General features: G+C 41.2%; 5 protein-coding genes across 16 annotated transcripts; 3 read left to right on the forward strand and 2 right to left on the reverse strand.

Annotated features, from left to right (window-relative positions):
* The first annotated feature begins 6127 nt into the window (after positions 1-6127).
* celf6 (CUGBP Elav-like family member 6) lies at positions 6128-128049 on the forward strand. 11 transcript variants are annotated; one of them, XM_070928160.1, is made up of 12 exons: positions 6128-6332; positions 15906-15988; positions 92118-92166; positions 102530-102658; positions 106609-106688; positions 115852-115995; positions 116896-117040; positions 118326-118475; positions 119313-119375; positions 119925-120005; positions 123482-123625; positions 127922-128049. In XM_070928160.1, exons 1-12 carry the CDS (start codon positions 6152-6154, stop codon positions 128047-128049), a joined length of 1377 nt encoding a protein of 458 aa, XP_070784261.1. In that variant the 5' UTR covers positions 6128-6151. The 11 variants fall into 11 exon arrangements, with proteins under 11 accessions (XP_070784261.1, XP_070784408.1, XP_070784479.1 ...); XM_070928378.1 differs by having other exon boundaries at positions 6182-6332; positions 116893-117040; positions 123482-123565; XM_070928444.1 differs by having other exon boundaries at positions 6182-6332; positions 123482-123565.
* A 55419-nt stretch (positions 128050-183468) lies between these two features.
* On the forward strand, positions 183469-184305 carry LOC139285880 (uncharacterized). Its single transcript, XM_070906556.1, has one exon. The coding sequence runs from the start codon at positions 183469-183471 to the stop codon at positions 184303-184305; it is 837 nt and encodes a 278-aa protein (XP_070762657.1).
* An 11184-nt stretch (positions 184306-195489) lies between these two features.
* Positions 195490-201852, forward strand: dpep2 (dipeptidase 2). The gene is made up of 10 exons (XM_070905321.1): positions 195490-195647; positions 195762-195888; positions 196113-196242; positions 196584-196734; positions 197173-197242; positions 198082-198258; positions 199833-199917; positions 200012-200087; positions 200633-200768; positions 201253-201852. Exons 1-10 carry the CDS (start codon positions 195490-195492, stop codon positions 201454-201456), a joined length of 1314 nt encoding a protein of 437 aa, XP_070761422.1. The 3' UTR covers positions 201457-201852.
* Positions 201853-203329: 1477 nt separating this feature from the next.
* On the reverse strand, positions 203330-223292 carry slc12a4 (solute carrier family 12 member 4). 2 transcript variants are annotated; one of them, XM_070906274.1, is made up of 24 exons: positions 223157-223292; positions 213878-213975; positions 213660-213791; positions 213147-213293; positions 212687-212741; positions 212233-212363; positions 211865-212106; positions 211188-211402; positions 210407-210571; positions 209900-209998; positions 209735-209792; positions 209456-209630; positions 209051-209169; positions 208750-208848; positions 208447-208566; positions 208189-208293; positions 207097-207265; positions 206273-206468; positions 205792-205961; positions 205223-205336; positions 204845-204952; positions 204420-204607; positions 204097-204230; positions 203330-203969 (listed from the first exon to the last, which is right to left on the reverse strand). In XM_070906274.1, exons 1-24 carry the CDS (start codon positions 223290-223292, stop codon positions 203878-203880), a joined length of 3267 nt encoding a protein of 1088 aa, XP_070762375.1. In that variant the 3' UTR covers positions 203330-203877. The 2 variants fall into 2 exon arrangements, with proteins under 2 accessions (XP_070762375.1, XP_070762366.1); XM_070906265.1 differs by having other exon boundaries at positions 205205-205336.
* Positions 223293-241314: 18022 nt separating this feature from the next.
* Positions 241315-262474, reverse strand: slc6a2 (solute carrier family 6 member 2). The gene is made up of 14 exons (XM_070908997.1): positions 262183-262474; positions 260265-260396; positions 258080-258317; positions 250499-250637; positions 249827-249961; positions 249017-249120; positions 247322-247446; positions 246972-247084; positions 245646-245774; positions 244757-244856; positions 243792-243892; positions 242828-242995; positions 241798-241869; positions 241315-241443 (listed from the first exon to the last, which is right to left on the reverse strand). Exons 1-14 carry the CDS (start codon positions 262472-262474, stop codon positions 241420-241422), a joined length of 1872 nt encoding a protein of 623 aa, XP_070765098.1. The 3' UTR covers positions 241315-241419.
* Positions 262475-268084: the final 5610 nt, after the last annotated feature.

A 268084-nucleotide genomic window follows, 5' to 3' on the forward strand; every position in this document is an offset into this window, starting at 1 on the left:
TTGACTCTATTTCCAAAGTCTTTCCCTCCTGAGGAACCTCAGGGGTAGCCTGAAGACTCCAAGCTGAGACGTTGCCGGGACCCTGAGTCTCATCCCCGCAAGATTTCATCATCCCCTGACCTCATCACCTCCACTCACCAGTCAGCTTCTCTCGCTATTCATATTGCAATAAAGCTTTACACTGCATTCTGCTGATGCCATGGCCTTTGTTAGTTAACTGCAATGTAATTGTCCTATAACTGTCTCTCTAGTACTGAAGTGTGTGTTTCAAATTTCTGTGCACGCGAGCAATTTTTTGTGTGTGAATATGTGGGTGTGTGTGTGTTTTAGTGTTCTTTTTAAAACATTTGGATGATAATATAACTGGGTCAACTTATCAATGTAAGGCCATGAAACAATACTAGTTCTGGGTGGCTTATAAAACAGCTTTGATACATTTTACATCAAAAGGATACACTACAATGGTACAATAAAAACCCCTGACACATTATTGCAAGTTCAAGTGAAGTTATAAATTACTATCTTCATGTTAGAGATAAATGAAATTGTTGAAATGTTTTTGTAAAACACAGTAATGTTATGTGTATGATAATGGTTTTAATAAGTTGTATGAACTACTGTTGGAGATAATGTGCTAAAACAGCTGTAGGTATTTTTTAATCCATATCAGAGGAATCTAGGTTGACAGAAAAGTGACATCAGTTTTGCAACAACAGCCTAAGGGAAGGGTACAGGGAGGGAAGAGTGTGTGCTCATGTATGTACACACACTCACACATACCACACAACACTTAGATTAACACCACTGCACAGTAGTATTGCAGTTTTCTGTAGGACTCTTGCAACAAACAACTTGCAACCACTCTGAACACCATGTATTTATATATCTAACTATCTTTTTACCAGATTATGAGATGACCTCAGTGACTTTAAGCCAACCGCTGGATAAACACGTTTTTAAAATGTTCTGTTATTGTAGATGTTGAGGGATAATCAATAATAACATTTCAACCAACCAACTACAAAGCTGCAGAGGCATGGTATACACATAAACTGATTTACAGTTAATGCATAACACAAAGCAAAATGCTGCACATATATACAATAGCAATTGAAGTAAAACCTATGTGACTGTGCTCCTGGGAGGCCTGCACAGGGTATTCTGGGATTCATTAGCTGCCAAAAAACGGATGACTCATTGTGGTCTCCCTGACCTCTTATTTGTTTTTCTCTCATTTATCCCCTTCCTTGCGTCACTAGTGAACTTAAACATGCAGCAAGATGCCTGCTTATCATTCAACAGTACATCAACCGCAGCGCAGATGAAACACCATCCATAAGGGGAAAATAGAGATGTAATCCACCTTTTCAAAATAAAAATGAGCAAAACTTAATTTATCAAAAACATTGTTCTGGCTAGACCAACAATCACTCCTGCATTTTCCCTACAGCGCAGAAGCAAATGAACTGGCAAGAAATTGTGTTTTAAGAGAAAATGATGGCTTCTGAGTGAGTGGTTCTTTATCTTGCAGAGCCTGTGTGGGGGGGAACAGTGCGCCCCTCCCTCAGGCAGAGACTGCAGTTGAGGTTTGAGGCTGCTCTGGTATTACCATATACACTCACAGATTCACAAAAAATACTGTCACACCTCATACCGGCTGTGCCATGAATATCAATGGCTGCTCTTCTTTTGGACTCACTCTACAAAACAGACAGTGAAAAATGTTCATGCATGACTACGTTCCACCTGGCCCACTCCATATATCCACTTTAATGGGATAATGAACACACAGTATAAAGGAATTGTGTATGACACCAAGCTGTTATGCACAATACATGACTTATGTCACTGATTTTGCTCCTTCAAGGGACTATATTTTTGGTAGCTGTTTCAAGTGGTGTGTCTGTGACATTCCGACAAGTCACCTTGACAGTGGTGTGAATAATTTGGGTGATAAAAACAGAAATGGCAGTCACCCAGGACTGGGAAATAGCAGTTGTACTGTGTGAAATACTCAAGGTAAATATTTTTTGCATTAGTCTGGAAATGATATTGCTGACACATTTACCATGTTCACACCCCCCGATTCCAATTCTAGCTGGCCTACTGAGAGAAAAATCCTTGCTCGTTGCTAATGGGCAAATACTGTTTCCATCCAGAAATAATAAGAAAATAATTTGAGTGAAATGTGTCTCTAGGTGTGCAAAATCCTCGAGGGACTTTTTTCCTCTGTGTTGTTCTTCTTGCAAGTTCATACCCACTTCACACACACAGCTGGAACTATTCTGAATGCTCTTTTGTCTGAAAGGAGAGCAATCGGCAAAGGTGCCCTGTGCAACCATCCAGGTGCTGAGCTTGGCACAGACAAGAAGAAGAACCCTGTCAACCTTTCTGATACGCTTGCCTGTGTTTGAACAAAGAGGATGCTTACACACAGGCATAATTGAAGAGATCATGCAGTACCTGCATTTCCTCCTGCCAGGCACTTTCCAAGTCTTCACAGCTGTGCAGGCAAACTATCCCACAGAGAAATGACAAAAACAAGGAAACAAAAATCACAAAGCCAATAAGCAGCACTGAAGCTAAATTAGCTATGTCTTTGTGGAAAAGAATGGCCCTGATGGTATTGACAAGGGAGACCCGTTGTGTTTTTGATCCCCATTCAGAGCAAAAAAACTCTGCAGGATTTTTTTCAAGATGGTCTACAAAGACATGATTAAATAGAAAATAAATAAATATTCACAACAAAGCCAATGCAGTGCCAGATGTTACTGTTGCTCTCAGAATACTACTATCCCCAAAGACCGTTCACTCTGACAGACATCAGAGGTGAACACACACACAAACACACACACACACAAAGTCCTGCAAAGCGAACAGCACATAATCCATCAAAGCTGACTTCTTTACTACTCCAGTGACCAAAAAAGTTCATTGGGTACATTGTGACACTTCCCCGTTTGCAGGGAGTCGCCCCAGACCTGCAAACATATGTGCTTATCACACTATAAGATATTTCTAAAAAGGGTAGCCACCCCAGTGTCTATTTATAATAGATAAGACCTCTCTCCTCCTCTGACAACATAAACACTAAGTAGCCCACTGAGGTGGCATTCAAATGTCAAATTTGCATTGATATCAGTGGGGAAAGAAACTGGTCAGCTTAATTACTGACTCATGGGAGATGCTGTTTAATTTTTCGAATGAATGCAATAACGTCATAGTGATATAGATAGATAGATAGATAAATAGATAGATAGATAGATAGAGATGGCAGTCAAAATGTTAAATATTCTTGTAAGGCAGCTTTATTCTACTAATTAGCAGAAGAAACAGAACAAACTACTATGTAATTACATCTTTTTACAAGCCAATTAATTCTGACCTAACAGAGGTTAAGCATGTTGCTTGAATGCATTTCAATAGTAGACATGCAGTTTTTTTTGAGATCCCCCTCTTATCCCAGAAGATGTGTTTTCTCTCCTTTTGCCCAATTCCACACGGGGATCAGAGGTCAGGCTCGGTTACAGAACAACACCTCTAGAGGTGTCAGAGACTCCATGTCTTGCTCAAATACACTTAAAAGGGCAGATCACATTATTCTATATGTTATTGAGCAGCCCTTATTAACAATTCTCATGATGAATTTGCCACATGCAATCGATTATTGATACATGATAGGATCCACATAAATGCCGTCATATCAAGAATAATTACTCATATCAGTATGAGCCGGGCTGCCTTTGCATTGATGTTATATTCCCATCTGCACTAATTAGACCTTTCTGTGTACAGAATACACTGTGCGAGTAATGCAACACTGGCTGTGCACATGCTCACTTGCATGAATAACAACAACTATTGTGAAGTGTGGCATTGAATGCATCATTCCCTGTGTGAAGTAAAGGACAGACCCATTTGGAAATTGTGCACAGCAGATAGATAGAGGGCGTGGACAATTTGTAGTACAAACATGTACTGTTAAAATTGTAGCTCCAACAATCTATTTCATGGTCTCTGAATGGCAGCGTTGATTCAGCACCATGGACAGTGACATGAGGTTGGAGCTGACATCATTTCAAACTACAGTGTTTTATTCTCTTTTTCTTTTTCTTTCCATCACTTCACATTGTCTTCGTGTGACAGAGAAAAAGAAGCATGTTTGTTATAAAATAGTGCAACACTCCAAAGGCTGCTTCGTGTTGCATTCCAGCACGCTGCTATCTTTTTAATTATTCACCCAAATATGCCTTTGATCCGAGCACCTGACCGAGCTGCCGTTTTCTTTCCAAATTGTCCTCTTGAATGAAAGCAGCTGAGGTTTGAAACCATTGATGAATATGCTTGATATGTGAAAAGTACCAGTGAGCTTACAAAATCCCAACTGCTATACTGGAGAAAAAAACATAAAACATGGAGAAAAATCACAACACACGTGAAGACTAAAAGATGATAGTCCTTGATGACAGATGGGGTAACACTTTGAAACAACTGTCTGAATCTTCCATAGTTTACTGATACAAATGTTTACCTTACAGAGTTTTGACATGCAGTACTTATCAGAACGGCATACTGCCTGAACAAGAGGATCTGTGGTTTCTGCTGCTGAAGTGTCCTTGAGCAATACACCAAATCTAATGCTTGTTCTGGACAAGACAGTGAGAGTGGGAGAATTGTTTTAGTGCAGATGCTGGATTGGGCTTATTTCATTATAGCCTTGTAACACAAACAATTCTCAAATGTTTTAATGATAAAGCAATTTAGAACAATAATAACTCAAACTCAAGGTATTTATACTTAAAATGAACTCTTAACTATGAAGAATATGAAAAATATATAGTACATTAGACCAGTTGAGCACAAACACAGTACCATTACAGCAGTGGTTCTCTGTCCTCAGAAATCCACAGCTCTGTTGGTTTTCTACCCTCCTGGGTAGTTAATAGCATTCACCTGGTGTCCCAGGTGTAAAATAGTCCCAGTTAGATGGTTAGAATGAAAAGCAGCAGGGTCTTGGCTCCTGAGGACCAGGATTGAGAACCACTGCTGTAGAGAACATTTCTACAAGGCTTCACAGCAGTGTCTCTCATGACTGGTCCTCAGGACTTACAGCCCTGCTGGTTTTCTTTCTAAACATCCAACAGGGACTTTTTATGCCCAGTATGTCAGATGAATGCAATCTTTTACCTGAGAGGATTAAAAACAAAAGAAAACAACAGCACACCTGGGTGCAGCAGACAGAAGTGTTATACCACTAAATGCTCCTTAGTAACATGGTCTACATACTGTAAAACCTCCATTATACAGTGTGCAAGAATTACATTTTTTTTTAATTATAAATCAGCACAAATAAAGGATACATACTCTTTAGAACCACAGTTTTAAATTCTGATTTACCAGTTTATTGGCTATTGTTTTCAATAAACTTTTAACACTACTGATATACAGCATCATAAAGAGTTACAATTACATGGTACAAAGTACAATTACATGAGCTGCTATTAAAAAGCTACTACCTCAAACCAACCCCAATTTTGCCTTGCCAAAACTAAATGACCTGACACAGGCATGAGAAGTAGCACAAATGCTGCCTTCACACCGTTTAAATGTCCCAAGCTTTCCACTCTACACAAATGTTTGCATTCTTACGCTGCCCTGTGGGGCCCTCAGCCATCCTGCTCTCTCATTGGCCTAGGCCGCGCTCATTATGCAAATTGGGCGGTGGGCGGGGCCTGTTCATAAGAGTACGAGTTGACGTCACGGGCAGAGTGGCAGCTGAATGGAGGGGGGTGTGGGGGTGTGTGTGGGGAGGGGGGACTCAGAAAATGTAACAGAACACATAAAGCATAAGAAAGAATAAATAAGGCTGATTCCAAACAAGGGGGCTTAGGCTGTAAAGGAAGAGCAGAGAGCAGGGAGGGAAAACAGGAGGAGGAGTGGGGAGAGAGGACGATATAACGGAGGGGGGGGGAGTGTGCACTGTGCAGTTGACTACAGAGAGAGAGGGAGTAGGAGAGCGAGAGAGAGAGAGAGAGAGAGAGAGAGAGAGAGAGAGAGCAGCTCGCCGGCCCATTGAGGAAAGATGGCTACAGTCACTGCAAACGGAGTGCAGCAAGAGAATGGATTCAGCACCACGAACAGCGCCGGCAGGATGAACGGGCTTACCATCGGCCAGAACACCATTCCAATGAAGGACCACGACGCCATCAAGCTTTTCATCGGGCAGATTCCCAGAAACCTGGAGGAAAAAGACCTGAAACCCCTGTTTGAGGAATTCGGAAAGATATACGAACTCACTGTACTGAAAGACAGGTTTACGGGAATGCATAAAGGTTGGTTATTTTGGTATCTTTACTTTTTGCGTTCCTTTAGAGATGAAAAGGGGAGAGACGGAGAGAAATCAAAAAGAGCGTCCCAATTCAGTTTCGGGGCAGAGAGCATGAAAAGTGTGTTAATTTGCAGATGTTTGGGACAGAGTGGGAGCCCCGTAGAGCCTTCACACACACACACACACACACACACACACACGCAAGCACACACACACACACACAGATATTTGAGGCGTGAGAGGGAGAACACGTGGAAGTGAATGGCTTGCGAGCGCAGGGTTAATTGTTACCGCGTCCGGCCCATCCACGTGAATACTACAGCTGAAAACGCCTTTGTGTGTTTACATTGACTATCATGTGCTGAGCATCCCAGTTAAGGGGGGCGGGACAGGCACGCGCTGCGATGCTGTGTTATTTCTGCAGCTGCAAACATTTCTTCACAACTACAACCCCCCCCCCTATTTGCTGCATATTGTCAGAGAGAAATAAACGCTTTCGCGGTGGGGGGGGGGGCCGAAAATGCAAACCATTATCAGGCAATCAGCATCGGTGATTAACAGGGTGCTGGCATGCTGCTTTGACCTTTCAGCAGGCTATTATGTTGCCTACTTTTCGGACGTCATTAGCTGTGGAAAATACTATTTACATGGCAGCTGTATTGTAATGCTGCTCCGTGGGCGGGTTGCAGTCAGGAAGTACAAAGCAGGATAATAGTAGAGGCTGAGAGCCAGCAGGCATCGTCTTCTCGCTTGTTCTGTTCTCAACACCACCACCTCAATCCCCCCCCCCCCCCACCACCACCGTTCCCCTCATTGTCCAAAACGAGGGGGATCAGTATTCACTTACTAATTAGTCAGGGATCGATCAGTTCTAATGATAGTTATAATAACGACTGCCAGAGGGCGGTTAGGGTTGGAAAGTCCTTTAGGTACAAAAAAGTCCAAAATGAAAAGTCCAAGTCTGGTTTAAACACAACTTATTGCTATATGCAGTATTCCTATTATATTTATACATTTAATGTAAAAACAACTATGATAGAATAAGCGTTTTAATATAATTATAATAACCACATTTTGGAAGTGCCTTCATTCCTCTTTGCATTTAGATGTTTATCTATTTTTAACAAGCTTTGAATTGCTTTTCTTTAGTATTTTATCTTATTCTACTGTGGTTAAGGAAAAGTATAATAATAATTTAAATGTAATGACAAGTTATTATTGTCATTATTGTTATTATTTCTGAAATTCTAAGCCTTTATTTGGTAGTGTTGTAAACATAATTTTCATTGGAATGGAAATCCAAAATAAGGTCACACTTCCAGCACTAACTGTGTCATCATAAGCAGACTGTCTGGAGCCCACAGTTTATTATCAGCTATTATTATCAGTGCTGTATTAATTATTATTATCATTATTATTATTATTATTACGACATTGCTACAACTGGTTGTGATTGATATTTTGCAGGTGGTTGTTGATTGTTTTTTAATTAAGAAACCATTTTGAATCAAGTACGGACAAGCACACACAACCTTACACTTATGCACCCATGCAGCATTGAATTCACAATCAGTTCACTCTCAGTGAAAAAATAATCTGTTCACAAGGAAGGCAAATTATGTATGATATGTAAGTCAGAGGCTACAGTTCATGATCTTATTGATCAGCGCAAGTCAAGCGCTCTTGTGGGAGAAATGAGTGTGGGCTCAGCATTGCTTTATTGTGTGTGTGTGTACAGCCCTGAAGGTCTCCATGTACCACCTGTTCCTCCAGCCATCAGTCGCTGGTGCTCCACCTGCTCCTCCTCTTTTCCGGTGTTCCTCTTTGGAGCCCAATGATCGATTAAAACAATATTTCTGATGTTCTTGTTGTTTACGCCTGTCCTCGACCATCCCTGAATGTCAACACTCTGGAGGATGGTTGCCTCGGGAAGGATAATCCTGTTCCAAAGCCAGACTGTATGCCCGTTCAAATCATCCTCCACCAAGGCCACTCTGATGTATGCGTTATGCCCACTTCATCCCGCATGACATTCAAAGTCACTTTGGGAGCACAAGCGTGCACTTTTAATAAGATTTCACCAATGCATTATATGAATGAGTTTTTCTTATTGGCCACTCACCTATACCATGTTCATGCCTCCTGCTGCGTCGATGTGTGATACGTGTAGACTGAAGCAAGACAGTACTGGAGTAAGAAAATGGGATTAGTGTTGTAGGTATAGTGTATCACCAGCTGTGTCACTCAAGGAGAGCAGTTTAAAACACTGAAAGCCCTTTCTGAAACTGACAAAAGCTTTTGTAGGAGATCAGAAGGTAAAATTAATTACTTACCCAACTGTGAAAGTCCTTCAAAATGCTGCAGAAGTTTGTTCAAACTGCATTCTGTTGTAAACAACACAATATCGTCAGTACTTCTAACTTTTTAATAGACATTGTTTTGACAAACAATTCTATTTCAAGGCCCACTTAGTGGCTATTGTGCAGAGCTTTAACCATATCAAACAGACTTCATCAATGTGATATTTAATTGTTTCAGAAACAATGCACGTTAAGGACCAAGTCGAACATAAGTCCTTTTTTTAAAAAAAAGAAGTGAATAAAATTTAATATTTTTCTGATAATAAAAATGAACTTGACAGTGAAGTTTAAATTATGTAAAAGTTGTATTTGCAAACCAGTACTTTCTGGTTTAAGATATTCAGCCATGAAAGCTACATGGTTATGGAATAGTTGCATTGTGTTGGGAGAGCTCAACACTCACATCATCAGGTTTTATTGAGTTTATTAAGCATGTAGATATCTCAGAAATCAAAAGCACTTAACTGCTTCAACATTCTGGGATGTCAATTGAAAATAAAGTTTAAGGCAACTTTAATAACGCTTATATTAACAATGGATCACATGACTACTTGTTTGTTAAAGGGATTGCGCATAGTTATGATCCCACAGATAATTATCACCTGACCCTGCAGTCCCCTTCTGCTCTACGGAGCCTTTTAGCATCCTTCAGCTCATTGTTTTGGTCTTCTGGCTGGTCAGTGATTAGCTGCTGAATATCCATACATTTTCCGAATGAAATAGTGGAGACCAAAACGAGAGCTAATGGGAGAGGGAATATTGGACTTATATATATATATATATATATATTTATCATGTGGCCAGAAATGCGACTCCAAATGAATGCTAATGCACCGTGTCTCCTTCATGTGTAAATACACAAGTTTTTTGCATGCAAATTTGCCAAATCAGCTTAAAGGGTGATAATATGTCCGTGTTGTGTTCACAGTTTTTTCCCATTGCTGCCAAGGGCCACATAAAAAGAGTTATTGGAGGTTTAAGGAAGATCTCAAAACAGTGAAATGATTTTCAGTTCACTGGGGGTCCATCATACTAATACAGTAATATATCATATTTTTCCAAAACACTGACAAAAACGCACCTACTGTGTAAGTGTTAAAGCATTAGGCTGAAATGAGGTTATCCACAGCTTTATAGTTGATGACGTTATTCTACTCATCCAAGGGGTTTCATCATTTCTACTGGTTGGTGTCGAGGTCTGGACATTTTAACCTCTCTTGGCTGTTCACATCATGATGTCACATGAGGGTAGATGTTAAAGCCACATGACAGCCTCAGACTCACTGCCAGCCAGTAGAAATCCCTCAACTGAGTGTTGAAACATCTTCTACAACAACAGTCTTGTGGATAGTTTCATTTCAGCTTGATGTTGTACTGCCTGGATGGATGGGATTAATCTACACAGACAAGTGTTGTAGCTGTGTAACTATCATCAACAATGTAGAAATATAGAGCCACTTACTGTATATTATTTCCTCCCCCTCTGCACAATATAAGGTTTTGCAATAATCTTTTGTTCGCAGTATATGCATTGCACAGTGGTTTAAACAGTAGTTTGTGTTCTGTTTGCTTCACAATAATATCTAAATGACCCGGGAGGCTCCCAATGTTGTACCATTGACACAAATTCAATCCACATTTTTATCATAAACAGTAACACACACATTTGTCACAGCAGAGCAACAGAAGAGTGGGGGAGGGTGTAATCGGCTTGGCGCCATGATCCCTAAAAACATAAAGTTCATAAAGATTTAGTGCAGCGCCGTAAATTTAGTTCGACTACTACTTTGAAATCCCTCTTTGAGCTCAGTTTGTTGTTGAGAAAGATTTGATTTGTTTCGGATAGATGATGTATATGGCTCTTGGCATCAGTTAGTAAGCCGTACCTAATGGGTGATTTGCAGCACTACCTTTTTTCACAGCCCGAGTCCTGTGACACAGGATTGCACCATAATTATGGATTTAAGGGCAGATCAAAATATGTCATGTTTGCTCATGACTAATTCATGTGGATTGTACTGCATCAGTTTGAACAGATGTTTTGCGCTTTGTGAATTCTTACTTTGGGCATTTAGGGTATCTCCAGGGACTTGTCTGACTATCTGGGGAATTTTATATTTAATATTTTCCTGTACACTTCAGTGGATTAGTATAGCTGTGTGCTGATGTCTATTCAGAAAGTATTTTTTCACATGTTTCTTTTAACAGATATACTGCCTCGTAGATGTGAGACACTGTTGCCTTTAATGCTGGTTTGATAGTTTGTGTGTCGTCAGGGAGCCTTATACCGCGTGTGGGATGACTTGACACTATTGGCCGGCATGGTGCTCGTCGGTGTGTGGTGCAGCCAGGTCGTGCTGTTTAACATCCATCATTTCGCTGAGCACTACATTATCATAATACTTAGTGTCAGTTCCAGAACGCATGCATTGTTCAGACATGCTGAATGTTAGTGGGGGGCAAATCTTTTGCTTGAGTAGCGTTATCTATCAATCCGTCTCTGATGCTGAGAGGAGGGACTCTGAGCTGCACCACACAGCCAGGAGGAAAAGATACAAAGAGTTGTTAAATATCCTCATCCATTCTCCTCTCCTCGGTAGGTCCATGCAGTGTAATTGGCTATAAATAGCCTGCCAAATTGACATAAAAACCCCTCTTAGGCATTAAAATGTCAAAAGTAAACCACAGTAGGGCACTAATATCTAATTGCAAATGACTTATAGAATGTAACAACAAATCTTTGAAAGCGTCTTTTCAATTTGTCGACAGTTTTGTGGTTTTCTGTGAAATTCAATTCTGTTGCTTTTCTTTGAGACCTTCAGTAAGGGCCACTAGGAGTTACAGATCCATGCTTGTATTGGGTTGTATCTACAGTATGAGTGTTGCAGAGGACGTGTTGGACAGTGATTGATAGTTTGTGAAAGCTGAGTGACAGGTGTAGCTTAAGTCTACAGATGACCTCTTTGATCATTAGAAAGGGGGCTGTGTGCGAACCAGACAGCTAGCCGCTCTGAACAGCTCCGCTCCGAATGTAGATGGATGGAACGACTGAAAGATGGAAAGAGGCTCTGCAGGTAATAGTGTGGTTAACACATAAACATGAAGCGCTGGATGAATCCTCACAGCGCATTTGTCTCAGTACCCATGAGAGGGTCAGGCTGTCGCATTCAGCAGCATCCAGTTGTTTTACATAATTTTTTTCTTTTTACGCCTAGACCTTATTTGAAAATTAATTTGCATTCTTTTTCCCCACTTTAATGAACATTCTTGGATCAGACGTGTGAGGAGACTGAAGGAGAGCAAATTGCTCATGATTCATGAATTCACTGCTAATGAATTGAAATTTTATACAAATTTGTTCTGGAGTTATTTCAATTACAGGTATCCGATGCCTTAAAAAAGCACAATTTACTCTTAATGCCTGGATGCATGCAATTGTGAGCACATACTAATTTCCATTTAAAAAACAAACTGTTAGAAGAAGCATTACGGAGGGGAAAGTTCTTTAAGTAATTACCCGAAACGTGTCTAGCAAACGCAAGGCCCCATTCCCCATTTCCCGTTTTCTCTTTGAACTAGTTTGCAGGGTTTACTTTTTCATTTGCCTTAAATATAATTTGTTGAACCTTTGCCCCACACTGAAATTATAGTGTGGTAAATTGTCTTTGATTACCAAAGTATTATTTTCACCCCACTTAACCTGCTCATCACAGGAAGCCACCAGTCCTTCTGTCGAACCACCAGCAGAGCTTATACCCTTCATGTCAGAACCTTGCCCATGTTCTCTTACTCTTCTTCTTCCCATTTTATGCATGCAACTTATTTCCTCCAGTCTTTGGTTTAATTCCAACTTTAATTCACAAAGAAAGGTTTAAATGTTATCTGAGTTATTTGCTGAAAATGAATACTGTACAACTTAAGCACCAATACCATAACAGCAATGTGAAGCATTGAAGCACCAATCCAATGTTTTTTCATGTATCCTTTTTACTGTAAAGAATCTGCACTTTACTGCTGAAGACTCAAAAGACTCAAAAGACTTGCTTCAGTTCCTGAACTTATGTAATACATCACAGTGAACAGAATGTCTGCTTTTGTTGTCAATGTTTTTTTTATTTTGTGGTAATGTTAGACAGTCTCAATCAGTTTTCATATTCTGCTGCATTGTCACAGACCAATGCAAGTAGTATGTTTTTGAGACATCCATTTGCATGATTTCATGTAATACTAAGGTGACAATAATGTGGGATAACTTGCATGTATGAATGTAATCCCATGCCAATTAGTCAACTTAAAATTTTAAGCTGACAGCCCTAACCTGCTACCAGCTGCTTCATCCTCCTTGAAACAGTATAGTCGCGCCTCTCCTCGTGTTCTCCAAGCAGAATGCTCATCTGTTCCACAACTGGCTTTCTCAGCCACTGACTCCTTTGGGCCTAAGATGTCCCCTGAGCGAGCACTGTTGGACATGAAATTTTGCTAAAGTCCTGCCGATTTTCCACTGCCGCAAGGAAGCCGAGGCAGCCAGGCAGCTGGCCTGAATATTAAAGGCTGCACTTTTACACACAAAACGTCCGGTTTAACAAGTCATTTGGACTAATAGTATCAGAGGAATCTGCAGAGATCACTTCACTTGTGTCTGATGCAGTTTCATTCGCTTAAACAGGCTCCTGGAAAAACTGGACAGTATTCAGATCAGATAATCAAGTACCTCGCTATAAAAATATTTACAATTAAAAGGCTCTGCATTCACAATTTTCCTATGGTAAAACTACAGAAATATTTGCTATAAAATATAAAAAAAGTAATTATAAGTAAATAAGTAAATCATAAGTAAAAGTACTGTAATGTCAGCATTATATTATGGGATCATTATTATTGATGAATCTGAATCTGAAGTAACTAGTAACTTTAGTTGTAAATGTAGTAGAGTAGAAGTCTAAAGTAGCTTAAAATGGAAAAACTACAAGTACCTCAAAATACAGTACAAGTACAGTACTTGTGTAAATGTACTTAGTTACTATCTATCACTGGAACTAAACACATTTTGAAGTAAGCAGAAAGAGTAAAAAAGTGAAAAGATTAAAAACGTTTTATGAAATTTTACAATTATTTGACCCCAAAGTGTGATGGTTTCAATAGCATGTTAAGATGGGCACTTTTTGCAGTTTATTGGGAGTCCAAAGCAACTTTTCTCAAAGGATAATAGTCAAATAAAACTTTACTGATAAACTTTGTCAAGAAAAAACACTATCACTGCAGCATGAATTTATATACTGATGGTAGGGTTATAAGTCGGTTACTCTTACAACTGTACATCAACGTGTACTAAACAGCAATATACACCAAAGTGGTACAGTGAAAAAGACCAAAAGACCAAAAAAGGTGTCAGCAACAGCCTACGATTCCCATAAGCCTTTGCTATGACATGCCCCCCTGGGTGGCCGCGGCTCATGTCCCACAGTTTTGTAATGTCACAAAGGATGAAGAGTGTTTCCCCAGGCTCCCAAACTTTTCTGCTTTGCTGTGTGGCATGCTGTTTCATCAGCGTCGTTAAGGTGATTTTTCCTCTTGAGTAACTGCCTAGTTGTGGAGGTGGGTGAAGGTTGTCGTGAAAGGGAGCTCTCTCTTGGCCGAGCGCCAGAGTGTGTTGCTGGGTTTCGGGGGTGATGGGTGCTATGTGCTGCATGCCGGGTATCATCTGTAAGTGCGAGTGTATTTCTGTGTGTGTGCGTGTGTGTCTCTGTGTGTGCGTGTGTCTGTGTGTGTGTGTGTGTGTGTGTGTGTGTGTGTCTTTTCTCCCACGGGAATCCTTGGCAGCAGGTGTGACATGTAGTAATGGGAAATTATGCTGCACAGTGCAAAACCTCTTCTGAACAGGGTCACCCACTGTCAGCTCTGCCAAGCGCCTAACAGAACAGCCACTCACCCTTTAATGAAAGCTGTCACATTTTTGTTAAAGACTTATTTGTTGATGCATATTCATTCTGTTTTCCTGAATTTTTCCAACTTAAAGAAAAGTCTCCAGAGATGTGTGAGGGTACAGTTTCAGCTCATCACCAGAGGATTTTAATTACTTGGCAGCTCAAAAAATGTGCATACTGTTTGACTTTTTCCTCCTGTGTGCAGTTCAATAACTATGAAAGTGATCATTCATCAGAAAGCAGCAAGCCTATTTTTTAGTTATCAAAAAAAAAACCCTATCTGGGGTGACTCAGCATTTTCCATTACCACTCCTTTTAAACTTAACCTCCAGGAACACACCAGCTTTCTCACCTGCATGTTGAACATTTTTTGCTTAGTCCTTTTTACTATATTAAACTGAATGGGGAAAAATGACAACAAATTAGATGACAACAACAAAACACAAACATTATACTCTCATAAACAGTGAACATATGCATGAGTTCAGTAAATCTAATCTGAAGGGGTTGTCAGATTTTGAAAAAAAAGTAAAATTTGAATCTTATTTCTCAACCAGCTTGTTATTTTCTCGGAGGGTACAGAGCTATTAACTTCAGAGAGCCACAATGTAATTGTCAGCGGAGTATATGAATTCCATTTAAATATAATACATGTTTTTGGCAGTAGCTTGTAAAACTCCAGTAAGTCTTATATTATGGCTTGTATAGCTTGGAATTACTTCAGTGAAATCACAAATCTCTAGGTCCATTTTTGGAAGGTTACAATGTCGTTTTTGGGAAGTCCACTGTAGGAATGCTTAATCGCCGAACAAACGACGATGGAAAGGTGTTTGGCTGGCTTTACATGGTGAATTTAGAATGGACTTTCACGGTAGAGCTATCCAATGAAAATCAAGATCTATGTTTGAGAGTTTACTTTGTGCAGTCTAAATGGGCTTACATAAAGATGATGGAGAAAGCTAAATTTCATCTTTTTTTAATCTGCTATAAGGCTTGTGCTCTTACCTTTTATATTTTAGATGTTGTATTTAATGGGTACTAAATGCTGAAATCCCTACATCATCATGACAGATTTTTTGGATTTTATGTTTTGTCGTTTACTATAAAGTCCTTAAGACTACATAGCATCCTAAAAAGCACAACATACCATAAATGCACTCTTTCTTTAAATGTAGCCATAAATCCTGTCACTTTAACACTTTTTCTTTTTTTTTTATAAATGGTGGTGTATAATTGTGAAGTCATTGTCTGATGGAATAAGCCTATCTCTCTCCTGTCTCCCTGATACTGTAGGATGTGCCTTTCTAACATACTGTGCCAGAGAGTCAGCACTGAAGGCCCAGAGCGCCCTCCATGAACAGAAGACTCTGCCAGGGGTAAGTGCCCCCGATCTGCCCTCTGTCATAGGCTAAAGCCCCTGGGGCAGCCAGCCTGGCATGGGAACCTACATTAACATAGGAATTATTTTACACTTGCACACACACACACACACACACACACACACTGAGGCACATGGGGACACAGTATACATTAAGACACACATTCAGGCACATGGAAACAGATGGATGGAGTCACTCATACTTTCTCAGACTCTCCCAGCCTCTCTTTCGTCCTCACTCTCACACACATTTTTTCTTGCTCACACATACACACACACACACACACACACACACACACACACACACACATGCATACATACTAAAAGAGCGTGAGTGGCCTATCTCACCTTGCAGTGTCTTATTACACTAATCACCCCGGCGGAGATATTTGATAAGCGCTCCCTCATAACAGCCCGTGCCGTCCTTCCCCTGTCCTCTCACAATATGGCTGCCACAGACACTAATTGCCTTGAGGAATCCCACTCTCATTATCACATATAATCAAACAGTAAGTATAAACAATCATTTTTACCATGTATATCACCATCTGGTGTTTTTGTTTTAATTCTCTCCACCACCACCCCACTCCCCCCCATCTTCTATCTTTTGCCTTTGGCGGGCGGGTAACTTTTTCAATTAAAATAATGGCCTCTTCAAACGACACAGGTAAAACGTACCCAGTAGTGGGCTCTTAAGCCCACCCAGGAGGAGACCCTCAATCTGGCGTGAGCGTAAGCTTGTGGTGTCTATCTGTACTTGATGTGTGTGAGGGGGATTCGACTCTCACATCAGGGGAATTATCAAGGTGTGATTGAATTACGCTCGCGGGTCCCTAAGAAGGAGAAGCTGCTGTAGTGTCCAGAGTCCTCAGTGCCTCCACCCCCCCAATTTCCTTTCACCACATACCAAGGCACCCTCCCAGGTTGGGGCTTTAATCAGAGCCTCAGGATATCCATCTAAATCTCCAGGGACAGGAAGTAGGGGTGGAAGAAAGTAGGGATAGGGATTGGTTTGAAAAGGGGGGCAGAGGTGGTTGATGGAGTTGGGGGGCTTTCTATTGTTCCTTACTGTTGGGTTAATCAGTTGTTTGCACTCCACTGAATTTCATAGGTCCTTCACTGAATGTTAGGCACACCGGTACACTGCGGCGAAAGAGTCCCTGAGAGACCGGGCTCCCTGGTTCGTTACTGCCTCCCGCAGCTTCATAATGAGATGATTGTCATGATAGTCCTGGATTGGTGTTCCTGTCTTTATTGCCCTCATGGAGGGACATTCTTGTTTGTCTTCTATCTAGAAAGAGGTTAATGGCATGTTCTGTGGGGTTTGGGTAAACATTTCCCCTGTACAGCTCACAGCGAGGGGTCAGTCCTGCAATCTCAGGCCCGAGCACAGCCTGCATACAGAGGGCTAATAAAGATTTCTTTCTGTGTGTGTGTGTGTGTGAGTGTGTGTGTATGCTCGTGTTGATGCGTGTATGAGACAGAAAGAGATAGAGAGAGCGAGCGAGAGAGAGAGAGAGAGAGAACAAGGAGAGTTGGAGGGAGACAGAGACAGACAAAGACAGAGAGAGGTGACACTTCAGGACAAGCCTCATTGTCATTGTCAAGGCCTGATGGTTTGAGATGCTCTGTTGTATAATGCTGGCCTTTAGTGGCTTCTCCACACAGCGTTGCAGACATGATTGTGCAGTCCGGTTGTGGCTGTGTGACTGTCAAGCAACCTAAATGCAAATTGTGTTCCAATGAGACATCTGGCATTTAAAAAAAAATCTTTCTCTCAAAAGATGATACATGAAAAAAATAAAATAAAATGGGTGAGCAAAATAATACAAAAGTCGCCGGAAAACTTCATTTGACATAAGTAAATCTCATTTGCAATAGCAATTATGTCATATGAGGTTAAATGCAAATTGGAGTATGTGTTTTTAGTGAAAGGGCTCTGACAGCCATCAGCCTACCCTTTTCCCTGTATGTGGATGAGGTTACATTTGGTGAAAGCCAAACTGTGCCCTCAACCCACGTGACCAGGAGGAAGTCCTCACTCAGACCTAAAAGCCAATGTACTTTTCTATGACGTTTTGGAGCACAGAGAAAGCTGGATTTCACTTATGTAACTCACAGGTTCACTATAGTATTTTTCTTCAAATAGAGCCTACAGATGCGACCGGTACTTGAAAAAATACCAACTCCAAAATCAAGAGGACGGGGAAAGGAGCAGTGTGTGCGTGAGTTTGACGAACTGTTGCCTCTGTGACCAATTGGCTTTGGTCTGCAACAGACAAAGTCAGAGCATTGTGAGCGTGGCCTGCCTTATTCTCCTTCTGGCATCTGTCAAAAGGAAAGTAGTTTTCCACTGGGCAGAGAGCAGAGGTGACAAGAGCATCCCAATTCTTGTCCCATGTTTCCAATTTTGTTGTCTGTCTGCTACAGTAGGGTCATCGGAAGCTTGTTTGGTTGAGAGACAGAGACAACAGACCAAGTTAAAGGACTATGGTAATGTTAATGATAACACAGACGCTGCAGACTCCCGTTGTCTTTTGATATAACATCACCTTTTTATTAATTTTATTATTATTTTATGTCTGGAGTATTTGTCCATGACCAGTAACGTAAGAAACATGTTATTTGCTGTGATTGCTAAAAGGCAGCTAGCATAGCAGGTCTAGGTAGCCAGTTAGCACGAAAACATAGAATTATTTATTGTTTTACTTGACTCTTTGTAACAACACAATGTAGACAGAATGTAGTTGTTGATTTGGAGGGACAAATAACTTATTTGTAACCACAAAGTGCTAATTTGAGGGTAAGAAATGTCTATTTACCTCCTCTTGTGTGTGACTCCGCATAGAAATGTGAAATACAATCAGCAGTCATCATTATTTATCATCATTTTTACATTGGCATCACTGATTATGCCTTAAAGAGTTTAGGGTTACATTTCTAAGCCAGAACATTTTGCTCACTTGGTAGAGATCTTCTCTTCGTGAACTGATCCCAGATCATCACGGTTGAGGGAACGTATGTACATTCTCAGCCACATAAGTATCTCGGTCAGGGTGCTGCATTTCTACATCATGTCCTTTATGTAATACTTGTTACAAAGCGTATTCGTCTCACTTTTCCTGCACAGTGCAGATATTTTCATGTTAACACGCTGTGTGCGTTTCACAAAAGGAGGAGACTATAGGCTTAACAACGAGACAGAGAGGAGGCAGAGACATTTGTGTGTGTGGTCTCAGCAGGAGGCCACGACTCTTACATCGTCTCCAGATTGGCCGTGAATCTTAAATTCTTTCCATAATTCACATTCCCTTTATTGAGTAAGTCTTGTACTGTGTGCACCGCATTTGAATTGCCACCAGGGAATCCGGCTCTGTCTGTTGTGGATGAAGCGAGCTTTGTTTACATTGTCTGATTAATTGCATGTATAGAGCGTAATGAGCTCTTGATGTCCTGTGCATCCGATCCTGCTGCTACAGTTTGTACAGTAAATGTAATCAGAGATTCAGCCTCTTGCCCTTGGTGAGCTCATAGTGCTGTTGTGCGCATTCAGCATATTCCCCCGATGTAGGGCAGCATGGTACTGTATGTGGACAGGTTAGGTCATACCTGTGAATGATTTCTCCCCGGATCTGATTAATTCCTGGGACATTTACACACAGACTTGGGCCAAATTGTAGTTCATGAACAACGCATTAACATTTCTACATCAAGACAGTTTGTGTAGCTTCAGGTAAGTTGTTGATCACAGAGAAAGGTCCTGATGGCCAAATACTTTTCAATGATTGCCTATAAACTTTATGGCAATCTTTTTTATTTTCATTTTTTGTTACACCGTCTGGCAATAAAGACAGCAAAAAAGTATGAATAATATTTGCAATTGCAGCAGCAAAATGTTATTTACAACTGTTTGCCAAATAGCCTCCCAACATGCTGCTATTGGAGCCGCGGACCTTCAAATGAATTCTGCTCTCTCTTTTCAGGGCCATGCCGCTTTCTCCTCTCAGGCCAATTAGCTTCTAGTGTTTGCATGTAACAAGCATGCTAATTGGGTGCTACTGAAGCCCAAAAGCCAATTAAAAATTTCTAGGAAAAAAAAGATTTCAGCTTCTCTTTGTCTCTCATTCACTTGAGCTCTCGTCTTCTTCCTGCCAACCCCCAACTCCTTCTCTTGCCTAATCATATCTCTACCCCTTTCACTCTTTTTCCACACTTTCTCTCAGTGAGTGTGGGGTGGCGCCCCAACCTTATACTTGTCATTTACGTCAAGGTTTCTGTGGAGGGATCCACATTTCTTGGTTTCTGAGTGAGCGTACTGGCAGCACCTGACCCCTGTATTGATGACGAGGCAGCCAAGCGCAACAGCGAAGAAGATAAGAGAGAGAAAAAAAATGTACCAACTCATTCTTTCTGAAGTGTTTCTCTTCAAATTTGAAAGGGGTAAGCTGGAAAGTATCAGCTTCCACCAAAGTGAGTCGCAAAATGTTTGGGTTTCTCACATTTTTTTCCCTTCTTCTTCCGTGCATGAAAAGTGCAGAAAATTGACTTCAGCGTGTGTCACACAAAAATGGGTCAGGGGAAGATTGTGCAATACCAGTATTATGTGTCGCTAAGCACACTGCCATGGACCAATGCATCCGTGTTCTTGACACTCTCTCCTCGCATTACACCACAGATGCGGCCACCGTAGACCTGCCATATGTCTTCGTCTGTGTCTCAGTGCAAGCTGAGAATAAGCAACCAGCATTTTTCCTCATGTCGTTTTTACTCTCCTGACTGACTGTATGACCGAAAAAAAGTTTAATTTGTGTAAATGTTCTCCAACAGTTTGTTGCTTTATTTTATTGTTTATCAGAGCAGATTTTTGTTCACGGAAAACTGACTTCTCTACAGTGACTTCTCAGGAGAACTTGTGAAGTGGTAAAAGATGCAAGAAGCTCACACATGCATACAAATAAACACAAACACACACCCTGATATGTGACATTATTCCCATTTATCTTGTGAGGAGTATTCCAAGCGAGGGGTGTGTGTGTGTGTGTGTGCATGTTGCATTGTCAGGGCGTCTTATCACAGGACATACTGAGCCCCACTCCAGCGGGTCCACTTCTGGACAGACATGTTGCAGTTTAAACTAATTACTCAGGCCACACAGGGCCTTTACCCATTCTTTTAAGGGACAAATTGCGTTCTGTTGCCGATCAATTTGTCCTCCGTGCCAGATTTGTCAACCTTCAGTGCCCCTGAGCAGTTGCCATTATGAAGCAAAAAAAAAGGCCCGGGCACTGGACGTGAGACCTCTGCAAAGGCTCCCCCTGCTCTCCTCATCATCAATTACGTCTATATCATTTTCTTTCTGCTGCCCGCTTTGGAAAAGAAATTAAAAAGGGCCATTGTTTTTCTAATCCCCCTGGGATGAAAGCATTTACTACGCTGCTGCACCGTGCATGGCCATCCTGCCGATTAGGGAATGAATGGAATCACAATCGAGGGATGCACTCGGCATTGTCTCCTATTATGTGGCTGGTGGCCCTGAATATTGTGCAAAAATTAATTTCGTTCCATCTGATGGGATTTTCAACCTTGGAGAGTGCGAAATGTTAATCCTGGCAGGCAGGCGGGTGGACATCGCAGAATGCCTGGCTTTTTTACTGGCGAATGTGGACAGGGCGCAAACACAGTCGATTGTGAGAGAGCCCTTAACCAGCCCATAAAGATGGCAGGCCAGAGGCACCGGACAAATGAATAGGAGAGATAGGGCTTTTTAAAGGCCGCAGGCCAGGAGAGTTTTGGTGTTCAGAGGATGGCAACAACCGGGCCCATTTGTCCTCTTGATCTTGAACATATACTGCAATACAGTATAACAGGCTGGTGCCCAGGTTGTTTGGGTGAAATATTCCAGCTTCTCAATTTATGGAAAGATGGATTCGTGAAGTTGCAGTCACAAAAACAGAAGCAAGCCATGATTTTTCCTTCAAAATGAGATCCAAGATTTGTAAAAGTGCATTCTACTATGCAAAGCACAGTGGAGGCAGTGCAGATAGATAGATAGATAGATAGATAGATAGATAGATAGATAGACAGATAGATAGATAGATAGATAGATAGGCCTACTGGTCTAATTACATCAGCAACAAACATTCATCCATCTGTCCCTCCATGTTGTTTACTACCACTCCAGAGAACAGAAAACAGAGTGAATGAAATAATCGGATGATACAGGGACCAATTAGAAAGACCCTTCCATAGGTCACAGGTTTTTATTCTGCGCTAACAAGCAAGAAGCTAAACTTGTAAAACCACTCACAATGATTGCTATGACAACAATTAAAAGCAAGATGATTTTGAAGATGATAGAGTAATAAGAATCCTTGATTGACAAAAAGAGAAAACCTTTACAGAATATGATTGTCTGTATTCTAGAAAATTGAAAGATGTACCACAGGTAATGAATTTGCAAAGATGAGTGTCGGCCTCACCGGATGGGTTTCGTTTTAATATGTGTTGAAGATTGTAAGCTGAGCAGTTCCTTCACACTCTTCCTCCACGCCGACACATTCACTATCTTTCCCCTCGCTGACAGGTGGAGTCGGACTCCGCCGTGCATGCTCTCCTGTGCTAATTTATCCACTTCTTTAGCTGTAATGAGGCAGAACTGGTAAATGTGGGGACAGCATTGTTAACATTGCTGCTTCACTGGGGAAGAGGAGAAGGCTGACAAATAGTGGTGAGGGATGGAAATGAGGCCTGGGTGCTGTCACACCTCCAAGAATGATGCTTTTAGTCATTTACTGGAGCTGGATCGCTGTCTCTTAGTTAGGCTGCATGCTGGAATCTGACATTTCCTAAACCAATTAAACATCAAAGTTTCTGTTGCATCAAGATCAGGCTGTTTGGCAACAACAACTGGAAAGAAAAATCAAATCAAACCTAAAATGAATATTTGAGGATGGAAGGTTTTTTTTGTTTTTTTTACCTCGAAATCATCAAAAACTGCTGTGGAATTGGCTAATTAACTTCTCCTCCCATTCAATTTGAGGAGATCAAGGTGTAAATCTACCTTTAAAGTTGTGTGATATTCAAAGGACACCTCCATCTAATTTCAGACAATGTGACGTCTCAAGAGAAACAGGCGTTGACACCCCACAGTGAGTTGGAAACAGAAAAGGTGTTTTACAAAGATAGCTGTATTGAAAACAATTGTTTGAGTCCTTACTTTTCTTTCCTATCCCCCTGCTAGATTATTTCCCTTTCCTTTACTTTCCTCCCTGTCAGGTAAGTTAGTCGCCTTTCATTGAAATTCACAACTCATTCTGGCAATCACTGAAGACATCCAGACAATCCGTATTTGTTCAAAGACAAAACGGGGTAAAGAAAACATGATGTAGCTGAGTTCAGCAAATCACTCTGGCAGTCATCAAACAATACAATTAATCATACATGGACGAGTGCAAACCTGATCTGAAAAGGATCTCAACGCATGGTGACACACAGGGAGGACCTTGGAGGCACCTTTTAGTACTGTGATTGGACATCTGACATTTTTGGGAGGGACAGAGATGGGGGGGGGGTGAAAGAGAGAGAACAAGGAAAAGAGAGCAAAAGATTTAAACTGATGAGTCATCATGAGAGAGAGAGAGAGAGAGAGAGAGAGAGAGAGAGAGAGAGCGAGAGCACGGGAGGAGATGCATTCTTGCATAATTAACACCCGAGCATCACCAGGACAAACTCCTCCATCAGCGTGTCCAAAGGATTAACTACGCCACGCTTCTCTTATCTCCCCCATTTCGTTTAAGGAAGAAAATGACCTTGCGCTTGTTTACATGCTGATTAAAGACAGGAGGGAAAGAAGGAGACAGCGAGAAAGTCAAACTGTAATCAGAAGAGTTTGTTAAGTGAAGTATTTTTGGTGATGGCGCGTCCTCGGCAGATACAGATACGAGCTGCAGCCAGACTGTGTCACAGTGGCAAACGCGAAAAAACAACCACCTGATGTAGCAGCTAACGAGCAATGAGTGGGCTGAGACAAAAAAGAGTGTGCACGCGTGTGTTTGTTTGTGAAGGAGGTGTGTGATAAAAAGTATGTTTGGTGTGTGGGTGGTTCCATTAGTTAGTCTGCCTGTTTTATTGCACTGGGAATAACTGCTGTTTCTGGGCTCCCATGAGTCAGTCTATATACTATACTATCTGTGTGTGTGTGTGTGTGTGTGTGTGTGTATGTGAATGCTCTTTCACATTTCTTTTCTTGTAACAAGGGCATTTGTGCAGCGTCATTTTGGGACATTTTAGAGTTCTTCTTTGGTTTGGGATTGAGGGAGCTATGTTCAGTATTTTCACACATACTGTATGTCTGTAATTGTAATAATTGCAATAAGTGTAATTTATTGGTAAAATCACTGTAAAAGACCGAAAACTATGATTAAGACTTGCATGTCTATCTTAAGCCAGTGGTGTTAGATAGTTTCTCAACACGAAGGCCACATTTCTCGTTTCTTTTACTTTACTACTGGAGATAAAATTTGTTTTATCATTTAGCACTGGAATAGCAGCACCTCTTTGTGCCATAAAACCGTGTGCAGTAAAGAAATACAATCAGAGCACCCACAAAATCTCAGCCGGTGAGACACGATGTAAAAATGCAGCATAGGGGCATTAGACAGTGTCAGTATTTTTGGCAATGATCAATCATTAATGATTAATTGATGTTGAAAACTGCATGTAGCAGCATTAAAATGACAATTTGGTGGGATAAAAGGTTATATTAGGGTTCAGTTTATTTCAGGCTTACTTTTAACCAGGCAGTAGAAGGAGTCATGGTTAATGTAGGGTAATCAGTGGTAAACATCAAAACAGGTTGTTTGCTGTAATCATTCCTCCTGTTGCTGAAAAGATCCTTTCCTATGTGCAAGTGGCTATCTTCCAAAGTTACAGTCTTTTTAATATTAAATTCCCTCTTTGCATTACTATTTCTCCACCACAGCTCAGCAAACTATAACTGCAAATGGGGGATTTTGTACTAAAAAGACTGTAACTTTGGAAGATACACACTTTATTTGATTAACTCAGACTTCTGAAGTCTCATATTGGCTTCAGCTGAACTTTGGGATGTATTTTTTGCACAGAACGAGGACTCCGGATTTTTTCTCCCATTTCTTTCTTTCTTTCTTTCTTTCTTTCTTTCTCTCTCATTGCTTAGTCCTCATGGCTGTCATGTCTCCTCCTTTCCTCACGTCATTACAATATTGGTCCTTTATCCTCTGTGGACTGTGATTCACAGACACTGACTCACACAAACAGGAAAAGAAAGTTATCTGGGTAAGGAGAAAAAAAAAGTGAAATAGCATTATGAACAAAAGCCGAATATGGATCCCTCTGCTAGTTTTTATCCTTCTCTTTTTTACACTATGTCCTACTTTTCTGAAAGGCCTACTGGACATCTACAGGGGACAATTTGAATTACAGAAATGGGGATGGACCATTTGCATTTAGGAACAAGTATTGCATCAACCTTACTTTATTCTTTTACCATTTCATGCCTGGGTTCTCTATTGACAAAATCTAAAAATCAAACACAAATGACTGATTTACACTTTTGTTCCACTGTTGTTACAATGAAGTGCAGTGCTACACACATTTTGTTGGCATTATATTTTTTTTTGGGCCATCCAGAGTCAGCAAAAGGTTTGGGAACATTGCAAGTCATTCAAAAAAAATAGGTTTGCAGGGCTCAGTATGTTAACTAAGAAATATAAATTGCAATGAAAAAACAAATGTCATTATTATTCAGTGGTTTCAGCAAAACATTTTCCATCAATGAATTTCATCATTTTAAATGAAAAAATCTCTGCATTTAACCCATTGAACCCAGGACCTTCCTGCTATGAGGCAACAGTGCTAATCACTTATCCGCTACTATGCATTGAGTTAATATTACATTTAAAAATGACATTCATGTATGTATGTATAAGAGTATTTTAATACATTGCAAGCATAAAGGCAACCAAAAATGTAGATTCTGAATTTAACCATATAAAAATCTATTTATTTAAAGGCTTAATTTCCAAATGTCTCAGTCATTTGATAATGTAGGTTTAAGTGCAATTGTAACTGTAAATTACAGCCAGTCATATAACATGTTCTCATCATAGACAGGTAGATAGTGAGATAGAAGGAAATTGAGAGAGAACAAGATGGCGATACAGAGGAGTGAAAGGTGAAATGAGGGTGCACAGGCCCCCGCCAGTTTCTGTTCAGTCAGGCCCGCCACTGCAGAGGAAGGCTCTGACAGTGAGGTGTCAGAAATAGCACCGAGGCTAACACCTCACCTCTTGCTTATTAATGTATCGCTCTCATAGCCACCTCCCTACCACACACACACAGTCCCACAAACAATGCAACACACATCAACAAACTTCACACAGCTCAGTCACTTGTACACAAGCCCGGTGAGCACACATCTCATCCAAACACACACACACACACACTACATTGTCAGATCAATATTGCATTACTGCAGTATGTTCTCTTCTGAGAGGTTACAGTGATAGGTGAGGGGTGTGGGTAAAAACCTTCTCTTCTGTCTGTACAGTGGCCAGGCACACGGGGCAGATCTGAGGAGACTTCACAGCTCTGACAGCCAGTTTCACCTCCTGGCTTCATCACTGTCACTCCTCCGTCTCATCCAAGGCTCTACCTCAGGCCTATGATCATGTATACAGCATGTGTAGAGTGTGTGAGTGTGTTGGAATGTGATATTCTTTTTTGGCTATTCTCCAGTATACTCCTGTTCCTACGTGTCCTATGAAAACTACAGATGTTCAAACAATCTCCTATGAAAACAGAAAGCCCCTTTGTTCATTCGGTGACCGTGAATTTGTATTTTCTTCTAATATTTATTTTTATTTTAAATAAAAACTACCACAAAATTTAATTTCTTCATTTCAACAAATAGGTAAAGATTTCCTGAGATCATGTTGATGTGTGTGTATGGTTGAACTTTTATGCATATGTGTGAGTATATATTTATGCACGTGTGTGTGTGTGTGTGTGTGTGTGTGTGTGTGTGTGTGGACCAGAGGGAGTGGAGTCCTTGGTGCCGACTGAATCTCCAGCTTTTCCATTTAAACTGTATCATTAAAACGGGCAGAGAGGCGAGGGAGACGGCCCCTCCACACCTCATAAAGTGTGAGTGCCATGCCAGGCGAAGTGCCACGCACCGCTGCGTTTACGGCAAGCCAAACGCACTTTTTACACACCTTGTCCTCTCTCTCTCTCTCTCTCTCTCTCTCTCTTTCTCTCAAATCGCTTTCATGGCTATCTGTTTATATGATATTACTCACTCTCTGCTTTCCTACTTTTCTGGTTTGCCCCTGCTAAGTATTGACCGGTATTTCAACTGCCCCCTTTAGATTCCTCCCTCTCTTTTTTTTCTGTCAAATTTCTCCAACAAGGAGTTGGAGCGTAACATTGAAAGGGTATAATCAATGGAAAAGCACCACTTAGGGAGCCCATTTGATGCATACTGTAGGGCAGAGTTGATTCAAGGGTGTGGATTGAGTCAAGCCTCATTTCGTATCCTCCCCAATTAGTCATCCAGCTTGTGCCCTCTACAACCCCCTTTTCTCTTGAAGCACCGGGCCAGACGGGCTCTCGTTTCACACTTAACTATGGATGAGTTAATTTTTTTTTTTACCCTCTCAATCCCAGCGCTTTTTCTCCAAGAAGATAGAGCCGTTTCTTTTTTTACTCTCTCTCCTCTCCATCCCTTTCCTCCTTCTTCTCACCTTTGCTGCGATAAGCTGAGGCAGACCCCCCCGCCCCTCTCCCCTAACCTCTCCGTCTCCTTTTCCACCTCCTCCTTCACTCCCTTGCACCTCTCCAACTTTTCCACCTGTCCGCCCATTTTCCCTCCACTATAAATCTCTACCCAAATCCTACTTAAACCCGCACCAGCAGCTGTCCTTAAAACTCCATTATCTACAATTACTTCAGCATTAGGGAGCCAGAGCACACCTGCCCCCACATAAAAGTGCCCTCGCCTAAAAATATTAAACCTGCCCAAAAGGGATTTGTGTTATTTTATTTTTTTCTCCTTTTGTTGTACCTGCGGTGCGGCTGCCCTCATGGCGAGGCTTGTGAACCGAAAATGCCGGCAGTCTGGATTAGAGCTCCTGATTAGTGGGTGGGTGTGAGAATGTGGGCTGTGTGCACAGTATTTAGATGGGTGGGTTTCCCAGCGTGATCACAGGTGGGAGGTCACTGGCCATGCCTGATTGTAGGAGAGTGCCGATGGGCTGGTGTGTGTGTGTGAGTGTTCATTTGCATGCCTGCCATTGCTGTACTGTGTATATGCATATGAAAACATTCATTTTTGTTGGAGTCCACATTGCACAGTATCTACCCAATAACGACACCTATCCTTCCACTCTGTACACTGGCTTTTTCCTTGAACATTTGAATAATTATTGTACCACAGTAAAAAGCTTAACATTCTGATGACGCAGTCAGGTACAGAAAAAAAACTTTCTTTACATAGAAAATGCATTAGAGCATTAGACACCCACACACTCTTTTAGACTAAATTGACCTCATCAAAATATAGTAAATCAGTACATTTTATTGTTAATTCATCCAGTTTTCTCATTAAACTCAGATGAAACATGATGATAGGTTTGATAAGGTTATAGGTTGCTATGTTGCACCAGCCCAGGCATGTCTACAATACTTTTTATCAATTGTGAGGCTCATCTTTTTATTTTTTCTCGGTTATATTTCTTTCTTTATGTATAAAATTGAAAACTACCTGAAAACTGTGGTGCTGAAATATATGTAATGTAGATGGTGGTTGCAAATGAGCTTCTGTTTGCTGCAATGCTTACTGATTTACTGCTGCACTTTGGCTCCATTCCCTCGAGGAAAATTCTAATCAAAATCAAATTTCGCCCTTGTTTTTGCTATGAGCAGGTTACAAGAACTCATCTGGCAATTAGCGGGCAAGGATGCAGAGTTTAGTGGTCAAACATGCTAATCAGGTTCTGCCAAAAGGAAGAAGCGTTTTGTGGTCATTGTACACAACAGATGCCAGAAGAACAAGTCAATTTAAGGCAAACTTGCAGAAAAGATGATGGTGTTGATGGTTCTAATAATGGCTGTTAGGTTTGCATGTGTGTGTAAGATGTGTGAAAGATGCTGCAGGCTGGGGGGACTCATGGTGCGAGTGTTGGTAATGGACATGTAGTGAGGCTGGTTGACGGGAGGGGCAAGGGGAGGAGGGTGGTCGAGCGGACTCAGCTGTAGGTAGCCTGATCTGCTCTGATTGACAGTGATGGCAGATAAGGTGCTTGTGGAGAAGGGAATGTGAGCAGAGCTGCAGGCAAAGATAAGGGCCAAGATTAGCACTGCCACGTCACACACAGAGAGACAGAGAGGCGGAAAGGCAGAGTCCAGCAGAGAGAGTGAAAGATTGAGACGTTGACGTGGAAAGGCTACAGTGAATACAATGGGCAACCAGGAGAAAAGACTGAGTTTATTGTATGTATGTGTCTGAATGAAGACTGTGTGTGTATGTGTGTGTGTGTGTGTGTGTGTGTGTGCGCGTTTGTTCATCAGACCATGTCCCAGGTAGCATGCACACACCCTGTTGAGTGGAGGCAGCCCAGTTGGGGGGGCTTCAAGGAGGAGGGCAACTAATCAGCTCATAATCCAAGCGGCTGCCGTTTCCAGGGCAACGCCGCTGTACATTCATGCGTGGCAAACAGATACACTCTCTCCCTTACTTCTGTCTCTCTCTTTATGTGTCTTTCCCACCTCTCCTGTTTCTCTTTCTTTCCTCCGTGGCCATTTCCTGTCAACACAGCCCAATTTTCACCTCTGATTCTTTCTTTCTCCTCTCTTTCTTAATGTCTCTTTCTTCCTGTTTTTTTTCCCTTTCTCCTCTCCTGTAAACATCTTGCCCTCTCACCTTCTCCTCCTGCCTTTATCCCTTCCCAATTTTCTCCCTCCCCTCTACCTACCCAGTCAAAATAGACCCATATCTATCTCCTCCTAATTTTCTTTCCATTCTTCCCTCTCCCTTTCTGTCTTTACTCTTTCTTTCTATAATCCTGTGCTTTATATTCTCTCTTCTTGTCCCCCCATAAACACACACCCCATCTTCCCCCTGCTTTGCTTCTGCTTTCCACTTTTTAATTTCCTTTTTCTTCCCCTCCTTTCCTCTCTCTTTTTATTTTCTCTCTCCCTCCCTTTTTTCTGTAAACACTCTTGTCTTCACCCCTCCTCCCTCCCCTCGTGCCAGGGGGTCCAAGGTTGGTGTATTTGTGCAGTGATGTTGGAGGCCTTGATGATCACTCTCTAGGAGATGATTATGTGGTCAGGGCCCTGCAGCCTCCTCTCCTGCCCCGCACTGCTGGAGCTCTGCTCTGCTTCTGTGTGTCTCAGTGTGTGTGTGGGTGTGTGTGTGTGTGTGTGTGTGAGCATGGAGGTGCTTATTATGTGGATATAAGATAATTTGCTTGTTTGTGTATGTGTGTGGACATTTGGTCTTCCTCTCATTAATCCATTAATATAGGCTGCTAATAAATATGCATGTATAGACTGTTGTATTACTTGCTTTGAAAGAAATCTCCTGCAGACCAAATCTTTAAAGAATGCATGCATATTTTATGCATTAAATAGGTTTCATTTCATAGTTTGAGGATTTAAATATTGATGAACGGTGCTCATTTTGTACATTTTCTGAATAGGCTTTTGCTGTGATGAACAAATCCCAGTCGTCTGTGTGTTGGCGTGTGTGTGTGCTGTATGTGTGCAGCCTCCATCTCTCTTTGTCTGCGTCGGCCACATGTCTTTCCCTTGCCGTCTGTCTGCAAAGAAACTGAGCGCTCCTCTGGAGCAGTGATGTAAATAACACATAACTGTAAATAAACAACGCACAACTGTAGCACTCTGTTTGCTCCCTTACTGTTACCTCCGTCTCCATCCTTTTCTCTCCTTCTTTTGACCTCTGTCTGTTTTTCTCCCTTCAAACTGCAGAGCCCACCACGAAAGCAAACACAGATGCCCGGAGCCCCTGGCATTTTGACTAGCTGCTATATTTTTTACCAGACCGGGCTGTCTGATTACTCTGGTGTAAATGCGAAAGAACTGTCGGTCATGGTGTTCCAGCCAGCCAAATCACCCTCTATCTCTCTCACTCACTGCTGGAGCAATGGCCTGACTGCACTCATCGCTTTCACCTAGGAGCACAAGCAGAGGTTGGGCTGCGCCTCCATGCCACAGAGACAATCGATTGCTTTCATAAAATAAAATGGTGGACATGAAAGGAGCTTGATAAATGACGGGCTATTTGGCCCTAATTGCAACCCTTTAAAATGTCTTGGTGATGATTTGAGCAAGCTTTCGACTGAAGTTAGATCAAAGTGAAGAGAGAAAGATTAAAACGCACTGACTGGCCAGCGTCTTAACTGCATGTCTCCGACTCGTGACCCCACATGGCCTCCAGCTCAGAGCAACGGCCGATACTCTGCACCTTACAGCCAAATAAATCAAAGTCTCCACAGAAAGCTGTCTTATCATGAGTTACGCCAGTTCCTGGATCCTGTTGCAGTTAATCATCATCCCTCAACCTCAGCCTCATTATGGCTTACTAGCTCTGAATAAACACAAAAGGATGGTAGTCGAAGAAAAAGTGAGAGTCTGGGTTTTAGAAGCTCATGAGCAGCACACACACATTTGCTGATGACAGTCAAATAGAAAACATGTAACTGTCGAACATATGAGCTACAAACACACACAAGCCAAGAGCGCAAATATTAATAAAGACAGATGACAGTCACAAAAAGGGGGTATCACTGGTAGAGTGACACAGGGGGTAGCAAGGGGTGAGGAGGTGCATCCGTGTGGGGGGGTGATAGAGATAAATGGGGCTGGATCAGAAGGGGCCATTAGGACGATGGAGGGGAGCAAAGAGGGGGGAGAGAGAAGGAGAGCGGGGGGGCCGGTGCTGGTCTGCCCGGCATCCCCTGAGCCGACTCGGAGACGATGTTTAATCAAGCCTGTGAACCTACGAGACTGAGGTCACCCCGGCACACTCATTAGACCTGATGGGAGCACTGTACCACGACAGATGAGTGCAATCTTTACTCCGTTCATCCATCTCTCAAAACACACACATATAATCACCTCACAGCCCTCAACCCCCCCCCCCTCGTCTCTTGCCCCAAATGCCTCATCTCTTCGCCCTATTATTTGTGTGTGTGCATGTGCACTCAGGGACACAAATATACACATACTTACACATCACACACACACTTTGGCTTGGCCTCCTCTTTGTGGCTTTGGCTGATACACTGTATATAAGCAATAGTTGGGCGAGAGCCAGGGATCTCCAGGAAAGATGAGCCTCACAATTGATAAAGTGGACAAAAGGAAATGACTCTGTAATGGATGGCAGAAGGCTTGTAGGAACAAATAAATACAAGGCTCCAAATGCACCATTGGATTAATAGCAGTCAGTTGTCCAAAAGCTTCATTTGCCACAGCTCTCCCTTAAATGCATTCATAAAAAACTAAACGCAATGTTTAATCAATATGGTCTGCCACCTGGAAATGACGATTACTCCTCAGACCAAATCTGGCTGGTGTCGGGGGAGTTGATAAGGGTACAACAGGGATGTTTGCTGAAACTAAGCACACAGTCCTGTATGCTTCCCCCACCTACAGTAAGGAGCAGAGATGTATTACCATGCAAATGACCATGCGTATGCCAAGGAGTTAATTACATGCCAACCTATCAGAGGAGTTACATGACAAAATAGATTTGGCATTGGCAGATTAGGGTGGAATCAGGAGGAAGAAGAGTAGGTGAGAGAAAAAATAGAGTGAGAAAGGTGTTTGCATTGGTGCTGTGTCAACTGAGAATATTCCAGTAATGGTCACAAGCATTTAGAGTTTGTCTGGAGACACACACACACACACACACACACACACACACACAAAAAAAACATCAGGCAGGTTAGCCTGCAGTATTGTTATTGCATCCAGTATTACAAAGAAAGACAATAAGTATATTGTCTGTGTTTTATTGCCTCTCCCTCACTTCGCCAGCCCACAAGTTGGAAATATCCAAATTGTTTATATTACAGCACTTCTTTTGCTGAATGTTGGTTATTGAAACTGGCAAGGATGAGAACTGTCAATATAATGGGACAATATTCACACCCCGTGCACTCAGTATACAATACAGAGAAAACAGGGTTGCATAGACATCCCAGAGCAAACAAGAATGTCATTGCCATTGTGCAAAAGGAATCTTACCTCTGCAAAAGAAAAGAGGGAATAAAGCATACTTTATATTTCTCTTGCGGGAAGAGCAGAGAATGTCCTATAAATCCTGATCGTGACAGCCGTGTAAATATTTATGTTCACAAGCCAGACTGAGACTAACAGCAGAGGACATTGTGACTGGGGAACTGGGAATGTAGCCCTACCCTGCTCAGCACGTTAACTCAATATTCATCTTCTTCCCTCGCTCTATTTCTCCCAGTATCATCCCTGCTGCAGACCACACATGTATATTCATTACTGACCTCTGACTGTCTCAACCGTGGAAGCCACGAGCCCTGAAGGCCGGTGTGACGGCACCGTGAAGCCCGTCATAAGTGCGCAATGGCAGCTCCGTGAGAGGCTTTTTGTGTGTCGCAAAAAATGAGAGGTAATGAATGCAGATGCAAGTGTGAGCTGTCTGAGGCGGCCATTTGTATCTTTGTTTGCTTCACTGTTGTTCTGCCAGCTCTCTTTAGGGCAAGTGACTTGTGCTGTGGGTGGACAGAGGAGGGGGTGACAACACGGGGAAAGACATGAGTAGGCTGCTGGGGATGCTGGGGGGGGGTTCCAGTGGATACTGTGGGGTGGCGGGTGGGTGGTGTCTTTAGGGGCTGCAGAGAGGGTGGCATTTGGTGTCAAAGCCACTTTTTTCCTCGTCTTTCTTTCAGAGCGTGCACATTGGAATCCTTGAGGATACGTGAGGATTAAAACAGATCATTTACAAGCACTTGTAATGGTGTTAACGTGGGTTGACAAAGACATTTGGAAGGTTTTAAATGCAATTTAAATGCAATATATGTTCCATATATATGTATATTTATTGTATGTGAAGAGATGGGTATTGTTTGAAATGTTTTGATAATGGTGCCAATACGATACCCAAGGTTTGGTACCAATACCAACACTTTTTTGACACCTGCATTGGGGAATGTAAAGATGTTTTTTCTACAAAAAGCCTTTTCAGCCTTGCTTCTACAGAATATCTCAACCACTGTAGGATGGATTGTTGTGAAATTATTTACAGACATTCTTGAAACCTACCGACTTTAGTGATCCCCTGACTTTTCCTCTTGTGCCAACAGCAGGCAGACATTTTTGTTTTTTAGTAAAATGTCTTTACAACAATTTGGTACACACATTCATGTTCCCCTCAGGATGAATCCCACTCACTTTGGTGATCCCTTTACTTTTTTCAAGTGGCATCATCAGAGTAAAATGTTAATTTTGTTAATTTTGTTTGATACTTTGTTTTAGGACCAAATATCTACTCAAATCAAATAGCACAATCAAAGAAAAGGTGAACTAAGACTAGCATTCTGAAGAAGCAATGCCAACTTTTGATTTTGACACTTTTTTTTTGTTTGATACCCAACTCTATATACAGTATGTGCGTGTCCCTGCGTGTCTTTGTGTGAGCATTAGTTCTTCATTACCAAGGCAGGAATTTTGAAAACAATCCCATACGTATAGTTAGTGTTGGCAGGATGTTTGTGTTTGTATGAGAGTGTGCATGTGTGTGAGTGTGCGTGTTTGTGTGTACGTGTGGGAGATGAGGGGACTGCTCTGGCCGCTGGGAGACAGGGGGTCTAACGAGGATGTATGGCTGTTTCAGCATCCATCTGCAGACATTTTTCTACCATCGTTCACTCCTTCTGTCTCCCCACAACACACCTTATCCCACCTCTCCACACACATATACACACGCACTCCAAAACCAGCCCTCCTTGTGCCATTACGTCCACTATTACAGCATTCTCCTAGAGCTGACAAATCAGAGGCGTGCTTGGAATCCAGAGCTGCAGTGGCCAGAGCCTCGTCTTAGCCCCTGTAATGGAGGTAAAACCTTTATCAGTCTTCTAAGCTGCCCGGGTCCTATCTCTGCCTTACCTGGGGGTTATTTAGATCCACATTGGCTTCAGATATTCAAGCAGAGGAAAGGTCTTATTATCATCTCGTTTCTTTTTGCAGGCTGATCAATTAGCTGATAGTTCAATTTTCATTTTAGAAGAGGAAATGTATGTAATGTTTGTATATATATAAGTATAGGTCTCAGTACACGTACTAATAGTAAGTGACATGAGGGTAAGACATACTGTCACAGACACTAAAATGTATCTTATTTGAGAGTTGTGAGACTAAATTTTAGGGACTATTGCAAAAAAGTGCACAGACGACCCTGCTTATATTTTGTGACTGGGTTTCCAACCATTTACATCTTTCAATACAGCATTCAATGTGGCTTTGTTCAGTACAGTGGGTGTTACATTTTTCAACTGATGTATTTCTTAAAAGGATAAACAAAATCAATGATTGACAGGTTAGTTATGGTCAAAAGATTGTAATCCTCATACATGCAATCTATTACTTTCAGAGCTTGTGTGCATGAGTGGAATAAACAGTCTGCATTCATGTTCAGTTTGTAGTTTTGCATTGCTGAACACTTGTTGGATTAGTCCTGAATTGGAACACCTGTACAATAATACCCCCTGAATGTGCAGCACTTTTTTTTACAATGTGCCAAAATTATTTAGATGGAACCAGATCTATAAACCATTTCCAAATCCTCATGAGCATTCAGATTTAAAAAACAAAATTTAAAAAAAACATTCACGCACATCTGTGAATATAACTTTGTACCTAGTGCCATTTTTAAGATAGGCAGGAGCAACACTTGGCAGTAGATCCTGTTCTCTCATTTTACCCACAGAGTTAAATAGGAAAATTAGAGCGGAGTGCAGACTGTTTAAGTCATTCACGTCAGTGTTTGAGCAGGTTCCTGGTGTGTTAAGGCAGGTTTGACAGCACTTGTTGATTTGCACTCATTTAGTCAACTGTTTAGTTGTTTCCAACGCAGCATGGACTGATTTGGAAAAGTGAAACAAGCGCTTGAGTCTCATAGTGTACATTTACATGTAATTTAGTTTTTTTGCAGTGTAAAAGTTAAGTAAAGCGCATTCCCTAATATAGGTTTTATTCAGGTTAAGCTGTTTATATGAACCATCATATCCCCATCCCAAATACCTCTGCAGACATCAATTATTACCAAGTAAATAGAAATTACACTGATGACAAATTGGATAAAGCGATGCCTTGAACCAGCTTCAGAGCTACTGTTGCCATATCCCAAATATATTTTGGTTGTTTAAAAATTAAGCTATGTCTGTTGCTGTCAGTTATTAATGCACTTGGATATCATAGGATAATTCTTGTGATAACATTTGTCTTTCTCAAAGACTAATATTGTCACAAACATGTTGGATTTTCAATGTAATACATAAATGCAACAGATTCAGAAGCACACTTGAACATACAATGTGGTGAAATTGGGATGTGGCTGACTGATTACATGTTAGACTCATTTAATCAGAAGGTATCACCAGACCTATTTTCACAGTGCATGCAGAAACTCACTGAACAAAAACAATATGGTTTGATGTATACTACACACCAGAGAATACACCACATTGCACGTATACAATGGATACTTTTTTGAAGGCATTTGTAACAACCCAATGGCACTTGGAAATAGGGAGGATTATATGAAAGGTCTGTAGTTGTTTACCTGTTCATTTGATACAGCTGAAAATATCATCAAATTAAATTTCACAGTCTGCGCTTAAACCTCAACTAATCCAAATATTGAGCTGAGGAGCGCATTTTAATTAAAACAGTGGGATCACAGTTCACAACTAGTCTGATTCAGGTGAAAGGTAAGAAATCAGACAGCGTCAGGTGTCTCCTAAATCAATAAACAGCCAGACAAGCTGATTTGCATCTACTGTACAAACACGACTGGTCTCCTTTGCTGTTTGGGGAGAGGAGCGCTGCTCAGTAAGTTCCTCTCCTCTCATTACTCATAGTAATGCAAGTTAGCATATTTTATCAGGCAAAACAATGCAATCCGATTAAAAACAAATTATGACAGCATTGTTTGTTTGGAGGACTAAGGCATTACTTCTTCAGCTCAATTACTGTATGACTTGTCTGGCTTAATGAATGAAATTGTCAGAGACCAAAACTGTCGGTATTTGAGATGAATAACTCACATGGGATTAATTTGTCATTTTGAGTTTCTTTAACGTGCAGTGATCTTCTTGTCTAACTAATACTCAGCATGCACAATTACACTATGAAGAATTTTTATTCCAAATATAGAATAAAAAAATATGGAAAATGCGGCGATGTAATATCAAAAGGTATTCTGTGATCTGCCTGTACATCCATTTTCACACCCTGCACTGTTTTAGTGCAACAATTTGGCCCCTCTGCAGTAGTAATAGTGCATTTGTACCCAGCTGCACCCCTTCGCCCTGAGCTGGGTGATGTCATTGTCACCAATGGGCCCTGGGCGCTAAAGTGTGACGGGTCAGCATGTCACGTCAACCTTTTCTTGCTTCCACAACTTTACTGTCTTTTCCTCTTTTCTCCTCTCCCATGTAGATGTCTAATCCACCTTTCTCTGTATGTCAGCTTGCCTCAAATTCCTTTTCTTCCACTCTTCTCTCCTCTCCTCTTCTCTTCTCTCCTCTTCTCTTCTCAAGCATACTCCTTTGATCCACAGAGTAGAGAAAGACAGACAGGAGAATAATAGCACTTTTTGGTCTTTGGGATAATGCACGGAGAAGCAGCACACTTTTCACCTGGTTTCCCCTCTCCCCTCCCCTCCTCTCCTCTCCTCTCCTCTCCTCCTCCTCCTCCTCCTCCTCAAGACAGTTTAGATTCATTTCTTAGTGATGGCTCCATCTGAGGAGGGCAAAACAGAAACAATAGCAGAGGGCTTTCCTGAGGTCGTTCACAGATGCCAGGTTGAATCAAACAATATCAGCATGCAAGTGAAACACCCCGGACGATAATGTAATATTTGTCACGCACAGTTCATGCATTCACACAGACATATCCCTTCACGGCGCACACACACACGCACACACACACACACTCTCAAGCCTCTAAGCTTCTTGCGCCCCTGATGGGAGACAGTGCCTTGCTGGTTGTGGTGATAAAGCATTTCCAGGCTCTTCTGCCCAGCCCTAACCTCCTGCCTGTGTCTCTTCCTGCTCCACAAACCCAAGCCCCTGCTGGTTAAACCTATCGATCCCCACAGCCACACAGCTACACCCAAGACAAAGCCTCTCTCTTCCCTGCTTTCTCTTTCCTTGACTCAGAGACAAAGCTGATTTTTCTGCCATGTTTATTCCCTCTGGTGTGTCAGCAGTGTGGATCTGAAAGATTTCTGCTCTGTTGTCAGCATGCGACTGTGTGTGTGTCTCGTGTGGATCATCAGTACAGGTCTGACCCACCCCCCCCCCCCGAATGCGTATGTTTGCTCACGTACATGTGCGTATGAAATGTGTGCGTCAGTTTATGATGGAAGGCCAGGGCCACGTCTATGCCCTCAAAGTCAGATTGCAATTAAAAGGCGGGGGAATGACTGTGTTAAAATGGCACTTAAGGAGCTAGGAGCTCAGCTGGCTAGACCCATTTCTGTTAGAGTGGCCGCTGACGACTCCCAATTCTCTCAACCAATTATCTGAGCACTCATCTATGCACAGCGGGGCCACTCCCCTCCCTTGACCAATCAGAAACCTGAGTGCCTGAGGTTAGTCACTATGGCAAATTAGTCCAGTTACAACAAAGTTCAGCATGGACTTTGCTAGAACTAGAACTGAAAAAAAAAAAATAAATAATAATAATAATATTTAAATATGTTAGAGCTTGAACTAGAATTACAATTAGAACTTAGTATATTTTTATAGGCGCTAAACATTACTACTACAAGAGCTAAAAAAATCCAATCTTTTCTCTTTATACTTACATGCTCACCCAAATTACAAACATAAAAAAGTGGAAATGGATTGTGTGTATTGTTACAATAGTTGGTTTATGACCATTTCTCATTTTATAGATGGATGGTAATCTACAAAGTAGCAGCATGACTGATTGAGGCATTATTGATATATTGGCTCATGTATGTCCAAACCAGTCTTATACAGAGGTGGTGCTGAACGTGTGAATGACTGAGAGTTGATGGACTCCAGTTATGAAGAAAAAAACAGGTTGGAGTTCACAGCGGAGAGCCCATGGCTAGTTGTCAGATCAATATGAAGCTTCCACGTCATCTCCTACTCACTCATAGCATGTGAGAACACACCAAGTCACATGTGCAGTGCATGTGTGAAGCACTCACATGTACATGTAGTTCACCGTCATGCAAATCCTGAAACATTGAGGGGTTATTTCCACATTATATCTAGGGCATCCATTTTATTGGAGGCCTGGAATTAAAACTTCATCCACTGGTGAAGAGGGTTCTGTGAGTGGCAATAATTGAGGGAATATTGCCTGTCTCGAAGAGCGAGCCACGCTTTTACGTGAGGGCCCAGAAAGTCATTTCATTTTTCTGCCCATTACGTTTTCCTTCTTTGTCTGATTTTTTCTCTCCTTTTTTTTTTGTATCAAAGCGGTGTTGAGCTGGTGCTTTGAGACTGGGGAATAGAGATAGAACATGCGTGGTGGTGGGGCAGAGGGAGGAATGGGGGGAGGAAAAGCACCGAGAGATGAGTAGGACTGATGTGACCGAGGGAATTACCTGAAAGAAAGATGGGGAAAAGAGAGGGGAGGGGGACATTGATGGGACTGAGCGGGTGCCAGCATCAGAAGAAGATGGGGCGAGAGTGATATATATGTCAGAGTTGTGTGTGTGTGTGAGTGCATATGTGTGACACTCTTCCCAAATCATCCCACCCAACATGCACCACCCTGCTTTCTCCACTCCTTTCCCATCCACTTTCACCCCTTCCTCTTTCCTCTCTCCCCCTCCCTCCCTAACCTCCCCCACTGTTTACGCTGACAGTAATTTGACAGGGCCGGGGTTGACAGACTTGAAGCCGGCAGGGTAAGCGATTGTCAGGCCTGGCGTTGTTGGGCAGCTGCTGACTGGTTGAGAAGCTGGCAGTGAGATCGGGAAGCTGCGACTGGCCAGGGGATTGATGGGGAGGCGAGGGGGAGCTGTCGCTACAGTGATGCGATGGAGTGGGATAGACGGCCCTTGAGAGGCCCACAGGGGGGTTTGGGGAGGGGGGTGGCGGATATTTGCAGTGCAACCTCAGCTCAGCCCAAGACGTGCCACCTCTTTGATTACTACTCTGCAATCTCACACAGACAGGACTGAGACAACTCTCATACCTCGGCCTTCACGCTAATACTTTTCCCATCAGTCATCAAACTGCACAGGCACACGGACAGTTACAGATATTTTCTTAGTTTTTTATTTTTATTTGTGCTGTTTTGACCACATATTTGAGCCAGGCTGGATCGAGTAGATACTATCTAGCGAGGCGTAACAACAGACAACCTCACCATGAAAATACAGAATGAAAAAAAAGATTGTCTCAACAGCGATGTGGGCTTGTATCAGCTAAGCCCTGTTAGTCACCCCAGTTGAGACTATCCAGAGAACAAATAAATCAATTAAAATGACAAAAAAAAACATTGTGTGCAGGTGAAGGAAGAGATAAGTAAAGTCAGTTGTTTGATGGAGTTGAAAGGCAAAGCTAGGAGCGGGAGCAGTGTGCCAGCTGGACACAGAGCTAGGGAGTCCCCTGAAGGGTTCGCACATACTTATGTAACCCGTTGAGAGATAGCCAGGTGGGCACACACACATATACACACATGCACACACACAGGACACAGTGGATAATCTATGGGGTCCAAGCATTATTCACACACATTCATGCAGACTCACGCTAGTAACATACACAATGCAGCAGATGCCACCCTGGCTTGACTTCACGAGTGGACAAACACACACCCGTACACACACACACACACACACACATGCATAGACTGACACATACTAGCACTCTTGGCAACCCCAGCAACCCAAAGGAAATCAGCATTACTTAGGATTAAAACAAAGGGGGCCTAAAGCTTTGACGTGATGTGCATGTTTTCTCATCCATCCTAATCTCTTTTTCTTTCTCCGGCAGTCTGCAATCTTTATGGCTTATGTCTCTTCCCTGTCCCTGCCTCGTTCTCAACTAGCATGGTGCTGTTGTTGGACGAGCTAAACTTGTTTTCTTGTAGACGACTATGTATTTGTAAAATTGTGCCATGAGGTTTAATCAGGATTCATAAGTCCACGGGTCATGAAACTAACTCAAAAACAAACTTAACTATGTAAGCTTTCACTTCAAATAAGAAAAAGAAAAAACACCAAACATACAGTTACGTGGTTTTTATCCGCTATCAGCAATAACCCAGTACTGCTGTACCTGTGGACACATCAGAGGGGTTTATGGGATCTTTATTCCTGATTGCACCCTTGTGAGCTGACAACGGCATAAATCTCAGCGGTGCTTTAAGCAGCAGCATATGCAGCTATGAAATGCTCAGGGAGGTTGTTACAGTGAAAAAGAGGGAGAAGAAAAATCTTCCTCACATCAGTTCGGCCTACGTGCTTCTTTAGAGAATCTCTTTCAGCTTCTACGCTCCAGAAAATGTCTATATGAAATGTTCTTGAATTGCATTTGATCATTAAATCTTATTGTTAAAATGAGTCAACCTATTGGATTGTAGAGTGACATAACTTTAAACTTCCAATGCAATCACTTTGATAGGTTCAAAGATTTTATTCTGTTAAAAACCGACAAGCTGAATTTTTACATTTAAATGAAGTCACACTTTCTTTCTGCCCTGACAGAATAAGTTTAAAACGGTTCTGTACAGTTACTTTATTTATTTATAGACATAATTTAATAATTAGTTTATTTGGAAGTTGGCTGTTTCATTCATCTCTTCTATAGACCAGATGTTCAAAAGGGGGCTGTTTGGGTTGCTAGTTAATGATAATATAATTTCTTTACATAGATTTATTTGTATACATAGATGCTCTGATTCCACAGCATTTTTTTTGTTTTATTAATGTCAAAATACAAGTCTTGCTGTCATGAAATTATCTATTCATTTATAACAATTTGTACAAACTGATAAAGCCAAAGAGCAATGAAAAGCCAAAGGGTTGTCCGCTCATGTGATGCCATCAAAACCCATTTTTATGGTAAAACAACTTTCATTAGTTGCACTAGGCAATCCTAAATAAATACATTTAACCAGTATATAAATAGTTGATTTGCTGTGGTGATTTTGCTGTGATGCAAATTAGGGAAGACCATTGTTGCAGTGTATAGAGTGATGCTAGTCAACACCATCATCACTTTGGCTTGTCCCAACCTGCACCTGCTGCTCCCTTACTAAACAGAGCTGAAACCTATTCCCCTCCCTGTCTCTTAATCAACACTGAAACATCAAGTAAGGCTAACTCATTTTGGCAGAGGTGCCAGGGCCCCATGTTAACATCCTCCCCAGTGCTCAATTGAGCAGAATTCCTCAGGCCTCTCTCCCTCCCTTATCTCACCACATCTTCTTGCTTTGCTAACCAAAAGCATTTTCTCAAATAAGCCTGTCAGGAGGCACGGATGGGAAAGGTAGGGAAAATATAGTCAAACAAAAGGTGGAAATAGACTATGATGTGGAGGAGATTCCAAAAGGAATGAAAAAAATCAAACAGGTTTTGAGTTTATGAGCTTGGATTTAAGCCTCCCACCCAGGTTCCTGTATCTTTAATGAGGGAAATGGAGACATGATCACACTGAAAATGGTGGGATGATTAATAAATTATTTAATTAAATCTTCTCGCCGTTCTTGCTCATCTATCGGATGGTCTCTCCTCGCAGTGGTGCTTCTTTAACGAGGACTTTTCTGTAATGGACCCTTAACGAGGAGTGAGCCTCCCTGCCTGGCCCAGCATCTGTGCTCTGCCTTGCTGGGTAGATTACGGCATGCTCCAGCCAAAGTGCCCATCACCACTCCCTTGCAGCCTGTTACTCCATCCCTAATCCAGCCTGCCGAGATGCTGCACTTTCTCGACTCTCAGGCCATATGCTCACCCAAAGATCAACTGAGATGGGAGGGTGAAGAGGCACAGCTTGAGCCCGCTGCTTTCTGACTTATGGGTGCAAGCTTTTCCAAAGTGAGTGAGCTCTTCCTCCCTTCCTTGAAAATCTCTCTCGGTGAGGGGAGTGAAGGAAGGCGACGGGAGAAATTCATGGCAGCAGATGGAGACGTCAACTCTTATTGTTCTCCTGTGCGAAGTCTGAACAGGACTGGTAAGCCACTGTCGCTAATCACAGCCCAACACATGGTCTCAAGTTGATCTGGTGATTACGGGGGATATGGAGATGTCTGACATTATGGATCCCGCATGCTGGGAGACCAGACTGGGCTTGGGGCTTCAGGGAAACTACAGGGAAGCCAAGCTGCTCTGGGGCCCCCATAACCTGGATGTAGTCTGATCGTATAGAGAGCAGCAGGAGAGGCTCCCAGGGACCCACCAGTGAGCTATGACCTTTCCATAGCCTCTGTCTGATCTGGTATACTGATGAGGTGTACAGCCCTAGGTGGACGAGCAGAGAAGGGGAGGGAGAGGATCTGCTGAACAAAGGTAGAGATGGCACAGGAACTGACTTTATGATGTCAAACCTGGCAAATAAAAGCAATTGTGTAACGTAGAGGTCTCTGTTGTGTAAATGAAAGAACAAATAACATAGAGAGAAGTCTTTTGTTCCTGGAAAATGTTGTTATGTGATTAAGATTTAAAGGATAAGGCTGGCATTATTCTAAATTTGTCTTACTGTCATTAAATCTGAAGAAAAGACCAAAACCAAAAAGTGTTAATCTGTTCTAACTTTCCTACCCAACCTGTTGCTCTCAGCCTAGACACCACTCATCGTCATCAGGTCACAAATATATTTTTTAGTTTCATAATTAAAATTGCTTAAAAAATGGTTACTCAAACATGAATAAGTAGTGTATTTGTTGGGGACTATTTTCAGGTGCGGATTAATACATTTGGTGCTCTAATGCATATTTCCAGAACAGAAAGGTGTACATGGGATTGACTGCAAATATAGTACTGTACAGTGCCCCTGTTCATGATAATGAAGGAACTTGTCACCCAGAGTGTGTGTTGTCTCCACCACAATGGAGGTCATTGGCTGAATCAACTTGGGTACTTGTTAGCAGGATCAATTCATTGTTGGGTTTGGTCTTTTCATGGGATTTGTTGATAATAAAAAAAACACTGAATATCACTTATCTTTTAAGAGCCAAAATGCACAATGGATTAAATGTATGGGGGACAATGGAAGCACTGTGCTGCATTTTTACCTTCAAATCTAAATGCAGGTTTTAAATGATCTATACTGAAATCTGTTATTTATAGCAGAAATGTTGTGATGTCTATTTTTCAACAATCATGAGGTAACGAATATCAGCCTTTGAGAACGGTACCATTCAGCTTGTGCTCAGTATCCTCGCCTTACTCTGGGGTGACTGAGTTTGAGTACCTAGCACAGCATATTAGCTCTTTGTGGTTCACTATTTGTTTGTCTCTAAATAAACAGGACACTTCGACTAGGAGGTCAGAACTGGAAATGCAGGCAGTGTCAGCTTCCATTATAGTGCTCCTCTGCTTTGCAACACAGCCACTCGGTTACCTGGCCCGTATCCATTCTCAGGGAGAAATTCTCACTTCTTTGTCTCTATCATTATATCTCTCTCCTATCTAGTCCCTCCCTTTACTCTTTCTGACGTTCTTTCTTCCTCCATTTTTATCTCACTCTGTTCATCAAGTCATGTTGAGATGAAGAAATCCTCAGATGATTGCGGCGCTTGCGTTGGAGGAGAGCATTCAAAAGTATGTGTGTAGGGGGAGGGGAGGGATATGTAACGTTTTAAAGATTGAAAGGTCAGGATGGTAAATTGCCTCTCCGTACATGAGTCTCACCAGTCCTTTGACTATAATGTGTAGGATTAATCCATTCTACTGCCCTTTGTGCTCACAGTGAGCAAGAGACTGTGTAATATGTGAGGGGCTGATTTTTGGAACATTCTGTGAATGTTTTCCCCTCCCTCTTAAGTGCTCTTTGAAAGAGTAGGCTTTTGAAAGCTGAAGCAAAGGGGGGAGATACTGCTTTGAAAGAGGTTTTAAAGAAAAAGGTGAAATGAAAGTCTGCAGTTATGATAGTATTTGATTTTTATATAAGTAAAAAAAATTGAAATATGGATTTTTGAATACCATATACGTATATATACATATGGATGGGTCCGTCTTTTCTGCAGATGCTCCTGCATATGTTTTTTTTCTTTACTCTCACTTTTCTGTGAGCGGCTGGGCTGATATCTGTGGTGGGCTTCATTTTCATATAATTGAATCGAGGCCCTTCCCACTGCGAGGCAGGATTTGGTTAAGCTGAAAGTCCTCCTTGACTGCTGTTACCTCTGTGCAGATTTGGTTACAGCTGTTACCACGGCAGCAGCCTGCCAGGGCCTGTCTCCGCGGATACCTCCCCTAATTACTGTGTTTATTGGAAATTAAAGATATACCAGCTAATGAAACGCGGCAAACATTACTGCCGATGCAATGTCATTAATTCTAGCCTGGCTCCCATCTCCCATGTGAGGCGGAGGCGGAAAGAGGTGCCGCATATTAGCATAAATATGAATTTTAGTCAGCTGGAAAGCACTTGAATGAAGAAAAAAAATAATGAAAAAGGTGTGTTTTCATTTCCCTCTTTATTTTCAGGACCGGGATAAATAAATAGATGATGGTGGACTGGGCACAGGAAAGGCTGAGGACACAGATAACATTCTGAGCTTCTCTTTGTATATGGCCCCTGAGCTGTATGGATGTCTGGCAGCAAGGCGAGAGGAGGATCTGGAGGAGGGCCAGGGAGTAGAGGCATCTGTGGGCCACACAGCATAGACCCTCATGTTTTCTGCTGTTTGCCACCACCAGTTATGCTCCTAACCCCGTGTTCACAGCTTCCTCTCTCAGGCAGGAGAGGACACATATAGACTGGAGTGTCTATATCATAACCACCTTCAAGTCTCACAAGATGGAACAGGCTGGCAACCTGTTTAGGTGTTGGTAACGTGCTAGCACTTTAACGAGTCTATATTTAAGCCTGTCAGCTTCACAGCATAATGAATTATTGTCTTTTTGTTGTTTGTATATTGTGCATGTGATATGTTCTTTCATGTTAACTTTGCATTTTGCTGTCTCAACTGTCAACAATTTTAATCTTTACATTTGGTGATGGTTTAAAAGCCCGAGAGCGGGGAATGAATGTGGTTGCTGCTTGCAGGATATTTTAAAGCATTTTTTTCATTTTCGGTCTTCTTAGTTCTTTATGTTGTGTGTACATAGCAGTACATGCAGTCTGGAAGCGTGAGAGAGTCTCTTCACAGAATCTAAGTTACTGCTTCCTGTTCACTGTCATGCCCATTGCCTTGTTGTCCCTGTTTAATTCCCAGCCTGGATCCTTTACGACGCTGTTTTAGTAGTCTATCCAATTGATGTTGATGCTGCTATGGCTTGGTCTGACAAGGCTATCGACCTCCCGGGCCGATGCACTGCATCTCCCCTGATTTGGAGTCGTTAAGCAGCTATCTGCATTAGCAGAACCCTGTTTTTTGTGTTCAGAGGAGTAAATAGTACAATAATCAACAACAGATACATGCAGCTAGGCATGGTGTAGATAAATAGGGGAAAAAAAGACATTAGATGGTTACAGCCTTATTCTCTCCTGAATTATCTAATTTCTGTCTTGTTTTTGGATAATGATGTTTATAGACTCTACATTTTCTGTAGTCAAGGGACAGGACATACTGTAGTAAGAATCAACAGTTGAAAGCTGTTAGCATTTCTAGCTAATTACCCACCAAGCACCATGTCTATTTACTGCGTGTCCTCTTGCCCACCACGTTCATTCTCAGGGACGTTGAAATGACAGGCTTTTTAGTTTCTACCACTCTGGTCCATTTGAAGTAAAGCGTGTTCATTCATAGGTCAGCATGGGTCACTAGATGGATCCCTCTGCACTTATATGTATGCAAGACTTACACACACATTCACACTTTGGGGAATATTAGGTATTAGGGCAAGGTTGTACTGTAGGCAGCGCATTAACAAGATGTTCCACTTCCCTCTCTCTGGCTTAGCTGTTTGTATGAAAACAGCCCCAGTGCTCCCCTGTTCTCACTCAACCCTCTCTTTCCACCTTAGGCTGCCTCATTTTTCTCCGCTTCTCCTCACATGTTTTCATTTGCGTGGTTCTACAAAGAGAAAGAGAAAACCCAGGTTTGTACCAGAGGAGCATCAAAGATGAGAAAGGAGAAGAAAGCAGGAAAGTGTTTTTAGTTTTCTTGTGTTTTCTTTCTTTTCCCTGTGCCTCATGAATACTGCCTCCCCAGAGAGCAGGGCTGCTTGAGTGTCATTCAGAGTGGACACAGGAACTCTAGGGACTCTCTCCTTACTTCCAGGGAAAACTTGTGAGGAACTATTTTATCAGACCGGCCCCATGGAGAATCCCTCCTTTTCTATTGCCTTTGTTTTTATTTTAAAAACATGTAGATGGCAGTGTAAAGAGAAGAGATCAGAGGACATGAGAGACAAAGACATAGGATCTTTTTGTTCCGTAAAGATACCATCTCCTCGCTGAGTTCAAGGATATGCATCAGAGGCAGTTTCATGTTGCGCTCTTTGTTGTCTATTTGACGCTTCACAGCTAATTACTCTTGCCGCAGAAAGTTATAGTCTCTCTGCGTCTTTAAACAGTAAACACAACTACCCCGTCTGTGCAGCACTGTAAGCTAGCCTCCCTGCAGTGGCTTGGGGTGCTGCCTTGCCTATCAGTTTTGTCCTACACACATTTCCTTGTGTGCAAATGTCCTCTGCACACCTTGGAGGTGTGCTGTAATATGATTAACGCAGAAGTCGTCCCAGCAGTGGCCCATGCTCCTGAGCACTGCGCCTGCCCTTTGGACTGTCTACAGCCGCAGTGATGAAACCAAACACATTTATCAGCAGCCCTGATATTAAACCGCACCAATTTCATCATCCCACTGCCGGGCACCCCACCCTGAAAAAATAAAAATAATAACAGCAAAATCCAATTTGATAAAGCAATAATTGGATTTACAAACATCTGAGGAGAGATGTGATCCCAGATTATTTATTTAATGAAGTCTTGTGATATTGGCCATATGTAAATTGTTAACCATGGGAAGTGTTTTTAATAAATCCCCTGGCACATTTGCAGGGAAGTGTTGAAAGGAATACGTTATTAGGGTCCTGTGTTTGGTGAGGCCCTGCTTGGGTCCAATGCCATTCAGCGAAGTGGGGTGCTTGATAAAATTATCAACTGATTGATGGTTATGAAGGATGGCCTGCTTAAAAAGGAAGCAAAGGCATGCCGAGGGGCAGAAACTTAGGCCTGTTTAAATGCTCCCAGTCAGTCGGCTCATGAATGAAAGCTCTCAATAAATAAGCAGGCCAGGCCAGCTGTCATGACAGCTCTCTGAGGTAAAGATGGGGAGAGGCATGTAGAAACGTCCTTTTCTCTCCATCCATCTTCGCCACTTCTTCACTCTTTAATCCCTCTATCCCATCAGGGAGGAGTTGAGATTGCACGGCTCCTTCATTCTTATAACTTAACTACCAACGGAACTTGTCCCCAGTGACTGCTGGCTCCTCACAGGCTTTGATTAAAGCCATTCTGCCTTGGGACAGCCAGTGTCTATATGATGACGGCTCATTCTAGGCAGGTTTATAATGGCATGAGGACTTTGGACTGTATGGAGCCCTCAGTGCAGTGTGCATTAATCGCCCGGATGGCAGAGAACATAGACACCCCCTGCAGTTTGTCTTGTGCGAGTGGCCTTGAGGGACTTACTCTCATACACCCTTGATGGCATGCTGTCTTAGAGCTCAAAGCTCGTCAAAGAGCTCTAAAGTGAAATTTGAATGAGCTACAGTATGCATTACCCATGCATTTCATGTGATTTTAAAAGTGGATGCCTATGGATGCTGTCATTGAAATTATCAGCAGTGCAGAGACCTCAAGTGCTCAAAACAGCACCTGACCTCTGTGTAATGGCAAGAGTGGACCAGAATTCTTTTGTCTCTCCTATTCTCCCCCACAACTCCTAATCTAATCTCCCAGCAGGACGAGGATGATGGACAGACAGACACATTCGTCCATTTCCCCTCCTTGCTGTGGTAACCTCCCTGCCATCCTCTGAGGCTGTATATTGGCAGTGTGACCTATTTTTATCAACACGTCCCTATCCCACCTCCAGGCCAGATGCGGCACAGCTCTGAGGGACATGGAAGTAAGATCTGCTGTTTACCAAGCCTCTGTCCCCTCCGTGTCTTTTGTAGAGGTCACCACAGCATGGGCTCTCTCTCTCCAAACACACACACACACACACACACACACGGACACATTTATACACACATATGCTGAAGTACTAACACACACAGCTCCTCTATATGTATGAAGATGCAGACCTGAAATTTACCATGTGCTTTTCATTGTTTTTGAAATGACATACTCAAAAATAAATTGTTACTGTTCTTGAACCCTTTTGTTTACAGTCTCAGTCTCGGTCTCTTCTGAAAGGTAACTCTTGGGAGTTTACAATCAAGGAGTAAAAGTTTGCCTTTCTTTACGCTTCTGTTTTGTATGCACTCCTGTTCCAAAATAAGTAACTATTGTCACAGTGATATTGGGATCACTTCATGCTTAACTTACTTATATATTCCCAACACATCTTGTTAATTTGTGGTTACCAATTCCCCATTTTGAAGAAATTCAAACAAATCTTGAAGAAACACATTCACATCTGAACATCTAAGGGATTTTTCCCCCCTCATCCTCTCCCACTACACAGAACTCGCTCCTGTGGACCAGGGCCTCAGTACCGAGACCGAAGCCGGCTCCGAGACAGGCAGAGGGACGAGCCTCACTTTGTTAACAGTCCCTGGCTACAGCACAGTCCCTGTCGCCTGCTTTTGGAGAGTGATTTTTCAGCCTCCAGGTGTTTACCTGCAGGATACGCATCCCTCCTGAGAAACACATCAGTGTCACACACTAGCTGTGGGCAGGCACATCGCTCAGTGCTGAGTGAGCGAGTGAGCGAGACAGCGAGGGTTGGGCTGGCGGTGGCAAACAAACAGAGAATCGAGGGCAGCACTGCTTTGTGTGCAGCCCTGCTGGAGCTCAGACTCATTAGGTATGAAGCCATCTCGGAGCAGGCATCTGTATCCTGTGAGAGATCCCACCAGAGACTGCACTGAGAGAGCCATCAGATCTTCTACAGCAGGCCCCTTTGAACACAAACTACCAGCCCCCCTCTTCCTTCCCTCATTCCAGCTCCCATCTAAACACAGAGACAGGATGGAAATTTAATGAGAATTCCGTACTGCTTAAGCCTGCTGCAGCTGCTGCATGGAGCAGAGATAGGAATGTTTTGTTCACTTATTTTGCCCTCCGTGTGCAGGCTGTGGGGTGAAAGTTGCAAATGGAAGGGGGAATAATAGATGAGTATCTGCTTGCATCTGATGAAAGGTCTAAGTGATACAAATGTGTCCCATTTCAGTGATCCATCCAGCCCTGTGTCATCGCGGTGATTTGTGGGAAAGGTCGTGCAAGAAATGACTTTGGCTGAGGAGGCGAATCCCCTGTTTATGTTTGTTGTGCTTGGTGCGGCGGCCCGCAGAGCGATGGGCTGGGGAGATGGGCGTCTGGTGCAGGTGGTGTTTTTGGAGGATAGGGCTGATATATCATTTGCCAAGGTCGTACTCAATTAGGCTATTTGTTGAGCATAGCTGCATGAGGTTGGTTTAATCAACCGAGGAATGGAGACAACAACGACAAAAGAGGAAATAAATTAGGCATGGCCAGGCCACACTCTCAGGCACGCAGCAGCATGCTGGAGAAATGCTCCATTTAGCTGGCCATCTCCTTTCCCCGAGAACCCACTGTCCTAACACAGACCCACACACACCACACACGCATACACACCTTTCATTTCTTCTGTGACTTTCCGATACAATTGAAACAACCTTTTTGAATTATGACAGGCTACACACAAAAGGTCAATTATGCCAGATGGGCACATTTAGTAAATACATTTTAAAAAAAAGATTTGGGGAGAAAAGTGGGAGTGACGACAGCTGCAATGTGTAGCATACATCAAACAAAGTGGCACTGCCATGACAAAGAAACAACATTTGTTTACCCTGATTAATCCAAGACCTTGAGGGGTGCTGAAGCACCTGTGTAAGTGGGTACAGCCCTGGAGGAGAGGAGTCAGACTGTGTTAATAGTGGAGCAATCAGCGGCCATTCAGGTTAATGGGCTTTCAGCTAGTTGGCCCTGGCTAATGTGTGATTTGGAGGGTCAGCCCATAGCTCAGCAGCAAACGCCGGTCACATTCACCCTCGCCACACGCTGCCAATGCAGGCTTTAGCTTTGCCACCACACCCTCAGGCTCCTCGGCTGCTTATGACAGTAAATATTTGATTAAATAAATGAGGGTTGATTAGCTCTCAAAGGCCCGGCAATGGACTGTATTGTGCTCAGGTGCAGGCGACTTTGGTTTCAGTTTCTTACTCAGGGACTGTCTCTAAATTATCCAACATCTACATTGTCATCTGTTCAGGCTGTAAACTAAGTTAAGGGGTGAGTGGGAGGATTGGAGGGTGATGCCAGATGATTAATTTGATTGTATAGAAACTCCATAGATAATGTGACAGCTTTGCTAGAAAGATAAGGAGTAATGCATCGATCCCGTCACTGCGTTTCCTCGCACATACCTGTACCTTTTTTTTCCTGCCTTTCTCTCTGCTTCTCTCTTCCTCACTTGCTTTCTGTGAGACCTCTTAAGCTGTGACATTTCCGTTTCCCTGGAGACAGAGCGTGCCAGGCGGTTGCCATAGCAACTCCCTGCTCTTTAAGGCCCGCACAGCATTAGCCCACCCCCCTACCCCATACCAAGGATGGGGGGTAAGGGAAAGGGGGCTCCAGAGAAAAAGCACACCTGCTGGCTTCCTGCTAATTGGCTATTTCTCTTTCTCACTACTTCCCTGTTTCTGCTTTAACTTTTTACCCCCTCCCTGGATTGCCTCTCTTTCCTTACCTCTGTATTGCTCCCCATCCACTGTGGATATGGTTTCTCACTCTCACTCTCTATTGCCTTCTTTCTTTAACTCCTTCCTGCTCTTTCCTTTATATACACTCTGGGCTTCTTCTTCTTCTTGTAGAGCCCGACCACAACTCTGGCCTCCAGCATCTGGCATTTATCTTCATCTGACCCTGTCAGTTCCTTCTTCCTCTACCTCTTTATTTCCTTTTCTAGTGCAACTCTTTTTTATTGTCATCCTAGGGCCCTGCCACTATGGTTCTGAACCTTTGCGCGTACTGTACTTGTTACCAGTTGCTTGTCATGATGGTGATATAACAATTTAAGCTCATTCTGATAGGTGGCCCTGGCTAAGAGCATCAGGCAAATGTAAAAGGTTAAATATAATCCTTTGTCCTTCCACCCAAGCATCCTCTTAACATCTAAAGACAGGGATAAATCTCCCTCTCACCTTCATTCAGGCTCAGTCACGGCGTGGATGAGTGTAAATTACCAGTGGGGGTGTGTATTAGGGCTACGGTTAGTTGGTTAGGCCCATCTCCTACTGGTGACTGATCCTCTCATTCTCGAGAGACCTCCATAGATTAGAAATCATCATCTCTGTCTCTCTCACACCCAGTCATCTCTCTGTCCTCATCCCCATGGATCCATGCTGCCGCTTTCCCTATGCACACCTCCATTTGGCAAACTGCACAGAAAGTATTTCTCATCTTCCTCTGTATGCCGTGCTGCCTGAATGCACCTACTGATTGAATGACATGTTTGTGAAGTGATGTTTATAGTGTGCAACGTATTGTTAGCCCTGTACTGTCCGTTTGCACTGTTGCTCCTGCACAACATCTTACTGAACGCATTTGTAACCGTACAAGTCGATAACACTTCCCCAATGCCATAAAGAAAATCGTGTGCACTTTTATAGTAGGTGAATACAGAGATTTCTGTGCTGAAGTCTGTTTTTAATGCCGGGCTCAGGGTGTTTTCTTCGTTGGTACTTGTCACAGGGAGGCTTGACAGGTGGCCAGACCAGCCTGTCACCCCATCGGCTGGTGACATTTGAGCGATATGAAAATGACTTTGTGAGCATGACGCCGTGGCTCAGCTATTCCTATTCAATTAAGTCCATGAACAAACCTTCTGTGTGTTTTCCTGCTGATAAAGTCATAGCTATTGACTTGTGAGCAACGCAAGTGATGATTATGAAATGTGTTTGCAGCCACACAATGAATGTTGAGCAGTCTGTCTATTTGCCAGGAAGAAGATAGATAGATGGTTATATCAGTGAAATGGGACAGGGGGAGATAAAAACAATAATAGCAGAATCTAAAGGCTAAACCCCAACCAATACTCCTATAAATGCCACAGACTGGCTTGAAGATATTGGCTGTCATATCATTTGTAAAGGTATATTTTTTTCTGCTGTCAGTTTCTGTACATCATATACATTGCCTGGGGCACATATGGCTCGATGGGATTTATTAGCACTGAGCACTCCCATAATGGCAAATTTTGGTGGGCAAATAGATTTAAAATAAAAAGGGACAGGATATGGACACAAAATGCCCTGTGACCTTTTGTAGTTTGCTTCCGCTCGGGCCCAGTCCACCTGGCCCATTTAGCTCCAGCACCTGGAGCTCACGATTACACTATTGATCCATTGACTTGCTGGGCTTCATCTGTCCAACCCATCCACCTTTGAGCACTTCAATTATCAGAGCCATCACAGCCAGACTGCTGCGAGTGGCAGCTTGTCCAACACTGTAATCTGTCAGAGAATGAGATCCCGACAGCAGCGTCATAGCGCCAGACGCTCCCCCATAAGTCACCTTGATCATGAAGGGCCGTCAGGGGCTGACAGGGTTGTGAAAGGGCCCAACTAGCCTCAGTTTGGTAATTTTACCAAATCCTTTGTTTAGCAGTAGCAAGATAATACATTTTAAAGATTTAAAATTAATTAATTTAATTAGTTGCATTTTAGTTGCATTCAAATGTTCTATCCATCTTAAAAAGTCTTTATTCAAAATATGTTGCAAAGGGGTTGGTGGGGTCTTCTTATAAGTAGGCCAGTTAAACTACCAAAATGCTTTTGTGTGCAAGGGGACACTTTTCACCAAAGTTTACTGTACATGAGCTGCTGATTAGTAAGTCATTTAAAAAAAAGTCCTGGTTTAGCTCCAGGTAATCCAATCCTAAGAAAACTTAGTGGCATAACTTAACCCTTCCAAAGATCTTTACACAAAAATATAAGCAAGAACAGATTGAACATGCATAAAGTCTGAAAAAGGCTTTGCCAAAGACCCACATCTAATCATCATATCTATGTAATCATAATCATATCTATGATTACTGAAACAGCTTCCAATCATTACCATGTAAGGTTTCACGTTCATGCTACAATATAATTCACTGGACAAAAGAAAAAAAAAGGCAACATATTTTACCACACAACACAGAAACATGCAAGGTAATGCATCACATTCCCATTAGTGATAACACCATCCAGGCGAAAACAAACAAAAACCAAGAAGAACCAGATTAGCAAACATAACCAGCTGAAGAAGCACACTGCAGTCTGTGTTCAGAATTCAGCACTTGTTTTTGTGACTTGTATGTTTCCATATGTGTGCACAAGAGTGCTACACTATAGACAGTTACTATTATGCATATTCTGAGTGGTTGAACATCACTGCAACAAATAACTCAAAAGCAATAGGTGTGATAAAATTGAGTCCCTTCGATAGTCATGTATTAGAGCCAGGTAATAATCACCAGACTTTTTTTTCTTTTATGAGAAACGGCAGACGTGAAACCACAAGGACAGGTTTTCAGAAGCAGTCTGTCTGGCCTGAACTAGCTAGTGTACGGGGGACAGGATATTGATCTGAGATCCAGTCTGAGCTGGGTGAAACAGCACGGCCATACCGCCGCCCACGCCAACACACAGCCACTCTATAAAAAGATCGGATTCCTGGGGAAGTAAGGTTGTGTGTGTGTGTGTGAGAGAGAGGCAGAAAGAAAGGGTGAGCGATTGTGCGCATGTGTGATGGTGTGAGAAGTATACAGAAAGTGTTTGCATGTGTGTGTGAGCATGCAAGTACATGTATGCCTGCTTGTCTGTGTGTTCGAACGCCCCCCCGCCAGGGTGACTTTTGCTGACAGCCTCAGGGTGGAGGTTTGTGACTCAGAGCTGCAGTAATGGACAGAGCTAGGCTGGAAGCGAGGCCAAATGGACTGCATTCAAGGCAGAAATTAGTCACCACATGTCTCTCTTTGAACACACCACAATGGTGCTACTACTTTTGCACAGAGAAATGAGTAATGCCAGTGGTAAATCTGCAAAGTACAGTCCATTTGAGGTTTCAACTACCTATTGACCCAAGCAGGATTTCTAAAAAAGATGTTTGTTTGGATATTGGAGAAAAGCAGTGGAAAGATGAAGGTTGTTTCTGATAGGTGAATGGGAGTTTCACCTATTATCACACGCCTGTGTGCTATCTTTTCAATCTTTCTCCATCTGGGATGTCACAGATTTCCCTGGGAGGAAGTTCACAACAGTTTTTAGTCGATTTGATTTTTTGTCATAATGCTTTGCTTTGATTTGAATTCCGATCAAGCTGTATTCACTCCTCTAAGATTACTAACTAGAAAATACAACATTTTCCCAAGTGCATTGCTTGCTGAAACTTTGGCCCATTCATTTGTTTCATCTACATAATGTCACTGAGCTGTAATTACCATAACAAAGATTTGGTGTCCTCCGGTGACATTGCTCGGCGAACAAATTCAAACTCAATAGCTCTCAAATAACATCTAATATAAATGAGAATTGGCTGGGATGTTGACAGCTTGATGATATGCAGCAGATAAGGTAGAAAATACACTGGATTAGAGCTATAATCATAGCAAAGTGCCTCTTAAAGTACCAGAGAAGCAAAGTAGTGACAGACTCATCTTCACCCTGTAATTCCAGTTAGCCTTGTCTCTCTTTAAAGGAAAGCACTGAAGACTTGAAGTTTTGGTTGCTCACTCAAGACATTTGTCACACTGAGTGTAAAAGTTTTCTCTTTTATATATTTTACAAAGTGGCTTGTTAGTGTTGTAGAACTTCAGTTGACATCCAATCAATAGTAGACTAAGAACATAATAATCCTTTTTTTCACATATACATTTTTGATTGTTAGACACGTTAGATGAATTTGGACATTATGTTTTCATGGATTTATTGCATTATTGGGCTGCCAGATTGCTTTGAAGGTAGGGAGAAACCATATTCTTAAGGTTTCAGTTGTATAATCTGCCATGCATGGTACCTGGATTATTTTTTACGACAGGACATTCTTTATGAAAATTACCACTATACCAATATACTATAGGGATTCTAATCTATCACTACACTTATACATTTATATTCATGTTGGTTTTTTTTATCATACTGGCAGTCTTCGTAGAGAAAATAGTACATAGTGAAAGTTCTACACAGTGCTAGCATCCTGTGAGCACAACAATGGGTGGTAAAAGTTGAATTGTAGTGTATAACCTACTACACTTGATGGGATATCTTTCAGTGACTGCTGTATGTATGAATGCTGTAGTAAACTACAGTGTGATTTAGTAATTTCACTACTGTAAGCATCAAATGCTAACTGCCCACTGCTACTTATAGTACAAATATCGATACCATGCATAAGTCAGTGATGTTTGTGAAAATATTCTATGGTAAAAACTCAATTTCAGTGAAGGTGAAAAACATGATAAATGCCAGGGAAAGAAAATAATAACCAAGTCAATGTCAAGAGATCAAGGAATTCCTTTAAGTCGTAAAGCTGGAGTGACAAGGCTAAGAAAGGAATTATCAAGATGAGCCTGGCCCTACTTTGCCCCTGTCGTGCTTAAACAGGCACTTTGCTGTGAAAACTGCTCTAAGCCACTGTATTTCTACCTTATCTCCCACATATCATAAAACTGTCAACATTCTACCCATTTTCATTTATATTGGATTTTATTTGAGAGCTACTGAATTAGAATTTAGTTCTGTAAGGGCTCAAAGTCTTTGTTATGGTAAATTCATCTCAGTAAAATTACACAGGAGGCCAGCACAGTGGCTCGGTGGTTAGCACTGTTGCCTCACGGTAAAAGAAGGCTCCTTTCTGTGTGGCACTTCTGTAAGTTGTCATTGTGTTTGCAATGGCACCTCAGGGTGCTCTGGTCTCCAACAGGCCAAAGACCTGCAGCTGCAGGTACACCGATTTACATTGTTTTTAACATGTTCCGAACAATGTTTTCTCGTCTTGGATCTGAGTGATGGCTGACTGTTACTCGTCCTTGCTGTGCCGAGCCCTGTGCCCTCGCTCTGCCCGTGCTGTGCCCCCGCTCAGGTACTGCAACAGATTGTCCTGGCTATTTCACAGGAGGTAGACGCCACCATGTTCCTCTCTTTCAATGTAATGCAGGGATTAGTATCTGTGCATCCTCCCCAGCCTTTTATCCTGAGCTAACACCTTTACCATGACACCAGCCACACAAAACAAACGCCGGCTGAGCCTTGAAGCACACACACATGCAGCACGTTCCACAACATGGGCACTCTGACTGCGCCTGGGTGTCAACACTACCCAACTCAATTACTTTAGTCTGCAGCGCACCACTAATCCCCACCCCACCCCTCCTCTACCCCGGCACCATTATTCCTGTACATCAACAGATTTGCATGTACTTTCACGCCACTATTTAGTTTGCTGTTTATTTTTAGAAGCCCACGCCTAATTAGGGGGAGCTGGTGTAGAACACAAGCATAAACGGCAACATTAGTGCTGGAGCTAATGAGAGAAGATATTGTGGGTAAAGCTCAGTAATTTCATCCTGTACTCTATTATTATTCTTTCATTATCATCTCAGCGGATGGCTGACCCCTCTACCTCTCTTGCTCTCACTCTCTTTCTCACCGTCTCTTGCTCTTGACAGTGTTGGGCTCCCTCTTTTTCCCTAATGTGTGGGTGTTCAGGTATATGTAGTTGTGCGTAAACACGCAGGTGTGTTTGCTTATGTTGGCATGATTGTGTCCATGCTTGTGCATGACAGGCTCTTCTGACAGAGTGCAAACAACAATGAGTCACAGGGAATGATGTGAGAAAACCACCGAGTCGTCCCTAGCACACCTATTCTTCATACCAGCCATTATATACAAGCCTCCTCATCTCCAGTCCCCCTCCCCCATTATTCATCTCATTGGGAAAAGAAGTCACAGCAGAGAGAATCAAAAGTAATCAGTGTACGTCAGGGACGCTTCATAAACCCTATGCCTGTGTTGCAGTAACATTTTCCCCCAATCATTGGCTGATTTACGTCTCTCTGATTTTATCTTTTACCGTGATAACACTCATCAGTTACCATAATGCACCTGGGCATGTTCCATGCAGACGCTGATGGTTTTTGGTGCGGGGTGGTGCGATTAGATGGAGTGGTAGGGTGAGGTGGAATGGAGAGGTATTACGCAAATTATCCGTCACACTGGCAACGTGTCCGTGGAGGCAGAGCAGGGGATGCATTGCTATGGGCAGTCAGCTGTGCAGGGCTTGATGTGAGCCAGCCTTGTCATGGGCTCATTATCTTTATCAATTTGCTCTTACCATAGGGACACTAGTGAGTAGACGGTGTTTTAGAAGACAAATCACTCATAAGCAAAATATGCTGGCCCCGCTATTAATATGCAAATATATGCATCAACTCTAAGATATTTTCCTGCCTTTTGCAATTTTGCCTCATGCAGAGATAAAACAAGCACAGATGCATTTGTCCATTATCATAGTGACCAATCTGGTGCAGACTAGAAAGTTGTTTTTAACAAAACTTAATCCCTTTAGCTCAGATTGCCAACTATACTTTTTTTTTTTTGATGACAGTGGTGTTGCCCAAAAACCAGGGTTTTCACTGATTCATCTTGTGTGCAAAGGAAGATGGTCTATGAATTGTCATCAGTTACCTGGTCAGTGGTGGCAGGAAGCTGTAGGGCTGTGTACCGTTACGCCTGTCTCCCCACTGGCCCTCTTGAGCTGGAGCCCCTCTGTGCTCTTCTGCCTAATCAGGCTGCTCAGTATGCAGAACAACCTCCCTGACGGCCCCAGTGCTCAGCCCCCAGTCGCTGACCTCCCCTAAAGCTATGGAGCCGAGCTGGGCTGTGCTGTGCCCAGTCAGCCGGTGCCAGATGTCAGATGGGATGGATGGCAAAGATAGTTATGCAGAGGAACAAGCGGTCCTGGACCAGGTAGTACTGGCAAAGACTTTTTTACAGTTTGCCTACTGGGGAGCCAGATGGGTGTTGCTTGTTTGCCACATAAGACAACAAATATGAGTGTCAGAATGTTGAAACATCCGCAGGAAATTCTCTGAAAAGAATAAATCACCACATTTACTCAAGTACTGTATTTAAGTACAGTCTTTCCATTTTATGCTACTTACACTACTACTTGTACTACTACTACATCTCTGAGAGAAATATTACACTTTTTACTTCACTACATTTATCAGACAGTTGTAGTTACTAGTATCTTTACAGATTAAGATTTTACGTAAAAAACAAGTTTATAAATATAATATGTTGTTAAAGATTAAACCAGCAGTTTCCAACTTTTTTTGTGTGTAAACTGTTAAAACAACAACAACAGTAAAATATTTTTTACAGCTAATAATCTAACATATAATAATGTCACTCAAAGGGACCAGTTTTCTGGGGAACGTGTACACTCATCACCACACACCATATTCTCCTCATGCCTTTTGGAATACCACACCATTGAACTCTTGCAAGGATATTGGACCATTTTTGCCCATTTAATTAAAATTAAAGGCACGTAAAAGTCTGCTACTTTTTACTAATTAAAACATACACTAGCAATTCAAAATTCTATATAATAAGTTCATGAAAGCTTGCATTTGCTGTTTCAAACACCCAGTTCCAGTTAGCCCTCCGCCACCAAGGAGCTGATGTGGTTTCCAGCTACGGAAGCAGCAGGAGTGCTTCGTTTAGAAAAACAGAATATGAACTGCTAGGTGGTATGAGCAGCAATAACCACGGTGCCTAAACAGACAAAGAAAAATGCAGCACCTACAGAAAGACAAAAATATAAATAAAGAACAGAATAATCAGAAGCAAGCAAGCATGCTAAAGATAAAACAGACATCTCTGAGCCAAAACTTGGATAAACAACAGAATTACTCTCAAAAGATAACACTAGGCCTAAAGAGCAGAGGAGTTGCCAATGTGACTCTGTTTGGTTGTACTAGTGTGCATTAGTGCAGTGCATTAGCTGCTGTCAACAAAAGCCAATGCTGTCTTTATTCCTGTTTAGTTGTGAGCAGACCAAGCTGCTGCTATTGACTCACACAAATTTGCAGTAATAACGTACCTCAACAGTCTTTCAGTCGTTTTCGATACATGTAATGCAGATAATACCGTCTCTGCAGACACGGTTGCTCTGAGGCGCTGGCTGAAATTCTGTTGTTGTGTTATTTGTAGTTGTTTCACTAGTCTCAGTAGGACAGACTGTTCTTGTTTTTTGGGTGTTTTGGGAACTGCTGTCAGTCCTGTGACGTCAAAGTACTGCCAACACAATTTTAATGTGATCATAAATCCAAAACGCCAAAGCACTGACCACTTATCACAGACAGTGTAGCCAAACTCAACCAACTGGACAGCAAGAGATTCAGTGGATGAATTTTCGGTAGGTGGCAGGGTGAGTTTGTTTAGATCAGAAGAGCGCAGCTACAGTACTAAAGTGTGAACATAATTTTCCAGTTTCTTTTCAGGATCCTTAAGTATGTCTCAAGCACTCCCCCGTCCTTACGTGGCCCAAAGCTTTGGTGTAACGTTACATATGCTTGTGCCCCTTCCTCTGTAGATTCAGCAACTTCATCTAAAAGAAACTAGCCCCGGTGAAATTCACTGCAGCACAGCAACTCCACTTCTGTTTCCACTGGTGCACATTTACTGCAGCGGCAGCACCAGTTGTTCCTGGAACGGCGCAGCTCTGCACCGCTATCCTCACTGGCTGGCGGTGCTTGACTCTCAGCCGTGGCGTCGTAATTCCTCCACACTGTATTGTGGCTCAGATAAGTAGCCCCGAATGTCTGATTCTAGCATTACACTAAAATATCTACAAGAACATTGCCTTCTGTGGATGTTCTAGTCTGTTGATTTTGGACAGGATGTTTTGATTTTGGAGTGGTGGGGAACAAAGCTAGTTGAAAATCAGTTTCCCCTAAAAGGACAGCACATTTTCATTACTCATTTAATCCATCATGTGTTAGGCCTAATGAAATTAAAGAATTACACTGGTTTGTTAAATATTCGACTCAAGTAATGCCACACAAGTCACATTATTTGTGTTCATATTGAACATGCTCAGTCCCACCCATTCACACTGATGAAGATAAGGCTGATGTAATCCAAAGCAACACAAAACCCATAACCACATGACCACACTGATGTTCATACACCTACTATATGTCAGGCAATTTCACCAGAAAATCAAGTAAAAAAAAAAAACCCAAAAAAACCCTCTCCTCCCTGGGAATTCAGAAGTAGAATTCCTTGTCTGCCTCTCAACATGTCACACTTTAAAAGGAGTCTGGGTATTGATCTCTGGGAAGAGAGTCTGTCAGGCTTGCTGTGTGCCTGCCCCCAGCTCCCAGCTCAGCCAGAGCCCAGAGAGGATGTTATCCCCCGGGGCTGATTAGAGGCATTTCACTGGGAGACTCCCAGGTCACTCTTTAACTTCCTTCCCCCTCCTGCAAGCCTGCCATGTCAGACACCCGAGACTCAGGGAGATGACTCCTGAGGAAAACGACATATTTTTACAGCTGTTACAACAGTTACTCCAGTTTTTAGTGATTTTTTGGCGTGTGTGTTACAGAAAGTTCTGAATTAATTCCTGCTGTTAGTCTCATGTTTCCACTGTGTGTGTGTGTGTGTGTGTGTGTGTGTGTGTGTGTATGTAATCTTTCACCCATCGGTCCTCATTGTCACCGCTGTGCTCTGATTGATCTCATGGTCTGATTCTGTCAACACCAGTACCAACCTCACTCACTGCTGTAACAGAGAAAGGAAAACGATGAGAGAAGGAGAACAAATAATCCATTTCCATTGGTATCCCAGACTGGTTTTTTTTTTTGTAATTTTGCAGTTCATCAAATATGTGTTGTATGGCTCAAATGTGCTGACTTTTAGTAGGATACTTTATTTTACAAAACAGTTTTGGAAGTCTATTTTATGTTTTGGAAGTCTATTTTATGTTTCACAGGCTACATTAAACCTATAAAATTATAGTAGAGAGAGCGAAAGCAGAACGAGAATAGTGGGTGAATGGATAATTATGAGCTTTAGGTGAGAGATAAGTGGGGGGCGGCATTTCTGATTGATAAGTTCTGAGAACAAGTTGTTCACTATTGTCTGCGTCTTTCAACCTAGCACACATAAGTGGGCACGACTTCAGTAACTACAAAAAGGCAAACCAAAGGGGCCTCAGCAAAACCTCCTTTGCTGAACCGATTATTCAAGCGAGAAAGAAATTCCTATAAAGGTGTGTCTTGTCTTAGCAATACATATTGCGGATCAATAAGAACTAAGCCACCTTGATTTTTGCTCTGCAAATTCATCTTAAAGCTGCAGTAGATCAAGTTATTTTTACGTAATCATAATCCTGATTTATTAGTCTAAATTACAAAGTGGGGCTGACACAGAGAAGAGCCTCTGTGCTGCAGTGAGTGTCAATGCCAAAATGAAATGCCGAAACGATATCTGCTTTTTCCCTTCCCTTTTTTTTGGAGTATAATCGTTTTCCATAAACTCACATCAGTGTGCTGTACTGTACGCAGTATTCTGACACCATGTTACATGACTGCTGTCAAATTTAATTTACCTGTTGTTGCCATTCAGTGCTGCATTTAAATTGTCCTGTGCAGCTTTAAAGCCAGGAGCAAGAGACAAAGCTTTGGAGGGAGTTTGTAACTGAATAAGTCTGGATCCAGCCTCCATCAGAGGCCCTGAGGTTGCGGTGCCATGCCTTCTGTCTCTCAGCAGGTCAAAGCAGGGACAGAGCATCTACCGGGGGGGCAGACTGACCTTTACCTTATTGAGTTAAGCGTGATGAGATTACAGAACAACCTGAACTGCCAGGCCCATTACCACCCTGTTCTCCATTAGTGACCTCTGTCTGGGACTAAATGTACACAGTATGTGCATCCGGACGGCACAAAGACATACATCCACACTCACAAAGGAAAGGTTACATGTAATAAGCCACATACACGTACACACAAAGACATGCATAACCAGGCATGAACACCGAATACATGCAACCCACGTATACATACACTTTGGTTTTGTGCTTTAGTATTAATGTACAGTATATATGAATGGTTGAAGTGCATACATACATGTATGTATGTATGCATTCATGTGTCCATGTAGGTGTACCTTTAGTGTAGTATGTGTACAAGTCTGTATTTATTGTGTAGCAGAGTCAGCCCACGGGGCGAGCATGCTCTCTCCTTCTTTCGCCTTGTCGCGTTTGTCTGTTCCTATCTGCCTCACAGCCTCCTCTGCCTCCCCCACACTCTGCCTGGGGAGTGATTAAATCAGTGTACGCCTGTCCACAATCCAAAGAGATTGGCATACACACAAACACATATACACCACGAACACCCGCTCACACACAGTGACACAGTACAGACCCAAAATATGCAAACGCATATATTTACCTACATCCCCCAGACAAGCATTTGAACACAAAACCTCAAATATTTATTCAGTCTTAAACATGGTCTGCCACAAGATCGCATTCTTTCAGCCTGTCACATTGAGACCGGGTATGGCAGCTAACTTGCAGTACTTACAGCCCTCTGTGTGTGTGTGTGTGTGTGTGTGTACAGGGCTGTAATTAAACATGTCCATATTAGGTCCTGTTAGATCTGTCCACATACTGTACATCTTCCTCAACTGCTCTGTATTGCTGGTTGGGAGGATCTCAAAGACGTTAGTGTGTGCACATCTGTGCTCTGTGATCACCGCTTTGCCTCCTTTGTATGCCTGGGTGAAGGTGTCATGATAATCTACTGTATGTGTATGTACGTGTATTTCCATGTCTGATTTTCTACATAATGGTTGGTCTGTGTGGGTTCTGTGCGCAAGTGTGTGTGTGTGTGTGTGTGTGTGTGTGAGCGTGTGCATGTGCGCGTGGCAAGGCGTCCTTATGATAAGTGACTCCCAGGCTGATTAAAGAGAACTCTTTCTCTCCATAATGAACACAGGAGATCCATCAGCCATTGCCTTTGAGGAACGCCAGGCGCGTCAGCAGCTAAAGTGCCTGTGATCTCTCGGATTTCAACCAACGTTGATTAACTTGGCAGCATATTAAGTGGAAAGGTATTGAGCTGGCTGGAACAGCCCAAAAAAAAAAAAACATCACCGAGAGTTTGTTTTGTAGGCGCTGATATGAAGTCATCTTTGCATATCCGAGTAAAGTTAAAGTGCTCATGTTTGGGAATCAGTGCAAATATGATTAGAGTTTTTCGGGTCAGCCGAGTGGGTCAGAGTATTATTAGGCTTATGTCTGTTTAGGTGTAATGAAGCAGAGGGGGAATATGTACTTACATTTGCACTGGGTTGCACTGAGTTTGCCCATTCAACATGTTCAGTAGCATATTTAAACATATCTTGCATTACTTAATTAAAAAAAACGAACTGAATTACAGGGTATATGGGCTTACAATTCATTTGTATGAAGGATACAACCACCATTATGAGATGTATGTAAATATCTATCCCATTGCATTCAATTATTTGACATTAAGTAGCTTATAAATGTTAAATGTTTCAATGACGGTTGGGATATAACAAACCACTTGAGAAAAAAAAATACCACAAATCTGACAATTTTTTTGCCATTTTGTTGTCTGCAGCATTACAAAAAAGAGAGAAAGTGATGCATAGTGCTTACTTTATTGGGGCCAGGAGTGATACTGAAATATCCTCTGATGAAAGGTAAATTAGAGTATGTACACATTTGTTTTTGGTTTGCTTTATGTCCTGTCCCTGACATTCATTTTAATTCAGATTCTGCCCTGTGACACTTTGTCTACACTGAGGGTTCAAAACAAACAAAAAATGATTTCATTAAATTTCACATGGCTGCACACACTTATCCGTGGACAAGTCAAGGGGGAATAAATAGCTTAATACAGTATAATTCAACATTTCACTCAACAATGCAAAATGCAAAAGTTCTTACATAGGCAAGAAGCTATGTCACTCATAGGAAAATTAGGTGTTCTGCAGTAATTAAAGAGGGTCCGGTTCCTTTAATCTTGGGTTAAGGGTCTGTGTAGCAGCACTTAAGGGGCTTCAGTACAAACTGCCCTCCAAAGAGGAAACTACAGAATCAATTTCTTACCTCTCTCTTCTCAAATATTTTGAAAATGTGTTCCTGGCTTATTGCTCATTCTGTGTCTAAAGAGATTCAGAAAACTGCAAGGACTAGATGCGTTACAAACTTAATCTTGTGCCTTAAAAAACAAATACTTGTATGTCTTCAGGGAAATGCAGCAGTTATTCTATCAACAGCAGCTTCTGGATAGTTGTAGTTATCCTGCAGCTCAGTTTGATCTCCTTTATCTTCACTGTGACAAAGGCCAGTCAGGTAGAACAGTTCTGGATGTGTCTGACGGTCCCCAGACTTCTGGAGGGGAGACAGTATGAGTTAAAAAAATGTAGGGAGGGCAAATTGGGATTCAGTGTAAATGTACAAAGGTAAACTTCAATAAGGCAGCGTAGGGAGTAGTCCTGCTCTTTTATCATTTATTGGCCAGTGCTCTCACAGCCTGCTGGGAGTTGTCCCACTTATTCCACCATACACACCCTGCCACGTAGGTGAACCCTCCTAATATGGGATAGGCCCCCTCTCCTGCAGCCTGCTGCCTGATCTGATATCAGGCCAGTGGGAAGGTTTGCTCGCATTTTCACTCCAACTACATTTCCCAGAAGGTCTTACTCTTGGCTATACTGAACCCAGGGGCACATTGATAGAGAAAGGTCCTCAAATCTGATTCGGAACTAAGTGGAAAAACATGAGGAATGAATCAGCCTTTGTGCAAGCTCATATTTCATCTCCAAACACGTCAACTGTAGCAAGCTGTCCTATTTTGAAGTTGAGTTGCGAGAGAATTTTTAAGAAGTAGAGGCATTCAAATGTCTCCAAGTCAATTTCATCCTCCTTTTCCTCTAGTCAGTCATGGATTGTCGCTCCCCTACCATCGTGGGTAATTTGTTTCCTCATGTTTACAACATCAGACATGGCTTTTGATTATGCATTTTGTGTTTGGAAATGAACTCATCATTTCAGCTGTAGATGGCATTGAACTGAGCCCTAAGCCTGGCGAAATGGACCTAGATGTGGAGCACTTTTGATCGCTCTACAAAGTGACTGACTCCGTCCGACCTCTGGGAGGAGGGGTGAATATTGTCATGTTGTATAGCGCACATCCAAATCTCCTTTTTCTTTTCAGTCCTGTCTTGATAGGCCTGAGTTTGCCTTTGTTGTGTGGTATTCCACTGACACTCTCACCCTGGATTAAAATCTTAATTAACTTGAGTGTCAGTCTGCCTTCCTCTAGTTGAAAAGGCAAAGAAGGGGAGGCCAAGGAGGAGAGGGGACTGTGGTACATGGAATCATAGGATGCTCACCAGTCTACTGCAGGGGGCACCGTTAGTGTAGCTGGCACTGCTACTATGCTTCTGTCTGCTGTGCCCCTCCCCCTGTCAGCTTGCTCTCTTGGCTTGTTTCTGTCTCTATGATGAGCCCTCATAAAGCAGAGGTTAGGGTATGAAAGAGGGGAAGATGTCGTAAAAAAGGGTTTGATAAGACACAAAAACAGCACATCTCTCTCAGGGTGTGACCTCGCGTTGTGAGGCTGACATGGCCACAAAATAAAGATTTCCTCCAATTTTACTTGGGAGAGTGGATAGAGAGTATGAATGTTAGCCATCAGACGTTGCCACGGCCGCAGGCTTGTGTGGGTCACCTTCGTGACAGAAATGACACGCCTGATCAAAGGCTGGCCATTTGCCGCTGGGATGCCTCAGTCTTTGCGCCCAGCTGTGCCCGCCTGCTTGTCTGACCTTGGCCTCGCATCACAAGGGTTTGTGTGGCAAATAATGGCTGATCTGGCCCCAGCTAGTGCTACTTTGGTGTCCCCTTCATCCCTTGTTTCATCTTGGCATTCTGTTTCACAAGGCTATATGAGCTCCTGGCCTTTCCAGGGAGCCCTGATTAGGCTGTGTAGGCACGGCTGATCGGAGGATGGACATTCATCTCAGATGTGGCCAAGATGGGCGGTGGGTGGTGTTGGGGTAGGAGGCGGCATGGTTGAAAAAATTATATAACTGTCAATCATATGCTGTTAATGACAAAATGACAGCTTGGCTCAGCCTGGCCAACAGTTTCCCACTCTGCTTCTATGGAGGAACTGCATGAAGGGCTTTGCCTGAAGGGGGCGCTGTGCCGGGCGCTCATGCTGGGTTTTTCTGCACAGCAGCCATCTGCCCAAAACGACTGGACCTGCCATAGGCATTAGCATCATTGCTGCTACTATGACAAGTCTCACACCAGCTGCCTTTATCTCAGCAGCTTTGTTTCTTTGTCAGTGTGAAATACCATTTGAATTCCAAATGGAGTATAAACAACCCATAATCTGAGTACAGAGAATAGTGTTTTTTTCTGCCCTAGTATAACAGAGCTTTTATGTGCTGAGGCTATTCTATCAGCTTCCTATGAAAGCCCCAGTGTTTTCTTCCCTCTAAGCCCTCAGCAAGTGATCCAATGGGCCTCCCACTGCAAATGGCAAATGTCTCTTCCCATGTAAAGCGCTCATAGCTCTTTATTGAGGATCATTGCACTTGCAGTATCTTTCAGCCAAACATCAGCATTACCATTCAAATGCTGAAATTAATTCTGCAGCCAAGGTAAAAAGGTGAACAGTCATAACGGTAAACTCTCTCTCTCTCTCCCTCTGTCTCTCTCTGTTTTTCCCTTTTATATAGCCAGAAGCAGTGTTTTTTTTTTTTCTTTTCCTTTTTTTTTGCTGGGCAAGAATGTCTTTGCATCTGAAATGTGCATTAATGCACAACTAAGGTCAACTCGGCTCATTTAAAAAACAAAGCATTCAGTGAGATGTAGGTCCACGGGTCTGCTGGCACACAGGAAAGATTTATTGTCTGCCCTGTGCTTGTGCTGCCGCTCCTCGTTACCAGCCAACTCTGACCCCGTCTTGCCGACACCGCAGAGATGCTTAATCTCCATGGACAACTTCTGTATGAATATATTTTAGTCAATGTGGAGTGCCACAGTGCCCGGACTAGTGCCCTGGCATGGGTTGACACCACACACCACCGGGAGGGTTGGATAAGAGAGGGACAGAGGGAAAGGGAGAGACATCTGCTCTGGTCACCCACCCTGCTATGCCCTATTGTACCTCGACCCATAGCATCCCTGTGGTTTACTTCACTCTTTTCCTGTATGCATGAGTGTGTGTTGTTGGAGAAGAGTGGATTTGGGAGGTGGGACAGAGAGCACGCGGGAGTAAGGGGATGCTTTGCCATATGGCCGATCCCCTGCTCGGGTTTGATAGAGAGGAGCAAAGAGAGTGTAGGCACTAGAGACAGGCACTGTGAAAAATGTCTATTTTTTACAAGCCATTTAATCTTCCATTGGTTTTGAATCTTATTTTCCTTAAATTTGAGAGAAAAACTTGCATTGTTGTGAGATGATCTGACTTGATTCCAGTGCAATCCAACTTCTCTTCTCCGAATAAACTGACATTATCCTGCCACATTTAAATATGTAACAATATGAGCTCCTGCACGTTCTTGCAATGAAATTAAACTAATTGGTAAACAATTGAAACACACTCAATGGGAAAATAACCAGCAAGAGTTTTTTTTCTCACACGGAACCCCAGTTAAATTGAATTGTTAATAGGATTATTTTTTGCAGTGTGGGCACGAGAAGCAAGAGGGTGGGAGCCACAAAAAGACCTTTTATCTTGCCATCTCTCCCCCTCTTCAAGAACGTGCCTGGAAGATGTAATGCCTACCAAAACCCTGCCTCTCAATGTAGGCCAACAGTAAAGGAATGGACCTTTAAGAAAGGGTACTCAGTAGATTTTAACATTTTAAACATATGGATTGTTCTTTTTGACAGGAATAGAACCAGCGCACAGTGACTGATTTGTCCTCAAATTCACCAGATATTTTTTTAGTAGTTTAACAAGCTGCTTTTTTTACAATAGAGAACCTACAAATCATACATGATGACCTGCCGATGTAGCTGATTGACATCTCAAGCTAACCATCCAGAGTCAACCATCCAAGTTTACAATCACTTGCTGGGCAGCAGGTGACTTCCCTACCCTGCCTGAGACATTTTAGTGGATTGTTTGTTAAATGTCCTGAAATGTCATTCACCCCCCCACCCCCCATCCCCATGAGGTGATGTTTAAACTTAAGTGAAGAAGAAACAGAGAGAGGTAGACCGGATAGAAATAAACCAGTGATGGTCACATGGGGTAATGGAGTACAGAAGCAGGACTGGCAGCCGAGGAAAGGTCTGTGATGAAGGAACTTCCAACTTAACAAGGGTTTCAGGAGGACTGTCTTGGTCTACAGTATAGTTCCCTGTAAGGACACACAACTGGTCAAATCATTTTCCAGGGGGATTGTTTCATTTTGCAAGGAGAAAGGATTGGACTTGGAGCGGATCAAAATAATGGTAACAGACAGCTTCTACAACAGCGGGCAGGGTTCAAAAGACGATAGACTCAGATATGGCAAATTATAAACTTCATTCAGTGGTACTTGCAGTTCGCAGCATTGACTCTTTTACCAGTCACATGTCAACAGAGCAGAATGATTCCTTTACCCATAATGACATTAGGCAGCTTAGCTTAAAATGGTTTTGGCTTTCCATCATAATTATTGAGCACCAAAAGCAGAGCAAGACACCAAAGCATCCATTCCTGTTGCTCATGCTGTATGATGTACAGTATTTGTGGTCAAAGTTAGTTTTTTTGAGTGACGTATCATTTGAATCAACTTAGTAAGAAATTTTAAGGCAGGGATAAAAGTATTGGGGGACTTGAAAAACTCATTGGATTGCATTTCAAAATAGTGATGATGGGCTTTAAGGAGGGGCTGGAAATCAACTGCCTCTTGATTTGAAAATTTCAGCATCCCCAACGAGATGATGAGGTTGTTAAAGGACTCTGTTCTCTGTTGATGTTGGTGGGGAATGTGCTGTGACAGCAAAGCAGCTGATTCCATCGCTTGATGAGGCTCACGACTTTAAATAATTGACATTCAGTCATCAGATAACTTAAATCAGTCACTGCAGCTGCAGCGGGGTCGGAACAGTTCTGGATCAATGAAATCAGCAAAGAGATGTTTTCATATACAGGGAGGGCTGCACTATTTATCTTAATGCTTGCCTGAACTTGAAAAACAAGCAGTTGCTCCTCACTCATTAGGCCTCATCTCCATCAATGTCTGCACATTCAGCTGACAACTGATATCTGTGTAAAACCCAAACTTTATTTATGGAACTTTTTTAAGGCGTAGCCTATTTGGTAATCCAAGTATAATTTCTTCCACTTTTTAAAAATAGTATATTGTTCATATAATTACAGGATAAATTATAGGGTCAGGTCAAGGTAGCAAACTTATGTGGTCATAATGTGTAATGTGTGGGAAATGGTATAAATGGTATTCATATTAACAAACCACCACCAACATAAAAATCATACTCATATCTGATGTACTGTACATGTTCAATGTGCTTGTAACATATGCAGTGAAATATCATTGATTGGGCCTTTAAACTGTAGAGTTTCTGATTGTATATGTCTACTTGTCTACAAAATATAAAATAATACATTCAATAAAATATTGCTGATCCACAAGAATGACTTACAACGAGTGAAACAGCAGACTGAGCTCATATTACATCTCCAAAAAAACAAGTATTCAACATCACGAAATGTAACATTTGATGCCACTGTGCACTCATACTCTTCCGACTGTAGAATGATCAGAGTGAAGGACAGACACACAAGGGATATTCTTCTTTTTTGAGAGCAGTAAGGTGAGAAAAGAGACAAGGAGATTCAGGTGGGAGAGAGTTGCAGAAAGAGACAAGGAGAAAGACGGAGACATTCAATGAGAGAGAAGCCAATGATGCTGCTCATGCATTGGGATCGCCACGCCCACCAAGCAGCCTGGGGCTCTGGAGTGAAGGAAGGATTTCATCTGTTTTATCTCCTCTGTCTTCTTTTTTTAGGTTACACAGAGCACGTCCCCTTTTTTCCCTTTTCCCTGCTTCAGTGAGGCAAAGATCTTAATCGCCCCTGACCGTAATCTACCAGAGTGGAACGCTTTTCTTCAATAGACAAAAAAGGAGCTTATAGATACTGCACCCTGCAAGGGTAAAACATCACAGGGTTATCCTCTGGCAAAAAGAGGAGGGCTGTGTAGTGTGTGTTTGCGCATGTGTTTAGATCCTATTGCGGTGACGTGTGCAGTAGACAGCGGACAGTGACAGTGGCACAGAAAAAAGAAAAGGAATATGTCACAACTTCATATAACATATTCATATTTTTTTGTCTTCATAAAAGAGCACAGTAGAGAGAAACAGTTTTCTTTTCTTCTTGTTTGTGTGTGTGTGTACTTCTGGAGGTATCAATTAGTTGTGTGCACACCTAGGATCATCAGCTATCATCATTCCCTTTCAGTAATAGCTAGCAAGTGCTAAAAGACTCTCAGCTACTCACGGCAAAGTCTAGATGCTGTGATACAAAGGGCAACTGTATTAGCAACCAAAAAAAGTTGTGGGGGCACTGACTGTAGGTGTAATCTTAGGTGAGGAAGATTTTGTTGACATCTCTTCAGGCAATACTGATGGATGACAGCGCTGCAATATCCGAATCTCTTCCTCTAAAAGCCAGATATTTGTTTTGTTTTAATCTCCTTGCAGTCTGATGGGTTGACATATGACAGTTTAGAGCGTTTGAAAAGTCAACTTATTTCTTTACAGTTGACAGTTTAGTATATTTCTTTCCTCTTCTGGCATCCGAATTGTCCTTATGTGGAAAAAACATCCATCTGGTGCTTGGAGCAGACTAAAACTGACACTATATGTTATTTGCAAAGAGAGCTGCAATCATAGAGAGATCGTTTTTTGTTGCCACAGCCAATCCCCCTTAAACTTTCTCTCTCTCTGTCTGGTGCTGTGTGTCCTTCCGTCCCTCCATTCTATCTCTCTTTTCTCTCTTTCTTTCTTTTCTTCTTTTCTATTATTTTACTTTCAACATGCCTCGTTTTCTCTCTTTCTCTCTGTCGCCTCATTTTATTCTTGTCGCCTTTGTCACTTTCTCCTTCTCTGTCTTGGTCTTTTCTTGTTCTTTTGTTTCGTTGTGACTTCCTCTCTCTGCAGCTTCTTTTTTGTCATTTCTTTCTTGGTTCTTGTCTTTTTTTGCACACCGTCATAGACACACACACACACACACACACACACACACACACACACATACAAACACAAGACATAAATGAATCCCCTTTCTGTGAAGTCCCTGAAGTCAGAGAGAGAATATGATTTTCAAAATCCACAAAAAAGTAACTTGCACAGAATATTCACAGTGCATTTCACTTGAAAAATAACACTCGCCCACCTAGCCTAGAGCTGAAAGCTGGCACATCAAACTTTCCAAGGATTCATCTGAGGTTTAGGCACAGTATTTAGGCAGAGGTGTACATAATATGTGGCTCTGGTGGGGCTCTGTGAAAGGGGGCTGTTACATGGCGAGGAGAGAATTTTATCCTAAGAGCTTTGTGTAATCCTTATCTCAGTATACATATTGTCTCTTTACTGGGACCCTTCCGTTTTTTTGTCCTCTCCTGAATGCTAACAGTGAGCAGGGACTAATTCAGGGTGTATCTTTTTACTTTAGCCTCCAATATAAGAATTCGAAGGTTACTTAACTTATTATACGTGGCATGTGTGCAAGTCTATCTCTGTAAGAGCTTGTACCTGTCTCACTGTCCGCCTGTGCACTGCCGTTTGCCTTCACAGAAACAAACATTAATATTTCTTTTGTGTCTGCTACATCAACAAATCATATTTGTTTCGGCCAACGCTGAATTGGAAACCGCATGCGCTGACTGACAAGCCTCACTGTGATACTTCCTTGTTAAGCGCTTGTGTTGTCCGTGTCTCTGCGAACAGTGTGGATTGGCAAAATTGATAGAATCTTATCAGGCGTAAATAATGGCAGCTATCTGTAAATAGCGTTGGAGCAGGGGAGCAACAGATGCTGCTCCTGGTGAAGGAGAAAAGCCTGCTCTCCTCCACTGAGCCTGCTCCCCGCATGCTGCCACTCACGTATTTGGCTCCCATTTACAGTGATCTATATTAATTCCTTGGAAAAAAAGGATGAATAAGGAAGTTGATTAAGGAAATGAAAATCTATTATGCTGAGCCGAACCTCAATGTGTTCCAGTCTGTTTCACACTCTGGGATTTTTAAACCTTAATGGCTATCCAGTTAGTCACAGATCAGCGAAGCAAAGCTGGGATACAATGTTTATTTATCCATCTATTTATTCTTTTTTAAACATTTAACCCATCTTCCTCAAGATGTTTGTAGACTTATCAGCTTCTGGCTATCGAAAGAAAACATTCCCAACTTTTGACAATAAAGGTCTAATCTTTCATGTAAGTATAGTCTCTCTAAGCAACTACACTATCTCAAATTCTGCACGAGTACAGTCAACAAAAATTCTGTGAGCTACAGTAGTTTGATGAAATGTACCTGGCATTCATCAACAGCTGGAATGAAAGCTAATGCCTTCTTGTATCCACCGAGGTTTGTATCCTCCCATTGATTTCTGGCCAGGCATTTGCTCACCCCAGCCAAGGTCCAAATGCAATTTAAGTGTTGTGTGGGGACGCGTTTCTAGCATAGAACCTGACATGGTGTGGTCAATAGCCCCAGGCAGTGAATGAGCTCTCAAGTGGTACACAGCAACAGCGAGACGTATTTCCTCTTCCAGCTCACCTCACGCCTCCTCGTCAAATTAAACAATAGAGGCTGGAGGGCTTTCTGCAGGCCTTCAGCATGTTTTCACCCTTCCATCTCTAAGAGGACAAGGCAGGCCGACGACAAACACCGCTGCTCACACATGCAGGGAAAAAAAAAACAAAACACTTCAATTATTCCATTTAAAATGGCATCAGCTCTCGACCCTCTACTTCAGGAAATTAAATTTCAAAATGGACCACAGTTACGCCAGCAAAACAAAGGCGCTTGATGATTAAGCGTGGATTTTAATAATGCCAGATTTTCTACACAGGTCTGCAGAATATGGGATATGAATGTAATAATTTCCAGGTCTTGAAAGGTTAGTGAATGGAACGAAAAGCCTGAAAAAGTATGGAGCGCAAACTTTTTCAATGATGATATCTTGTATATTTAATGGAGTTATTGGAGCCACTGTCAAGTTCTAATATCTCGTGATGTTTTGTTGTTGTGTATGAGCATAGGCAAGATATGAGTAGAGTGATATGGCTGGTATAACAGCCAAATTGTCATAGCAGCTTGCAAGGATTTTGGCCACTGATGTTAATACCGTATAACGTATGCCAACATGAGCTGCTATTATGCTGGGTTGAAAAGTAACACAAAGCACATAGACATGTTAAAAATGACACATCCTTTGTTTAAGTGTGTAGACAGGCACGAAGGCCGTCACCAGCCTCAGCATCCAACCCCTCAGCCGGGGGAATAATTGCCCCGGGAAGCTGATGGACTGTCAGGAATCACACAAACTTGTTTCCTCTGTTCTCCTCTTTTCTTCCCCTCTCGCATGGTGACACAGACAGACGCCACGGAAGCACCTTGTGATCGCCATGCGTGGAGATAAACTGCATATTGCATTCTGTTTCAAGTGTTACAAATCTCTTGCAATAATATAATAAAAGATGTATTATTCATTGCCTCTACAGTGACGGAGGGGAGGGATGAAATATGCATATGGCACGCGTGCAAAAAAGCCAACACCGGGCGACGTGTGACGGGTGATGAGGGAACATCACATTGTGTCTCTGGTGTCATCGAAAGCTGGAGAGGGGAAATTAGTTGAGTGAGGACAACATGGGGCAGATATAGGGCCACTTCATGGCTGGCAAAATGATTGTAATATCTGGAAAGAGAGGGATGCTGGTGTAAATAAGCATACATTTTCAATCTACTGTACGATGAGAATCCATTTGTGGTCCCCAGGTGTGACAAACAAAAGGTTTGGATGTGTTTGTTCCAGATCTGTCTAAATGGTTTTGCTTTATTTCCCATTGAGATAGGGTGCGCGGGGAGTGTGGGATTAGGGTGCTGGAGGTGCCAACTAAGTAATTTTGCTGCCTACACTCTGCCGAGGGTATAATTGCGGACCTTAAAAATACCCATTCTGTTTTGGCACATGTGAGAAGCTGGGGGGGGGGGGGTTGCTGGTCATTTGGGTACACAAAAATGTGGTGTGTGTGTGTATTACTTGTTTGGGACAAGCATGGTTGCACATTACAATGAGATGTTTATAACACATATGCATGAGTATCACACATATATTATTGTAGAGAAATAGTGGGGGAAAAAATGACTCCATTGTTTCATTCCAAGAAACCTCATCACGACAGAGTATATTTATGAGGTAGCGTAAAATACACTATATTTTTAGGGAACATATTCTATTTTATGTTGGTGATTTCCAAGTGTTTTCCTATTGGCCTGGGGGCCTGTGTGAATGAGTAATAGACAGAGTAATGGCTTCATCCTCGCCCGGCTAAATTTGTTTTTCTTCCTCCTGCCTTGCAAATTCAAAAAACTGCCAAAAAATGATAAATAATAGCCACCAAATTACTCTGGCATCACCGTATTCAGGAATTTATGTTTACATTATCAAGATGTACCAATGCTGTGCATGACAACACCTTGCCACAGAAACAAATGGCATTTACATTTCCTCTGGGTGGTAGCTAGTCGCAGGTTCCTATTCATTTAGTCAGTTTGCCTCCTGAAGTAATGGGAGGCCCTGACCTAGAGCCTCTCTGTCAGCCCATTAGTGAGCGTGGAGAGCATTGCATCGGCGCCTCTGCTGTTCTGCCACTCACAAACACCCCCTAGAATCAACACAAACAAGCCCAGAACGCTGCCCCTCGCTGCTCATACACACACACACACACACACACACACACACACACACGCACACAAACAGCCAGGCAAGATGAAGCTGGGGCATTGATTTTATAATGATGCCCTGGCTGCTTCCAGCCATGGAGGAATTGAAGCTGGCTGAGCTGAGCTCTTGGTGTGTGGAGAGTTTTTTGGATGGGAGCCCTGCTGGATGCTGGGACTAGTCCGGTGGAGAGGCTAGGCTACAGACGTGTGCAGTTGGTGGATCCAGAGCATGTAGAACATGGAGAGGCAGCCGTGCCCAACTTTACAGAAGCACCCGGAGCCAAGCGTCCCTCCTCAGCACACACAGACCTGCAACTGCCAATCAAAGCAGCCTCGGGCGCTGCCACTGCCTTGTGCGCATAAATTAGCATGTATTTGCATAAGAATCCACTCGTTTAGCAGACCCACTTGGCTCTCCCCCCAAATGGCATTTTCTCGCTCCCCCCCCTCCCTCTATCTCTCACTTTTCCTCTCCTTATCCTTTTACAAGCACCGATAAGAGCTAGAAAATAGTGTGTTAACCCTTTTCATACCAAACCTCTCTTGACACAAATTACATGGGTGCATTCATGATTGAATGTGTGCATATGCTTGTTTGTTGTGGGTTTGCAAATGAGCAAAATGAACCAACAAATGAATCAAAAAACAAACAAACAAACAAACATAGGTACGCTACCGTATTACAGTATTGTACAGAGTGCACTACAACAGTTTATTTTTCTGAAATTTGTTCTTGCTTTGTGTGTTTACTCTGAGAATCTTCCATTGCAGTTGCAATGGCGGAGGAAGCCATTACCATCTACCAAATATCTTGCACTTCAAATTTGCACCACAGCTTATGTGTCACATAGCATTCACCAACACGGCTACATTATTCAGTGACAACTATAAAGCCTTGTTTCACACGGTTCAGCCTCAATGGCCCACAGAGAGCAGCTATGCATGCATACCCTTCTAAATTACAGCTAAGAAGACAGGGAAATTCAGTTACTGGTCAGCAATGGTTACAAGGAAGGTGAGCCAGACAGAGGAAGACAATGAGATGACATGAATTTTTCACCATGAACAGTCAATCAGGACACCATACAGCAGGCCTGGCAGGGATTAATAAGTAAAGAACAGAGAGGGCTATCCATTGCCCTGAGCACACATTTTGGTATGCAGTAATTGGCTAGGATTGTGCCTTCAGAGTCAACTTGAAGCCGTGCACATGAGCCTAATGAAGGTTCCTATGACTTTGTTGTACTTTTCTTGCCTATTCTGCTTACTTTTAGCGTGGTCTGCGGTTCTCATCAGGTAAATTATTGAGTGTGGTCTTTGGTCCGTAAAGCTAGCTGGGATTGCTAAGTTCTTTGCTCCCAGCTATACTCCACAGGTGATTAGTTACCATGGATGTATTAAACAATGGATGAGGCATTCAAACATGGTGCCCCATTCATTGTAATGAAAGCTGCTTGCCAAGCACATACAGTACGCTGGAAAAGCTTGTCTTGCTTCCCGCTTCTGTGACATAAAGCATGTGCATCTGTGTCTTAATTAAAATATCTTTCTTTATTGAAATATCTTGCAGTTTGTGCAGCTTAAAGCAGCACAAGCACTAATCACATTAATTTACCTTAAGCTTAGACATTAGCTTGAAGGTAATGTGAAGAGTGTTTGGAAGCTAAATTGTGCCCAAGACTTAAACACTTCTGCCTCATAATCCACACATCCAAGGGTTGTCTGGGTCATGAATTCTTCCATCTTCCACGTAGACACAGAACGTGCAAACATCTGTGACTCTTGCCTGACTTACGAGGCAGAAGTCACATAATAATAAACTTGGATGTGTGTGGGAGGTGGCATTAATTACACACAAGTACACATTCACATGTTAGATGACATGAGTTAGGTGTGTGTTCAGGTGTGAATCTATGTGATAGGTGGCACAATATGGAGGGTGTTTAGTACCAGCTACCGCACAGTTGTGTTGAAGCATGTGTGACTCCTGCAAAAGTCACACATGTGTATGCATGCACCTGTAAGAGGTATTCTGAATCACGACACGAACATATGTGCATACAAACATGTATATTCATGATGCAAGTGTTGCATATGTGTGCGTTTGCCTGCACATATGTGTTGGTGTGTGACAATCAAAAAGTGAAAACTTACACTTTTAAGTTAGATATGTTTATTTGCTGAGGATAACTGGCAAATTTCAGCTCAGTTTGTGTATTTGTGTATGTGTGTGTTTGATTTTACGTCCAAACAGCAGCTCAAACCCCAGGAGGTTGTGCAGTCGCTCAGGGGGCCGCTCTCCCTTTCCTTGCTCCCTGCTGGTCCAGGCAAACGTCTGAGCTCCCTGTCACCGTCTCCAACCTGTGTTTCCTTCCTTTCCTCATATCTTATATGAGTCACACACACTCAAAGAAACACACACACACACCCAAAGGGCTTAGACTGCCCTGTCTCATCCCATTTCCTCAGCGCCTTTGATCCCCAACCCTCCCAAAAATACATTGCCCCCTTTGCAGTGTTAACTTCCTGCCATGCTATTTAAGCTTCCTTGTCTGCCTGGAGCGACCACAGCTTTGGCGCTAGCTGCTGCTGGCTCCTAATGACAGTGGTGCAAGAAGAACCGGCTGGGGGAGTGTCGGACAACAGGAGCAGGACAAAAGGCCCTGAGGTGCACCACAAGATAAGCATGGCTCATTACTGCTGAGGAAGGGTTAATGTTCACAAACGGCTCTGAAGGGCCCCTCCCCAAATGCCGCTGCTTGTTATGAGAGCTAATGATGTCAACGGAGGGCCCTGCTTGTTGATTAGCCTAAATGGAGGACTAATAGAAGTGCGTGAGCGTAATTAATGACTGAAGGGGAGCCTAACGAAGACGAGAACACACCACTGTGGTCGTGGGTGTTCCCTGGGTTAAGCGTGTCTCCGGACAACATGGCAGGGCACCTTATCAGCTGGCCACGCTATCCCCATGCCATCCCATGCCATGCCCTGCCATGCCACGCCACGACACCCACTCCAGCACCCAGACAGGCCAGCCTTTGTGGCCAGGCCTAATTAGCTGTCACAGCAGGTGGAGCAGGGACCAGGGACACTGTGTGGTCTGCTCTCTGACAGCACAGGTCCCTGCAGAGCTCCCCCAGACACTGACCGCACAGGAACAATGTGTGTATGTGTGCGTGCATGTCTGTGTGTGTGTGTGTGTGTGTGTGGGGGGGGCAGTTTTGAGTACTTGAGTGTGACAGAGACAATGAGAAGAAGAAAAAAAGAAAGGATGTGATGGTGAAGGGTATATCAGGATGCAGTGTATACATACTCCCTCACAGACAAGCAGAAAGAGGCTAATTTTATTGCAAATTGTGGGTAGAAAATGGTACAGTGTAGGCGTCTGTATGAATGTGTGCCTGTGTTTGGAAAAAGTTTAATCACATTTCAGTTAAGTTTTGCCTGTCACTGCTTTAGACAGAGATAGCCAGCCTTCACCTTAGCTACCAAGACACTAAACTAGAAAACAACAGAATAAAATACATAAAATATAACACAAACGGAATTGAATAGAATGTATTTTCTTATTATGGAGCAAAGACGATACAGTATATGAATAGAGAGTAGTGAAAAGAATACAGTAAATAAAGACAAAAACTACAGTGTTATCCTCACTGACAGATTTACAGGTTGGAGCAGATATGTGTGTGATTTATAGTGCATATGAATTAGATGTTGTAGATTACAAAGGACCCCAGACACTGAAGACCGAAAAGGTAAATAACTAATTCTAGGTGCAAAGATGTTTTCTCTGGGCCGATCTGTGGCCATAAACAATAATTCAGCCTTTCTCTCCCTTAATAGTAGCCCATTTACACGCTTCCTCTGAATCGTCAGACCCCTGTCACCTCCCTCCCAGCACAATACATTACTTAGTGTGTTTCCCTCCAACCCCCTGCTGCGTTTGTCCCTCTTCTGTTGCTTTGTGCATGTGTATGCAGGGAAGATACAGTGCATTCTGAAGCTCCCCTCTGTTTGCTAAGGCCTGTGTAAGCTGCAGTAATACTTCTTTACTGAAGGCTCTGCTCACACACGCATACAGTCACACACACACACACACACACACACACACACACACACACACACACACACACGGAGAGAGAGCAGCTCTATACACTCCCCTGGTTTAATCTATTACCATTTTTATGTGGCTCAAATATTCAGGCTGTGTTAACCAATGCATCATTATGAGGCGTATAACTGCAAAAGCCAAAGGATTTATAGGCTTAAATAAATTATGTGATACGATAGTACAAGTTTTATGAGTTGCAACTTTGCAAATATTCTTTTAAATAATAATAATAAAAGAAAAATATCCTGGTGTTGTCGCAAGATGTGAAAAAAAATGATTCTCTCTCCCTACTGTTAAAAGCCTACATTTAACTTCACATCTATCTCAAGCTATTCACACTATACCTTTTCTTTACAGTCATCTCACACACATTATATGAATTGATGGGTTCATTTGTGGCATTTAAGCATCATGTTTTTTTCCCCCTCCTCGCAGTGCTAGTGCTATTATTTCCCTCCATGTCGTACTTGTGTTCACTTAATGTATCTCAAATCATTTCTATTGAGCATACTCACACACGGTGATGGCAAACGTTACACCCAAGCACACACAACAACGTACACAATGATGTATTGTGCATTTGCAATGTAATATGTTTTACACATGGTCACTATACATCACCTCTGATGTTGTGTGAGTAGGTCTATTTGATCCCATTTGGCAGATGGATCCAATTGTCCGGGCTGATATTGGGCTCTGACAGAAAGCAATCTAATGGCAGGCTCATTGATGATGATGAGTTCTGTTCCATTGCACTGAGATCCAGTCCAATTTCAAAAGCAAATTCAGCCATTCATCTTCCAAATAATTGTGGCACTTTATCAATTGCTCCCAGTCTTTTATCTATCACTTCGATTGATGTGATCATTTTCACAAACAGCCTTCTGTGCTAACGGCTTCTTGGAACACACTTGCAGGGCTGTGTGCATGTGTGTGTGTGTGTGCTAGTATGTGTCTAAAGGCATCTCTGCACAAGTTTGCCAGCGCATGTGTGTGTGTGTGTGTGTGCATGAATGTATGCATTTCCTTGCAACGGAGCAAGTATGCATTAGCGTGTATGTCTCCATGTGCTTTTGTGTGTAATAGTATTCTATTGCTCATTACAGCAATACATCTTCTGTTCCATTATTATTATTTTATTTCTGTGTTTGTTCTGCTGTGTGTATTTATGAGACCATTTAACTCCGATAGTGTCTGTTTGATGAGCATCTTCATATGCCCGTGCCTTCCATTACTATGAGCAGCCAGTGAGTGTGTGTTTGTGCGCATGTGGTCAGGTTTATGAATCCATTGTTCCTTTGTGTGTATTGCAATGTGCATATGTTTGTAAGACTGCACGCATCTCCTATCATCAGCAGCCTGTGTGTGTGAGTATGGCATGACATTTCATCTTAAACCTAATAGAATCAATACCCAAATGTGTAAAATGTTCATCTGTTAACATGAAAGAGGACTTTTTGGCTCCCTGGAAACTAAATCTGAAACTAAGACCTCATCAGTGGTGATAGCAAAAACAGCAAAGGTAAACATTTTCTCAGAAAACACCTAATCTTATTTAAGTGAAAATGAGTGTCAGACTTTAAACACAGCACAGCACAGTGTACAACAAAACTCTATTATCTTTGAAAAGTTATCTGATAATTGTGCAACAAAAACAAGAGAAGAAAACTCTCATAATAAAACAGATATAATATATTTTATATTTATGCACAGTGTATCTCACTGTTACCACTGGCGCTGACCTAACGACAAGACAAACAGGAGATATGTGCATTGGAGATGTTTTTTCAGCTGTTGAGGGTGGGAGTTTGACTTGCTTTACATGGAATAACACCTGGTTCTGCTTTTTAAGACATTTTTCTGCTACAAAGGTGAGAGCAATCAATGTGGAGACAGCCTCTCTCAGGTAAACACATGAGCATGTGCACATTATTAACTCCACACAACAATGTGTGTCTGACACACGTGTAATGCTTGTACATTTACAGTAAGTCAGTCCTTGCTGTGATCTTACTGGGAATTTTATTAAGATCATAGAGGGTTGAGGGTTATGAGGAACAGGTTGTGTCAGGTGGATTCACGTGTTAATGTATGCGTTCATTTGTATGGGAATGTATGGATGTAACATTGTGATGGTAAAAGCAAGTGTGTGTGTGTGTGTATACACTACGTGATCCCCGCCTTACATTACCATCAGCAACGGCTGTCTGAATATTGTTGTATTTTTTTCATTAGTGTCTTTTTAATTTGAGAAAATATAAAATAAATGCATCAATTTAAGACACTGAATTAATTATTTAAAACATTACTTAACTAATGATTTAAGTAAGCCCCTGGAAGAAAATGAATCCAATCCCTGACCACAATGTACAGTCCCCAAATGTGAAAACTTGAAACAAAGTGAACTTTACAGACAAAGAAGTATATTCTCAATATGTATACAACAAAAACAGCCACAAATGTGTGGATCTGACCCAAGATGAACTTGGTATAAACAATCGCTGTTTAAGGACCAGTCATCAGCCTTTGGCTACATTAGACTCTGTGGAATTTTCATCGTAAACAAATACAGTTTTGTTTACATTCAACACTTCTCACCAAAATTGTGTTGACTCCATGCATCCTAAAGGCAAACAAACAACTGTTAAATGCATTTCTTACTGCATTTCTCCTCACTGGAGCAATACTACCTTTTACACACTAGTAGACCAGAATCTAACCGGAAGTGTTGCACAACATGTAGCCTGATGACAAAAAGTTAGTTAATACTGTATAATGCTGCCATCTGTTTGTAAGCATATATATATATATACATACTGGGCCCCTCATCCTCAATGTTCTAGACACACCCTGGCTGCCAGTTTGTTATATGCATCTCTGTGATTTTGTGCATTTTTGCAGGCCATTTTGAGGCATGTGTTAGTGTGTGTGTGTGTGTGTGTGTGTGTGTGTGTGTGTGTGTGTGTGTGTGTGTGTGTGTGTGTATGTGTGTGTGGGCTCTGGGCCTTCAGTGCTCAATTGTTGGATGTTGTCATTGGCCATAGCAGAGCGAGTCCGGCTTCATTCTCCCCTTCTCTCTGTGCTCTGTGATTGCTCACCGCTGACTCCGCTCATCAGCATTGTGGTGTGTACGGGCTGGAGCGCAGACCCGGCCGCCAGGTATATGAGAGGAGCAGAGCAGGATATACGCTCATAAATCTGACAGATGCATGTGTCATTACCCTCCACTTATTATTATTCTCCCACTCCTCTTTATACTGTGAGCCACTTTACCTGTTTTCCCGGCCCGGCTCAGAAACATTTGTACTGTGGCCTTGCCGAGTGATAGATGCTCCTGGGGAGGTACCATGTTATTGTTGTGATTCCTGCTGTGGTTTTTTTGTTTGTGTGCCAGGCTCAAGTCTGGGCATTTAACCTTCAGTGTTTGGGAGTATGCATTGGCAGCGGTGTGTGTATACCATTATCAATTGTTTTGTTTTCGCACCGATATCATAAACATACACACACATATACACTTTCACCTGAACACACATGGGACATCCAGGTACTTGTAGGTTACACACTTTTGCTTACTACACATTCTTCTCTTGCCACTTCAGTATGTTAGGACAACCAAGCAGAACTCGGAGCATAGCTGAACCTCTGCCTTCTTGTTTCCTAATCCCTGAGCCCCTTGTATCAGTTATTTCACTTTCTCTACCTTACACTTACTTGCTGCTCCTTCCTCCTTCCTTATTCTACCACGTCCTTCACTACTCTTCTCCTTTTCAAATGCACAAATATGTACCACACACACACACACACACACACACACATTGCCCCAGCAAAGTGTCCCTGCGGCCCAGAGAAAGAGAGAGAGAGAGGAGAGAGCAGCAGTCGCCTCACAAGAGCAGACCTCATAAAACTCCCTGTCACTTTGACTAATTTGTTAGTCTTGTCTCACTGTGTCGAATCGTCACCCCCCTCTTTCCCCTGATGCACCCCCCCCACACACCCCCCCCACCCCATTTCCATGGGAAGAGGAGGGAGGGAGATAGGGAGGAAAAAGGGGGCAATAAATGTAATATAGCGCGCTGGCCATTGGTTGCAGTGATCTACACAGCCATCCATCTACAGTCAGAGGAAGAACAGAGGCTTTATGGAGCAGAGGATAACATGATGGCTCGATTTCTCATCCACTTTCTGTCTCTGTCCCACCTCGAGAGGAGGCCTGCTGGGCACCGGTAGAGTAAAAATAAAAATAGGCAGGGAGAATAGGGCTATTATGAATGCAGACTGGGCTACAGTCCCCATGATTAGATTGGGTTGGACTGGGCCAAGCAGGGTGGGGCGGTATAGATTGGTTCAGATGTTCAGCTGGGCCTCTCAGAGGACCAAAGAGCCAATACCGGATTCATAGAAACAAATTAAAAGTCAAAATCCAGCTCTGGGGGGAATCAATTGCCAGGTAATTATGGAGAATGGGACAGAGATTGCAGTGACAAAACACAAACACTGAGATGTTCCCCAATGCTGCTGAGCATCACACAAGGGTACACTGTGTTAGCTGGAGAAATTTTTCTTTAGTTGTTGCTGCCCCTCTCCCCCTCCCAAACCGACCCCCAGTACCTAGTCTTTAAATAGGAGCTCGGGCTCAGAGCTAAAAATAGGCCGCATTTCACCGCCAGCCCCCCTCTGCTGAGCTGTCAGCACCCCTTCTCCCTCTTCCTCACAGTGAGGCAGACACAGCCCTCCTTCATGTGTTTTTCGAGGGAGACAGGCAGTGTGTGATCACTCCAGCCCTAACCCATCTCCTCCAATACACACGGCAGGCCCAACCTCTCCTGACTCACTGGCCTCACAGGGAGGCTGCTGTGAACTCGTACACCAATTTGAGAGAAAGACTCATTCCCGCTGCGCTGGCCCTGTTTCTCTTCCAGACAGAAATGAGGGGCAGGATGTCCTGACGTGTGAGCGATGGGTGATGGAAGCAGTAATTTGGGCTGGTACAGTGCAGGCTGTGCAGGATCTGGGAGCTTGCTTGCCACTGAGATGGGCCTACAGTGAGATAATTGTGTTTCAAAATGGTGTATTTTTTTTTTTTATTCGAAGGAGAAAAAGAAAGGATTACATTACCTGAATAGATCCTGAATGTATAAAGAATCCAATCTTGACAAGTGTCATTTTATCAAGAAGTTTGCTCTCTCTGTGTGCATTTACTATTTTCCTTTCATTTGGGCTGGTGCGATACAGGCTGGAGAAAATATCAAAATTAGTTAAACCAATTACAAGCTTACCATGACATAAAGTGAGTATTGACAAAAATGCCAATTCCATTCAATGAAATAGAATACTCTTAATTCCCTAAACCTCCAAAGGCACTGATAATAATGACAGAGGTCACGGCACCTATCGTGGCTTTATGATGGTCAAAGGTCAGGGTCATTATATTTTCTTTTGGAATTAGGTTTCTTTGTCTCAGCCATCGCCACCGGCTCTTTGTTGGCTCTTTACAAAAAGTCAGTCTGCAATCTTTAATTGAGCTTAAAAGGCTGTAAATGGCATCAACAGCTCCAATGAATTCACTGCCGACGAAACAGCAGAATGATAATGAGAGGCATCAAACAATGGATGGCTTATCAAGAAAATGGTACCTGATGACTTGAAAACAAAACGGTATCTGATGTGTGAGATGAAATGAACGGAGCTGAAATGATTAATTAATAAGAAGAAATTAATTAACCATTTTCTTTTTTTTTGTGTATAGTTATTTGTTTGTAACGTTTCAGTGAGAAAAGATGAAAGCTTTAGTTCAGTTAGCTTAGCTTTCATGAAAATCTTGAGACTTAAAAATCTTAAAAAAATGTATTATTCTCATCACAAAACTCCCTCATAACAGCCAGTTCTCACCACTCACTGGGTTACAGTGGGACCATAGTAGCATGCAGCAGTGTCTCCATTTCAACAGGTCTTGCAAAAGTAGTACCATGTTCTATGTTTCAATGCAATTCAAACTGTAGCAGAGCTTGATCTATGGCCATGATGAACAACATGATGTGGTAGAAGCAGAAACATGGGTGTAACTGTTTCAGTTAAATTTGACAGTGGTGAGTCAGGAAACAAGTGAATTGTTTTGGAGGAAAAAAAAGCATTTCCACAATTCTCTAGGGGAAGTCATGCAAACAGGATTATTTGGGGGAATTGGGGGAGTTTATGCCGGGCTCAAACAGAGTAATACTCAATCACAGTTTTGGCAGTAGTGGCTTTGTTGTTGCACGTAGATGCAGCCAAAACTAAATGAGTCTAACTCTTTTCATAGTTTTATTATTTAGTAGAACAAACTAAAGGCAACCAGGATGACAATCTTTATTTTGTTTTACTTTAATTGTACACATTTTACTTTACAACAGAGTTACACTGCACTTAAAGTTATATGATGAATTAGTGTCTCTTTCACAATAAAACAATGCATTATTACAGACAGAAAAATTAGTAACCATACGTTCAGTACCTCCAGAAACTAAATTCATCTTAGAGAGGTTGATCATCTGCCGTTGGCACACTATTTGTGGAGACAAACTATATTTTTCTATTTAGACAAACGGGTCTAGACTCTTCCCTCCATTTGGCAAGCCATATTCGTCATGTGCCACAGTGATTGGCACAGCTGTTTAAAAATTACGAGATGAGTAATGTGACTGGCTGAGAAGGTAATGATTCATCACCACACCCTCCTATTAATATCCCCCTTCACACAACGCTCCTGTCGAGCATGGATGCTCACTGAAGAACAAAAATAGCAGGTGTGCCTAGATATGCCTTCATTGTGCAGCATCATGTGCACATGACACAACACTTGTGCGGATCGTTGTAAATGTGCGGTTTAAATAGGGCCCAATATGGCAAAGCTAATTTTTCATTACAGCCTTGTTAAACCATTGTTTGGAAATACCTTCATTTTATATTGTACGCATTCAGCTCTTTTCTGAGTGACTTGACATTTGTTGCACGAGCAGCACTTGAGGGACTTTTTGTGGGTTTAGCCCAATGCTCACTTTACCAAATATCTACTCAGAAGATAAAAAGTTAAAAAGTACATCTTCACACTGGATAACGCTAGTTATCTGAAAAGTGTAGGAGTTACAGCCAAAGAGACTCAACAGTGGACGAAGAGTATAAGTGCCCACACTTCTGTCATGGTTCTGAGAGAACATTTTTCTGTATTTAGAGTGTCTGATAGATAGCATTTCTTCTTGCTTGCTTTGTGAGCAGTGGTATTCACAAAGCATGGTGAAACACGGTCAAAGGCCAACAGTGTCCTTGTCCCTCTTTCTCTCCACTGCTCTGTTATCAACCCGACAGACTAGCCCAAGACAGATGGACTGAAGCGCATGCACACACAAACACATACGGACATATGCTCCGAAACTTACACACAGTCCTTTCCTGGAAAATGTAAGCAAGTTCCTCTCTTCCACACTGTTGGTTTTCCACCCCTCCATGACTTCAGCTGACTTTTATTCATCATAACAGAATGAAAAATATAGATTTGCCCCTGGAGATTACAACAAAGAAAAAAAATGAATGTATAGACATAAAGGAAATAGAGCATGAAGGAGGGGGGAAATATAAAGAGGAAAAGAAAGTGAGTGAAAGAAAGAGAAAGACAGAAAAAAAGGAGAGATGAGGAGGAAGAGAGATGGCCTCTCTAAGTGCAGCAGCACACAGGCACAGAGCTGTGAGTTCCCAGGCAAGACAGCATGAGCTGCCTATTTGTCAGCATTGATCAACCCATTAAGGGGCTGTGGTGGGAAGCATATTGGTTTTGGAGGCCAAAGGGGCAGAGAGAGACAAAGATAAAGCAAGACGGGGGGTGTTGAACTCCTTTCAGCCTCAGCAGCCACACGTCTGTAGGATGAAAAAGCCTGTAGTATTCCTCTCCAATGTCTATGCAGTTCATTTTGCAGGGCCCGACGGGAAGGTAGTAGATGTCATTTGTCTTACAGCATCTCCGGAGGCTCCACTGTATGTGTTATCTTAGCTTTCTGCTGCCGCAATGCTAATAGGGAACTAGCTAGCTTCTCAGACAGCCAGAATGTCACTTGTCCTCTTCCTTAGTGTGTGCGTATGTATGTGCTCAAGCAAAGGGTGGGTGGTGGGGTGGGGGTGGGGTTGGGTCCTGGCCCGAGGGGAAAGCAGGCTGCCTCTTCGCCCAGCCTCTGATGAATTCATATAATTAACTCTGCCTTGATCTGTTGGCTAATCCTGCACTCAGTAATAAGGGATTAAAATGTCACCTAAGCCACCTGCTGTTATTGAGCCCCTAGACTTTTTGTGCCTGTGTGTATGTGTGTGTATGTGCGTATGTGTGTGACAGTGAGGGGGGGGGGGGTTAAAGTCAAGTGAAGTAAAGTGAAAGATTTCTGTGCACTGGCCTGTGTGCTAGAAATATTAGAAACATTTCCTCTGTTTGTGCGAGAAAATGTATACAGACGACACCATAAAGTAGCTAAAAGAAGCAGACATCTTAACTACTGCCATATGCATGTGAGTGCTACTCACGACTCCATAGTTTGGCATCAAGCTGAACTCCATAATTTGGCAGGAAGCTGGAGCAGAAGTTGTAGCAGACTCGCTCTGAAAACTCATTGTCACAGTCACTAAAAAGGGACATGAAAGTGGGACATGCTGGAAGGTGGGAGTTGAGAAATCTTTTTTCCTCCTCTCTCGCTATGACCTCCTTGGACCAAGTAAAGAAAAAAAAGAAGAAAGAAAGGAGTGCCAATTGGTTGGCTAACAGCCCGCAGACCAGCGACCAGCCTGCCGGCCGGCCACCTCCGCTCGGTTGCCTAGCAACCCCAAGTGTACTTTTGGGTTGTCTAATGACTCTTGTTGCTGCAGTGGCTCAGGGGCTACTAATGAAGCCTCTTGACCAATCGCTGCTGTTTAAGACATGGAAGCTGACTGATCACTGGACAGGGATCTTGGGACTCCAGGCTACCCTAAACCTCTTATGTGAGACAAATTCTGCTCCCAACCTGAGCTGCTGTCAAGACACACTCACACACACACACTTACAATATGAACACAGAAACACACCTTAACTTACTGCTTACAATGCTTCAACTGACCTTAATTCTCTCCACCGCGCACTCACATACATCAATGCTTCACCCTACCTGAACTATACCTAAGACTCACATGTAAACATAGTCAGTGCAATATTGATGGCTGTTGTCCAGCAAGAAATAATAGAATGTAACTTTCCCTGTCTGGTTGTTTAAGGCCACACGAAGATGATAATAATGATGCTAGGGGCCCCTTTTGCCCTTGATCCACACTATAAACGCAAACTAACAGGACTATGTGTACTCCATTTTCCCAGAGACTTCATGAGCCAGCCTCTGACACAGTAATGACCGTAGCTCAAACAACTGGACTCAAAATCCCCCTTGAGAACATTTACTTTCTCTATCTTTTTTTCAGGCTTGAAAGAGGTATTAGTCACCCCTGCTTTACTTTTAATGTAATCAAATAATTGTTAAAGGACACGTAAAATATGTTACAGTCTGGCTGTTGGCATTTGGATGACGTTCATACAGAGTGACTAACAGTAAGTCAACAGGTCAGGGTCTTTCTCAGTGACGCTTCAACTCATCAGACTCTGACAGCTGCATAAACTATATACAGTATATATATTTATATATATATATATATATATATATATATAGTATATGACCTTTGTATTTCAGTTCATACAAAACAGTACAATGTAATACAAGATGTAATTCTAGTTAGTGACGACTTACAGTATTGCTTTGTTGTTTGTTAGTGTCTGCAAAGTCAAACGCTATCAACGTTGTCCACCTTAGGAAAAAGAGGTTTTGTATTAGCAGAAGAAGTTACAGTTAGCGTGTACATCTGTGTGGAGATACTGTAAGTGTGTGTGCCTGCCTCTGTTTCTCTGCGTGTGTGTACAGCTTCATTCACTTGTCTTTGTGATGCGTCCGTCATCTCTCTAAGCTTTGTTCCAGTGTCGCGGCATATTGCTGGGCGGGTACATTACGTCCCCGGGGTGTCACCATGTATACGCTTGTCTATACATGTCCAGCAGTCTTAGTTCTATATTCGGCCGTGGTCAACTGCTGTCAAGTGCTGCGTTGCCTGAGGGCCCAACACCCACTGCGCTGCCCTAGCTGACTGATCTGAGGGGGCAGTAACGTGTGCCATTCACTGGCACTCACATGTTGGACCTGTCCGCATGGCCTAGTTAGAAAGATAGGCCCACTGCTGACTGAAACCAGAAAAACACCATGCCAAATGTAAAACACAATGCCAAATATGACATGCGTGGGTAGCCTCAATAAGCAAGGGTCTTCGAGGGTGGCTGTTAACACCCACCCTTTTCACGAAGGAAAGAGGGGATATTATTCCTGTTCCAGAGAAGGCACAAGATCGAGTGTTTTTCTGTTTTCATATTCAAACTCAAGGGAGTGAGAAAAAATGAAACCATAGACAGGGGAGCAAAGAGAACCAGGGGAGTTTTTATTCACGGCAGGCAGTTTTTAAAAGGGTTTTTTTATGTTAGCTTGGCGACGTTTTGCTTTCACCTCACTATAGAATGGATCTTCAAAGGCTGTTTATTGATTCCCTACTGTTAACCTTTCACAAGCTGCTTCACAGCTACAGTGTTCGGTGACTCTCAATAGCTTCCAGGAGGAGGCGGCTCGGGCAGGGTGGGGTTGGCTGTCCAGACCAGTGGCATATTGGTTGTGAGTATCAAAAGGGCTTTGGGGTAGGGAGGCGGGAGAGGAGGAAGGGATGGAGGCAGAGAAAGAGGGATTGCTAAGGGTCAGGGATGAGCACGATATTGCTGGTGACTGGGAGTCTGGAGCCAGGAGGGGACAGGAAGAGCAAGGGCCAGCCTGAAAGGACCTCTCCCTGTGGGTCTGGGAGTGGCTGATGTAATGGCATTAATCTCCAAGTGCCATCTGACACCCAGTGTGGCTCCGTCATTGAAAAGTGCTAATTCTGCTGAACTGTGAGGGGAATTCAGGCCTCTCTAGAGGCAGTGCCCTGGATTAATTAAACACGCTGGCATGGAGCAGTGCACAGATTTATCTCTTTTACGGCATCGTCACTGTTTGATTTTTGCGTTCAGCTCACAGAACAGGACAAACTCAGGACATTAACGCCAGGAACACTGCCACATTTCACTTGTTCTCTTCCCACTCTACATATTGTAGCTGTTGCTCCTCTCGTGTTGTGCTAACCTGGGATTTCCCTTCTCTTCCCTTTCTCTCTCTTTCTTTCCCTCCCTCTACTTCACTCTCGTTCTCTCTCTCCAGATGAACCGGCCCATCCAGGTGAAGCCAGCCGACAGCGAAGGACGAGGAGGTAATTAACCTTCTCCTGGTCTCCGTTGCACACCCCCCTTAAAAACACACACACACACAAACACACAAATACTCTGGAACAGCGCACACGCAATCCTTAATATTCTGCTCTCACTTGAGACACTGGGAGTTAGTGGAGTAGCCCGTAATATAGGTCACTTGCTTCTATTGACTTCCCATCTGTGCCAGCAGAGGGGCTGTCTCAGGTTCACAGTCACTGGGAGTGGTTCAAAGACGAGACAGAGAGGCATGGAGAGAAAGACAGAGAAATAAAAGAGAGACAGAGAGAATGGAAAAGAATGGAGAGTGGATGATCTCCATCCCTCGATATCCATAGAGTCTGCTTACAGTGGAATACACCCCAAACATACACAGATAAGCACAAACACACAGACTTATTGAAACACCCCGGAGCTACTACGTGGAGACAGACACTATTAAATTGACTGAATATATTCATTTATTAGTCACTGAATGAAGGGAAGTAACAATATAAGTCTCAAAGTGGGACGTATGATCATTTAAGGAGTTCAGAACCTCTTTGTGGTATACACAGTATCTGTTTTTGTCAAGAAATAAGTGCACAACTAATTGATTGTTATACACAGACTCTGTTTCACTTTCACAAAATCAACATACAACTCTGTCTACCTAGCTACCTATCTGTCCGTCTGCCTAATAAGTAGAACTCACATGATTACACTGGGATCATATAGTATACTATAGATTGCTGAACCATCTAAAAGTTATCAATGGACTTTGACTCCATTGACATACTGTATGTGCATCAATGGGTGCATTTCTGCGTTCACATTGCACAGATTCTCTTGTACAGCCTTCACCCTCCATCTTTAGTCTGACTGACATGGTGATTGACTAGCTCATTCTGAAGCCATTTGTGACTAACATCACTGAGGTTAATGCAGATTAAGCCAGTTAAAGATTTACATGGGTGGAATTGGGTCTAATTGGACCGGTCTGTGTCTGCCTTGTGCTTGCATTTCAGAGTGGTGATTTAGACTGCCTAGGTCAGATTAGACTGAGTCACATCGTTGATTTATGTGGTCAAGTGCGAATCAGATGGCCCATTTCTATTGCCACACACACCCCCATGTAGATCTTATTTTTGTCATGGCGGCACTTTAATTAACGGCCATCTAAAAACAGGCAAAGTCTGACCGACAAGGCCTGGGCGAGAGCCAATCGGCATTCTCACCAAGATAAATTGGATCTCTGGGCTTAAGAGGGGAGGATGGATGGGTCCCAATATCAATTACTACCCTTTTTCAGCAGAAAGAGAAGGGAGATGAACAGGCAGTGTGAATGAAATACAGAGGGCTCTTAGGCTGGCACAGCCCCTGCTAGTCTGTCAGAGGAACTTTCTATATGGGAGGACAGGATAGGACACAGCACAGAATGAAATAAGACCAAGCAGACAGGCCCCAACAGAGATATTGAGCGTTAATGGCAACAGGAAGTCAGCAGACAGGCCAGGGAAGTAAACCACAGTCGCGGCTGACAATGAAATGAGATTTACTATGAAGGCCTGTGGTTAAAGGAAAACAGACAGCCCTGCTAGGGCGGACTAAAGGAGAGAAAGTAGCGAGAGATTCATCTGTGGAAGGCTGAGGACCAGTCAGGTACACCAATCCCAGTGGGACCTCTAGATTGTCAAACCTAGGGCTGAACCGGGACATTTGCACCTCTAGAATGGAGTCACATTTATCACTACCAAGACATCAGCAATTATCTGTCATGGGAACTCGTGCAGGGGTCTCGATTACGTGCCTGTGCAGGCATTAAGGCCCATTACTCCATTTGGAGACTCCAGTAGCTCCTCTTTTGTTCACGGTGTCCCTGAGAGACGTCCTCTCTCTGGGGATATTGGGAGTGTCAGGGGGAGAGGTAAAACCAGAGCTCAGAAAATGAAAAGGGGGGCCCAGTGCCGCACAGTCCTGCCGCTTGGCTGCCATTGTGGATCATAGAGCTGACTCTCTGGCTGTCTATTACAATGACTGATGTCTTATTTTATTTTTTTCCTTGGATTATCAAGACAGAATGGAGCATGGGAGGGGAGCTTCACAGTCTTTGAATCTATTTCTATTCCTTGAGTCAGCCGACCTCTTCCCCACAAAGTCCATATTTATCTGATGTGCTTAACACCACTTTTTTCTGCCCACTTCTATCAAACCACGATTTCAACTCAGAGATACTGAGACACAATCAAGGCATGGGTCTTCTGCTCACTCGCTCTGTGGTCAGTGCAGGAACAGACAGGCTACTATATCTCCACTTGAAACCCAAGCAATTTTCGTCAACTCAAAAAGGGCAGAAATGAGGAAAACGTAGACATCTCTTGCTCTCTCTCTCTATTGCTTCCTTTCTTTCTCTTTCTCCCTCTGTCTGTCTCATTGGTACTGCAGTGCAAAGGGAGAGATGAAGCGAGTGATAGAGAGAGAGGTGGGGATTCAGCACAAGTCCCATGGAGGAATGCGAGAGAGTGAGAAATGCAAGACAAAAAAAGCGAGAGGGGAAGAGACGACAGGATGAGAAAGTTAACGGAGGGTGATGGAGGCAGCTGAGTGAATCTCAGCAGTAAATCATCTCAGAGCCACCCCATCCCTATCTCCTCCTCGCCTCGCCAGGAATCTTTTTCCCCCTGACCTTGTCTGCTGCTGTGTCTGTGAAGAAAAGATGGGGCCAGATTATCTATGATTGGAGATGGCCATTATCTAAACACAATCTTGGAGCCAGGTCCCACTCCTCTAGCCACTGCTGTGAGACTGGAGACCACACTGATGAGAAGAGAGATGATGGGTCAGCCAGCAACACCCTCTCCTTTTATTAACTCTGATAAGATGGTTTCAACACTCTCCCGAAATGCCCGGTAACCTCCATCAACATCGACTTTTTCACAAAGTGCCACTCTCAGTGCATTTGTCTACACACAGTCTCTTTACCCTACTTGTTTATTAGCTCCACATACTTTTGTTTTATTGGATACTTATATAGTGCTAGGAGCATTGCAATCTCTGCATTTGATACTCAGCAGCCCTGTGTGAGCCTTTTTAATATCTTATCCATGCCTTTTGTCTGTCTGGCTGAAGAGAGTCTTTGTGAATGGGTCGTGTTTGTCCTTGCCAACCTGCTGCTTTTCAGAAGGTTGACCCCAGTTGGGCAGTGAAGAGATTGACAGGACCTTAAGATGTTGCGCACTGTGCTGTCATGCCCCACCCCAGCAGGTAGGGAAGAGTGAGGGCTGCTGGCTGGCTCAGTCTGGCAGGCCACAGGGGAGGGGCTGTCTGGAGGCACCTCACGCCCACACAAGAGCGCGCTCCACTTTACATGCAAATGAAGCCAAAAGATCCCTCTGTGCCTCTGGACACAATCGTGCAAAACTCTGAAAAGTCAAGAAGAACCCTGGCAGCGGTGTGTGCTGAGAAACACACACAGAGACGTGGGGACACATGGACAGACAAAAGAATTCAGGGATATCTAACAGTGACCATTGCAGGGTATTAACCTAAGGTTTCAAGGCATTGATTTGAATTACTTTCTTTTGCTCCATGATTTGGCCTTGCCATTAGTTGCTTAGAAAAAGAAGTAGTTAAAATATATGAACCGAAGCCGCAACAGGCAATTTCTCACAAGTTTCTTTCTTTGTTCTGTGTTGGTTTTTGAAGATGCATACCAGAAGGTTTAAAACTCCCCTCCCACTCCCCTTCGTAAATGGATGTGACAGCTCTAGTGGTATAAGTACTGCATTTACAAACACGAAGCCTGTATCCTCTCATCGTGCCTGATACACTGACAATTTGAATGTTTGTTCTCCTCTGATTATTCCATTTACCACCTCACTATACTGGATAATCCACTCGCATACATCAGATTGGGACCAGCAGCATAAAGGTTTAGTGTGTGGTTGCACATCATTTTCATTGGGATGGGGTCTAATTACTTCTGTTAGCTGGGTAGGAACTAAACATGAGTTAGAAGTGGAATGGGGTTTATCAAGTAGTTGAAGGTGTTGCGTAGAGAGAAAGCACATGCTTGTCAGGGCTGAGAAATGCAGCTGAATAGATGCATACAGTATATCAAGCAGGTTGTTTTACAATTACCTCACTACATTATTTTACACTTTCTACATTAACTTCAGAATTGCACTTGAACTGTGCATATTAACACTGAATTATACATCAAATTTGAACATTGTGGAAATCTAGTATCATATATATTTTGAATAAAACACTGTACTGTTGCTGTACTACAACAGGAGAATGACAATTTCACCCAGGAAAATTGTTGAGTGGGTGCAGAAACATGACATCATTCAGTATCCCATATACATTCTGTACTTACATCTCCATCAAGCAATATTTGTTTTTATTAACATGAAATGTAATTTAAAAGAGCTGCTCCTACTGCTGCTCCTAGTGAAAGTGAATATAACACATTTGGGGGCAGCTTGTTGATGGCCAGCTCATATGTTACCTCTGAAGATGTTAGCTTAAAAAGTTGACATTAATTATAACTGCTGATATTTGTAACATGAGTGAATCCATAACACTGAAACAACTTAAGAATGTTAGCAAAGCCAGGTCTGGCAACCTCTCTGGTGCACCTGTTAACATGCAGTGAACCTGAGCTGCTTTCCAGAATACATTGCTAAGTACTCATCCCATTTTCTATACTGACTTTGTTAATAGAGGCACAAATGATATTAAGTTAAAAGAACGTGGGTAGTAAAACTAAACCTGGGTATTCTCTCTATGGGGCCAATTTTCATGCTAAGGAAAGGTTGTAGGCATATTTCTAATGTTGAGCAGCATTTTGCACATTGTTTCCGTTAGTTTTTTTGTTTTTCTGTAGTCCATTCTGCAAGCCATTTATTCCCAATGTATTTAATGTTGATACCTTTCAGTCATCCTTTTCACTCATTACCATCATAGCAAGTAATTGTCCCTTACTCACTATGCAGCACCACCACATTTGCCAAATACACTGACAACCCCTCTTTGCTACTTTTGTTAAGCTAAAAAAATGTAATTTAATAATTCTAAGACGACAAGAAAAAAAATCTTGATCTGGCAGATTTTATGATAAAAATGTTATTCTGTGACTTTTGTACTGTGATACGTTTGATTGGGTACTAATTTTGAATAGAATGTAGCAAACACTCTTTAAATGTAGAAATGTATTGATCCCGAAGGGGAAATTCAATTTGTGGATGTGTAGCAACTACTTTTCTTGATACAGTACTGCTCACTCCACTTAATTTTCTTCAGTTCATTTCTTTTTAAGTGTGCAACTAACATTTCTTTAATTTCATTAATAACTACCCTATTAATTATTTAGTTTTTATTAAGTGTGAAATATCATTGACTTTCAGTGATTGCTTGTCTAATGAATAATTAATCAATTGATCAACTGATTGCATCACTATTTCTTTCACAAGAGAGATAGTGATAATCTATTAAAGTATCTATAAAAAATATGGAGGTAAAGTTTTTGTGACTAAATGGGGCTAGGAGGTAAATTAGCCCCTGAAGTTATCTGCAGCAGGGAAATTAAGTCTGGTAAGCATCCAAAAGTGTTGTGGCCAGAGTACTACAAACTCTGCTAGATAACAAAGGAGTGTCTTTGGCAAGGAATTATAATTTTTTGTCTCCATGATGTGTAAATGTTTAATGCTCATTATCTAAAAAGCCTATATCTGAAAGCAAATGCCAAAAGGTGCCACTTGCCATTTCAAACAGACTCCTGCCTTTATACAACAGGGACATACAGTAGATGATGAGTCTAACTCAATATTAAGAAGCCATTCCCAACATTTTGTATAGCCGGTCTGTACGCCTACATGTGTGAGCGTGTCTGGTGGCGGGCCTCCCAGGCAGCAGCGCACCAGCATCAGGCTTTTCTAATGAGACCATAAGAAGCACAACTTCTCTGTTGTGCTGCCTGGAACATTACTCTGCATTTGAAATGCACCCAGCGGCCTAGCAGGCATCTTTTATCGTTGGATGCAGCTGTCCATGCTTTCTGAACACTTACTACTACCAAGCTTGCCTGACTACTGCCAGCGGGCAATAAGTGATAGAATCATGAAAATTGTAAAAAAAAAAAAAATATATATATATATATATATATAGTTACAATGACAAAGGAGCAGGAGAGTCATTCTTTTAAGAGAATATTCCCATTATTGGCAAACAAAAGCAAAAACTTTTGAAAAGTAGACTTCACAGCAGCTGACTTTGAGAGAAGGAATAGGGTGAGGGATGACAATTAAGAGTAAAGAGAAAGATACTGAGAGCGCAATAGGGAGAGAAAGGGAGGAAGAAAAGCACAATCTATATGCATATACTGCAGCCTACAACACAAGTAGCACTTTATTCCATGGAGAGAAGCATCAATCTTGACAGCATATGGCGTCTGTGCAAAATCCATTAATTTTTAATATACCGGGCGCTGAAATGAAAAGGCTTCCTGAGACAAGCAATTGTCAGATGTCAGTAGTGTTTTGATAACTTTTTTGATCTCCTTTTTTATTTGCATTCATAAAACGGGGCTGTCCACATGCCACCTCAGTTTGGACATGGCTAGAGACTGACATGGAGCCATTTTCCACACAATTGCTCCCACTCAGGAGACGAGGCACTGGGGGGAAACAAGGAAGACATATGCGGATTACGTCGTGTGTGAGAGGAAGTGAGTGTGTGCTGGCTGAGGCCCGAAAAAAACAATATGTGTCGTCCAACACATGCATATAGGCATTAATATACTGTATACACATATATGGTACTTGACATATAATAAAAATATGACAGCATGTGTTGACAGCTCAATCAAAGCATGTGTTCTCCATACAGCCAAACCCATTTTTTAAATAGCCTATGTATCCTTGAATCCGCTAATTACATTTTAAAGTATACAGTAGAAATGCTCAAGAGATATGGATTAATTAGTGGTGTTTGAGGATGCAATGATACAAAAAAAATCAAAAATAATGTAGCCAGGCTTCCTAACTACCACACACACACACACACACACACACAAACACACACGCAGACACAATACTATTTTTAAAGTAGTGGCAAGGTTTGAAAGTGCAGATTACAAAGGTCTCTTCAGAGTAGAGCAGAGAAGTGCTGTAGAGCTCAAATGTTCTCCAGCTGTGTGGCTCAGCTCTGTTAGAGGGATAAGATGAGCCGCTCTCAATGAGAGATAAGTACAAAGGGGTCAAACAGGCAGCTCATTGAGTTTTGTCATACTTCAATATCCTCAGACAGTTCCATAGGAAGGTCCTCACCCCTCTTAATGCAAATACATGACTGTACTTGAGAAGAGTATTCTTTTTTTCCCCTCCTCTTCCCACGTTTAATGGATAACTCTTTGAAGTCATGGAGTCATCTCCTTGTGCAGAGGGTGCATTGCAAGATATTTATTCATATTCATAAAATGCCAATTTAAAGCGCGCGAGTGGCCATAGGAGATGAGCGGGAACCTGTGAAATCCAATAAGAGCTGCTTTGGAGACAGGTGCAAAGCGGACTAATTAATAGCAATCTATACTCTGGCCAGGGCATGCAGCGGGCCGACTGAAACACTCTTAGGTCAGGCAATGAAAAGATAGCAGCTCCAAATTCATTTTCTCACCGTGGCTCTCCCAAAGGAAGGCTCCCAAGTACACTCACACTTCCTTTAATGCCTTCACTGGGGTGTAATTTATTTTTGCGTTTGCCAGCACATTTGGAAAGTTCATTACTTCGCTCATGGCTTGTTAATTAGCCTTGTAAAGCCACCATTAGATCTCCTCGGGCCAAGACCGAGATGAGACTTTTGTCCCAAAACATTAACACACTGTAGGAGGCCTGTAAAACTGCACTCTGCCCATTTAAGTTGTAACAGCAGACACCTCAGTGAAAATGTGAAAGATTGAGGGACACTCAAGGCAAAGTCACGTGTGCTCTGGACAGGCTGTTGCCTCATTTCATGTTTCACCTTTGCTGCCATGGACAGGGGTCAGGCTCATTTCTCTCAACGCCTGTTCAGGGATGACTTTACACCTACGCAGCTCCTCCGCTGATGCCCACTACCCCGCAAGATGTCTGTCCTCCTGTCAGTCTTTGCTAAATCCCAGTCGACAGTATAACTGGCTGTCTCTGTGGTGATCTCCTAAGGGTTCTCGCTCACTTCCGACCCTGGAGCTCCAAGGGAGGAGGAACAGTAATGAGCAGTAGTACTAGGCTCATCTGGCGGGTTTGAGAATTCCTGCTGTGTGAGGCGTGACAACAGAAACATGGACTGACACCACAGCTACAACACCAGCAGTAGAGACCAGGCAGCATGGCCTTATTGATTATGCAGGTCCTCATTTGTGTGGCCAAGCGGGTAGCAGGCACGTGTCTCATTTGAACTTTACAGGAATGGAGCAGGATCCGATTTCCCTGCTGCAAAAAAAGGAAGCCCTGGTGCTTTATTTTTAGAACAGCTGCGTCTAATGGGGCCTGGCAGGTACAGGAGGCGTCACATCTGTCGAGGCCCAGGTGATGCGCTCGCCCTCCACTCCTCCCCGCTCCCTACCAGTCAAATGACTCACACTGAAGATCAACAGTGTCATTTCCAATAAACTCTTCTTCCTCTTCCTGCCACTTTCCATCAGTTCTGGCGATAGGTTCTTGCTAGTAGCCATTTCATTCCACAACATAGCAGAATAGGGGATGCATAATGTAAAAGATGTAAAGAAGATGAATGCTCTGTCTAATGCCAGGGCACTGGGAAGATTAATTAGAAAAATCCAGCTTTCTGACAAAAATGTAGTGGTATAGAGCCCATACATACGTGCCAGAGGGCCCCCTCTGGAACTAAGGAAGCAACTATGAAATGCAGTACCAGTGAAGATATTGGTATAGGAGAAGCTGCCCTTTAAACTTAATGAGGAGCAACATAAATTTCACTCTAGTTGAGTATTGTTTGGGAAATTTGGAAAAGTCAATGCTCAACATGCCAAATGTTAAATCACACTTAATTCAGCAATAAATTTAGACTGCTTTCTTACTTTAACTTAACCTTGACCACTGACAAAGTTGAGAATGTAGCCCTGATATTTCCATCATTCATACATAGCATTGATTTTAAGTTCATTTGTTTTTCTGTGTTGTATTGTATATAGTCACCAATAAATGGCCAGTGAGAATCGATCTGATCCCCCTCCAGCCATATTTTAGCTACAGTTTTCTATTGTTGACGCACAACATTTCAAGGCCTGAAAACTAGATCCTGTAGCCTTCATAGTTAAAATGTTTTGCAAAGCTTTCTGCAAACATCCTTCTCCATCACTAGGCTGTGGAAACAAAAGGTTGTGGTCCTGGTTGTTGTGGTTACGTTGTGCAGAAAAAAAATCGAATTTACCCTTTAACTTGTGTACAACTTATATAGAATTATGCAGTGCGTGCACAAAATAGTAGGAAGACAAATTCTTTCTCTGATTTCTGAATCCAGCTTAATTCTATTTTTTTATTTGTTGCAATTGTTGCCAACCATTGGCTAATAATTATCCCCAAACAACTTTACACTGAAAAGCTTAATCCGTTATTTCTGGGCGGCCAACACTGGGCAATGCGCAGAATCATGTTCATTTTTTAATTGGACTTGACTAATTTTACAAAGTATTTGTTCCCTGACTTAAAATTGTCCATAAACATTCATACTGTAGAAATGTGAGGGCCTTAAACTTTGTCTCCATACATATTTTACATATTATAGTCAGCAGAATAGACTTTAATGAGAAACCAGTACGCACTGGCTAAGACACTGTTAAGTTTTGTGACTTTTCTCATTGGATGTGTGCAGAGTTTACCCTTGCTTATTATAATTCCTACTCCTCTGGTGATGAGAAAATGTAACACCATGTTCTTGTGCCATGTTCTCTTTCAACTCAGTGACTTACGCACCCAGACGATCTAACAGTTTGTCTACCTGTGCAAAATATTCCCACTCTCTTTCTACCTTCACCTGAAAGCCACCACGCTCCGAACATCATCTGTATCAAACGTCACCGCGGCAGACTTGAATAGCTCAGTGGAAACAGGAATATATCTCCTTCATACCGGGTGGGGTGGCACACCACACAACAGTACGATCAACAACAATAACAACAACAACAGCAACAGCAGCAGCAGCAGCAGCAGCAGCAGCAACGTAGGCTCAACACAGCAGACTGCTGATAAAAGGGGGGGTTTGAGTTGCACAAGTTCCTCTCAGCTCAGCAGAACGGTGCCATCAGCTGTAGCATTTGTCTGTTCTCTCTTCCACCCTCCCTCCTTTCCTCCCCTTCTTCCTCCCCCTTCCTCTCTTCCTATCTAGAAGACAGGAAGCTGTTTGTGGGAATGCTCGGCAAGCAGCAGAGCGAGGACGACGTCCGACGGCTGTTCGAGACCTTCGGCCAGATCGAGGAGTGCACCGTCCTGCGAGGGCCTGATGGGGCCAGTAAGGGTCAGAGCCCACACACCTCCCACTCTTTTTTTTTCCCTGTCTGTCCCTCTTGATCCCTCTGTCTGTCAGTATGTTCGCTTTCGCTCGTTCGCCTCGCTTTCTCTCTTTCTGCTCTTTACATTTTTAGAACCATGCTTCATCCGCTGCGCACTCATTGACATCATCTGCGATCCACTCTGCTCTTCTGAATAACTCATCCTCCCCTTCAGCTATTCTGTTTTTTCACCACCTCTTATGTGTCTCGCTCGCATTTCTTTCATACCTCATTGTCACTGTGCTCCGACACCTCCTTCCTCCCACTTTCCTTTTCTCACTACTTTCTGTATTTCCCTTCCCGTTTTTTGTTCTCACTCAACCCCTCCTTCCTCTCTCCTTTTTTCTTTCCCTCCCGAACTTCTTCTTATGTTGTCTCTTCATCACGGCAGCTCCTCTCACCCTGGGCTTGTACTCAACAAATCCATCACACAACACCTCGTCTTTCTGCTCACCCCTCTCCTCCTCCTCCTCCTCCTCCTCCTCCTCTTCCTGTTATCTGAAAAGCGGAGGGGTGTAATCATGTTTGTTTCCCACATTCCCGTCATCCCTCCCCAGAGACACCATTGGACGATAATGTCCTACTGTAAATAAAGCAGCCAGGCTCTGTGTTTTGCTGCTGTCACTCACTGTGTGGCAGATTTGCCTGCATTCAGGAACAGTTTACACATTCATGTCTGTGGCGTATGTGCTACTTAGTTAGTAGAGCGTGGTCAAATTAAAGACGGCTGTGAAATGTGCGATGCAGGTGGGATTGTTCTGAGAGTGCGGGAGGCTCCCCCATCATACTTTGACGGGTCTCTGTCGCGCAGCCATATTTGGAGCGATAACGGCAATGATATTGCTCGGAAACCTCTACCCTCCTTTCTCTCTGTTGACTGTGATTTATTCTCCTATATGAAGCGCCTGAATGTGTGAAGAGGATGTGTGGGAAGGCAAGGGAGAGGGGATGATAATGCACAAGGCTTCTGAGTATATCAAAGAGAAAGGCTGGCTATGCTGAACCACACACCTATCTGTGTCAACATCTGTTCCTCTCGCTGTTAATCCTGGGCCTATTGCTCTGTGTCGCCCCACCGGCCCACTACCTTTTCTTTCTCCCTGGCTTGTTTCCTCTTTTTGCTGTCTCTCCCTCACTCGCCAGCAGTCCTCTCTTCCTGTCTGCTCAGATGCCTCAAGCTGATTGACAGCACATGAAATGAAATAAGGCCGGTGCTGTTGTGTCAGACAGGAGCTAGTTTTCTCCCTCATTCGCGCTTTCACTCCTTTTCACCCTCCTGCACCCAACACCTCATGTCTTTTCTCCTCTCTTCACATGCCATACGTTTCCTGTGTTGGTATTTGTCTCTATTATCACTGGCTTGGTCACTGCCTTTTCTTCAAGTTTTCACTGCTATGAAATGGAAAACTGTAGAGCAATGTTAACTATGAATGTTACCACCAGACAAAGGTCTCATATATAGGTATCTGGTCCTATCACTCACTGTGCAACAGTCCCACGCAATCATTACGGGATGTTACGGCAAATTATTTTGCCAGCCGTCTCGCTTGGGATGAGGTTCGCGTAATTTGAATGAGACAGACCTTGAAATTGACAGTGCTATCTGTTCCATGATGAAGGCTTTGTCCCCTGTTGATGTAAATTTATGCTACTCAGAGGCTTTTCAGCACCCCTCTTCACCCAATAAAAAGGCCGGGAAGTTTAACATCCATCTCTCTATGGCGCTGCTCCTCAAAGTACTTTCAAAGTGCAACACTTGCTGCCAGAGTTGAATAGAGCCCCGAATTGTCAGGAAAAATAGAGAGATGGCTTTTAGGTCTATAATTAAGTTGTGTTATAAATGTCACCCATCCAGCGGGATGGAATTCATGCATACATATTATTACCCCGGGAATTCAAAAGGCAGTGCAGATCCTCTCGCTTGAAAGCAATACAATCTCTCTTTTTCCTTTTTCCTCAACTCATTCTGAGCCATCAAATTCAAAAACTCAAATGTGCACTATAATTTATGAGGCTGTAGCACTTCCAATTCTTTTGAGATGTTGTGCTCTGTGTCCCTTAACTTTTTTTTTTTCTAGGTCAGGAAAAGCAAGGCTACAGCATTGATTTTGTGGTGGAGAAAATTTCAGGACATTGTACGTTTGACATGACTTTGCCATTGATGGTGTGTGCCAAGCCCTGCGGTTTGGAGTGTCTTTCTGGTTGGGCTGAGCTGCTGGGGTCACCGGGATTCTGGCACAATATCTGATAGACTGGTTAGGGAACCAACAGCAAGTTATGTGGCCGTACAAAACCAAAAGGCTTTTGCAAGAACAAACTGCCCCTTATTATTTCAACTACAAAGGTTAAACAGCGTTTGTTTCTTCAAAGACAGAGTTGCAGTCAAATGGCACACAGTGCTGACGCGTTTCAGTTGGACAAATAAAGACCTTTCCTGCCTCTACCCAGAGGGGTGTTCAAGTGAAGTAAAAGGGTGCTAGAGAGCTGTGACAGAATCAAAGGCTTCTTTGACTTATCAGTTTGCCTCTGTAGATCTATACAGCTTTGAGGACATTTGATAGTACAGAAAACACATGGCCTTTACTACTCACCACATTTCTGCACACAACGGTTTAAACTGCTTACCATTCATTGTGTGGCTGGAATGTGGGCGGAAAGCCTCAGGTAAAGGTGGAAATTGTCCTCCATTGATTGTGCACACACTGCATGTCCCTCAGTTAAACCTTTCTGATTTTGTCAGGAAATTTGTTTGTCTGGGAAGCAAAGCGGACTCCTGAGATGCAGATGTGACTGGGTCACTGCCAGACACAGAACATCTCCCGGGCCTACCAATCAGTGTTTGTAATTTAAATGAATCCTCACGACTCCTTTGAGAACGTAGAGTGAATAAATGTATGTGAACATATGTAACCATTTTAAAATAGGTATCAGCAGTTCTCAAGAGCAGGGGTTGAACTCAGGAGAAGCCTGTCTGGTTCTCAGAGTCTGGTGCTACTCGATTAATGAAAAGAGGGCAGAATTAATCCATGAGTTTGTTAATTAGGTATCTCTTGACTTAACACATGAGCTACCTGAAGGCAAGGATAAGAATAGGACATAACAGAATACCTTGTGCGATCTATGACGACCATAAAGCTTAGAGAAATAGCTCCTGTTTAATTTAATGGCTTTTGGAAAATTACCACTTTTAGTTCCACTGTATTTCAGTTCACTAGCTTTCTCTTTATGTTTTAGTGTAGTGCCTGTCCTTACCTACACACACACTACAGTATTTAATCATGTGGTTAGGATATGTAACCTTCCAAAAAAACATATTGTGCATTATTATGATCTGCTTAAATCATTTTTAACATAATTTGAAATGTTAATGCAATGAGGCTCCCGAACACTGCTGCCAACACGCGTTCCCTTGTCTTCCGGCCAACTTTTTATGTTGACTTTTCCTTTTGTGCATTAACTACACAACAGATTTAAGATGATTTGAATGCCCCTTGAGCAAAGTCCCCCCTCCATCTGAAATTATATGCGAGCAAAGATTCGGTTAGATAGGCAGATTATAATACTATGCCTTTGTCATCATAATCTCTTTTATGAGCGACTGCACACAAATCACAATGTGTAAATATTAAACAGATTAATAATCACAAACAAGTCAGGATAGTAAATGCCTTGGCTCCATGCTCCAAAGTGGAGGGGGTGGAATTAGAAATGGGCGAGGGACAGGATGTTCCACGCAGCTAATGCCTTCACCACAATTAGACTGATTTATTCAGAGTTATGCGCTGAACACACAAATGGCAGAATATATTTACAAACCAGATAACATGAAAACAATGGTAATGAATGGTATTTTTCTCCCATATTCAAGGCCATCTCCCTGATGTTCTTCTGTTTCTCTTGTTTTCTGTGTGTACAGGCTGTGCCTTTGTCAAGTTCTCCAGCCACGCAGAAGCGCAAGCCGCCATCAACAGCTTACATGGTGGACAGACTATGCCTGTAAGTAACACACTTCGATTTAACTTTAGTGTCACGTTAATTTTAACACAGTTGCAAAAAATTGCGTTTACGCTTGATGTGGACGGTTGGGAGATATGTTTGCAAGGGATGTGATGTCATGTTGGATGTGTATTCATGCTTGTTGTTTTGCCAGTGGTCCCAGTTTTATAAAATGTTTGAGGTAGACTTGGACAAAGTTTACAACAAAGATTGGTGGACTTTTTGATTCTGTTTCCTGCCTTGCCAAGAGACAGACACTAACCAAGTCTTCCTTTAAAGTTTTCTATTCCACATGCATATGCCCACAGGAGGGTGTATGCCTCTTTTTAAAATGTAATACTGAATGTCTGTCTTTTTTGTGTGTTTGAAAAAAAAACACATACACACTAAAGATACCCGAATATCTATTGTATCAATGTATCTCTTCTTTATATCCACGTACTATACAGCGTACTATATGGAATGTATGTTGAAACAGTCACCACGGTGACTTTTCAAAGCACATCAACAGTCCACACTCTCATATACATTCTCACTGTGTATTATCGCACACAAAAGATTCCCACAGTCAGCATCTGCCACCATACAGCACACAGCTGCATACTCTTTTCACTCAATATCCATTTCCTTCTGCTATTCAGACTACCTGTTCAGCAGACAGATAGAAAGCGTTTACATTCACAGTCTTATAAAAATATGAGTACGGTGCATTGCACATGAATCCTTAAATTTGCCCTCAGGAGACATTGTACTGCATATGAAAATATGATGTTATTTACATATAAAGCTGAAACCGAAGATATGGACATGTAAAATAAAGAACTATGCATATATAGTTCAAGTGCAGTATAACATTATACAGTAACTATGAGTTTATTAGGTTAATTTCCATTCTTACTTGCAATACAATACATTTCGATAAAATGTATAGAGACCAGAAAATTTCAATTGGAACAATTTGCCAGTAATTACTATTATAATACAATTACCCATTCTTAAAATGTAATGCCAGGTGCTATAGTTGCATTCCACATTGAATTTCCATTTGCTTATTGTAGTGATAGTTAAGGGGGACATTTTTTTGTTGTTGCAAACAATTGCCCTACTTACGTGTCCAGAAGAACAGAGCATCCCATTGGAGAACTTTTTCCAGCTACATGTTGACTGTAAGTTCAATATTCACTGGCATTTTAGTCCTGGTTTGGTCCATCTTACTACCTCCAACTTTCCAATTCTGGAAAAAAAGATAAAATATCACTAAGAGTAAATAAATGTAAAATAAGACATGTTAATGAATTAATCATACTGTGAAAGTAAGGTTAAACAATTGGCTAAATGCATAATCTTGTAATGATTTAATGTGTGTAGGTTTTCAGGCAGGTTGTTTAAAATCTAGCTTTCAATTGATTTAAAGTTGGCTGTGATGAAAGTGATGCTGTTGAGGAAAATTCGTGACATCCAATCGGTGTAAAAATGCAAAACAGGATACCTTTGTGCAAGACAGAATTTTTTAACTATGTTCTAAACAAAAACAAACGAAGGCGTGGATGGATATTTCCTGATCACTTATCGATTAAAATGTGTCTCATTGCAGGGGGAATAGTCCTACATCAAAAGTTGAACAGCTCTCTTAATCTGTTCCTGAAAACTGAAATTAGTGTGAAATGAGTGGCTTTAAATAGTGAGAAATTGTGTCATCTTCTTGGTGAAGCAATGTAATTGAGGTAGTAGGCCTAAAAAGATTATTTCAGAATTGGTGTAATTAACTTTTGACACTTTCTATGCTGTTTAGGCAATTTATGAGAATGGCTCGAAAGGTACTATTAGAAGTCCAGACACCTGGATATTAATGTGTGTCATCAGCATAACAGTAAAACTTTAGTTTGTTCCTTGAAATTGAAAACCCAGAATCTCAATTCTACTGAGGATAAGGATGAAGGGTGGACATTGTTGTAAATATTTTCTAAGGAAGGAGTAGAATGAGGTTAAAAAAAATATATATTAAACCAGTGGCCAGAGTGCTATAGATAATAGATAACGTGCATGCTGCTGAATATTTTGTGATATGGAGGGAAACAGGTGAAGGGCTTCATACAAGTCACAACATCTTCCAGTAACATGGGACAAATTATTCAAAAATAGCTCATCACGGCCAAATTATTAACAGTGAGTTAGGCCCCAGTCAGCGGGCTAGTTTTTGTTAAAGAATATTAAACATTTAAAACACTTGAAAACACTTATCAAAGGAGGCTTCATTACAGTGACTAGAAGGGAGGTTAACAAGTAAGTCAATAATATTGAAAAGCACCCTAGAGTTAGGATGGATCTTCAAAATGAGGTCAGATTAATAAGCCGCTTTCGCTTCCTTAACTGCTTCCTGATATTTCAGCATTAAGTCCTTCATAATATTGTGGGACACTTGCACTTTATCAGCTTCCCATTAACTTTTGGCTTTTCTACATTTGTTCTTCATAGCCTGGGCATCATCTACCCAAGAGCAGGGTATTTATCTTGATGTTTGGAATAATCTTAGGCTGTAAATACTAGTTATATTGCTGCTCAGCCCAATTGCAAATAAGATTGCACTTCATTCATTTTGCATGTGTTTGTTCTCATGGCTCTGATGAACATTACACAGAAACACACAGCATGGTGGCACACAATGAGAGGACCAAAACATGCAATGCAAGACAATGCTGCAAGAATAACTATAGACAGTGGACTGTATTGCACTATAAAACAGATAGTTCAGTTTCATATACAGTAGTTATGAGATGCATGAAGTAGCATTAGTTGGTGTTGATTTGTTTAGTTGAAGAATGAGGCCACCAAACCTGTAACTCTTTTCAAGCTGCAGTTAATTACGGTTTGGATATGCTTCTGTCGGGCTTAACAAGGCCACCAAAAAGGCTTAAGTAAAAGAAATGATGAATTACAAAGCATCCCTCTGCCAGTGCTGGGTATGTGTTGAGTACTGCACAGCTGGACACACACACGAGCACACACACTCTTTCTGGCAGACATCCGCACCTTCACACACTTCACTGATGTTCCGCAATAAATATTTACGGACGCTTCCTGGCAGCCAGATAGTGTCCTGGAAGCCAGATGTAATTTACACATCTTTTTGATGCCGCCTCATTTTGCATTACATTGAAGTAGTGAGGGAGGGAAATAAGTGGAAGAGTCGGTTTAACTTTGTGTGTGGTTGTGGTGCTCAGTAGAGACCAAACTTTTTGGCGTGTAAACCACAAGGGTCAAACTTTAATAAGCAGTGGGCCTCGAGCCAAAGAATAATCATGTTGCACACGCTCAATTATAACAGTCCTCTTACTGAAATTTGATTATAATCAAGATATTTACCTTCTACTCAGAATATCTCGTTGACCCAATCAACAGAATATGTTTACATCCAGAAGATTTACATAATTGGACTCCTCTGGGGCAGTTTTTTGCTTTCTTGTACAGATCAGAATTTGGCTTGTGTGGACTACTTTTGTTCACTTGTATGTACTGTGCTGTAGCCCAGGCACAGTTGCATTAGGTTGGGCCACTGAGTCACCTGAGGTTTGCTGCAGATGAACTGTCCAAGGCAACATATGGAGCCCCAAACAGACCTGGGGCAGATCAAGAGCCATCCAAAAGTTCGTTAATAATCTATATTATCCATATATCTCTCCCTCTATCCCTGCACCTGTTATCCTCCACTCCCCAAATCCAACTTCCTCTCAGATTAATAGGCAAGGTGGCCATTAGTATCCAACTAAGGCTTGGGTACCGATGGGGGATGCAGTTAATTTGGATAATATCACTGCCACATGTCGTCAACAACAGACTAACAGGAGGCAGGATTCAGAGAGTGGGCTGCTCAGCTCACTGCCTGCTGCCAGCTGTGAGGTCTGGATGAACCTTGAACAAAGAGTTGTCTCTCACTCCCTCTCTGTCTCTCTCTCCCTCTTAATGTTCTCTCTGCAGCATCTGTGTTACCTGGCACACACACACGTGCCATAAATAATACCTGCACCAAAATACGCTGGCCCAAAATGAAAGGCTTTAATGAAGCTTAAGGGCAAGGGATGCCACCGAAGGGCAAGCGCTGATAGATCGGGTCATAGCTTTAATTGATGTCTATTGCAGATTGCAGGTGCTTCCAAAATTAACTTAAAAGGCGATTGGGCAGAGAACAGGCGCTCTCACTGGTTCAGCTGTTGAATTACAGTAAGGCTGCAGAGGCACAGGTGGCAAAACTTCAAATGGCAGAGCCAGGGGCAGGCAGACAACACCCAGCAAATTGCAGACATTGTCATGTTCCGTGTCACAGCGTGGCTGACAGGGTCTGTGGAGCACACCAGTGTTGGCAGCAACATGAGCGTGCATGTGTGTGATACTATAGTTCTGGATTAATGAGAGATAAGACCAAGCCAGAGAGCATTGTCACTGTAACACACGATCCATCAAACGCAACATGAAAGTTTTGTAGCATCTCGGCAGGCATGAAGCTGACATGCTACATGGGGTTTTGTGTTTCTGCGCTCCTCACATATTGTAGTGAAAACTGCTATTTACAAAATGCAGTAGGCTTTACACACAAAGTGAACGTGCCATTATGAATGACAGTGTTCTTCTTCTGTGTCTTTTGGCATGATGCAATGTGCTCGGCAGCTGCAGCAGTATGTGGTGGCCAGCGAGGCCAGACCAAGACAGCATCATCCAGTGCTAATGAGAGACAGTCCTCCCATGAGGCTCGCAGAGATGTAGCAAGGTTCAGAGAGTTCAATACAAAGCCCACAGGGGGTTCGTCCAATTACCAAACAAACTTGTTATGGTGTATTCAATTAATTTCTTACAGATTCTCGATTAACACTTTTAGAGTCTATAAGCCTGTAGAAATCTGACACAACTTTGGAAGTTTCATTTGTCATTTAAAAGTAGCTGTTACATGTTTGCTGAATGGGGGAGAAAGAAGGTTCTTAGCACATTAGTAGTTAATAATTAATATGCTTTTCGAAATGACAGTTTTCCCTTCAATGAATCGGTATATTATATTGCTGTAAGCCTCTGTAGAGGATGGAAGATGAATGTCTGTTTACCTGTTGATACACACTTAACACCAGTGTCTTTGTATCACAGTAATGCAGAGATAAAAGCAAAATGCCATTTCACTGGCGTAGCTGACTTCTAATCCCTCAATTACCGTTGTGTATTTTTCCATCTACACATTTCGTGGCCTATACAAAATCCAATATGGGAGATTTTCACAAGTCAAGTGTGTTGTTCAAGAAATTAGATTAGTTTTTGAACCCGTGACAAATTCCTTAGTTGTACCTGTCAAAAGTGAAGGCTCCCTGTTGGCCCTTATCAAATTCAGCAAATTCATTTTCTCTCCAGGTATGGGACTCATGCCGGTGGAGGTTATTATTCTGTTTGTTTGTCAGCTTGTGTTTTTCTGCTACCAGTGAGGAGTGGCTGCTTTGCATCCAGTGCCTGTTGTCTGCTGCCACCTGTTCCTTCATTACCTGGCCACATATTACTCTTTCTTTATGTGGATAGAAACTCTCGATCCATGAGAGGGATCACACTGCTGAAATCGGCTTTTTCTGATTAGGCTTGCCTGCTTGAGATGAGAGGATATGAAATTCTCCTGTTTAGGGGTTAGGATATGAGAAAACTTTATTTTTATTTTAGAGAGGATATTTTGGCTTTTATGCTATGAAAGTCAGAAATGCTGCGGCTCTGACATGAGTGGCAGTGCTGACAGCACCTGCAGAGACTGTTGTTGTGGTTTAGTGCTGCTGCCTGTTCAGTGTAGACATTGCAGACTGGGTCTCCTCCTGTGCTGTCGTCTACAGCAGAGCACTGCTGGGAGAAGCCAGACCAGGCCAGACTCTTGAGTCATGGTGCAGTGAGTACAGGCAGCCTCAGGCTTTCACAGTCCCGATGCTCACAATGCATTCTTCATGAGGTATTAAATGAATGTAAGAGTACACAGATACACAAAGCAGAAAATGAACGTGATCTAAATGCCAGGCCCCCGTGCTGTGGGCAGGCTTGAGCAACGACGCTGGAGGAAGATGTTTGCTCAGTGCCAGCCTCATTAAATCTAACAGCCCAGTCCCTTCAACTGGCCCACAAAGTTGAGGAAGAAGTGAAAAAGGTCAGAAGGTGGGATGAAATTAAATTAAAAAGGGGAAAAACTATGCCGTTAACGCCGCCATGTTGGAGTATTGATTTAACTAATTGAAATGGCATCGAGGGAGAAACACCAGATGGGTCTCCTCTGGCCTGAGGTGGGGTGCTGGCTGGCTCTGATAGGATCCCATCTGAGACGCACTGTCCCTGGGGTCCATGCTGATGCTTTCCTTCATTCGCCAGCCTCTTCCTCACAGTTATCTACAGCCAACACATTCTCGTGGTTATGTTAATAGAATATTTGTAAGACTTTTCACAAGGGGTAGTCGGACAGCTTACTTGCAAAGCTTCTGAACAAAAACTTGTTCATTTTTTTGCATTTTGAAAATGCATATTTGTCTTGAAAAATTTGATAAGAACAAAAACAGTAGCTGAGGGAAGGATAAGGATCAAGAAAATGGTGACTGATGTAGAAAAAATATATAAAATGTTATGTAGATATTATATAAAGCTTTGTTGCAGCAGCCACGACTGACCAAACCACAAAGCACGAGACCATACTAGCAAACTGCCCTCTCAATGGCACTATCGCTTAGCTGTTCCTGTTTAAAATTTCATGAAGCCTTTACAAAGATAGGACACACTTTTTATATGAATTACTATGAAATAGCATGAAGCAAGGCTGCACAACAGTAAGACTGTTTGTTCAGTGGCTGAATACACACTCTCTGTGCAGTTGCAAGATTCTGCTTCACGGGGCATAAGTTTGTTTGTTTCTGTGATTTTCTATTTGGATAGCTCTGCTTTAGTAATGTGCTTCCTGTAAGTAGCACTCAAGCTTAAACTTGGACCTGTGGAGCAACTTGGTTTAGCTCTGTCAATTTCAGGTTTTTATAGAGTCATATAAACTTGTGCACAAGAGACAGGTGAAAGCAGCTCGGTCTGGTCAGCCTCCTCTTCCTCTGTCGCTGTGTCCCCACCAGTTCACTCACATTTTCGATTTCTACACCCAAAGAAAATATGGAAATACAAATCAAAGCCTGAATTTGTACTGACCCTGTCAGGATGAGACATTTTGTGAAAGACGAATCCAAGTTGTGATTATGGAGTCCTTTTCTCCCCATGTCTTTGCTTTTATGATCTTACTAATCATATCCTGACTGCCCCCTGGCTGCCTGTGTCCTTCTGTCCTGGTGGTGCTCCGCGCTCTTTCCCAGCATGCATTGTCTGTAATTAAATAGGAGCCTGGTCCTCTTGACAGTGTCTGTGGCTGCTTTCTCTGCCTGGCAGCCTCCTCATCCTCTGTCTCTCTCTGTCTCTCACTCATACACAGACACTCTCCCTCCCTCTCTCCTTGCCTGGATGTCACATGAGGAACTGACTCTGGTCTCTGTCTCTCAAATGATTTAATTGGATGCAAACTCAGGAGCACGGACATCAATACGGAACTATATCTGCCATAAGGCAGAGCCATTAGTCAATACTTCGCCCTCCACATGCCGAAGGCTTTTGTCAGACCTAATTACCCAGTACTGTATTCAGTGGCGCTTCACCAGTGGGGGACTGGGACTCCTGTGGGATCTGGTTAGGATCACAGTTCACTCCCAGTGTATACAGTGGAGTTGGAAAGTTCAGAAAAGCAAATATCACTCACTATTCTCTTCCATTTAACGCTGACAGCTAAATGACTGCAGTCATGAGAGGTGCACATTCAATCTCAGTGGCTTCTTTGACTTTGAGATATTAGTTCTGAAAATGACTGAACTGAATGACATGCTCACCACTGTGTCTCCTTTGTGGTGACGTAGAGAACCGACACTCATGTGTTAAAATAAGGTTGATACACTGATACGGATCCACATCTTGTTATTATGGAGCCAACATTTTGTTGTAGGCCATTTCCCAAGGGAAACACACATTGTGAGAAAGCTATTTTCAACCATGAACCAATAAAAGATGCAAATGTAATGCATGCATTCGGCAACCTTGTTTCTAAATGGCCTATATTTAGGTTATGGTCAGATTGATAGTGTTCAGTATGTTCATATATCTGCACACTTCCAGTTAAAGCATCACACATTTACTAGAGTAATAGACTTATCAGGCATGTGTAACAATGTCAGTCAGTGACATCAGTATTTTCACTTTTGCTAAAGCTTTCCAAACTGCTGTAGTTGCAGAATGTGTGTTATTGCCTTGTTGTCATCCTTTAGTTTTTCCCAGTGAATACGTATTTATTCAGTGTAAGGACGTTCACACAGACAGTTTTGACTAACAAACACCAGCTCATTAGCTGGTTGGCCAGCTAAAGTGGCAGGTGCAATCTTCAAAATGCTGATTGAAAGTAACCATGGTAGTTGCGAAAGTTGGCATTATTAGTTGTCCTACTTTATTGAAACTCTGACAGCCCAATAGACTTTTTCGATTCCTTATATTACATCACAAATTATGCACATACACATATATCAATTATGCAAATACACATTCCCATGAATTAGGGAACATACACACGTGTGCATGTGGGTATATATACACATACACATATGCAACACATGTAAAATGATTGTAATGTGATGTAAATATTGTCATTTTTATATGATAATTTCATTGTATGAGAATGTAACTATTTGCTATGTGCTTAATTTAATTAATGCATGCATGTTGATATGTTATGACCTTTTTTAAGCAGAAAGCCTCACAATTAGCCTTGGCTAGAAATCCTATAAGCAACACATCTGTATCATGTTATTGTAACCTGTTACTGTTTTTTGCATTGTATTATGCATTAAATAAATATTTAGATTTTTGTTTGTTTGTTTGTTTGTTTGTTTAATGTTTATTTGCTTTTGTTAATCTCCAGGCAGCCATTCAAAAGCATGATAATACACTGCAAAGTGTCCGTTGAATAATTTTTATGAGACTTTTATGATGGTGGTAACTGAAAAACTGGACCTACCTACAAAACGTAGTATGAATGTGGTTAAAGGTTTAGTTGCATATTTCACTAAGCTTGTAAATGTATGTGTCCTTCCAGGGTGCCTCGTCTAGTCTGGTGGTCAAGTTCGCAGACACTGATAAGGAGAGGACCCTGCGCAGGATGCACCAGATGGCGGGCCAGCTCGGCATCTTCAGTCCCATGACCATCCAGTTTGGGGCCTATGGCGCCTACTCTCATGCTGTAAGTCTCAGCCCGGCGGGGGAGGAGACGGTGAGCTTTAAAAAAAGAAAACAAAAACTGTTGTGATTTGAGGTTTGCACTCACTATCTCTCCCACTAGGCATGTGACACTCCCAGCGAACAACTCCTTAAGTGATTCACGCTATTAAATGGCTGTTAGAGCCCAACTTTAAAGAGGCTTTACAGAAAATGCTGCACTGCTTTTTATATTGTGTCTTTTTATCCCTTCATTGGTCCAGGGAAGCTGGACACTGTTTAACTTTCATACAGTTATAAGTATCCATTTCATATTCACTTTCCCACATTTCCTTACTTGGTCTGTGATTTTAAACTGCCAACCCAAGCTTGCCTCTTTAACATTTCATCTACTTACACATATGCCTTTACACTCAAACAGAGGTGCACGTCATTGCCAAGAACCCACACTCACTCACCCCCCTACCCCTTTCCCTGCCAGCCCACCCCCCATTTCATATTCACACATGAAAGTCACAGCCTGGGTTAGGAGTCTGTGAGATTTTGCACTCACACAGTAGCTAACAACTCACCCTGACAGGTGAGAATCGCCCACTCACGCACAATCTCTCCACTAACTGTGCCACCGCAACAGTACATATAGATATACATGGTGTCTAGCTAGCTAAACTCATCTCACCGCATAGCCTTTACATTGTGTATAATGAGCACAAGGCCAGGGCGGTGTTACAGAAGCTGGGAAGCAACGCTGCAGGGCAACACAGACCACTCTGTTCAAGAACAAGGCATGGGCCAAGCAAACAGAGATGTGAGAGTAAACATGCTCTGGTCCTGCGGCTATTTCACCCTCCTTTCCTTTTCTGTCCTTCTCTCCATCCCTCCCGCCATTCGCCTCTCTCCCCACTGCTCTTTAATCCAACAGCAGATGATGCAACAGCAAGCAGCCCTGATGGCAGCAACACAAGGGTCCTACCTGAACCCCATGGCAGCCATCGCTGCCGCGCAAATGCAGCAAATGGCAGCTTTCAATGTCAACGGCCTGGTGGCTACTCCCATGACACCATCCTCAGGTATACACTAATAGGCACACTCACACACATACTGGCACGGGTGCAAGAGCAGAGGTACATGCAAACACACACATGCAGGGCTTCTCTCTCCATTTCTCACTGCTGCCCTGGAACATTTTCATCATTAGCAAGAATTATAGAAGCAGTGGTAATATATTCATTCAAGGCCTTTCTGCTTTTGCCCTTGTTACATTTTTTAAGAGGTAGGCTCTCCATTTTCAGAAGAAGCAGACATTGCCAGTGTTGAATTAACGGAAGCAGAGCCTCATATTGAGTGAGGCATGACGGGAGAAGATGTACAGCATTCCTTGACACTCATTGGCAGCCACATTATAGTCTCTCTCTCTCTGTCTCTCCTCCCCTCTCTCATTATCTCTCTCGCTCTCTCTGTCTGTTCCTCTCTCCCTCTGTGTCTCTGTGACAGTGTGTGTTTTCTGGGAACACAGCCAATCCGATGACTTTGGATGCAGAGTCCTTGGCTTATACAATATAAGAGCAAAGATTTGTATGAGATAATCCCGGACCCCAGTCTGAACTATCTTTTTGGCCCTTGTCATGAGGAGCTTTGATGGCTCGACACTAAGTAGGCAGGCCGCCTGAAGGCAGGGTCATTCCAAATGTATTAAATAAAGTGGCTTGACGCTGTACCTGGCATTTGTAATCCACAAGTCCTACATATACCAGGTAATGCCTATCAAACATAATCCTACATGACTTAAATGTCCTTCACCTGGATTATAAAAATAATAAAAATCCATCAGCACAAAAGGGCACTGACAAGGTGACAGACTTAGAATATCACCACAAGGAGGAAAGGCAGTTAGAAGAAGTGTCACAGGCCCCTGCATCCAAAATACTGTACATTATGGTACCTTCTTGTACCATTTTTTGTATCTTCAAAGTCATGTGCCCCAAGTGACAAAAGCATACCTTTAAACAAGGGTATAAAAGGGCAGAAATTAGAGTTCTACCTTTATTTTGTTCTGTTACAGAGATGAATGAGAAATGCTTTTTCCCCTGCTCCACCCTTACATCTTAATCAGTGTGCTACCTTGACTGATATTAGAAACTGTACCTTTAATTCAGGCTGAATCGGTACCAATTTCTCCCAATCTACACTTCATGGTGGGTCAAAAGGTATGCATTTGTGCTCATGAGGGTCCATTATGTGCCTCTTTTACAGTAGTACATTTGTAAGAAAATGTAAATTTCAGTATGAATATATATATACTTGCATGTGAAGTGTACACCCTGCCGTTACCATAATGACTGTATCTATTTGCAGGCACCAGCACACCCCCGGGCATCTCTGCCACAGCCGTGCCCAGCATAGCCGCCCCTATTGGGGTCAACGGATTCAGCGCCCTCCCACCTCAAAGCAACGGGCAACCAACCTCTGAGCCCATCTACACCAATGGTATTCATCCTTACCCAGGTGAGCCAATCAAGGTGTACATAAAAGAAACATGAGATATATTTGTAGCATCTACTGCCATGAGACTGTTGATCTGACCCTGATACTTCCAATTAGCTGCTTAATAAATAAATGTTTGATTATTCTGGTGTCGCACTTGATGTGAATAAGAACAATCACCTAACTGCCACAATGCAAGTTCAACATATGTCAGTAGCGACAAGTTGAATTATATCACATGGTGCTGTTTAAAAGTTGACAAGTGTCCTTTTTACTTCACACTCACATTACATCTTTTTTCTGATTTGAACTGAAGCGTTTAAGGCTTGAGGGTCAATCAACAGTGTCTTTGGCAGACTTCTGAGCAGCCAGCCCTAGTATCATGATGAATCCATCAGTTCATCCATCAGTCCATTATGGTTAATTTGATGTGTCTCAGCCCGTCCTCAGCTTCTTAATGTTGTCTGGGACTGATTCCTGAAGAATTGACAGACACACACTCCCCGTTTCTGCATTATGCAAAGGCAGCTGCAATTGTAATGAACTACAAAGTGGTTTGTTTGGCATGTTGTTAATATTTGATGCAAACATCTGGGGCGAACAGGCATTTTGAAGAACTGAGATATGACAACCCAAATTTCTCCCACTCCCTGTGTGATCTTACCCCCTGATGGTTCTCTACAGCTAAGCCAGTTTCTTGTCTTGCTCTTTAACATTCTCTGTGTATCCTTCTCTGTATATCTTTCTTTGCCTGTGTGTCTGTCTTGACCATTCTCCATCCTCTCTTTGTCTCTTTTGTTTCCGTTTTCCTCTTTGTCAACCCCCCCTTTCTCTGGCTCTCTTTTCATCTCTCTGCAGCACAGAGTCCAACGGTGACTGACCCTCTCCAACAGGCTTATGCTGGCGTCCAACACTACGCAGGTGATCCGTCTCTCCTACCTCCTCTACTCTCTCACTTCCTCCATCTGTCCCATTCCCTCTCCCCTCTCCCTTTCTGTTTGTCACATCAGTAGACACTATGACAGGTAGACCAGCCAATTTCCTCCCAGATTAGGCTACTTTACATTAGTTGACTTGATTATACATCCACACACAAAAAAAAATCTTAATTCCAAAAGTACACGAGAGCTGAGGATCTGAACCTGCCATAGCCTCCTACATTAGAGATGACATAGACCTCTCATAACCACTGCTTTCTGCTTGACATCAGCTCTCATTAACACGGTGTAAGTCTCCCTCTCTTTTCTTTGTGTGTCTGCTTAGTTGAACCGCACTCCACTCCCCTTTTGCCATACTCTTTGTGTAGTGATCCACCAGGCAAATGAGCCCGGGCTCCCAGTCATAATGCAATTTATTTATGCAATGTCTAGAGAACGCAAATGAACAATGGAATAATGATTTGAGTTTTGTTGTGTCAAATATGAAAATGGAGATGTGAAAAATTCCACTCTGGTTCTCCCTTTGCAACAGCAGCCTACCCTGCCGCCTATGCGCCAATCAGCCAAGCGTTCCCCCAGCAACCAACCATCATTCCCCAGCAACAGAGGGAAGGTAAGAGCGAGCAAGCGCGCCCACCCAAGATAAAAGGTGATAATTGCCATGTTCCATTCTAATGTAGCTGCGCTGCTTTGAATTAGCGAGGGAGGGAAAAAGCTGGCTGGGGAAAATGTGAGAAAAAGGCTCCCCATTTAAAGAGAAGAACATTAGCAGTGAGATGGAAAGTTACTCTGTCATTATTCAAAAACTGCACTAATTCAAACTCGCAGCATTGGACTGCTTAATCAGTCCATTACAATGTGTTTAAGTGGTTATAAATATTCATCAGATTAATTAGCTGCATGCATAATCATTTATTACCATTCCTAGCGTAGTGTTCGTTCTTATGCCACAGCATCAGATGTAATAAAGCATAGGATATACTGTGATGGTAAATCACTCTTTTTGACGCCATTCGTCAGTCTCAATTATTCATCTATATGATTGTATGAGACAGTGTAGAGTGGCATGAATATTCAATATAGGAACTCTGAAATTGAGTGTTTCCAACATTGCCTAGAGGAAAAGTTAGTTTATGTTTGCATTCTTTCAGTAGAGCGAGTGCATGCCAGGGTCACAATGCAGAACTGTATGGATAAAGTAGAGAAAGACACAAACTTCACCTCACATGACAGCAGCTTATTCACTTCACATGCAGGCATAATTTCACACCACAGTAAAAACATACAGTTGTTAAGGACATCCCATCTCTCACTGCTACAGTGGAACATTTTTATCATTAGCAAGAATTATAGAAGTCATGGTAATGCATACACACTCAGACACAGCCACACACACTCAGACACAGACACAGCCACACACACACACACACACACACACACACACACACACACACACACACACACACACACACACAGCTATTCTTGGTTGAGCCAGTGGCCTGTCTGAGTTCTGGCCTCCTCTGGGTTTTGGCTGCTTTCCCAGCCTGTCTCAGTCCACTGCCACAGTCTGCAGCCCTGCCATTTAACAAGAGACACCTAAACCTGAATACACAGGCACAGTCAAGCCTCAGCTTCAACCTCCCTCTGAAAGCTAACAATTTCAACAATACCTTATCTCAGTCTGTGTGTGTGTGTGTGTGTGTGTGTGTGTGTGTGTCAACAAAGAAAATCCTGTGAAATCCAAAAATACAGTTTTAACCAGACAACTCTTCACTTTATGCTTTGACAATATGTGTCCTTTTCATTTTAGCTGAGAATCTTAGGCAGCTCAGCTACATGTTACATGTCAATACTGTACAGCACATACAGACAAAGCAAATATCGATACATGTTATGCCCAAAGAAATGCAGTGCTGTCAAATGCTTGTGGATAAACTGAAAATGCATCAACTTTTCATTTCTGCAAACTAATTGTATCTTGTTTGGTAAAAAGAGAGAGAGAGAACTGGTTTAAATGCAGCAACGCTGGCCGTAGTTGCATAATGCTGAATAATTTCAGGGTGGTGAAAATCAAAAATCTAGTGCAGAATAACAAGGGATATCATTTTTTTTATTCCACACATTCTTCTGCCTTGTCAAAACCTGGTGCCTACATTACCCACAATGCAACTCCAACTGCCAACAGTTCAGCTGGAAATTTGGGTGTGATATGTTAATAGTGGCTAATGGAGCCTCAAGCCCCCAGCCTTAAGCAGAGATGAGGAGCGGGCTACAGAGGTCTGGTAAGCTCACTTCTATCTAACTTCACACCAAGATATTTTTTTATTTTCAAACTTGTAGTCTTCAGCCCCAACCATCGCTGCGAGTGACATGACTTGAGGCGTTTTATCAGATTTCACTCAGCTGCCTCTGGAGCCACGAAAAAAGCTTTATACTACTTTTTCACATATGTTCTAGTAAACAGACTTTGATGTGTAAAATCGGTGCAGTTCCCCTTTTAAAAGTGAATAATAATATGAGGGCATATGTGAATCATACCAAATTACTTGTCATCCTAAACTGTGCGTACAAGTCATACAGCCACGTGTCTGGTATAAATAATGCTGCCAGATCAGCTTGTCAACATGCATTCATTTTGCACTTTCCCACTGTGGACAAAATATTACATATACAATTTAATCACCACACTGTAAAAAATAATTACGTTTCAGAATCAGAATCAGAAATACTTTATTGATCCCCGGGGGAAAATTTTACAGTACTGGAAACCGGAAATTTGGTGGCATTTTTGTAACAGATGAGGTTGTCAGTTAAAAGTCTTCATTGCAACATTTATTCTTTGACTACCATGTAAACATATAACACAATTCTCAGTTATAAGATTTCCTTTGCTTTGTAGCTGGCATGCAGTAGTTCAAGAACAGAATCACCTTTCCTCCACACAGCTGAATGGACAGACAGGTAGAAATTAAGTTGTCATGCAATCACCAAAAAAATTGAATTGAATTGAATTGAATTAAACCCGAACTATCAACCGTCCTTACACACCGGTTGTCAACATTTCTTTTCCTCAAACAAACCACTTCTTCTCAAAGCACAAATTCTTGACACCCAAAACTAAATGGACAGAAGTGAGATTCAGCCCTTAACTGTAAAAAAAAAAATAAATCCCCACTCTCTCAACCTGTGTGTGTGTGTGTGTGTGTGTGTGTGTGTGTGTGTGTGTGTGTGTGTCCTCTATCTCGCCGAGGCATAGCAGCACTACAGCCAGCCACCACTGCAGCCCTCTTATCAGCCTTCTCACCAGCCCCAGTCTCATCTCGTCATGCTATCACCCTGAGCAATGAGACAGGAGAGAATGCTAGCCAGGCAGCCAGCTGCAAGCACACTGTCCCTGAGTCCATCACATCTCTCTCTCCACGGTTTGCTCTGTCTGTCTCTCTCCAGTTCATTCCTCCCTTTATCCAGATTGGCCTGTACAATATGTGGCAGCTGGGTGGACGAGTGTGGAGGGATGGAGAGAGATTGGAAGACAGTCCTACTGTCACACAGTAATTGGGACAAAAACTTGGCTTATGTTCTGCCTCCTCCTCTCCTCTCTCTTGCTCTATGTCGCGGAGTTTCTCTTTCTCAATATAACTGTCTTAATCTTTCTCTTTCAATCAACCTCTCTGTGTTTCTTTCCTCCTGTTGTCACTGTTCTGTCTTCTGGCTGTTTATCTCTTCTACTTCTAGCTCTGCATCTCAGTGGCTGTTTACATGTGCGCCGCTATGGCCAGCACATTTTCCGAGAGTGGAGTCAGTCAAATTTAACTGTATAATATAATTCACTAAAGTGCCACCTATCTATATGGTTATTATGTGAAATGGGGTTCTTAGGAGGATTCAAATGGAAACAAAAAGAGCGACCTTCTAACACTTGAAAAACAGGATTAAGGTGTGCGTACTCCACGCATCCTTGGATTATTGTCCTGATTGCTTTATTGAGTCATTTTTCCACCAATGTTATTATGGTCAGTCTCTCTCCCACAGGGCATCCCTTGTTTATGCTCACATGTAACCCTCCTGTTGTCTTTCTCTCATCACCAGGGCCAGAGGGTTGCAATCTGTTTATTTATCACCTGCCCCAGGAGTTCGGAGATGCGGAGCTCATGCAAATGTTCCTGCCTTTTGGCAACGTCATCTCTGCCAAAGTCTTTGTGGACCGAGCGACCAATCAGAGCAAATGTTTCGGTGAGTAAAAAAGAAAAAAGATCGACGGTGAAGAGGAGTTTAAAATAAATCTATTGAAATGAACAGAGCAATGCACACATGCTCCTTGGCTCCATCACGCAGGCATACTGTATCTAACTAGGTGGTGGGGCTCATCAGTGAAAAGGGGGGAGGGTGGTGTGAGAAGGTGGATGCTCTAATGGCCTAAAATCACACGAGCCAAACCCACAATGTCTCTTATATAGCTACTAAACATCTTTCCACAATTGGCATTTGCTTTTTCCACACGTCTTCATCACTCTCTCCATCACACCATTCCTAATACAATCAGCATCCATCTCCTCCTCTCCTCTGCCATACCCAGCCTCCTTTACCCAAGAGAAAAGCATTTTCCCAGACCCCCTTCCCACTGCCAAGTCCCCCAGTTGGGCAACCCAGCAGCGTCCCGCCACCCCTCCCCTCTTCTTCTCTCGCCTCCCACACAGCAAACCAGTTCATCAGGGTGGAGGCGGTGCAGGTGGAATCCATGGGCTTAAAGAGATAATAATAGACTGGTGTGGGCCTCGCTGTTGATTCAGTTGGACAGCAGCACCCAGGAGACAGGCAGGCAGAGAGAGAGAGACTCCCAGCATTGGCTTTCTTTCACTTTCTCTTCAACATGGCATGTCTATGAGGCTTTCTCTTCCCCTCTTCTGTCTCATTCTGTCCATCTCAGGACCGTCTCTCTCTCCCTTTGTGTGCTCTCCTCTCAACATATGCCTCTCGCTATCACTATCCGTCAGTCAACAAGGGGGAAGGACAAAGGGGCGGTGACCTCATCAGTCTCACTGGCTTATTTTCCAAGGCTAGTAATTAAGATCTTGGCTGAAAAACAGCAATTTAACCCATGATTCTTTTGTGGGGTTTTTTTTATCACTCATTTCTCCCTCCTTTTTATAGCAGAAGCCCCTGGGCTCTTTTGTAAGACGTTAACAAATTAGGCAAAAGATGCTGTGCGTTAAGGGGGATAAGTTATTAGGCCTCCAAGAACTTGGAACGCTTCATCTTAAAAATATGTGAGTTTAGCCTTGATGATGTGGTTAATGGGCACTGTAGACTCACAGACACGTGTGGAAATAGTGTATGCATATCTATGTACAGTATAGAGATGTAGAGAATTGGATAGATGGATGGACTGATTAATTGTCCACTGTAAAAAATATACAAATATGGCCTTGAGCACAGTGTACCCAACATCTAAAGTATTGCAACGATGGATATCAAATTGACAGCATTCTATACAAACTAAGAGAAAGCCAATGACCTTACTGTTTTTCCAAAGCACTAGTGTATAGGACAAATAGGATTATTCATCTATTTACCCACCGTCCATTGAACAGCACACCATATTTAGATACTTTACTTTTTTCTTTCTTTTTCTAATTAAAATCTAAAATATTACCTTACATTTATCATCTAAATACAGCTTACATTCTGTAAAAATGTCAAGTTTGTTGGTGTAAAATCTACTATATATAAAAAAAATTAAGATTTTACAGTATCTTAGGAAATATTTGGTTAATATTGTTAATAATTTTAAATGAAATACTTCTGCTGCCATGGCAGAATGATTCTTGTGAGTTACGACAAACACATCTCTGCATACATGGCCTGATATCTCAGCAGCACAGGTGAACTACATTTTGGGATTTTGAGGGGAGATAATCAGACATCACTCTTTGAGATGGAGTGTTTACAGAGAAGCTTGAAAATTTGAATATGATGAAAAGGTCACTGGAGGAGCACTCGAAGCATGTTCTTATAAAGGATGTATTTCTGGAGTAGGATTTGGAGTATACTCTTAAGGGATGCATCACTGTCAATGCAGACAGATGTCTGCTTAGCTGAGTAAATGTATTTGCACTGTGATAAAATGGATATGAATGTGTGACACGGTGTGATATTAAACACTTCTGCAGGTTAGATGAAGAAAAGTCGAAGGGATTTATAAAATATTTCACCTCAAAGCAATTACAAAAAATATGACAAGAAAGCACAAGGTATCAACAGGTATTAACATGGCATGTTTTATTAGTTAGTAATGCTTTATTGAGTCACTGAAACGTACAGAACATCCATAAGGCAAATGTGTACACCCCATAGACATTCACAGCTGAGGAGCTATATAGTTGTGTTTAATTTAACCTGGGACTCTATGGATACAACATTAGTCTTAATCCTCTGCGTTTAGTCACTCAATATTGACTTTTAAAAGTGATCAAAGCTTACCTTGTTAAGTGGAATTAGCTGGATTTAGCTTGAAAATGAATTTCAAAAGGTCTTCTGAGAACGGATGACACACACGCACACACCTAAAATAGGAAGTCTACTGCTTTTTAGACATGATAGAAAAAATACACGAGGAGATTCAATTTACCTGAAGGGCTTCTGAAAATAGGATATCCCTTTTTTCTGCCTTGTTTTTTCTTCTCAGTTTTTCTTTTTTTGTTCTTTCCCACTTTTAAGTCGGGGGAAAGTTGCCTGTGCACGTTTGTTCCAGCAGCACTCATCTATACATCCTCCAACCTAAAGCCATATCTTTCCCATAAAAGAATGAGCAAATCTCCAATCAACGCTTGCAGATGTAAAATAATAATCACAATAAATAAATGAATAAAAATGTATGAAAACTGTCTGGCGCGCAGGAACTTCCCATGACAATTTTGGATTTCTGATTGAAGCAGCTTCAATAGATCACCTGGAGGTTGGCTGACTTGTTCAAAGGGAGTTCACTGGTAGTTAAAGAAGAACAGGGGTCTTTGTTTGAACCAGCACCTCACCAGACTACAGCCACCCCTGCAGAAAAGGGTTTTCATTGTACCAAACAGCATTAATGCACAGCATCACTACATAGTAACTCTTTTTATTTTAGGGCAGTGTGGGACTTATGTACTGCAGCTTTCTCAGCAGCTCAACCAGCTCCTCATCTTGCACATTTTCCCCATTGTCACCCAATAATGTTTGCAACTTTGCGTGTGTTTTTATTAAAAATGCATAACATTACAAAGTGTACAGACATTCTGCTGATATGGATGGCTGCGGTGAGAACCATAGCTCAAACACTAGTAGCGGTCGGGGTATTGAGTAGCACAGCACCGTTCACACAGTGCTGCATCAACGATATGAAACATCAGCTGGTTACTTTGATTCGAGGGAAAACAGCTAAAACTGGAAACATGTTCAAATATGTTTCTCTGCTTTTAGATGATTGTAATGTACGTAGTTTCAAGCAGTTTGCAGCGCAGTCTTTGTCCTCTTCTTTCCGTACTTTGACCCCTAGCATCCTATCACCTTTTTGGCATGTGGATGTAAATGTGAGGTATGGAGATTTGTTAAAGCCAGGGATAGTGTGTGTGTGTGTGTGTGTGTGTGTGTGTGTGTGTGTGTGTGTTTGTGGGATTGGGAGGGGGATCACTGCCAACTGACAGGTCCTTCCCTGCTCAGTTTGTTTAAAGGGTTTGTAAAAGCAGCAGCCTTATCTCACCCACACTGACAAAAGCCTGCCCTCTCCCCCCAAATTAAATTGGACCCATAGCGGTGTGATCAAATCAGCTGGCAGGCGGAAAATTCGGGCCGTCAATCACAGAGGTGTCTGATAAGAGCAGGCAAGGAGTCCCGGTGTGGAAAGCTGTGGGCTCATTCCGCCTCGACACCCAGGTGATAACTCAGAGCAGCAGGCACCTCCGTCCTACACACCTTGCTCCTAGCATCTCGTCACGACCCCCATGCCCTTTACTCTTTACTTAGATACATGCTCAGACACACACGTACATGAAAATCCACACACACACACACACACAGCCCTGCCAGTCTGGCTCAAATGCGCAGGTAAAATCTACAGACACTGCTTTGCTCTAAAAATCCACACACAACATGAGACTCCTTTTTTCTCTCTAATCTTTGAACACCTTTTCATGTTTTTTTTTTTTCTCTGTTCAAGTTAAACTCGCGGTTTCTAATAGCTCCTCTTCGTGTGATTTTTAATATCTGTGTTATTAGCCTTTGTGGTATTTTATGTAATCTTTTTAATTCAAAGAATTTCAATTAATCTGCTGAAAAGAGAAAACAAAGAGCTATTGTTGTGTCATTGTTGAGAGTTAAAAAGGGTCTTCTTCTCCTCTCTTTTTTCCTTTCATCTCGCCTGTCTTTTCTCCCTGTTTCGTTCCCTCTCCCTTTCTCTTCCTCGCGTTTCTCTCTCATCTCTCCCCATTCTTCTCCCTTCATGTGTTGTTCCTTTTTTCCCCCATTTCTCTCTCCTGTTCTGTGTTCTTGTCTCAGGCTTTGTGAGTTTCGATAACCCGTCCAGTGCTCAAGCCGCTATCCAGGCCATGAACGGCTTTCAGATAGGCATGAAGAGGCTGAAGGTGCAGCTAAAGCGGCCAAAGGATGCCAACCGACCTTACTGACTCGTCTGCTGTCCATACCCAGGTATAGTAACACCAACATGCCTTAAAACACCTTGGCATACTATGCCATGCCTGATGCCTGTTCTCAAACTGTCCACTTCACTTGGACCGTTAAGTTCTAGTTGCTGCAGTAGATGTTAATGTTGCCTCAAATCTCAATTTAACCATGATACAAAAGAGTTGAATATTCTTTAGAATTCAAATATATGTAAGATACTTTTTTAATTTTAATGACCTTTTGGTCTTTTATTAAAGCAATCATAAAATAATACTGAAGATTTGCAATTTGGAAAATAAACTAAAACTGAATGAATAAGAGTTGTACTCAACCATTAATAACTGAGAACTTAGTTCAAATAAAATACAATTTCAATTTCATAGGCAATTATGCATTTTTAATTTCTGACCCCAATTAAAACAAATGGCAATGTTTTTTTTTAAAGTGGGGACTATTTCCAGGGAGGCGATCAGTGCACAGAGGAAAATTAACTACACCAACTTTCCGGTCTTCCAACCAGAAGAAACCCCACCTCCCATCATTTGCATAAAAAATACATACAGTAGTCATCAATATGACAGACTAATAAAACTGCAAAATGCTTGAATTACCTAGTTTAGTATTAGATGTGGCCAACAAGGGAAACATTTAAAATTCTAATTCTGTAGCCAGTATTTGAATTTGTCCCCAAGAGCCCAGAAGGAACATGAAATTAGTATTTTTTCAGGTCATCATGTTTTTTTTGTTTTTTTTTTACATATTAGCTGTGAAAGTGTCAGGGCGCCAGTTTCTAGATTGCACAGGCCCTCCTCACTGAATCCGCCTCTCAAGATTTTTGTCAGGTCGCCCTGCTCCACTGAATTGTTTTTGTTTTCTTCTGGGGTTTGAAATCTAATTTGTACCTGCAGGATGTTCCAGTGCAAATTGATGACATCATCAATACCCAGCTGTGCATAATTACCCGTCCAGTGAGGACGGCGTTGAGAATCAATGCAAGCTACAAATTCATAAGACCAGATAGCAGAAACTTCTCTCCTAAAATAGCTCAGCATTAGATTTCTGTCAGCAGCTTAGCAAAATCTAGAGGTCCTTTCTGTTGAACCTTTACTTATAGGAAAAGTCATTGAGGGGACGCACAATAATACAGACTACAAGACTACTGATAAAGCGTGATGTTTTAGAGAAAAGTTTGTCCTCACGGAAACAAATAAACACAAAGCTTAATGGAAAAGCTCTTACTCACCCTACAAACTGTAGTGGCTTGTATAATGGTGGAACAGCACCAACCCCAGTAAGCACCATTTGGTTAGTATAAGTGATGCTTCACCAATCTGCTCTAAACCAAAACAGTCATGGTCCATTTTCATATTCTGTCATTCTTTGTTTGCAAATGTACCCATATAGCAAAAACAAAGCACGTCTTAGTTTTGTAACTTTAACTTGGTTATTTGGTTCTGGACATTTTTCACATGAGGACATTTGTTCTACATTTGTTCCTTCTGTTATCCAATGAGTGCAAGTCCTCATATCTCATCTTAATAAACTGTAACCTTGTAGCACTGAATGCTTTGACTGCTTATGATTTTGCATAAAGAGAAATAAATGAATAGAAATGTACAGAGCTAAATTTTCAATGTTAATAAATAGTATTTTTAATACCTGATAAAATGGCAATGTAAAATTAACATTCATGTTGGAAATGTGTTGTGTGCATCTGGGCCAAGAGTGTTCAAAACTATATAAATATAAAACCGTGCCAGTGTTTACACATCCACAGCAACTTTTTGCTTAGTGCTTAGAGTTAATTTAATACTGAGTTACAATAAACTTACTGAAATCAAGCTAATCCTTTGTGGAATAGTTGTTAGCTATGCCCACATTTATCTGGTGTTTTTAACTTTTTAATGATGCTGCTTTTTATGACGTATGCACTCACGAAGTAGAGCAAACAAGAGATAATGCAAATGTATGGTTACCTACTTGTGCTGATTGTATATCGGCCACCAGATATCTTCAATATCCAACGGCTCCTTGTTTTGGCCCTTAAAAAGTCTGAGCTTTCATACAAAACAATAAAAAGATGGTTTACTTAAAGTGGCACCATCCTTCAATGAAGGCTAATTTCACAGTGTCAGGCTCGATTCAAAGAATCATCACCCATCTGTTACAAAGTGCGGCTGCCAGTGCAAAATAATATAGATGTACGCTCTCTTCGCCCAATTGGCTGGGCAACTTTTCATTACAATAACATAAGCCTGGATTATATTCCTCCATAAATAAAAGCATGGTAATACCATTAGTTTGTTTTAGATTTGACTCTTTAAAAGCCACAAGATTGCATTAATGGAAGGTGGGATGCAATACAAATGATAGATGCTCCCTTTATCATCCCTTGCCTGATAGCATTTGTATAGAGCTGTGCCCTGCTAATTGAAGAGAGGCTTTCAAAGCAGACACCCTGAGAAAAAGGGGGGGTTTTGATTTACCACATCAATGAGGGGCAAATGGAAAATATCCTGCAACAGCATTGAATGACAGCAGTCATTGAGATGTACTCAGAATGTCTCCAAGTACAGACATTTCCCACAATAACATTCTGTCACTTTATCAGGAAGTGTGTGTGTGAGTGTGTGTGTCGGTGAATGTGTGTGTGCGTGTGTGTGTGTGTGTGTGTGTGTGTCCTCCTTCATCTCTGGTCTGGTTCACTCCATCTCTGTGTTTTTCTTCTGTTATTACACCACTTCTGTTGTTGAGTTAAGGAAACCCAATAGACCAAAACCAAGAGCAATCCCATGAAAACATGAAAGAAGAAATACACTAGTGGGGTTCTGAAGCCAGCTCCTGGTTTATAGATTCTTAAAAATCATGAGGGATCTTAGAGTGTATAAAGAAGTTGTATTTGAAATTTTTTGACCAATCTACTTTTAAGAATATTTTTCTTTTAATTTATCCCCTTGTATTGTGGCAGACAGTACATTGAGTTCTTGAGTAAAAAGACTGAAATAAGTGAAGTTCAACTGTAACTGTTTAACTTTCTAAATTCAAGTACATTATAATGATGAAAAACTTTGAGGAAACTTGAATGATGCATTTTTTTTGTGTTCCTTGGGTAAAAACTTCAATATGTAGATAACTTCAGAGGCCCCACTTTTTTTCCCTATAATACTGACGATTTCGCTTTGAAGTTGAATTAAAAACACGATCAGACAGCATTCTCTTCTGCTGGTCTCAGGAGCCTTGCTACTCTGAAATTGCGTTCTGTGTCTTAAAGATAAACTTAATGCAAAAAAGCTGAAGCACTCACTGTACGGCCACCCTCATAGCAAACAATGCAAGGCAAATCCAATTACTGTAGACGGGACAAGTTTCTGAAATATGCATTTCTGCCTTAAGGGTTATCTTTGTGAATATAAAAACATCAATTCAACCTTTTAACCTGCAAATGTTGTCAGCCTGAGAATATTTCACCACCACATTGAGGCATAAGGAAAGGCCTTTTTTGTGCTGTGTTGAAGATTACTTGTTCTCTTATTTTTGTTTTACTTGTCAATTCTTTTTTTTTTTTTCAGTTTTTATGGTAATAACCATAATAACCTCATTTGATTTGTCAGGCAGAATAAGTGAGAGTGTGGAACAAATATGGAAAGGGTGCTTTGAATTCTGACTTAAGGAAAAGAAAATCCCACTGTTTCTTTCCTTCTTTTGCACCCCCACCAACCTGGCAACCTGACACGGCCAATCACAGTGTGAGGTGGCCTTTCTCCGCTATAGCCACACCCCCCTCCCACACCTGTCATGGGGCCAAGTTCCCACAGCTGTAAGTTGAACCCATGGTGTCATTTTCTTTTGGATGACGTCATGTGGTGGGACTGTGACTGCGTTGCATGACGTGGCGTTGATTGATATCTCTAAACTCTATCTCTTTATATTCTGCCCTCCTTTTATATATATATATATATATACTGTATATTGTATATTGGCAGTTTGTGGAGTGCAGTAAATCGATGCCTTTCTTGGCTGGTACTTGTTGTACATAATGTAACTGACTGGTTGATTATAACTGGAAGTGGCCTTTAACCCTTTGTGCTATTGTACCGTGTGCCCTTGTGATGTTTTATTTTCTCTTGTGGGGTTCATGTGTATGAATGTATTGTATTTTCTATTTCTCTATTTCTTCACATTCACATCAACAGTGTTTTTTTTTTCCGGCAAACTATCATTTTTTAAATAAGTCTGAATCTTGGCAAAAAGGACCTTTTTCTCCCTCCGATCGACAGCTGTTTAGTTGAGAGATGGCCAAGATGACCCTATGTTTGTGTAGCCAATTAAATCTCCACCGTTCACGCAGAGAGCACAGGCAAATGTTGACACTCCACTTCTCCGTTGATTCCATCTGCACAGGGAGTACTTCTGCAAGATTGTTTTGTTTGCCTAACATGAGAATCACTTCCCATTTATTTATTTATGAGGGTGCAAACCAATTACACCATGATAGCAGAGCTGCAGGCAGTGCTGCAGACCCACATGGCCAGAATCTGTCCACCGTACAGCGGTACTGTAAACATAGACGCATAAGAAGGGGTGCAGAAATAGAACAAAATACTAATACCTGGGACGAGTATTTGCTGCAGCTTGTTTTTAGTAGGATTGTGCCACCAGATAAATTATCTCTTCTGTTTTTGCTGCTTGTATTTGAGATTCACAGAGGAAAAAGGTCCTTTCTTTGCAAGTGAGTTTCTATCCCTCCAGGCCAAACCCTGATAAGAGTTAGTCGTTTTCATCGTACTTGTTCTGCCCTATTCTTTCAGAAGCCCTGCAGGCGACTCTCCCTCCTGTAGTCTATCCAATGAAGTCAGGGGGGTGTCTAGCCAGGCAAGCCGGGAGGGATAAGGTCTTTCTGGCATCGACTATGCCTCTTAACTGCCAGGTGTCTTTTATGGAGCCATCTAAGTGGGTGGTGGTGTGTGTGAGTGTGGGGAAGGGGGCATAATGTTGGGAAAAAAAAGAATATAAATTCTTTATTATCTGACAAACTTGGAGGGTGGAATAGTTGTGATGTTTGGAAAGAAGCTGTTTACTTGGGAAAAAATATCTATTTTAAAGCCACTGTGTGTGTCTTCCGCTCTGTGGTAGATGTATGTATAAAAAAAGGGCATCTGTAATCGGGACTGTTAGTGCTGTATGCTGCTAATGGTCGGGCTCGCTTTGGCACACAGAAGAAATAAGTTAGAATCTCCGCTCTCCCACATCTAAAAAAGCAGATCTATTATGAAACGGTAACAAGCTCATTTACAGGAATGGAAAGGTAGAACAAAGAGCGTCTGGGTGCGTGTTCCCGTCACAAAGTCAGACCCTTTCATGTTCACTCCCAGAGAGTGATTTGCTGTGATTTCGAAGCCTTTCTTCACCCACATCACAGCTCACAACATATTAAGGATGATAAGGCTGTAAACTAGAATCTTTTATATCCAAAGCTCGGCAGCACGGACATATTTAGAACAGCATTTTGAGTCAACACAAGGCAGGGGAGATGCTGGGTTGGTTTTTCATGGGATCCTAATTAGAGGCTATTTTTTGAAATATGTATATTTTTCACATTGGACATAACTATCCGTTTTTCTGTCATGATCATTACACTATTTTGACACTCGCACACAAACATTTGTCTTTATGTTTCCTTCTTGTTCTTTTGGTAGTTTGTAATGAATTAACAATAAGATGAATGACAGCAACATCTCAGGAAACACTCAGCTGTATTTTAATTTTTTCACGCAGGGAGATGTAGTCAGTTTAAATTAGGCCTTCCTTGGATTAGTTCTGTCACAGTGTAGATGTTCCATATGGTTAAAACACAAATCTCCCACCCCACCTCTAGCCCACTTATTTCTGGTTTTGATTGACACACTCCTTTTTTTTTCTCTCCTCCCCGTCTGTTTCTCATGCTGTTGGCTGTGCCTGTCAGTCTGTGTGATAACCAGGAGCCAGCAACCCTGAGCATGTTTTCCGCAGCCTCACTGAATCCACTCTCTTTATCCCCCCCAACCCCCAACCCCCCACCCCCACTCTCTCCCTCTCTCTCTGTGTCACAGGATGAAGGGCCACAACACCTTATTTCCACAAGTGCAGTAAAAGTACAAAGACTTCTTGCTCTGCTACATATCATGAAGGAAGGGTGGTCCCTTGATCCTGCTGGAAACCCGCTGAAAGATTGGGTGACTGCGAGAGGGATCCCAGAGTTGTTGTTTTTTTTCTTGTTTTTTTTTCTTTCTTCGCAAATGCCTCTTTTTTCCCTGTTTTGCTTTGGCGTCTGTGGAAGAAGATTTTTGCAGAGACCAACTTTTTGCTGCTGTTTTTTAGACATGATGCGGGAAAAAAAACCTTTATAGACTCATTATGCTCAAAGCATGCATACTGACACAGGATATAGATAAACACACATAATCACAGATTACAAACCAAACATACACATTTAAAGATGCTACACTTAAAAAAAATGAAAAATGAAAAAAAATCTACTTTGTACATGTATAAATACGTGCAAATGCCAACTCAAGTACTGAAGCAAACACACACACACACACACACACACACACACACACACACACACACATACACACAAACATACACACCAGCCTGCTGCCATTTTGGTTTTTGTGCCTACACAGGTGTTGTGCTCTGTGACAGGGCAAGCTCTGGATCAAAGAAGAAAACGAGAAGAAGAAGAAGAAGAAGAAGAAGAAGAAGAAGAAGAGGAGGAGAATCCAGGATAATTTACATGCATCATTCCTTAGGAAATAGGGACCAAAGGACTAAACGCTTTTTAAAAGAATATAAATATATAAATATATAAATATATATTTAAAAACTCATACCTTGTAGCTGCAAGTATTACAATTTACTCGTAGTCAAAAAAATCATTAAATCAATATCCAGTGGCCTACTGTAAGTACGAATAAAAGAAAATGGAAATAATGTATAAAAAAAGACATGGAAACGTAGTATAGGGGCTGACCTTTTGCTCTGGATGCTGATTTAGCGCCAGGTTGTAGAATAGTAAGTAGATTAGAAAAAACAAATGTAGATTTGCTAACTTTTGCTGTTGTTTAAAAAAAAAATACTTGAAGTCGTAATGAAAAGGGGGCAAAAGAGGGGAGGGGGGAAGGAAAACATTCATCTGCCCCTGTACGCATCGAGTCTCTTTCTCTTGGATGTTAAGGTATCAGCCACTGGATAACTCGCTCATGATGTATAAGTCACCGCACTCTCTGACAGCTACCAACAGACTGTTGTGGGAGGAAAAAAAAAAAAGAATGATGAGAGAAAAAAAAAAGAGAGTGAACTTACTAATGTCTGTGCTGGACAGGGTGCAGATGTTTAAGGCTTCTCTCTAGCCTTTGTGTTCAAGCGACAATCCACTGTAAAGACCAAGCAAAATGGACATGGGGTATCTTTTGTTTTTGTCTTTTCTTTTCTTGACCTTTTGTATTGCAACAAGGAGTGTGAATTGTGAAGCCACAAATTGTTAAAAGGAGATGGTTCTACTAAGAGAGATGGACAAATGGATGGTCATGAGGGGGAATGGAAAGGGAGGAGAAAGTAAGGTGACAGCTACTGAAACTGCCAGCAGAATGAACTCAGTATATATATGAATTGGCCCTTACGGCGTCGGGATCCCGTCAAAAAACAAAGTACGCCCGTTGTAAACAACCACGACTTACATAAGCGACATGCCAAGGATATGTGCGTCCACAGGAGCTGCTGCAAGACTCCAGATTGAGAAAAATGGCCTCTTGTCTCTTGGCAGATACAAACAAACATTTCTCTGAAGACAAACTCAATTTACTGTATTGATGGCAAAGGGGTGCAGGCTTTTAGAGCTCATTTAGCTCTGTCAAATATAATGTAAATTCCATTATTAACATGTTCCCTGAACTGCTTTCTTCATATATTATACATGGAGCCTATGGGGGAGCTACTGCTTAAACAGACTATATCTGAATTAGATCTAACAGTCACTCTTAACCATCATTCAGCTCGCTTGTAGCTGCTCTGACACTGACGCCAGGCAGGACAAAGCACTCCAGCACTGTCACGTCTTGATTTAGAGTCCTGTAGCCTTTATTTTGACTGTTTCAGAGCTCTGGATACAGGCTCTTCTCTAAAAGCAGATCCATATGTTTGGAATGAGTCTGGAGGGAGGAGTGATGCTGCTTCAGTCAGTACGAACGCTTCTCAATTTTCTCTGTCGAACACCAGCTCTCATCCATACACCAGCCCTTTGAGCACTGACAGCTGGCAGTAAGAGGCATGGCTAGGCAAGAAGGAGAGAGGGAGGTGAAGAGAGGAAGTCAACAACCAAACATGACATCCAGATCCTTTAAACTGATGCTTCTAGGATGATGCCCAGTGACTTTCTCCATGAAATTAGAAGCTGCAATCAAGCTCCTGGTGACAAACACTATCTATCTGTGGTATATGCTTTCAAAGAACAGGATTAAATGGTCCAAATAGGACTGGGAGTCTGGTACCTTAGTAGGGATGGGTATCATTAAGATTTTAACAGTACTGCTAGTCTTACCAATACTGCTTATCAATGCAGTGCTCTTATCAGTTCTTTTTGTTATGAATGACCTAATATTTATAGCTAAACAGGCTAATGGTTACTTTTAATCATTAACCCATGTTTATATAATTTAGTTAACTCCATGTGGGCTCCAGGCTGAATAACATATACATAACATACCTGAGGTGGAAGGGGACAGGAGATGAACTACGAGCAAGGCAGTCGAAAACTGTTTCTGCCCGTACATGCAAAAGACCTGTTGCACCTATCAGCAATGACTGTAGTAAAGTGTAACCAGAGCGTTTAGTTCTCTTTGCCATTGTCCCTAAGAGCCGGGTCTCTCTCTCCGAGGGAGAAATAAATAGGAAAAATAAATAGGAAATCTATTTTCTTAATTTCTCCAATACCGAGAGCAGAACCGGTAATGTCGAAGCTTATCAATACTACGATCTTTAATAATTTGGCCCCGGGTTTTCGGTACCCATCCCTATCTTAGGCTTCAGTCCAACCAGTTCCTGTTTACTCCTGAGACTCTTCTCCTTGACGCTCCCTCCCTCTTTCTTTTTCTTTCTTTAGAGGGAAAAGCAGACCAGACCAATTCCAAATCACTGAAGGAGGGACTGATAAAATGTGCCAGCAGAGTCTTGACTGTACCACTATTCTTTGTCATTTAAATAAGGAGAGGATCTTGATTTGAGTCCTTGATATCAGCATGCCATCTCTTCCCCCTGTCCTAAGAGCAGCCATGCCTTTCCAAACCTCCAGCCCAACAGTTCAGCTCCCCTTGGAACAGCATTTTCAAACCTGGCTAATGTCTGTGCTCACTACCCTTCAATTATCTCCTGCACCGTATTAGACATGCTATTTCACCTTTCCCTCTAATCACACTGTAATCACCAGCCTCTATACATTAGCAGCAACCAAGTGAAAAATCACCGGGATAATCACTTGGACCAAATGACGAGAGAGATGGTCCCCTGCATGCACATGGATGACAGAAGGAAGATTAGAGAGAATTATGTTTGTGCCTACTCCCTGGCAAGGCTGCTGACAGCTGACCTGGCACCAGTAATACTGCCGAATTTACCCCAAGAGGCGATGGAGGATGTGGGATAAAACCTTGTATAGGTGTTAATATTGCAAAGGAGATTGACATTACCAAAAATTTAAAGAGAAAGGTGGACGTTATGAAACCCTTTTTTCTTTTTCTTCAGCTCAAACAAAAAGTTGCTTAAAATTGGATAAAAAACCCCACAATTTTGCTGGAAATCCTCAATTCTGTAGAAGCAGCTGCTGCGAGGCCTGTGTTATTGTGCTTCTCCTTCAGCATGTAATTGTGTCCCAACTACCTCTATAGAGGCTGCAAAATAACTTGCTCTACATTTCTTTCTTTTCCCTGCTTGCATCCCTGCTGGGACACCTGCAAAGCACAGTATTGTTCAGCGCTGAAAGAATATTTGTGAAGTACAGTAGTTCTTCAGACTCAAAATGATGGCCATCAAAATGACAGCCAAAAATTGCCTTTAAATACATGTAGGCCCTCCTTCCTCAGCCCTTGATCGGACGTTAGGTGGAAATGCAGGAAGCAACATGAATTGCAGTGATGTGAAGTAGGTCAAAACAAAGCCATGTTCTGCAAACCATTGGTGCTCATTATTCATGTGAAGCTGAACTAATCGATGGGAAATCTAATGTTCCATGAGCAATGAAACTCCCTGTGCTTGTCTCGGCCATCTTCAGAATGCATTCTGCAAGTGAGGCTCTGTCACGCTGAACATGAACCCTGCATGCCTGCTCCACTGATCTTCTCTGTCTTATACAGCTGCTGTACTGGTTCCCACTGCTAATGGCAGGTTGAGTCCCCAGTGAGCCAAAACCCAGCCTAGCCTCGTATCCTGCTGTCTGCTTGGCTAACAGTGCAGTGTTCATGTAGCATCTCTGCTATGCCAGGGCTAAATTAGGCAATGTGAAATCAGCACTTCAACACTTTTAACAAGGGTGCTCTTAGTACTTTTACACCCTGGGGAGGATGTTACTGAAGTGACGTGCATTAAAAACAGAAATAGCTATGAAACATGCTCCAAAAACTACCCGAAAAAAGAAAAGATTGTTTTTAGATCTTTATTGACAAGAGTCTCTGCCTGCCCGTGCTCCCAGCCTCAGTCTAGCCTGGTTTTTAGTCCAGGCCATGTTTCACCTCCAAGAGCAATGACAAATGTCAACCCAGCAGGCACTCATCAAGCTGTTGCCAAAATGCTATTTGGTATTTGTCCTCTAATCTAATAAAGAGAAAATGTAACTTGGCATTTTAGCCAAAAGGAGTTAGTATGAATCGAATTAATTGTGAGAATATAATATTTAGCATGCCAGGCAAAAACCTACAAGGACACTCCAAAAGCATAGCTTCTCTTCTCTGTGGCCATACTGTCTTTATTTAGCATCTCACAATCAGTGGTTTAGTACACAAGTATAGCCAGTTGTATTGCAATGAGCATTTAGATCACTTGCTTCTCTGCCACTCTGACCTGTATCATTAAATGAGAAATTGGGAGGTATATACATACTATACCCATTTCTTCAACACCACTGCTCACAAGGTCAGTCCTCTAGAGGAGCATGTATCCTTAGAGGGTCCCAGCCAATGGCGGGTCGTGCAGAGAACTGCTTGAGCATGTCTACGAGTCTCCAACCCCCTGGGTGCATAACACTCACCCTAAAATAGCAGTGATTGTCAAGGAAAGGAAGTGAAATGTAATTGACTGAAAGTGGAGAGATAATTAAAGGAACCTGTTGGACAGGAGGGGAGAAATTAATGCCTCTCATTTAATAGCTGCTTTGGGAGAGAGCTTTTCCGTCATCTCACTTCAGCTCAGAAAGGGTTTCGCTGTGGAAATGGGATTTTGTATGGAAAAAGGTGGAGGTGGAAATAGGCACCGGGTGGTGGGGGTGCTGTGTGCTAAACTGAAACTCCACAAAATCACTCCCAATACTCAGGGCATCAGGCGCTATGATGTCATGATTAGTGGAGAGGTTCAGAGCCTTGCCTTACCCCTGATCCTGAGGGAGGTCGAGCAGAATCACAAATGTGAGGTCAGTGCTATAAGATCGCACCCCGTCGCGGGGAGTGCTGAGCCAGCAGAAGGGCTGATGAAGCACCTAATTTGTGCTTTGGACTTATAGTATCATCATCCAGTTCCAAAAGTAACAAACAAACAAGAAAAAAAAAAGAAAAGATGCCATCGTCCACCTGACAACGCACAGTGAATCGCTGGAGGTGTGCGATTATGTTTAACAACATGGCTGACAGTAATGAAGACAAAGACTTTTTTTATTCCTTAATGTAAATAGCCTATAAAATACAAAAACAGAGGGAGGTTGTATAGCAGCTTGTGTTGAGAAGCCCAACTCTGTGGGACAATGATGTCACTATAAAATGTATCCACAGCAGTGCAGGGATCTGGGAGAGTTTTAGTCATTTTAAGCCCCTTAAGTTTGGGCTCTGAACATGCATCCTACAACCCTAAGCATCGGACCAAGGCTTAGAGAGTATTTGACTTAGTGTCAAACCTAAGCCACCGCCCCGAAGTGATCCGTTAATTAAGATTCTGTGTGTACACCGACATGTCATGATTTTTCTGACAGAAGAAAGATCGCCTGTGTGGTAATTGGATTAGTCCAATTGGGGCTGATGAACAGATATGACAGTGACAGTAGAGTTCATCCATCTGCATGCTTAATGCTCGACAGTGCGACAAAAAAAGCATCAGCCACCACCACCACGACACTTTTTTCAAATTCTTTGGAAGTGAGAGATTGTGCTTTAAACAACACTTAAGGAAGTTAGTTTTACAAAATGAAACTCCAGGTAACAGTTTGTTCAACATGTACATAAATCATCATTTAATACACATGGTCGAACCCACATGTACATGGTTAGACCCGAGATGGGAGGAAGGGGACAAACAAGAGAGCAAATAATTGTAGAACTCAGCAGAACCCCCCTGCCTGCTTGACCCAGTCTGCCACTGCTTTCCTGACCACACAGCTGCGTTACCCCTGTACATACAATATAGCTTATTTTTCAATTCTGTTGAACTTTCTTTATAGGCCGTACAATAGATCATGTTCAAACGTTTAAAAAAAAATTAAAAGAATAGTTAATATATTTCAGTGAAACTAAGAGAAGGAACCTATGAAATAATTTATCAAAAACAGAAGATAAAATAATGTTTTTTTTCTTGTATAGTGAAGCACTGATGTTCAAAAATGGGATTTTATACTCATGTTGGTAAATGGTTCTTTATTATCTCTCTTTTGTTTTGTTGTTATCTGCTGAAGCTGGGATAGACCCATTGTCATGAGGTTTATTCGAATATGCTTTGATCATTTTCTTTTTTTCTTTTATTTTTATTTTTTGGCTGCACAATCCCTGTATGAAATTCCTCGTGGATGGGCAAGTTCAAAGAGATTTCTGCACACTGAAAGCTCTTAAATCAATACAAGAATTAACAAACTGCACTGTAAAAGGATGATTGATGGTACTGGTCATGTGGATTCAGAAAAAACGAGTCCATTGCACAACTGAGTTCAAATGAATCAGCATTGCATGTTCAAAAAGAATCTCATTTGAGGCCTTTTGTTGTTTTGAGAATAAAAAGACGAAAAAAAAAAAAAAAAAAACCCCATCAAACTTTGCAGTCAGATTGGTTTTCAGACCTACGCTGTCATATTTCATTGTCTTTAAGCCATGGGTGATTTCCTGTAATGTAATGTTCTTGTCTCTCTGTCATAATGTAATTGTGTTTTGTTTTTTTTCATTTGCTTGTTTATTTTTGAAGGGTTGGTGGTAATCATTGACATATCTCTGCTTGTCATCCTCTCTGTTCTTACCTATAGGAAGTTTCTTCCACCGTTTGTTATCTAATGTGACTCCATCCACGGAAGACGTTGTACCACAGTAGATAGCGCCACATTGCTTTACTCCAGTCAGGTTGATTTATTAATGTGAGGAGGGAATTCTGCCTTAAACCCAGCCTGTTCTCTCTGACAGTACTACCTGTGAACAGTGGTCAGACACACTATATTCTGGGGATGCCAAATGTTCTATCTTCAAGGTAAAAAAAAAAATCTGCTGTAAAGACAAACTCTTCGCCAGAGTCAATTTTGCCTCAAGCCCATTCTGACACAAATAAGGACGTGGTCACCCACCTCCATTTCCATTGGTTACAAGGACCAAAATGTAAACAAACTCAGCTAACTGAGCAGTTTGCTCCAATCAAGCATTCAATGAGAGCCTTTAAAGAATTCACATTTAGCCATAGGTCATTTTTGCACCATGGATCTTTGTATCATGAATTATTACATTCCCAGCTTCACTATCTAATTTCATCCTCTTCATTTGTTCTCATGAAAAATTAATTTATCATAATATATTTGGGTATTTATATTCACAATGAATGGAATAATCATTTCTTTAATTATTTGACTTGAACAAACTGATTTACTGTTTTCTTTTTGTTTGAAACAGAGATGTAATTTGAATTAGCGTTGGCTCGGGTCCGTTTCCCTGATTGGGGGGTGATATCTCCCATAGTGCTCCTGAACTCTGTAGTTCTCTAGTTCATTATATTCTGCTTAGACTAAAATAAAGCACAGTCCTGTAGAAGATTGAGCCTGCTTTGTCCTTTTTATCTGTTCACATAGCTTGATTAAATAATTCCTGAAGGTTTGGATCTATCATGGCGTGCATGCATGACCCCGCTTGCAAAGATGTGAAGTGTTCGGTGTCCCTTTGTCACTTGGATTGTGGAGAGAATGCATTTAGGACATGTCATTGTATTAATTGAGCTAACAGCGCTAACCATATCCGAATACCAAATTAGATGAGACGGTTAGTAGAAAATCGTTTAAAAAGGGAGAATAATGCATAATAAATGCGAGGGAGATTGGAAGAGGGAGGGGAATAAATTGTGAATTGATTAAAGGGAAATGAATATTCAGCTCTTGTCTTGCGGAGGTGTTACAGTGGAAACAAAATCAGGTGCAATGGGTGCTGCTGGTTATCGTCTGTGAATAAGAAGCAGGAGGTCAATCGATTAATCAGAGGTTTTCCTCATGCTACGTTTTATCGACAGAGATGTTACGGTAAGGAGGGTCAGGTCACATTGAAGCGTATAGTCAGTGTCCTTTTTGAGTCTCCTCCTCCCTCTTTAACCCTCAGAGTTGCTCAGCAGTCACCAGACACCTCAAAACCAGTGAAAGGTAAACTCCATACAATACTGTTCCCCCTGTGTAGGGTGAGATAATTTAACATGTTTCTTCAACTTCAAATCAACATGGCTTTCGACAATTTCCAGCAACCACAACTGTCCATCACAACAGAGGGAAAACATCAAAACTCTCTGACAGTAATTGTTCCCAGAGTGGAGTATGACACCCCAGGGAACATCAATGACCAAACTATCCCAAGGCACCAAGCATCATTTCTTGTTTATGGGCCTCTCTGGTGCCTCTGGTGTAGCAGCATTGGTGAGGAAACAGATTTATGGTTGCTAAATTTGCAGGTGATAAAAAGGCAAAGAGTGGCCAGTTGGGGCACTAACTCTTGGCTATTCACATGTTGACTCCTGTGCCCAGTCTCCAGGGACCCTTTCTCATTGTGCGGCAGACACTCCATGATTCCACATGACAAACTGGATTGTTCCTCGAGTGAGTCCTGCTGAATTATTTTGGTCCTTTCGATTGCATCTCCTACCCCTGAGATTTTCCTCTACTGTTGCCTTTGAGCCATAAGCCTCGACAGCCACCGTTGTCGATACTCAATCTGTTCTGTAACCCCTAAAGCTAATGAAATGTGCTAACAGGGGTTTGTTTGTTTGTCTCCAGGAGGGGGGCCAAGGGAAAGAAAATGGAACAACAAGACTCTTTTGACAGTTCCATTTTTTTCCAATGTTTTGGAGTGAGGGATAATCATGAAGTATGGATTGGATAGGGGAAAGTTATTACATTTTGTTGTCTTTATCCTTGTTTGAGTTGTAAAAAAAAAAAGGTCAGATTGTTCCAAACATGGTTCTTTGCAGTTCCCGGGTTTATCCTCAATTCTGACTCCAGTGTGGGAAAAGAAAAATCGTTTTTCTCACTTCTCTCAGCCTTGTATCCCTCTAAATCTTCAGTGTAAATTTGACAAACACACAACCTCCTGTCTGGCTGGAGTGCTTCTTGTGTGTATTTACTTTATTGGCGATGTTGATTGGGATGCGGTGGTCTTATGAAGCTCAAACATTGCAGCTGACAACACAGACACACATGAGAAAAAAAACAAAAAACTGGTGTTTAAAAGATCTGTCTCAATCCTTCTAGTGTCCTCAAGCAAGTGTCTTCAGGATTTTAGAAATTACATCATTCACATCAACAAATGTGTGAATTGGCCACATAAAAAAAAACCCCGAAAAAACATGCAGTGTTTTTGGACCTTTTAAAGTTTGCTTTGCACAGGTAACCAAAGTAGTGCACATCATTGATAGTGATTAGTGCAACAAAACTGCACATTTTATTGTCTAATTTCTGAGATCCACATTAAACATCTTTTCAAGCTGTATACCTTCAATTGAATATGGCAGCTAAAGATAATAGATCAAATATGACTACTGTGATCATGCATCATTATCAATAAATGACAATATTTACTCTTGTTTCCTCACATGGAGCATTTGATTGAAAATACCAATTTAATGGGTTTATGATGAAGCGAACCGATTTCATCATGTCTTCCTGATTCTTTTGCATCTGACACTAATATATAATTGACAGAAATGCACTCCAGACCATTACTTTCAGGCACTTTTAAATTCTTGCCATGCGCCTCATTATCCCAAGGAATGGCTTGTCTGTAGTTGATCTTGAATAATGGCCTTTCAACTTCTTAACTATGTCCTACACAAATATTTACCACATTGACTTATCACTTGTCACTTACCATGCATTTAGCATTTGACTTTTATTGTCCATTAATCTATCAATGCATCCATTAGGGACACTCAAGCATTCGGGAGCCTCTGCACACTCCAACAGGCCTATTAGCATGTTCTTTCATGGGAAACATGTTGCAAACACTAAGCATAAGCTACGCCACTCAGGAACCTGAATGTGCTGTCAACAATGTCTTTAAATTTCAGATTTGCATAGAAGAGTCTTTGTGCCTCCTCTTCTCCACTTCTTTTTTTAAAATTATTATGAAAAAAAAAGGTCTTGTCCCTGAAGGAGAGGCTCTGAATGGCTATGACAAAGGGTGGCAAATTTCGATTCCATCCCTCTTAACATGCAGATTCCTAAATAACAAAAGATTATAACTAAATGAAAGTGTGAAGAAGACCTGGGTAAGCAAAGCTGCACAATCCCTTTGATCCTATTATGTATTACAAAAGCTTAATCAATATCTAATCAAGGGGAATACAGCATGCCATGTCTTACAGAGCTCTTTGCTGTCAGAGGTGAGGTTGCCATGGTGACTGGACAGGTGTGGAGAGCTTAGGCTGCAGTGGTATTGATGGAAATTAAGAAGCATTGATGAGACTTGAAGATGCTGGGATTGAAAAGGGAGATAATTAAAGAGAGGGATGCAGCGGGAGACGCGGGGGAGGGAGGGACAAAAGAGATTTAGGTGGGAGATGCAAGAGGTGATGCAGACAGGTGTAACTTGGATGCAGAGCCGTCTCTCTGTTTTTCCACCGGAACAGCAGGAAGAGCATTTCCTCCCCCTACCACCCAAACACCAGAAACAATGTCTTACAAGACACTTTTAAGTTACGTATGTGAAACTAAAGTTGGGAAAGGTAAAGTGAAATTACAAGGATTTCTTTCTTTAATTCAACACTTCAACTGCAACTCAGTTTATTTTTCAAGGACAACCTGACAAAGAAAACCACACACAGCAACAATTACATTTGTGGATAAATACCAGCAAAATACACATTCAGCTTCCCACATGACATAACAAACGAAGCATCAACAAAGCACAGACAGGTTCCTATTTAATCTGCCTCAAAATTCCTCATAAATGCCTCATGAAATTCAGGATATGACTGACCACAACTAGTAGTGTAAGTGCATTATGCACATTTGGAAAGTAATTTAACTCCAGACTACAATCAGAAACTCAATTTAATGTAGTGGGTCTTATTCCTATTAAAACCTCTGGCCTTTCCAATGAGTAATGTTCCACAAGGTTAACGGAGTTCCTCTGAATTTCCGTAACTTAACCATCTGCTTATATTCCATAAATACAAAATTAAATGAGAACACATCGAGAGCACGCACAGGCCTCCATTTTTATATATCAATTTGTTTCTCGCTCATTTAGAGCTAATTCACAGGGTGGGAAAAGAGTGAGAGTGAGCGCGTTAAAAAAAATAATAATAAAGGCACCAAAACATCTGAGTCATAGCCGACCTGGGCAAACTGGAGATGATGTCACCGCGGTGCACAGACTGTTCTCCAGAGGGAAACTTGTCAGGCGGCGCGTCTGCACTCTGTGTGCTGCACAACCCTTTGACTCATCCAAGCTGCAGGAGTCCGGCAAGTTCTGTCCATTCTGGCCCTCAGCCCTGCCCGGTCCCACAGAGAGCTGTCTGTCAACACCTGATTAACACTTGAGATAATAGGTCATTAAAGTTCCCCTTCAATCAATGAGTCCAATCGAGTAATCAAGGCCGAGATTGAATGAACCCAAACCAGCGTGGAGCCCGGTGGGAGCAGGAGCCTTTAATCAGTATTGGGGAGAGTGTTGCTTTCATCTGTAGATGTACGCAGAATAATACTGTTGTGGTTAAAGCCACGCAACTCCAAATCCTTTTTCTTCACTAGTGTGGCGACTGAGTTTCACGGCGCGTGTGCTGTCAAAACCTCTTAAAAATCCAGTGCATCATTTTAATAAACCAAGAGCATTTTCTTCAACACTTTTTTTGTGAATGCTCATTTTTCAACATAAGTAAGTACAGTCACCTCAACATCCCTTCTTGTCTTTAAAGGTTTATATGATCTCCAAACCCCTCATTCTGTCCAAAGCTCATCCCACTCTCCAACCCCCTTGTTTTGCTGATGTATTAGCTCTGGCCTTCCTTTAAATCTCTCTTGGCATTTGGCGGGTCAGTGTTGTTTAACCTGCCACCTTTCAGCTGTGAAATTTCACCCATTCTCATAAATCACACTGAAGTGTCATTACTTTCTGATGACTGTCTTAATCACACAAATACACAATTATGGCATCCAAATTACCCCACATGGATAGTTACTCATTTCTGAAACATGACACACACACACACACACACACACACGTTTTATTGGACTATTATATCATATGTTCCATCACAGTGTGAAATGTGTGTGTGTGTGTGTGAGCTCACGCGTGTGCACGGGCACTTGAGTGAGTAGCTGTTGCTGACAGCTGAGCTGAGCTGAGCTGAAGTGAAAGCATGAGGGCCTCAAAGACAGAGAGAACAGAGGGATCAGGCATTATCATCAAAAACGACTCCAGTGCTCCCTACTGCGGCCTCACAGCTTCCTCCAGTCAAGCTGTTGGTTTGTTTGTTTGTTTATTGTGTCAGTGTGGAAATAACTTTTAAGCTCCTATTACTTGATGGGGAAGGAGACAGAGCAGAGGACAAAAAAAAAAAGTTGAGATGATAACAGAAAGGTGAGGACACCTCCTATTTTTCATCTTTCAAATCAGTATTCAGATCGTCGATCCTGATTCACATCTTCATTTATCTTTGTGTCTGAAAAATTCATCAAGCCAGAATCACATTAAAAAAATGTCTACATTTAACTGCTGCTTTGCTATTACGTCACCTGACAAGGAATAGAGGTATCAGGACATGTATTTCTCCCAGTAATTCAACTGTGCCGTGCTCCTGTAAGAACTGGCACACATGATGCCAGTGTGGTTCATAAAAAGACATATCACTGCAGGGAAGTGTGCCTAATTCTGCTCTGAGAGTAGCTCTCGTAAAGAGACATTGTGGCTAGCCTACTAATAGAGCTGTGAGGAGAGAATGATGCAACTCGGAGGCAATGCTTTAATTTGCCCTTGGTTTTGCACACGCGTCTAGGAACAGCCACTCTATTCCAAAGCTGATTGGCCCGTTTACCTTTAGACATGGGCCAACCACTAGCCTCCGAGGTATGAGGTAACTGGATTTAGCAAGTGTTCAATTTTGTTTTTGCTGTGTTCCTTTTCGGCCTGGGTAGGTCAAATGTGGTAGATGCAATCGCCATGGTTTTAGGTGTAATGCTGGAGGTTTTTTTCCCCCTTTACATTCCTTAGTTCATATACAGCTCTTTGCCTTCCACATTACTTTTAAATGTTTAAAGTTCATTCTTATCAAAAAGATGTTTGCAGTTCAGTCCACTGGGTCCAGGATGCTATTTGTATCTTAGCAACCTGTTCAGCAACAGAGGAAGATCAGAGAAGCTACTTATTAACCTGTTGCTATGACTACGGCGGTAGGCAATAACTCAGAAGATGCTTTAACCCTTTCTCTCTAGACTGCCACCCCCGATCAACAGACAGACGGATAATGTTCAGAACATTTGGTCGAGGGAAGAATCAAAGCCTTCACAGTGCCTTTCTGTGTGTATCTTATTTAATTTCTTTCTTCTCCAACTGTATTCAACCGTGTGTGTGTGTGTTTTTCTGTATATGTGTGTGTGTGTGTGTGTGTGTGTGTGTGTGTGTGTGTGTGTGTGTGTGTATATTTCTGTGGTACATCCCCAGCAGAATGTTTGCTCTACAAACCAAAGGAAGTGGTAACCCGTGCACCATCTCAGTGGAAACAGAAACAAAGAACAAAGACATTTCTTCTTTTGTTTCCCTTCCTGCAAGTGTTGAGAATACTTTATTGCATATAGATGTAGCACACTTTGGTACGTCTTACACACCCAATCAATCTGACATAGCCACGTGAACGGGTGCAGATGTTTCCATTTTCTCTGTATACCTCCAAACAGGGACACTGAGCAGTGACAAATGCTTTCCGCACGCAGGTTGAAGCGTGAGTGTGAACTGATTTGAATTGATGTTATTCCAGGAGAAATCAATGCATTTTTTTTAACAGCTGCAATTACGCCCCTCACGTCAATTCATCAGGAGATTTGCATGAGGTAATTGTTGGCGCCACTTCTACTGATGCATTTTTATTACGTTTCAATTAGGAATTGAATCCAATTAGGGAAGTCATTCCAATCAACCAACAGGGGTCTCTCCTCAAAGCAAAGCCTACAGTGTGAAGAGGCGGCTGAGCTGAAGGACAGATTCTGAGCCAGAGGTGCATTTGATGTTTAATCCAAAGCCATTTGCATTACCTTTACACAGTAATAGAAAATTAGCAGTTTACCAAAAAGTAGTTTAGTTGCCACCCTTGTACTTTTACACATTTATTTTTTTCTTAATTTGGTTCTTTTTTTGTGGCAAATCACAAACTAAAAGGCACTTAATAATTTCTCATTCTTTCGTTTGGATTTTGTTTGGGTACATTAAGACATCAAAGCAATCACAGAAGGCAGCCAACAATTGAAAATTAAAATCCATTAACTTTCATTAATAATAACAAAATTGTAGAACATTTTAAGTACTTCTCACAAGTCTTGTGATTCTTGCATTACTTGCGTCCTGAAAGAAATGAGACACGAGGGGGGCTGATAAGAAATTCAACCGACTCTGACAAAATGAGGTGTTTGTGAGCTGCAAATATATTTCAACCGCTGTCAGCCAGCGACTGATGTGGGTGGTTTTTTCAACTGAATGTAAAGGGTTGCTCATGATCATCCACAAAGCCTCTCAGTTGCAGTCTCAAAAGAGATCAAAAGCCCAACCTCTAACTAACCCTGATATTTGCTCCCTCACCAGATGACACAATATCAGTGAAATACACACACAATAACCCAACCTGAAAGGGAAATTCACAGGGGTGTTACACACTGTTTATTTGCTTGTGAGAATTATCTTCCTAATAACATTGTCAGAAGCGATGGGCACGGCAGAGCTGCACCACCTATTCAAAGCAAGACGAGAGCCATGCTTTGGAGGTCGGCTTCTCATTCTATGACATCACGTTAATAACCTTTTTTTTATTATAAAACTACTGAAAACTTGTCCTGAGGTAGACAGAAGAGCGGGCGACGGTGGCTTTGCAGAAGCACCGTGCCTTTGATCTCAGGGCAGAGCAGAGTTAAGTGTGCCGAGTGGTCGTGTGCACGGTGCTACTGCCCCCTGGGGGAGAGGCCGGGGATAATCGACGCTGGGGGGGGGGGCGGGGGGGGCAGATGGCTCCTGCAGCTTCAACACGAAGGAACACTCTTCTACCAACAAGGAAACTTGTGAGAAGTAAGCACTCCCATGGGTTTCTATCATCACCACACTACTCGGATCAGCCTTAGTAAAAAAATAAAAAAAAGACAGCCACCTTAACTCAGGTGGTTATATGGACATGAGCACTAATACACAGAGCTGGTTACTGTCTCTGTATGCACCATCTGTGGGAAAATGTGAAAATAGGTCAAGATTTTATTTCTAAAGAATCTCAGCATCATCAAAACAATTAAATATATTATATTTGTATTTATCACAAACATGGTGAATATAATGCTAATTTCTTGTTCATGTCCAAGAGAAGACGCCTAACTTGGAAGTGTTGACCACATTCAAAGTTTCCTCCCTATTATGTTTTTTGTTCACTTTTCTCCATTCCATGGGGGGGGGGGGGGGGGGGGGGGGGCTGTACACAAAGGACTCAGTGATTGAAGTCATCAGTGAAGCTTTTTTTTATCTTTCTTTTTTTTTAAGCATAATAGCAGTTTTTCAAGTAGATTCCCCATCTCCTCTTTTCTGCTGTCACCCTGTCTTTCACATGCAGCACAAATACACACACACACACACACACACATACAGAAATAGACACATTACAATGTAGCTGCGGCAAATGGAGGTGTGCAGATTGCCCACTTAGACTGTTACATTATCCTTTTTGTGTTTACTTTTCATTCTCTGCTCTCATTTTCAGCCTTTCTTCTGCGCCGTCTTTGTGCCTCTGCTCGTCCAGCCTCTGTCAGGTGTGTGCATCTATTTCCTATCCTCATTGTCCTGTCTCTTGTCATCCTTTCACCCGTCCCTCATCTCTCTGCCATCATCAAGGACCCGGTGGCCTCCTACGTAGCGCCAGTGGAGAGAAGGGTCGGTATCTCAGCAACGCACCTAGCAACCGCTCCTTGTAACTATGGATTATAACCTGTTGCCAAGGGAGACAGAGATGGAGGATTGATTTTTTTCGGGGGGGTTTTTTTTGGGGGGGGGGGTGAAATTCAAAGTGAATTAGATGCATGAATAAACAATGCATTAAGACACGGCACACTAACATTTATGAATGGTGACTTCATTCATTTACGTTTTATCCCTGAGCTTTATACTTTATCTTGATATAGATTAGTAAAGATTAGCCGACAGATTAGCACAGAAGCCTGTTTTTATTATTTCAAGAGCTTTCTGTGGGATACTCTGGGGGTAAACAGCTATGGACTGTAATACCCATTAACATTATTCATTTGATTTTGATGAATTTTATTGCAATATAAAAAGATATTCAGAAAGAGCTTTGCTGGCCATAAACCCATTTAATCATCAAATTATGACTCTTTTGTAAGCTTTAACTTTAACATATAAAGTACTAGATATATTTAAAGGGGACTACATTTGTCAATCCTTTTATTTGTTTCATTATTTCTGCCTTTTGTTCTGAATTTCCAATATTGGCAATTAGTTGATCAAAAGAAAACAACTGTAGGAGGATTTAAGGTTCATATTTTACCCCTGACATCTCATTTATTTATTTTCTTTTAACTAAACACTACATCCATGAAAATTGGTATGCAAGTTGGCACACTATTTGAAAAAGAAAACAGAGTCCGAATAAGAAAAGGGGCCACGTATACGCACTCAAAAACACACTGACAAAGTCCCTTCTCTCTCTTCGTTTTGGTGCTTCTCACCCATTTTCTCTATCGCCCACTCTTTGACGAGTGCTTTTACATGGCCACACAAACTTGTCATTAAACTAACCTACTATTTTCCATCACCTCTGAGCTAAATTACCACACTCTGCCTGGCATCCTGTGGACCAGCTTGTGGAAATGAAAGCCCACAATTCCCCTGCTATCACCTCTCTGGGCTCTTGCAAGCGCACTAATGATAGCCTGCCACCAGAGAGCTGGTGGAATGGAGCCGTAATGTCCTTGTAAAGTGCAGGCTGGTGCGCATGCTGTGGTAGAGCGACCTGCTCTGTGTCAAGCTCGCTCTCTCTCTCTCCTGGTGTGGATAGCCTGCATCCTCCGGCCTCCGTGTTAATGGGCAGATCCTAGCTTGAACCCTGATGGCTGGATGCTTGTGATGGGGGCCTGATTCTGACAGAGGTCCGTACCATTAGCACGCCAGTGTTCAACAGAGAGTAGTGATGCACACATCTATGAGAATACACACACACACACACACACACACACACACACACACACACACACACACACACACACACACACACACACACACACACACACACACACACACCTGCTATATACTGCTACCTCAACTCCACACAAAACAAGTAGTTTGTGTGGTCTTGTTAGAGTCATTACTGAAGCTACCTACAAGATGAAATGCACTGTACATACGTACTGTGGCTGCAAACATATAGTACAGTACTATACACATCTGCTTCCATCACCACACATATCCAGTATATTCAAACACAGAGGATTTTACAACTGCCCTACATGTTGTACTATACTGCTACACTTTATCATGATATAGCTTTTTATAACTATACAATATATTTATTTTATTTATTTAAACTATATTTTACTGTTATACAATGTTCATAGTAAATACCCAACTGCATGCATATTAATATATTGAGTAGTTTAGTATCATTTTTTTCATGATTTCATTTATACTATAGTTTTGTGTGGTCATATTTTGTATGATTATAGAATATTGATATAGTGTGGTACAATATAGCACTGATTACTATGTATACTATATCACTATACAATATATTAAACTTTATATATTAAACTATATATTATAAAAGGCTATACTGTACCATACAAAATTATACTGAAAACACGTATATCATGATGGTATCAAGGCATTATGCCAATTTTGATAGGTTATCGAATGTACTGTGTAAGTGTACAGGTTTACATGGTCAAACTGTAATGTCATTATTCATTGATATTTTTCATGCTTTACTAGAGCACAATCCTTTGCAAATAAAGACAATTAAAGATCTCATAATGTGACATAATTTAATAAAGGTCAACATACTATTTATTCTAAAGGAAGTTTTTCCTCGCCACTGTCGCCAAAGTGCTTGCTCATGGTGGGAACTGTTGGGTCTCTGTAATGACATTATAAAGAGTCAGTCTAGACCTGCTCTATTTGTAAAGTGTCATGAGATGACTTTTGTTGTGATTTGGCGCTATATAAATAAAATTGAATTGAATTGAATTGAATTGAATTCTCTGTCAACCACAACACTGTTACCATCTGGCCTTAAATATACAACTATATAGTATGTGCTCCTACGTTATATAATATGCCACTTCATTCAACCCATATATGATTCTATATGATATAGCACCTTCCCCCTCACACTAACATCTCCTCAACAACTGACTTTCATCTATATCCTGGAGACTGAAGGGGAGGTTCAGTCAGAGAAGCCCTGAGCAGGTCGAGGCTCAGTGTCTTGCTCAAGGACACTCGGCCAGGACCGGAGACATGACCTTACACTAACAGCGCACTAACTCTAACTACAACTCCTCCGCTCCTGCTGCACCTCCACTGAGCTACAGTCTGTGGTTTATAAGGAACAAACTGATCTAACTGTTTCAGTTTCGGGCTGAAGAGGTTTTTCTTTTAAGCTGCTACTGGCCATTTTTGTAGTTTAAATATATAATGGTTTGTCAGTTGTTCATGTTCATTTCATTCAAAAGCAAACTGTTCTGTAAGGACTGGGGATGAGTGTCTCTGTATTTCTAACAGTGCAAATAGCCACAAAAAACCAATTTGCTTTTTGAAATTAAAATAATTCCAAGCCTGGTTGGTAGAAGGGTTTGTAAGGAGCCTGTCCAGAAACAAATATGATTTTATGTGTTTAAGTTTCAATTCTGAAGCAAAGAGAACTACTGAAATTTTGCTTTCCAATCTATTGAACTAGTAGAAAAGATGAAGCACATGAGTTCAAACTGTGAAAACATTCAAATGAGGATGCAACACTAACAGAACATATTTCATGTTAATTAAAGAAAATTAAAAACCGTTGTGTTTCTTGCTTTCAGTGAAAAAAAAAAATGAAAAAAAAAGACACATTTGGGCCCTACGTATCAGAAGCCACAGGTCTGATTTGTGAAGAAGAAAAATCCAAATCAGTCTCAGTGATTTACCACCACCTTGTGGTCGTGGAGGGTACAAGATGAAATAATGTCTACTATTATTAAAATCAAAAATTATGTTCAGTACTTTTCTGTATATCTGGTAGATGTAATGATTTGCCCTGTGAACATATCCACAGTCTTTTAGATAAAAGTGGAAAGTTACGTAGAAGGCAAGTTAGATAATGCCTGAGTTCATTATTAGTACAATATTGAGTGTGTTGGCTTTATATTAGAAACTACAGTATATGATTTGCAGTTTGTCAGTGTAATGATGTAATTGTGTAATTTAGTGTGCAATATTTATGGATTCCTGAACACAATTCCAGGAATCAGGAATGTTTTGCCTTTTAGAAATAATTTAAATGCTTTAATACCTCTTTCATTATTGGGTGCATTCAAGGCCGGCAGACAAACGACATGTTTTCTAACATATCTGTGAATCAGCACCAACAGATACAGTCTGCTGAGCACCTATTTCCTGTAACAGGATGTAATATGCACTTCCACCACTGGAGGGCAGTAAGAGTCTGTAACAGACACAGAGTGGCCAGCCCAAGCCCTCCTGGGAACAAAGGATTAGTTGGTGGTCCAGCACCATCAAAAGACTGTTGTATGTAAATTGTGTAAATCCACTATGGGAGAGGAGGGTTATGCCAGTCTGATTTCATGCCCAGTCAACCCACAGGAAGAGGACCTCAGGCCAGCAGACCCACAGTTGAATAGTTATGAGGAAAAAAAGGGCATTGTAAAAAGTCGGGCACAAAATCACTTTCCTCTGCAAATGTTTTGTTTCTGCAGTTTTCATTTGGGGATATCTTCTGGCTTTGGTACCACGTTCAGGACTCACTGGTAATTCTATTTCAGTACCGCGCTGAAACACAAAGAAACAGTGACTGTTGCTCAAGTATTGTACAACAAACAGCAGTTGACAGGTAAAAGTTGCCAGCTGTATATTTAGTAAAGAGAATCTAAGAGACCGTGTAGGTTAATACGGTAGTGCTTACTGGTTAGATGTTAGCCTCGGCTTCAACATCATTTTCTAGTAAAAAGTCAAATTATGATCCAGGCAACACATTGCCATTCCAGTCAGACTATCAGTTACCTGGGGACAACGAGAGCTTTGCAGTGTGGGTGAGTGAGTAGGTAAATAATTTGGGAGAGGAGATAGGGACACTATTAAACTGACACATGTAAATGTTGGCTAAATGGGACATGTGGAGGAGAGGGAGCCTTCTCAAGCAGCTAATTGATCAATTAAGTAAACAGAGGCTGCTCCTGGAGAGTTGGCGTGGTGGGGCTGGAGAATGGGTGGGAGATAAGGCAAGGTGCTAATGACTCATCTGTGGCTAAAATATGAGTCTGGAGATGACAATCCAGCAGAAACCGGCTGTGGTGAGGCAGGAGCACCTGGTGGTCAGTGTAATGTATTGGAAGCCGTGCCAAAAGTCAGTATCATGGGATCATGCATGTGTGTATGTATGTGTCGGAATACTTTTTGTGTTTTAGGTACCGATATGCGATGCTTTACATTTGCTATTCGTTAGTCCTGTTTTTATATTTCACATTTCCATTTTTTGCTCTCAAAAGGCGCAATGTAGTATTCCTGCTACTTTGGTTGCCAGTGTACTTGCTGCAGACACATAATTCAGCTCATTCACACTAACAAAGGGACATGTTTGTGGAGATACAGATGCTTCAGCCTTTGCAGAGGCTTGCTGGCTGAACAAGGAGAGTTCTTCACACAACCAGATCCCAGTGCATGAAAGTCCGTAATTGGTCTAAAATATCACAGTTTGCTTTTGCTGCCTTATGGAAAAGCGTTTCCAATTCTGCTCCCTGCATCTTTGCTGCAATGGAGTTTTAAGTAAACCAACAATACAAAGCCTCACTGAGTAAGTACAGGGGAGCAGACGCAATAACAGGAGCACCTTATAATATATGGTAATCAAGCAAGACCACAAACTACAGCCTCATATATTACCACAGAGTTGCTTCACAAAGGTAGGATTTATTTCAGGGCTATTATATTGGATTGGTTAAGATGACACAAGTGTTCCTGTATTGTGTCCTATTATTTGTATGCAGTTCGGCTGTTCAGCTTGATTTCAGGCAAGCCTGGCCTCTGTATAAGTATACTGCCACCTTTGAATGGGACCTCAATGTCATACTGTAAGCTCTGCAGATCAGGAAGTGTTGAGTGTTCTCTGTTTTAATGTGAAGGCCTTTCTACTTATGCCCTTTGCTGCTGTGTGAAGTACTTTGTCAGACCTGTTTTGCTGAAAATAAAATTGGCTTGATCTAACTTAAATATAAATGTGGATAACAGGCATTTCTGTTCCAATTTAAAGATTAAATGTCTTTGACTTTGGCTTACTTCGATCATATCTTTGCCTCATAATGGGGCCCTGTAAAAGTGCATTATCCCCACGCTTCGGAGGAGGGTAATACATTGACAAGAGACACGCTCTGATGTTCCAAATGTGCGGAGTAAGTGGCACTGAACGAGACGGGCTCCAGTGCTGACAACCAGGTGGACAGGTCCCCACCCTCATTCCCTCCGTCTTTCATTTGAATAATGCATGCTAATTACCTACTTGCCGAGAGCAGAACCGTCACCCCACAGGCCCCGACAGACATTTCCATGCACATACAAGCACACATTCAGTCACACACACCAGCATGCACCCTCGCTGGCACACGCATAGACACATACGGTGGCTGTCACTGCAGCAGTTCAACGAACCTCCTAAACACTGGCACATTTACAATAGAAACTTCAGAGGACCTAGTTGATAAACTTTTGGGAATTCCTTTAACAAAAGCACCTGTCAAGACAGTATGTAGGCTAATGATAGACTACATCCACCGCTCTGCTGGAAGAGCGGAGCATGGCATTTCTTATGCTACACTATTGAACAAGCGTTTTTACTGAGAGAGATTGATGGCAAAGTTGATAAAATACTATGCTGAAGTGAAAGTGCTGCAACTTTGAGTTGTCTTATTTATGTTAACAGTAATGTTATCATGTAAAAATCTACTTAAATGTAAAAAGTAGCTAATTTCCAACCTCTACATGTATAATTTAAAAACTGTCTGGAGGTTGGGTACTTCTTTTAAAAGTATTAAAAGAGGTTCTATTACTAGGCGTGCCAGGCTTTATATATATATACCCTGTAAAACACCCAAAAAAACACACCCCCCTGAAAAAAGGACAAGTTAAAAAAATGACTCTACTACAGTAACGAGAGTGACAACAAAGAAATGAATGCAAACAAGAATGCCCTTACACACAATCAGAATCCCATTCACACATGTATAAACACAAATAAGCATACACCAACATATATGCATACTCTGGCTTTCTCCCACACATGCCCTTGAATACACGCACTTCTCTGTAATATAGCCCTAGCATGGGACTTATGCTTGTACCTTTGCTGAGTCGCACACCACTTACAGTATATCGTGGGAGCTCAGAGGTTTTTCATCCCATTCATTTGAGGCTTGGTTACACAGAAAAATCCTCAGTTGGCTAAACCTGCAATTCCACTGATGAGCTTCCTGGCTGCAAACCCAGTACGGAGGTAAATCTGGCGAACTGTATGTGGGTGCGTTTTTATGATTTTTTTTTGTGTGTATGTGCGTTTGTGTGTACAAGTGTGTGTGCGCGTCGACAAATCGCTAAACAAAGCTGCCAGAGCCTGCTTCTCCCACTTCCATTCCCACACAACAAAAATGGTGGAAACCTGGGGCTGATTTGACCCTCCTGTCTGTCTGCCTGCCTGTGAAAAGGCCCGTCATTGGTATGCAAGGCATGGTGTGTCCTCAACAATAATTCGGGGATAAAATCAATGATGCTGCCAGTGAACGGCCCGCGGTTTTTACTGGCTCCATCAGTGACTTTTGGGAGGGTGTGTGTGGCTCCCTGACACAGAGGTTTGACAGATCTTCAACAGCTGTGTTGGTGGAGGGCCATGTGCGAGCGGGGATGAGGATGTTGACAAGACTGTCCATTAAAGCTGCGAGTGACACATGAGCAGCAGTAAAGCTGGTCTGTCCCCATTCCTGTCACCAGTTTGCCGCCACGGAGGGTTCAGCCCTGCTTTAATGGATTCCTACTTGACGAATTCCACTTGATCACATCTCAGTTGAATCTCCATTAAGATGTCAACGCAGTGGTTAATGTATTTGAGATTTTCCCCCTCGTCCTGCTAAACCGTTATTTATGACACTTATTAGGAAGCGTAACCCGGCCATCAATTAATGTCCTGCAGGCATGCTAAGCAATTGGGCCCATTGGCGTCAGACCAAATGTACTGGAACGTCCATTAATACTGCAATTCACACACAAGTGCTCACATTCCAAAGAGCACATTCAGAGGCACACAAATGCAAAGCTTCGCGTACATGCACATTTGCAATTTTCTCAAGTTGCACTTTGAGAAAAGGTCTAATGTATCATAAATAGCAGACAAATTTTCCTTGTGTGCTTATACTGCGTCATGAGGGTGAGACACAGTTTTAATGTGTTTTCCCTACACAGCTCAATATTTTGACATAAATGTTGACATAACGTGCAATTAAATTAAGCATTATCTTTCAATTTCCAGATTACATACAAGTATTGGGCTCCCATATTAATTGTAATTACTGTTTATATAAATTTTCATTTGACATCATGGTCTTGCCAGTTGTAAAGGAAATAACTTCACCACTGACTGGATTCACATGCTGTGATAAGAGGAAAGGTCTCTTGGTTATAGGTCAGCTAATGAGATTGCATGCAGTGAAATGTCAAAAATCTGTGCATTTTACTCTTGAGTATAGTGTGCAGTGCCACTGTGACACTTATTGCAATAGAGGTTAATGAACTGACAATAAAAAGCCTGGTAGCACCAAAAGTACAATGACATTTTAAGAACATTTAATATTGCATACTTTTGACACAACCATTTAATCTTTCTTTCCGGTGTCTGTGGTGCTAAATTAAAATGGGAGTTTCAAATTAAGAAAATGTATTACTGTATTTCATATTTACTTGAAGGCCTCTGGGAGTTTCCTTATCACCTCATTTACTTTCCAAAGCACAGCTATTGTTAATTATCTTCATCATGCCAGAAAAAAAATAATAGCAGTGTCTTTCGACTATTTGCAGACAAACCACAAGCCACATAAAATATATATATATACATATATATATATATATATATATATATATATATATATATGCATTATGTGGGTTACTTGGACACAAATCAAAACACAATTTATTCTGGTGACTGACATCAGCACATCCTGCAGCACTTAACTGAACTAACAGTTCTTTATTTATTCATTTATGTTTTAATCTCTGGTGATCTAAGCAGCAAAGAAGCAAAGAGCTCATGAAACAGTTGCTGAACTTGATCAGTTGAGATGGCAGCTGTACCTTACCCATCATACATACCGAAGAGGGGGCAGTTGAAACAGACAAATGGAAAAAATGATGGTGGAAATGTTTTCTATGATCAAATGATGAATTTGGAAATGCCAAAATTCCAGACAAAATGAGGTTTGGCAGTGTAACGCGTGAATCAGAGGCCATTTGCAAACACGCCAGTTTCCATTTGTAAAAAACAGCTGTAACTCTTTCCCTGCCTTGTAAATCCAGTGGTTTTTGCTTACAAACAAAACAACAAAAACAACCCGGTTATGAAGGGATGTGGGACGTTTTGAGAAATGATTTCCTCTAAATCCACATTCTTCCTGTAAATGGAGTTACGTACCGGCATGTGTTCCAGAGACCCCAGTACCTGTTGTTTTTGCTATTTTTTTTCTCAAGCAGACAGCAGCAAGGAACAAGTTATAAAGGTAACACTGCCATATCTCATGCAAGACGGGCCATTACTCATTTTGTGTGTGAATGTGTTAATAGCAAACTTTGACTGGCTGTAAGATGAAGGACAGGAGTAAACACATGCTGTGTATTGAGCAAATTGTGTTTGGTGCCTGTGTGTGTAGGAGAGAGATAGGCTGAGTCAGTGTACCTGTTTACTACTAAAGGTTTTTACCATCAAATATTTTGGTTAATCTAATCCTGCATTTATGCTATATAATGTTATGCAATATGATAATTATTACCTGAACCAGGCAACAAACTATGTATGTTATTATATTAATGCTAGCAGTGTATATGTTAAACATACAGCTCCAGATTTTTCTCAAGTTAAGTTCTTGCCATTTTCTGGATGCCTTTTGGTGGTGTAGGCCACAGAGCTCAAAGCTATTGAAGCTTTTTTGACAGTTTTCCTCCGTAAGACAATCTTTCATTCCTCAGAGTAATAACAGCTTGTCTTTTCTCTGTTGTGAGATGACATTTGCCTCCCATGATGTCTGCTGAGTGTCTGCAACCACTTTCACACATAGACCCTGTGTTTGGTGCAGAATAATGAACACATTCAATCTACTGTTGTGGGTTAATCCCTGGTCACTGCCGTTCACATGTGACCTTGGTCACACATCAACACACATCACTCTGGAATTAACGAGGACCATACCCTATATATATATATATATATATATATATATATATATATATATATATATATATATATACACACACATACAGATATATATGCATGTATCAAACTACCAACCCTGTTTTATTTATTTTACCAAGGGTGTCACTACATCCATTGAGACAGCTAGGGGGTGGCACTGGCACCAATATCTGCTATAGGGTTATATTCTTGAATGATTCCATAATAACTATATAGTTATCCTGTAGTTTAGATTTGATTACATTTTAGGTTAGATAACACATATTGACTCATTCAGATGGACAAGAAATGTTCTATGGTCACTATGGTGGTCTGACGGGATTATTTGATTGTTCAACCGAAGACCTAAATCTTTATATTTTACAAACTCTTAATTAACAAGTTCTCAGAACCTTAATTAGTGTTTCACTGGAGGCAGGTGTGTGGTGTGGTTACTGGTCAACCAGTTAATTTTAACATTTTAAAAACACAGGAAATGGTTGCATCAATTGTAAATCAATTACACAAATACATCATGTCAGCCACAGGTTCCCTAAAAGAATATTAACACTTTCTGCCATTAGATCTGCATCTTTGCATTCAAATTAAATGGAATAGAGAGGGAGACAATCTATCGATCTTTGGGAATCATATGATTCCTTGTGTCGCGATTCGATTCAGAATCAATTGTCGATTCAAGTGCACTGTTTTCTGTTTTGAAGGTCACTTTCTGACCAAACAGGAACATACAAAGATAAGTGTGTGAGTATGCAGCTTTTGTTAGTGCTGGAGTTCGGTGTTCCGCTTCACTAACGTTAGTGTCTGGGTGATGGGGATACAAAGTATTCACAAAGTACTTCACCTTCTTCTTCCAAGGCTAATTATTAAGCTAATTAAATTTAAAATGCACCCAAACTTGGTACTTCAAGATAATTATAGTGTGTGTACATCGTCTGGGGGCTGCACTGTGCTTTTACAGCTGACTTTCGGCTTTTTTGTTTTGTCAATATAACTTTATTAACAACGTACAAAACTCGATTTTTGGCATTTGTGAAGTGATTCAGAATCATAGAGGGGATGGAATCGATTTTGGACCTTTGGACAGAGCCAGGCTAGCTGTTTCCCTGTTTCCAGTGTTTGCTAACTAACCGACTGCTGGTGAGAATAGTGTACCTATTAGATAGTCACAATAGTATTCCATATTGAGGTGATTAATGTACAGATGCTACCACACCTTGAAATATGTTTTATTGACAGTATGCAACAACATAAGTGTGTTGATGTGCAGGTCTCTGGCCTTGTAGTCTGACTCACCGGATGTAGGCTGTTGGGATAAGTTGCTGCCACTGGCCAACTATTTCAGTCTGAATTCTCCTCCCCTTCCGTTATCTGCATGTTACCATCGCTGCATAGAGCTGCCCAAGACGATTGTGATTGGTTTAAAGAAAAACAAATACGCCAGAGCGTTTTTTCCCCCATCGCAGAATGATAATGGATTAAGCCAGACCTTTCACCCGAAGTGTGGAGATAGGTCTGGCTATGCGAGACTACTGGCCATGTTGTTGGCAGTTTTATTTCTTGATGCTACTGCTGATATCTCCTAATTCTACCGCTCTCGTCTGAGCATGTGTGTTAAAGTGTAAGGGTGTGTGTGTGTGCTTGTGTGGACCCATGGCCTGTGGGGCAGAGGGTTCTGTCAGGCCCACGACCGAGTGATGAATGTGTGTGCAGAGAGGGGAACCAGGTGCCAACTGCATTGACTCCTCTTCTCCACTGATGTGTGCACGTCTGTGTGTGTGCGATAGAGAGAGAGAGAGAGAGAGAGAGAGAGAGAGAGAGAGAGAGAGAGAGAGAGAGAGAGAGAGAGAGAGACAGAGAGAGAGAGAGAGAGTGTGAACATTACATGTTCATATGTGTACATGTTAATGTGGGCATAACCATGCACAAGTTGAGGTAAGTGCATGTAGTGTATGTATCTATACACGGAAATGTGTGTTTGTGCATGTGTGGGATTCTGAAAGCACAGCAAGATAATACTTCTCTCTTTCTCATCTCCCTCATCCTCGCTCATCCTGACACCCCCCATGCCCTCTCCGTCACACTGCTGCCTCTCATCACAAACCTAATCGTCTCACCCCCTCGGCAAGTACGTGCTGTGCGAATTAAAGCGCCTCTGCCCTCTTTCTCTCTTTCTTATTCCTCTTTGTATCCTTCCTCCTCCTATTACCTCCTCCTCATCCTTTTCCTCCTCTTCCTAATAATTTTTCGGCTTTTGTATGGAAAGGGTGTCCAACTTTAAGTGGACACAGCCTTTCAATAATGTGTTTACTTATCTCCATTTAGCTATTGAGCTTGTGACATTTTCAATTTATGTTTACAAATTGCAAACATTAACATGTAAATGTGGAGGATGCCTCACAGGGCTTCTGTATTCATTGAAAAGGGGTCATGAAATGGGACAACAAACCAGTAATGGCACAGCTTGTTCCGAAGCATTTGTTGTGTAGCGCTATTCTGGTGCTAATGGGTCTAGATATGCATAACGAAAATTGCACTCACAGTGGGTGCAAAGGTCTTAGTTTATGTTCTAACTTGTTGATTAGGAATATGTGAGGTGTTTTTTCCCCCACAGATACATATATATATATATATATATATGTCCCAGAAATGGTATCTATATTTTGGCAGTAACCATTTTCTAACAGTCACTTTGTTGTTCATTATCGGAACGCAATCCTTCAAGAGTGCAAAATGAGGAAGACTTTTCACGCTTGTGTTAAATCACATTTACCAAGTTCTTGGTATCTCAACTGCTGTAACAGTCAACTTGCTACAGCAGTGACAGATTTCTCTGCTGTTTTTTTTGTTTTTTGCAAACTAAAAGTCTGCTAGTCGATGCTAATGCATCGAGTTTGAAGCTAAACAAGCACTACTCCATCCAGCTGAGCAGGGACATGATATAATGCAAAGAGAAAGAGTGTATCATGAACCAGCTACAAGCTCCTCTCACAAGGGTTTTCAATCAAGCAAGAAGCCCTAATTCATTTTCTCCTCCAAGCCACAGTTGGTTGCAGTTGAAACCACAATTACATGGACAGACAGAGTGACTTAATGCTCATGAAAGGAAAAGAAAAAAGGCAGAGTCTATATTCAGGAGTTCAAACTGCGTTTGGTGCAAGCGTGGCTCTGTAGACTGTAACACAGACTGCCTGTGGCTGGGGAGAGGAGTAAGGCAGGAGTAATCTATAACTGAGAGGCTAGTAATGAGAAAGATGTGCCAGCCGTCTGCTCACTGTGATAAGATGAGGAAGTTCCCTCAGGGCCTAAAGCATCTCTGACCCAAACAACAACAAAGACAACAAACGGGTTACTGCCCAAACCATTCCTATTTTTTTCCCCCATTTCCATCCATCGTTTCCATTCCTTTCTGCCTCTGCCTCCCTTTCCGTCTCCTCCCTTCCTCTCTTCCTTCTCTTTCCAACTCTCCCCATCTCTCCCATCCCCTTTTGTCTACAGCTTTTTCTGTCGCTACCCCCCCCATACTGTCTTTTTCTCTCCTTTTATCTATCTTTTTTCAACGTCCCTCTCTTTCTCTATTCTTCTCTCACTCTCCAGTCGAGACTAAATCCAACTCCATACAAAGCCCTGCTGCCATGTAATCGGTTTCATCAGCGTTTTTTATTAGCTAAAGAAGAATACATGGTAATTAAGGGGAGTGCGGCCAAGCGTGACGGGGAGTGGCTTCACCCGACCGCTGATGTGGAACAAGAAGGAAAGAAAGAAAAAAGAGGAGACGGAAGGGAGAGGATGGGGTGTGCGGGGGCAAGGACAGTGGGGGAAAAAACAAAGACAGCAGAGAAAGGGCAAGGAGGAAAACGGGAGAGCAGAGAGAGAGAGGGAGATAAGGAAGGTTTGAATGGCGACAGGAAATGAAAGGCTGGAGCGTGAGGGTCACAATGATTTTGGTCGCGCTCTCCAGTGTTGTGTGAAAGCGCACGCCGTCGGAATGGAAATGAGACTAATGTCCTGTTAATGTGGTCCGAGTCACACTGCAGCAATATGAGGACCTCGGCTGCCATCATCTGCCTAATCCCCTGTGTCCACTTAAATGGCCCATTCAGGACAAGTGCACCATGAGGGTGCTATCAGAACAAGAACTCTGGCGTTGTTTCATGCTAGGTCGATTTTTATGTTCTTCAGACTTGGCTGAATGATACATGTGTTAATGAAGTAGACAAGAGATGCTCCTCATTGTTGGCCAACGTGATATTGCTGAGGAGCACTGGGACTGATCAAGTCCTACTCAGACTCCTGTTGTATTCTTTTTTGAAGTGCTCTTGACATCTTAAATTGTATCGCAACATTTTGGCATCATGTGACCAGGGGGCAAAAGTGAGCGCCATAAAAGGAGCATTTGTACAGTGTCATATACAGCAGTGAACCTCCTTAAGCTTTGTTGCTGAGCCCAGATCTTTAAATGTGTGGTAAAATACGTGTGCGTGTGTGTGTGTGTGTGTGTGTGTGTGTGTGTGCGCATGCATTTTTCCAGACACAGGATGTTCATTTCACACACAGAGAGTTGCAGCAGAAGCCAGTGGACCAGAGAGACCCAACTCAAAGTATATTTCCTGAAACATGCCGACCGTTCTGCCGCCAAGCTGTGCTAACATTAATTTTCTGCTGAAACAGCCACTGGCCTGCGAGAGCAAGTTTGCCCAGAGCTGAAATATCAATTATACTGTTCTCCCTGGCAGAGACTGCGAAGCTTTAATCTTCACACAACCAATCAAAATGTCGTCTGGACTGGACTGAAAGAGGGAATTGTTGGCCACGCTTAAAAAGGGCAGCAGTTTCAACCCATCTAGTTAATATTGACACAAAGGAGGTCTGTTGGTGGACCGCTTTGTGGCCATGTTCTGCTTTCACGTTTTGCATTCCCACTCTCTCCCCCACACATGCCACACATGAATACATGCACACCCACTCACTAACATGCAAAATCATCCATCCATATATTTTCCATACCCACTTATTCTGTGCGGGGTCCAGGGTCTGGAGCAAATCCCAGCATGCACTGGGCAAAAGGCAGGGTACACCTTAGAGAGGTCGTCGGGCTATTGCAGGGCTAACACGAATAGGTAGACGACCACATTTACACTCACACCTACGGCCAATTTTCCTAACCTAACCTGCAAGTCTCTGGAATGTGGGAGGAAACCGGAGCATACAAAATCTTTTTATGCAGATATGGAAGAGGCACATCAACACACACACTGTCTACACTTACTCAATTTCTTAATTGGAAAAGTAACTTTAAACCCAAGCCTGACAATAAACGGACTTCTAAACTGAAGTGATCTCAAACTGGCCCCTTCAAGAAGAAAGGCCAAGGGTGTAAGATCTTCAACTCAAACTGGTTCAAACATGGACACAAGTAGAAGGACACACACACACACACACACCACCCCTCTGCCTCCACACAGGCGTTATACACCAAAACGTCCTCCCAATTCCTCTGTCTTCTTCACACAGTGCTGGCCCCCACCGAGCAGCAGCGGCAGCCTTCCTGGCTGGCATGTGAAGACTGTAATTTTCCGCCACACTTCCCCTGCTGTTTGCTGGCTCCTTCCTCGGTGCCGTGGAGATAGCAGGCGAGCGAGCGGTGAACAAGGTGCGGGCCTCGCCAGCTCTCCTGCCTCCCTGCGATTATTAATGCAGCAGCAGCCAGCGTGGCCGCCAGGTTAAAGCAGCAATCAGCGCACACTAAATAAGATCATTCACAGCCTCTTTAAAGGCAGACAGACAGAGCTGCAGTGAGACACACACACAAACACAGACACACACACACACATACCGGCATGGATGGATGAAAGAGGGAGCAGGTACAGTGCGTACACACACACACACACCCACAACAGCCATGGAAGAGTGGAGTGGATACTAGACGATTTAAGGATATGTATGTAAGTATGCAGAAACTATTTCAAAAAGTGTCAAATATTTGAAGCAATGTACAATATAGATAAAGTAGGGCTGAATGATTAATAGTGATAAGATTTGAAATAGTGCAATTTTCAAATCGCATGAGCCATGATGTACTTGCAAAAACAGCTGTGTATTTTTGTTGTCCAAAAAAGACCACCACAGTGGCCAGTGGTCTTTTTCTACATGAATCATCTAAATACATAAATCCCAGACAGCAGGTATAGCTTGGCAGTTGTTGAGCATAACTGACAGAAATCTTGTGAGCGCTTGAGTTTACGGGATCTCCCATCAATTTTTCATTGACATCATATTATTGTTTTCAGCTCATTGCATTAAAAGCTATAAATCAGGAACCCCAGTGGCTCAGAGTGTGAAGCAGCTTGGCCTGTCAGTCTGTGAGGCTAACGTTAGCTCAAGTAGCTGCAGTGCATAGCCATCAGCAGTATCCAACGTCAGCCAGATCAAAATACTGTCAGACGTAACTTGCCTGTTGTTTGTCATTATTACCGCAGGTGGGCATTATGTTGCAGCTGTAACTAACTAATAAATATAACACTTCGGAATGACATAATCATGTTTGCAGAATAATGTTCCTACTTGTGTACTATCTTAAGAAAGGAAAGCTAAATGGGTGATTTTATTAAAAAGAAAACTAATCAAGTTTATGTGAAGTTGACTTTCCTCTCACTGACCCTGGGAAGACCTCAAGAACAGCAGCAAGACAGTATTACTTTATTAGATGGTTTTCACTTATAAACAAGAAACATTTTTGATAATGCTTGGTAGAGTACACGTAGTAACGTATCAATACTTAACTCAGCTCAGTACTAGTAGACCACAAATACAGGCCTGTGGTTTAATTAACTGAAAATAATCACAATTCAAATCACAATTGCAATATTGGTCAGACAAATTGCAATTAAATACTCTCCACAACTTCAGTCCAAAGCTAAAGTAAAATTCTATATAACATATATACAAATTCACATGCACATCGGAGACTGATCTGAACCTCCATCTGCTGAAATCTGTTCCCCTGACATCCAGGTTTTGAGCTTTCCATATATTCAAATCATCCAAGAAACATACACACAGGTACATGCTGCACACGCACACATATTACACAGACCCATATACAGACACAAGGATAATGTATGCACACGAGCAACCTAAATTCAATACACAGTTCCACCGCTATGTCCTGCAAATAATCAAGAGTTGATGGCTTATCAATAAGTATTTTAATAAATATGGATAATAGATCACCACAAACAAACACATGAACATGAATACAGTATGTAACAAGTATATAACATACTATGTAATAAGATATGTTTCGTTATGTCATTTTAAATGTCTGTGCTCCTCCGAAAACTAACTGAAGTCTTTCGGGGGGAGGTGGTGCTTGACAGGTAGTGCATGGTGAGAACGGAAATCAATGGAAAGGGGGTTGGAGTGTAAACAGATTATTAACACTGTGTTCTGTGCCCATTTCACTGTATTACATACCCCTATGATTCCCAATAGATGACCTGAAGCACAATAGATTTTCAGGCGTAAGCTCTACAGAAATCCATTGGTAATTTCAGCCTGATCAATTATCCACTCAAGCTCATCACATTCTCAAGTTTAGTTTGTTTTGATGTGCCGCCGTGTGCTACAATGACAAACTAGTTACTGTAGTTGAGTATGTTTTTAGAGAGACTACACTGTGTTAAAAATCTGCACTATTAAGTTTACGTTAAGTTTAAAACTGCCACATACACATGATTCATCTCAACAAATAGAATTCACTTTCAAATATTCATGCAGTACTTTACCAGCCATAACTGATGTTGAAATTGTGTGGACACGAGCCTCTAACAGACTACTGAATAGATTTTTTTTTGGTTGATGATGATCCATTATGTCATTTCACCCACACCAGATTGGTCTATGAATTTAATTTTGCCCAAAATATCAAAAGGAATATTTACTACTAATTTTGTGGACATCCAGTGTTTTCTACTACTACTACTAAGTAATTAACAAAATTCACAGTTCACAATTCATATCCTGTTTGATATGTTATAGTATGGTGGTATCACAGTTCAACATGCATTCTCAAGACAGTAAAATCAGGGAGAGCCTCAGAGTATCCCTGAAATATTATCTACACTGTTAGTTGTTCTCCTTTATGGCACAAAATATTGAAAGTGGAATAGGAAAAAGTTTATATTAATGGATTTCGTCCCTCCTATTATTCTTAATCTTGCTCTAAGTTTTGGAACTATAGTTTCCATGATGCTTTGGGGGATGTAAACAGGAAGCATGACGCTGCCATGGATTCAGTTAGTGAGGCTACAGTTGAGCTACAACTTGCACACAGTTTCTTTAGCCTATAATTTTTTACATTTTGGCAAATTGCAATTACAAAAATTAGCTATTAGAAGTTCTTGTTCCATGTTACGCATGGCTGTACTGGCTGCTGCTGCTACTGCTGATCGAGTTGGTAATCCGGCAAAATCACTGGATAGGCATAATATTTAAAAAATGCAACCTGCCATCCAGTTTTTACTCACATAATTGATGGTAACTGCAACTTCTGCCGCTAAATGCTATGTACTTACCAGTGACTGGTTGCAATACTGCAATGCTAACCACACAAATCCTTTAACCTGGTTCCGCTCACTGTCCAGCTACCTCTTTGGCCTCCAGCTCAGATGGAGTGAGCACATCTGCCTCTTCTGTATGCTGACTTTATCTTTTACTTTGACCTCTTTGCTCTTAGGATGACAGCCACAGAGTCATTCTTCAGACTCTGAACTTTCTTGGAGCTCAGCTATTTCAGTCTTCAGAAGACCCAAAAGGGCACCCATGTCCTCATCCGTGATCCACGGATTACTGGTTTATCTCATCCCTATGTCTGACCAAGCATCTATGTCTGGTCTGTGCAGCATGTTGGTATAAATGTACAGATAACACTGTTGCTGTGCCTACTCTATTCCCACTGGGAGGTTTGTTTCTCACCTTGCCAAAATAGCTTTCTGAATAGGCAAGGGGAGCTTCTATGATCTTCATGCCAAAATCAACTGCAATTTAATCAGAAATTAAGTTGTGAAAATAATATTTCTGATGTCTGAACATTTCTTTAAGTATACTTCTTGGTGACCAATGTTTGCGTGATAACATTTCTTGGCTAGAAGTCCTCCTTAAGACTTGAATTTTGTCAAAATAGCAGGACTGCATGCTGGAACCTCAGTTAAATTATCTGGTGTGAGAATTGGTTGATTGTCTTTAAGAGAAAACTGAATAATAAATGTAATTTGATCATCATCATCATCATCATCATCCCAGGCTATAGGATATCGTAGCATTTTACACAATTTTCTGACATTTAATAGACCAAACAACTATTTGAGAAATGAATTTATAATGAACTTAATTGTTAGTTGCAGCCCTGTTTTAGAAACTTGCCAAACAAAATCTGTAGTGCATCTATGTAAAGTTAAATAGACATCAGCCTCAACTGAACTGCCTCATCGTCATCATAATCATCAACCGTAAACACGGCTGTTAATTCAACCTACTCATATTGATCACTGGACGTCTGAATGGGTTGACAGAGTGTACTGAATGCTCCTCCTTACTGACTGACTCCACATTCATGAGAAGTGAATGCATGCGATGAAGACTTTAGTGAGCTGGAAGTGAACTAAGTGAGGTGCAAGCCTGGATTTAATCAACAATAGGGTTTGACATGGTTTTAAACCATTTTCATTCTTACAGTAACATACTGAGATGGAGTGAGGCTGATCGAGAGGAGGAACAAAAAGGGAGAAGCACATGAATAACTGCAGACATGAAAATAGTTTCTAATAATCGTGCGTGCATTCATAAACATTTGGCTTAAGTCCTATTTGTGGACAGGCCAAACATTTTTTTTGCACACTGCAGTTACTGGCATTTCATTCTTTACTGACTTAACAGTCTTGCCCAAAAGTTGTTGAGAAGCTTGCTGAACTCATCACAGACTTGGAGCTTGCTAACACTGACTTAAGTGCTCAAAAGACTAAAATAATGAATCAATTACAGTACTAAAAAAGCAGCATACAGTAGGTAGATGGCTTGATGTGGCTGTGTTTGTTTGCAAATACATCCAGGTAGAAAAAGACTGCATCATATGAACCCTACTGAGCATTGTCTGCTGTATAGTATGCATTCCAAACCAAACTGTGACCCACATTTTAGGGCAGAGTGAATAGTCAAACACCCTGAAAATGTTGTTCTGTATCTCACTGATGTTCTGTATGGAGGATGTACCATCTGAGACCTGTGTGAAAATAGGGTCCAATATCATTTATAGAAAGAAAGTCCTGGGTCAAAGGCTTCAGTTTCTGACAAATGCTGTTCCCCCACAAGCTTTAACTGCTTTTCAGATAAACTTTCAAAGTCGTATTTTGTGTGTACAAACTCAAAATCCTTTCTAACAAAATCCCTGCAAGTATCCAGACATTGGTATGGCATTTACACCCAACCCTGATGTTAAGTGAACAGATAGAAATAGCATGTGCAGAGGAGGTGAAGTGTGGTAATTTTTCAGTACTCTGCACTTCTACAAATATGATGGGATTGAGCGATGGAAAGAGAAAAAAAGAACAGCATTTAGACAAAGAGCGATGTTGAGTGAAGAGATAGCGTGAGCAGGATAGGTGTGTGGGGGGGTGGTGGTGATTGTGTTGAGCCATCCATGGTGAGGGAGCGAGTGTTTTTCGTTTTTCCTGGTCTGAGAGGGGGGGAAGAATAGTCACTGGGCAGATAGATGGAAGGAAAAAACGCTACTGTGGCACTGATAAAGTGACTGAGGACCACTACTGCCACACTTGGACAATTCCAGACACAATCTTCTCCCCTCTTTTCTTTTCTTTCCTCTGCTGCCAACTCCTGTTCTCACAGGCATAATAATGGCTGATTCTGCCCCCCCCCCCCCCCCGCTCTCTCTGTCTCTCTCACACACACACACACACACACACACACACTCACACACTCACTCACACACACTATATCTTCCAGTGTCTGTAAAAGATGTGGGGGGAAAGTGGGAGAGGAGCCACTTTGGGATATAGTGAAGCCCTGACAACCTTTCATTAAACAGGCCAAATTAGAGGTTTGTAAACTCCCTCCTACCCCAGCCACCCGAGCTCATCCACCTCCACCTCATCCTTTGTGGCTCCAACCCTGCAGATTCTGTATCGCAGGTCTGTCAGAGGACGGTATCTCTTGAAGCTTGTGAGCTAGAAACTGTTTGTGATCTGCACTCGCACATTATCACTGGGATGTAAAAATGCCTTCGGTCTGTACGCCACAAGCTCAGCTAAAGGAGGGGGGGGGGGTACATTAGCACAAAGGTTCACAGTTGACGGCATGCCGATTTGCTGACGCCTGTAATAAAATAAGGCCAGCCGGGTGTGCAAGAGTTGACATTGCATATAGGTGTACAGCCGGGCATCTGCATAAAGAGCCTCTGCTTCTGCCAGCAGCCATCATGGCCTCGACAGATTAGAAATTGTGTGTGTAAGGATTCACCGCAAATAATGAGAAATGAGTTTTAAATTATAGCTCAGGCACAGTGAAAAAATGGGCCCTGTCAATATGTGGTGTGTGTGATGCAGAGAGAGGGGGGAAGGAGTACGAGAGCGTGTTAGAGGATTTAGGGGCGAGAGAGATAGGGAGAGACCCGAGACACAGGGAGAGAGAGAATGAGGGATCAGGGGATGACTTTGTTTTGGTTTACTGCTTATTACCATCATAATCCTTTGTCCTGTTTTCCACTCTGCAGTCCGGGCACACCTCTCGCCTCGTCTCTGCGTTAGACACTGTGATTGCCTTGTATTTAAGAAGCCTTCTGTGAGCCTCTGTTCCGACAAATGCTTTTCCAATACCAATCACAGCTGAGTGCACCTCATTTGAATCTGTGAAAGGGGTTTTGATTCCATCAGCAGAATGCTCCTCCAAGCGCGGCACAGACCATTCAATACTGTGGCAACGTGTGAAAGCCTAAGAATATTCTCACCTAGTATATGCATGCACTGTAAAGGGTTTGGGCGAGGGCTGCCGAGCCTCTTCAAACCGCGTTGTTCATTAATCCCCCTTTTATTCTCTACACAGGGCCTCATTAGCCGTTCTCCTTTATGGCGTTGGGAAATTGTAAGCTGCGCTCCATGTGACTTTCAAATGTGTGATGAAACAGAAGCGTTTTACTGGTTGTAAACTTTGATGAGGAGTGAAAAAGGCTAATTGTACACTCAGTTTTAGTGTTTGATAGTGTTTATGCCACCTGGTCAACCTCTAATGTGTATGTATACTTTTAGTGTGTCTGTATTTTATTGCATCTGACTGCATGTGGTACAGACCAGCGGCTCATATCTCCACAGCAGCAGCTTGTTGACCTTCAAACTTATCAGTGCATATCTTTTGTCAGACCAATTGCCTGCCTTTTGGTCTGTGAGGAGTTTGGATAATGCATCCAAATTAAAATCTTTTGTAAATCCCATTGCTTGATTGCTTGAGAGCCACTGAGAGTTGTTCAACATTAATGGTGAAGGACTTCCTGATTCCCAAAGTCATTTTCTCTTCATTATTCAGGCATGTATTAGCACCTCTTGTTTTCCACACAGAGATAACACCATCCTACTAAACTGCCTCATACAACATTCTCTTATCTGCGCCACTGCGTCCCCGGTGTTGGGTACAAATCGAAGTTGGGCCCTTTATGCATATGCATACAATTTAATGTAACTTCCTAGCTATTATCACTTTTATTCCTTATGTATATGTACTGGGGAGCAGGGCAGCACTAGTCCAATAGACAGTATTGGTGATAAGAACTAAAAATCCTGGATCAAATATCAGACAAAATAAAAGTTACAATCCAAAACAAACTATTATCATACATTGAGATGTCATGTAGATACTACACTTTAAGCCACCTGCTGTGCAGAGAAGTGGTGACACATCAACTTATATCAACAGTGGCCACACCAGCTGCCTGCCGTCATAAAGTCAGCTGTGTGAGGATATTAAATGCTGAATGAAGAAAAAAAAGAAAAAGAATGCAAAGTGTGCAATAGAGGGTGTGCATATGATGTCACTGTATGCATAGTTATCAGGGTCACTTTCCCCGTGGGTGGCAAACACAACAGTCAGCATCTGCTATCATGCATTCACATGAAGAAAATTGCAAAAATGGTAAAAAGCCATTTTTCAATGGACTGCACAAACAGATTCTGAAAGACTTCAGTCAGAAGTTTTTTACAAACTGCTGCAGGCTAAAGAGAAGAGAAGCAGTGTGAAGTGATACTTTCTAACAGGGCTGTGTAACATGAACTAACCCAGCATGGCTTTCACAAGTAGTTGTGATTTTGATTAGGCTAACAAATCCTGTATTAGAAATGGACAAGCATCTAGACTCAATTGTCAGGTTATTAGGTACACCTAGCCAAAACTAATGTAATCTCGTCCTACCTTCAGGAAAGTTATAATGTTATAATATGCCTCTGTTACAGAGAGGTACTGATTCAACTGCATGATCATATGTAGTTTGTGGTGCTGTTGAATTGTATTGCATTGTACAGAGAGGTGTTTCTGATATTTAGCCTGCCCCCATTGATATAAATGGGGTGGAGTGTTTGTGCCTTCAGGCTTCAGCCACAACAAGACTTCTGGCCAGGATTCTTCAGAATAAAAAAATTATGCAGAAAAACGTGGCAGTTTCTGTGCCAGAATGCTCATGCTGGGCTGTATTTTATCCTTGTACCGTCCCAATGCCCACAGACCTGTGCAGTACATTACTTTCTCAAGAAATGTGTTGATTTTCTTCCTTATATTGCAGTTCTACCGATTCATGAAAACTGCAGCAAATTTGCTAGGCCACTTGAGAGGTAAACACCCTCTATATCAGGGTATTGATAAATATGACAAAGTTGTACAAAATAAGTGCAAAAAGAAAAATGTCCCAGAGCAACAAACATCGTTTGAAGTAATGAAGAAATGTGAGAAGCTCTCTCTCCAGACAGCAAAGTTAATGACATTGCCAGCTGATAACAGAGAAAATGATGGAAGTCATAATGTTGAATGACCAACACTCTTTTTGTTTTGGAGCCAACCTGCAGCTTGATGCTTAACTAAACATCTGAAGCCTTGCTGCACATTTGAACCCTGTCTGTACAACCAAGTTAGTGAATTCCAATCGAAACACTTGACCAATGTGGCAGGTGACTTTTCAAACATGTGTCCCATGTTTTTACTAAGTCTGACAAAAGGGAGCAGCAGGATTTCCAAGCGGTGGCTGTGAAAAAGGCCCTCTCTAGAGTCAATGTTTGGTTTGTCCATTCTGGGCTACTGGAGAAACATGGCTGTTCAACACGGCAGGCTCCAAGGAAGAGGACCCGCTCCCTATGTAGATATGAAGGGCTCATTCTAAGCTAAAGAAAACACAACAATTCTTAGTTTCAAGTGATTATACACTAATGAAAACATATTAATGAATGTTATATTCTATTTCTGCCAATAGATCCCCCCTAAATCCTACACACTGGTCCTTTAAGGGATTTAAGTATTTGACAATTTATGGGTCAAAGTTTTAGACAATTGGGCAAAAACAGTGGCTTATTAACACCTTACTAAAAATTAAAGAGGAAAAACGAGTAACAATCACAATGTTTCCCCTATCACAGAAAGTTGTGGGTTAGAGTGTGGGTTAATCTGGGTATTCAGAGAAATGGCGTTATTTGTGAGCATGTAAACGTACTGAATGAAGTAAAACTTTCCTGTTCGTATAAGGCCATCTTTAAGGTCCAGAAAAAAAAACAAAAAAAAAAAAACACATTTTGTTTAGCTTTAAGCAAAGATGAAAGGCAAGTTAAATAGTAAAAACCATTTAACGGCCTAAACATACACCAAACATACAGTACCACATATTGCTTATGCAGCTCTTGAACTTAATTTCAAACGAGTTACAATGACTCAACATGAGATAAGGTCTACCTGTAATATTTCCTTGTCACTGCCCATAGGCTAAAAGAACTTGGGTGTCAAACAATGAAAAGTCGGTGCGGTACAAATACAATATCTGTCGACCTCATTCATTTTTCTGTTATATCAAACACAATTTCATGGTTGACATGGTGGAAGAGGATTAACACCCAATTTATATACCTTTAAAGGAAACACAGACTGCTAATGCTGTAGCTTCTAACTAATCCTCCCAGTACTCCGGGCATGGATGTGCTCAGTCTGCTAGTCTGACTCCGAGTGTGCTGGCTGCCCTGGATAGCTGATGACTTAAGTAGTGACTGAGGGAGTGCAAAGGCTACAGGGAAATCAAGAGTTGTTGTACCCAGCAGCCAAGAGAGGGACTTGACAGTGTCAAAGGATTATGTACTATGGGGCTAACAATACTAATGGCACTTCTTTTGCATTATGATAATTGCCAAGACAAAATTGCCACCTAATTTCTCCCTGTTTCTAATTATTGGGCTCTTCAATGCAAGCAGGCAGTGGGAGCAGAGCATTGGCAGGCAATTAAACTCCTGCAATTATAGCTCTATTGTAAAGCTCAGCTTTACCAAGGATTTGTAGGGCAGAGAGTGATTGCTCTCCGATGCAATTAAATACAGGATAAATCTGGTGTGGACCTGTGAACGGATCTTTTAAAGTTCACTGCTATGTTTTCTGACAAGCAGTCACCAGCCACTGAAACAAGTCTGCTACGGAGGTCACTTGCCAAAAGAGCCACACCTACTGTTCCATAGCCACACGTCTGTTACAGCACTGCTACTGGATGCACATGCTTGCAACCAAACCACTCTCACTGTGGACCCACTCCCCGCAAAAAAAAAGCCAAAAAACAACCATTTGCATACAGAGCATTTCCAGGGAGGCATGCTGGGTAGGATTAGTGCTCCTCTTCCTCTAGCGTGTCGGAGTGAGCAGTGACCCGATGCAAATGTGTGCGCTAGGAAGTTTAGAGCTATGAACTGTGGGATACAGAGGAGCGTGGCCATCTGGAAACTCAGTGACAGGAAGGTGTTTATGAGAGACTGGGGGGAACAAAGAGACACAACCTACTTTGTCTCATTTTGTTGTACAGGAGCCACTGATCCAGTGCAGTGTTGCTAAAAGGCTGGTTCAGACCCAGAAGAGGAGGACATAAATTGGTCAATAAATTGGTTAGAGGAAATGTAATATCCAAAGCGGCAATGGAAGACTAGAAAATGGGTATAGATGAGTAGGTGAATAGTCAAAAACACAGTATGTTTTGCCAGATTAGGCTGCAGAAAATCAGTTTTGGGATACAATAAAGTATAATAGAGTAGAATGAATAGGGTATGTTCAAAATCTGCTTTGGAGGAGCAACTGAAATTGCCTGACCCTAGTATTAAGCCCCCCATAGTCTTTTGCAAGACGACCTCATCATTTATTATTGTAAAAAAAATCTAACTATCTATCTCTATTAAATAATCAACATACTTTTTTATGGAGGGCTGAGGGCAGGTGTGTTCATTTACAGACATCTAGTTTGTCAATGATGTAACTGGCTGGGCAGTATTTGCACTTGGCTCAAACTGGACCCTCCTGCTTGCAGGCTCTTCATTTGCCCAATTTGAAATATTGGCAGCAAGCAGCCACAAAACACAAAAGCCAAATGTTGCTGTGTAGACACTGTATCACAAGTCACAGTGATGGTCTGCAGTTCTTACATTTTTTTCATATATATATACATATATACATATATATACACATAGATTCATATATAGATACACGCACATATATATACACATATACACGCACACATACATATATATAGATACAGACCTTGAATTAAATTGCAGTCAATGCTTGCTAACCTTAGCGACCCGCTGGTGAACAGATATTTCTCTCAGGAGTTAGTGGAAACCACAGGAAGGCTAAAAGGAAAGTGACTATTGGGCTTAGGCTATATCCGCCAGATGGACAGTAACCCAACTCCAAATAAATGCTAATATTTTTCGGTGTCTGATAAATTTGTAAGTAAGCAACTGTTTGTTAAAATGTTCGCCATATCAACTTAATAAGGTGATAATATGTCAATGTTGCTTGAGCTGCCCTCAAGTGGCCAAAATAAATTAGTCAGTCTCATTCTTGGTTGATTTGGCGACACCTGTGGTTACTGATGATAACAATAAAGTGTGTTTTAATAACACAAGTCCCAGGGTTCCATTTGAAATGACACACTGGTGGCAGCAAATTCAGCTTGAGCAGCTGTATTTTAGAAATGCAACAGAAGAATACCAACTGGTGTATCGGTTTACTGCCAAGCCCAACAGGCCCAACCATGGACTGAGAAGATAGTGCCACATCGTTTTAATAAAAAAAAAGAGACATAGGGCCAGATACCCATGCTGAGCCATGCCATGAGCACCTGCGATCAGATTTCATCCTGTTCACACAGTGGGAATGGTTTTCCTTGCCCTATACTAAAAAAGTCATCCGTTGCAAAAAAGATCCCAAAATGTCCATGTATTGTTGTGTAAAACAACAAGTGAAGATAGCACCACTAACAAAGAACCGCTAACCTCAGTGACATATACACTGCATTTCCTACAGGTTCAGCAGCATTAGACAATGTTCAATTTGCAGTAAAGAAAACTCCAACTTTGATGCAGCTATAGGAAAGTGATCAGTAAACGGGAAGGCTTCTATTAATGAGATACTGGAGTAAATGCATGCATTATTTACTTTGAATCCTTTGAGCATAGGTAGGCAATTTGAATGTATGATGAAAATCTTAAGAATGTTTGCAGTTTGATGTTTACAATGGTATGAAAATTTAAATTCAGAGTTTCTAAAAAGAAATAAATAAATACAGACGAGATGTGAAGGATTACACATCTCAGGAAAGTTCCAAGACAGAGAAGAGAGACAAAGATGAAAGCCAATAGCTGCCTGGAAAGTCTGACAAGTAAATAAAAATCTAAAACAATCTAAAAAGTGATTTGTAGAAAATGGGCTAATACATGCAAAATAACTATTACGGTACTTTACGTCTGCCAGATTTCATAAAATGCACTAAATGTGGAGTAAGAACATACTGTCTTAGAGCATCAACCATCAACATCAGCTCTATTTGCATCTATTTGTGGTCTTGGATGTTGATGCTTAGTATTGAGATATGCCATTGTTGTGAAACACGTCTGTGTCTATGAATATACAGTAGGCAGCATTATGCTCCTGAAGAAAAAGCTACAGACTCAATGAATACTTGCTCTGAGGCATTTGTTGACTTTTTGTATTTGTTTCAACAAAGCAAATTAATTCCTGATATAATTGATCACAATTTTAGTATAAAATCCATTAACTTTTAGCCGGAGGCCTTACAAAACAGAAGCACCAAACACAAATGTGATTATCAACCGCTGCTGCCAATTTAAATTAGAGACAGTGCTGTAAACTGTGTGCAATAATACACCTAAAAGCAGGTCAACAGGATTCTGCCCCGCCCAATTCAATTTAATGTTGAACCAAAAACAAAAACAAAACATGGTGGTACTTCAAAAACATCAAAACATTTGTTGGGTGGTGTGACAGCTCTGTAAAGCTGTTTAGTTGATGAAGCTAAAGACATCACTGTCATTGACAGGCCTCATAAATCAAGAGTTGCCATGTCTGTTTTTTTTGTCTACCATATGCTTTCACTCTTTCACTTTCTAATGCTTGGGGTTTCCAAGTGCAGAAACTTTTTTTTTTTATATCACTTCTGGTGGTATTGCAAATATTTCCTCCACTTCTGTCTCCTTCTACCTTTGGCTCCATCTCTTTCATGCCCTTCTCTCCTCTCTCTCATGTTCCTCCTTCACAAGCATCTTCAATGAAAGTTTCCTGCCACTGTGTGAGACACATCTGCATTGCAGTGCCGAGGGGGGAAAGCAGTGGCTGGAGGAGAAGAGATGTGTATGAATGGCTTGAGACAGAGAAGCAAAAACAGGGAATGGGAATGAGAAAGCCTGACCTGTCATTTGCCAAAATAATGGATGCATGAGTGACAGGACAACATCACTTCATGCATCATTTGGTATATTACGTCACCGTTGTTTTATATTTATTTTTTTTGCCTTTGACGGAAAAATATGCCCATTTAAATGTCCAAATATCTAATACAAACACAGCCATTTGCACCTCAAAGTGCTGTCACAGGGAAATCACAGAGCGGGTCATCCACCCCCACCTCCCTCCGAGTCTCTGAGCCTCCCTGTTATTAATGGCGTCATCATTTTTCCTCTGCTCACTCTATTTCCCTCCTGATAGTGGGGCCTGCTTCATCGTGTTCTGCCATGTTTCTGTAATTGCTCCAACAGCCTGCCTTATGCTGAGCATATAGTTTTTTTTGTGTGTGCGTGTGCCCATCCAGTGGGCGTGTGCGTGTCTGTAAAGTGTGTGCATATGCATGTGTGTGTGTGTTGCTCTTTCCCCCCAGCAGGGCCGGCTGTGAGTTTGTGGGGCAGAACCAAGCCGCGGGCGAGCTCCACACGGAGCGAAATGACAGCCTCCAGGCCACCATTGGTTGATGACCGTGAAAACACTTGCGCTTAACGTAAAGTGAGCGACCGGCTGTCACAGTGAGGCACCGCGCTTATGTGCAGCCCTGACAACAGCACAACAAGACCCTCTACAACTAGACTCTGCAGTGCTGCAACAAACAACAAAAGGGACAGCCCTACAATTCATAACAGCAACCACTTCAGACATGTGAAGTACATAGCAAAGAGGGAGAGGAGCAAGAGACAACCACTACTATTTGTCACAGTGTTCAAGAATAAATGTTTTTTCTTTGCTTAAATTGTGGTGGGCAGGAGAGAAAGCCGAGGGTGGCTGGTGAACGCAGACATGGAAGTGAGCGTGCAGGAGAGAATGCCTAGACTGTCACAGATGCCGGCCAAGGTCAGATAAAGTGAGGAGTAAGTGTAAGTGCTTAGAGAGCGACGGGAGCAGAGGCCAGCTCTGTGGAGGAGGTGTGAAGGAGTGAGTGACCAAGCGTGAGCGCCGCTGCCTCTACCCATCATTAAATGAAGCCACTTAAAGGAAAAAAGTGCTCCGCTCAAAAAGGTCAATACACGACACTTCTGCAAAGCCCTGATGGTTTTATTTGGCCATCTGGACAACAGTTTTGTCTTTGATGGAGACACAAAAAGTCGCCAATGTGTCTGAAGACACTTTGCTCAGAGCCCTGCATTTTTACTGAATTGCTTTATCTATCACATTGCCGCCAGCAAACAGGTTCCTAAAGTTAAACTGAGAAGCAATAAATTATGTGCCAACATCATGACGTAAGAAGGGATGATTACAGAGCTGCTTTTATCATCAATTTTAACCTCTCTGTGGTTAAATCAGACTTCTTTTACCCCCTGCCCTCTTGCATTTCTTTCTTGCCTCCTCTCGCTCTAACTCTTAACACACACACACACACACACACACACACACACACACACACACACACACACACACACAGACACACACGCGCGTGCACACACACAAACACAGTTTATTATGCAGTAACATTACCAGATCCCCTTAGGCAGCTGTGCATCTCTGTATGACTGATGAGGGTAATTTCTCCCAAACAACAGAATGATCACTTTGGTGGTGAGCGCTACAGACACTCCCTCCTCCCCCTGTCTTCTCTCTCTCCTGTTTTCTTTTTAGCACACACAAAAAAGGCAAGAAAAAGAAAGATATTTGTTACTACGTCTCCTGCAGTGTCTGGAATGGCTCTGAAGATAAATAGCTCTCCCATCCCATACATACGAATTAAAGGGAAAAACAAAAAAAGTTAATCATTCCATGGATCCTGTCAATCTATTGATTCTTCAATGATGATTCCCATTCAAATTCTGCTAATAAAAAGACATTCAAATCCAGTTTCCACTTTGTCAGTTGGAGCTGGAGGTGTGGGGGGGTTTCCTTATTTTTTCCTTGATTACCATAGGGATCCAATATAATACACATGCCACTGTGAATTAACCTCACAGTAAGGACTGGGCTGAGCCACACTGAGGATAGAGTTTATGCTGGCTGTGTACTACTGTGCACCATGGGATATACTGAGCAGAGAGTAGTTAGGACTTGTCTGCCTCTCTCTCTTGGCCTCATAGGTTCAGCCTCAGTGGGCTGTCTTTACCTATTCTCCCATCTGTCAGTCACACACAAAAACAAATCCACCTGTCGGCCGGGAGACTGGGCTGAACAGGGCGATGCTACAGCTGTCTGGGCCTGACTTGGTGCAGAAGGGAGCGAGCCAGCGCCCTCCACTGGTGATGGAAAGGCCATTAAGATGCTTATTACCCCACCTGTCAGCCCCATCTCCTCACCTGCACAGATACGCCAGACTAATGAAGACAGTCACTATTAATACAGCACCATGAACATGGAAGTCATGCCTCTATGCTTTTTGTGGTCCTTGTGTCCTTGATCACAAGGGCTCTCCAGCCTTGTAACAATATAACAATCCAAGCGTTAAGAGACAGGCATTCTTACCGTGCCCCTTGATTGCCTCAACAATGAAGCTATTAATGCCGCATTATGTAAATTGTAATGGTCACAAACATCTAATAGGATAAAGGCTAAGTACAGTGCAATTTAATGCTGCTGACTTTCAGTGGCTCTTTGAAGGATGTTTTCAATTATAACAAAGCTAATTTAATTCATTGTTTCGTAGCTGAAAATGCATTTTTAAAGGTTGACTGAGTCTCTATTTCAGAACTCAGGTTTAATCAGTCATGTACATTGAACACTGGAACGTCCTCTAAAGAGATTGACAAAGTTGCCGGGGATCTGCGTTCTAGGTTTTAAAGGGACACAGTAGCCCTGCCCTTCTCTTTTTCCTCAGATGGCAGGCTTCAGTTGTGGAGGGGAGGGTGTTCATCTAAAAGATGAAAAGACCTGCGCCTTTAAGAGGGCTGTCTCCCCTTTCCCTCATGCTCCCCCTCAACCACACAGACACTCCTCCTGTGAGCATTTGTGAGGCAGCTTCTGTCCCTTATGTCTCTTTGTGGGGAACAGAATAGACTTCCCAGAGCATCACTGGAGACAAGACAGAGCTCCAGGGAAGACACCCCTAGTGCAGACCTCCATGCAACCCTGGCCTCAACTAATGTGGATGCCCAGATGAGCACAAGGAGAGGAGACGCAGACCCACTGAAGCTGGAGTAAAACATCCAGAGGTCCAAAACAGAAGGTGGAACTTAACAGCTGGACAACCCAAGAGGTCAATTTTAAGTTGACGGCGACATGATCAGCAGATCTAAATCAACAACGCGGGACTGGATCGCTGAGAATAAGGTGGAGTCTTAATTTGAGTTTTAAGTTTCTCTTTACAAAAGTTTTGTTAAAGAAGAATCAACAAAGTGCTCCATATCTTTTGCAGCTATTAAGGATAAAAGCTCCATATGAAATACATACAAACGAAGGAAAGAGGCTAATTTAGCTTAGTTTTTTAAAACTATTTTTATCCATCTCCAGAGCACTTTCCGAACAGTCATTTGTGGTATGAAATTGAGATGCTCTTTAAAGAACATCTTGAATGGTCCCGACAGTGCTCTTAATTCACCAGCCAGGCGTTTATCTTATTTCTCCAGCTCTTTCTGGGAGGGAGCATTAAAGACTTCATTGATAGTGCTCTTGAGGAGCGGGTAATATTTCTTATATGAAGTCTTGAAACTTTACAGCTGTTGGCTGGAGGGAGAGAAGGGAAGAGAAGAAGAGAGAAGTGCCACATACATAAGAAAATGATGTTGAGCTGTTTTTCATGTGGGAAAAGTGTGTGTCTGGACTAATATTGCAGTGGAGCATTGAGGACAGAAGAAATGTTCACAGGGTGTGGAGTGGTCAGTGGCCAGAACCAGTACCTTACCAGGGACGCTGTCAGGCCCCACCCAGGACTAGAGGTGAACATACCGATCCAAATGGAGAATGGGGTAACCCCAGGGACCTGCTCTGTCTACCAGGATCAAACTTACAGGAATGCTGGCCAGCCAACAGTAGTGAACAATGTTTCCTGCCCGCTGAAGCCAACACCACTACCAGCCCCTCCCCCTGCACTCAAACTAGGGCAGGACGGGTTCAAGAAAGTCTGCCGAACTGAGGAGGACAGCCCCTGTCCCTTTCCAGGACTGGCCTCTGGGGTGCTGGAGATGCGCGTGAAGGAGGGAAGTAAGATCCGCAACTTAATGGGATTTGCCATGGCACGGATGCAGGGAGAGAAGGATGTAAGTGGGGGAGGTGTGAGTGGTGGTGGGCTCAGGCAGGTGGTCTTCACTGGGTCAGGCCGTGCGGTCACAAAGACCATCACCTGTGCTGAGATCATGAAACGAAAAGTGGGCTCTCTGCACCAGCTGACCAAACTGCGGTACAAGGTGGTGAAAGAAGTGTGGGAGAGTGCTGAAGGGGGGACATCTGAGATGACGGTGCACAGGACTGTGCCCTCCATCAGCATCCTTCTTTCCAAAGACCCACTGGATCCCCAGGAGCCAGGCTATCAGCCTCCTGAGACTCTCAGTGCATTGTGGGAGGAGAGAGAGGGTGTTGAATCTGCCTCGCAGACAGCATGCAAGAGACCTCTTGGACCTTTGCCATACAGCAGTTTCTCTCACTGTAAGAGAGTGTGTTTGGGGGAAGGAGTCTCGGTCCACCCTCCTCACTGACTGGCTGAACTGGTGTCAAACAGTGGAGAGGATTGAATCAGAGGAGTTCATTTGGCGCTGCCCTCCACTCAAGCACAATGCTGAGACAATCAGGACACTCACTCAGACAGAACAGTGCTTTCTCAGAAGAACTGAGTACCAATTCCAGCCTCCAGAGGTCAGTTTGACTGGGACCTAAAAGCTTGCCTCTGTACATACAGCATTTAAGGGATATGTTTCTCGGCACGTCCACCATGGCCGCTCACGTCCACAGAGCTGTGATGATGTGTGCTACCATATTATTAAATCTTTAACAGATTCACTTCCCATTTCACATCGGCAAAAGAAAAAGCCATGAATTGCACAGGTTCCACATTCCTGCTTAAACTATCTACAGCCTGTGGACAAAATCATTTATTTATCATGTTACAATCTTCTCTATTCCTCCATGTTAAGTGTGTCTTTAAAAGCACACAAAGTAGACCCAAGAACATAAAATAAAATAAAAGTTTAAAGCCATTGATGGTATTAAAGATGCAAAACATACCAATTTTATTTGTCTGATTATTAACTCATGAAAACAAAATTGAATAAATTGTTTTTTTTTTCCAATGGAAATTCTGTTTTGTATTTCATCTTTCTTACTCACACATCATTGAATTTGCAAAGCTCTGATTGAACAGAAAATCACAGTGTGCTGATCTTTTGATAAGAATAACGGCAGTGAAATTTGTCTGTAGAAAAAGCTGATTTAATGACAAAGCTGTTGATAAGGCACAGCTCCTAAACCAACCCAGCCTGACAGATATGCCTAGGGCAGAAATACAGGCACAGATTATCATTAAGATAACAACATAACATCACACAACACAGTGGAGAAAAGGATTAAAACTAGGCTTGACAGAGCTTCACACTACACTGTTCCCTGCAAAATATGAAACCAAGGCAACACGCTATACTCCTTCCCCTTTCAGCCAATAGGCCTACCCACCCACCAATTCTATTGTATAGTACAGTCTACCTCTTCTGCTATATTCTACCATTTTTCAAGCAAAATAATATGCTGAACAATGTGGTCTAAAAAGAGCCAGTTCTCACAGTAACACCATGCACTTAGTAGTTGACTGACATAATAAATGAAATGGCTTCAGACTTCCTCCAGTTGACATTTTTTATGCATTGCCTCTCTGCATTGTCACATCATTTAGATTCCATTTTAGTTGCAAAAAAGGTACCTCTGAGTAATTGCTGAAGCTTAACTGGATGCTGCAGACATCTATGGCAATTGGATCAAAATTCAACTCCAAGCAGAATGCACAGTGGTAGAAGAAAAACAGCTGGGAGCGTACGCATTGAATTTTATGGATTAAAGATTCCTACATATATTTCTTTCTAAAAAAGTTGTCCTAAACAAGACAAACAAAATAAACCTTCCAGAGAATTATTTTATCCTAATACTTAAGAACTTTTTCCACTTAATCAACCATGTCCTCTGGGGATAATAACTTAGACAAGTGGAACCTTGTCTGAAGCTTTTACTGTTGATCTTAATGAAAATCTGCGAACGCAGATGTCGGCATTCTAAAGTAAATTGATCAAAGAGACTCCTAACTGGGGAGACAATTCTGTTACAGCTCAAAACTGAGAAATAAGGAGAGTTCACTCCTACGGCTTCAGCGTTCAAATTTATCTATCAAAGGAATACAAAATCGTCATATTTCATATAGTGGTCAGCCAGCACTTTAACAGTCTATGGCGGACATAGTGATTAACCTCCCTCTCGATCCCATTAAATGAATCAGAGCACCCAAGGTTGAATAAGAAATGCTGTGGCTGCAATACAGCACATACGTAGCAAACTGTGTGTCCTCGAGACTGCTGGAAGGTTATCACTTCATGTCGTTGTTATCACAGAGTTAACAGCTTTCACCCAAGAGCCTATGGGACAGTCAGTCTGCGATGCAGGTCAAAAAGATAATGCCGCTATAAGTAAATTTCAAATCGACCTGCATCTGTTATCAAGCATTAAGAATTCTGGGCCAAGTGTAAAATGCAGTGGGGGTAATTAGGGATAACGGCATAGTGTACCTGAGTGAGAGACCAGATAAAACATACTGACAAAAGCATTATCCCGGAGCTAAATCCAATGTGGCTGGCACGAAATAGTAAGGTGGAGTCAACAAAGTGCATTTCAAGAATGTGGACAAGGTTATTCACAAACTGAGAGTCCATTTTGCCAATAATGTTTGTTTTCAAAGATGCAGTCAAGTCGAATTTGGAGGAGATGCAGGCCTAGGCCTCAACTGCACTGTTTGTGATTGGTTTACCTTATACTGTGTGTATGTGTGTATATATATTTAAATATATATATATATATATGCACACTCAGTATGTTTAAACTGAGTGCGCAAACTGCTCTATGAAACAGACTGGTTAAAGGAAAACAGGTAATTTTTTTACCAACGATCAAAAGGCCAAACCTTCAGTTTTGAAGGAGATATACATACAAAATGTTTGGGTCAGACATGGATTTTTCAAAAGTTGGTGCAACTATATTAGAGACTAGTGATGCCGTTTTTCAGTAATCTTTCTTGTGGCAACTGTTAATGCAGCAGGTTTAAAGATACATCTAACTGTAGAATGGATGACACTGTTTAAGAACAAATTGGATTTTTTTTAAATGATGACTTCAAAGTGGTAATGCAGAGAAAACTGTACAGGACAACATCATGTTAAGACTGACCGCCATTGTTGTCTATTATTGTGGACACAACAGTAACCTTCTGTTTACCAAAGCCAATAACTACATGCACTGAATGTGAATAAATTCATTTTGAAGTTAACATAATGAAAGTGTTGGCACTCTATTTTTCTCCTCTCTGCCGCTGCAGCACATGAGAGTGAGGTCTCTGGGATGGTGTGGGAGTTCGCTATCTCCCAGCCTCCAGATGGCTCCGTCTTCTCTTATCTAGAAGAATGGGTGCTGCCTCAATTTTTCAACTCGCCTTATCTGGGAATCCTTTAAATTGAATATTTACTGGGCCTATGTTTTCTGCCTGTGTTAGCCCTCTGAAGTCGACATTCCTCTTGCTTGTCGAGACAGGCCAAAAGGTTTTTCTCACTCATACACTCTCTTTGTCTGCCTTGTCAAGTAATGGGACAGTGATTGATTATGTGATTGTCAGGAGAGAATGGAAGGTTAAGCAGTTAAGCAGAGAGCAGTGGAGACATTAACGAATGGCCTTAGAGGGAATATGTTCAACAATAGAAAAACGTACATAACCCAAACATGACATCGCACAGACCTCCATTTTATGTCAGGAGGAAAATAGATAAAATTAATCACTTTCCCAACAGTCTATTGTTTTCTGCACAGTGTACACTAGAGGTTAAAAGAACACTTAAGCAGCCATTGAAAACATCTTATTGCAATATGACTGGCTGTGGTCTATCTGCATAAACAAGCCGTGCCACAGCTACTCCCTGGTAAGTGTCTGGAAATGTCTTTTCAAAACCATTTTGTGAAATGCCTCCATGTTGGATTAATCAGCGCAGCTGAGGATGTAATTGCTGTGCTGAAGTCAAAGCTGTAAGAGCAGATAATGAACACCGACTACAGGGCTGCCAGAATTCAGGGCGAAAGAAATGAGAAGTTCGGAGACCAAAATGTCTTCAGCATTCTTTCAAAAGCCCTGATAGAAAATGAGGGCACACTGTATTTACACTAAATAAAGACATTTTTTCAAAAAAACATCACCTATGGCTTAGTGGTTACCAACATGGACATTTTACGGCTTGTGACAGCTGCATTGTGCTGCTAGAATTTCAAAAGCAAAGTCAGACAAAAATTACATTCCCTTTAACGATTTTCTCAAGCTTTTTAAATTATGTATGCATGTTTTCATGTATTTAGTAAATTGCATAAATCTCTCAGTTCTGTGTATTATATATGTATTTGATTCATTTTCGTTCATGAGGGATGGGCTTGCAAAGGTGAAGAAAACCAACAAGGTTTTTTTTTTTCTGACTGTTGCTGCCCTCTGGTGGAGAAATAAGTTCAAGATACATCTTTTTGCTCAAGAGTGCTATTATTGGTTTGACAGACATCTATGGCCCTGTGCACCAGACGGTTTGTACAACAAAGCTAAACAGTCACAGAATAGATTATTATCTGTAATCATGTTTTAATAATAAAATACAGCATTTACAACAAGCAAATGGGAGCTGCGGCTATTGAAGTGTTGCTTTACCCTTTTATCATCATTCCCTCCCACTCGCAATAATGAGAGGACTTCAGACTCAATTGGCTAAAAGAATTTGTAGTATATATTATGAAAAGCACATCATAATATACACTGTGGAGTCTCTTCTGAAAGGAGTTGATGAGAAACAGGAAAGGCTGCGCGTATGGACTCATATTTGTGAAATAAAGCAAGAATGGAAAGGTACCCATGACCACACACACACACATACATACACACACACACACACACACACATTGCTGAAGCTTGTGTTTTCATCAGCAAATATTAGCTTTGTTCTGTTTCAGTAATGCCCTACTACGTAGTTTTTTTTATATATATATATATATATATATATATATATATATATATATATATATACATATATACACATATATAACATTATAGTCCTATCTTTCAGTGTCTTTTTTTATATTTTCAAATTTTATTTGTCCATTTTAGTTATTGTGAATAATTTGGCCTGTTAAACACACTTGTTTCTCGCCTACCTCATTTGTTTTGGGGAATTACACGAAAAAGTTGCTGTAATACTTAATTTCCCTTTGGGATGAATAAAGTACTTTCCCTAATACTGATGAAGAATTGGTCTCCTGTTTGAAGTTTAGCAGTGCCCAGTGTTAAATATATAAGCCTAACTACATTGCAAGTATTTCATAGAAACTGTTGCATTGTTGCTATAATACTAGTTTTGATCGGTCTGAGGTTGCTAAGGTGGGCGGGGCAGGGTTTAATGAAGTAAATCAGAGAAATCGTGTTGTAAGTGAGCATGACATAGCAAATTTCACTCATCACTAATAAGGGTGATAATGCGAGTATAAAAGAGTTTACCAACAAAGCAAAATGTTTATGAACAATGTTTTGACAGACTTTCTCAAATAAAAAAGTTGAAATTTAAAAAAACAAACAAAGTCATTTTAGTTACTGGCCCATTTTAACTTAACCGGCTTGCTAAAATGGACCACAATTTTCAGCTAAAATGGGCCACACACACACACACACACTCTTACACACAAGTTACATAGAAATTGAGGGCACCAAACATGTTCATAGGTCTACATATATTTTAGTTACTGGCCCATTTAAACCTAACCGGCTTGCTAAAATGGACCACAATTTTCCACTAAAACGGGCCACACACACATACACACTGTATGGCAGACAGTATGGCAGGAGGACAGGCGGAGAAGGGAAAAGGGGAGAGACGAGAAAAAGACAGGAAGGGAGGAAGGAAGATGTCTGTACAACCAGTGGAGAAAGGACAGAATGAGGGGTGCCATTAACGAGTACCAGGAGATAGATGAGAGAGGGCAGACACCAAATGTTGGTACACTCCAAAGACCACTTTGCAAAAGTGCATTAGCAGCAAAGTTGCTGGCTCTGGATCTGCATCTGGGAGGAAGAAACACCTGCAGGAGGAATCTGAGAAAGACCTGGCCAGTCTTATCAAGCTCCTCTCCAAGAGAGGTTTCCCCGTTACCAAAAGAGGCGTCCAGGGAACTGCATTTAATTACGCAAACGCTAATAATATCAAAGACTTCTCTGAAGTAAAAGACACTGCTGGGTAGACTATAACTGGTTTAAAATTTTTATTTGGTGTTTTGTTTTTTTGTCGAAGATGCTCTAATTTTTAACAAAATGTTTGACACAAGCATGCATCCACACACACACACACACACACACACACACACACACAGTCCCACAAAGACACACAGACACACACAAAACAGACACAAAGATACCAATGAACAGAAACACACGGCTATACTACATGATCACTTCATTTTTAAATGTTGTTGTATGCATGCTGTATTGTTCAACTGTTGTGTTGTTTCTATGGCACACCAAAGACAATAGTTAGTGTCAGTTTCCTGTTATTAAAAATTAAAAATATTTCAGCTGAAATTACTGTGTTCTCTCTTTATATTGGCCCATTTTAACTGCTAAAGAGGGAACCTGCTGATACTGTAACTGTCATAATTCCATTCACATTTTGTTTAACAAAAAAATATTTAAGAGACCCATGCCAATTTATAAAAATGTAATTAGATCTCATGCATAACTTATTTGATGGCCTTATGAATCATTTACCAAAAAGGTGTCTCATTTTAGCTGACTCCACCTACTAGATACATATTAAACATCTCAGCATTTAAATTAAAACAATGACATGACTTTCTGGATCTGATTCAAGGCTGTTTTTTCACATGTAATTCTGCACCCATCCAAAATGCACTTTTTAGAAACTATTATTAAAAGTAGCACAATTAAAGTTCTACTATTTATATTACTGGTAAAAAAAAAAAAAAAAAAACTAAGACTAGCACCTTCCTAATTGTATAGTCCTTTTTTCCACATGGGTCATTCAAAGCATTTCTCTATGATGCTATCTCCAAGCTGTTTCATTAGAAAAATGTCATTATTTAGAAAATCAATTTTGAAAAGTGGTTCACCTGATAGTGACTTATAATGACCCATACTTTCCACCACAGTATCGAAAACAAAAATAGCAGTCAGCTACACAAATGACAAGAACTTCGCTTAAATTCCCTCATCAAACTACGAAAACACAGTTTAACTTGAGGGATTTATCTCTCGTATTGCCAGTCACATTCCACACCAAGGTCGACAATATGACTAAATGATTTGGTTAATTTGAATTCAAACAGTGTCAGCAGGGGGTCCACTCCGCGCAGTGGGAGGATTGGTAGAGTAATATCAACACAGTTGTGATTACTCCATTGAAGCAGTAGGGTGCTCCAATCAGAGCCGAATCACTCTCCTCATTACAGACTACAAGGCCAAATCTCAGTGGGTGGACCACAGAATCAGGCTTTGCATCTTCCCACTGAAATTAATTGAAATTCATTTGTGGCACCCTGATGCTCCCCATCAACACCAGACTCATTCACATTTGTAAAATCCTCCCTGGATTCATTAAGCACAAGCACATTTCAAGTTTAAAAGCATGTAAAAGCACAGGTTGTATTCCGTGGTCTGGACCTTGGCATTCAGGCCAGATTGTAAAGTGCAGTCCACAGTATCAGATGCATCTTTCCAGGAACGATTCTTGTTAAAGCAAAGAAAAGTAATCTGACCATGGTATTGCTCCAGTGGAGTGGTGCCATGAATGTATTTACTGTTGCACAGACATCAGAGGACTTCAATCGGGCAGCAATGAGTGACAACCTACCATGTAGCAAAAATTCATTCCGGATACACCTCATGTATTTGAACTGGTGGTAAGTCAACAGATATCAGATAGTAATGAAATCCATCAAATTAGAATGCTCTGCACACAGAAACTCCTATCCGTCTACATTTACATCAGCAAGGAGGCATTATGCGGCCAAAGTGGTCACACTGAATTGCCCAAAGACCAGGAATGGTAGGAATTAATGAAGTGTTAATATTGCATGCTACAAAAGCTACAGCAACAGATGTGGCGACTAGTGTGCCTTTATCCATACATGAGGAACTAAGATATCACATGCAACATGTTTGGCATCCTTGTTTTGCATCACATGCAGTCCTAAACGTCCACATAACAGTCTGTTAAAATGCATTCACAGAATGCATGCTATTTACACACCACAGACAAAAGCTTTCCTCTCTCTGAAGCAAACCAAAGTACTATTCAAGAAAAAACACATAAACAGCTAATGCATTCACTGTGAAGGCCTTTCCTTCTTTAGGCTAAAGGTAAAATGACACAGTGGTTCCTCGGGTGGCATTCAGGTCATTTCAAACCCTAAAAGCAGTCATCATTGCATGTCTCTTTCAGAGCAATAGTTGAGCTCTCTGTCTCCAAGGATGGCTGGTCAGGGTTCAGCTGTCCTGATAAGGCGAGGCTGTCTCCGTCTCCCAGGAGACCAAGGTTGCGGGAGATAGGCTGCACTTTGCCACAGACTCCACTATCTATCCTGTCTCCTCCTAATATGACCTGAAGTGACACACAATGTGACTTACGTTAACTTAGGAAAGCATAGTTCCTTGCTGGGTGAAGAATATCCTTTTTTGGACACATAGGTAATATCATATGTCTCGTAAAGTGTTGAATATTCCTTACCCGTAAGTAATGTTCAGAAATGGGTGGCATTACACTGTGTTCACTTGTACAGCTCATCTCTATTCTCCTTGGCTGAGCTTCAATAAATGCATCTGCATAAGACATCCCAAGTCTCCTGAAACTTCTTCCATCACGAGTTAACCAGCTCCCAGATTTCCATCACAAACTGGCATCCCAAACAGGGTTCTAAGAGAACCTGGTTAAGTGCAAAGTTTCTTTATTTTGCCTTACCATGTCTGTGTTTGACAGAATCATAAAGAGACCGTCCCATGGCATAAAATCATCTGGTGAGGCTTCGATAGAACATTGCGCGTGTCCTGAAAAGTTTGCGTCCCAACCAGGGCGATACACAATCTGAAAGTCAAACGGAGCAAGTCCAGACACCCATCGCTGTTCTACAGCACCAATCAGATAATCAGATAATTTATCTGTACTAACATTTCAACCCTAACAGCTCCAGTTTCATGGCTTTATATGTAGAGAATGTTGTGATTTAGCACAAAAAAGGGCAAAATTCTTAAATACAGTTTTTTGATTTATGAGACGCGCTGAAGATGGTGACACGGGGTGGTCAGAACTGACGGGTAGCAAGCTTGTGCGAAATGGGAGTGGAAGCTGTTGAATCCAGTGCAGTCATGGCAGCTGCTCTTCCCCAATACGACCCAGTTACGGTGGAAATTCTTCAAAATTCAAGCAGCAGCAAGTCCTTGTGTCGGACAACATTATGGAAATGACCCCAACAGATCTAAACACCTTTTTGTTAAAGAGTAAGATCCTTTTTTGTTCAAAGTCGAGATGAAATGGATTTTGAGAGTATGTAACGTCTGTAGTGCGAAACAGGATAGGCAGCCGGGACATAATGTTTGGAGGAATTTGATTTGAACGCATGCCAACGTACCATGCTGTTGCTAGCTAGCTAACGAATGAATCTTAGTCCTGTGCTGCTAAAGGTTGAAGATTGATTGATGGGTGGATCATGATATTATTGGTTGAAACTGGTTGATTCAAGCTTATGTAAGCATATGTCAAATTTTGTTTTACAGGAAGAAAATTGGATTTTGTTTGTTTGTTTATTTTTTTTTGGCATATATTGTTAGATAGGTGCACTGGGGATGTGGTCTAAAAGGGTTAAGGGGGAATTTGTCATTTCATCTCGACTTTAACCAGAAACACTGTGCAACACCTGCAACTCACTACCGCGAGATTTCAGAGCGAGACTTCTCCTTGAGCAAGATCAGGTTTTACCAAAAAGGTTTTTCAAAAGTTCGAGCCAATTTTTGTTTAACAACACTTACCCGTTTTGATGCCTTTCAACTTTCAGATGACATTCTGCGTCCTGTACAAAAAGACGGGTTGAAGAGATTTAAAATTTGTGGTGATGGGGCTAGCTTTTTATTAGCTTTATTTATCTATCTTGGTTCCGTTACACATTTTCATATTTGCGGGCTTATCATTTTATTTTGACTTACTTACGTTTGACACTTTCCAAGGCCATTCGTCACTTCCGTCGGCCACGTTTGTGCAAATAATGCATTTTCTCGGACATTACCATAGGAAGCCGTGTGGAAATCTGGACAGTACTCTTAAGAGCGTTGTTTGAAGGCTTGTCGTGTTGTCAAACGACCGTTTTTCTACACATGTATCAACATGAAACTCAGTGACTCGCATTTATCAGAGCAAACGTGTCAAATGTCAAAACGCTGACTGCGTGGGAGGCAAGTTTGCAACTGGACTTGTAGCTAATGAATGGTAGCGATTATATTTGGCCAGCAGATGGCAACATCTAATCAACAGGTCTCAACGGTGCTTTCAGTGCTCCTTGTAAATTCCTAACTCCGAGAGAGGTAATACAGTTAAATAAAATAGATACATAAAACTGCGCATGGTAAGTATAAGATTAGATTTTTTTTCCCTTAGTGTCATTGTATCACTTGAGCCATTTGTTCAATATCCGATCTATTACACCCACTGCAACACTAACAAATTCCTCAGGCATTGAAAGTAAAGAAGGGACGATAAGAAAGCATGGCATCCAAGTCAAACTCCTGGAGTCTAAAACCTGCAAGATAATTGCCACTACCATCCTAATGACAGCATTAAGTCATCTCTCTCTGCTGACTAAACACGACGGAATTCTGAAATTATATTAGGCCTATTGGTATTTTTTTTTCTTGAGTACATGAATGCAGCACCCAGCACAGCTTCCAGTTTTCTGTAGCTCTGCTCTACATTTGTCTGGGGCGGAGAGCTGGAAAGTTCGTACTGTGTGCATGCTGTTGTTGAACAAGGTGGTCGACTAGTTGCTTTTGAACGACCTGGCAGGTAAGTCTAGTGTTGTTTAAACCAAACTATTCCCTGCTATTCTATAGCTATAAACTGGAATGAGGATGCTTCATTGTTCTACTGTGCAGTGTGCATTTTCATAAATTAGCTATCAAACAGTCTGACCCGTCAAACGTCTTTCTGTGTGGACTTACTGTGTGTCTGTTCTAATAAATCGCGAGAATACACGATCCCATCATACCTTGGGGCATTTTAATCTCATCAGAGTTATAGTGTAATTTATTCCAAGTAGGACTTCAAGTATGCATGAGATGCGAAGCAGTGCGAAGTTCATAATGATGCTACCATGCTTTATTTGTAACTGTCACTGTAATATTTATACAACATTCTTGTGATAGTCCAAAAGGGACTTATCTGTGCTGTGGTAAGTTATTTGTTTCCTTCCAAAATTAATGATTAATCTAAAATTGTCAGTGTTATTCATATGGCTTATGATATGTGTATCTGTGTGTGTGTGTCTTAACCATGCAGCTGCGATGAGTTTGTTGTCAGATAGCTGTAATGCACTGGTGTGTTTTCTCTCTTCAGAATAATATGCCTTCTAGGAAAACTGTAACATGTGCTACTAGCAGCCTCTGGATGAAGTCCCTCAGGCATCTGGTGGTATTCTCCTCTCTGTGTCGTTTGATATTTGGATACTCTGAGAGAGATAGAGTACATGACTTGATGTCCAGATATCCTCTTATTGATGGGTAAACAATGTTCACTGTATTGCCAACGCAGGAGCTACATTCATGGAAATAAATGTGTGGAATCAAATTAGAACGTGTCATCTTTTCCTGACACCCTCTCTCTCCATCTGTCAGTCATAATGACCTAGCTCTCCAACTGAGGATACATCACAGCAATCAGCTGAGCCAAATTGACCTTCACAACCTCAGCAAAGTGGCCACCGACATCACCCGTCTCCAAGCAGGCCATGTACAGGCACAGGTATTGTGATTTAGTCAATCTTTCACTGATACTGGTCTGTCAGAGTAGCCTAGTAAAAGCACACATTGACTTTATTTCACCTGTTCAACACTGACATTTTGGACCTGAAGGGCATAATCGCATCCACTTTATGTTGTGGACATATCAAACCAAGAATGGCAGTCACCTCAGTAACTTAAATGTCTCTCCCGTTGTCTTGTGTCACATCCCCATCCCTTTGTCAGATGTTTGCAGTCTATGTGTTGTGTGGGGCCCAGGAGAAGGATGCTGTGAGGCTGACTCTGGAACAAATAGATGTGGTCAGACGCATGTGCACTGAGTACCAGGAATTTGAGCTGGTTACATCTGCCCAGGGTATAGTACACCTCAAGATGGGATTCACCCAATTTACCACAAAACCACCATGGAGATGAAAGGGGGATTGATTTGTTTTAAAATCTAGTTGATCATCTACAATCAGTCTTGAAAATTATAATGATCTTTACATCACAAAAAGTCCATTACTTTATGTGAAGACTTACTAACAAGTAGTTATAACACAAAGAATAATACTGATTTGTTGTAGATTATTAGTGCACCCCGGGAGATTTCTTTTTATTGGACAGGTTTATACCGTATGTTGCACCAACAGTTGTCAGTTTGGCTGGAGGCATACATTTGGATTATGTGTCATGCATGTGTCTCTGTCCTTGCAGAACTGAGGATTTCTGAGGTGAGGCATAAGATAGCCTGTCTAATAAGTATTGAGGGGGGCCACTCTATTGACAGCAGCCTGCCAGCCCTGCGGATGTTTTACCAGCTCGGGGTCCGCTCCATGACCCTCACACATACCTGCAATACACCTTGGTAATTAAGAGATTTATTCTGAATGTATTATTTTACTTAGAATGTTACATAAAATGTATATTTTGTAGAAACGTGTTTCTACATGTGTTAGGGACTAAAAATGTGCTTATTTGCCACTCTTTTTGAATTTTTGGAGAGGGAGATAGGTGGGCATCGATGATGATGTTTTTCCCTCACATAGCTCACTGGCTCAGATCCTCGTACAACTGTGCCTTTACAAAGTGTTTATTTAAAGGGTTGACTGAATGGAAAGGTCACCTTTTTTCCCTTTATGCAAATTAACCTGTATGTGTACTATTTGTGAAACTTGACATTGTATGTAGCTGAATGTGCCCCAGCCACATGAAACATATTTGGATACATTTTACATTTTCTGGTAGTGAAGACTTACAACACTTTCATAATTTGTGGTTTTAACAATAGTCTTTTTCAATGCAGGGCTGAATCATCCTCAAAACGTTATGATTTCTATCAAAGACAGAACAGCAGCTTGACACACTTTGGGAAGGTAAGTGTAATCTTCTGTAACTTCTGCTACTGCACAGAAAAGTTTCACATTCCACAAAGCAGTATGGCAGCAGCGTGTTTGCTGATTTTGGCTGGCTTTGTTTGGGAAGGTATTAGAACATAACACTTAAATAGTTAAGATGAATCATTTGACAAATATGGCAGTTAATGATGATGAATGATCGCTGACATAGAGTTAAACTTTTAGATTTTTTTTAAATTGAATTTGCTGACTGTGAGTACTGACTTCTTCCTTTTAAGTTCTTTACAACATTTTAGAGTTAATTATCTGTGTATTATATATTGGCCAACAAACATGAGAAAACTATATTATTACTATTACTTTTATTATTCTTTATTGGTGGCAGTAGTAGTAGTAGTTGAAGCAGTTGGTTTGGTTGTTGTGGTGGAAAACAAACAAACAAGTCCAAATTTGGAGGATAAGAAAGTCATTTTTAGCCTTGAGACACTCTATTGTGCTACAGAAAGTGGACCTTGTTGTTATTAAAAGTCGGTTAATGCTATGCATACTAAATCATGTCTTTACAAAAGGGTGTTTACAGAGAAACTGCCTCTAAGTCCTATGTATTGTATTATTTATTTATTTACTGTTGTACAACATAATCTACTCATTTTGAAATCACAAATATTTCTATAATGCTCTTCCTACTCAGTTGGCCCTCTTGACTGAAGCATATAGGACTTCCTTGATTGCTATCTGCTTGGGTGTTTTCATATGCGTGTGTGTGTAACCACATCCTGTTTTTGGTTGAATTGACTTCCTTCCGTCCCATGATATTGTAAATGGCTGCTTAAATGGCTTCTGAATGTGTTTTCCAGGCCGTGGTGGAGGAGATGAACAGACTGGGAATGATGGTGGACCTCTCCCACACTTCTTGGGACACAGCCGGGGCCGTGCTGAAGCATTCTACGGCTCCTGTTATTTTTAGCCATTCATCGTCCTACTCCATCTGCAACCACAGCCGCAATGTCCCTGACTGGTTGCTGCATGAGCTGGTGAGAAACCCAGTTCACCAAGTGATTAATGGCTTGCTTAGTTGCTTGATTAATCTACCGTCTAATCAATCAAGTCACTGATCCATTTATTTTCATTAGACTTTGTATTTATACCTCTGACAAATGCAATATGTTTTCATTGTTAGCTTTTTATGTGTATCAACAGTGATGAAACATTTATGAACAGATTTCCCCCCATTAAACAAATATTCTATTTCAGTCCATTAACACTTACGTATAATTGATTCTAAATCCTAAGGGGTTATTTGCAGGATCAAGAAATCGAGTTAATATCTTATTGCTGACTTTCCATATCCTCCATAATTTCGCAATGTCCGCCTCCCAGCAATTTCTTCTTCAGTCTCACTACACATGCATGAACGTAAAGTGCCCGATAATGGCATACCGGTTGAAATTTAAGATCTAAAGTAAATTAAAAAACTGTTATAGTGGGCTGTTGGAAACACCAACTAGTAGAAGCCACTAATCATGAGTGCTTTTCCTCCATCATAATGGTAGATTTAGAATAAGACATTACAAACATTTTAGGGGCTAAAGCTCCAAAGTGGACGTCCCATCATTATTTAATCGATATCTACGATCATTTTATCTCTGTGCTGTGGTTGAGACTTTCAGTAAACTGCTTTATCTTGGTAGTTGATCTAAGTACCAAACCTGAATGTACTGTTTGACTTTTTGAAGTATCAGCTAATTACCAACAGTATCGATATGATTTTTGTACTCCGTACGTGCGTCGTCTCTTCCTCTCTTTCTCCCCAACCTTTCTCTGAATATCTCTTAAACCTGCCATTAGTCTGTGTCCTTATTCAGCTTTAGTTGTCATTACTAACTTTTTAGTTTTTTCCCCATTGAGTCTAAACGTCTGTTTATATAATAGGAACTTTGCTTTCTGTAATATATCTAGAAAGATGTAATTACATCTTGTCCTGCTTTGAAAATATTAATATCATAAATGTGTTAGCAGTAGTAGTAGTCTTAAGTATTTTTTATGCAATGGAAACCGCTAAGCTCAGTCTACAGCACATCATTCTACTAGTTTATTTCGGTGCATAATTAGAAACATCCGTTGGGCGAGTTTAAGCACAGTTTTTTTTTAAACCCTCCTCGAAAAATTCTTTCTTTGGTTGGCAACAGAACAGCATGCTGGCTGACATATACCCATCCCAAAAAACATCATGGAATCTTTTAAATTTTTGATTTTCTTTTTAATGTAAATGTGTCATGTACAATGTATCAACCTGGTGTCACAGTAGATGAAGACTGAATATGTTGTTAAACATGTTTCTCATTATGCCACAGATTTCTCTGTGCGTGTGTGCTGCAAAACAGGCTGTGAGTTTACTGCAGCACATAGCTACAGGCTGTTTGAGATAAGACACGAATAAACCTGATGTTTAACACAGCTACCACTAGAACTAACGCATGTAAATGAGACAGAAACAAAAGATACTTGTGTTCATACATGGCTTATTTTAGTTGTTAATGCTTCTCTACGTACTGTATGTCTTCTTATTCAGTAGACTTGGTAGTGACACTTGTGTGTTGTGTTTCAGAAAAAGAACCGAGGATTGATCATGGTGAATCTCCACAGCGCATTCATTTCCTGCAGGGATGAAGCCAACATCTCTCGTGTGGCTGGTGAGGCGTCCATGTTGAGTCTTTTTTTTAGTCATGAAGTAAATCATGAAGCTTTTCATCTCAGTTGATTTATTATTCCACCGGGGTTTTACAGACCATTTTGATCATATTAAGAAGGTGATTGGAGCTGAGTCGATAGGAATTGGAGGAGACTATGAAGGTGCTGTGAGGTAAGAAATATTCACTTGCACAAACAACATGCAGATAAGAAGCACTAAGTCAGAGGAAAAAGGACATACTGTTTGCAAACACTAAATCTATAGTACTGTGGTTGCTTTAGTGCTTCTAGGTATCCTGTGGTCAGGATGAGTGGGGGTCTTCAGAGACACAATCATATCCATCTATATACACACGTAGAAAACAAAATAAAACAAAGCTCATGCCAGTAGCATACACACTTGTCTCTGTCGCTCTCCAGACAACATATTCCAGAGATTGTTGTTGAAACAGATCAATTTTGTGCTTTTGTTAGACTGTCATAATATCAGCAATTTGGCTGTCTCAGCTGTCAACAGGCTGAGAAATGGTAAAAATCAATAACTCTGTACTTCTAACAGGCATAAAGAGAGGGCGGCTGTAGATTTGTTGTAAAATGGTGGGCATTGAATCTGTTTGTTCAGACACAATTTAGTCCAAACAGGTATGTCACAAAATAATATTATAATAATAATATTGATGGACTGGATGTGAATTAAAATGTGTTTTTCGTTAACAGCTTTCCCAAGGGGTTAGAGGATGTGTCAAAGTATCCTGCCCTGACCCAGGAACTCCTGCGGAGGAACTGGACTGAGAATGAGTTGGCCGATGTCCTCCGAAGGAACTTCCTGCGAGTGTTCGAGGAAGTGGAGAGGGTGAGTTTGAGGATTGATATATTTTATGTCAAAGAACGGCCTTCTCTGATAAATGAATGGTAGCTAGGTAAGTGAAAGGCATATTTGCACTCCATGTGCAGGCCAAAGGAGTGATTCGGCTATAATGAAGCATAAAAGGCTGTATGTTTGGTAGAAAATGTCCTCTGTATGTATTATTTCATTAGTATGTATCTATATATTGTATTTTTCCTAAAACAAGAGCCATTTTCTGTCCTGACATAAATGGACACAAAACACCTAATTTCCTGATGGAGAACTCTTTTGTCCAGAATGACATTTTCGGATTCAGCAATAGTTTGAATGACCTTGTAAGATTGATTGAATGATAATTAACATACATTATACATACATTTGCTTTCTTTGAACTGCAAGTTTGAAAATATTCTCTAAAACCACAGCGCAGAGGAGTTCAAAAGTTGCATATATGTCGCCTGCTTCTCTTGTCTCACTATATTTCCCCCAGGTCCGTGATCAATTGAGCTTGAACCGGCCCAGTGAGGTCCAGATCCCCATAGAGGAGGTGCAGAACCCCTGCAGGCTGGTCCTCAGGCCTCCGACAAGGCTGCCTTCTGACCAGAATCCCTTCTCCAGAGCACAACACGGACCAAAAGGTCTGCTGATTCTGACCATAGTTCTGATGCTTTCCAGCTTACTTATGATTGAATGAATATTTAGAAACTCAGTTCAGCTACACTTTTTTGAAGTGCATCATTTTGAGAGCTTAGTGAGATTGCTGTAACCATTTGTGGCTCATCCCAGTACTCCACAGGTCAGTAAATATGATGAGAGATGAATCACTTTCCCTCCATCAAAGGACAAATCCATTCAATGTTTATCCCCATAGGGAGGTCATTTAAATGCCAACCTCTGTATATACTGTTTTGCTATGCATATAAATTTAAATATACAGAACATCAATCCTCTGCAAAGCACTTTACCATTCATTTTGGAATGTATTTATTAGATATTTGATTTGGTGCTGAATGTGTTGTACCTTAAAATTTATATGACATGAAGGAGAATAATGACACTGATAAATAAACCTACTGAGGTGGCACTTTAAGCTGTTTAAAATCTGTTTTTTGAATTATTGTTTGAGGGTTTTGTTATCTTTTGTTGACCAGTGAGCAGGAGGTGGGGTCACTAGGCTAGGGATAGCTAAGGTAAACAGTTCAGTTACTGTGCCACTAAATGCACAGTGTTGCATTATCATCATATTAAGACCATATTAAGTATTAATTGCTATAATATGACTAGTATTTTATGAAGCGCTTCAACAAAATAGCACAGGAAGAGCAGTTTATGAACAGATGTTTTTTTTATTTCATCTTACAGCATAATATGATATGGAAGTTTACAAAATAGTGTGTGTATTTTAGTGTGAGCTAAATTGCCCTTTGGCCAAACAGAGAATTACATTGGTGTTTTTCTTATTTCATTATTAACTCAGAATAGCAGTTACTCAAAGCAACAGTGTGAAAACCTGCCCTGATAAGATTCAGATTTAATACTGTATTGCCAACAAAGTTGATAGAAATTTGCTTTGGTAAAGGCACCATGTGCATGATTTTCACATAACCACACAGCTTTGATTTAATCGCCTCATTGCTCTTCAACAATGTATACTCATACTGTAGCTTCACTGAAATACTGCCAACATAAAATTTCCATTTAAAGAGTGTATTGTGCCAAATGTTCTATTAGCAAAAACTTGTATTTGGATTGCTGGCAAGTGGTTTAAGTGGGATAATCCACTCCAACCTATGCTGTGCTGAAAAATAAGAAAAAAATGTTTTTATAAAATTTAAAGTGAAGCAAAACCAGGAGCATTCTTAGCATTGTGTGATTTGCTTTTAATAACTACACACCGTGTCATGGTTTATCCCTTACATATAAAACACTCTTGGCTTGCACAGATTGTCTAGTCTAACATTTGTTCTCTACACTGTATGCTGGCCTGAAATACTGATCATATGCAGCTTATTAAAAAAAGACCTGAAAAGACACAAGACAGGGCGTGAAAGTCTCATGTAGCTGAGATCAGTATTGCTTAAAGTTGTAATCCTTAATATTTCAGTCTTGGTTGATTTGGCGACACCTGTGGTGACTGTGGTAACAGAAAATGGGGTTTAATATACTAAAGCAAACATTCCTTGAGCAGCTACTTTGTCAGAAATACAAGACAATAGCAACTGGTGTGTTGTGTTAACAGTACAACCAAACACATTCACGCTGTAGGTATGCGTAGTTAGGAAATTTGAATCCAGAGCGGGAATGGCGGACTCCACCACTAACAATAAAAACTGCCATATAGATATAGATATTTAAAATGGCTATTGTAAATACCTTTAAAAAATGTCAAAAATGGGGTTTGATTTCATGAAAATCTTAAGGATTATACTTTACATTAAGACATTTTTTTGTGTGCAGATATTCTTTTCAGGTCTGTAGAAAAATTACAAACGTAACAGTTCAAAAGTCATTCATATACATTTTTTTCTCTTAACAACAACACAAATGGTCATAAATTATAAATCTTTTTAAAAACTTTATGATCTCTGGCATTTGACATAATTTTCTTTACCTCAGTGGGGACATATTGAAAAAATAAATAAATAAATAGAAATGTGCTTCCAAAATAATCAAAGAGCTGTTTAGAATAAAAATCTACCATACTATTGAAAATGTTCTAACAACAAGCATACAACTCAAGACAGTTCTGTCTGCCAAATTGTCAAAAATAGGTTTATTATCACATATAAAGACATATTTGTGATCTATAAATAAGAAAATTATTATCTAGAGTTTGTGTTTGACACACAAGCGTTGATTTCTGAGGGAAGCTTTCATTTGTGAAGAATAGCAGAGCCGTGAACATACAGGTGGATATGTACACTAATGTGTCCCATTATTCTCCAAGAATAGAATAAACCTCTTTTGTACTCAAGTCCATACTTCACAATAAAAGTTCAAATTCATGCATCTACCACACTGTCTGGCAGCAGAGCAGGTACGGCCTAGTGTCCAGAGGTGGAATGTATTCTGCTCTGCGGCAGATGCTCATGATGATGTAGCAGCTAATAATTGGTCATGAGTAGATAGTGATAACCTCCCGACCTCCACCTCGGACCAGCAGTACTCTTTCCAGGCCTTCAGTCAACACCTCCAGAAACTCCATATCTGACGTACAGGTTAAAGAAGTAAAACCAACCAAACAATAGCCTCCACGCTTTGTATGCATACTGTAGCCCTGCTGCTTTGAAATGATGCAAGACCACTTCTGTTTGATCATATTGGCAAAGGATACAGTTCTCATCCCCCTCTGTGTTTCGAGGTGGCCCTGGCATGTTGAGCAGCACTAATCGAGCATCATGGGACCTGTTGACTATTACCTCATTCAGCTTCACAGCCGTATGCATTCGGCGCACATTGGACTGATCCCTGAAGTGCAGCAAGGGAGAGAGACACAGAGTAAAATGGATTTGAGCTAAAAAGAAACTTCTTTGGACTATTTCAAAGCAAGCTCTCACTGTGTCAAACAGAGAAACAAACAGCATTAAACACCACAGGTTTTAATGGTTAAATGAGAGGCGGTGAAAAAGATGCTGAAGATAACTGAATGCGACTCACGGTTTGAGGCTCATGAGTTCTCTGAAGTTCTCGGGTGCATTGTTCCTGTTCCTCCTCTCAGCCTCACACTTCTCTCTCGTCCATGTCATCTGAACCTTCTCTGGAGGAGCCTCCACCACCTCCTCCTCCTCATCTGAGTATAGACTTCCCATACGCACCAAAGAGTGTCTGTCCTTAACCAGCTGGGCCTGAAATGGCCACGGGAATATTATGAGGCCTGGTCGTCGATATACTGTATGTAACTAACACTGTCACTCATAGCAATTAACAGAGCTAAGGTTGAGCAGATTAAAGTCCCAAATTGACCCACTACAGACAACCAGTAGTGAGGATTCAAAACATGAAAACATGGAAATTCAGTGATTTATCATGTGTAATATATTTTTTTTTAATCTGTAAAATATTTCAGGAATAAACAAACCTACCTCTCTCTGTCTTTCTGCACTGGACAGCCTCATTTGCCTCAACATCTGGGACCTCTGCTCCATCATTAACGTTCGCTCATAGGTGTATGCTGAGATGTCACTGTCATGCTAAAGTACAAACATCATTTTAGTGATAAGTCCAACTGAAACGTATTTGTCTGTTGAACATGGACCATGAAATGCAGAGAGACCATGAAAGCAAATTAATTAATTATTTTTTGACCATTTTCTTTGAAACAAACACATTTGTGGCATCTTGTAGTAAACAACAAACTTGTTTTGTTTCAGTATACCATAATGGACATCTGGTCTTAGCTGGTTTTAGCCATAAAAAAGTAATTGTATAAGAGGGATGCTCACCATCTCCACCACCTCCACCTCAGCCTCTATTCTCAGCTGGTAAAGGAACGTGGCCAGATCTTTCTTCATCTGGATGCTGTTGTCATCCATCTGGGCTACAGTGAAGATGCGCATCTTGCATTTCCTCCAAACCTAATGCAAATAAAGTTATTGCCTAACGTGTGATGCCATATGCAATGTTGAATAGATGTGAATGTAATTACTCACAGAAAACATACTTCAAAATAAAAGTTGTAAAAAGCAACATTCTGCAAAAGGGAAAGCCCCAAATAACATAAAACTAAAACTAACAAAGACTATTAAAGGAGAGCATGCACGTTTGGAATGATTACATTTCAAAGTTTGTTTTGTTTTTATTGTAATTAGAGATTAGTAAGTTATCCATACATTCACAATTTTGGAAACACTTATTTTTTTGTGTGGTCTTTCTAAATATAATTTGAAAATGCTTAAAATGTTATAACTTTTTAAACAGCATTCAAACGTTCTCAACACACTGCATCCATTCTAGAGACCATACAACTATATTATTTATAAATTCTTAAATAGCTTATTGGAGTAAAACTCAAAGGTAGCTTTGATCTCACTTTATGCTGTTTGAGCAGGAAAGGCAGCAGCATTAGCATCCCCCCATCATGGACGATCCACCACACGTCAATGTTGCCATCTGTGAAGCGTTCATGGTTGCCCGGGTAGAAGGACACGTTTTTGGGCACCATTAGGGCCAGGTGGGCAGCTGTTGTGCAGCGGACTGTGTCTGAGTGGCGAGGAAAACATGGAGGCATGGATATTAACTGTACTGCATAAATGAATACTGTATAAACAAATTTAGCTACACCCCACATTCAGTATGAGTAAGATGAAAACAAGCACACAATGTTAAATACTATGTTGATTTAGCTTATTCAGGCACCTTACAAGTTCATAATAGTGTGGCATTTGTTTAGTACATGAGCATTTAAGTATAAAAAAACTACATTTGTATCCCTTAAAACATTAAGGCATTTCATATTTAGGGGTGCCGTAATACTAATTGGGCGTTGAACAGTATTTCAGTGAGACTCTTACTGATAAAAGTCTTCCAGGCACGAGGATCCTCACTCTGTCTCCAGCCATACGGCCAGCCCATCACCACAGTGTTGTGCTTCATGCCCCCAAGACCACAGGACTGGATCAGATGGACAACACCCTCCCGCACCTTCGATGCCACTACAATTTGGCAGAAACCCTTGACACGCTCGATCTCCATCATATTCTTAATAGCCTGGCAGAACAAATGTCCATGATCACAATAAGCAGATATTTAAAGTTCTAAATGAGTTATAAATGGAAACACATTTTCAAGGAAAAGTATCTAAAGTTCATATGTCTGAACAGATTATAGTGCATGCCATACATCATAAAGATTTAGGTTTTACTTTCACTACCTCCCTGTATTGCACAAGCTCTAATGATGACTCCTAATACTGCTCGTATAATGCATGAATATTGGCTCAGTGAATTGAGGAAGATTTGGAGGATCTTTTCTCCATTTATTGTCACATAAACAAGAGCAAACTTTGCTTCACTTGTTTAATTCTTTCCCAAACACATCCCATTATGAAAAACACTACGGCACCAGTCCCCTATTTTAATTGAAATGGCTCATTGACACCATATTGTACTGACAACAACAAGCTGTTTCCAGCCATGCCCTTTATTAAAGTGACAAAAAAACAGTTGCTGAGGAAGAAATGTCACAAAAATGTAAAATTCACGTTGAAGCATGTATGCGCTTCAATGTTCTTTTCAAATTACAAAAGGTGTTCATTTGTAACAATTAGTTGCAGCACAGTCAGCAACACAGAACAATAGAGAAGTGTGTAGAGCATACATCCCTTTTCAGTATTTACCTGCTCAGCTGCCTGCATTTCCCCATAGCTGTCCAGGAAGTTGCCCTGGACGACAGAGCCCACAATGGTCAGACCCTTTCCTGCCTTCAGCTGCGAGGCAAAGGTGAGCAGTCGGGGATATTTTACATGGAGGTCCTCATCCAGCTTCAGCAGCACCAACAGCTGAGGTCTGCGGTGCACAGAATCAAAGGTATAGAGAAAAATGATGTTCATTGCATGCAGTTGTACAGAAAGCACAGACATACGCTGATGCTAGAATTCATCTATCAAAACAAGATTAACTGAATGGTCATTGTTATTGGGGGAGGATGTTAGATATTAATAACTGAATTGTTAAATATTTGACTTTTCAAGTACCAGTGTCAAGCAGTCATTCTATGATTTGCAGGTCAAAACACATCTAGATTTCTAGCTTAAAACAGGTATACATCTGGTTGAAATGTGAACATTGTTAAGACATCTAGGTTACATATATATAACTGTTGCTCCTACAGCATTTAAGTCAAAACTATCCAGACAAGCTATTGTGTCACTGTCATTGCATTAGGAGTGAGTGGAAAAAGAGAATGTGCAACGTCAGAATGGTTATATATTACAGCAAAAGGTAGCATGCTAACTTACTGGAACTGCCCAGTAAGCATGCTTCTAGTTAAAAAAAAGCCACAACTTCCCAAAGCTGTTTTACATACGTACTTGCCTGATATTGTTTACTCATTGTGTGTCAATATAGCAGCTGGTAGTAAATCTCTAATATGTTGCTTATGTTGTGTTGTATTATCATCATTCTCTTTTCTATTATTTCTGAAGTGCTACTGACAGGATTTTGATAAAAGTTGCAGCTTCTCACTAATCCATTGCTTATCCATTTTTAAAATGACACTGACTGTGAAACAAAGTAACTAATTAGTGGTGAGAGGCTGTCTGTGTGGGGTTCTTCATGCTGCTTCATGGATAGCATTTGCACTCTTCTTATAACTGAGCACAGATGTGTCAGAGCTTTTATATCCCAACATGCAATGTGGCTCTCAAAGATCCAATCCAAAGGAGTTTTTGTGGAGACATTCAGGGCAGCTCCCGTAGGCGTAGCTGTACCTCCAGTTCTTGGTGTGCGGGGGTCCAGCCTCTAGTCTTAACAGGGCGTATCGTGCAGCGCTAAGGGACAGTCCTCTTATACCGTCTCCCCACTCCTTCTCTGCTCTGTTGTTGTTTGTGAGTGGAAGAGACGAGACACAAACATAAGAAACGACAATTTAAGTGACCAGCTGTCCACCAGCATCCACTACAGATATGTAAAAGTCACTTCATACCACACAAGAAAAAGTGCAAATGCTTATTAGACTCCAGACATACCCCTGGTACTCAATGTACTTGTAGATCATCCCAGCAATGCCCATGGCCACAATAGCATAGTACCAGGAGGAGATGAACATTAGAGCCAGACACATACTCATGCCAAGGAAGGACAGAGCCCTGTGGGTGTGACGTATAAAGCCTGAAGTTATGTTTTGCATACCAAGAACAGGAACATTATTTAAGTATTCATAATGCATTGGTCTTTCATGAAGGCAGCTGTAGCATAAATCGTACTGAGGCGGTGATTTGAATGCCTGAGACAGCTAGAACAATGTATCTCCACCATACACCTGTACTCACCAGTGGTAATATTTAAACCTTGGCCTCCAGTTGGGTGTGCGCAAAAGAGTCTGAACTGCACAGGCTAAGTTCACAAAGAGATAGCACATCAAGAAGAACCTGATGAATAAAGACAAAGAGAATCTTCAATACATTTTAAGTAGATAATATCGTATTGTCAGAGGTGTAGTTGGCCTTAACCAAACAGGACAATTAAGAAATTCATGCACACAACGTGTCAGAGAAATCAATATGTGGGGTGTGTGCAGTATATACTTGGCATATGTCATAGTCTGGCATGTGTGTATGTATGTGAGCTTACATGGAAAGGATAGGAGCCACCATATCCAGTGAGGCAATAAGGATGCCCAGCTCAGCTATGAGACCAGTCAGTAGTAGTGCCCATGTAGGCTCTCCGTTGGTCTTTCCGTGACCAAACACCTGAAACAAAAAATTTGAAACCTTCACGAGCAGCAATGCAAATGACTTTGTTGGTACTGTCTCACATTCAAATAAGCATGCAAGTCAAATATTAACAAAGGAAAACATTTCCAGCACAACATACTGAATGTTATCACATGTGTTGGAAATAATAAGGAACAGACTGTGGTAACTGTTGTTGACTGTGTGTCCATCCGGAGCCATTTCTGTCTTGCAGCAAGTTAGTAAAATGGCATTGTTCAGAGAATTTGAAGTAGTTACACAATGTGTCATTAACAGTGTGTACCCTGAGGAAAGGAATGATGTTGTCCTTGGCAATAGCCTGTAGAAGCCGGGGAGCTCCAGTGAGCGACTGCAGGCCCGCCCCAACCGTAGAGAAGAAGGAGCCAATGACAATAACCCACGGAGACGGCCAGGAGAGCGTTCCCACCACCAAGTTTTTTCTGACGGCATCCCCAAACCTGCAAGTACATGCTGACTGAATTAAACTTTTATGATGAAGTTATCTTTTTCATTATTTACAAAAAGGGTTTTGATAATAGTACTAATTTGCATATGAACTTACTTGTCCCTAAGGACTACTCCTTCAATACAAGACCCAAAAAGGACCACAGAACTCAAATCTGAATACAAGAAGTCAAGGAGCTCAGATCAAATCTGCTTTCCTGTCCCATTCGAAGGAGTAAGATTGTTAGTTTTATTGTGTATGTGGTCATCAAAATAAGGATACAAACAAGGGAAGTAGTTGTAATTGCTAAGATAGTTCCCACAGGGATGGACTTCTGGGCATCACGGAGATCACCAGATCTGTTGGAGCCTGCCATGATACCTATAAGAAAAAGTAGACAAAAACAAAGGACATGTAAAAACTGTTTAACTATGCCCTCTACTGGCTGAATGATGGGGAAATTTAAAGCTTCCCTATTTTGGTGCATTTGTGGAGCAGTTTCACTGTGTGCAAGTTATTTCTGTAAAAATTACAACAAAGCGGGTATCTAAAGTTACAATTTGCATTAAATGGCTTGATATTGCATAAAAAATAATGTCTGCATTTTATAGATTTAAGTTTTAACAGATCTACCGATGAATCTTTACACTTGTTGTCACAATGATATCATTAGCTAAATGATTTCAGATTTGAGGTAAACACTTTTGGAAAAATTTTGGTTAATCATTTCATACAGACTGAGGTTTGCGCCATAACAACACTTTTTTCTTGTTTGTGACGTTGTTATACCTGTGGCAGACGGGAAGAAGATCCCCACCAGCAGTGTGAATGATGTAGCGATGTCTGCTGACACATACATGCCAAAGTTCTCCATGGCACCATGGGCATCCACTGACTGTAGCCCCGCTTTCTCTAAGATCTCCCCTTTCTGCTGGTAGTCACCCCACATGTTTTCTAATAACAAAGACATTTAAATATTTGGCAACCAAGTAACATAAGAGGCAAGTGACATTATATCAGAAATTAGAAATCAGAAATCAGAAACTGTTTATTGCCAAGTAACATACATTACAAGGAATTTGCTGTGGTCTGAAGGTGCTATTGTTTTGATAACAAATAAGTAGAATATAAAAGGTAAAATAAGAATAAGAATAAAAATAAGATAAGATAAGATAAATAACAACAGTGCAGGTAAAGTGTCCAGTAGGGGGTGGGTGCGTTAATGTAACGCAGGGGGGACAGGGGTGATGTACGTTAATATAACGTATAACTAGTGTTTGTGTTCGGGGGGGTCAATGTAAATGTAAGTTTGTCAGGTGTATGTTATTCATGAAGCAGGATATTTCAAAATATAATGGTATAGCTTTCTAATAAGTTTGCCACAAAATGATTATGGAAAAGGCAAATTGACCTTGAATGGGTATACTAACACTGTACTCTACCCCTTAATCAGTCTATGTGTCTATAATAATGATATATATCCTTGGAACATTAAGAGTTGTTACCTTTATCATCTAACACAATCCAAGGCTATATACTTAACTCTCTAGCCAATTCATGATAAATGTACCTCTAATAATCCCACTGCCCAGTCCAGGGATGCCCTGTATCTCTGTCACATTGTTCTGGATGAAGTAGTCATCACACTGAGCGCTGCTCATGTTCCCCGGCAGACAGAATCTGTCCCACAGCTGACTGGGCACTGTGATGTTGCCCTGTATCACTGTCTTAGCACACACATCAAAGAGATCCCTCACCAAAGTCCTGTTTCCAAGCATGCAGATCCTACAGCAATAACATGGACAAAAATACAATTATAACTCTGTTAGTCCTCACTATTTCCACCACCATCATCATCATCATCATCATCATCATCATCATCATCATCATCATATTCCTCTTCTCTATCATCATAAACAAAAGTTAATTCAGTGTCATTTCCACATGTTGATGCTTATAGGATGGACTGTGGCCTCAAAAGAAAATATCTTATCAATGTTTGATTGAAAATCACACTGCGTGTAATTTGTGGCAGATAGAATCATAACAAAACAGAAAAAAGCAAAATAATAATAGAGACACATGTATACATGTGGAATGAACATTTCACACAAAATTAGCACTCTCTCCCCCATACAAATCTAAGGTCCCCATAATTCACACTACTTCCTGTTGAGACATATTCTTCTGATTCATTCATTCAGTCATGTCATGTTTTATTCTAGCAAACCGTCTCTGCAGACTTACGAGAATTCTGGCGGATGAGTCATGGATTTGAATGCCCCAGCATAGATGGAGACAATTGAGATAATGACGCAGGCCAGGAAAAGAGAGGCCAGCTTGTTGACATATTTGACTCCTACAAAAACCACCACAGCCATTAGGCTGAGGCAGATAGAACCGTAGACTCGCATATTGTTCAGCATGGCGCTGTCACTCCCAGGGGGGTCTGTGGCGTGAAAGATGGCCGCCTGGGGGACCAGATATTTCTGAGGAGAAACAAATTACACATGTAATTGCTGAACAGTGTGAGAGACAGATGAGTGTTTAGGGATCATATCTTAGAATACAAATGTGAGCTGGAATATAACCTCAGAATAATATTTTTGACTGACCAAAAAGATTTCGATGGCCCCCAATATGTACATGGCAGAAGCAAAGGTGGTGCCCAAGTAGAAGCACAGTCCCACAGCTCCTCCAAACTCGGGTCCAAGGGAGCGTGAGATCATGAAGTATGCCCCTCCAGCTACAACAGTAAAACAAACTGTTACATACAGAAAGCCCTCATTTTATATTACATGCAGAGGAAATAACAGTACATTTCTGCTGCCCCCAAGTGGAAGAATATGTAATGGACAATGAAACTTCTACATCTATTCAAAGCAGACCGGACATACCAAGGTCCTGCAAGTAGTTATTTGAAAAGCAGTTTATGTCCCAATAATGCCAGTTCAGTTCTGAACTATTTTACAAAATCTTCAAAATCAAAAGTATGAATAGTAGTTACTGAAGGATATGTGCTGGATAAATGTATTCAGAGGGACTTTTTCATTGAATACAAAGTATTACCTGGAACAACACCATTCGTAGCAATGGCACTCATTGATATGGCAGTGAGCATTGTCTGCAGAGGAAAGGGGGAAAACATGATTAATATGGAAAAGGTCACACATACAGATGTAACTGCAACTTGTGGGCGTTAATATCTGCTCATCAAGTTGACAGCTTAAAGCGAGCACAGTTTCCATCTAAGAGAGCATATTCCTAAACATTTGGCATGTGTAGCCTGGGAGTTAATAAAACCACAGTATTTGTTATGTAAGAAAGGTCATGGAAGCATACTCAGTAAAAAGCACAAATCAAAGTGACATTCTCTGCCTTTAATAATTGCTGCTGCTTATGCAACCATGCGGATTGTATTGACTGGTTTAGCAATAAAAGCTGGCCCACATTGTTGGTGGAATCAACCCAGTGTAACAGTGTGTATGTGTCTGTGTACAGTACATGATGTGTGTGTGTGCATACTAACACAAGAGCAGCACATCAGGACAATCAGGAGGGACTGCATGATGCCAGCCATCCCAACAATCCACGTCAGCCGCAGGAAAAGAATGACACCAAAGATGTTCTGGAGACACGGCAAGTAGACTCCCATCAGAGTGCCCATGTTGGGAGACTGACAGAGAGAACGAGGGAGAGAAAGGGGGAGGGGGGGCAAAGAGAGAGAGGGGAGATTATTGACCATGACATTTCAGGAAACAAGTACATTGATCACTAGTATTGATTGATGTACTTTTTAAAGGTCATTCAATCACGTTATCAGCTCTTTCCATGTATTCAGGTCTTGCACAGCCACAGTCTGACTGCAGAGCATGCAAAGGCATGAGCAATTAATCAACAAGTCTTAATATAAAACTAGAACTTGGACAGCGAGGTAGGGAGAGAGACAGAGGTGGAGGATAATGTTTCTAAACCTCAAAACACAGGGTACACGTGATAAAAACAGTGAGGCATAGTGTGCTTCTGACTCCTGACTCCTGACCTTGGGGGTCTTCCTACGTGAGGCCTGAGCGCTCTCTTCCTCCTCATGCTCCTTGGCTCCCTGTGTGATGCTTGTGTAGCTGACCAAGCGGCTGAGCAGAGAGGAAACCTTCGGCCGGATGTCCAGCTCTTCCTGGGAGGAAGAAAAGGGCCAGAGGTTAAAGGAATGAGTTTAAGTCTACCATCTGACAGAATTATTGGACAGTAAAAATAACAGACCTCAAACAAAGCCAGGTTCCTGTCATAGAAGTCATTCTTCTTGCTAGCAGCATCAGCACTGTTGAGAAATGGGCTGTCTTCTTTATGATTCCCATGTCCTATTAGAGAGAGGAAAAAGGACTTATGGTTAACAATACACACTAAATTGCTTTTTGGATAACCAACAATTTGAGATACGCCAGGGCCAAATAATATATATTTTCCTGCCAGTAAATCAGGCAAACACTGCTCTTAGAGATATATTGGAGGCATCCTGGTAACACATACACTGTAACTGCAACATCATGTCATTGTGCCTCACATGATACGAGACATGATTTCTATGACTTTGTAAAACCTGCAACTAAAAAAATGTAGATAATGCTAAATTAAATCTCTCAAAAACACTAGAATACAGTCAATTATTTGTATAATTAAGAATGTACAATTTATGCTGTGTTGTTTTAGTATTTTATTTATTTATTTATTTAAATTAATACAAACAAATATGGACATGCGATCATTTGGTTAAAAGAGTCACAATTACAATCCCAATCACTTTGGTTCTTTCACATGTTATAGAGTCACATGGCAGTAAGTTATATAAGTTTCATATGCAACGTGTCAATAGGGATTAACAGTCATTGATGGATATGTAATAAAAGTGGTTTTAGTCAATGTCACCAATTTGCATGAAAAATAAAATAAGATCACGTGCTAGAAACAAACTATTTGTAACTATTTCTAGATTTCATTTAGTCAAACTAAAGAAATATCCGAGTTTTCAAAGATTGTGAAATGTGTGGCATTATTGAGTTAAAATCTCCATTAGGACAAGAAATAACAACCCAGGACCATTGCCTGTAGAGTAATTAGCAAAACAAAGTAGAAAAATAGAATTATATACCTATACCTGTTTTTCAGTGGAAATCCTTTTCAATATTCAGTCAGCTTTGAACTGTCTATTGATTATAATTCATCTCAATAATCCCCATGTAGCAGTAAACTTTAGAAACACAAGTCATGCAGTGACGCTTCAGTGAAAGGACTAAAGCAGCACCGACCAACAAAGCAAAGTCCAAGTGATAAACAGGCAAATAATTAGATTTCACTCTCATTAACTTCTGCTTTTGAAGAAAAGAATCAAGCAGAGACGAGCACAGTGCCTGGGGCAATTATTGCACGCAAAGTAGCACTGCACACACATTCACACTCACAGGCATGCACACAACTCATTACCTAGAAATGACCTAACCTTGGGTTATTAGAGCATGTCAACTTTAACAGCAGCATCTCAGAACCCAAATTAATCCTGCAACAAAAAGTCTGCCAATTTACCAAGTGGGCATGAAATAGAAAAATATTCTCAGCTGTGTTGAAAATACATCTTCTTTGTTGCAAGTGAGCTTCAATGCTGGTCTTCACTCACCTGTGTTCTGTGTCCCACTGCTGCTAGTATCACTGTGGGTATGCATAGTTATGTGCTGTGTGCAGACTGCAACAGAGTACGCTGTGCTCTAGCTTGGGGAATTGTCGATTACTATCCAGGACACCCGGTCACCCATGGTGAATGCTCATTCAGGGACCAGCTCTAACACATGGTGCATGGTGAGGGGGGGTGAGAGGTGGGGAATAGAGGATACAGTGGTAACTCACTGACTTGCAAGCACACACACACACACACACACACACACATACATGCACAGCGCTTGCCTGCTCATGGGGATATAAGAGCCTTGGGTTGGATTGAAAGTATCTCAGAGATCTGCAGTATTACAGTATCTGTATTCCTACATCCAAGTCATTATTCCAAGAAACTAGCAATAAGCTAAACAATAACAATAACAATAACATATGATGTTGAAAGACATGACATGATGTTTCATTTCTTCATTAAAGCAGGGATTGTTTTATGTCTAAATGTCTAAAGGATGTAAAGACCTGAAAAAATGAGGTGATCATTTGAAGCACGAAGGCCAAATTCCTATCGGTCAAACCATGACAACTACACAGCTGGATTGTAGTGAAGTCTGGGAAGAGATAAGAGTAAAAACTATGCCAACACTGTCCTCTAGTGTCAACTTGCTGTCAGTGGCATGGGATGATAACTCAATGTCTGTGTTTGAAGCCACAATGAAGGGAGACTACTGCAGTTGGAGCAATGCAGATGGATGTTGCCTCATAATTAGCCATAAAGTGAGATATATTCAGTTTCCTGGCAGGAACTGTTACTCAATCAGTGCTGCTCCAAACACTGTTGTTCTGTTCCACATGACTATCCCAATGCTAAAACCTAAAATAGTTCAGCCAAACCAAAGTCACTTTAACAATGAGGCTAAGGAGACAGTGGGGGTCTCTTGTTAATAACCTGACATTAAATATCTGATTAAAAAGATTAACTGGCTTGTTTTGAAGGCACACAAAGAGTCATGCTGAGTGCACAGAACAGCACAGAGGCTTTGCTGCAACGTGTACCAACATGTCACTTGTGCCCCCAACAAAACAGTTCACAACCGGTCCACAGCCAGAAGATCAAAGACTGTCTTTGCTGTGGGACTGACACATTTACAGAAGGGTGTATCACCGTAGAGAGCTTAAGCAGGGGCGTACATGACCTTTTCTTTCTGCTGACTAACTACCTGCAGACAAGCATTCAAGATATTCTATCTTTTTACTCTTTATTGTTTCATTCCGAGGATTCGTTTTGTCAAGAAAAAAAGTATAAAGTGTTGGTGAACACTAGATACGGAAATATGTCACAAAATAAATGAATAAAACCACAGAATATTGAAAAGACAAATATTAACACACTGTATTCATTGGCCTTTTAGCCAGATTGGAAGTAGCTCCAGTCCAAAGCAAAGGTTTTGACAGACAGCCTATGTGTCAGGGGTGTCATTTGCCGTGTATTTACAACCAGATCAATTCCCAGAGAAGATGCTACGATGTCAAGTCTTTTCAAAGTACAAAGTTCATGACTTCTAATCAAAAACACACTTCTCTGGGCAAATCTACAAAGACAAAAACAATGTGCTTTATGATCAGTTATAGGTCCAACAATAACCTTCCAAGCAACTCCTGCAACTTCTTCAAGACTTTTCACCACACAGGTCATCAGTTTACTTTATCTAGACTGCACAGTGGACTTGAATGGAATATTTGTATTCAGTAGTTTCAGTAGTAGAGTATTCAAGAGTTTTAACAATGATCTTTCAAATGGACATTTTCAAAACCACAAATGTTCAAGAGAGAAAGAAACTTCATAGTAATGTGTCTGCACTTTTGAAAGCCGATTAGACATGGAAAACAATATTGCTGTCCATTAGCTTCTTACGGTCTGAAAAAGCCTCTTTGCTAAACTTGCTCTTTAATAAACATTTAAGACTTAACACTGAGAGGCAGAGAAGTCGTACAGATTAGCCCACTCTACTTTGTGCAGTAAATTGGCAAGAATGTTCTACAGATTATGTAGTGTTTGGAGGTGGTGTGTGTGTGTGTGTGTGTGTGTGTGTGTGTGTGTGTGTGTGTGTGTGTGTGTGTGTGTGTAAATGAGAGAGAGGGAGACAGTAAAAGACAGTATATGTGCATATCATTTGCTCCTTCTGCTTTTATACACTGCATACCTTCCAAGCATAGCTAGATGTGACGATGTCACTGGGTTGGACAAACATGATTCAGCTGTTGGGTGGAAGCAGCTCAAATGGTTCAAGGGTAAACTTCTTCTCTATTGTCCACTGTATTCAGCTCGTTATATATTTTGAAACGATTCTCCCCACTCTCAGTGCCACTCTCACATCTACCAGCTTTGCTTTTTCCAACCATCTGCATGAGGCAAAATACTAAATAAGCAATCAATCCTAAGACTAAGATAAACTTTGACATGACTTGTTTGGAGTATATGTGGAAACTAGTCCAGTTCTACCAACATGAGCTGAAACTTCAATACTCATAAGAAGGAGCTGTGGAAGTCCAAAATCTGACAAAAGCAAAGCCCAGTCATCATGTGTTTGTATACAGTACAGAGCTGACCCAGCTAACATTATGTTAGTTACAGCATGGTGCATCACTGTGGAGGCAGAACACAACAACGTGAGGCATGGTATTTGTCATAATTGCAAATAACAACATATAAGTGGGGCATGCCGAGTGCACCTATCCTCCCACATTGGTGCAAGCTGAGGGCAAGCCAATAAAATACCATATTTGAATGAATGCAGATATGTTCATGAAAATGTTTGTTTAATAATGAACTGCCCACGAGGATTAAGTCACTCACAAATGTGGTTATTTACATGTATTTATAGATATAAATATAGTTAAAAAAGGTCTGCACAGTATATTTCAGCATATACTGTCATGTTGGTCATGAAAAATCAACATAGTGGGTAGGCATATTTTCTAAATGCACATTGCTGGGCAATGCAAGTAAAAAAACAAAAAAATTCTACAAGCTTTATATTAAGTTCTTTGGTATCATTGTACTCTTTCCTCCTCCCTCGCCATGGCAAGAAACAATGTAATTCTGTTGTAGTAATAGGCCAATGTAATGGCTGTGTTTCATGCAGAGCTGCATCTGAACGGAGCAGAGGAATGCTAACCTGCTGAGTCGTAGAGCAAAACTTATTAGCTTTGATGTGTGCTAATGATGAGAAAAGGGCGTCAGCTCAGTCTGATTACCTCAGGGGGAACAGGTGGGCGGGAGGAGGTGAATCGTACAACAGACTTGCTAAAAGACACAAATGAACTAAATGCGTATGTCAATGGGTGTAGAACTAATGACTAGACAAACCCCAAGTGTGGTCTGTACAGGAGAATTAGCTTTCTGCGTTGTCTTTGCTGAACGGTTTCATGGACTTAATGAAGTTTAAGCTGGACACTTGCTGCACATGCACATATGTTTGCTTTGTGTGAACGTTACATGTACAGATCATAGAATGGTACAGTCACTGCCTTGTTTATCTACACATTATCTACTGTATGTTAATATCATAAACGGCAACCTACATTGGAGGTAAAGTGCCGGCTGTACCCAGTCATGTCCACAGAGGAGGCTGGAAGAGTAGTACATTTATTCCCCCTACACTAATCTATTGCAACCTGACTGACAGTACTTTCCATGAAAATTAATGAAGGGAAAGTGAACAAGGAGATCCCCTACAACAAGTAAGTAGTAAGAAAGTATACAGTGATGTTATCCTTGTTCAGAAATAACACTCCATAATCAAGTATGAGTTCTGTTATGGTACTTTCAGTTCAGCCCAGGTTTTGGGATCCACTGGCTTCCTTTGTACCTAATGAAAACACTACTGTTAATGTATGAATATTAAACATTTTAGGGACAGGCTTTTGAAAATGCACTAAAGTAGCACCTTGGCGCATCTTTGCTTGCAGTTACTTATCCTTGCAGTACTGCATTTGTATTGTTTGCACTGTATTTGTTTTGAACTGATCTGTTTAGTGTCAAAGTGACCCATGAAGGTCAAACTCAACGCATTAAATTGCTGGGAGATCCTCAGGAAGACACAAAGGAAGGTACACAAAAAAACATCTGAGCTGCTCTGCTTGCCCTGTTGTCACTTGGATGCAAATGAGCAGACAGAACAAAAATGGCAGATGATTGGATGGAAAGACAGTTGCAACATTTTAATTAAAGCATGACCTTCTTTATCATCTATGATGATGGTGTGTATTTGTTCTATCACTGTCATCAGCTCCACATTTGCTGCTCCACCACAGTGTGTTTATCGCTCTAGGTCTATCTGAGTGGCATGCCAGACAGCATGACAGGAATGGCCGCTCTGTTCTCCTGAATTAGAGAGGGAACGCACAGCAGCATTCTCCACATCATCCGCTCAGTACGTAAGTTTCACAGGACCTGTTTAGTCTGAGGCCAATACAAACAAAATACATACTTGTACTACATGGTTATATGATTTACCCAGACACACCTGCACATTTTAAAAATAAAAAGAAAGGTTGCACTAATCAAAATGTTTAAAATCATCAAATGGCTACGGTCCCAGTTTGCAGCTAAAAAGCTCTGTTAAACCCTGCGCTACCTGCTCAGAGCAAAAGGGCAGGGCGACTAGCTGTTGAACATAGAGAAGCATTTAAGCGTGAAGAAAATGAGACAGATATCTTTCTCCAGAGTTGGTAGTGACCAAATATTGGTCCAAATAAATTCTAATGTTGCTCCTTCTGCTGGATGTGTAACACTAAAGGTTTGCATATCACATTCGTTGCAACAACTTTATATGGTGATAATATGTCAATGTTGTGTTTACAGTTTGTTCCGCTGGCCAAAATAATCAATGAATGCAGATCTAATGATACAAAAATAAACAATCAACAATTTGCCATTGCCAGCAGTGTATTTTTCCCCAGTCAATATATTACAATGTTCAGTTTTCAGGTTTTTCAATTTGTTCAATTCACAACAATGAAATACCTGAGCTGATTATGTCACAATAGAGGACCAATTGTTGGGTGTCAATTATCAACTTCCACTCATTCACAAATGTGCATACTAACTATGGCTATGTATGAAAAACTATGAATATGAATGATGATATGTTTGTAAGAAGGAAGAGGTATTTGGTGATCATCACTATATAAATTAAATAACTGTTATGTTTATAGGAAAAAGAAATGTTACCTGTAGGTATATACATTTAATTTCATTGATGGGTCATTTATTACGTCACTTTATCTATTTCATGGGATATTATTTTTTATTTGTCATACTCTATACCTGAAATCTCTATGTGCCTTGGCAAAGGGCACTTAGGCTGTTACAGACATAAAATAGTGTCTCTTGCTCACTTTTCCTCCTAGATTCCTGAGAGAGACTGTTGTGATGTTATAATTGACAGATCATGCATAAGAAATTATATTGCAAGCCGATTAGGGCACACAGACAGAAGATGAACAACAAAACATTATATGGCTGCCACTTGCCCCATATTTCCACAAATGTTCTTTCAATTGTCACTTTCAAAAGCAAAAGTTGGAAGCACTCATCCCAACTGGAGACACATTTTTTAGCAGAATCTTTATACTGTCTTTAAAAGGTTCAATCTTTTGTTACCTTCTGATAAAATGGGGGAAACAAGATTTTAACCAGCTATTGGTAGCAAAATAAGGACAATTTGTGTTCAAAGCAGACACATACTGTATGTTCTCATTTTCGCATTTTATGTAGCCACAAGACTCAGCAACATACTTTCCTCCCTGAAATGTGAAGGCTATTTCAAGGTAGCTGCTCTTGCTCAGGAGCACAGAACTGTTACAATGACCACAGTGTTGTTCCTGTGCTGTGGTGAACAGAGCTAAGTTCACAGGCTGAAACAGACTCTGCACTGTGTCACTTCCTCCATGCTGCAGACGTCACACTGTAGCTGACACATACAGCATGTAGCATACCCAAGCCCACCACTCCCATGATGAAATCATCTAGTACATGCAGCAACTTTTGGGCTGTTTTTCCACAGTGAATACTTTCCCACCCAACTTTCTGCTTAAATATGTCACAATGCTGCATGCAAAACTGAAGATGGAGAAATAATGAATATGTATATGCCAAAAAAAGGTTCTTTCTGCATGTGTTATTCTTCGTCTTAAATAAAAAATATATATATATTTTATAGAACATATACTTAAAATAAGGTATGATGCTTATAACTTTTATCCAAACACAGCAGAGATGCTTTGAAAATGCAGTCAACAACAGTGACCTGAGTAGCTGTTACTGTTTAGTTCCCACATGTGTTTGAAACTTAATGGCAACAAACTGTGCCCCCTTTGCTCCATCTCATCATTCATCATGGTCTCACTTCCTTCTTCTTCTTCTTTTCCTCCTTTTCACCCTGTCCATCATATAGTCATCCTCACAGCTGTCCACTAAGTTTAATGGTTGTTGTTGTTCTTGGGCTTCAGGAAGCTCTCTTCGGGTGAGTTGGAGAGAATTATGACAGCAGGAAGACAAGGGAGACAGCGATAAGCTTGTGTGAATCTTTGAGGGTTATATCAGGACATCTGCTTTTCTCCTCTGCCATCATAACCCAAGTCCTGCTTAGACAACATTTGAGCCTTTTTAACAACTTCTAAAGCACTGTTACATACACTATTTTAAGTGTTAGTATTAGCTTGCATTTCTGCTGTCCGAGAATGCCATTTGGCTCTAAAGGGAGACTTCCATGCATTCCAGAAATATACATATAGACAGCTAGGTCAACATGTGCCGAGATTCCTTCTTATGCTTCAAATATCAGTCCACTTGAGCTCTGTGGCTGACTGAAGCATAGATAATCTCATCTGCATTGCTAGTTTTCTTGGAAATGTATAGATACACACTCACACATTTATGGACAAACACACAGAAATGCACATGCATCCCATCCTTATACACACACTGGATTTCAATTCAAGTTTATAGCGAGAGGGGAGGGGGAGAGAGAGAGGATGGCCAGTCAATGTGTGGGTTTGTGCCTAGCCCTTGGTAAAGCGTGGGTGCTCAATTTGAAGGCCACGCCTATAAGCGTCTTTTATTAAAAAACTCTGTTCCCAGAGTTGGTTCACTCCCTCAGCCCACACAAATCAGTGGTGCTCTCGCATAATCCTACCCAGCGACTACAAACTCCTCGCTCCCCTCCTTGTCCTCCCTTTCTCTTCTGTCAAGGACTGAACCCCCTCTTTCTATGCTGATACAGTGGAGAAACAAGTGTGTGACGGTGAGAGACAAGCTGAGGCAGAGAAGCGAGGAGGGGGAAATCTGCTCCTGTGTTGTCGAGCAGCCAGTATCTGTGAAAGGAAATCCTCCCCTGGCACAAAGAGAGCTCCATCTTTTGTGCAAGGAAGCACTTGAGGCCTTTTCTTGTTGTGGCAGTACCGGCCCCCCTCACACAGTCCCACCCCTGTTGTGCCTTTCCCCACGGTTCTCACCCCTTTCATTGTTTTCCCTTTGTTACATATCTGTCCCTGAATCTACTTTAAAAGGCTTGCACAGCCAGGAAAAAATACCCAAAAATGATAAAAGAAGTGTTTCTACAACTTTACCCAAAGTGAGCTGTCAAAAACAGACCTGCCTGCTATAGGAAAATGGCCCTGGAGAATTGCCATGGTAACCATACAACCAGCTGTCCAGAAAGCTCTCAGGACAAAGCAAAGCTTCCCCATGCCGTGCTGGATCCAACTCAGGAAGTATCACTTTTAGGATACATTTTTCAACTTCAAAACTTTCACATTAGTCACGTTGTGTCCAAGCTAAGAGATAAAGAGCTTAGCAAAAGTTGTGAGACTTACCATCAGAGCTGACAGTATCTTGATGATCAGGGTAGTCCTGTCCAGTGTCCCTGTAATCCACCCAATTAATCCCCTCTAGACTGTCGTAGCTGGACTGTGCTTGATCCTTCACTGGTACCACTGTGAAGTGAGGCATGTTTTCATCACTATCCTCTGCGTCTCCAGCTCAGACTCAACATAGCAGGCTAGCTGTTAGCCAGCCTCAGTTCAACTCCCACTAATGGCAACTACATTCCACTACACTGCGCTCACTTCCTCTGGAGGGTATTATCATACTCCCCGCCCACAGGCCAGCCCCTCCTGGTCTTTTTGTGTGAACAGAAAGGGTATGGAGGCCACAGGGATGCATTTGGAAAGACCCCCCCCCCCCCCCCCCCCAAGGAGAAGGGACACAGTTCTGATTGAGAAGTTAGCGTTGTCATCCCTGAGTCATGTAGATGAGAGGGTGAGAGTGTAGGGTGACCCCTTTCTGCTGTCTGTGTCATAATGACAGCTAACAGAGTGAACCATGTCTGGTCAAGGTTCAGACAGACAGTCCTCTGTGTATGCAGGCCTTTCCCAAAAGACACAAACAGCGACGTGGCAGTTTGGAAAATATTCAAACATGGAGTGGAAAAGAGAGGGAAGGGCAGATAGAAAAAAACAGAAACTGATTCCAGCCACCATTCCAGCTGTTCAAACAGCTGAAGAGTTGTCATTTTAACCTTTGACCCCATGGTCAATCAGATTTTGAAATGTAGTTGCTAAATAAGTCATTGTTTAACAATAAATGTTAATGTTAAGTATCATATGTGATAGCACAGCAGTGAATTATATATATATATATATATATGAAGCTATGAGGAAAGGCACAGCAGTGAACTGCAGTAACATCACTAACAGAGGGTAAAGTTTACCCTCCTCTTCCCAAGAATAGTTGCTACTCTCCAGCCATAAAAGCAGCAGATCAAAGACGCTCCAGTAAGGCTGTTATTAGAGGTCCCATTTGAGGCAGTTTTAGATCTTGCTGGTACTTTGTTTGGATTGCAGAGGCTTTGTAGACTGTTAGTGTCTCTTGGGTGTTTTACTTTGTTTTAAAAACAACTATCATTCTTTCGAAGAAAAAGGATTTGGAAAATAATCTCCAAAAGAGGTGATGTATAATTGACTCATTTGACTGAGGGGCTGGAGGGACGGTCACATGTGCGTATATATGAAGAAGAAAAAAGAGCTTCTGCACACTAAAGTCTGCACACTCATTTAATTCAATTTAATTACAAACAAGCTTCCGGTCAGAGACTCTTTTCGGGCATACAAAGCAAACAGAGAGTGACAGAGAAAATCAATCACTTATGTGGCATAGATGCTCCCGTTATTAGGCCCAGTGCAAAATATTTGTGTATCCTTGACTTCAGACCTTACAGTCAATGGTAATGTAGTCTTATAGGATGTATGGACTACAAAAACTGAGAATAATAATAACTAATAATAATAATAATAATAATAATAATAACAATAATCTACTGAAATACAGCATTGGTCATCTGTTGCATGTTAGCTCAAATGAGATGATTGTTCATGTTTTATGTAAAATTGCTCAATATGCAGAGGATGCCCTGCCTTTTGAGACATTGTCATAACTTGTTGGAATCTGTTTTGCATGAGGAATCTTGTTGTGTGGACACATACACTGTTTTGTTTTCCATAGAAACCATCACAATAACTCACACCATAATCTCACAGAAAATTGTAGTGACCTAAACCCCCTTTTGAAAGTTAAAACATAGGAAAAAACCTGGAGACTTAAAAGATGATTCATTCCTGTAAATGTTTTAGAATGGCCTCTGTCACATCTGCAAATCTGTCAACTGCTCTGTGTTGATATGTAACAATAGAAATTACTGCCCAAGTTTGTCCTTGGACAGTAAAGCTTCTTTTCTGGAAAATTAAGAAACAAAGTCAATTTTAGACTATAGAACTATTGTCACACATTTTCCTACCTTTGTACTTTCCCTGTCCCATAATAAAACTTATTGCCATTTTCTTCTCTCGCCTCTCTCCAGACAGACTGAGGCTTTGATGTAACAGAAGTAATTTCTTTTCCTGATTGGCTTGGCAAAGCAATACACGTGAGATGCCATCAACCATATAAGGTTATTTCCTAGACTGACTAACCCCTGCAGAGCTGTGTAAAAGTGAGGGTCAGTGAGCAGCGGGCAGGCAGGGCCTGACACACTCTTTCTCTCCACCACAATTACTCAGTCTTGTGGAAAGACATGCAAGCAGAAGGGTCAGGTCCCAGGAAACATGAGACCCATGATGGTCAGCTTGTTTACAGCTAAGGAAAACACTTTGGATCTGGTGGCAAAGGTGCTGAGGTGAGAAAGTATTACGATGGGAGCTGCTCACATTTGACCTGGGCTGGCCCCACATCACTTCCATGCCTCTCACTCCACTTGACTGTAGAAATTATCCTGTACATTTCTTTCAGCCAACATATGATTATCTGAGGTTATGGATGGCAGGCAGGCATGTGTGCAACTTGTTGACTTAAAAAAAAAGTTTATTAATTTTTTCTTTCGGGGTTAGGTTGTGAATATGACAAACTGCCATCGGCTACTCCTGGAACAATGCACTTTCCTCTAATGTATAAATATGGCACATGAACACCTGTGATGCCACAAGATGAGAGGATTCTTTTACCTGAATTACTTGACCATGACTCACTCGCCATTTTTTGACCTTGATTCCTTCCTTAATGTTGTGTTTTCACTTGGTGCTCCCACTTGCACATACTTCTCTGACTTGCAATTATGGCTATTACCCACTAGATGGCAGCATTTGATTACCTCAAACATTCTGCAAACACATTTGGTCTTTTCAACCTCTAAATAAAAATGAATGATCTCCCTCTAGGTGTCAGACTTTTACTACTTAACATAGCAGAGCAACATATATTTCATGATTACCTTCCAATATTTAATTTGGCAAACATTCACTAATAGTTAATCCCACCACAGACGACAGAGAGAGGACACAGTCCTAAAAACACATTTTCTCTTAAAGGCACCAAATTAATCACAGAATATTCACAAACATAAATGAAGAGAACTGGAAAATAAACGTTTCATGTTTCTTAACTGATTCGAAAATACAAGCCTGCATTACTCCTGTGTTCAGGAACATGAGTGATGTAAATGTAAATAAACCATGAGTATCAGGAATTAATAACTTTGATTAAATGATTTAATGATGTCAGTCCATATTTGTAAAAAAAAACAACAACAAAAAAAAACATAAAATATATATACTACCGTTTTGTTTACTTTTCCAAAAAATTGTTGGTCTCAGGTCAAATTATAGTCCACACCACACTGAAAGGCATGGTGAATGCCCTCTGCTTACAATTGTTTTTTTTTGTTTTGTTTTTTAATATATTTTCTGTTTTTTAGAGAAATCTTGGTGCAGCTAATTTTCTTAATTCTAAGTTATACCACATCTTTCTTGGTGGTAATAAGTTATGTCATTGTCAAAGATTGTGGAAAGCTGTGATGTAAAATAATTACCTTTTAGTGCATTTCTCAGACTTTATGACCACCACCTTTTCCCACAGTCACCCTGTCTACCTTCTAAAAATGTCTTGAGATAAAGAGCAACTTTAAAAACTATTGTCTGAAAGAGTGGATTTCTCCGCATTTTGAATGAATGGTACTTAGCTGCACGGCTAAACCTAATTGGTTGTGAAAGCTAAGCACCCCTTGTCTCTCTACCAGTGACATTGATTTGGATTTTCTAATACTGTGCCTGGGGGGGACTTAAGTCGATCCAATTACCTTTGGCTGCCATCATTAGCTTGACGTGGCCCCAGGGGCCCTTTAACTTTGTCTCCAGCACTGAAGATCTGCATCTGTGGACAATGAATGCTATGCAGCCTGGCTGCTCTGGTGACTGAAAGGTTGGCCGTGGTATTATGTTGTCTCCAAAGCAGCTTTACCTTTCTACAGCTAGACTGAGAGTAATGTCGGTGGTTTCAGTCTGTGTCACGATGATCATTGCAATAACAGTCTCTGTATTACATAGAGATATTTTGTTTGCCAATGGGGTACAATTCACCTCTCAAATGATAGCTCAACAAACTTCCTTTGGATTAGTATTATACACCCCATGTTAATGTTGAGTTGTTTTTAAGAAGGGGAAGTTGTTAAAGCAGTGTCTCATTCATTCTGTATCATATTATACAGTATTACCAAGCGATAAGAGAGGTGTGTTTCTTAAGTAGAAGACTCCAGGTTCAAGATTGTTTTATGTATTTAATTTAATTTTTATTTAGCCTATTTCATTTACTCAGAACACATGCCAGAATCTAATTGGTCATTGTGCATGCAACTTAATTTATACTAAAGAAAATGTGCTTGCTCTGTGAATATATCTGGATGAATAGACTGCATCATTTCCTCGTTTTAAATAGCCTATTGAAACAGAGGTAGCCTGATCATCTGGACATTGCGTTGTTCAGCCGCCAACCAAATTTAAGCGACAAAGATAGACAGCATTCAGCAGTGGCGTTTTCTCCCAGAGGGCAAAGTCAGACAGACTTCTCTTGTTATTAATGCTGCTGTCATTCTAATAAAACAACGACGTTTTTTTTTTGCCAAGTGGCATTTATTGTTTATTTGCATCATGTTAGTTAGTTGCGGACATCTCTTTCTCAATTTTGAGATCTACAAATGTGTGAAACAGCGCCCCTCTGGCTTGCTATTCGCGGTAAATGTCAGTCAGCTTGTGTGGTAAAAGATAATATTGCGCGGCTACAAGTGAAAAAAAACCCCCAGGTGAAGCTGGTTACCCTTGATTAGTAATTGTAAACGTCAGCATTCTGGGAATGCGCAGGGAAACCTATCTTCATTGACTTTATTTCGCACAAATTAAACTATAGAGTAGAGAGTTAGCAACATCATTCAAAAGAAAAGAAAAGCACGTTTTTCAGTAATACTAATAATACTAGTGTGTTTCTAAAACCGCAGTACTTTGCTAAAGCAGAGGGTGTTTGTCTGGAGTTTTGGAACTGTACAATATGATTTATTGAGAAGAAACTACTCATGGACTCTCATGGAAACAGTTGGAAAACCTGTGGACACGAGTTGGCCAAAATATCAATGGACTGGTGGTGGGAGAACTCAAATCCAGTGGGATATTACACGAGTCTTTATTGAAGATTTTGCCACCGGCAGCGGTCTTCTTCACGTAAGTGAGACACCCTCCTTCTCTCTGCTCACTCTTTGTCTCTCCTGAAATAAAATGGCCGCCGTGCCTATCTGTGAACAGAACTGTACAATAGGCCTTTTGATGTGTATTATTTGACACTAATCATAAAAGTAGTCTTTTCATAAAATGATATACAGTACAAAGTTGCCACGTATGCAAATGTTCCAGGTGAACAACTGGCAGATGTTGGGGCCCCATACTTATAAGATTCACTATTGTTTGGATGAGGTCTCCTTGGTATGTAGGAGTTATGGAGGTCTCTTTTCCTAACCCCTAGGCTGCTGTGCAAAGAGTCAGTATCAGCTGAGTTTCCTTCCATCATCGAATCATCGCCTACATCTGGGGAATGAAGAAGAAATTAACAACACTTTTTCATGGAAGACATTGCATGCATGTTCTTTGACAAAAGCACAGCTGTAAATAATGAAATTAACAATGGCTGAATTCCATTTTTAGCTGCTTTGTTTTCAGGGGCCTGGTATATTGTACATGTTGGCTCACTGTCACATTTTCCTACTATGACAACTCAAAATGTTTGCTGTGAAAAAGGCCCTTTATTGATGTGGTTATATTACTTGCAGTGGGTAAGATGCAATGTATCCTGTTGACTGAATGTAGCTGTGTGTGTTTGGGCTGTGTGTTATCCACACACAGAGACCCTCAGCACCATGGACAGGGCCTGCTGGAGCAATTTCACATTTATTAGTTGCCAAGTTATGTTTTTGACCATATGTGGTTGTCTGATGGTTGCTTGTTGGGATGTTTCATCCTAGTTTTGGCTTTAAACTGTGACATATTTGTTATTAATCTTAATAAGTAACTTCCTATGAAGTCTGATTTTATATCATGAGATTGGAGGGGTGTGTAAGTCATGTATTTGATACATGCATTCATACGTTTCAATGCGATTGATTATTGTCAACTCAAGTCAATCTTATTTATATAATCCAAAGTAACACATTTGCCTCAAAGGTCTTTGCAGTCTTATATTTCACACACATGTGGTTTGTGTATGACAATCCTGGGAAAGACTGAGTCAAACTGCTTTTCTTAGTCCGCCCTGCATCAAGATAAAGATACACTAAGACAAGAGAGAAAGTGGTGAAGCTTTGTTTAATTTTTGAAGGATTTGACATTGATTATTATAGGATTATAGGACTCTAACCGTTAGGCCGCCTCACCCCCCCCGCAGCATGTGGTATCTCAGAGGCCCAAGTACATATTTACTAACTGGCGGAATCATTTTCAATTTAAGATTCAATGTCCACTCTGTAAACACAACACTAAACACTTCCCAGATCACTCAAAATCAAATTGTAAGATTGCAGACTAAATGTTTGTTTTCATTCATAAACCTTAGAACTGGGGATTTACTGTAAAACCACAGTTGATAACCAAGGTTTGGGATTTTTGCCACAACAAAGTGCACATTATACATCTGCATGTGACTAGTAACAAAAAAAAGTTGGTTAAGATATGGTTCAGTTTAGGCAGTTGGTTAGGGTCACGGAAAGACTGCAGCGTTGAATAATTAATACAAATGTTAGCATAGCATAGTTATATGCCGACTTGTAGATCATAGCAGTTACATTATTTGTATCTGTTATCACATGGATTGAGACTTCACAGTATTTTCAGGTGTATTTTCAACTCCATTCAATCCTTTATTGGAATTTTGTGATGCTTTAGGTGGCATACATCGGATTTACTCAAATGTTTACAGAGTACTTCCTTGCACAAAGTCCTGCAATTACATTTAAGACATCTGATATTCAAACAATGGGATCTAATGCCAAATTTTCTATGAATTAAGAGTTCATTTGCAAAAACAGATATCTCCATTTTTATTTGTACATCCCCGAGAATATCAAACTTTTGCTGGTTTATTCATTTTAAGAATTAAAAGCGTTTATTTGTTCTTAAATAATGAATTTTCTAGTTATATGAGATAGTCATTAGTGGGTGGATTTCCATACAGCATTGATTTGGCAAGATGTGATCAAGAGTTGACAAGAAATGAACCCAGTCTAGTGGAGCTGCATGTGCTTTGCTGTCACAAAGCAGTCAGTGCAAAGCGCCAAGAGTTTTGACCAGCATACCCCCTCCCCACCATCTTATGTATTTTCTGCCATTATCTGGAATTCCGTCTTTATGACACTCAATTGCTCTATAACGTCTGTGGACCTCAGCTCCCAGACCAGATGCCCTTGCTGAGACTATAAATTTGTCTGATAAGAAAACAGCTCAGATAACTTAGCCCTATGTCTCTTCTCACACACACTTACGACACATGCAGTGTCTTATCACAGAGACATGGTGGAGAAGCAGGATAACTCGCTGTGGTGTGGAATACACAGCATGTTTAATCACATCTCAAAAGGAGAGCCAATGTTAAATAAAATCAGTTCCGAAAATGCAGTTGTATTAGTAGTAAACGTGCCTTTTACCTTTTATTGTTGGCCATTTTTTATTTTGTTGTCCACAAGGGAGTTTACTATTCCACTATTTCTACAGCATGTGCACAGTGTATTTTTTTTACACTACATGATAAAATTACATGCTTTATTAGTACTGCCATTCAAAATCTGCTATTAAACTTTCTTTCTGTTTTGTGCATCACACAATAGCTTTGCTTATTGTCGCATAGATTTTTGCCAACAAGGACACACACACACACACACACACACACACACACACACACGCATACACACACCCACACACTATCCTCTCAGGAAATATACTGCTGATGGACATGATAACATCAGGACCATACTCCTTTTGTGACAGATTGCAGGCTAGGAACCAGCTCAAACTGGATCACAAATGACAAAGTAAAAGAGATACAGAGAGAGGAGGAAGGTAAAAACAGAAAATGAGAGTGTGGGAGAGAGAGAAGAAAACTGAGAGGGAGCCAAGTGCCAGACATCCGAAGACGTAGAGACATTAACCCAGGGTTAGGAGAAAACAAACATTCTCTCCTCACTCGCCACAGGACGTGTTTGTGTTTTCCCTATCCTGCTCCACTTTGTCTTTGTAGATAGCCACTGCACGTCATCTAACCTCTGTACTTTTCAGCATTACGTAATGGTAAACAAAAAAGTTGTGTAGCTATAAACACGAAGCCTCTCCAGCTTGATAGCAACTAACTGACCTTGACCTCTGTCTTGGTTTGCCTGCAAAGTGAGAAGTAGTGTTGATTAGCTGCCTGAATTCATTGAAAATTTTGCAGTCAACCATTATTGTCTTGGGTATTCATTAATTATATTACAGAGGAACAGGTAGCATATGCGGTAGTCAGTAGGTGTATTCGTGTACACCTCAATATATGGATTGTATTGCACAGGATCCAGTGTACATGTAGAAAAGAAAACTCTAATCTCCAACTAGTTGAAATTCCTTTCTTTAGGGCTTCTTCTAATTGTTAAAAAAGCACTTCACTTTTCGAAACACTCCCCATGTGGGTGAAAGTGCAACACAAATGTAAGTGGCAAGCATGCTGTGACTTGGGTTTTCTACAGCAGTTACATCCATCATCGCCTTATCTCTTTCACTCACTTCCCCCTTTTTCCACCACACCCCCTTTTCCATTTGGGAAAAAACGGCAATGCTTTGTTCTTGTTCATAGAGTTCAGCTTATTGAGTTACATAATAGTTTACCACTCCATTAAAAGTAGCCTAGCCTACCATTACCTAAGAGGTCTCCCCAATATTTTGTTATCCATAAAGATGCATTTAACAATTTTGACCTCTAGAGGGCAATAGGGCTTAAAAACAAATACATCCATGATATACCATCAGCTTTTCAAGTAGTTATGGCTATGGCCTATACTTATGCCAGTTGTATAGACGTCCCATTGGAGGTGTTTTTGGTCACCTGAAAAATGTAATAACAATATTCACTTGTTCTTTAACTATGGTTTGGTCCACCAACACTGACAGGTCTGTAGTTTGCTAGATGCTTGACCTTGTTTGCTAACCACTGGTTTATGCAGCTCTCTGCTGTTTGGTGCTGGTACCATAGACCCAGCTTGTCTGAGCTGGAAATGGCCTATAATTTTATATAGGAAAGATCGTGACAGTAGTGATACCATACACACGGGCAAGACAACCAATTCAAACAAAAAATTCAATTGACGTTGCTTTAAAATGATGGCTCTGAATCACTGATGTCTCATTTTGATATGAACATTAGATTGACATAAACTAATAGCTTGATTGTCATGTTTGAATTTTCAGAGGAGTATAAAAGACTGGCTGATCAAAAGAAGAAAGAGAGGTGATGCTCAAGATACTGTATGTACTTGGGCCTCAAGAGTTGTGGCAGACACATAGAACCCCCCCGGCATGGCGCACATTTGCAAGCGCACAAAAAAAGCAATTTTTGCGCTACAACTCCATCCTATGGGAAAACTGTAGCGTCAGCTAACTTAGCTAAATAACACAGTACCACAACTTTGATTCATAGCGCGTCATGCCCGTCACACAGCAACAAGTGTTGGCCGTCAGTTTGTTGCTTCATGTCACTGGCTTCCATTGAAAATGACTTGTAGCCTGTTGCTTTGTCACCAGTAGTCTGAACACACCATAAGAAGCGAGAGAGGAATCAAGAAATAAGAAGAGGGGTTAGTATGTGTCCTTGAGGCACTTGCAAAGCAGTTTTCTTCTCCTGCCTTTGCCAATGCATAGCTGCATTTCTTGCACTACATGACCACCTGTAGATCAGTGGAATAGTGTGAAACCATTGACAGGAATGTGTATAGCGTAAACCGCTTAGCATGAGCAGGCATATTTGTCCTCATGCTCATGCACGTGACAAACAACAGGGACCCGCTCATAGAAAAACTGCTCCATATCGCTAATAGAGGTCTAAAACTCCACAGGTTACAACTTATTATTATTATTATTATTATTATTATTATCAACAACTTGATGAAAAGCCAACAATGAATTTGTCTTACTGGCTCAAGGTCCTCCAACTAAATAAACTTCTCTCTCTCTCTCTCTCTCTCTCTCTCTCTCTCTCTCTCTCTCTCTGGATGCTTTATTGATGGGAAAATGTCGACACCTTGGTTGAGTGTTGAAATGTGCTTTTAATGTAGTAATATTGCTTCAGGCTGCATAGTGAGACCTGTAGGGAGTAAGAGCAGCAGCTTCAGTCCTCTGTCACAATATTGACAGCATACAGCAGTACTACTGTGTAGGTCACCCCTGTTTTGGCAGTGCTCAGAGTCCAATACACAATCACTGTTGTAACACATGACATGGAAGAAAAAAGCCTTGAAGCATAAAAAAATGTTTCTGGTTGTGGTTATGTGATATATGTAAAGCGTGACTTAACCAAAGCCTTTGTAGACAGCTGTCTTTTGCCTGGATTTCACTATTTGTCTTATACCACATTCAGACCGACTGAAGTTGTTTGTCACTGTGTGCTGTAAACACACAGGCACACTAAGCACCATGGACAGGGCCTGCTGAAGCTTTCAATAAATTTGGAATTTCTCAAATTTGAAGTAAGATGTGTAAGCACTCGCATCTTAGAAATATTACATCCTTATGTGTGTGTCACACTGTATTAGGCCTACTTATTTTTAGAGGATCCCACCCATCTCACTTGGCTTACTTACTATTTTTTCTCATCCCAAGCCACTGCTTTAAGAACACTCAGTTCATCACTTAATTTCAGGGTTAATTTAACTGGCCTCTCTAGAAGAACAACTAGGCCCAGTCTATCCCCTGTAGTTTAAATGGGCCAGAACACTGATCATCACTGGCGTAAAAGCACTTACAAAGAACCACCAAACGTAAACCATATTACACTAAATAAAGAGGGGATTATTGCTGTTTGGCACATACACATGCTCACTCACATGCTTAAATTAATGCACACGTGTACACTCCTTGAGCACAAACATTAAACTTAAATGCACACACAGGAAGTAATGTAGCTGCTCTGTGAGCCCCTAATGAGACCCCATATACTATAGGCGACAAAATTCTTTTATTTTCACATCAATACTTATTCACAAATTGGAAAAAGTCAATGCATTTTATTTTCAGACATGCTTCCTCTCTGCGCTTTGTTTTCCAAGTCCAGTTGGATCTGGTTCTGATTTGATTCATTTTCATTCTATGCCAAGGCAAGACAGATAACTACAGAATTGTTCCTGTTGATACTGATGTTTTAGAGATAAGCCTGGATGTGAACTCAAATTCGGGGTCAGCATAACTCAATCTCACTGATCTGTTCTTGTTTTTATTAAATTTTTTTAATGATTGAATAAACACAAATGTCCTCAGTGTCAATAGTAGACATTTTGTTCAGACTGAGATATACATCATGCCTATAAGTGCAGACCGCACACTGAACTCTAGGGGTCACTGCGAAGATTAGGAAAAACCTACTGTAAATTGCCAAATAAAATTGCTCAAATTGTGAGGGTCACAAAAATGTACTCGCCATCACATGAAAGTCAGTTTAGTAATGACATGATGGATTATAGTAGCAGCACCATTAGGGGAAGCACAAGAACAAAGCAAGAACAAAATGTAAACATATTCAAATAATCAAATCAAGGTTAAATTATATTTAAATCAATCGGTATCACCCATGAAAATGTAATGAAATACAGTGTTACATAAGCATAGAAACCTATCTAGAGTGTGATAATTAATGGACGGAAATTGTCACTGACCCTCAGTTTAAGTGATTTACCAGCTTTTGCTCTAAACACAGTTTCTTTTAAATGGAGACTTTGTAGAGCAATACTGTGTCTATTTATAGACGTGAACCTCATTGTAACCCTCCCAGAGGGATTTATATCAGATTTTTGTGGTCTGCAATGGAAGTGTGTGTGTGTGACCACAGTACGTGTGTGTGCCTGTGTTCTTTTTTAAAAGTAGGCATAAGCACACATGCACGTTCTTCCCCATGCTTATGACTTTCGGCCTTTCATGCATACAATTGTTAGCTTTAAGAGTACTACAGATTCTGGTAGGTTGCTTGTACTTTTGAATGTCTTTAACTTGACATGTGAATTATCACACAGTTGAAGGGGCACAGATGGCTTAAACAACTCCTACAGTGTATTCCTCTCTACATTATTGTTTTATGTAAGGTACACATGGTTTGTATTCACAAGTTCTGAGAAGCTGTGGCCTTGTGTAACCATATCGTATGTGGAAATCAGAATTTGACATTTATCAGATTTATGGTTGTTTTTGCTTGGGAGACGGGAAACTCTACTTTTCATGGAAAACTTTGTTACTATGGATAAATGGACAGGATGGACTGAAACCAAAATGTGGAGGAAAGGGTCACATAGTCTTTACAGTTCTCTGATTCTTGTGAAGACTATTTGGACTTAGTCCAGGTTCTTTGTGGTATTCACAGCTGTAGGGGTGGCCCAAGAAATAAACAGGAAATACATCATCCCATGTGCCCATGGGAGGAGAGGAGTTTCCTGCCTGTGAGGAATACTGGCCATCATGCCATGCCCACAGCTGCTCTGTGGTTGCTGAATGTCCATGTGGTTACAGTCCATGTGGTTGCCAAGTCTTCAGAGACCCTATTTGAAGAGTGGAATGTGACTTCTTGATAAGTTCCTCACCTTTTAACTATATAAGAAAACAAGTGATGTCTGACATTCTCTGCTAAACTCATCCAGTTTTGGATTCAAACCCCACTGTAACCCCTACCCTAAAACTGTCAGTCATCAAAAGATCAACAATGATGTATACATAGCAGATGTTTATTTCAAGCTGTATACATCACAGATGTGCGAACAAAGAGGAGCGCTGACATTACAGTACTGTATATACAGGAGACAGATCTTGTGGGGCACAACCAGAGTGGACTGCATCTGTACTACTCATAAGATTATTTATTTCATAAGAACACTGTAAGCATATGGTAAAACAGTTTTCTTTCACTGCACAATTTCAGGTATAATCCTCCTTCACATTTGCAACACAGGATCTTATAACTAACCTTTCCATAACAGTACCTTCACTGCTCTCCTTGTGTCAGGATTCTCTCCATGAAGTGTTCCTGCCAACCACAAAAGGATTTTACTGCTCAGTCACATGGATTATTCCCTGGCAATTGGATTATGAGTATAGAACAACTCCTCAGTCTAAAGAGGCGCATTAGAAAATGGCTCTTGCCCAAATCACATTAGTGCTGCACAGAGCTGCCAATTAAGAAGCAGTCTATGTTGGTCCTGCTTGACTTTTATTGGCTAAACAAATTTGATGAAGTTTGTGGTTTTGACCTTTTTCCTGCATTAAGGTAGAACTGGGGGCATTGAGAAGAGAGATGAGATGGAAAAGGCAGACAATTCAAGCCCTACCTCAAAACAGATCAAAGGCAGAAAGAGTAAGAGCGATTATCTCCTATGAAATGTTCATTATCTAATTAGGGAGTTCTAAAGGAGAAAATGCTAACTTCTTACCTGGTAAATTCCAGTTTGCAAATAGCTTGGTTACCTTATATGCATTGCTAAAAATGCTGCAACAGAGCCAATGTGAACATTGTTACACTGTGGAGCCCAGTATCTTATGTAACAAGAGTCTGTGGCAATCACACCGTTAGCTGTTGGTGTAATTGTGTTCCAGATGTAAGCCGTTCTTACATCTGGTGAATTCAAGATTCTTCACTATATTGCTAGTTTTGCTAAACAGTTTGGACTGAGAACAGAAACAGCTGAACTTTGGATTCATTAATGTTTTTAAATAGCAACCACACACACCCTGAAATTTTAGTTTTTTGCTCACCTCCATTGGTTTAACTTCTCATCTTGCTGCAGTGATGTATAGGTATACTCCAATGTGTGTCAGTACCCAGTAACCTTACTGTTGGGTGTGGTCAGAGGTGAAACAGAATTTCAACCAGAGAGGCCAGTGAAACACTGCTGTTCTGCCTGGTATGAAGTTACTCTAAATGTCCTTTTCTGAAACTAACAATGCACTTGTAGTTGTTAATGAATCCCCCTGTAATTTCTCTTGGCTTACCTTTTCTGATAACATAACTGGAAAAAGACAGTTGCTACTTGTTAATCCACAATGCATTAACATCACACTGTAATGTAATCTCTCACTGACGGCCCATCTTTTTTTGCCCTTGTGGTATGGCTGTTGTGCTTTTGTTCCCTTTCTGAACCAGGTCTTGGCCTGCAATTATAGTTTTAAGTCTTCTTAGATCTTGGTCAAGTGTTTTTTTTATTGTTGTTGTTTTGTGCCCAGTCTGCCCTTTGCTCTTACCTACAACAGCTAATGAGATATGGCTAGCAGCTTTAACAGCTAAAAGGTTTCACTTAACTATCTATATTTGAGATGCAAACAAGCCAGCCTTCTGCCTACTGCTTGTTGGATTTGTTTACCTGTTGTGATCTCGGGGTTAAGGCAAAGATTAGGTTATGGTTTTTAGGGAGTCCTGCTGAGGAACATTGCTGAACTAAGGCCCTTTGTGTCTCAACCTGATATGGAGATGATTATTCAAATCTTTATTTCCTTCCTTCTTGACTACTGCAATTCCCTTTTCAGCTGCCTTAGCAAGACTTCTCTGAACCACTTGCCAAGCTTCTGACCAAGTCCTCCAAATGGTCTCATGTAACTCCTTAATTTCCTTGCAATGGCTTCCCATCAAATTCGGAATCCAGTTCAAGATTCTTTTGATCATCAGAATCAGAATTAGAAATACTTTATTGATTGAAATTAGACAAGTTACAGGTACATGTTAAGAGCCTTCCATGGTCAGGCACCTGCCTACATTAAAGAGCTATGCAGCCATATAATACCAGTAGGAATCTGACATCCTCTAAGTGTTTGTTGGTTGTTCCTCGCTCCAGGCCCAAGACAAAACACCCACTTGTTTAGACTTGCTTTTGTTGAGTTTGCTTATGTTTATTTTTGTTTTGCCTTGTGTTTTTAGCAGGATGTCTGAATTTAATGTCTGTTGCTCTGTCTCGTACTTTTATTGTGAATCACTTTGACGTCTGCTCTTGAAAGGTGCTACATAATAAACTTACTTACTGTTAGAATAATAATTCAATAATTCAAGATCACAATAATATTTTAGAGCCAGAATTAATTTTAAGACATTTTAAATTGCATCATAAATTACTTGTTAGCTTGACTAGATTCACATTACAGGTATTTGTCACATTGTGGCAGCAACTTCTCCCTAACCTTATCCTCCACATCCTGTTAGTGGAGCCCAATAGGTTCACAGGCCAGAGGAAGAGGTGTGTCATCCAACACAACATTAGCCAGAGCCTTCAGGATCTCACAATGAACCTCATCCACTCCTGGTGCTAGGATGGAGCTTTTTAGTGACCTCTGCAAGGTAAATGGGTAAAGCTCCCCAAGTCCTCCTTTTGTGCCTGCTTCACATAGGGTGTGTTGGTCAGGTTCACGAGTACCTCAAAGGTGTCATTGCACCACCCTCGATGAAGCATAGTAGGCAGGAGGCAGTTCTCCCCCCTACTGAAAACGCCCAACTATACCCACGTAGGCATTCCACTGGCTTAACATATTTTTGGGTTATCTCTGGCTCTTCCCTTAAGTTGTGTTTTGCGCAGGATCCAGGTTATTTTACTTTGCTTTCTCAGCTTTACACAGAGGTCAAAGCCAGGTCATGTCCACCAATAACTTGCAGTAAATGCTTGGACTTCTGATAGCTAAAAAGCTTTCTGGTCAACATGCTGTATGTGCCAACAATATCTATCTGGCAAAAAATATTTCTTGAAGGAGAATTACATGAAGACATTTTGTGCCCCTACTCATGATCGTAAGTGAAGTTTCTAATTGATTACTTTTCTTTCCGAGTGCCATAAAAACTCACAATTGCAAATGTAAAAAACTCATATTTTCATAAACCCTCAATTTCTTCTTATTTGTATGTAGTGTATACTGTATATTGTTGATATACAGTGTACATTTAGGACACTGCTAAATCATTGGAAACATAAATGTGTGACATTTGATATGCTACAGTGTCTCTTCCCAGTAAGACCCACCCAGACCCAGTGTTGAAAACACAGTATTGTGTCAAAAAATGTGTTGTAGATTATTAGTATAATGTATATGCAGTATAGCTTTTTGGAAATTATTTATTCAAGAGTAACTGATGAACGTCGCAACCTGGCATGTGTGCAGTAGAGGATCATAAACAATAGTAGCTTAGCCAGCAAAGGACACTGAAGGCCCGTATGGCAGTGGTACAGCAGGCCATACCTGAAAGTCTCTCACATTAAATCAGAGCACATGGTCTTCAAGTGTGTGTAGAAGAAATTCTTTATTATCATAGTGTGAATATTTCAGACTTCTTCATAGATAGTTGTCACTCACGTTCAACAGGACATTGGTATTGTACACATTATTTTTGTAAACATAGTCCAGGAAAGCCAGGGTGTAATTGTTCACATTAATACGTGACAAAGAAGCCCAGGGTTACACTGAAGAATATTTTTTCTAAATAGTTCATCTTAGCTATACATCAAACACCATGTTATGACTGTGGACAGTTACGCTTAAAATACTTTACATTCACGTTTTGTTATAAACAATTTGATAAATACAAGATTAGATATAACAAAAGAATATATTTATATATTTTATATCTTCTTATATATTCCACATATATTTGATTTTTTTCTTTGTGGCTTTATTCCTTTCAGTAAGGGTCTGTTATGATTCAAGGTTAAAATTCAACTTCATTCCAATAAATAAAAAGGAGAGATAGAATAAGATGATCAAAAACATTCCTAAATGAACATATTTCAAATGAAAATATGAGAGTTGTCATCATGCATTTAACATAATAGATAATATACAGTGCAGTGAAAGAGGCATTTGACAGTTGTCACTCCTCCATATACTATACACTACAGCATATGGTATGGTTGGCAACAAAATCCCAATACACACACACACACACACACACACACACATGCACACTCTCTCTCTCTCTCTCTCTCTCTCTCTCTCTCTCTCTCTCTTTGGAGGAAAAGCCACAGATATTCCTCAGAAGCACTAAACAGACAAATTGTAAAGTAAAAGTCACACAACAATAATACAAAACTGTAACAGTTACGCCATTTGTTTTGCTGAATTTTTCACCTTCAGTAAGCAGCCTTTCTTTGAGTTTAAGGCATGGTTGTGAGTCTGGCCTTTCAAAGCATAAGAGGTGAATGGAGCCCGCCTTAGTTCTTTTAAAGCTTTGGAGTGATGCATGCATTATTCCCTTTTCTGTAACAGAATATGACACAAAAGCATTATATCAGGCCTGTTTTCTCTTTCTTAAGGAGCTTGGCCATAATGCACTGTTGGCCTTCAGCTGTTTGACTTGAGTATCAAAGGACTGGGTCAAATCGAGAGATCGCCATCCACAAACTGTGGTTTGATTTGGTAGGTTCCTGAGTCAACACAGTTTATTTCCTTTCTTCCTGTACGGACTGTAATAAACATGGAGTGTCTCGCTTGATAAGGCACTGACACAGATAAGCTACTCTGCCAACCGAACGGCAAGAACATAGACTTTCTTCCAATAGTAACATGATAATAAATAATCATAGGCCTAAAAATTAAAGTTATTTATTATTAATATTTGGGTCCCCTTTATAGTAATACATGGGGGAATTGGGCTGTTTTGGTTTTAATTTTAGTCCCTTCCAGGAGATATTAGTCACATCACAAACTATACAAAATCATAACTTAAGTTATGATTAATTAAAATAGTATATAAAAACTGTAATGATGTCTATGGGCACATAACAGTACATTTTTCCCTATGGGGTGCCCCTCCCTTATGAGCTGAAGCTGTTGGCATAACTCTGAAATCAAAGTGCTTGAAGCTACTGTTGACAACAAAGGCCTTTGGTAGTAAATGCACAGAGAGAAGAGGGAGGCTGCTGAGAGAGGTTGGAGCCTGTTGCTCTCCTTGTCTGTCCGACCACTGGTGGCATACAGGAACTCCAATCACCAGATGTGAGGATGGACGAGGGAATTCTGGGTTTTTGTCATCAGATGGCCAACCAATGCTTGAGCTGGAAAACAAAACAAAGTTTTGTGTCTGTTTTGTCACTTAATGTCAAATGTATGTTATTCCATTTTAACTGTTTTGGTTGACGCATCTTTTCTTGCTAACTCAGTGATGCCTGTTTTTCTCATTGCTAAAAAGTAAATTACCGTAGTTGTCCTCATCTGTTTTTTTTGTAAGCCACTCTTTAAAAGGCCTTCATCTAAAAGTATTACCTTTGTCTTTTTTTGCCTACACTTCAAATTGTTAATTTCGATACATTAGCGTCGATTCACAAATAATTGAATGTGTTCAAATCCAGTGCAGCCATTTAAGCAGTTCAAATTAACACTGTTAGAAAAGTACAACAAGTTGCCCTTACTGTGAACTGCCGTACATTTCCCTCAGCCACCAAATGATGTTCATGTTCTGGAGTGATGCAATAGGCTATCCTCTGCAAAATAAGTAATTACAAGACATCATTCTCAACACTTCTCACAAAACAAGTGTGTCATCTTCAAGGCACACATAAACCACACTTGCGCTTTAATATATCTTGATATATCTTCTTAAAATTTGCGTTTGCGTCCGCATATTCTTAGAGGAGCCAAAATGTCCACATACTACTTGAGATGTAAGGGGGAATGCAATCAAATCTAACATTAGACATTAGTAAAACAGTTGGACTTCATCTTTGACAAAATATGCCAATGCTTTTTGGAACCTGTGAGGAATCCTTATCAAGAACTTCAAATATGTTAATTCTGGTTATTATGAGGAGCAGACAGCAAAAACTTGATATGCAGTGAAAGGAGTTTTTGGGAAGAATAAAGAGTGTCCTGAGAAGAATCTTCTACCCTGAGTACCAACGGGAAATACCATTGGGATGCGGGAATTGTTACAGTAGAGTGAAGCTGACACTGGCCGACTGCTGAGGGATGAAAATAGCTCTCCGGTGCTTTGATGATTACGATCATAAACCGTCATTGCTTTGAAGCAATCATTTCTTCTGAAAGTGTTCTCACAGTGCCAGTGTCATCAATTTGAGAGAGGAAAGTTCACTCCTAAATCAGATTGTTGTTTTCAAGTTTTGTTTGAAAGAAGAACATACTGTGCGCCCTTGAGTCACAAATACACCGTTTACCAGTGATAACCCTTGGTTACTGTTACGCTGTGTCAATTTGCAATGTGTGTGAAATCCTTTTTTCTTTGCACCATGTATGCCAGTACAAACTGTTCTCACTGAGTGCATGTGTCACTCGACTGTTTTTAGCATATTCCCTTCTCTTCAGTGATTATCCTTGCAGTAATTTAAGTCGATGCATAACTATCTCATATCCACTAAAAAGATTTTATAAAGCAGCTTACAATTACTTTTTCACCCTGTGTGACAAACATGTTTTGATACTGGCCTCTTTGAATGTTCCTGGTACGCTGCAGAATTTATATATGGCGTAGAAGGGGACAAACAGCATGGAGGACATGGCCACACCCCAGCCAACTACGTTAGACCAGTTGGGGAAGACGTAGTCATCATACTTCAGGCCTGATGATGTCAAAGTACTGGCTATGACCACAAACTGTGATAGAGAAAAGAAAGAGAAGATAAAAAAGAGAAACAGACACATAAGGAGGGTTACATCTATTTGTATTGGTACTGCTTGTGAAGTCTTTTCATTAATATAATTACAGTGCACATCTGTGGGTGCTACAAGAAAAACGTTGGATGAAGTGGAATATAATTGGTGGGGTGTGGTGTTGTATCATTGGTTTTTCAATCACATTTCTCATTTACTGTGTTACTAGCACAATGGTGCATGATAAAAACGCTCATTAAACAGAGGACACATGTAATTGTAATTTTTGACAAGGATGTGTATTCTTGTAGAGTACAAAAGCTCGTCATTGGGGCAGTACCCTATATACCAAATATATATATATCTGTAAACAGTGGTAATTTATTTTTGCACTTGTTCCTTTTTCTCACAATGTGAAATGACCAATTCTCCTGCATTGCAGCCCATGTTCCTACACACTTCCACTGTTGTCCAGGGGAGGGTGTAGACAGCCATTTGTATCAGCGGAAGTACATGGCTGTCTACACCCTCCACTGGACAGCAGTGGACACAGCCATGTGCTTCCTCTAATGTACGTGGAGTTGCAAACTACTCATTTCACCTGCCAGTGAGGAACTTGCCAGGAGGCGCACTGAGGCTCAAACTATCGTCCCTGATCCCACCTTCCCTCTGGGTACAAGCCAGAAGCACCGCTGCTGTGGATTGAACCTGGGCCCGTGTGGTGGTGGGTGAATGCCATTATCCCTATCCAGGAAAACCAGCCCAATGCAACTACTTTGATGTTTTTTATTCCTCTCACCAGAAGAAAAGCTGGGCTGACAAATTTCCAGCATAGCCTCCAGTAGAGTCCTGGCTTAAAGCCCATCATTCGCTCAATATCTTCGCTGAAGCGGTCCACACCTGGAGTGAGCATGAAAAGTTACACAGCAAAGGTCACCATGGAGAGTAAAGTTACAACATTAAATCTATGATCTTTGTGCCAAGTATGCAGTCTCACTGGACAGTGGGACGAAACGCAACACATGATGGCCTACACCAGGGGTATTCAACTAAAGTTCGAATAGGTCCAGTTAGAGAACATTTCCTCAAGCAAAGGTCCGGAACATCCTAATGTGTAACTTGCATTGTGATTTAGTGTGATATATATTGAAGTAGCCTAGTAGTTGTATCAACGTCTGCATGTAATCAACAACTGACTGTCAAATCAAATAAAGTACAATTCAAAAACATTTTGACAATATTTATTGTCACTTAACATTGAGCTCTACAGATATATAATACTGTAGATATGTATAATGTTCTTCTCTCATTAAGTAAAAGAAGGGCTGCATTTAAAAATGCCCCATCAAACTTAAAATCCCTTAACAATTTATTGATTATAGGTCCGGGTCCGTATAGGACGGCGTCTGGGTCCGGACTCGGACCGCAGTCCACCTGTTAGTGACCCATGGCCTGCACCCTTGTAGTCCTGGGCTGACCTTGAGCTGACATAACTCCTCATGTGCCTTTGACTTGTTTGTTTCATATGTCATCAAGATTTTTTGTCACTGATTTTTCTTCTGTCATCTGCAGATAGATAGATCTATAGAAGTGTCAGTGTGTCTCTTTTTTTTTTTATATTGAGATTATTGAGGGAGAGATTTCAGTGTTATTTTGCTAATTTCAGTAATGTTGCTAATGTCATTCTGGAGTGGAATAAGAAAAAGTGTTCACAATAAATGTAAAAAAAATAATGTAATGCCAAAGGACTGAAGAATTTCATACCGTAAAACCATGACACTCCAATTGCCTCGATCAACACACCAAATAGTATAGACGTCCCTGCAGCATACTTATCTAACAGGGTCAGCACGTAGATCCCACCCTACAGAGAGGGAAAGAGACAGAACATTTAGTGTGTGTGTGTGTGTGGTATATAAATCTACACCCTTGAAGATAAGTGGACCCTTGTGTGCAATCAATAAGCAATGCTCTCTCAGATTTAATGCTGTATTTGCTTGTTTTGCACTTTGAAGAGCTGACGTCTGAGCATAGACAAGCCTTACATGGACGAAGAGGGGATTCTGTGTGTATCAGAGCTTTTGATTTTTTTATCCGAAGTGATACAATCTGTCTCTTGTGCCATGGAACTAGCATGAGAAAGGCATCATTCACTTTCTCAATAATTTTATTGATCTGATTTAAAGAAAGAAACCATGTGAATCACCGAAATAATACCTTACTGTCTCCAAAGTCTGTATTTCTGTATTCAGTAAGCGTTTCTCCTTGGTGCTGATACCATGTGAATGAACACAAACTACAGAGAAATTAAATTACTTTCTTTTTCTTTTCTTTAAAATAAATATATGCTTTATCATCAGAGTGTGATGCAGTAGCTCATTTGATCCTTTCTTTGAAAGAGTTTTGTGATTTGACATAACATCATGAGACTTGAATACTTCCAGGAAGTGCAGTTTCAAGTTCTTATTCATCATTCCTAGATATACCACCAAATTAAGAGACAGCCAATTCTGTAGTGTGGGTTTTTCTCTGGCTGAAAAGAATGCAAAGCTACATTTTTCTTTCCAATAATTACTTCTCAGGAGTGAAAGTGACATGTACATCATTCAAGTTTTTAGTGTAAATGTATGGCACTTTGAAACCTGATGCTGACATTAGTAATGCAGAGCAGGGCCACCAGGAAGGTTCCAAAGGCTGTGGCGAAGGTGAAGAGCTTCCGGTTTCTCTTGAGGATCTTGAAGTCATCTGTCAGGCCTGTGATGACTGCCTCCATGCCACCCATCTGAGAGAGAGAGAGATGTCCATTTAGATCAGTCCTTAAAAAATGTACCCTAATGTCTTTTAACTGAGATTGGCGTGGGTAAATATAACCTTTCAAAATGGTATATGTAGCAATGTCCAACCAAAGTTAAATCAAATTATAGTATCAAATTTTGCAATTACGTCATATGTCAGTTAATACAGGTAATTGCTGTCAATTTTGACAGGATTGAGTAGAATAAAACTATTATTCTGTAGTTCTACCTCAGCATAACAATCAAGTACAGGCATAAAAATAGTACATGATACAATAAAATACACATACAGTACATTAGTACAGTACATTACAGTATAAAATATTGACATGGTCTTCATCTGATCTATATGATTGATTGAAAGAATGGGTTTATTACTTATGGACATTTGCTGACAGATAAGAGTATTTAAATATCCTTTGTTTACTTGGGCACATGAGTGATTCATTGGGCCGATGTTGACTACACTGAGACACTTTACATTATTTAACTCTTATTACTTAAATTCTACAACTCGCCCAGACATCAGCCTTTAAGAATCCCATGGGAAAAAAAGAAAAAAGAAAACAATTATTTAGTCAACTTGATTTAGAAGACATTCTACTGTGTTATTTCCACGGCATAGCAGACTAATTGTTCACATGATAACTCATGGTAAACTCACTACATGCAAAGCAAATTGGTGCTTTGAGGGGAAAAACTACATAGTTTTCAGAGATGAGCACTGAGTGAGCAATGGACATATGTCATGGTTAATGGGCAACTCGGCTAAGAAAATGTTCCATCATGACACGAGGATACCATTACAGAAGGGGTCTCAACGTACACTGTGTCTGCTCTGTTCTGTACATGCAGTAAAGGTAGCACTGTTTTCTTTCTTCGCACTGGGTCAAAAATGGGAAACCACACCACATTTAAGATGAACAAGCACTTTATGTATGTGTGTATTTCATCAGTAATATTCACCCCTCAACTTGCGTTTTATTCATCTATTTGCACTTTTATACATGTACTTCCCGCATAGTTTTGAAATGTTTATTTATTTACCACTTGTGCATCTTCATGTATCTATCCATGTGTGTAGCAGAAGTGTCTCCGTCCATTCTGCCAGGCTAAAGATATGTATACTTCTGATCACGAGAATATGATTCTGTTCAATGGTCATAGTGGTCATTGAAACTTACCGAGCTGTCAATGCCCAGAGTCAGCAACATGATGAAGAACACAATAGCCCAAAATGTTGAGCCAGGCAGTGTAGCAATTGCCTCAGGGTAGATGATAAACACCAATCCTGCCCCTGTACATACACACACAGAAACATGACTTTTATAAACGTTTACGAAGAGCAAATTGGTTTGCATGATTAAATATTGGATCGCTAAATAATTTAAAGCAAATGAGAAAAAAGATACAAAATATGCTCATGTGATACAGAATAACAGTGACATACAGTATTAAGGCAATCTGTGATGGTGTGGTGTAGCAGCATTACTAATGCTTTTTTGTTGTTTGTATCTGAAACACCAGCACTTACCCTCTGTTGCCACATCTTCTATTTTCACCCCATGTTTGTAAGCCATGTATCCAAGCACAGAGAAGATGGCAAACCCTGAGAAAAAACTGGTGACGCAGTTCACAGTGCTGGTCAAGAGAGCATCCCTAGAGAGAGAAGACAAACAACAGCAAAAACAAGTTGAAAAGAAAGCAGTTTCTTTATCTGTACATTTTCCATTTCTGAACTCCTCAACCTAAAGGTACATTTGTGTTCTCAGTTGTAGCTTAGTTAAAGATACACTAACTTTTTTTTTTTAACAGGGACAAACTGTCTCTTGGCAGTTTAATTATTTTGACCTGAACATGGTAAAGTCAAACTGGGGCCATGTGTTACTTGATATCTTTGATAAGTTTGCCATGCGTTGATCTTCAGCCTGTGCACGCTGTGTTTTAGAGGGGACATTCAGGTTAATGAGAGGCCTTTGTTCTCTGTTCCTGGTTGGTGGTTTGATCGCTAATTAGCGTGCTGTTCTGTGACCACTAATCTGTGGTTGTCTGACAAACTGAACCAGGTCAACTTGACCGTGGCCACCTCCTGGGCTCAGGGAGCAGAAATCTCCCAATGAAGCATTTTCTTCCCTCTGACTTTCCCTTTGATTTTTATTTTCTTTTTGTGTTGCGTGCAGGCTGTGACGGAAGCTTTTCAATTTTTATTCACTCCTACTCTTCACTCTTGTCGATCAGGTCATTACACACACACACACAGGTTCCGCAAGAGGCTGTCCAGACAAAGTATAGTAACAATAAATGAGTAGGCAAACATGATGACACAAATAATCTGTGAACTAGTAAAGGAAGAAGGAGTTTGTGTCCATTTCACAACTTGAAGCTGCCCAGTTCAAGTACAAGGCAATGTTATTTTAACAAAAAACGGTAAAAGAGGTAACTCAGTTTTGTTAAAATCTTAGCTCAATTTGGAAATGTACTGTAACAATAAACCAGTTGGGGCACCTAGTTCAGATTTGGTCATGTGCCACTAAGGGCATAATGCAAATCCCACCTGCCAGCGGTCCTCTTAATGGGATGTGAAAGAGGAGGAAGGCATGAGGCCCCATTTGGGGTTGAAGAAGGTGGAGGAAGTGAGAGAGGACTATAACATATGGCACTGCACTGATTTAGTCATCTGTCATGACACTTAACATTGTATATCACCTGTTGGGAGATCATTTATTGTTTTATTTGTGTAGTTTGCAATACCGCCGCAGCAAAATAATTTCAACATTTACTGCTGTAAAGATTTTGTGCATCTCAAACAAAACATGTTTTGTCTGCTGGGTGTAGTATATATATACAGCCATGATTGGTTAAACTGCTGTTTTGCCAACAGCATCTGCCTCCAACAGCCCCACTGCAACCTATTAATGTGGAAAAAGATTAGGCAAGCGCACAACCTCCTGCCTTTTTTTTTTTTTTTTCTCTGAAGAAGAGCAGCACTATGACAAACCAGTCAACATACAGCCTTTGGCTATTATCTGGCAACCCTTCCCGGCCTGTACTTTATCTGTCCAGCTAACACCTGGCCATCAGGGTCAGCTGAACAGATTAGCATCACCTCTGCTGCTTCGTGATCCAGTTACATGCTGGAAAAGAGAGAGCGCTCAAAAACAGCAGGATGTTATGCTGCTGTGGGCTTGTTTGGGTTATCAAAAATCACAAATACAGCGCAAGCTCTTACCTGTAGCAGTTGTTGTCAAATTTGTTATAACTGGCAAATGCAATGAGCACCCCAAATCCTGCTCCTAGTGAGTAGAATATCTGGGTGGCAGCATCAATCCACACCTAGGGCAAAAATAAAACAGGAAAAACAAAGCTTTTGAATTGCTAGAAAAAGATGATTCAAGGCTAAAATGCTGATTTCCATTATTTAAGCCATTATTTCAATTCCTCCATTACTGTATTTTGACCAAGCAGTGTGGCTTTCTTTGGAGAATACATGTATTTGCATTACATTTTTTATCAGTCAGGAACGCCTGGCTCTGGTCTGCAAAACATGTTAATTAAGTATATACACAAGTGCCACAAATGTTCTGCAAAACAACTGAACTTTTTGTCAACCCTTACACATATACATCAGCTCAGTTAGTGGAAGATCATATCTGAAGTATGCGTGCATACATTCATTCATATATATACATTCAGTATGGGAGGAACCCTTGGGAATCTAGCCTTTAACCCTCAGAGTGTGAGTCACTCCACCCAATGAATTACATTAACACAGAACGAAGGCTCTCTAAATCCACATGAAGTCTGAGGTAAATGTTGCTAGTAAATCTAAGTTAAATCGATAGATCTGTAAGTCCCACATGTTAACACAAAACCAGAGGTCAACAAAAACACAAAGAAGGTCCGTCCATCACTGAAACCTGGGATTTCATACTCAAAACAAGAATCATTCCTTTTGTTTCACTAGTGATCCCACTGCGGCTCATTCAAAATCTCTCCAACACCCATGGATGGGTTGTGACCAACAGACACTGTCTCTAACCTCTAGATTGTTGAGCCGCTTGAAGTCGATGTGGAGGTAGGCCCTGATGCCGTCCATGGACCCTGGTAGAGTTATGCCTCGGATCAGCAAAACAAAAAGGACCACATAGGGCATGGTAGCTGTGATGTACACCACCTGAATACACACACAGAATAAGCGGGTAAAAGGGAAATAAAATCCATCATAAAACCACTTTTTTCATTGAACCATTCTGTCAATAAACGGACACAGAATGTGCCCGACAGTATGCATTAACCAAAAAGAAAAAGAAAATCCAACTCCCCTTCTGTTACTGTCTGACTCTTTCTGCGAGTTCTAAGGTTACACCAATAAAGCATGAACAAATACTGTACGTGCGGTATGTAATGCAATATGGAGTGGGTAGGATAACCTAAACACTACACAGTATATCATACATCATTGAATGTAAAGAATGTAAAGTGTATCCAAACAATGTTTATCACTGCCTCTTGACTGAACATTTTTGACCCAGTACCAACAGTTTATACTGAACAGCTTTACAAGATGTCTGCAAAATGTCTCTAACAGAATCACTGCTACAAATTCTTGCACAGATATTATAGTTGGCATAAAACGATCTGGGTTCAAATCTATTAAATCAAAAGAAGTAAAAATCAAGAAAGCAACAAATGTTGTTGTCCAGGTCTGTACCTTTCCAGAGGACTTGACACCTTTCCACAGGCTGAAGTAGAGGATGAAGACCACCACGACCAGACACAAGGACAGGTCCCAGCGAGGCAGGCCCAAGTCCTGGATACCTCTACTCTCATGCAGATGCAGCACACCCCGTCTGCAGAAAGACACACACAACAGAAAAATACATACTGTATCATGATATATAATTTTGATTGACAACAGAATTTCAGAAACGTGTCTGTGAGAAAATTGTGTATCATGATTTATAGCACTATGATAAACACAGATGGTGAACATAACCACGGCAATGATGCACTTAAAGTATTTCCAAGCAAAACGGCTTTAAACACTACTCGGCGCACATAATGTTTTCTTTAGTTTTTTTGGCTACATCTTAACAGTTAGAGATGTTTTTGATGAATTGGCCCGCCCTGAATCTTTTCCAGCTTGGAGGAGTCTAAACACAACAGCCCACACTATAAGTGCCTGGGGTGAAGATGGCAGATGAAGTATGGGACAGAGGCTCTCTTAGGACATGCAATACAGCACTCCATCTTCAACCAGCATTTCCAACCTATACTGTCACCTCACCCCAGTCCATCATTGGCCAAAGCATTCAGTTAAATGACTTACAACAAATGATATATATTTTACTTAAAAGTAAAGGTATCTAATCTTGGTAAAACTACACACAAAATGCTTTGAAACTGTCAATAATGACCTCTGGTATTGTTTCACTATCGACAGACATTCCCCTTTAACACTTACTGTCAGATCAAGGTGAGCATTCAAAGGTTCAAGTGTTTTATCATGACAATGAAACAAAGGGAGACAAATGGTGTCTCTTCCATCCCTATCTAAATATTGTTTCCAGATGCAAGCTCATTCTTTGAATGTCTACTCAGAGTAGTGGGAAGGAAGCGCACAACTTCACTTTACAGTAGTGGATTAGGGGCAAATGCATGTGATACATTGCATAAAATTGTTGTGGCCACTTTGGTCAGAAGCTGCTTAAAGGCTGGATGCAACTGGACCATAGCCTTACAGACCAGGTGTAAGGCTGTAAGGGTATGTTGTCCCATCATCTGGGCTCATCAGCATTACTTATGTCTTCTGAAATGTTGTTCAGATCATTTAAAGAGGACCACAGCTTTCATGAGAATATGTTTAAAAGAATAGTTGGGAACTATGCTTAATTGCTGTTTTTCAACAATTGAGATAACATCTATCAATCACATGTCTGTGCACAAGGTACGTAGCTGGAGTCAGGATGTCATAACTTAGCATAAAAACAGGAAGCAGGGGGCGAGCCTTGCTCTGTCCAAAGTAAAAAAAAATACACATAGCCTAAAAGTGACTAATTAACGTGTCTCTTGTTTGTTCAACCCATAAACTGAGATTTTGAGTTTATGGGGAGTTAGGTGCTGGAACTATTTCTCGGTGAACAACAGCTGGGGGGCCATAGTTTCTCCAAACAAAATGTTGTTGGATGGTCAAACAATGCCCACGCCTTTCCAAAATTTTAATTGGAGGTCGGTGTCTGACAATTTGTGTCAGACCTTTCCGAAACAAACAATCCAACATTCACACCCATTTCGCAGAGCGATTGGCCAGGTGTGCAAAGGTGTGAAAGTAAGCAGGGTTTGAACTTCTCTCTTAAGCTCTGTTTTTTTCCCCCCAAGCTTTAAACAAACATTTCTGGCAGTTTTTAAAGGGTACAACCACGTGCAACATTATGAATGCCTTCCAGGAAAGAAATGTCCCAAGTGTGCACCGTTATTCCCATATTTTCATGCCGTCTTGCCCCTTTCTGTGACGGCTGGCTTTTAAAGCTGCCTTCGAGTGTGGCTGTTGGGCTGTTATAGAGCTGCTTGATTCCATTTTAAATTGGTATCACAGTTTTAAATCTTTTTTTTTTTGTTATTAGTGTTCACTAATATTTGGTAAGGGCTTTTCCAAGGCACTGTAAAACACTGTATTCATAAGGCCTTAGCAGATAGAAAGATCTCTGTCTAGATGAGGACACGAATCCAACAACAAAGACAGACTATGTGATGTTTTAAATTGAATTGAATTAAATTGTCTCTCAAAAGCTCAGAAGCATCAGTGTATAAAACCCCATGTTTCTTCCTCAAATTGTACAATTCACCCCAGCAGTGGCAGTGGAGTAGACTGATCTTGCACCTGGTCTGTAAGGCTATGGTCCAGTTGCATCCAGGCTTGAACTGGCTATGAACTGGGTGGTGGTTCTTTTGTTTGTGGACAAAATGTGTATGCGTGCATGAAACTGTAAGTTAGCATTTATCATTGTTGTTAATGTGTTTAAGTGGTTGTGTCCCAAACACTGCAACTGCTAAAACACTTAATAACATTAATCCAGCAAACAGCAATATTTTAAACTAGCTCTTGAGACCACTAGGCAGCGCAAGGCACGGTGCATTTCTCAATCTGTGTGTGGTCGTGTTATTTTGCTAATATACTCTCTTAAGTACCGGACCAATTTGTGTTGTAAATAATCTGTATTTGTTTTTAATTTCTAGGTTATTATTTGTTCAAGGTTGCCTTTTGCCCTAAATTGTTATTATTGCATCAGTATTTTACCTTTTTTCCATATTTATCCTGCACCAATGTGTAGTCAATAGAGGGCATCATAAGCCTGCTAATGCTACATTTATTCACCGCTCTACCCATTCTACAGTATGTTGATGTGGCATGACCAGAACCTTATTGTTTTAATATTCCCTCATAATATGAATTATTATTATGATTTTTGTTGTGTATCTCCTGGTACCATTACACATGTTCATTGCACATGCTCTGCTCAAACTGGAATAAAGCCCTGGACAGTGTTGTTGGAAAAGACTGTGGACAGTCATTTAGTCATCACAGTTGGTATTTTATTTGGATTTCAATATCCTGCAGTAAAACATTTAAAAGCACTTTTGTTCCCCTCACATTTGTGCTAAAACTTCCCACAAGAAACATTCAATTAAGTCGGCATGTGATGTTATGGGTTGATAAACAGCGGAACTGGAGTTGGATCTGATACTCAGGTTGCTTACACAACAGCCCGACACGAAAAACCCCAGGAACACGCAAGCTGAACTATGTTGACACATACAACCCGAAGGGACCGAAGGATCTGTGAAACTCCTCTTCAACATTTTCAGCATTTTTATCTTTGGCTGATAATAAATTCAAAGCTATATGGTCTTTGGGGAGGCAGATAGCGGTGTGAAGACATCCGTTTATTTGAGGAGGGAAATTTAGAGTCTATGCTCTGACCTGTAGGCCTCGTATTGGTGTTGTAATGCGTCAAGGCCTCCTTGTCCATCTGATAGCATTGATGGTGCACTGCCAGTAAACGCTCCCTATAACATCAATCCAGGTCCCTTTGGCTCAGTTCCTCTAAACACATTCACTCTTATCGTCACTCAGCGAGCTGGTTATATTGCTATCCTAACACTCAGCTGGTCTCTGTATACTTGAAGCTGGCATATGCAGACTGGTCTTAATGTTGGTTACAGAACGAGAAACGGGGCATGCGAAAAATATCATAACAAAACACAACTGAGGGGTTTATCTATCTATCTATTTCAACTTTATTTATTTCATTAATTACAAATGATTGTGTCGTTGTTATTTTAAAAGTAATTCTTTCAACAAATGTTAAATTGCGTGTGAGATTGAAGTGAAAGCAATCTTCTCAAGTGTCTACGTAATTAGATCTTTTTGTTTAAATGAGGGCTGTTTATCAAGTCTAGTTATCCTTGACATGAAATCAGATGTGGTTGCCTCAGGCTGGATCTAAAGAGAAAGGATATGGGTGTGTGCTAATGAAACGAGTTGGTGTTGTCATTATTGTCATTTTTTTAAAATGTATTTCTTAGTGTGAACTTTGCTCATTTACCATTTGAGAAATGTGTACAACCTTTATGCTTTGGAAGTCTTTTTTTCTATTCCTTAAAAGTTAACATTTTGTAACAGAATCTGACATACATTATGACTACTTGACTGATTACATCTGCAAGCAAAGAGATTTACACAAAGCGCCCAGGGTTCGTCTAAAGATGTAACATTTTACTTTTGGGACATGAGTGTCCATGAACACCACACTCAAAAATCAGGCAAATTAAATATGTATATTAAATATGAATATACATGTCCACTTTGTGTTCACTTCATTTTATTCCTTTTCCAGTGTAAACGTGCTACATACTTCACATACTTAGGTCCAGCTAACTTTTGCCCCTGACCTTAAGGGCCAGGTTATGCTCAAAATGAACTAGCTCGTACGACATGTTTTCCGACCACATTTGAAGGCAAAAGCTGACTGTCATATAGATGGGCGACTTTCAGACTCTGTAAGACATTGATAGTGTTGCACTCGGTTGAACACATCACAAGTGGCAGACATAGTTGTGTAAACAATGATAAAAGATAGCCTGATAGAGAAGTTCAAACCCTGCTTATTTTCTAACCTCCACACACCTCCAGAAATTGTCGGACGCAACCCCTACCACTTCCGATGTCAGAAAGGTGTGGGGAGGAAGGGGTTTCCAAAGCTGTTCGACCATCTGACAAGCACTTCTGATGAAGCATACTGGCAGCTTAAGAACTCTGTGAAAGCCCACCCCAACTGCTTCATGACTTGCATGCCTTTAAGCAATGAGACAGCATTGAGACTGCTTTATTCTGTATAGTTAATAGACATGACACTATGATTTGGGAGTTTAACATCTGGGAGGTGTCTCTGATCTCTTGAGGCTGCACAAGTTATCAAATTAATTGCAGAGAAATGCCCAGATCTCTTGTTTCCAGGTCAGTCTTTTGGCAGAAGCCATGTTTTTGGCTGTCCTCACATAGCCCCTTCCACTCCACCTCTTCCAAACAAGTCACATGATTTAACATTCACTTTGATATTACCCACATCAAGTCAGGTAGATTATTGTTAAATTCTTAGTTGTGATCACACAGCTTAGCCTTCTCAGATACAATGATTTTAATTATTTATTTTGCAGCGCTACATATAACAGCAAGGTATCAACTTGTATTAGATAACTTTTAGAAAATAAAATGGAGGGTGAAACCAGGTTATGCTTTAGTATTTATATTTGGTGATGAAGTAGCCTCTTTTTAAAAACTTAGTGAGTACCCTGTCTTTATAAGATCTGGTGATAGAGTGGTGACACATTCTAGTGATGTTAGTATGTATCACCATTTAGCTGTGTTACAGTATATGATGAGTTACAGGAAAGATACACGTTATCTAATTGCTGAACAACTGTACTCTAAAATCAAGAATATGCATATCCTAAAGACAAAATAACAAAATGGATCAAATGACTACATGTATGTGAAAGGTGTTGCTATAGTGACGAACCCACAGAGAATTATCACCTGACTCTGCTGTATCCTCCCAGCTCTACAGACATTTTAGCATCTTTCAACTCATTGTTTTGGTTTTACGCCCACAAATTTACTGTTTGGTACTCTGTTACATGTAGCAGGCAGCGGTTTTCAGTGAAAAAGCTCTGATAAACTGCCCAGCTCCAAAAAGAAGCAACTACCTGGTGAATATGGTGGAGACTTTAGCACCTAAAGAGACAGTCATTTCTGTCAGGAGTTGTTGGAGGCTGAAAACAGCTTCAGGTGGCCAGAAACATGACTCCAAATGAATGCTAATGTTGCTACATGTCTGCTGGATGTGTAAATAGACAACTGTTTGTATGATCACACATACAGTACGTTGAGTGTGATAATAAATAACTGTCCTGTAAGTCATAACTATTAAATCAGCTAAAATATGAGCTTCATAGTAATACTGCATACTGCATTAAGCACCTTATTTGGTGTGCCTAAACTCCACTAACCAGCAAAGAACACACGTATAAACTGAAAGAATGTTCCATTTTACAATGTGTTTGTTCTATCTATGTATAACTTTGCTCATGAGAGTTGAAGACAGTAGGTCAAAAGGGTTTGAGGATGTAAGCAAGTGTAAGAGGTGAAGCAAGATAATTGTTGGCCTCACTCTCTCATGCTGCGCCTTGGAATTGCTCCTGTGCTCAAAGCTAGCTGTAAGCCGGAGGATTTATTGTCCCCTACAGAGCTCCTTGCTCTTTGCAAGATCTGTCCTGAAGTACACCTATTGTTTCAACTTGTGTGCACGTTTATTGATTTTCTTTTCTATGAATGAAGTGTAATAGTCCACCTGGAATGTATAGTCTGCCTTATGAACTTATGGACCACGTCGACTCGTCGAGCGATACTCACTTTTACTTTTGTTCACTTTTACTTACTACAAGTCTGTAGTAATTCACAAGCCTGGAGCTTTCTTCTCAAGTAAGTGTTTACTTTGTTATTATATATCAAGTTTGAGGGCTCCTGGAAGTTGAAAGATATCTGGGGATACTGATTAAATAAACATAGTGTGTGAGACAGTGCAGCCCAGCAGAATGGGAGTGGATATTTAACAAGCTCGACTATTTGCCGGGATGCATGCTCAATGTATTCTGTGCGTCACTCTTAGCATGTGTCCCTTGTACTGTCCAAGTCACTTCACAGACTTCCTCTGGGCTGCACAGTCAGTCTTCACAGAAGCTGGGGAAGAACTGGCTGTCTTTGAACTATAAACAGATGGAGCTTTTTTTCATCCACTTCAAAGAGTGCATTTGAACTTTTTATGTATACACCTTTTATAGTGCAAACATTTGTGGCTGGGTAATTTTGGAGGCCTCTACTCAGGTTTCAGTGACTGGTCACCCTCACATGGACAGTGGTTCACTTGTTTCATGGGGATGTACATACTGTACTAGTATTATTCAGACAACGCTCCCAAAACAAGAAAGCATCGCTTCCACATGACGCTGTTTGTTGTGGTTGGACTGTAGTCAATATACTGACTCTGTTGAATTGTATCAGTTATGAGTGTCCAAATGAAACAAACATCCACGAATATTCTTACGAAGACAGTGGCTACATTTACATGTAAGCCAAAGCTTTGATGTTTTTGCAGTCGTGAAAATACTGTTATCAAAATATTTAAATAATAGCATCTATCCATCCAGTGATTAAGATCACTGCAGTTTGACATTTACCAAATAGCTTGACTTTTGATTTTTAAATGATCTCAGTATGGATTCAGCCTTCATGTCTTAATAACAGTGTTGCCAGAGAGAGTTGCATGAGAGCAACAGAAATGTCACAGCAGTGTGACTGTGGGTTACTTGATCTGATGTGTTTTGTTGCTATTGGATTGGCAAAATGTATGGTAAGGAAGTTTAATTGGGTCTGACGCTTGAATAGTTGCTGCTGCCGACTGGAATGTTATCATCACTTGATTGAATGGGGGTTATCAGTGGTTATCAGCCTCATAGATATGGGTTAGAAGGAGCCTGCTAGTATGTTCAGAAGGCTGTTATCATCTATTCACATGGTGGTTGGGTGTTATCAGTGGTTATCAGGGTTTACTACACCTATTCAGAAGTTCAGAAGGCTTAGGTTTAGGCAACAAAACTACTCTGTTAAGGTTAGGAAAAGATAATGTGAACTGTAAATTATCAAATAAATAAATGAATTTCAGAAATTACTTACTCATAGTACTCTGCTGCCGGGGTGATCTTGTACTTGGCGTAAGACGTCCCATTGCCAAGGAGGGATCCGTTGATGGCTTTGGGGTCGGTGCAGTTCTCGCTGTTCCAGCTGTTGCCACATTTGAGCCACGGCAGCTCACTGGTCATAGAGGAGAACAGGTAGTATAGGGACCAGGCAATGATGACGTTGTAGTAGAAGCCAACATACAGGGCTATGAGGATCACAGTGTAGCCCACACCTGAGGAACACAGGGTTATTAGTGAGGAAGAACAAAGGGATGGTTTACTCTCACGCTGTGTCGTTGTTAATTAACAGTTTTTGTATGTTACATGCCAGCAGTATCTGTACAACACTAGTTTCTTTTCAATGTTGTACATATTTTCAGTCCCCCTCACCATCTTACCATCACCACCAGCATTGTAGTGGAGGATGCATTCACATCGTCATTTGTGAAACCTCTCCAAATCTGCAAAAGTGTTCACACAAACTGTCCGTGAATGCTTACTTTCCATCATTTTGGAGTTGTTCTGTCTCAACTGGAATCTCGGGTCCTTACATGAAAACAGAAAAGCCATAAACCCATCACCTGCTCATTCTAGACAGGAAAAAAACAAAGCCTCCTCAGCGCTGAAGCCAACAAAAGCATTGACTGGTGCTGATTCAATAGTGCGGACGGAGGGACTTATCTGACACTATTTGAAACATTCCGTGTCAAATGATAATGTGTTGAATAACAGACTTCAAAGTAAGATGAAGTCAGGTTTTAGGTGTAGCTATGGTTTTCCAGATGCATGTGTAACGTTTGAGATCATGGCCCGTAACGTACTGCGTAATTCTTTCCGATTTTGTCATTCTGTAATTTTTTGTACCAATCCTGTACCACAACGGTACGTACTGATACATGCATGTAGATACAAGGGGACAGGATGTGGAGTTTGGGAATAAGGGGATAACAATCTGGAAACATAAAAATAATTTACACATACTGGGTGCCTATGACCTACTGAGCAACAATCTGGCATTTGGGAGGAATTTAAAGGGACCAACCTTTTAACTACTTTGTATCTATTCCAACATGAGTGTGACCATGCTTGGGAGCCACACACAGGTCTCAAGTGAGTGGTAGCAGGGACCATGGAGCTGTTGTTAAGGGACGCTGTAGAGATGTTTTGTACAGCAATTGGCAGTGGTTTGGGCGTTCAGTCTGCTGTGTGTGTATGCAAGTGAAATAGTTTGAAGTTCGTTTACCTTTAGAAGAGACGTGCTGAGTTTGAGAGTAATGAAATGATAGCCATAGCTCGTCGTGTCATATTTTATTTTCATGTCCTTTACTGACATGTACACTGTAACACAACATCTAATCGAACTGCCTCATCATAAAAAAGATCTTCTGCTTCCTGTACTCTGAAACAACAATAAACAGCACTCTGTGTTTCAGCAGTGTCAATCCACTGGGTCGTTCGAATCCGGGCAGTAATCTAACCAATGCATGTTGTTAGATCGCCTGTCCTCGCTGATCTACGCAAGCAAGTAAATGCTAGTCAGGACAGTTTAACAGCTTTTTGAAGGTTTGGCTTTACAATAAAGGCCATATCACAGTGAAAAAGATCATATTGTCAATGCCCAGTTGCTAGAAGCTTTTGTTTTAAGTTTACACAACATAAATCTATGTCAGTCAGTTTTTTATAATCTTCTCTATAATAATAGTACATATTAGGTCCTGTTTTAGTAAAGATTTTTCTGATTAATTGACTGACCTGCAAAGACCTGCAATTAAATTGACCCCAACTGTGTTCCTCAGCATGCCACAGACACTACAGCCTGGTTGGTTCTGCTTCACTCATTTGAAATCGACATTTGTAAAAACAGAGATAGGGGTATAAGGTTGCCAGTACAAGCAGAGAGAGATCAAAAAATACAAAGAGGTGAAACAGAGAAAGAGGCACTGTGACTGAGAGATTAGTTACAAGTGACACTCCTGAACCTGTGAGGAGGAAAGGACAAGAACAAAGGGATTAAACGAAAGGGCAAGACACTGAAGAGAAGCGAAAAACAAAAGAGCATGACTGCGCTGTACGCAGCACAGTTTAAGAGGTTAGAGAAAGGCTGAAATAAACAGACATATGCAGGTTCATGTGTGTGCTTATTAGTGCAAATGTGTGTGTGTGTTTGTGTTAAAGCTCACCTTTAAAGACAGGGCATATTTTCCAAACTGTAGCTGCCCCTTCCCTGTTGTACTGGCCCAAGGCAAGTTCCATGTAGAACAATGGCATCCCCGCAATAACCAAGAAAAGAATGTAGGGGATCAAAAAAGCACCTGGAAAGAAAAATAATTAAATTTCATGGTATACATTTTTCTGTATTTTTTCATCTTATTCCCTGCTAACGTGACTTACATTTTGCTTCAAGTAAAAATATATTTTAGGATAGGTGCTCATTGTGGAAATGAGTGCTAGACAAAACAAAATACCAAAAAAAGAAAAGGAGAAAAAAAGTGCCGGTTGGGGGTCTTGACATTGTTGGACACACAACACACTATACCATACAAGCAGGAAGGCTCACAGCCATACGTCATGCTGTGCCTCAGTAGCACATTTACCAACAAGGAAATGACCTCTCATAAATGAATTGTTCTTGACATTGTTCATCACAAATGACACATTATCTGCAGTAATGAATACATTTTGCTGAGGGCTAATATGATTGACAGTCCAGCGGTGGCATTGACCCTTTGGGGCACTGAGCACAACATGTTGATTCTCACCACGTGAATGGCCACGGAGGCAAACAGAGGACAGGGCACACCTTCTAGTGAGCACTCTGTTGTCATGAGTGTTGAAAGTAAAACAACTCTGTTTAAAACAATCCTTTGTTGATTCAACTACACACACTACTTTTCTTCTCTCACTACGGTGCAGCTTCAGTGTTAAATAGTATAGTAATGTAGAAATAGAAATAATATATAGAAAACAATGCAAGTTGGCAATGTGTTACTCTTGTATTCAGAATTACTGAGTAAACCTGAGCTCAGATACTTGTTTTCAAAATGTTAGTTAGACCAGGCAAATTAACCTTACAGTATATGAAATATGCAATATGAAATGTTACGGGTCAGTTTTAGAGCTTCAGTGGCTTTCCACATTTCCTTCATCATGTAGGCTAAAACACTTTTTCATTAACTATTAATGGATTTAAAGAGCTGAAATTGGCACAACATAACATAACAGTATAATTGGGTCATTAGATCATTATGTTTTTACCCTTTTGTTTAAACATTTGATAGGAAAACATGAATATATTGAAGGTAAAACACTATTTAAAACAACCTGTCGTTGGTGATTAATTTACACACAATCTACTTTTTTAGCCCGCTCACTTCAGGTCACCTTCAGTTGTTAATAATTTTAAGGGTGGTTATTTTGCATCCAGACCTGCTGAGTAACCACGAGCCCAGACACTTGTATTTCCAGTGTTTGTATTTTCAGATAAATCTTACAGGATATTTAAATTGTATGTTCAACAGCTTCTCAGGAAATGAATCATGAATTTGGCAGGAGATATTGTCGCTTTTCATCAACTATCTGACAGTCTCACAAGATAGGCTAGAGTTAGATTGTAGAGTGTCCGTTTCCATGTGCATGCTTTGATGAAATGAGGTATTTCCTTCATCATGAAAGCTATTGTAAATGCACTTCCCCACTAATACACCTGGGACTATTAAAAGCCAATTAAAGGAGATTAAAGGAACTGAAATTAGAACAACATGGCATAATAACTCAAATCTGATCTGAAGTAACAATGCTGTAGTATTTGCTTCGTTAGACGGTTTCAACACATTTTAAACATTTGAAAGTAAAAACGGAAACGCTTTGGCACCTGACCCCGAAATCAAAGAAGACACAGAACATTAATGAAGAAAAACTACTATCATTTTACTGTGGGGACTTACTATAACTTGCAGTGTACCTGGCGGATCCAGTCACGCCTTGTATTTTATTTTATGTTATGTTACAAGGATTTATGGAGAAGTTTTGTGACCTCCTCTAAATGTTTCAGCATTTGTGTACGCGCATTAAACGATCAGAAATACATGGTTTACTCACCTCCTCCATTTTTGTAGCACAAGTAAGGAAATCTCCAAACATTGGCCAGGTCCACCGCGAAGCCAATGACCGACAGGAGAAAGTCTATTTTCTTGCCCCAAGTTTCTCGATCGTCCTCGGATCCGGGAGGACCTGCGAGGTGGCCGGGGGTGGGAATGATGGAGGAACTGGTGTACTGGACGCCATTCTGGTCCTTCACCAGGATCAGTTCTACCTCTTTTTTCTCCACATTGCACTGTTTCAGCGGGGCCACCGACGAGAGCTTGTGTTCTGGCAGAATTTGGATATTCATCTTCTCTGCGGTGCGTACGAAGCCCACGCTGGCCCGGTGCTCTCACGGCCCCCTGCGGGTTCTGGCGGAGCAGATGGTCTGAATCGGTGCGCTCGGAGAAGGACGGCAATCCCGCTGACAAAAACCTGATAAGCGAGCGTTCTCCACCGAAACTACAGCTGACACCCCCGAGTACATGGGCTGTACAGGAGGGAAGAGAGACAGATAGTTTGGAGAGGTTTGGTGTTTGTGCGTAAAGTTTCAGTACAGTTACGCACAGCGAGAAATACAGGTAACGACTGCCAGGAAGGAATATGGGACATTATTCCTCCTATAGCAAACAGACCCAGTGTCTGTGTGCTACTAATACAATACAGCATTAAGATAAAACAGTGTTTCTGCGGTCTGATGCACAGCGAATTTCACTCTACGTCACCGCGCGCACTGAGCGCATTGTGCGCTAAACAGCCTCAATCAAACAGTTTCCTGAAAACATTACTCATAAGCACAATGAGAAAGATACATGGTTATTTGAATACGCCATCGTTACTAAAGCAATGTAAAGGTCTGCCAATGAAAGGCTTTCCTCCGTACTTGGTGAAGCTAGGGACACCTCTCCATGACCCGATGCTGCTGTGGTCCAGATGCATCTGAGGGAAGACTGCCCATTCTGAAGCAACTCTAAGACTCGCCTTCTCCAGCAGGGACGATTTAAAATGCGAGCTTTTAAATCGGTTTCCTCTCTCTCTTCCACGTGATATTTTATAATTGAACACTTTCTCTCCAGTTTGATGCCGACTTGGCATCATCGCTTTTTGCCGGAGCTCAGGTTCCCATCAACTTGTGCATCTGCTTCTGACTTGTCAGTGCAGCAATCAGTGGGGAGCAGAGTGGTTTTAAGATTAATCCACGTTGAGTGGAACATGATGTGACGTCTTACCTTTTTCTATAAATGAAATATTCTGTTCAGAAAGCCTTGATGTGAACATTATAACCTACGGGCAGGCTCATTTATTTGATTTCCATGTCAGGAGCAGGGTAAGAGGCAAATCGTGTCTTTTTCAAGACTGGCGCTTGGATTTAACATTTTACAAGAAACATAAGATCACTTTACCTTCAGCTTCACATTAGTACTTGAATTTCACATACAACTAAACTTTTTCAATGTTTTCATTTGGACTTTATCTGTTTCTTCTCTGTACTAAACAGATTGAATTACAGTTTTCTAAGAAGCCATAAAAGCATTGTGTTCCATGTGTAATTCAATTCTACAGCAGCTTTTGCCAGTGGCAATGATTTCTATTAGATATGGTTGATCAGTTCATCCCATTAAAGTCAATGAATGTCCTCTTTGCTCTCCAGTGCTTGTTTTATAAAACCCTAATAGGGCTGGTTTTGGGCATTTTGTTTCTGAAGATTGAATAACTGCAGCGATGGTAAAGCAAAGGAACAGGTAACAAGGAAGGATAATGTGTTATTACTGTTGTTTTCTCCTGAATTAGTTCTATTCCTTTGCACTTTGTTTTGTATTGTGAGGTATTACTAGCCAAGAATGATTAAAAAAAAATATCACCCATCATCACCTTTTACCTCGATCATCCTGGATCCCTGCCTCTGGCTGTGCGTACAAGTCTTGAGACCTCCCTTCTCTTTCTTAAGGTTCGGGCTCTTCCATGATGACCTGAGAATGAGAAGCTAACGAAACAAGACGCAGCCTTGCAGCAGTCACAGTATAACCATCTGGATTTAACCCGTGGTCACAGCAAAGATCTCTACTTCTGTTCCATTCTGTCCCCTTTTGCCTCTATACTTACTTGTGCACTGCTACTTTTTGACATTGCGCACACACACACACACACACACACACACACACACACACACACACACACACACACACACTATCACAACCTTTCACCCACCTTCTTTGAGTATTTAGGTGACCTCACAGTTTTATTCTCAGTAATGCGTAATAACTCTGCCATTAGTGTCCACCCTACGTCATTAAAAGCGCCTTAACTCCATAGCACAAATTAAAATGACTTCGAATGACCAGTTATTAGATGTTTTATGACACAGTTTAACTGATGCTTTCCACTGTGCTATGTATGTGTGGGTCAGGTGTCTAAAATTTGGAAAGTGCTCGTTGATGCTTCATTAAAAAAAAAGTGACATTCTGACATTGAGGATCTTTTTCCACACAAATAAAAAAAACAAGTGCATTTCTTGTTTTGTCATTCCATAGACTTAAAGTACCAGGTCATTACCACATGGTAATCAGGTCATGGTATTAGTGTTGAGTGGGGTTTGTTTTGTTCTGCACCCCATTAAAACACTCTGGTTTAAATCTCCTCAGGTCTCACGAAAGGAGGAGTGTCATTAAGCTTCTCTCTCTGGGCTTTACTAGTATCTGCAACGATTTAAGCACCTCAGCAATGTTAAGTCTCACTCTACATGCTGTATACATTCAGTGAGAAGAAATAGCAGTGTGAGTCAGATGTCCAGTCACAGAGAGCAACACTTCTCCACCGCACGCATTACTGGGGGAATGCAGTGTATATATACCACCAAAAGGTGCAGGCCATTAAAGCGAGCTTCTTAGCAGTACCTCATCTCGTGCTTCAGCCAACACCAACGCTCCAAAACAAATCTGCGAGAATGTGGTGCCATTGTCTTCAAAATGCTTAAAATAATAACCAGGATCTTTGGCAGCCTCCTTCATTTATATATCAAAGAGTTTTATCTTTCAGCAGGGCACACCCCTTCAATCCACAAGCGACTGGTGAATGAGGAACACAATAGGGGGTACACATAAGTTGAGTTTGAATGGTGGGAACTAATTAGGGGGGCATAAAAAAAGGAGACTTGACAGCAGGAGGCTGTGATTGCTGTTTGAACTATGAGAGTGCCTGAAAAAAAAACTGTGATTGATTGACAAGTCTCATAGTAAGATTCAGACAAAAGATATTCAGACTAAACTTACATCTCCCATATGAGACATACTGACATCTCTAATTTTCTCTTATGTAATTTTTGCATCAGACACATTGTTGCACAGTCACCGTAACACATCATACTTTCTGTCACTTGTTTCCGAGAAATGAAAAGACAAACATTGATTGAACATGTTTTTTCCTTGTCTCACAGTGAGATCCCTCTACAAACAAACTCAAACTACACTCTGTGTAGAGGGATGAGTTTGAGTTTGTTTGGAACATATAAACACTTGAACACCATATTTGGCCAGTTTCAGTGACAACTAAAAGACATGTCTTTTTCCACAACCTTACGCTGACCCATCTTCGAATGTTACACAGGAAAACTTGTTGCCCGTCATCCAAAAAAACATCTGGAAAAGAATCAAACACAGAGATGTGGAACACCCAAAACATTGTGCAAGAAAACAACCTGGGCTGCAGATACCGCACGTTGGACCACTGATGTTTCATACGGTTCCCCAAACCTTGCCCTCACCAGGACCTACACTGTTCCTATAAACCATCACACAGGAAATGAGGAACAATTACCTTCCTGAGAGAATAATAGGAGAGAGAAAATCAACAAGGTGTCATCTGGTGCCATAAGGAAACGCAACAATGAGGTTTGGAGGAACTCCCTGAAGAGCTCAAGGAGACAGCCTGTTAGGCTCAAGCCTTCAGGAGTCAAGGGTGGTGCAAGATGTGTGTGTTTGTGAGTGCAAGACTTGCTTCAAAAATGTGTAAAAATCCCCACCATGCCAGCGTCTATAGAAGTAAACACCCATCAGAGATAAATGAACTCTCTGCACTGAGCAGCTGGATGGACGCCATATCTGCTCTGTGAGTGGACAAAGCAGTGGGTCCATCATTACAAAGGCATCTCATGCTGCCAACCATTGATCAAATTCAGATAATTTTATTGCAAATTAAACTGTACATCCCAAAGTTTGCCAAAATACCCAGTATGTCATGCTGAATTAAAGGAAGATTTGTATAAAATGATGTGCAAGACATCTAGAATAATTCCATTGGATACAGCTATGAAGTACAAGGCATCTTGGGTTGGAATATTTCACTCAATGTTAGCATTAGATGCTCATACACACATACATACATTACCTATCAAGGTAATTGTTTTAGTCATGTGTGTAGTATAGGAGTGAATACCTTTAACTGTAACATGTCCTCGCCCTCTCCAGTGTATTTTCAATCACTGTAGGCCAATGTTAATGCACACCGTGTGGAATGTTTGAAGCCGTACATCCATGTTCGTCATGCAGAACAAAGGAGGGGTCACAGGAGTGTACATACACACCCAGGTATCCTGTTTTATAAGCAGGAAGGTCTATTCCATAGGAACATAAAGTCAAAATAACTTTGATTTCTTCCTCTTACATAGCTTGCCTAAAATAACCTACCACTAAGGAGGCCCAATCACTTTTTGCTTTTCTTTTTGTCTGAAATTGTCTGTTGACCCGTTGCACTGACAATTAATTAGTCTGTGATATTGTATTTGTGTAGCCATGCAGGTAAAACTTCTTCTGTGAAGTCTGCATATACTGTATTCATAGAGATGTAAAAGATATGTTCATACTCTCAGTAGATGGGAACATTACTTTAAGTTAGAATGTATTAAGAAACGTTTTACAGTACATACAGTATTTACCCTCTATAAGTCTACACTATACAGTAGGTAAAATACTAAAGTATTTAGTATACTAAAGGTAATAAAGTTTTTGAATGAAATGGCTGACAGGGTGTAAACTCTTGGAGTGAAGCTCAGCCAGGACTCATCCTCATTTTGCCTGAGAAAGCCGGACTACATGGTTAAAGTGAAGCACACAGTAGTATCACATAAATTTAACAGCAAGGCCTGTCAGTTCTGACCTTTCCTTCCAGCCGGACACAGAGTGAGAGAGTCCCCCATCCGTATGAGTCCTGTGTCCAGCTTGGGTCCACAAACAGAGGCTGCTCACTCACTCAGGTCCTGAGGAGACCAAATCAGATTACCAACACATATCTCCCACAATCTACTGCGACAGGATCCCCCCCAGGCAGGGCTGAAATGGATACAGCAATATACAACAGCCATGCAGTGGAAAGAGGGAGGATGGAGGGGTGTGGGACCAAAGAGGAGAGCGGGAGCTGTGGGTAGGGAAGGAGTCACACTGTTGTAAGCTCTGCAACAATGTGGACTTAATTGATTCCATGTCATCTCATCAATTTTGATTAAAATGAAATGAGCCTCTGTATGTTTGAAAAGGTTAAAACAAATTGAAGGTGGAAATCACAGCTGGTAATCACAGTCTGTCTAACAGCAGGCTTTTAATGAAGCGACCCGCTCTCCATCATTCATTTCAGCCTCCTCTGCGCATATGGAGCGTGAGTGCATTTTCTAGTGTGTTTGTGTGAGTGTGAGCACATTCACGCAAGTTGTATTGAGAACAGCATATATTAGGTTTTCATATTAGCATCATGGTCTCCTTACAGATGAACTACTCTCCTGACAGCAGTTGAGCTGGAATAAGCAGTTGTGCCTAAATGGATTCATGGTCTCAGCATTTAAAAGCAATGCTTTCATAAGCAAATGGGTAACTGATTTGTTACAAAAGAAACAAATCTGACTATCTGATGAAAATGTTTTTGTCTGAAAATG

This window comes from Enoplosus armatus, chromosome 1, assembly GCF_043641665.1.
Source record: "Enoplosus armatus isolate fEnoArm2 chromosome 1, fEnoArm2.hap1, whole genome shotgun sequence".
Taxonomy (NCBI): Eukaryota; Metazoa; Chordata; class Actinopteri; order Centrarchiformes; family Enoplosidae; genus Enoplosus; species Enoplosus armatus.

Bases quoted from the DNA above. Each gene is read 5' to 3' on its own strand.
- celf6 (XM_070928160.1), top strand. From the start codon at position 6,152: ATGAACGGGCTTACCATCGGCCAGAACACCATTCCAATGAAGGACCAC. The intron at 106,689-115,851 runs GTAAGTAACACA...GTGTCCTTCCAG, and splicing joins ATGGTGGACAGACTATGCCT to GGTGCCTCGTCTAGTCTGGT. The intron at 115,996-116,895 runs GTAAGTCTCAGC...ATCCAACAGCAG, and splicing joins ATGGCGCCTACTCTCATGCT to ATGATGCAACAGCAAGCAGC.
- LOC139285880 (XM_070906556.1), top strand. From the start codon at position 183,469: ATGTTCACAGGGTGTGGAGTGGTCAGTGGCCAGAACCAGTACCTTACC.
- dpep2 (XM_070905321.1), top strand. From the start codon at position 195,490: ATGCCTTCTAGGAAAACTGTAACATGTGCTACTAGCAGCCTCTGGATG. The intron at 197,243-198,081 runs GTAAGTGTAATC...TGTGTTTTCCAG, and splicing joins GCTTGACACACTTTGGGAAG to GCCGTGGTGGAGGAGATGAA. The intron at 199,918-200,011 runs GTGAGGCGTCCA...GGGGTTTTACAG, and splicing joins CAACATCTCTCGTGTGGCTG to ACCATTTTGATCATATTAAG.
- slc12a4 (XM_070906265.1), bottom strand. From the start codon at position 223,292: ATGCCTCACTTCACAGTGGTACCAGTGAAGGATCAAGCACAGTCCAGC. The intron at 209,999-210,406 runs GTATAACAACGT...TTTTTCTTATAG, and splicing joins CTTCTTCCCGTCTGCCACAG to GTATCATGGCAGGCTCCAAC. The intron at 209,793-209,899 runs GTATCCTTATTT...TCTTGTATTCAG, and splicing joins TACAACTACTTCCCTTGTTT to ATTTGAGTTCTGTGGTCCTT.
- slc6a2 (XM_070908997.1), bottom strand. From the start codon at position 262,474: ATGAATATCCAAATTCTGCCAGAACACAAGCTCTCGTCGGTGGCCCCG. The intron at 245,775-246,971 runs GTAAGTTTCAAT...TCTCTCTCTCAG, and splicing joins CTCTGGGCATTGACAGCTCG to ATGGGTGGCATGGAGGCAGT. The intron at 244,857-245,645 runs GTCAGCATCAGG...CCCTCTCTGTAG, and splicing joins CCCTGCTCTGCATTACTAAT to GGTGGGATCTACGTGCTGAC.